Source organism: Siphateles boraxobius, unplaced genomic scaffold (assembly GCF_051911475.1).
Source record: "Siphateles boraxobius isolate OS27281-9 unplaced genomic scaffold, OSU_SipBor_1 19, whole genome shotgun sequence".
Lineage (NCBI taxonomy): Eukaryota > Metazoa > Chordata > Actinopteri > Cypriniformes > Leuciscidae > Siphateles > Siphateles boraxobius.
Genome location: NW_027508799.1, coordinates 27952685 through 28241042, shown reverse-complemented (window position 1 = coordinate 28241042; position 288358 = coordinate 27952685). Strand labels below are relative to the sequence as shown.

Below are 288358 nucleotides of genomic sequence, written 5' to 3'. Positions count from 1 at the left end.
TCAGTCGGCGTCGACTACGTCCTCCGTTCCCTCCTTCAGGGAACGGTGGGTTGCATACGCAACCAGGACGTTTTTATTTCTTATATATTTTTCTTATTATTTTAGTTTTTGTTTTTTACTAAAGCAGGAGTCAATTATTTTCTGTGGAAATCTAAATCTTTTTTTCTTTTCTTCGGTAATTAACATTGTGATATATCTCATGAACCTGGAATATTCTTTTATGATAGATTATTTTACTTTGTGACCTAGATCTAGCCTAGAACAACTTTTATAATATAATAATATAACTTATGTACATACTCTTAAGCCTTCGTAATTAATTTTTGTTTCCCAGAACGTAGTAGCGCCTGAAAGGTTCTGGGCAGGCTGTGAAATGGTGCAGTGCTATAGGGCCTCTCTGCTCTGCCCTCCTGTCATGTGCGAAATGCTTGAGTGTGTTAGTCGGAGCCCTGGGACGACTGGTAATGATCAGGTTTTAATTAAGACCCCTTATACACTATATCAGAGCTCCCCTGCTCACTGGGGTAGTGCCCGAGCCGAAATCTCATGCTTTAGAGAAAAAAAGGATTGAAAATATTTGATTAAATGAAGAGATCTCAACAGACTGTCAGATTCAATACAATTCAGAGATGGTTCTTATTCTGTGTTTTAAATTATTCTGTAATTAGATTCCTCTGTGACTTACATTTCATTTGAAAAGAGAAGATTTATCAGCCTTGGAGTTCAGTTACTGCACTTACTGGCCTAAATTACAACAAAAGCTCTTTGAATAAAAACTAAACAAAACAAAAATCAGTTACAAATGGTTTTCTAATATACTCTCATCCCAAAATACAAAAATGTGATGAAACTCTAGAAGGCGCATGCTGATAGATCTTTTGCATGCAATATAATAAATACAAGCTGATTGGTTTCTGCTGATCCTGCAGCCAATGAGATTGCTTGCTCAACATTTAAATAGCCTGGTGCAGTGCTTGGAGTAAACGCCATCAGAGTTCCTCCACCTCCCCCAGCTCCACCTGCCTAGATCATCCATCCATCCATCCATCCATCCACCCATCCATCCATCCATTAATCCATCCATCCATCTATCCATCCATCCATCCATCCATCCATCCATCTATCCATCCATCCATCCATCCATCCATCCATCCATAAATCCATCCATAAATTCATCCATAAATCCATCCATAAATCCATCCATCCATCCATCCATCCAGCCATCCATAATTCCATCCATCCATCCATCTATCCATCCATCCATCCATCCATCCATCCATCCATCCATCCATCCATCTATACATCCATTCATCCATCCATCCATCCATCCATCCATCCATCCATCCATCCAGCCATCCATCCACTCATCCATCCATCCATCCATCCATCTATCCATCCATCCATCCATCCATCCATCTATACATCCATCCATCCAGCCATCCATCCATCCATCCATCCATCCATCCATCCATCCATCCATAAATCCATCCAACCATCCATCCATCCATCCATCCTAGATGTAGCGTTTTCACATTTTATTTCTGATGTCATGCTGCAATGATTAGCTCGAAACAGAGAGACTTTTAAAATACGAATTTGATTCAATTGACCATTTTGAGTGACAGCAGCTCTAGAAGCGTTTTGTATCCAAAATCTGGTGTGAATAAAGAAAACGAGTTTGTAAATGTTAAAGTGTCAATCATTCAGAATTGTTAAATGTTTAAGGCGAAATAAAGCCTAGTGAAAATGGGAGAAATTAGCTTGTAATGAGAGACTAGAAAAAAGGCACCGTAATCATCTACTGTTCATTTTTCTCCTGTACTAAAATACCAAAAGTGTTTCTAAAACGGCAATAATTAACCAATTTCATGTACACACCGTGCATGAGTACGTACTCTATGTAGACTCTAAGTGTGTGAAGTATGTCCTTGACGGAGTTGCTCTTCTCATGTCCAGCAATGGAAACGAGGGCAGCTCTCGCTCAGGTAACCCCTACAGTCATTACAATTCCTCACACAGTGTGTGTGCGCGCTTGTACATGTGTGTTCACTGCCCTGTCACTTTGATTGATGGATGCAGGTGGACGTATTGAATATGGGTGTGAGGTCATAACTCAGATGAGATGGGAAGGTGGAGCATTGCACTTTTTTCTGTCAGGAGGTAGACAGACGTGCAGATGAGCGTGCGATAGAGAATGCAGATGAAAGGTTCATCAGATAGCTGGAGTGTGACTGTGATGTTGCTATTGCGGCATTAAAAAGATGTGTGCACTCGCTCATGAAAAACAAACGTGCGGATGTGTGTCTGCCAAGCTTTAAAATGGTAATTTAAAAAGGAATTACACCAGCAGTCCATTTCTTTTGTCATTCTCTCACACACTCACCATATTTAGGAGTGTTATCACAACTCTATATTTCTTGAGCCGAAAACCATTTCCTGCCCAAATTGTTCCTATTCTCTGGATGATGAAATGTTTTTCTATTCAAGTTTTCTGACATGGGTATTTTAACATATCTCTTCCGACAAAGAATGAAGAAATTTTTAAGCTCATAGATTGTAGGGATGAATTTCCAAAACTTTACGTTTGGGATATAAATAGCAATTGTCACTTGCGAGTTTTCAGTCTTTGTTTTTCGGTGACATTTTTTCTGGTGCATAATGTCGTTTTATTCTTCTTTGCTTCAACAGGTGCACGATACATGTGCATGTATCTGTTTGTTGGCTCATTTGCATTCAGATTACTCTTCTTCTGTGTCTTCTACATCTAAAGCTAATGCAGCAGAGGAAAAGATTGATTGCGGAGACTTTGGCTGAGTCTATGAGCATCAGGAAGCATCGAGAAAGCTTTCCATCTCTGTTTGCTTTCCCATCTCTCCCAACAGGAGAAACAGCGCAGGTCATGTAAAATTCAACAGCCACCAAGGGCACAATGTAAGAAAGAGGTATAAAGAGCATCAAATACTAACACACACTTCTGTCCTTGAGAATATGTTTGGCATAGACTGTACAGAATAATTTTGATTTTGGCTGGTGCGATTATGGCAGATGCTACTGAACACACTGTAAATTTGGAGTTAATATGGGAGATTTCAAGGGATAATTCACTTTTATAATTTTATTGGTTTTATAAGCATATAAAAGCATATATTAAATCTAATTTTTTTGAATTGATAACGGAATTTTCAGTTTTGTGTGAACTATCCCTTTAAGTTCAAGACGTTTCTCTACTATACAAAGCAAAAAAAAAAAAAAAAAAAAAAACACATTTAAACATTTTTGTCATATATATGACATATAAACAAGGTTAATAGTTTACCTCTATAGGCGCTGCACTTTTATCACTTTTAGTGTATTTTAGTAATTTAGTACTATGGTAGGATGCCTTATAACCTCTAAATTAATTGTATACTATTTAAAAAACTCTTTCAAACCCCGATCAGAAACTGCACACTTCTGTTCGCTGAACGATAACAAATTATTGGATTTCTTCAGGGGTTTGGCAAGTCCCCCGGTCATCCTGTAGCAGTATTACGTGGAATTTCCTCTCATTTCTCTACGGGCCGCCGTCGGATTGGACGGCAGTCAGAGGGGATGAGTGAGAGATGAGAGGAAACGAGAAGGGACGGAGGAAGAGAATGAGAAAAGGACATGATAAAGGAGACGAGATGCAGAAGCGATAGGGTTTTTGTGGGAGCGGTCAAGGGTGTCTGTCAGGTGTTTCTGCATCAATCCAGGCCTTGAGGGCAGGTTAGGTATTGTTGGAAATGCAGTTTTCTATAAATAGTGTCAGTAATAGTTGGTCCAAAGGGTAATTTATGTAATTGATGGTCAGCTTCAGAAATAGACCTGTACTCTGATCAGAGTACTGTTTCCTGCGCCACATGAGAGGGGCATAACAGCTTTAGGACGTTACACTTGGATAGTCCCATTATATCCTAACACCATATGTGAACATAGACACTAGTACTGTTATAAAATTTCATGAGCTGCCTACCTAGACAGAATTTTAAGACATCTTAGGCACATTCCTATAAGTAAATCGTTCGCTTTTCAAAATTGCAATCTCACAATTCTCTTTCTCATGCTTTAAATGTTATTTGTGACTATTTCTCTTTATCGAAACCTTATATTTCACAATTACAATTTTATACCTCATGATTATGACACTTTCTTATAGTTGTGACTTATAACTGACATTGTGAACTTATCTCTGAATTGTGACTATTTTTCTTATAATTGGGATTATTTAACGGAGTTGTAAATTTTATTATATCACTATTTCAAAATCTTTTAAAAAAAGCAACAAAAAAGCTTTTGCATATTTATGACTTACTGTATAACTGACCATGTGAACTAATTGGCCTACCTCGCAATTGTGAATGTTTTTCTTGTAATTGTGGCTATTTTTCTGAATTGTGACTGATCCCTAGAGAAAAATAAATATACTAAAATGTATTTGAAACACATATATTTTATGCTTAGTATACTACAAATGCATGCATTTACATATTTATATACTTTATATAAATACCATGCAGTTGTGCTTTTCACACTAAATTGATATACTTAAAGTCTGCTAAATACTTAATGCACTTTAATTGTGTGGAAGTAGTGCTGAGGTCCAACTAAAGATACTTAAGTATATTTAATTGTGCTGAAGTGGAACTATTGCAAATAAACTTTAGATTCACTTGTAAATATATTTTATTTTATTTATATAAATAAAATAAAAAGTATTGCAAATATAATTTATATTAGGTGAATTTAGTATTTGTTCGGTTCTGAAAAAACGCACAGTAGATTAAAAAAATTGACTTTGAAAATTGAAAAAATATGTCAAATTTGCAGTCACTCTTGAAACACCCTTAAAGCAACGTTAATTTTAAATTTTTTTACTGAAAAGGTAATACAGCACAATATATAGTGTTACACAGTATATGCGTATTATGAAAATATAAAAAGAATTATTAGATTTCATAACTGTAAAAACACATCGTCATGGTCTGTCAAAAGGGTCCATTGAATTAGTTGAGCTATTTGAGTTGATTTATGTAGAGTCACTCTACATACAAGACAACTCACTTGGGTTTTTATCAATACTGTTTTTAAGTCATGTCCTAAATTCCTTACGTTTGTTGTAGCGAATTATGAGTGTTTCAGTGACCTGCCTCCTTGGCCGTTTGTCCTTCTCCCTGGAGTGGCTCTGTCCAGGTCACTGGAACAAATCCATGACTAACAAGTGAGAATAAACCCAGAATCCTGAAGTGCACTTGTGAGAGTAGAAGAGAGAGAGCATATCTTTCAAGATAATTACTTCTTTGCACTTCATAATGTGTGCGTGGGTGTGTGATAGTCTTCTGAGAGTAGATGTAATATTGCAAATCAGTCTGCTATTAAGAGAATGTCAAGTTTATTTGTTGCACAGAAAGTCAGAGTACAATCTAATGTCCTGCAGCGCTGTGGAAGGTAAAGTGTTCACTGTATGTATATGTATGCTGAAATCATGATATTTTAAGGTTGTCTCACAGGCAGCCACCATCTGTTATCAAGGGCTCTGAAGCCTCAGAGGGACAGCAAATGTCACGACTGTCTCTGCAGGTGTGTGTGTGTGTGTGTGTGTGTGTGTGTGTGTGTGTGTGTGTGTGTGTGTGTGTGTGTGTGTGTGTGTGTGTGTGTGTGTGTGTGTGTGTGTGTGTGTGTGTGTGTGTGTGTGTGTGTGTGTGTGTGTGTGTGTGTGTGTGTGTGAGACAATTCCCCTCGCACCACGACTTTCAGGTAGGTTATGGAGAACGGTAACCTTTGACACCTCACCTCATCAACCTTTGTACCACATCATGTCCTTCTTTGAAGTAAACATATAAAATGCGTTAGTCGCTCCAAAGTGAAACGTGTGCTAGAACAAAAAATAAATACAATTTATTCAGCCATCTTAAATTTGTAGACAGTGTCAGAAAGGCACTGCAGAGTTACATATAAATGGGCATATTTTTCTTTATTTTTCTTACACTGTAAAAAGTGATCAGCTGACTTAACTTAAAAAAGTGAGGAATCCCGTTGCCTTAAAATTATCAAGTAAAAAAACTTCCATGTGTATTTAAAAAAAATAAGTTATGTGAACTTGACAATTCCAAATCTTAATTATTCAACTGATCACTTTTTACAGTGTACACAGCGAAGAGCTGAACTGAAAGCACTAGTCTCAGGCTCAGACTTCAAGGGGCTGTTTACACGACACCGTTTTCAACTAAAAATGGAAAACTTTTTAAGCATTTTAGCCCTTCATTTACACGACGACTGCATTTTAAGGCAGCTTTTGAAATCGGGTTTCAAAGTGCATATTTTTGAAAATGATAGTTATCATCTCCATGTAAACAACAAAAATGTGAATTTGTGAAAATGCTCATGCGTATTACGCATAGGTATTACGTGTTCAGTCTACATTTGCGTAGTGTTTCTTTACAAAGTGACATCGCCAACTACTGGCCTGGCATGTATAATTCTGTGTTTTTGGTTGGGGTTTTTTGCGGATCCATGTGAACGGGGATTGTGTCGCTGCCGGTCGCTGCCCGATGAAACTCACGTATGTCCAAAATGGTTGCTTTTCAGGAAGTGAAAAAAACACAGTAATTTCAAAAGCAGTTGAACGTAGCGTTGCATACTTGGTACGGCATCTTTAAATGTAACCATATTCTTGCATTTGACCAAAATCGAGTTTAAATGGACGTGCATATTTTACAGTAACGGTGGTTGATACGCGTTCTTCCGATCATTAATTAGAATGACTAAGTCGCGTTTCATATTGACAGATGAATAGGCTACGCTCAGTTTATTAAATAGCCTACGTCTCAGTTTATTAAATACGCTCAGTTTATTAAATAGCCTACGTCTCAGTTTATTAAAAATGCTCAGTTTATTAAATGTCTCTTGCAAACTATGAAGGGACAGTGAATCAATACACTGACATGGCAATGCTAGACTGATACTTTGTTTGCACAGTCCTACCGTAATTTTATGAATATATAATAAACTTGAGAACAGTTGTCAAAAACAAACGTTTGCTGATACTTTACCTCACAGTGTTATTCGGCTATCCAATGCTGAGCTACCAGAGACGCTTAAAGGGATAGTTCACCCAAAAATGAAAATTCTGTCAGTATTTACTCACCCTCATGTTGTTCCAACCCTGTAATACCTTCGTTTATCTTCGGAACACGAATTAAGATATTTTTGATGAAATCTGAGTGCTGGATCACTCCTCCATACTAGTCCATAGGCTTCTTGAGGGATTGAAACTTGCCGGCCTCGAAAAGTTATTAAAGACATCGTTAAAATAATCCAAGTGACTACAGTGGCTCAATCTTAAGTTTATCAAGCGACAAGAATACTTTTTGTGCGCAAAAAAAAATAAAAATAACGACTTTATTTCAACTATTCATTTCCTTCTCTGTGGGCCTCGAGTCAGTTCACTAGTATAATAGCGTAAGCTTCTGTTGTTGTACGTCACACGCATCACCCACATGACCAGCGTCGCCCAATAGTGAGCCTACGTGTGACGTAGCTCTACGCAATTACAATAGTTTAACTGACTAGAGCCCCAAAAAGAAGGAAATGAATAGTTGAAATAAAGTTGTTATTTATGTTTGTTTTGCGCACAAAAAGTATTCTTGTCGCTTGATAAACTTAAGATTGAGCCACTGTAGTCACTTGGACTATTTTAACGATGTCTTTAATAACTTTTCGAGGCCGGCAAGTTGTCAAGAAGCCTATGGACTAGTATGGAGGAGTGATCCAGCTCTCAGATTTCATCAAAAATATCTTAATTCGTGTTCCGAAGATGAACGAAGGTCTTACAGGGTTGGAACAACATGAGGGTGAGTAAATACTGACAGAATTTTCATTTTTGGGTGAACTATCCCTTTAAGATGAAACTTCACGAGACCGGCGAGATGCCTCCACAGGGTGGGAGATACGCGGCGTGATTGACAGCTTTTATACGTGAAAATCAGATGACATGATTTCACAACTTTTTATTGGTCATTTAGATAATGTGAAGCATACTGTATACGGAAATGAACCTCGACATTCTATCCGTCGAAAAATCTCAAATTCGGCAAAATGGACATACATGGTTCCCCTTCAGGGACTACCGCTGCGTGAAATCGCAGTGGGAACGCCCTCAGCGTGACGCGTCTGAAGAATGAATGAAATCAGTCAATGGAGAGAATGAGCGTACGGCGAGTGACGTCATCGACCAGGAAGCTATAAATATCCCCTGAGTACACAACACGCCAGCTTTTAGTTACTTCAGCAGCTCTGTGTGTGTCTGAATCTGTCGATTGTGTTTGTCTGTTTTGTCAGGAGTTTTCACTATATATATTTTATATAAAAAAACCAATATGAGCGAGCAGTATAAGAAGTGTGTTCACCCCTGTACTCGGCACATCACGGGTGGGGATTCACACGAGCTAAGTGTGGCTTGTTTGGGAGTGCAGCAATGCCCAGTCGGCTCTCGAGGGAGTCGATTGTCAGCATTGCGAGCGTTTTCCCTTGAGAACTCTGCGCTCGCGGCGATCGCTCTTCGAGGAGAGTGATTTGCTGCGAGCTCCCCGAGGCTCGGGTCCCGCTTCTGTTGAGGCAGAGCGGCGGCGCTTGTCTTGGGGCTCGCAGATGGATCTCGCTGGCGACGTTGAGACGGGCTCCGCCCTATCTCAGCTATCTCCGACTAGATCTAGTGCCTCTCACCCGGCTCTGGAAGCACGCGCTGCGGCGGTTACTTCTGCCCGGGTGGAGGCACATGATGATGTTGAATTGAGATTTTCCAGTTCTGAGGAGCTGGATGTCGAAAGTTTATTATCAGAGAAAACTAGTTTATCACATTATACTGCAAATGAAGAAGGTTTGATGGATGTATTATCTCGGGCTGTTGAAAAGCTAAAAAATAAATAAAAAAAATAACAGTATCGAGTGGCCAGCTGATAGACAGGTTTCTAGAATTAAAAGCAATCTAGATGATAGATTTCTGTCTGCACGACCTCAACCTTCTAGCCGGTGCTTACCGTTCTTCCCAGATCTTCATGCTGAGGTTTCAAAGACCTGGGTTAGACCGGTTTCAAGCAGAATTTACACAAATCAGTCCAATGCTTATGGTAACATTGTTGGTGCTAAATCTGCTGGTTATGTGACGATACTGTAGGCGGAGGAGACGCTTGCGAGCTATCTCTCTCCTGCTTCATCGTCTTCACTTAAAGCACCGGCTCTTCCACCAAAAAATAAATAAATAAATAAATATATATACCTCTGTGCTGGTGGGGAAGGCTTACTCGGTGGCTCGGCAGGCGGCTGAATGTTTGCATACGATGACTTTTATGCAGGCTTTTCAGGCCGACCTGCTCAAAGGAAATCTGAGGGGGGTCCCCGCCGAGAGAGACTTGCGTTCACCTCCCTTAAGGGTGCCCTGTCTCTCCCGGCGCCCTCAGGGGCCCGTCCTACTAACCCTGCCGAAACAGGGCGTAGAAGGGTCTGGCGAGTGCTTTCCCGAGGGACGCTCGCCGCCTCTAAGGAGGGTTCTAGTGTGTTCATACCAGCCGTTCCCTGCCGGTGCGCCGTTACAGGGCACTGTGTCTGTCACGCAGAATGTTCAACCAGAGCAAAGTCTTTCGTCGAGTTCGTCTTCAAAAAGAGCACAGCAGAAGCGGAGTGTCACGTCTCGTGCCCCCCTGCAGAGAAACTGGAGGGACGAGGCGGGGTGCTCTCCGGCGCGGCCTTCTCGGGGCAGGACTGATCTGAGGACAGTCATTGTCGCCAGAAAGGCCGCGTCGAAAAAGTCCTGACGGGCTGAACGTCAGGACTCTGAGGGTGGTCCCCATCGGGAAAAACTTGAGTTCACCGCACAAAAACACGGTGCCCTGTCTTTCTCGATGCCCTCAGGGGTCTGTTCTATTAACCCTGCCTATACAGGGCGTAGAGAGACTCGGCGAGTGATTTCCCGAGGGACGCTCGCCCCCTCCAAGGAGGGTTGTGGAGTGCTCAGACCAGCTGTTTCCTGCCAGTATGTTACAGGGCGCTGTGTCTGTCACTCGGGATGTTCATCCGGAGGCCAGCCTCGAGAGGCTGGTTCCCTTAGTAGAGTTCCTGGCGGAATGGGTCCCCCACCCAGCAGGGAGTTAGGATACTACTTCATCGAAAAAAAAAATCCTGACGTGCTGAACGTCAGGGTTCTGAGGGTGGTCCCTATCGTGAAAGACCTGAGTTCACTGCACAAGAACACGGTGCCCTGTCTTTTCCGATGCACTCAGTGGTCTGCTCTACTAACCCTGCCTTCACAGGGCGTAGAGAGACTCGGCGAGCGATTTCCCGAGGGACGCTCGCCCCCTCCGAGGAGGGTTGTGGAGTGCCCAGACCAGCTGTTCCCTGCCAGTACGTTACAGGGCGCTGTGTCTGTCACTGGGGATGTTCAAATCAGATCCGAGGACTGGTTTGTCATGATAGATCTAAAGGACGTTTACTTCCATGTATCTATCCTCCCTCAACACAGGAAGTTCCTGAGGTTCGCTTTCGGGGGCGAAGCGTACCAATATCGGGTTCTTCCGTTCGGCCTAGCACTGTCACCCCGAACATTCACGAAGTGTACGGATGCTGCTATAGCCCCGCTGAGGTTACAGGGCATCCGCTTTCTGTACTATATAGACGATTGCTTGATTCTAGCTCAATCGGAACAACAGGCGGTTCGGCACCGAGATGTCGTTCTTGCTCATATCAAGTGACTGGGGCTGAGGCTCAACGCCAAAAAGAGTGTTCTTTCTCCATTACAGAGAACCACTTTTCTAGGTGTAGTGTGGGATTCAACGACGATGCAGGCACGATTGTCACCTGCTCGTATTGCTTTGATTCTCGCTGCAGTAGATCAGGTCAAGCTAGGCCAGTCATCCACTGTAAAACAGTTCCAGAGACTGCTAGGTCTCATGGCAGCTGCGTCCAACGTGATACCTCTTGGCCTCTTGCACATGAGACTGTTACAGTGGTGGCTCAGGACCAAGGGATTCTCCCCGAGGGGAAATCCGCTTCGCATGATCGTGAGTTTGCGACGGTGTCATCACGCCCTGATCATGTGGAAAGATCCTTGGTTTCTGTCCCAAGGCCCTGTGTTAGGAGCTCCTTGTCGTCGCGTTATGCTAATGACAGATGCCTCTCTCACGGGTGGGCTCAGGGTCTGTGGGAGGACCATCATCGTCTGTGGCACTTAAACTGCCTAGAGATGTTGGCGGTGTTTCAGGCTCTGAAACACTTCCTCCCAGACCTAAGGGGCCACCATGTTCTTGTCCAGACAGACAACACATCGGTGGTTTCTTATATCAACCATCAGGGGGGTTTGCGTTCTCGCCCGCTTTACAAACTGGCACGTCAGATCCTTCTATGGTCCCAGGGGAAAATTCTTTCTCTGAGAGCTTTTATCTCCCGGGGTATTTAAATCAGGGGGCAGACATCCTGTTAAGACAGGGGCCGAGGCCCGGGGAATGGAGTCTTCACCCCGAGGTGGTGGAACTCCTATGGAAACATTTCGGTCTTGCCGAGGTAGACCTATTTGCTTCTCGAGAAACATCACACTGCCCGCTGTGGTTCTCTCTCAGCCATCCAGCCCTGCTGGGGTTGGATGCGATGGTACATCCGTGGCCGAGGTCACGCTTGTACGCTTTTCCCCCGATCGCTCTGCTCCCAGGAGTTCTGGAGAGGGTTCGCCGGGACGGGCTCAGTCTCCTGCTAATAGCCCCGTTCTGGTCGGCCCGGGTATGGTTTGCGGACCTAGTGTCTCTCCTCAACGGCTCTCCCCTAGAGATACCGATCAGGAGAGATCTGCTCTCTCAGGCGAGTGGGTCGATCCTTCACCCCCGTCTAGAGCTATGGAGGCTGTGGGCTTGGCCTCTGAGGGGGCCCAGCTCATAGATTCTGGTCTCTCGGCTGAGGTCGTTGAGACCATCCTCCGATCCAGAGCTCCCTCCACGAGGAAGTTATATGGCGCGAGGTGGAAACTTTTCACCTCTTGGTGTGGAGAGCGCCAGCAGGACCCAGTTAACTGCCCGGTTGGTACAGTCCTGGATTTCCTGCAGGACCGTCTCTCCACAGGGTTATCCCACTCCACACTGAAGGTGTATGTGGCGGCCTTAGCTGCTTACCACACCCCTTCAAGTGGAGGTTCCCTCGGGAAACACCCGCTTATGTCTCGCTTCCTTCGTGTCACCTTGAGGCTGAGGCCTGCAGTTCGCACAAGGGTACCAGCTTGGGATCTGGCCGTCATCTTAGAAGGTCTCTCCCTTGCTCCTTTCGAGCCCATCGAGGAAGTTTCGGAAAAGTTTCTTACTCTAAAGACTATCCTTCTTCTCGCTATCTCATCTCTAAAAAGAATTGGAGATATTCAAGCACTTTCGGTGGCTCCCTCGTGCCTGGAATTTGCTCCTGGTTGGTTAAGGCCTTTCTCTTTCTGAGACCAGGTTATGTTCCTAAGGTTCCAACTGTTTCAGTTAGACCTATAGTTCTGCAGGTTTTCTGTCCTCCGCCTTTTCTGACGTCAGACCAGGAGAAAATTAATTTGCTGTGCCCAGTTTGGGTTTTGATGCTTACGTCCACAGAGCTGCCCTGTGGAGGAGATCGGAACAAATGTTCGTCTGTTTGGGTCACCTAAGAAAGGGTGTCCTGCATCTAGATCAAGGATGAGCAAGTGGGTGGTCGAGGCCATCCCACTTGCTTATGGTTCGGCCCATCAGCCTTCACTTTGGCTGTAAGGGCTCATTCCACCCGGAGTATGGCTGCTTCTACAGCTCTTCTTTCAGGAGCTTCTCTTCAGGACGTTTGTGATGCGGCAGGCTGGTCCTCACCGCACACTTTCGTTAGATTTTATTCCCTCGATCTTAGCTCCACTCCCGGGGCTCAGGTTCTCTCGTCGGTTTGTGTCTCCTAATGACACACGACGGGGATTTGGTCGTATGGGGATGTGGGTATTGCGTTCCCACTGCGATTTCACGCAGCGGTAGTCCCTGAAGGGGAACGTCCCGGGTTACGTATGTAACCCTAGTTCCCCGAAGGGACGGACGCTGCGTGTCCTGCCGTACTCTCGGCATCCCCTTGGGTCGCTGCTTCAGTAACTTTTAAGCTGGCGTGTTGTGTACTCAGGGGATATTTATAGCTTCCTGGTCGATGACGTCACTCGCCGTACGCTCATTCTCTCCATTGACTGATTTCATTCATTCTTCAGACGCGTCACGCTGAGGGCGTTCCCACTGCGATTTCACGCAGCGTCCGTCCCTTCGGGGAACTAGGGTTACATACGTAACCCGGGACGTTTTCATAGGACAGCGACTATGCAAAAAAAGCTAAGATTTTTTTTCCCCTTTTTTAGTATGCTTTTAGTATTGTTTAAACAAACCCTCGAGCCCGTTCTTATCCTTTGGCGGCATATGTGACGCCATATGACAAAACGGCGAAATACTACGCACATGGCACCCTTTAGCGTGAATATAACACGCGAACCCAAGGCGTCATAAAGTTGACTGGCATCCTTTAGCGTGAATATGAGACGCAGACCCTACCCTACCCCACACCTAAACCTACCAATCACAGTGCGTGTTATATTGACGATAAAGGGTGCCATGTGCGTAGTATTTCGCCGTTTTGTCATATGGCGTCACATATGACGCCAAAGGATGAGAATGCGTTGAACCCTCAGTCTGTAGTTGTCTGTCGTTGCCTTAACATCTGTTGAAAAGCTGTTGTGCATCCTGTGTTTCCATTGTCATCTTGTTTGGATTAATGCTATTGGCTCATAGTTTAGATTATCTTTGTTTGTTTTTTGTGTTTGTTTAATAAAGACTGCTTGCTTGCTATGAAACTGAAACATTTGTTCAGGATCTCACACACACACACACACACACACACACACACACACACACACACACACACACACACACACACACACACACACACACACACACACACACTTACTTGTCCCTGCCGTGTGTGTGTGTGTGTGTGTGTGTGTGTGTGTGTGTGTGTGTGTGTGTGTGTGTGTGTGTATGTGAGATCCTGAACAAATGTTTCAGTTTCATAGCCTAGCCATCATCATAACTAACACAACCAGCTCTGAGTCTTTAAATATGTTTTGCACACAAGTTTTCAAAACCAATCTCTTGGGAATATTTTTAGATTGTCTTTTGATAACTTACGTAGCACAGGAAACGCATCATCTTTTGATCTAACACCCAAAAAATTGCAACCCTAAAATACTTCACAATAGATTTCACTCTAAAATTAGAAATTCAAATGAAACAGATGTTTTATAGTTTAATTAACACTTTAAATGATTATGCGTCCAAATCAAAGCATTAATTTCCATATCACTGACGTAAAACATTTTTGAACTAAGAAACTTGAAGTGGTTATTAAATCCCCCACTTGTGCGTGTGCATATAATAATGTTCTTTTACCATATTCAGCCTAAAAATGTATGTGCTTGTTCATTTTTTTCATTCATTGTGAACTAATATCTGACAAATATAAGACAATCATTAAATTTGTTGTTTCATTCAATGAAAGAGTCGAGATAATGTTGATTCACACGCAAAGAATCCTGGGTTGGTGCTTTTAACTCAGCATTCATATAAACAACAAATCTTCATACTTGACCTGGAACTGATGCTACACTAGCCTGTTTTTGTGTATAGGCCTACTAATCCGAGCGTGAACTGCCAAACTGAGAAAAAAAGTGGTCATTTTGTTGATGCATTTCCATAAACAGCCATTTCTGTGTGTATTTATACAGGTATCTGTCATGGCTCAGATGTGTGATACACACAGGTCTCCTTCCCTAAGACTCTATAAGCAGAAAGATTAAATGTGACATCTAAGTGTTAGGTGTGAGCCGCTGGGAGATCATTTGCTGTAGCCGCCGCTTACCTGTGCCGGGCGGTAATGAGCCTTCAGCTGGATCACACAGGATCCTGCGAAAAATGAAGCAGGAAAAAGGTAGTTATTTCTCGTCAGGGCACTTATCAGACCACACGCGGAAATGATACGCACTCTTCACTGAGATACTGACACACTATTAGCTAATCTTCAGGATTCCTGCTCCAGAAATCCACAGAGGGAGAGAAAATATTGAAAGAGCCTGTCAATCTGATTGAGTTTTAATAGCGTTGACGATATTCGGTGTCATTCCTGTGTGTGTTCTCATGCGTTTAGTCTTCAATGCTCGTGTTTTGTATTCCTCTCCAATTAGTGGATGGCGAACAGAATGACGTGTTCTCTTGTAGTAATTGCTCTTTGATCACGACACATCTAGGTGTTTTTGAGGACTGAGTCGGATTCTGAGTTTCTCCTTAATTGCACAACCGTAGGTGTATCGGTGCCTGTCTTCTCAGATATCTAGGTTTAATAACACAACTCTCCAGCTGTACTCGAGTGCATTCATTAAGGCAGTAGTTCTCAAACTTTTTTGGTCACGCCCCCTTTTAATCTTGCTCTCTTATTTCTGAAGTCAGTTTACATTTAGTTTATGTCCTAAACAGGCGCATCAGCACTAAGTCATGATTAGTTTCCAGAAACTGGAGTGATTGTGTACGACATTTCATTTAGTCAGGAGACTGAATCAGACAAGGTCCAGAAGATTGCCTCTTTTGTGCAATCTGAAATGACAACTTCATTTTTATTTTATTTAAAAAAAAATATTACTAGTTTATTCTCAATGCTACAACTTAATTCTCTTGATTCACTTTGTTCAAAAAAAAAAGTTGGATCTCAGTAATGCTACTACATTATCGTTTTGACATTTTTTAAAAAATATTGGTTGAATCAAATAAGAGGCCTAATTCTCAAAATATTATTAGTTTAATCTCATTGTTATTATTTGATACTTGTATGAGGCCTGCTATGAAACCAACATTCCCAAACATTGCAACTTTTATGACTTTGTTCTTTAATATTGTATTATTATTTCAAAGTGCCACTAAAATATCTATATACGTTACATTTGGGATATCAGACTGGCAGAACTGTTTTTATCTTGTTGGTGGAAATAAAGTTTTATTCATGAAATATTAAAAAAAATACACTTCACACACACACACACACACACACACACACACACACACACACACACACACACACACACACACACACACACACACACACACACACACACACACACACACACACACACACACACACACACACACACACACACACACCATAATGTTTATTATACTGTATAAACTGTATATTAAACACAACCCTCACAGAAAACATGGTAAAAATGGTAAGAAAGATGTAGTGAAGTCCTCATATACATGACATATCTAAAACAGAATAATGTGACCTTTACATTAGCAATCAAGCAATTTACTGACAAAATATGTCTCTCTTCCAAGAAATAGTCGATAAGGGCTTGGATATTGATGGAAGCTAAAGGTCAGTGGAGATAATTCATTGATGATGCAGGAGCTGATTTATGTTGTATTGAGATACACTAAATGGTCAAAGCATGTGAACCAACTCCCCATTAATTCCAACTGCTTTGAAATTAAATATTCCACAAGCGCATATTGGTTTAGTATTTGTGTCCACATAATTTTGGCCAAATACTGATGACAACAGCTCTTATTTGTGTTTTCGTCACCGTGATCGACTATTCATGAGGCGGGATATCCTTCACACCCACAGGCCATTGCATGAAGCATCTTATAAAAAAACACATCATGAAAATGCAATCGCAGGAACCTATATATGTATATATATTACTTCCTACTTTTCCTCCCGTACTTCACAAAAACCCCCAGAGTCCCCACCCCCGAAATAGACTATATGTTGCACAAGTATTCTGATAAAATGCGTTGCTCTTCTTCAAAATTGTGTGTTTTAAAATATTATAACAGGGTTAAAGCACTAGTCAAATCAAATATGACCTGAAAGCTTTAAATTACTTTAGAACACTGAAAATACCCCACATAAGTCAGATGGGCCACAATTATGTCTCTTTTGGAGCTTGGAACTGGAAAACAGAATCGCTGATAATTTCACCAAGATAAAATGGTTCCACAGAAGAAAGAAAGTAATATTAGATTGAAGTGAAGTGGTTTAGCTGGTTAGCATCCCAACTGCCATTGGAAGAACAGCTATGCGCTTTGCGTTTACCTTGTAATATTGTGACGTGTACTTTCACAAAAGAAAACTCAAGACTACAATCGAGGCGTTTCAGGGAGTTCAGAAACTGCGCACTGATATAAAGAGTAACTCCCTTTGGAGTGACTTTGTGCTTTGTAACTTTGCAGATCTTTCTCATGCTCAAAGTGCAACACTAAAGAATGATGAAAATAAGAAACGCATAATAGGACCCATTTACAGTAAATAGTGTTTTACTGGCTTTAAGAAAATGCATTCTTTGTCCGTAGATTTGCGCTTGTTATACTACATTTCCTGTTGTCACACAACATGATGCCCATTTCCTCAGATTCACAGATTCCTTCCTCCCCATCTCGTTCCAGAAGGGTGATGGCCAGATGTTAGATGGAGTTTTGATGTTTTCTTTCACCTGAGCAACGAGATTTGTCCTCTGTCTCTCCATCTCTTTTCTGTCTCTCTTTCTCTCTGGACAGTCGTGGTGGCCATCTGTCATCTACACCGAAGGGTATTTTTACTTTTTTGTGTGTGTGTGTGTCAGAGTGAAATATGGTAAACACTTTGTCACAATCTGTCATAGACTTGGGAACAATAGTTAGTGCCGTAGGGTTTTTGTAGTTTCCGTAACACAAAAGTGGTCTATGGAGCCTTCTGTTATGTACAGTAGTCTGTCCCATAATGCAGCATTTGTTTGTAATGGAAACTGTCTGTCTGGTGCCAATATTAATAATAACACACCCTCACACAGCGACCTTCACACTCAAGCACAGCCATGCTGCACTCGACCCTCTCCAAGGGTGTAGCGTGGCTCTCGACAGGCTGAGGGCATCACTCCTGATGAGGTGCGGGCTGCGATCCAATTCACAGGGTTCCCACACATAGTGTTCACTGCTCCCTGCTCACTGCACAGGGTATGACTGTAAGAGTTATCTTCTCTTCACTTGACTAAATTCATTCATTTTAAATAGCCAACAATATCACACAACATATTTGACAATCATTCATATTAGTGGTTTTGATGTTGGATGGCATCATGATCATAAATATGATGGATCACTATACTTTCACAATTTTTTATGTTATTCAAGTTTAATTCAATATTTTTTGTTTAAGCCCATTTATCTATTTAATAGTTTCAAAGAATTCCAAAAAAGCGTATTCCAAAAACATTTCTTTAATGTTGTTTTCTATGTAGTGTTTGAGTAACTTCAATTATAATTATAGTTAATTTATTCAGTATTTTATTTTATTTTAATTCTAATTATTTATTTAATCTCCATGACTATTCTCGTATTATTAAATGACTATTAAATAACACTTGGACTTTTTCTATTACTTCAATCTTTTTTAAAATCTAGAATTCATTCATACAACAACAACAACAACAACAACATTATTATATCCCTGTTTTCTAATTTTACTTACATTTGGGATCCTTTGTCAGAGGGTAACTCATATACAAAATAAAACTTAATATTTTTATATATGTATTAATATATTTTTTATATTTCTTAAAAATTAAAATGTTTGAAAAATAAACTTTAAAGTTTTACCAAATTAAATATAAATAATAATCCGCAAAAATGTACTGTTAAATGACTGCAATGTCTAATACGAATATAACTGTTTAGTTAAATGACCTTTGGATTGAGCATATTCAAAAAGCCGGCACTATCAGTCAATTGTAAGGTTTTCTACATGTGTTGTAGGTGTTTTGTTTTAGGCTGAGTCATACTCCTGTAGTGGAACAACGTTATGATAACCTTGCGCCAGAAGTTGTCTTCAGGGCCATTCAGGGTATTTATTCTCTTTCTCAAACTCATTATGAGAAAAACAAAATCAGTGTTGAAACGGCTGCAAATCTTCTTTCCCTGATGAATATATGTAATCCTTCCTGCTCACTATCTCGTCTGTGTGTTCAGACGTCTCAAAAAGCTGCGCTGTCACGATTATAATATTAGCAGCTTGTGTTGAGCGTGGGTTTTCTGTTTATTGGCCAACGGCCGATGTGTGATTAATGACTGAGTTAGAAAGCTATTAATTGTGTGTTATCATCACCAAAGTAGCATTTGTATCAGTCTCTCTCCTGTTCCCTGTCTGAGATTACTTTTGAGACCGAGAGCAAGAGTGTGTGTGGTGGAGGGTCACTTTATAGGGAGTATAATTAGATGTTATTGGAATCCAGATGTTGCCTGGCTTGGTCACACCTGGAGGGAGACATTTCAAGCACAGAGATGTGAGAGTTCACACCCGCAAACATCTGTGTCTGCAATCTCATGTGTGGGTATGTGCTCAGTGTGTCACAGTTGTGAAATAGCATCTGCTGTTTCTATGTTTAGAAAGCCTTCACATTATGACGTTTGCTGCTTGATTTTTTTCTCTTTTACTGTCGATGTGATTGTGTATAGCACTTATTTGCTGCTTTTAGAGTGTAGTGTCACTTTTTTACTACTGCTACTACAATAGGTTTGATTTGTTGACCTTTTTATAGGAACGATAGATACTGTAGAACATTAGATGGATGGATAAGAAAAGGGCTTCTCAGATAACAGTTTTTAGACAGACAGATAGATAGATATTCAGATAGATATATAGACAGACTGACAGATAGACAGATATATTTAAAGAACAAACAAACGATAGAAAGAACGAACAATGGATGGAATGAATGAACGAATGAGCAAACGATAGATAGATAGATAGATAGATAGATAGATAGATAGATAGATAGATAGATAGATAGATAGATAGATAGATAGATAGATAGATAGATAGGTGATGGATGGATGGATGGATGAATGGGCTTTTTGGGCTTATTTCAGTATATCACAATATATTAGGCTGTTATAGTATTACAGTTAGTTCCCCTGATGGTGTATTGCCAATCAATTTTTTTTGTAATTAAACCATCTTTGATAGATCTTTTCAAATCAACTCTGCAATAGCTGAAGTTTCCTCTGGGAGAAGGTGTTGATTTCCTTTTATATCCTCCAATAAATGCTACACAGGGATTTCTTGCCGTCAGCGAACATTAGCGGATATCAGCAGACTCAGGAGAGGGGAAATTAATTGTGTTGCTGTAGATTCAAATCACTATATACAGTTCATAAAATGATTTGAATGTAAGAAAATTAGTAAAAACAGATCTGACAGTGATTTTAATTCAGTATTAGATGTCTGACCACCAGGGCTGAATAAAAAGGCCAATAATGTGAGCCAGATTTAAACCTTATCATTGCATTTGCACCACTAAGACACGGCTCCAGGGTTAGTTATGGGTTAAATCCAGAGTGTCAGTATTTCCTGCTGAAAGTGGGCTGTGACTGATCAGCCATGCACAATCTGTACCTGCATCTGTAGCCCTGAGATAACAACGGAGACGGGGGGAGTGGAGAATGAAGGGCTGGAGAAATGATGTGGGGTCAAAGGTTGATTGCTGTCAATAGACATCAATATCAACAGTGAATAGACCAGCATTTGTGTGTATTTGAGTGTGTTGGAAGCATGCGGCACTCGATTTGTTGTGGTGATGTGACGGGTGTCATAGTCTGACACATTGATGTGCTGTCATAGCCAATCAGAGCACAGAATGAATGACAGCATTCAAACATGGGGACTGTCAAAAATGTGCAAGATGCTTTTTTTCCCTATTAATGATTGTAAGGCATGTGTACACCATTTATTTGCGTACTTATCAGGCACTATCAGACATCTGGCCCTCTGACTATCCTGACTGTGTTTATACTGGAAGCAGTGTCTTGAGGCTGTCTACACTGGTAGTTTGTTGAAGCTTTACACCACATCAGAATAAATTAGCAACAGCTGTAAGCTCAAGGCTACACTTCAACAATAGCAAAACAAAAATAACAATGCCAAAAAACTTTACTTGCTTTATTTAATTACATACAGAAATCCATTAGTTGTATATATATACAGGTCCTTCTCAAAAAATTAGCATATTGTGATAAAGTTAATTATTTTCCATAATGTAATGATAAAAATTAAACTTTCATATATTTTAGATTCATTGCACACCAACTGAAATATTTCAGGTCTTTTATTGTTTTAATACTGATGATTTTGGCATACAGCTCATGAAAACCCAAAAGTCCTATCTCAACAAATTTGCATATTTCATCCGAGCAATAAAATAAGTGTTTTTAATACAAAAAAAGTCAACCTTCAAATAATTATGTTCAGTTATGCACTCAATACTTGGTCGGGAATCCTTTTGCAGAAATGACTGCTTCAATGCGGCGTGGCATGGAGGCAATCAGCATGATGCCTCCATGGCATGATGGCGCCTGTTGGTATGGCTGGCCGTCTGCTGCTCCCGGTAATGTGGATTTTTACTTTGTTTTTATCCACTATTTTAAATACTACAGACTCTCTGTTAGCGTACGATCGCAAACGCTTTTGAACATCAGGTCTGGTTTGGATAATGTACCGATCGATTTTGTGAGCCGGGGTGGAACAAACAATTCCTCCCTTCCACCGTTCCTCTGTGAAATACCTGCTGATCTCCGCCGAACCCCATGTTTCCCCAGGAGAAAGAAGCGATTCAGACGCCGTGGGAAACGAGGTGGTCGGTTGGTGAAAATAAAGACTTTCTTGGCCTTGTTCCCGAATGCGGATCGTTGCGGGATGTTTGGGGTGTGGAATTTGAATTACCGCTGCTGCGCGCCTCAGCGCACCGTGGATCCTGTGTACAGGTGGCTGGTACCTTTGACTGACGTGGACCCGGATAAAGAGCCTTCGATTACCACCTACTGGGCATCCAGGTTCAAAAGAGCTGGGGATGTAACTTTTCACCGGTCTGTGGGCCTTAAACCCCCAGTAGTAACTCTGGCTTCCCGGTTTAAAAGAGGGGTGGATGCAACTCTCCATCGGTCCTTGGTCTTTGAATCTTCGTCGCTGAAAGACTCTACTCCTGTGAGGATAGCTTTGGTGAATGCTAGATCATTAGCCAACAAGTCCTTTATTTGGAATGACTTTTTTACTTACAAAGACCTGGATATGTTGTGCGTGACTGAGACTTGGGTCGGGGCTGGTGAGTCGAGTGTATTTTCTGAAGTTTTACCGTTGAACTGCACCTATTTTAAGTCTCCACGGCTTACCGGACGCGGAGGTGGAGTAGCAACTATTTTTAAAAAACACTTAAACTGTAGGCATTTGCCTGCTTTCTCTTACTCCAGCTTTGAACTTAATGTTTTCGAATTAGATCTGAACCATCCTGTATTGTGCACTGTGGTCTATCGCCCACCTACTTATAACAAAGATTTTATTGATGATCTCTCTGATTATTTAGCCAATGTCATGATCAAATATGACCGGGTCTTAATTGTGGGGGACTTTAATATCCATGTGTGCTGTCCTGAAAAACCTCTAGTCAAAGCTTTTGTAAACCTTGTGGAGTCTTTTAACTTAACTCAGTCTGTTGTTTGTCCGACCCATATATGTGGGCATACGTTAGATTTGCTTTTGACGTATGGCCTGCCTATTAGTAACATCAACGTTTGTGATGCCACTTTTTCCGACCATTTGCCTGTCCTATTTGAGATATGTACTTCTCGGGACTATAAAGTGACTGCTCCAAAACGTCTTCGTCGGATAATAAAACCCACAACTTCACATTTATTTTCTGAGGCTTTTAACTCAATTGAGCTGGATTACTTGATGTCATCACGGGGACTAACTACTGAAGAATTAACTTCATCGTTCTTTTTAGCATGCCAAAGCATTTTGGATACTGTTGCCCCTATCAGGACAGTTTGAGATAGATGTAGAGGTCAACCATGGCTGAATACTACTACTAGAGCTATAAGACTCGAATGCAGAAAGGCAGAACGACGCTGGAAGAAGGATAAGTTACAGATCTCACTTGACATTCTTCGCTACAATTTGTCTAAATATCAAAAATGTGTGAGATTGGAGAAATCAAAATACCTATCGAACATAATCAGTAGTAACTCCCATAAACCTTCTGTACTGTTTAGCACCATTAATAGTGTTTTGAATACCCCGCAAGCGGCATGCTTAGAACCCTCTGCTGAACTGTGTGAACAATTTTTGAACTTTTTTATTGATAAAATTGATGAAATTAGATCGAATATAGTATCTTCTTTGACTTTCCAACCTATTGTTGTTGAGCACGTAGCTGTCCTGAATCAGTTTGCGCCGGTGTCTCTTACTTCATTGAGGGAGATTTTTGACAAAATGAAATTATCTACTTGTTGCACAGACATTGTTCCTTCACGACTATTAAAGGATTCATTTGAAGCTATTAGCTCGTCGGTCCTTGCTATTATTAACAGTAGTCTGGCTACAGGAGTTGTACCCAAATCTTTTAAGCATGCAGTGGTGGAACCGGTTATTAAGAAATCTAATCTGGACCCATCACTTCTTGCAAATTTTAGACCGATCTCTAAACTTTCATTTTTGTCGAAATTACTCGAAAAGGTTGAATTTGAACAGTTAAATGCATTTTTAAATTTAAATGGTATCCATGAAGTGTTCCAGTCTGGTTTTAAGTCTCTTCATAGTACAGAAACTGCATTGCTGAGGGTGTCAAATGATCTATTACTCACTACGGACTCAGGAAATTGCGCGATTTTATTATTACTGGATCTTTCAGCTGCATTTGATACCTTAGACCATGGGATTTTAGTCTCACGTCTGGAAGAATGTGTTGGCATCGAGGGTAATGTGTTGGCTTGGTTTAAGTCGTATTTGTCCGAAAGAACTTTTTCAGTTCGCATTGGAGAATTTGTCTCCTCAACGGCTCCTCTCACATCTGGCGTCCCCCAGGGTTCCATTTTGGGGCCTATGTTGTTCGCCTTATATTTATTGCCCCTGGGTCATATTTTTAGGAAATTTGGAATATCGTTTCATATCTATGCTGATGACACCCAGATTTACCTGCCTCTGAATAGAAAAGACACTTGTACGTTAGCGCCTTTACTGCAGTGTCTTGAGGAAATTAAGGCCTGGGTGGCAAAAAATTTCTTATGTTTTAATGAAAACAAAACAGAGGTAATACTCTTTACCCCTGGAGGTACTTATGAATCGCAAAATTTTGATCTAGTTGAGTTGAATCCATTAGTGAAGTCCTATGTCAAAAATGTAGGTTTCACTATGGATTGTGATTTTAAACTGGACAAACAGATTAACTTGGTAGTTAAATCGAGTTTTTTCCAGTTGAGACAGCTCACCAAGGTGAAATCCTTTCTGTCTTCCAGAGACTTTCAAAAACTCCTCCATATTTTCATTTCATCACGTCTAGATTATTGTAATGGCCTTTACATAGGCATTAGTCAGGCCTCTCTCTCTAGGCTGCAGAGGGTCCAGAATGCTGCAGCTCGCTTGCTGACAGGTACACGAAAGCGAGAACATATTAAACCTGTTTTGTCCTCTCTTCACTGGTTACCAGTATCTTTTAGAATTAAATTCAAAATTTTGATGTTTGTATTTAAATCACTTCATGGCCTCGCTCCCAGGTATATGACGGAACTGATTAGGCAGTACGCTCCGTCAAGAGCGCTTAGGTCCGCTGACCATTTGCTTTTAGTAGTCCCGCGTGTGAAACTGAAAATCAGGGGTGAAAGAGCATTTTCAGTGGCTGGACCGAAGTTGTGGAATAGTTTGCCCCTGTTCATTAGGCAGTCTCAAACCATTACTATTTTTAAATCGAATCTTAAAACTTATTATTACAGCTTGGCATTTGACGCCGTGTGAGAGTTCTGTTTTATTCTTTTATTGTTTTATTGTTCTACTGTTTTTTATTTTTTGTATTTTGGTCATGTTGGTTTGATTGCATAAGTATGTTTGTGTACAGCACTTTGATAAACGCTTGTTGTTTTTAAAAAGTGCTATATAAATAAACTTTGACTTGACTTGACTTGACTTGTAGCACTGCTGAGGTGTTATGGAGGCCCAGGATGCTTCGATAGCGGCCTTAAGCTCATCCAGAGTGTTGCGTCTCTCAACTTTCTCTTCACAATATCCCACAGATTCTCTATGGGGTTCAGGTCAGGAGAGTTGGCAGGCCAATTGAGCACAGTAATACCATGTTCAGTAAACCATTTACCAGTGGTTTTGGCACTGTGAGCAGGTGCCAGGTCGTGCTGAAAAATGAAATCTTCATCTCCATAAAGCTTTTCAGCAGATGGATGCAAGAAGTGCTCCAAAATCTCCTGATAGCTAGCTGCATTGACCCTGCCCTTGATAAAACACAGTGGACCAAAACCAGCAGCTGACATGGCACCCCAGACCATCACTGACTGTGGGTACTTGACACTGGACTTCAGGCATTTTGGCATTTCCTTCTCCCCAGTCTTCCTCCAGACTCTGGCACCTTGATTTCCGAATGACATGCAAAATTTGCTGTCATCCGAAAAAAGTACTTTGGACCACTGAGCAACAGTCCAGTGCCGCTTCTCTGTAGCCCAGGTCAGGCGCTTCTGCCGCTGTTTCTGGTTCAAAAGTGGCTTGACCTGGGGAATGCGGCACCTGTAGCCCATTTCCTGCACACGCCTGTGCACGGTGGCTCTGGATGTTTCCAGTGTTGGGCAGTAGTGCACTACAAGTAGTGACGCTACTAGTTTAACTACATTTCTCAGTAGCGTGGTGGTAGCGTCGCTGTTTTCTGAATCAAATAGCTTTTCAGTAGCGAAGCTCTTTTTTTGATCAAGTAGTGCGGTAGCGTCCACACAAGCTAACGTTACATTTTCCCAAGCATTTCTAAAGCTCAAGCTCAAATCGGAAATACAACTGCTAAGTATCACTGATGCTGGATCAGTTAGTGACGGTGACTTCTTCTTCTTCTTGTTTTACGGTGGTTGGCAACCATAGGGCCATATGATTTCATTAAGTTACCGCAATACGGAAAACATGGACTGAATTGCGATATCCATGCATAAAAACTAAATTTACTGTATAACGCGGTATTTCACGGAATTTGTCAGATCTTGGATGAAAAGATGGTAAGTAGCCTAAACTTAACCCTTTCACACGTACGATCACACCGGTGTGATCAGTCTTGGCTGGTCCCTGGAGCTACGATCACACCGGTGTGATTGGAACGGTCAGTGCTTCACGTGATCAACTGCTAAATTCAAACGTGCTTTCGCCCGTTGACTGGCGCTGAGCCAGAGACAGACGCACTCAGTGCTGTCATATATCACAACTATTGAGTGTTTTCAACCACATAATGTTTATTTTAGGTTTCAGACACTTAAATACACATAATTACTAGCAAAACAATGATTTTGAGTTTGTAAAAAACACACTGATGTCTATGGAAGCGGCAATAATTCTTCTTCCTTTCCATTATAATAAGACAACACTTTTATTCATATCAGATACACATTGTGTAAGTAGCTTTACATTTTATCCTATTCTTCTCCCAGTTCACCTGCCACTTACTTTCATGTATTTCGTGAGAAGTGGAGGAATTGACGTGTTGTAAATCCAACAGATCCGATTCTCTGAACTGTGAAACAAACTAACATGGCGCCGCCCATTGCGCATACAGCTCAACTAACGCGATCGTTATAAAGGTGTTCAAACAACAAAACACTTCCAATTGCACATATTTGACAATCGGAATATCGGTGTTTCATGCTATTGCTAATACATTTGTGTATATTTTTAATTAAAAAGGAAAAATTACATAAAAGCAGATCATCATTCAATTCAGCGCTGTGTTGTAGTTGCGCTGTGCCACGTGACAAGCAATGACGTGTCACCATGGAAACATTAAAGTGACAAGTTCTAAATAACGGTCGCCTTGAAAAACTCACGCTGGGGGGTCAGTTAGAATATTTTAAACTTACGTGTGAAAGGGTTAAATAAAATCCAGATATAGACTAGTGTCTGTGAATATTAAACCGCTTAAAGACTATTTAAAAATGAATCATGCATGTTCTGCGTGTCTCTGTGAATGAATGGCTCAGACGCGTGGATTCATTTACCACACACTAAGCACCCATGCATGACGCTTCGATGTTTCAGTAATGGATCGATGAATCTCATCTACACAGCCGCTCTGAGAGTTACTTTAGCAGCATTTTAGCTTGATTTGAGAAAAACTATCGTCATATCAAAAAAAAAAAAAAAAAAAACAGAGACTGGAAAGTCTAGCTACATGGCAACCTGTCAAAATAAAAGGTTGGTTTTAACCTTTGAAGAAAGCTTTGCTTAAATCATTAGGCCTACATTTTAAATAATTGGTCATTACAATTTAAACCGTTAAAAAAAAAACTATTTTATAGAGCCCTTAAAATGTAATTTATTTAAAAACGTTAATAAATTATTGTTAAATTATATACGTTTCATGATTTCAATTAATTACACGTTTTTGATGACTAAAATGTTATTTGACCATTAAAATGGGAGTACAGAAAAATGAAAAAAAAATGAAAACTGAATTTGGAATGTGGGAAAAAATAAAACGGATTTCTTAGGGCCCTACAAACCAGCTTTTTGATGCATTACCATCACCTTCTGCTCCGTATGGTGTGACATCACGTACCAGTATCAATCCTTGGGCTGACACGTGAGAAATGGAAAAAGATGCACACACTCTTGACACCTGGTTTTGTTATAGTTTTATATAGTTATATGGTTTTATATAGTTATGTTTTTTTTGTTTGTTTTTTTTGGCCAAATTGGTTTGGAACAGTTGTTGAATAAACAATTGACCTGACAAATTATGCCTGCCTATATGTTTGATTGACAATTTTATTGATCACTGAGATAGCACTGACTTGGAATTAAGTTGGTTCAATATAAAAATTAAATTTGAAAAAGAAGCTTTAGATGTAGTAAACTACTTTTGCCATATTGCTGTAGCTTAGCTTGCTACATTTCCCAGGGTGGTAGCTTCAGTGTAGTGAAGCTACATTTAATGTAGAGTAACTGGTCGCTTAGCTCACTACATTTTCTAAGTAGCTTGCCCAACACTGGATGTTTCTACTCCAGACTCAGTCCACTGCTTCCGCAGGTCCCCCAAGTTCTGGAATCGGTCCTTCTCCACAATCTTCCTCAGGGTCCGGTCACCTCTTCTCGTTGTGCAGCGTTTTTTGCCACACTTTTTCCTTCCCACAGACTTCCCACTGAGGTGCCTTGATACAGCAATCTGGGAACAGCCTATTTGTTCAGAAATGTCTTTCTGTGTCTTACCCTCTTGCTTGAGGGTGTCAATGATGACATTCTGGACAGCAGTCAGGTCGGCAGTCTTACCCATGATTGCGGTTTTGAGTAATGAAACAGGCTGGGATTTTTTAAAAGCCTCAGGAATCTTTTGCAGGTGTTTAGAGTTAATTAGTTGATTCAGATGATTAGGTTAATAGCTCGTTTAGAGACCTTTTTCATGATATGCTACTTTTTTGAGATAGGAATTTTGGGTTTTCATGAGCTGTATGCCAAAATCATCAGTATTAAAACAATAAAAGACCTGAAATATTTCAGTTGGTGTGCAATGAATCTAAAATATATGAAAGTTTAATTTTTATCATTACATTATGGAAAATAATGAACTTTATCACAATATGCAAATTTTTTGAGAAGGACCTGTATATATATATATATAAAAAGTGAATAGTGAAACAAATAAATGCAACTGCAGATTCATATGAGTTGGATTTTCCATCTAATAAGGTTTAAAAATTGATCAAATGTTTAGTGAAAGGAAGTGCTTTAGATAATGTTGATTGCCACCCTCTGAAGGTCAAACTAAATATATATGAGCTGTTTGATTTTCTACTAGATTTTCTAAAAATTTTACAACACTGTGTCCTTGGGAAACAGATTAACATCATAATTTTTATTTTCTAGCTATACTATTAATTTATTTATGTTAATGGTCTGTTTTGATGTTAGTTCATACAGTTCTTATGGAAGTGTATCATGGTTTCCACAAAAATATTAAGCAGTTGTAGCGTTTATACGCCCGTATAAATATAACTAATTATTATTCATAACGGATTATTATCAATAATTAATAGTTTAATTATTTTCAGAATTTACTGTAGCAGAATCAATAGTATGATCATTTTATCAGTTCATCCAATGAACGGAAAGCATAAAAAATTATTAATTCTAGGAAATATAATATCTTCCTGGCCAAGAAAGACTAATTCCCAGCTAACAGCTAAATTAAGAATTGAAATAATTCAAGGGTAAAAGCATAGGTAGCTTAGATCGCAGTTCAAGACAATACATTTGTAAGCACATAACACAAGTAATGCTTCTCTTTTCAAATACAAATAATACTTTATTGATTATAAGACTAACACATAAAACTAATATCTAACACACACACACACACACACACACACACACACACACACACACACACACACACACACACACACACACACACACACACACACACACACACACACACACACACACACACACACACACATTCATACGAGTTGCAGAAAGAAAGAGAGTGAGGAAGAATGAGTTTTAGGAGTCAGATGGTGAGATCCCAAGTTTCTATATGCACTCAAAAGACATGACCTGAACGAACCATCAATCATCGATTTAACCCTTCTATCGTTTCTTAGGCAGGTTATTCAATTTTATATTAATGCACCAGTTCAGTTAAAAGTCTGTGTTTTTTAAGAGTTATATGGCTTGGATGAAGCTGTTTTAAACCCTGATCTTGATTTGGGTCATTTGTCTCTATGCGTCTACATGGTTACTATAACCATTGTCTGCTTCACCCGACTTGTTCTGCCAAGACTTTTTCTGAGAGAGAGCACGAGAGAGAGAGAAAGAAGAGAGCGAAGAGAGCGAAGAAAGCGAAGAGAGCATTTCTGTGTTCGGGTCTAAGCTTTTAAACTCAAAGTTTGTCCAACCTCCAGGATGAGTTCTGGCCAATTAGACACTGGCTTAATTTAGGAGGTGACTCTATTTTCTTCTTATCGTAAATCATGCGTTATCTGTGATCTCCTTGCTCTCCAGCACTAGCAGAGAGAACAAGAGGCCACAGTTTAGCCATTATTACTATTATAAGAATACAAAACATTTTACCCAGATTTCAATCAAGCCAAGAAGAACATACGCTCCTGCCGACAGGAAGCATGACACACTTTCATTCACACACCTAATATTTATAACAATTATGAATTGTATGGCATCTAAGCATAGACACACACATATATTGTAGAAACAACATAGAATTATGTATTTGCATGATGTTTGATTATAAGTCCATCGAGAATTGTTCTGGGATGAGTTTTATGGATTTTGATATGTAAAGTGTGTTAGTGTGTAAAGTTTATGGGGTTTAAGCCATTCCAGTCTGAGGTCAGGGATAGTTCCTGCTGAAGTCTGTTTTTGTTCATCTCTCATGGGACCTTGGTCCTTAAGAAAGACATAGTCTGTTAGTCGCAGGGGTCAGGTGACCTCTTGTTAGGGCCTCTTGTTTCACCATTTCTGAACAGATCTGTCTTGCCAAATTATAAAACGTTGACAACGTTCTTTCTTTAGTTAAACAATAAAAAGTATTTTTGGTTACAGACTCTCTGGAGCCTAGGGGTGATTTATGGCTCTGGGTTTGGTGATTTGAATCTGGAATGTGAAGCCTCTTTTGTGAGATTATGTATGAACAGTCACCTAAAAGCTTCAATTGTGTTTGGTTCATTCTCGTAGTCGCTACACAGTACACCTGTTTTCAATGTGTTTCTTAAGCAGCAAATCAGCATAGAAGGATTTCTGAAGGACCCTGAAGGGAAAGTGACACTGAAGACTGGACTATGCTAATTTGAAGTTATTGGTAATCTTTTATTTCCCATTAAGTGAAGCAAATATTTGATTTGCTCTTTTATATTCTCTTTTTACAATAACTGAATGTTTGAGCTCGGCAAATACCATCAACACTACAATGTATTTGTGAGTAAAACAATAATAATTGTTGGTGAAAAGAAGAGCATAAATTGGCTGGAGGGCAATATTGTCACAAACAAGCTCTTCTGTTTATGGAAAGCATGGGAGAATATTAATAAAGTCAGCTCACCCGAGGTTTTGACTGCTCCCTGGACACCTGCATTCTTCAACACCTTCTTTCTATAAATCTCAAATGTTTCTTTTCACTAACCCAAGGGACTAATACACACGCGTATCAACACATGCCCCATTCCCAAGGGATGGTGTCGTGGGAGGGTCCTGGAACTCAGGGGTCAATGAGTTCCCGACATGTGAGGCAGGTTTTAGTGTTTTAGGGACAGCTGTTGGCATGATGCTTGATGAGGCTCATTTGAGAAAGAATGAATGCTGGCATGGCCATTCACTCTGAGATTACTCACATGAATAAATAAAGACTATAATGGAGAAGCCAATATATAAAGCAACTACCATTTTTACAAATGCTCTAAACACTTATTAGCCATTGTGAACCTTTGTGTCGAGGGAAGTAATGCTAGGCAGCCTTTTTAGTGAATTTTGACTGGATGACATGGCACTCTTATGCAAGGCCTGATGTACAAATTGACAATTTTATTTTTGTTCTGTCTGTATTTCACTTAAAACTTAATTGAGTTTGTTTATAGCTGCTCAAAATGTGTCGCATAAGTAAACAAATCCACTCAACACCTATCTAGTGGCTTACACAATTATTTGTATTTAGTTGTGTCCTTCATTTAATCACATTAATTACATGATCCACATATTAAATACACAAATAATTGTGTGTCAAACCTATCTTGTGTGTTTGTGTTGCGTGTAGATACAGACACTCCAGGTTTGTCAGGTTTAAAAGGTTAGATTTTTGACTGATACGTGTGTCATTTGTTTGGCCTTGTAATCATAGTGATGAGCTAAAAAGTATTGAATTTTAAGCTGCCATATTATATAGTATTGTGCCATAGTACAATAAATGGAAAAAGATTGTTACTGCTGGCATTTTTACTTTAAAGATCCCGTTCTTCATGTTTTTTAGAAGCTTTGATTGTGTTTACAGTGTGCAATATAACACGTGTTCATGTTTCGCGTGTAAAAAAACACAGTATTTTTCACACAATTTACTTATCTGTATACCGCTGTTTTCACTGTCCAAAGAACGGGCCGATGACTTCCTTGTTCTATGAAGTCCCTCCTTCAGAAATACGTAACGAGTTCTGATTGTGCCAGCGGTTCCTGTGTTGTGATTCTACAGCAGCTTATCGCACGTTGCCCGTGACGCCATAAATTGGAGATACATGCGCTGATTGTTATTGTAAAAATGTCAAACATATTACCATATCAATTTGAACCTGAATCAGACCCGGAGAACATAGATGAAGAGAATCGATTAGAACCTGTTCAAACATGACTTTTGCAGGATGTTTCACAGTGGTAAGCTGTTTATTTAGTAGTTGTACTAAATACTTTACAAGTAGTAATTGGTTAAAATGTAATGTTAAATGTTACAAACTGTTATAAAAGCTTGTGGTATATGGTTTGTTTTCCGTCTGTTGAATTAACGATGGTGTTGTTGAATTTTTAAAATAAGTCCATTGTTTATTCCTACCTTAGTTACACGTGTGCACAAGTTTTGATTAGTAAAAGGTTTGTTGGATTAGTTTCAATTCCCATCTTTTTAACAAAGCTAAATGGCGTTGCACTTTGTGTAATTAGTTACAGAAATGGTTAAACGCACCAACTTAATAAAATACACTTACCGGTTGTGGTCCATAAACAACGCCTTCTACAGACAAAGAGGGAACTGCTCCATCTTTCAAGAACAATCTTTGTGCGAATCCGGCATTAAACTGATTGAGATTGAGGAAGCTGTCCTCGGCAAAATGTGCTGCACATAATTTTAAATGAGGATTATATTTTTCGGGAACCGAGTTAAACATAATTGTAACCATTGATCTCTAAGCACAGCGTCCCTGGGAAGGCCAAACAAAGGTGAAGTGATTCCGGCATGAAAATAACAGCGTCTCTATGACATGGCGACAAACACACTCTACAAACGATACTCTTCCTCTTCTCCGTGGGAGCTCAACAAGACCACGCCCCCTTTTTCTGTGTATTCCTGTGGGCGGCGTTTATTCAAAAAACTGTTCTAATTACGTTATTAAAAAAGGAAGTAGAGGGATGTAGTCCAAACCGGACGTTCGCTGTAGGGTTTGAAAGGGGACTTCTGTTAAATAAAATATCTCGCTAGGCATTGAATTTTGAGCTATATCATTTTACAGGTATTATTTATGCTCTTACAGCAACATTTCACACTAAATAAAGTTTGAAAAATGGAATCGCGAAGAACGGGACCTTTAATGACTTTCAGAGGTAGTTTCAGAGGTTTTTATGAAAAAGGATTCAACGTGTGGGAGGAAGATTATGATGTTTGTTTGCTCTCAGAAACAAAACTCCGTCTGTCACACTGCCCTAGGGATGAGATAAAGACTTCTGCCACTCACGGAGACTGACAAAGAACTCTAACAGAGATGGAGAGAAAGGGAAGGAGGAATATAAAATAAGAGAATAGGCTAATAATTCACTGAGGAGTCTGCAGTACCTGGTCCGCTCATAAAACTGCCTCGCGGAATCAGCATGCACATCATTTCAATCCCATCAAGACAGCAAGGTGTCCTGATGCGCCCATCCACTTTCTAAACCATCAGCAATCCCCGAATACATCTCGTTGACTTGGACAGGTGTGGGTTTTGTGGGTAGGGCTGTCACCAACTGCCTGTAATTCCATTAAACCTTGTTTACACCTGAAATTAAGATCCGTTTCAAGCGCAGACAACGTAAAATGCGGATGTAAATTGGGTCCAAACCAGTCAAAAGCGCGTGTGACCAATTTGCATTTGTACTGTAGCTATTAATCCATCCTAATGAATCCTGGACAGCAGCAAAGGACCACCTACTGTACTCACCTTTCAATCAAACATACTAAAACAACAGTTTGGTCCAATGCAGCTTTAAGGGAATAGTTCACTTTAAAATGAAAATTCTGTCATCATTTACTGAAATCGAATACTTCCCTACTATATAGTATACAGAAAACAGTACACCAACAGAATAGTATGTACGAATATATAGTATTCGAAAAACAGTAGCTGAAATGTACCCGGATGACCTACTTCCACTGAGATTCTGAAGTGTGCATTCAATGGACACTTTACTATCCCTTGAGGCCACATGAGAGGATTTATAAATGGCGGTGAAGCGACGCAACTGATGCTGGTAGGTCACGTGACACTAACAACATGGTGAATGTAGTACATCCGAATTTTATTGATACTACCCATATTCATACTTTATAGAACAAACTATAAAAAATTTAGTAACTTCTCATATTTTGGACGCATCGAGAGTAACCAAAAAAAAAAAGTCTTATCTCACAATTCCTTGCATATTTCAAACGCTCCGCCGGCTTCACCTGAATCCATCCTATTTTTGCATCTAGATGTAACGGAGAGTGCAAATGAAGCCGAATACTTCAAAACGTGTGTCAGCATAAACTCTGATGCAGAAAATCATCATATTTGTGACAAAAGCCATCCTGTTTCTTTTCTTCCTGGGGATAGACATCAGGAGCAGCGTGGAATGAAAGCACGGTCTGCTCTTTCTGACAACAAAGACGGATATAACTCATCCTGGGCTGCACTGAATAAAGTTTCCTTTTGTTGCCATGCTGTCGCATCGTTCCAGATCTCTCAGTGGATCGAAACTAATCGCTTCCTGGAAACACTTGATAGCGGCGGCTGTGCAGGACGTGTGCGAGGCAAAGCGAGGGATTGAGTTTAAGCAGAAGAGGATGAGAGTGGTCAGGTTTCAGTTTCAATGCAACAAGCCCTCTATTATATGACACATTCTGAGATTGAATCCTTTTTTTTTAGCTCGCCTTAGCTTATATCAGACTGACCATTCTTCCTTTAATATTTTCCTCCCCACTTTCGTCCTGTCATCTCAAATCCTGTTTCCCAGTTCCAATGTAGTTTTTTCCTCTATTCATTGTGAGCACATGCTCAGATATGTGGACTCGCATGCTGTTTTGGTCCCTTTGAGCCGAGGCGGGAGCACCCCAGGGCTGCCTGGGGTCTCTTTACAAGAATAGGAGTTCTGCCCGAAGGACCCAGAGCGTTCTCTGAGGTCTATGTCTCATACAGATTGAATTTAAAAGCATTCAGTAATGATCACAACACTGCTGCTTCTGGGACCACAATGAGTCTTAAGGCATGGTGTCAACTGATGACTAAGGGACTGACTTGCTCCTCGAGGAGTTCTATCCTGATGCACAACCAGTCATAAAGACATACAAAGACAACAGGAAGTCTAGGATATTAAGGGACAATCCTGATGGATTATCTGAAGAGATAGAGAATGAAAAAGTAAGGAGGCAGGAGAGAGGGAAAACCTAATTTGACAGTCAATTAGCACATACAGCTAACTAGACTTCCTGTTTTTGAAGGTATTTGCGGTGGAGGGGGAGGGTTTCGGATGATGTGAAAGGGAAAGATACCAGACAGATACGGGTAGAAAGGGATTATATAATGGAAAAGAAAGACCCATTTTGCCACTTGTTGTCCGCTGACATCATGCATGATTTAGCTTCACGCTAACTTTAAGCTGGTGATGAATGGATAGACTGGTGTGTGTATGTGTGTAAGAGATTGAGTATGATGATGGAAGATGACACACTCCACACGTTATGCAGACAGTGAGAGATAAGGGCCAGACAGAGCTTGGCTGTTGTCAATGCAATTACCCTCTCTGCCAAACACATGCCACACACACACACACACACACACACACACACACACACACACACACACACACACACACATGATGCACCACTCTGGGGCTCTTGAAGCAAAGAAAATGACCCTGGTTTTTACACCAGCAAGTATTGCGTTAGTGTCCTATACATTTGTAGTTCTGTACATCTCTGTATCCCAAGCTGTATCCCAATTGTATTGCTCTTTCATAGCTCAGGAGGATTTGTTATTAGTTTCTCCTACAATTCCTAAAGAGAAATAAAAACAGAAAGAAATCAATTGTTGAAATAAAGTTAAGGCCCGTTAACACCAAGAATGATAACAATGATAACTATTTATCGTCCACACCAACACACAATAACGTTCTGTTTATTTTGAGCATGTTACGCCATGCAGAATCTGATTTCACCAAGTGCAACATGTTCCTGGATCAACATCTTTGTTGATCCTGGAACAACTTTCAGATCAACCAATCAGATTTGAGGGACAAGTTTACAGTTTATGTCCAGTTTAGACTTTCAACCAGGGTTCTACATCAGTGTTATTCACATATCATTTCCATATCATTCCTGAAAGTGATTCCAAATATATTGTTCCTCTGTGCTGTAATTGTTATAGTTGTGTGGACTTCCCTAATCTCATAGAATTGGAGCATTTTCATTTAGTTATTGTTCTTAAGACTATAGAGCTATAAAATGAACAATGTTGGACGTTACACTTCTGAAAACTTAGCTAAGCTAAACTGAAAGCTACCATTTAGAGAACAAACTGTAGCTAATCAAGTTACAAGCTACATAGCAAAAGTATATTGCTATATATTGAATACTTTAAAAAAAAAAATTTTTTATATATATTAAATATTAAGCTTTAATTGTTCTAATGCCCTAAAAAAACTTTTACAGGAACTGGTTGGTCAAAAAACATATTTACCTGTCACATTTGAGATTCCCAGGGTCTTATTTTCAGAAGAACAATCTAAAAAGCAAGAGATTTCAGCCAGTGTTTATTGAGTTTTCATAATCTCATTGCTATCTAGGAGAAACAACTGAATTATTAAAGAAATTTGACCAAAATACCTCACTTTTTGGATTCTACAAAATCCGTGAGGGTTATGCACAGTGTAATATAAGGCAGCATTAAGGGAGCCATCGGAAACTTTTATTCGACTCTGAATGGTCGCCTCAGTGTCCTACATAAAGGTCCATCTGGCTGTGCAATAGAAGTGTGGAGACGAAATCTGTTGGGTGACATACTCCTACACACAATTCTAATTGATTTAAAGCATTGAGTTGTAAGTGTTCTGAATATAGAACTTATAGATAAAACAAATTACAAGTACTATAAATTGTATGCTACACATTTTGCAATAATGATTATTGTTGAGATGTTGGACTCTAGCAGAGAGAATGAAATCTAGGAAAATGTAAAGTCCTATATTAGCAATTTTTTTTTTTTTTTTATCATGCAAAAGTCTGTCTGGTCGAACTAAACACACATCCGCATAACCAATAAAAGTGAGGACAAACGCAAGCATGTACAGGATGGTTTTTAACATTTATGCAACAAAATGAACAGCAAAGCATGTGCATTGGGTGCCAAAGTGATGCTTTATCTGTGTTTTACCCAGAGTTTCACAGCCACAGAGAATGATAGGAGATGTAGTTTGTCAAACAAGCCTCATAAAACTGGCAAACTGAGAAGCATTTTCTTGCAAGAGTGAGTTTCTCACTGGTGTTTACAACCTTGTGGTTGCATGCGTGTCCACTCATCTTATAAATAGTCATTCCAATGTGGCTTGAAGGTAGCGGTGAATATTATTAGGCTGGTCATGTGATCTCAATATGGCCTCCATCATGAGATGTAGCCAAACTCAGTAACTTTTCCTAGGCCACTGTTACTACTGGAGTTTTCTTCTATGTGAGTGTACACTATTTGTCTTGTTTTCACTGGTAGTTTCTTAAATTGTTTAGCAATCACACGTATAGCTAAAGAAGCTGAGATACACACAAACACACACACACACACACACACACACACACACACACACACACACACACACACACACACACACACACACACACACACACACACACACACACACACACACACACACACCTGTCTTTACGGTAGCCTGGTCTAATTCTCCACTCCCTGTGCAAGGGTGCCAGCTATGACATAGGTACAGGATTTCCTACCAGCACCAGGGACACGCCATATGCTAAAGGACAGCAGCATATGTGAACCTCAGAGTTATTGGATCACTCCCACACATGTTGCCTGCAAACCATACCTGTCAGTTCAGTATGCATTGCTTCTGCTGAGCACTTCATTACAACCAGATACAAATTATTGTTAAAGATGAAGTGTGCAATTTCTGAAAGTAAAAAAATGAAAGTTGAGAAATGCTCAGATTTATGCTAGTGAAATGCTAAAAAAGGGTGGAGTTTGTGGTGCATTTAGTGTTATGCATGCAGTTTTCATTATGGCTATAATGTGGCTTGGTTTTTGGCATTTTCGAACTGTAATCGTGTATTTATATGATGACATTTTGGACTGTGCATTGAAAGTGATCCTAAATTATAATGAAGAATGAATATGACTACATTTGCTGTGCAGTGCATTTTGCAGATATCTGGTGTTTTGAGTGGTATTGTATGGTGCTGTCTTCAGGAGTGTGTGCGTCTGTGTGTATTTGGGTGCTTTAGTGAGTATATAAACAGATGGTGTTGGTGACCGGAGAGGCCGGAAGTATCAACGGGTGGGCTGATCTCTTCCCTCGTGTCCCGCCTCTGCCCACCTCACCTGGGGCCAATCGTGTTCGTCTGCCTGGTCATGACAGGTGATGTCACCACAATACCATATCAAGCAGAGTGTGACCTATCTTTTCCTCTGTCTATTCCTGTTCATTTTCTTTCTGTCTATTCTTTATTTGTCTTTTCTTTTCTTTTTGCTTCCCCACTGTGATCCATCAGTAGCACAAAAACACAAGATGATTCATATTGGAAATACATTGCACGGAAATGTTGTTTTGGGAGAAATTTGCATAAACGACAGTGACAAGTGCTTAAACAGTAGAAGAAAAAGTTAGTTTTTTGTCTGATGTTGTAATCTGAAATAAAGTGTTTTAGATGTGTATTTTCTTTATCTGAAGTGCACAGACAATAATCCCAGAATAGCCAAAACATGCACTTCTAAAAAAAGCATTTGATTGTGAGAGAACTGAAAATGATTCAAACTGATAATTTGTAGTCACATTTCAGTCCATATTTTATTGCAAGACTGTAAAACATTGTTTTCATGATACATTTACATCCTTAATAACCTTACAGAAATCCTATATATATATTCCTATATTTTGATAATTGCATCGAACTCCTTAGTGACAATCATGCGATCTGAATTCATCACAACAAACCAGCAAGAATATGGTAATGTTAACATAAACGCTTGTGATGTAGCAAGAAAAGTAAACATCAGAACACATTATACAACCTTGTGATGCTTTTTTAATTTTGATCATGAGCTAATGGTTAGGGTGGAAATAGACAGAAAATGGACAGAGAAAGGTGGGAAAATTTCAGAAGACAACATGAGGTTAAACTTCAAAGATGCTAGAGGAGAGGAGGAGGACACATGTCAAACATTGACAAAGAGAAGCTTTGGCACATTAGGGCACTCATAGCAGAATCTCTGGAGCCCAAAGCCTTGGTGTGCGCGTTTGTACAAGCTCTCTGTAGTTGATTGGCATGGTCGAGGTTATTTTGGGCGGCTCTAGGATGCAGCTGTCTTTAGCTGAGGAAAGATGCTGAAAGGTTTTAGATGGAGATCTAACTCTGTACCCTGCTATACGCGCACACGCACATACCCATCATGCATCGGTCAATAAATTGAATCATACCTCCCGTCTATTCCTGTCTCACATGAAGGTGAAATTTATCAGATTAAAGGAAGGAGACACAAACAGAGCTTTATGTAGGACGGGCAACGCTGAATGACAATCAAGTCCAGTTTGAGATGTGTGCGCGTGTGTGTTTTTGTCGATTGCCAATGTAAGCGATCAGGGTGGAGGGAGAGTCATGCAGATGGCCATAAGGTTGCTGGGAGTACTGATCCTCCTCTCTTATGCGGGCTGTAATTGCATGTTGTGCGCTGCATCTGTCCCGTCGCTGATGAATGGGAGGGAGAGGAGATGCGGTTGGGAATATGAATGTCTTTTCTCTGGCTCACACACGCACGTAACCCACCCTCCTCTGTTTGCCGCATACACACACTTACTTCGGAAGTCTAGACACTTCAAAAGAGCATAGCAAATTATAGTGTACTCTGGGGGGAAAAAAAGGTATTCAGTACTTTAAAGCCAACAATAATATATTTGTATATATTAGATATATTCGTACATAGCAAATTGGTAAATAACAAAATTCGTATATATCGCAAAACTGTATTTCTCCCAATTCTAACTTTTATATCTCACAATGTGGCTTTAAGTCTTGCACTGCAAAACCAACTGAGTTACGGTAACTCAAATTATTTGAGGAAACTGTTTGCCTTAAACCATTTATGTTTAAAACTAATGAGTACTGTGAACTTATTTAATTTGAGTCCACAAAGAGAATATGAATTAAATTAAACAATACAATTAAATACTTTGTTTAGCTAAAATAAAACTTAAAACATAGTCAAAATAACCACAATATTCAGATTAACTCAAATATTTTACTGTTTGCTGTTAGTTAACAATAGTATAAGCATCTGCATGTACTAATGTCATTATCACAGATATTATCAATGTGCTGACATGTGCACAGCCTTTGATTTTAAAATAAAGCAACATACAGTCTTATTGATACTCACCCAATCACAGGCTCTTTTCTTCACCACAATGGTAACCCCAAAATTCAGACATAACAAAAACCTTTTTAAATTCCAACATAACAGAGCATTAAACACTAACACAGTGGTTCTCAACTCCAGTCCTCGGGACCCACTGCTCTGCACATTTTGTATGTCTCTCTTATCTGACACACTCAGTTCAGATCAAGGAGTCTCTCCTAACGAGCTGGTGATCTGAATCAGGTGTGTTAAATAAGGAGACATAAAAAAATGTGCAGAGCAGTGGGTTCCGAGGACTGGAGTTGAGAACCACTGCAAAGATTACCCACTATATTATTCTTAAGCGAAAACACATATAATAACACTTACATTTAACTTTTACTCTCATTTGACTGTCGGAAGCAAAGCATGCTGGGAACTAGAAATTTGCTGTAACTTATTCAATTTGAGTTCTGCTTGATATAATCAGTTTTTCAGATCACAACTCTTTTTTCCTATTAAGTACAATTAACTTTGCAACTAAATGTCAGCTAACTCTCATTAGAGTGGTAGAACTGTTAGGGTTCAGGTTAGTAGAATAAGTTGACATATACTTGCAAAGTTACATATAGTCAGTTGAATCGCAGTTGGTGGACTATTAAAAAGTTTTAGATATTAAGCAGACAGTCTACTAATACTCTAAATACTAGTTGGCATGTAGTTGCAAAGTTACTTATACTGTAGTTTGTAGAATGTCTAAAGTGGACTATCGAAATAGTGTTGGACAATTTTCAAGCAAAAAAGTTTTATAGGTTTTAAATCATAAATATACTGCTCAAAGTGAAGTCAAAAATGTATTGGGATACTTTGCAGTTGTCATAGAGGGACATGTTCATGTGTTGGTGTGATGAACTACACCTGTGGTTACTCTATTCTACAATAAATAAAAAAATCATTGCAAAAATGCCACAGAAAAGCCAGTTCTGAGAAAAGCTCTAGCTTTGTGTTTGCAGATGCCGCTTAGTTCCAATAATGCAGTGAGATTGATATTTGTATCTGTGCCCAAAGTGTTCAAATACTTTTTGTGGCCATTGTAGATAATTTTCTAAAAAACTAGAGAATAAAAGGTTATTTGTAGAAGTGAAAATGGCTCTACAATGGCCTCAGGCTGTGAAAACCCTATTTGGTTTAATGGGAACCCTTAGTATGAAATCACATGGATCGGTCTGAGTGGGTGAAATCTTCAGTCTATTCAAAGTTGAGATAGAAAACAGGTCTTAATGATTTGTTGTGTGTTTCCATCAAGCTAGCACAGGACCAGACTATAATTTGCATTTTGATTGACTCTTGGACAGAAGTATCACGATTTATTTGGTTTTTAATGTGCTTTCTCTCCCTAATTTCTCCCTTTCTGTTCCTACTTTCCCCCTCACTTCACTATGTTTCAATGACTTTTAAGAAGGCGTATGCATTAAATTGGATGGAACGGTAATTACGGAGTTCTCCGACTTACATTTGCTCAAGCTGTTTTGACATAAGTTATGATGTGCCGCCAACAAGTTTTAACGTGAACAAAGCACCATTTACTCAATCTGTCAGTTGTTTGCAATTTTTCACAATGTGTTGTGATGAGAAATTAATTGTTAATCAGCTTCACAAAATGCAATGTACCTTAGCAGTGTCTTCTCCGCCTGAAAAACTGAAGGATGAGGGTCTGGAAGAGCTGAACATCTCATTGTGTTTTGCATTGGCTGGCCAACCATTCGAGCTCATTAGAAAGTAAGATTCTATGGTTTTCTTCTTCCACCTCCATCCTACTGCCAGTTTGGGCAGGAAGAACTGTAAAGCAACCAAGGGGTCAGGGTTTTGCTTGGTAGCATGGTCTTGTTGACCTGTTGTGGTCTCTGAGCTAGATAATTCAAATAAATTCACATTTCATGGTGGGGCCAGTTCACGATATAGGCTTGAGGTATGGGGCCTACATGGGTTTGACCCTCCATGGGTTCAATGTTGGCCCTCTATGAATTAGCCACAGAATGGGCCCTACAAGGGTTTGTCCATGGGTTCCATTGGCCCTATATGAATTAGCCCCAGAATGGGCCCTAAATAGGTTGTCAATGGGTTCCATGTTAAACATTGTAGAACACTGAACCCATGTAGGGTTCATACATCAAGATTATATCCTACATCGGTAATGTTAGCTGGGTTGGGGTCTCTCAGACCCCCAACAAAACCATTGAGGATTTTTCAATCGTCTTAAAAGTTTATTCGGTTCAGCTTTTTCCCACCTCACAGTCGTTTTAAGAAAATGAGTGATTCATTCCCTACACCGTCAACACGAATGCCAAACCTGAGTCAGCCCTTACTCTTACCTCTTCATTTCCCACAAATCATTCCCTGCCAAGTGCTGTGTTCTTTATGACCTCCTTCAACACATCTAATGTGGGTCCCATTAAATTATCATCCACCTTTTAATAAACCTCCCAATGAACTTTCATGTGCTCTGATTCTCTAGTCAAGCTGCGTAAGGCCTTCAAATCTGTGCCGACTCCATTCTCTTGTAATCTAGCTGCATGAATTATTCACAGTATTTCCTCCGTTTCTATGATGGGTCATCTCCATATGGGTTTTTTTCCAGCTCCAGTGTATGCCATGTTTCGACACCTTTAAATATGCGCAGACAAAATATTTATTCATCAGAGAGGCCGAGCAGAAAAACGTAAAGATCTAATTATCCAGATCAGCGAAGGCTACGAACAGGCACTCTTAAGAGAGATGTTGAACTGGGCTTTTCTTTCTTTCTCTCTGGGTTTGGCAGTGTGGACTTTAATGAATGCCTCAAGGACCTGTCTGAAGACTGTTTCGGCCCCTTTGCGTGCCCAGGACAAGCCTCCTAAATTGAGCTGTAGCTCATCAGTCCGACTCCTGGCTTCCACGGGGCTCCCAGGTAAAAGCACAGAGAAAAGAAAAATAAAGAAATACAAGCTCCATTGAGAGTTTCTAAACCACACTTTTATCATTCCGAGGGATAACTACATTTAGGAAACACGGATCTCGATGTCATTCTCTAACCTAGCTGCTGAAATCGTTCTTTTGCATAATAAAACAACAGTGCAAAGAGTAAAAACTGAGCTTCACTTCTGTCTCTGAAGACTTTGACTTGGGCTCCTATTCAGTTCACGGATCAGATCCTAATCCTGTTAGGCAAGTCCCCAAACACAGCGGATCTGATATTGCAGCTGACCTCAGTTCAGTTGTACTGGGAGCTTTCAGTCTTCATATCTTCCTGAAGAAATGAAATCATGTTCAGCTTTTGTATTTTTTAGTAGAACATTTTCAACTCCAAATCTGTTTATTCAGAAATTGATGAACTGGCTTATTAGTGAGCAAACATGAACCATCATGTCTGACAGATACTGATAACATGAATACTTCATACTGATTCTGCTCAAACCTTGTGGCTCCAGCAGAAGGCCCTCGGTCCAGTCCAGGCGGGGTGATGAACGACCGGTGTGGCGTGCTCACTCTGAGCGGCATTGTCAGTTATGAAAAATTACATTATTACGGTTATACCGTTACCATGGATCCTGTCAAAGGGATTGAAAAACACCACTGGCGTTCATGATATTGTGTCACTCACAGCTTGGCTTGTATGCTTGAAGCTTGATGGGAAAACCAGACAGAATCCAGAGTTCTCTCTCTCTCTCTCTCTCTCCCCTTCTGGAGTAAGATTTATGGATGTTATTTTGCGTAATTTTATGCATGTTCAAAATGGTTATGCAGGATTGCATTCACTCTGATGCTGAATGATTGACTCATGGGAGTTTTAGTACATATTTAATCTAGTTTTACAAGTGAGAGTTGTATTGTACTCTACATTTTATATGTATGAGTAATGGTCAAGGCAATGAAGCAGGTGTTATTTTGTTCAACACTGAATGGAATACTGCAGAGATAATGAGTGCTTCAGATCGCTCACCTTCTCCACACAAAGGCACACATATAATACACCAATGACAGAAAGATATAGTCCGCTTTCTCGTTCTTTTAAGTATGAAAAAAGGACGTTTTTGTTGCAATCACAATAACAGTTACCTTGTAGTCATCTATTCGCTATTACAGTCGTCTGTTCTAATACTTGGATTTAAACTTATGTTATAATAATACTTGTTTACTAAACATTGTTTGTTTTTTCTTCATTTTACGGTCTAATTCATACCAAACAAAGTAATTTCTCCACACAACTAATTTCAAGCATTTAAGTGGACAGCTTAAAGGGACAGTTCACTCAAAATTGTCATTTACTCTCCCTCATGTCGTTCTAAACCTGTAGGACTTTTGTGAACCTGACTTCACCAAGTGCAATATGTTCCTGGATCAACAACTTTGTTGATCCTGAAACAATATTCCAATCAACCAATCAGATATGAGGGACAAGTATACAGATTATGTCAAGTTTAGGTTTACAACCGGTTAAGTGCTTCTACATCAGTGTTATTCACCAATCGTTTCCCTCTGACTTTATGGATAACGTATGGGTAGGGTTAGGTTTAGGGGTAGGGATATGGTTAGGACAAAATTTTCAGACAGGAATGTTATTCCAGGATCAACAAAATATGTTTTACTTGGCAAAATCATAGTGACAGAAGGAGTTTTTTGAAGAATGTGTCGACTGTTTTTGTCCATATAATGAAAGTCAATGGGTTCTAGAATGACATGAGGGTGAGTAAATGATGACAGAATCTTCATTTATCATTCATTTGAAACATATACTTAGTCAGGTGTGTCCTGCCCATAGACCCAAATCAAGACCTTTCAATCATTCATTTTGATTTAATGCAACATTCCTGCAGGCATAACATGAGCAGCAAAATAATATCTGGCCTGAGAGAGAAGTTGAACATAATAAATGTTGAAAAAGCTCCACATCGACCGTGCAGAATTTCAATACACTGATCAGGCAGTCATTTAAAGTCATATCGTACTCACATGCATGCTGAAACAGCCCTTCTGATGTTCTCGTAGTCCAGTCTTCAATGATAAGGATAATTTCTAATAAGCATGTCTCTGAGGTTTGACCTACAGCGTAAAGAGTTTGAATAAAGATGTTTCTTTTCTATTTATCTATAGAAAAGTTCTGACACTTATACCGGCCGCCGTGGGCCGATGCAGCACATCTAACCCGAGCTCAACGGTCCCTCGCTGATTCACAGTGTTATCCCAGTGGTAAAGTTAGATGTTCTAGATTTCAACTTAGGCGTGAGTTTTGTCACGCTAACGCGATGAACTGTAGGGGTAATGATTCTCCAGAGTGACGTGCAAACACATGCATCAACACTGTCTGGTTTAGCTCACGGGGCTGAAATAGATGTGGCTGGTAACCATGGTGACATCAGCGCCTCTCATATTTTGGCGCCATTTCTCTAACAACCCGAGGCAGGGAAATGCTCTGAACAAAAGTCACTAAATTGACTACGATGGCGCAGAACACTACTATTCTGGTTCATTCAGTTTAAAACATATTGCGTGGTCACGGTACAGAATGCTCAAATGAGGGAATCCTGTTAGCTTTGAAAATTAATTAAGTTTGCCATGGTGTGGTTTTGTGCAAAGGCGAGTGTGGGTTGCCCGTGACATTCATGAAGTGGATTTGCTTTTCTTGAGGGAAATAGCAGTGCTCGCAAGGCAGCAAGAGAAAAAGTTCTTAGAACTTAGAGACATTTTGATGGGTGGAAGGTCAAAGTATTATTTTTTCTGTTCATTCTGTTCATGGGATTCACTTATCAGGTTTAACAACACTGTTAGTGGAAACTAACCCAGAACAGATAACACTGTTTGAAGTAACAGGGTTTAAATGTGGCCTAAAGTAATCTGTCGCTTGTTTTGGACCAAATGTTACATATATATATATATATATATATATAAACTGGAAAGACTGTATATAAAGACTGGAAAACCAGTCCCATCAAGCCTTTGAGATCAAAAACCTCTCCCTCTATATATATATTTTTTACCTTTTTTTTGGTAACATGATGAGAGGTTATACGCTTGTTGAATGCATATAAAAGTTGATAACATATTTTCTTGCCATGTTGTAGAAAGAATTCAAATACTGTTATTTCTTGCAGATATCACAAATTTAAGAAATATTACTTGTACTTTTAATCATCTAGCATAGGGGTGAGAAATGTGGGACAGCAGTGCTGTTAATAAAATGCTGCTAATTTTATATCAGAAAATAATTAATCTAAGATTTCTAATCAATCTCACAAAAATAGACATTGGATTTGTGCTTCATTATTTATTTAAGGAAAATAAATTAATATTCAAAGAAATACAAGACCAGGTGCAAATTAATATTCAAATATTACAATGATTCTGATTGGGGAGATTTTCTTCTTAATTTATTTTACATTGAAATTAATTTTAAGTTTTAGTAGGCTAACTTGAAACGAAAAATTAAAAAGAATGTGCATTCTGTTGTTTGTGCTGAATTGCAATGCAGATCTGAATTTTAAACACTGCAATAAAGGGGAAAGAGAGAAAGGATAGAAACCCTAAAGATGATGGAAATTGGCTAAAGCACTCGAATCGCGTTAGCAATAATCAATAATGCGGCAGTGCAACTGTGGTTTGGTCGCTATCCGTGGTGCTGAAAGAAAACCAGTCCCAGCAAGGCTTTGAGATCAAAAACCTCTCTGTTTCTCTCGCAACATTTAATCTGTGATGCGTCTACGTGACTAATTTGGAAGGTAATGGAGAAAAGGGAGGCCCTGCGCCAGGAAATTCATCACGGGGGCGCGCAGACAAACACGCATGGCGCTCTGAGCTGCCGCAGCTGTTTTGGTTCACTAGCTGAAATCAGTTTTTGGCAAAGTCGATTTTGTCAGAAGCTGCGCCGAATGGGATATTACCTCAGAAATCACAGTCCTGAAATTTTTGTCCGTTTTTGTCTAAATCTATTCGATTTCTTATTTCAGTGAAGCGATTAAGTATATAGGATATCTGAAAAAACTTTTGCCCGTTAAATCGATGAATAAATCACATGATTTGCCGAATTTATTTTCTTATATTTTAATTAATTTGTTTTGGTAATGCCCCAGTCGACGCAGCTTCTCACCAAATCACACGGCTATATATATATATATATATATATATATATATATATATATATATATATATATATATATATATAACACGAGCATAAAAATACTTGCCACGTACAGCATTTCTCCTTTTATGGTCTCAAGCATCCTTATTTGTCATTGACCCATGTAAAGAGAGCAACATAGATAATCGCATTTTGAGCTTTCTCATTGTGTTTGTCACAGCAAGAGACCTTCGCATGACTCGAATCCATTCGCTCTTACAGGTCTGATCTTCCCTCACCTCTGAAAACTGTCTCCATCTAGCGGCTTCCCCGGCTGCACATCTAGCAAAGCTGGATGTGTGAATCAATAACCTGAGACGTGAAAAAATATCCGCAGCGCTTTACCCCAGTCTCTGAGCTCGTCATTGAACACTTCACTGAATTCCAGCGAAACTCTGTTTAATAACAATTCAAAGAAAGCCATTGAATAACTTTACACAATGCGCTATAGGGTTTATATGAGAATCAAATGCTACAAATAAGCATTTAAGCGTAACACTACGCATGGCACATTATGCACCATCCACACAGGCTGTGTTACATTCATTTGTGTTAACCGATGCCCGTAGCACGTGACACGCCTCCAATGCGCCGTGAGCAGAAGCAACTTGGGCTCCACCGCAGACACACAGATCTTCATCGGTAGCGGATGAAGCAACTTCCAGCGAATATTTTGTTGCGGGTTCACTTTTTTTCCGGGTTACAGGAAGACCTTGCGAAACAGTTCTCGGCTCATTGGATTACATTTAAGAGAAGCTGATAGGATATTGACATTCTCTGCTTTTGAAACACCGAGCGCGCACTCGCCAGGGTGGTCTTCTCTTCCTATGAAAGGACCACTGTGGCAGGTTTCTTCAAGAGCGACAGTGTGAAAAACGAAGCTTTGACCGGTAAAAAGGATGTCCTTGGACAACGTGAATCATATACCTGACTTCTAAACTTGTTGCATTTGCTCTAGAACAGATCCGAGAGCGCATTTCGGATACTTATTTGTGCGTAACGGCAGAACAGCGATCCATAGTGGACTATAACCGATTCGCTGTATGTAAAAACCTGCACTTTTGCATCAAAATCCATTTATGAGGAGGTAAGTTGTTTCTCTTGCTCATGAGCAATAAGTTACATAGTAAAAAAAGAAAGAAAAAAAGTCCATTCTCAGCCAGTCGTGTTTGACCGAAAAGGCGGTATTTTCATGCATACATACACCACCATTCCATTCTGCGCTCACTGTAATTCCACCTTGCCATTCGAAAGCTTTGATCTTGATCAATATTATGGCTCACTGTGCAGTGTTCTGCTACGCGTGAGAAATAGTCTCCATTGAACTTTACATCAAGTAATAGCGCATTGTGTCTTTCCAGATGTCCTTTCTGTTCGTGGCGGATCTGTGAGCGCAAAACCTGCTTCAGTCTCACCGGGTCGCGCACATTGGGTCAGCATGGCAGCCGGAGTCGCCGCGTGGCTACCCTTCGCGCGCGCCGCGGCCATAGGATGGATGCCCGTGGCGAGCACCCCGATGCCGCCGCCTCCACGGGAAAAGAGGCGAGGTCAGGACGGCCTGATTATCTTAAACGTCAGCGGCACTAGGTTTCAAACTTGGCGGAATACTTTGGAGAGGTACCCTGACACCTTACTAGGAAGCACGGAGCGCGACTTCTTCTTCCACGAGGAGTCCAACGAGTACTTTTTCGACCGCGACCCGGACATCTTCAGGCACATCCTCAACTTCTACCGAACCGGGAAGCTGCACTACCCTCGCCACGAGTGCATCTCCGCCTATGACGAGGAGCTGGCCTTCTTCGGCATCATTCCTGAGATAATAGGGGACTGCTGTTATGAGGAGTACAAAGATCGCAGGAGGGAGAACACGGAGAGGATTCAAGATGATGAGGAGAGCGAAAACAGCAAGGACATGGTGCCGCCGGATATGTCGTTCCGCGAGACCATGTGGCGCGCGTTTGAGAACCCGCACACAAGCACCATGGCGCTGGTGTTTTATTACGTCACGGGATTTTTCATCGCCGTCTCCGTTATGGCCAATGTTGTGGAGACTGTCCCGTGCCGCAGCGAGCAAAACCGGGCGAAGGAGATTTCGTGTGGGGAGCGCTACGCCGTCGCGTTCTTCTGTCTGGATACGGCCTGCGTTATGATCTTCACTGTTGAGTACCTGCTGCGTCTGATCGCCGCGCCCAGCAGGTACAAGTTCGTCAAGAGCGTCATGAGCATCATTGACGTGGTGGCCATCATGCCTTACTACATAGGCCTGGTCATGGCGGACAACGAGGACGTAAGCGGGGCCTTCGTCACCCTCAGGGTCTTCAGGGTCTTTCGGATTTTCAAATTTTCGCGGCACTCCGCGGGACTGCGCATCCTGGGGTACACGCTCAAGAGCTGCGCGTCCGAGCTAGGCTTCCTGCTCTTCTCGCTCACCATGGCCATCATCATCTTTGCTACCGTCATGTTCTACGCAGAGAAGGGCTCCTCCTCCAGCAAGTTCACCAGCATACCGGCGGCTTTCTGGTACACTATCGTCACCATGACAACGCTGGGGTGAGTCGATGTTGTTGTGATGTGCAAACTTAGGGATTGAGCTTGTGCGCATGATCTTCTGTCATGACTGCTTCAAAGCAGCCCTTTTACACCAACGCGTCAGAGAGGTTGAGCTGGAGATAGAATACATCAAGGGCAGGGGGAGATCAATAAAAGTGAAATAAATCAAAGAAATAGACTCCCTCTAGACTGTCTCTCTCCTTTATCTGGCCGGTGAGACAGAGGCCATCCTTTACTGCCTCATCACTGGAAAAGACAAGACCTATAAAGCTATTTCATTTTATTTTATTTTTCTGCAATATGCACACACATCACAAGTATATAAAAAAGTAATTTAAAGACTTTTATGTAGTTTATATACTTTTTTTATTTTCTATTCTATTTTCTATTGCTGCTTTAATAATAATTAAAAAATAAAATGTATATGATAAACTAAATATTTTATAATGTATTTTACAAATAATGTATTCACATTTTTTATTAATTTTATTGTATTAATTTAAAGTTATTTATATAAAATACAAATGAAATATATAAAAACGTTCAGCAAGATGTTAATGAACTTTAAACATGTTAATGAAGACCACAATGCTGTGCAGACAATGAATACACATGTGAGCATGGTTATTAGAACATAAATTAGCATCAGTTTGGCCGTGACAGCTGTGTGAATTCCAGTAACAGTTTCTGACAGTTTAGGGAATCCAATTTTAGAGTTTTTAATAGTATTTCTCTCTTATATCTCTGAATTTAATCACTGTAAAGCAGAAAGTGTATCTGTCACATGACACCTTGCCAGTGTCAGACTGAGCACAGACTCTTCCTTCTTTTGGAAGCCTTGCTTGTTTATAACTTACCATCTCAATGCGCCTTTGGCAGAATGTTGTAATTTCCACTTTGTCAATGAACACACAGAGAGACACGGCTGATTTATGTGACTTTAAGCACTGAAGGCGATTACAATAATGCATTCCCTATTGATGTGCTATTTATTCATTAATCCCACTCGACACCTCAGCATGGCTTCTCTGAGCTTCCCACCTGTGCTGAGCGGGTGCTCTCCATGGTGCTGACTCTGCCCTCCGCATGTTGCGGTCGCCCCACGGCTGCACTCTGCTGCTCAGGAGACGACCAATTCTTTGCTGGCGGGCCGACACTGTCCTGAGTCACACTCGAGGGGATTAATCAAACCACATGCTCCAGTACACATCCCGTGCTTTGATCGGCACGCCGTTGAAGTGCATTACTGTGTGTGTCATAACGAGCATTGCGAGCGTCAATCTGACGCCTGCACCTTGCTGATATAACGTAAATATGATCGTGAATCTTTTGAAAAGATCCAGTATGAGTGAGAGAAAGAGAAAATCGCATATCTTATTGTGTGCAATTTGTGTCCTGCAGTTTTTTGCCTGTCAAATCGGATGACATCAATGAGAAAATGAAATTACGGGCTGACGCTCAGCACTGTCTTAACGTTAGGAACGCAGTGTGTGTGTGTTTGGGAGAGATGATGACTTGTTGGAGCCAGCTGGTTATGAACTGTCTTCCAAACAGACCCACAGCTGCAGGGCTTCAGTGATGCGGCCCATATACTCATCTCCTCTCTCTGCAGGCAGGCATGCTGTTCCTCATTTCAAATTTTATTGCATTGCCTCAGTGAACCTATCAAGAGGAGCACGCAGGGGGGCTGTCGCTACAGCAGAGATCTGACCTGGCAAAGTCAACTTCATCCTGTGATGAGCAATAGCCAAATCTTGGAATGTCAAATCAGGCTATGTCTTGAGACTATTTCATGTTTGAGTGGCTGCAGTTTGATCTGGAAAAAAAAAGTTTCACGTTGTAGATGTCACAGTTTTGCTTTAAGAGAGATTGGGGTAAGGAGAAACCTTGCCTCTTAGGTTTGAGATCTCATCCTCTCTTTGTCTTTGTCTTGCTTGTTGAGTTCATCTATTACCCCTTTGTCATGTCTGAAATCTCATTCCCTTCCCATTTCTGCTTAAACACACACTTGAGTGAGAGGCAGTCCGGGCATTGCTAAACGACTTTACCTGCACTGATTGAACAAGAGCCTGGCTCTCTAAATGTATGCATCACTTTTTAATGCCTCATTTCCCAGACTGGATGACAGGGATGGATCCGTGGCTCAAAGAGCAAGGGAAGGGATTTACACGAGGCGGCTGCTTTAGATTACGTGAACCTGGTTTTGGGTTTGGATTACTAGTAATGAAGCCATGTGATGTTTCTTTACCAAAGTGCAATTGAAGTCTGAGAACTTTTCGACTATCACTAAGGTTTTCACGCTTGCTAGATTATACTCAACCCTCAGGCGTCTTCAATCTGTCTGCATGAGAATGATTGAGAATTTTAATTATCCGTGAAGAAAGCCTCTATCGTGTAGAACTCCACATAAGATACCTGAATGCCTCAACCAGATTTAGCCTTCAAAGTTTTGGGTATATGCACCAGGGACAGCTGCTCATTTCGGTCTCATTTTGTTATAGATAAAGTGACTTCTTTTATCTCTGGCTATGCTTAAAGTATGCATAGAGCTTTACTGCCTGGTAATATAAGATATGCCGGTTATCTCCCAATTGGTGTAATATCATGATGGTGAGAACAGAACCCACATTGATGTTCTTTTAAAGCTGGCTCAGAAGTGCCAGAGATATTTATTCAACAATATGTCATAATGCTCCCCTACAGTAAGTGCAATCCTGACCATGACATATACCTTTAGACCAGGGGTGTCCAATTCTGCATCTGAAGGGACACTTCCTGCAAACTTTAGTTCCAACACACCTGCCTGAAAGTTTTTAAATATCCTAGATACCTTGATTATCTGTTTCAGGGATGAGCTAAACTCTGCTGGACTGTGGCCCTCCCGGAGCAGGATTGGATACCCCTGATTCGGACTCATTTGGTGAAGAGACTGAAAAAAAATCCATGAATTGACTCTACTTTGCCTGTAATCTGGCATCAACGTTCAGTCCTCACAGAGTTCTGCTCTTCCCAAATGGGAATGCGCAGAGCCAAGAGGGAGGAGACAAGGGATGGGATGTGACTTTGGTTCACAGCACGAATGGCCTCCGCTTCACTGGCCCCTATCGCCTCTTTAATGGACTCATTTTCTGGCATAGGCTGATTTTGCCCAGCTCAATTAAATCAGCAGCATTTTAATTGGCTTATGCACTGTCAAACGGGATCTATTAAGTGAGCAGCTGTCAGAGCTGAAGACATGCAGATATGAGTGCGAGGGAGAGTGAGAACTGTGAAGAGGGGTAAATACATCAGCTTTAAAGCACTTGGGTACAATGATAATGTCTTGTAAATGAAATGCCCCCATGATCCTCTACACAACCCATCATTCTTTTCACTGAAATGCAGTTCTCTTGGTTCATTCTCCCATCTTCCTATCCTTTTTCATCCTCTCACCCCCCTTCTCCTTCGGGGTTATGAAGGCACATAAAGAGTCCTACAGAGAGGTTGTAAAGTGATTGATGGAGTAGCATGGAGAGTCTATTAAAGTCTCCGAAGTCACCCTGCATCAGGTCAATTAAGGCCAGAGGCTTCAACGCCCGCCAGCTATGTATTCCCTCCCCGGGATATGTCACACAGAACAGGGTGGATTAATCTTGGATGTTCATCATGGTCACCGCGGGTTAAGCAATAGGCTTAATTTCTTTTAAGGGAAAAGATCATAAGTTCATAGTGCATGACAGAAGAGGCTTTGGTGTGGTTTTTGACACACTGATCAAAGTGAAAGGTTGAATCTTTGAGAGGTCATGCCAGCAGGGTTGTGGTAAGTTCAGGCCATGGTACAACATGTGAAAGGGACTCATTATTGTGTCTGAAAGAGCATGCTGGTGTGAGGTTACCCTGATTAGCACACCTTGAGCAGGCATCACACAGCAAGAGGACTGCCCCAGAGAAATGCAATGGTGCAGGTTTATTATTGATGATCCCGGGCCACTCAAATGTGTCCACCTAAGACACAATTGGATGCCTGCAAAGACTTAATGCCCCTGTGCTGGTGTAACCATATAGTGCGTTGTAAATGATTCACATGGCACAGGTTACCGTTAATTATTGTATTTTGTTTAAAGAAAAGCACAAACCAAAACAGAATCTATTTGCCTCCGTTACTCTCCCCACAAATGCAGGACTTGGGGAAACCCCAAACATGGGTCTTGAAGGAATATACACCCAGACCATAACACTGGACTCATTAAAGGGACAGTTTATCCTAAAATTCTGTCATCATTTACTTACTCATGTTGTTCGAAACCTGTATGACAATGAACAACCCCATTAGACCCCTTTGACTTTCACTGTATGAATGGGGGAAAAAAATCATTAAAATGTCATCTCAATTTCATACAGAGATTTTTCAAAATATCTTCTTTTGTTACACAGAAGAAAGGAAGTCATACTGGTTTTGAATTACATGAGGAGGGTGAGAAAATGTCTCCTTTTCGGGTGTACTATCCCTTTAAACACTTAAGATTAGAAACACTGTTTGAGGTTGTGCAATTGGCCACAATGAAATTCCTCTGGCTTGTTCAGCAGACGTCCAGTTTATTATCGCTGCATTCCCCCAATGTAATAAGTATTTCATATAATGGTTGCAGAGAAGAAAAAATGAGTGTTTTGACCAACATTTTTTGTTTCACAGATGTGCATGACATGTTTCATGGCTCAAATATGGAGCACAAGAGAAACGCTGAATTTGAAAGATTTACACAGTGGCACAGCCACAGGGAAATAAAGAGCCCAGAATGAGGTAATTAAAGGCTCTTTGTCATGTGGAATAACCCCTGTGGTGTTGCTTTAGAGGCGCTAACTCTATTCATCCATCCATTTCATACTCGCACTATTACTCCACACCGAGAGGCTAATTGGACTACCGTCTCTCTCCTTAACTCTTGTTCTGTGTCTCTCTCTTTCTCTACAATACTTTTGCTTCCTCATCCCTTCCTTTATTCCACATTTTTATTTGCTTTCTCTCTCTGTCTTTGTTCTGGATACATTCGCCTTCTCTGTGATAGTTCAAACACCATAAAATGCATTGAAAGTGTAACATGCTCTCCTCAGATGGCTGCCTTTAATCACTTAAATGTAACGGACAGAGTGCTTTTTTCCTCTTCCTCTTCCAATTAAGTATGTTTTTTTTTCTCCATTTGGGTTTTTTAATTACTTGGCCTGTCTAGAAAAACAAACGTAATGGTACTGGCATTAGAAGTTTTTAAGCACTTTAAATCTCACACACACGTCTTGGCACACATCAAAACACGGAAAATCAAAATACACCCTTGTTCAGTGGTTGCTCGAAACGACAGATATTGTGAGAGTGAGTTGAATGTAAAACTTCAAAAGTATAGACCTTTTTTCCCCATGATGATTAATGTTCGCTTGAATGAGATCCAGGATTGAAATTCAGGAATCAGATCAGCTCTATATTTAGAGAAATTTACATCCAGATATTAGTGAAACTACAACGTTTAGAAGTTTCACTTTTTGTTCCCGATCCCTACTTTTTTTTTTTTTTTTTTTGCGAGATACAATTTTAGACAACTAAATTTAACTAATATAGATAAATTAGATAAAATGTATCTAATATATATATATATATATATATATATATATATATATATATATATATACAGTATATATCGTTTTTAACGCTTAATACCCTGTTCCATATTTTAGACTGTTCATACTTGACGCCGTATATCTTTGGCACCACAATGCAAGGTTTTACTTTTGTCACAGCAAAAAAGGGGGAAAATGTAACCACACACTTTCAGATCATTCTTCCACTCAAGTCCATATACAGACACAGCCTTGATCCCCCATATTTGCTAGATCCAACCTTCAATCCATTTTACAGTATTAATCTGTCAATCAGAAGCACAATCATAAACATGGAATTCTTCCCTGGTCCACTGCTCTTCTCCTCTCTTTCTACTGTACGTGTCTGTTATCTTCTCCAGGTCATGACTGATTCGATTTATGTGCAATTAAGATTGTGGACTCTTGCTATTTCCTATTATGTTGCTCTGTGTGTGTGTGTGTGTGTGTGTGTGTGTGTTTCCTGTGCAGTGCTGCTCTGGCCTGCTCTGGACTAATTGAATTAACGTATTCATCTCTGTAGCCCTTTCTTTTTCCTGTCTCGTTCTTGTGCACGTTCATTATCTTTTATTTTATTTACCTAAAGCATGAGTAATTATTTTTAATAAAATAATTTAAAAATCCATGATTCCTTGAGAAGTCCTGGATGAATGTGATGATTTGAACCTCTGTGTTGAAAACGAGTGAGCGAGAGAGAGTGTGTATATTTTGTGAAAATAATAATGAATTGGCTGAAATTCAATAGGGAGCTGGAGTGTTTTGCTAAAGCCTGCTAATACCGTACAAGAGGCTCATAAATAGCAGTAACCGAGTGAAGTAAGGTAGTGAATACAAATTTGGCCTTTCATATGGAGATCTTCTGTGATAGATGGACGTGTCTTCATTACAGCCCTACTGAATAGTGTTTAAAGACAGCAGGAGAGACGGCCATCAGTCTAGTGTTGGCTTTTTGACAGTGTACATTGATTATGCCTCACTAGGTACAGAAGAGATGACCTGCTGAAACTGATCTAAAAGCAGCCTTTAACAGCTTGCAAACATGCTCGCCGCATGCAGAAAGACAGGAGAAAGACAAACTGAGAATCAATGAGCCTGCAGTATCCTGCACGTGTGTGTGTGTGTGTGTGTGTGTGTGTGTGTGTGTGTGTGTGTGTGTGTGTGTGTGTGTGTGTGTTTCTGAACTCAATCCCTTTAGACCTTTTACCTTGACCCATTTTCACAAAATCTTTTCATGCAACGCCACAGATGTTAACTTTGCTGGATGATATATTGTAAATAACTCGATTTTTGCTTTTTCCAAAGAAGCTGTGAGAGGTGCAAGGCAGTAGCCAGGAATTTAAATATATATCAAAACTATTACAAGTAATTTATGTCAAAACCTCATCTGTATTCGCCAACTAGAATGCCTCTAGTACAAACAGTGCAGGATGAGCTATTAATATAATACTACATTTGAGATATAGTAATAGAGACGCTTGCCTTAAACATTTTTCAGTTTTTACTCGTTGATCTTTCATGCATACGTGTCATTTAAAAACATATTTCTTTCTTAACTGACCTTTGAATGCTGGCATGATCTTTTTCTTGAAATCATGTGAACATATAGCTGGAACCGGCTGAACAGTGCTTGTCTGTTTGGAGTTTGTGTTTCGTTCATTGCGTCATGGGCAGTAATGATCTTCCGGTAGATAGATGCTGTACAGTCCAGTCTAAACAGATCACTTGCATTACATTTTTCTCTGTCAGTGTGAATCTGAAGAAGGCCGGCAGGAAGGCCATTTGTTGGTCTTTGCGGTTTGGTCTCAAATGGAGTGAATCTGTGGGAGGACGCATGTAACTGCTGCAAGTCAGGCAGAAAACTAGGGGAGACACTGATTTTATGGTTTGTGATACAAACATTTGAATAGGCCATTACACACCTTATAACACACCTGTCTCTCTTTTCCTTATTGTCGCCTTATTTTCACCCATTTGTCTTCTGTTGTTCGTTTCTTTGCTTTAAGGCGCAATACATTTTTTCAGCTCAAATTGGAGCTCCCACAGACTGTTTTTTTTCCTCCCCATTTAGATTTACTTGCCGCTCTTAAAGCAATGTTCTGGGTTCAATGCTACAATTGGACACGTTAGAATCTGTAAAAACTGTGTTGACAGTAATGCAATGGACGATTCCTGGATTGTTTAACAGACATTTTTCCAATTAAAAATGTGTTACTTGAGCTTTAAAGTTTCTAAATGGTCCTTTTAGCTGTGCCACTATAGTTCTTGCGTTACCAATGTAATTCCTGTGGGTGTTTTTACTATGATAACAGTCTAGTGACAAGGTTTACTTTACATGGTCTTGACTGCAATCCAGGAAAAAATGCAACACTAATCACATGTTCACGTGTTTCATGTTTTAAACTTGTTGTTGCTACACTTTACTATAGTGTGTGTTTTAACTTTTTGTCCTGTTCCCTATAGACTTTCACTGTAAGTACATTACTGCATACATGGTTGTTTTGTTTGTTTGTACAAACTGAGGGATGAGGTGAAATTATTTTCTGTGGCAAGCAACAGATGATGTCAGTAATTAAATTGTATTAAACCTGGATCATTCCTATTGGATATTCTTTAAAGGACAAGTTCGGTATTTTACACTTAAAGCCCTGTTTTAAGATCGTTTCTGATGAAATAGAACGGTTAAGATTGAAATTTGGACAAATGCTGCTGGGGGGTGCTAATACAGAAACCGAAAATCCTCGGGACAGCAGCATTTGTCCAAATTTCAATCTTAAAGCAGAACTAAGTAACTTTTTTACCTTGACCGAACGGCTTTGGAGTCATTGTAATGTTTATATTACTGATTTCGTGTTGAATGGTGGTCGTCTCGCACCCCCCTGGTGCCTGTGAGCCGCAAAACCACCCTTGCAACTTTGGGCCGGCGGGCCGCGCGGTAACGAATTGCTTTACGGCACTGCACGCGTACACGCCCTCATCCAGGATACGGCTAGCTATAAGAACAACTATCGTCCCATGGCAAAGCTGGCATATAAGAAGCAGAAAGCTAGAAAAGCATTGTCGGAGGAACAGAGAAAGAGGAAATGGCAGACTGACCGAGCGAGGAGTCAGACACGAGTAAACATTGGACCTGCGTTTTCAGAATGGCGGAAAAAAACGAAGAAAGCGCGGTCGGAAGAGTCTAGAAAAAGGTAACGAGAATCTGGCAAACGAGGGACCGGACAAGAGTCCCACTCGCTCAGTCTTTCACTGATAAAGTTGATTCCTGCGACTATCATGAGAACAGTTCTCAATATCTCACATAATTATCAGGACATAAATAAGCCTACATGTTGTAAATAGTGTAAATGAGCGCAATTTGCAAACTATTATGATAAATTGCAATAATCATGTCTAACAACATCATAACGGACGTTACGAAATCAGGGCTCTCAAGTGTCACGCATTGAGCGTGACAGTCACTCATTTCGGTCTTTTGTCACGCTCTCCCGCCACACATTGTATTTCTCACGCTGAAAAACTATTTGTAATATATTTAATATGCCAAAACTCTGGCCGCGCCGCTCTCACTGTGGAACCGGCAGGAATCAAGCGCGTCTCCTCTGGTGTTTTTCGTCGAGCCACACAATAGCCAATCAGAAAATAGCACTATTATATCTGGGTAAGATTTAACGCAACAACCACGACAAAAATGTATCTGTCGGCTGGATGTCACTCTTGCCTGTCTTCAAAACTTGAGAGCCCTGCGAAATAATGCGACGTACATGATACCTAACGCGGTAGGCTGCTTTATTATTATGAAGTGCAGAGGCCGTGAGTGCAGATACGCTCTGCGTGATTGGTGTTTAAGAAAGTAACGTTAAATATAAGTACTCTACAGCGACTCTAGGGATTGCTGTTTGACAAAAACAGAAATCCTGCATAGTGCCGCTTTAACCGTTCTATTTCATCAGAAACAATCTTAAAATAGGGCTTTAAGTGTAAAATACCGAACTTGTCCTTTAAATGAAAGAACTCAGAGGTGTTCTATATCATTTCTTATACCTCAAGATATCTTTAGTACTGGGAAAGCGCACACAGGAATACTTCTCAGGTGACTGGGTTCAGAGAAACACAAGCTGTATTGGTTAACTAACAGGTCTCATTACATTACAGCTCAGTGTCCTGAACTTTAAACACACGCTTCATCTTCTTTGACATTCAAACGTGACACACATATCTAATATTTCCTCTGAATCTGAACAAATACATTTGCTTTTTACATGCTTTTTTATTGAATTAGAATTGCATTATAGATTAATCCCCAAAATGAAATGTTTTTAAAATGTTTATGGTCAAACAAAGTGCATTTATTTGGTATAAAACCATAAAGATTTAGTGTTTAAATTTTTTTTTATTTTGACAGTAATGATTCCTGCTGGTGTGAGATTGACATTTCTGACCAATCACATGTCGCCTTAGAATGATGCATCGGAACAGCCAATGAGAGATGGTGAATTATTTGATCAAGTGTTTTTCTAGAAATGCTGTTAGCAAAGCATTTGATAGGTCAGGTATTATTATTTTGAAAGTGCGTCAGATTGCTTCTGGAATTGCTTATTTAGGTCCAATCGAGTGGTGAAGGTAATTTATTTAGCGCTGATACAATCTGTTGTACACTGTCACCTGAAAATCAAGCTAAAATTTAATCCTGTGTTTTGGTGTATATTGAGAAATTACCAAGTGAGTAAATGCTAGAAGCAGCCGTGGATATCTAGGTCATTGAATTTGACGCTCTTGTTAACTGTTTCGGGTGTCCTCCTCAGTGTCCTGTACTGTAGATATAGTGCCGTCGCTCCAGTGAAGGTAAACCGGTGAAGATGGACAGCTGAGGTCAATGTGGACAGAACGACGGTAATAGGAGAGCGAAAGAGAGAGAGGGAGGAGGGTGGCGTTTAGAGTGTTACATGTCACCATGACACATCATTGGAAAACACAGAAACTATTTACCATTGACTATCCTCACTATGCTTCTGTCGTTTCCCCCGACAGGCCGTAATCACTCCGCTCACACACATCTCTGATGCTGTGTTTTAAATATACACACCTGCATTTACAGGAAACGCACAGTAATGAACTGCCAGTCAGGAAGATAGAGTGTGTGGTTGTTTTGGAGGCAGTGGTGGTCAAACCGCATTGAAACCCTAAATTACGGGATGTGTATGTGCTGAATGCTCGCAGTTCCTTGCGGACAGCACTTTCTAAATATGTGAGGACAGGTTGTGCTCTTTTATCCAATATTGGTGAGATGGAAGATTGCGAGAGAGAACAGCAAGTGCGGCCTGCGGTGGTGGCCTCATGTTTTAAACATCGCCGCCATTCTCTTCACCGCCTGACATTCAGCAAACTCTCCGTCTGTCCGGCCTTGATAGTGTCTCCTGCCAGGACGATCACTCCTGTAAACTAATTATTATACGCACACATGCATGAATCACCTTCAGAGGATTTCTTTTTTTGCAAATGTTCACTCGCACAGTGCTCAATTTTATTCATTCTCACTCGTGATTTTGATGAGGCGTAGGGGCCAAATAAATGTTTTTCACGAGAAATATCCGCAAACTTTTTGAGTGCTATTCACGAGAGTGCAGTAATTAAACTACGCGTGTGCGAGTATGTAGTAAACACTGCGTAATTATAAAGTTTGATGTTTGCAAAGAGAAAATCTGTTTTTGGTGTTACCCATTTCCAATCGCATCAGTCTTGATAATAAACAACATGCTGCATAGGTAAGCGATGTTGTGTGTGTGTGTGTGTGTGTGTGTGTGTGTGTGTGTGTGTGTGTGTGTGTGTGTGTGTGTGTGTGTGTGTGTGTGTGTGTGTGTGTGTGTGTGTGTGTGTGTGAATCACTTGAAACGAATTTGCTGTATATTTTGTGGCTAATGCATTACGCTAGGTCGCTGCCCTCAGCGCTCACAGTGTGAGGAAATAAATGGTGATGTTTTTTTTTTGCTGGTCTCTATGGTATCCATCAAACTGAGAGAGGGAGAGAGAGAGAGAGAGAGAGAGAGAGAGAGAGAGAGAGAGAGAGAGAGAGAGAGAGAGAGAGAGAGAGAGAGAGAGAGAGAGAGAGAGAGAGAGAGAGAGAGAGAGAGACTGCTGTGATCTAAGGGAACAGTACTGGTCTTTGAGGCTCTCTCTGTGTGCCAACTCGACCATTGGGGAAAGTAGCCACATCTGTCACATACAGTATTTGACCTAATAGTCTACATTTTCAACATTCTGCTCTCATTAACAGTATTTAACCTATTAAAAAGGTTGTGCACCCAGGGGCAAAGCAAGAATTATACAGTAACTGTATGCATTTATTTATTTGTCCCCCCTCCTTTTGGTGAATAATCAGGAATATAATCATTATGTCCCAAACATCACGCCCCCTCATGTTTTTGTATATATATAGTTTAATTAATAGTATTGTTGTTATAAGTAGTAATAATAATAACAATAAAGTTTTATAAAATATTTATATAAATAATATAAATGTATCCTAAAAGTTTGGACGGGGGAGTGTAAGTTTTTTTCTTCCCGAAAATCTAAAAGCCAAGGTGAGAAAGGATGTGCGTGGATCAAGCAGTGTTGGAGACCCCATTCACAGCTAAGTTTCGAAAGGATTAACAAAAACACATATTGCTTGGAAGTTGGAAATAATTACGGTTCTTTGTTCATAATGCACATGTTTTAACGTAAAATAAGACGTTTAAAGACAAGAGGGAGGCTCACTGACATACTTTATTTCAGCATTTTGTTAATCAACGGCCTAACGTTACTACCCCTGACTGAGTAACTTTAACCCAATCCGATCGCGGGTCTCCCGGTGTGTGTGTTATTCCACAAGATTTATGGATAAACTGTTTGATTTATTATAATTATTAGATTAGTTTCACATTTCACTTACCCTGTTGTGCACGAACATAGCTGTTCCTCGATTTGTGTTTCCCATTTGAATGGTCAGCGTATGAGGCGGCGGCTGCTGCGACTATAGGCTTTAGCTTCAATTTTTATTAAATTATTCTCTAATCGGTTGAATATTATGTCGTGGATATATGCCTCGAATGCATACTGCAGTCCCTTTCGTCTTGCTCTCTCAGATATTTCATGTTCGGCAAAAATTTATAATTATCTCATTGGGAATGTGTGACACCGGTGCATACACACTATAATAGATGTGCTAGACGCGAAAGCTTGACAGGCGTAGCAACAGTAACTAAGGAGGGCGGGGCTTAGCGAAGGGTCAATTGCATATAAAAGATTTTACTTTCAGTAAAAAATTTACAATAGATTGTAAAAGGTGTTTTTATGCATGTTTGGCCTGGGTTTTTGTTGCATTTACACTGTTTTGACCATTAGGGGTCACTGTGGAAACGGGTGTCGGATTGTTTCGAAGCCTCGGCACAATATGGCACATTTGATTCAACTGTTTCAGTGTTTCACGAAGCCTCGATCTGCCCACCACTAGTGTGATTGTCACGTTTTTTTTCCCCCTTGTTCCTGTTTCATGTATGTCATGTGATCCCTTGTTCAAGTCATGGATCCTGCCATGTGGTCCCTTGTCTGATGTGTCATGTTGTCATTGGTTCATTATTTTATTGTTCACAGGTGTCCCTTGTCTAGTCGTTAGTATTGTGTATTTAAGCCCTCATGTTTGCCCTGTGTCTTTGTCTAGTTTTGATTGTTTCATGTAACTACTATTGGTAGCCTTGTCAATTTTCTTGTTCTTGTTCTTGTTCTTGTTCTTGTTCTTGTTCTTGTTCTTGTTCTAGTTCTGAGTTCCATGCCTCGTTATGCCTTTGTTTTATGTTTGATCCCTTTTGTTAATTAAAGTTGCACTTGGGTTTTCACTTCAACTTGCCTCCAGTGGACTAAATCATTACAGTGATAATGCTTTTATACAAAGGTTCAGTAAGTTAATAGTGAGTGACTTAAATGTTAGACAAAATATTGGCAGTTACTTTGTCTGGTTTTGATCCACAATCAAAAACAGCTCCAAACAAAGCCACATTAGAACCGTTGAACATCTTTGAGCATCAAACATTATGTTCCCGAAAAAATCTAGGTTTTTGAACAAATGATTTGAATCAATGTTTCAATAACTCACCCATAAAGGCACTAGTTTCATTTGTGAATGAATCAGCATTTTTAAACGAATCTATGGCATGAATAATTCAATGACTCTCAAAAAAAGTCATTTGTTTTGTTCTTGAATGAATCATAGTTCCCTTTCAAGGGAACTTCGAGCTGCGTCAAACGCTGCGGGAACGCCCCTGCGTTGTGCGTCATGAAGCACGTATGGAATCAGCCCAATGGAGAGATGAAACGTCATAGGCGGGTGACGTCATCGACCAGGAAACTATAAAGCACCCCAAAAACACAAGCGCATTAGCTTCTGTGCTTTCAGTCGCGCTACATGTGAATCTGTCCCTGTGTGATATTGTCTGTCTTACATACCCTGCACCACACAAACAATTTATCCCTATATATATATATATATTGAGAGATTATGGCGGACGAACAGCAGTTTAGAAAGTGTGTTCCTCCCTGCTCGCGTTATTTAACGAGCGGGGATACACATGATCTTTGTGTTGTTTGTTTGGGAGTTCAGCATGCCCAGTTTGCTCTCGAGGGAGCAGACTGTGAACATTACGAGCGTTTGCAGTTAAGGACGCTCCGCTCCCGCCGATCGCTCTTTGAGGAGAGCGGTTCGGTGCGCGCTCCCCGCGGTTCGGGTCCCGCTTCTGCCGAGGCAGAGCGGCGGCGCTTATCGTGGGGATCGCAGATGGATCTCACAGCGGGGTTTGAGACGGGCTCTGCCTTATCTCTCCCTTCACCTGTGAGATCCAGTGCCTCAGTCCCGGGTTCGGAAGCACGCGCTGCGGTTTCTTCCGCTCGGGCTGAGGCACCAATGCTGCAGCTATCCAGTTCTGAGGAACTTGATGTTGTTAGTGTTGAGGGAGATGTGGAGGATTCGCCACCCCACACTCCTGAGAGTGATGAGCTTATGGAGGTGTTAACAAGAGCTGTTGAAAAACTTAATATTGAATGGCCAGTGACTAGACAGGAGTCTGTTTCCAAATCAAAGTTGGATGAGAGATTTTTGCCGTCACGTGTGCAGCCTCCACGCCGGTGCCTGCCGTTTTTCCATGATCTCCACACCGAGGTGTCGAAATCATGGAGAAAACCGGTGTCATATAGAGTGTTTAGTCCCCAGACTTCAACATACGCTAATGTTATGGGAGCCAAGGCTCATGGTTATGGTGCTTTGCCTCGTGTGGAAGAGACGCTTGCGAGCCATCTCTCCCCTGAAGCAGCATCATCTTTTAAGGCACCGGCATTACCCACCAAGCCTTTAAGAAACACTTCGGCTTTGGTGGGTAAAGCATATTCGGCAGCAGGTCAGGCTGCGTCATGTCTGCATACTATGTCAATCTTGCAGGCATACCAGGCTGATCTGCTAAGGGACATGAGTGAGAGTGAGGAGGTCAGTACTGACGTAGTTCGCGAACTGCGTCAGGCTGCTGATTTATCCCTGCGTGCCACCAGAGAATCGGCCAAATTAATGGGTCGTTCTATGGCAGCTCTGGTGGCCGCAGAAAGACATTTGTGGTTAAATCAGACTAATATTAAAGAGAGAGAAAAAGCTTTTCTTTTAGATGCTCCTCTTTCTCCCATGGGGTTGTTTGGTGATGCTGTGAATTCAGTTATCGATAAATTCCAAGAAGAAAAGAAACAAACTGCAGCTTTTAAAAAGTTTCTTCCCCTTAAAGTTCATGTCCCTGGGGCTGCTGGGCGGGAGCAGCCCCGGCCGTCTTCGAGCTCATCACATAGAGCGCAGCAGAGGCAGAGTGTCGCGTCTCGTGCTCCCCCTGCTGGACAGTGGGCTCAGCCGCGACACTCTCAGCCGAAGCCTTCTCCCAGTAGAACTGATCTGAGGACAGTTATATTGGCTAAGAAGGCTTCGGCTAAGAAGAAGTCCTGACGCCAAGCCGTTCAGGATGCTGAGGGTGGTCCCCACCGAGGCGGAAAGGTGTTCACCTCTTTTTACGGTGCCCATTCCTCCTCGGTGCCCTCAGGGGCTCGTTCTGCCAACCCCGCCTTTATGCCGGGGCACAGACGATCCCAGCGAGCGCTTTCCCGAGGGACGCTCGCTCCCTCTGAGGAGGGTCTCAGAGCGGTCAGACCAGTTGTTCCCTGCCGGTGCGCCGTTACAGGGCGCTGCGTCTGCTGCTCAAGTTACACCAGAGGCCAGTCTCGAGAGGCTGGTACCCTTAGTAGAATTTCTGGCAGAGTGGAAAAGCCTTCCAAAAATATCTCATTGGGTCCTGCAGACAGTAGAAAAGGGTTATGCTATCCAGTTCAGGTGTCGTCCACCAAAATTCAGAGGGGTTCTGCACACAGTGGTGGGCCCCGAGCAGGCTCTGGTATTGGAACAAGAGGTGAAAACGCTCCTTCAAAAAGAGGCTATAGAACGGGTTCCTCCTCCCAGTTTGGAGTCAGGTTATTACAGCCGATATTTCATCGTTCCAAAGAAGGATGGGGGGTTGCGTCCAATTTTAGACCTGCGCATATTGAATCGCTCGGTAGGGAAGCTAAAATTCAAGATGCTCACTATCAAGCAGATCGTGTCTCAAATCAGGTCCGAGGACTGGTTTGTCACGATAGATCTGAAGGACGCATACTTCCATGTGTCCATCCTTCCACAACACAGGAAGTTCCTGAGGTTCGCCTTCGGGGGCGAGGCGTACCAGTACAGGGTTCTTCCGTTTGGCCTAGCTTTATCTCCCCGCACTTTCACGAAATGCATGGATGCAGCACTAGTGCCTCTGAGGCTTCAGGGCATTCGTATTCTCAATTACATCGACGATTGGTTGATTTTAGCTCAGACCGAGCAGATGGCGGTTCGGCATCGAGATGTCGTCCTCGCTCATATCAGAAAGTTGGGGTTGAGGCTGAACGCAAAGAAAAGTGTATTATCTCCTTCCCAGAAGACCACTTTTCTGGGTGTCGTTTGGGATTCGGTATCGATGCGGGCGCGACTCTCTCCGACCCGCATCGCTTCGATTCTCTCAGCTGTGAAACAAGTGAAGCTAGGCCAGCTACTCACTGTCAAGCAGTTTCAGAGACTGTTGGGTCTGATGGCAGCAGCGTCCAACGTTATACCTTGCGGCCTGTTGTACATGAGACCGCTACAGTGGTGGCTCAGGACCAAGGGATTCTCCCCGAGGGGAAATCCGCTCCGCACGTTCAAAGTCACGCGGCGCTGCCTTCGTGCTCTGGTCATGTGGAGAGAAACTTGGTTCCTATCCAAAGGTCCTGTGCTGGGGGCTCTTTGTCGTCGCATAATGCTAACGACGGATGCTTCCCTCACAGGGTGGGGGGCGGTCATGAGTGGTCGCCCAGCCCAAGGTCTGTGGCAGGATCATCATCTTTCGTGGCACATAAATTGTCTAGAGATGTTGGCTGTGTTTCAGGCTCTGAAACACTTCCTAACAGACCTGAGAGGCCATCATGTGTTAGTTCAATCAGACAACACGTCGGTGGTCTCTTATATAAATCATCAGGGGGGCCTGCGGTCTCGCCGGCTTTACAAGTTGGCCCGTCAGATCCTCCTGTGGTCCCAAGGGAAGCTACTATCTCTGAGAGCAATGTATCTCCCTGGGTATTTGAATGTGGTAGCAGACTCCCTGTCGAGGCAGGGGCCGAGGCCAGGGGAATGGAGACTCCACCCCGAGGTGGTGGAGCTCCTTTGGTTGAGTTTCGGTCGCGCCGAGGTGGACCTATTCGCTTCCAAGGAGACCACTCATTGTCATCGGTGGTTCTCCATCACTCTTCCAGCCCCCCTGGGGTTGGATGCTATGGTGCAGCCGTGGCCGAGGTCACGTCTGTACGCCTTTCCCCCGATTGCTCTGTTACCAGGAGTTCTGGAGAGGGTCCGCCGGGACGGGGTCAGTCTACTACTAGTAGCCCCGTTCTGGCCGGCCCGAGTATGGTTTGCGGACCTGATTTCTCTCCTGGACGGTTCTCCTTTGGAGCTCCCGGTCAGGAGGGATCTACTCTCCCAGGCGGGGGGCACGATACTTCACCCCCGCCCAGAATTGTGGAAACTGTGGGCTTGGCCTCTGAGGGGGCCCAGCTCATAGACTCCGGTCTCTCAACCGAGGTTGTTGAGACCATTCTTAACTCCAGAGCTCCATCCACGAGGAAGCTTTATGCCTTGAAGTGGAAACTTTTCACTTCTTGGTGTGGAGAACACCTGCAGGACCCAGTTAACTGCCCAGTGGGTGCAGTGCTGGAGTTCCTGCAGGAGCGCTTCTCCACAGGGTTATCCCCCTCCACACTAAAGGTGTATGTGGCGGCACTGGCTGCTTACCACGTCCCTTTCAGTGGAGTTTCTCTTGGGAGACACCCGCTTATAACTCGTTTCCTCCGTGGCACTTTGAGGCTGAGGCCAGCAGTTCGTACGAGGGTGCCGACTTGGGATCTGGCCATTGTATTAGAAGGTCTTTCCCTAGCTCCTTTTGAACCTATCGAAGAAGTTCCCGAGAAGTTTCTCACTTTTAAGACTATCTTTTTGCTTGCTATCTCTTCACTAAAAAGAATCGGAGATTTGCAGGCTCTGTCGGTTTCACCCTCGTGCCTGGAATTTGCACCTGGCATGGTTAAAGCTTTTCTGCATCCTAGACCAGGTTACGTTCCTAAGGTTCCTACTAATATTGTTAGACCTACGGTTCTGCAGGCTTTCTGTCCTCCTCCATTTATGTCATCGGACCAGGAGAAACTTAATTCACTCTGCCCTGTTAGGGCATTAGACGCTTATGTCCACAGAGCTGCCCTGTGGAGGAAATCAGAACAACTTTTTGTATGTTTCGGGCCACCCAGGAAAGGGTGTCCGGCGTCTAAACAGAGAATGAGCAAGTGGGTGGTTGAGGCTATCTCACTTGCTTATGAGTCGGCTGGCCAGCCTTCACCTTTGGTTGTCCGAGCTCACTCTACCAGGAGTATGGCTGCTTCTAAAGCTCTTTTGTCGGGGGTTTCCCTGAGTGATGTTTGTGATGCGGCTGGATGGTCTTCACCGCATACTTTTATTAAGTTCTATGACCTAGACTTAAGCTCTACCCCTGGGGCACAGGTGCTCTCGTCCTCTGTGCGCTAGTCTCACATGACGGTCATTTGGTCCTATGGCGACGTGGGTATTCGCGTTCCCGCAGCGTTTGACGCAGCTCGAAGTTCCCTTGAAAGGGAACGTCTCGGTTACGTATGTAACCCTAGTTCCCTGATAGGGAACGAGACGCTGCGTCGCTCCGCCATACTCCCGGCACTCCCGTTAGCGCTTCCTTCAAGCCTATCAGAAGCTAATGCGCTTGTGTTTTTGGGGTGCTTTATAGTTTCCTGGTCGATGACGTCACCCGCCTATGACGTTTCATCTCTCCATTGGGCTGATTCCATACGTGCTTCATGACGCACAACGCAGGGGCGTTCCCGCAGCGTTTGACGCAGCGTCTCGTTCCCTATCAGGGAACTAGGGTTACATACGTAACCGAGACGTTCCCTTTCAGTTGCTCACGTTCAACGTGACGTCGACGTGACAACGTAATTGGGATCACTTCAGGGAGCCCTATCAACTTCGAGTGTCTACAGAACGAGCCAATGAACGTTGGCGTGCGTGAGAAGCGTCACGCGCCCCCGCCCCGCAGCGCGGGTATAAACAGGAAGCGGGCGCACGCACTCATTGTCTTTCGCTTCGGAGCCGACCTTTCGTTTTGACTCTGAGTTTCTGCAGACTGCTGCAACGTTGAAAACTGCTTCAAAAGGAAAATACTCTGTTCCAGCTCTGGTACGAAGGCGCGATATGCGGTGGCCGCGAGCATTACAGCTCACAACTGCTGTATTCTCAGCATTGTTTGTGTGTGTCTGTGTATGTGTATGTGTCGGTCTCGTGGGCATTCCTCTTTGAGTGTGTACCCCGATTACCCCGTGTACCGCGGCTATCCCTGGATGCTTCAGCACTGAGAGAGTTATTTTTTTATTTTCTATATTTTTTGTTTTCAACTAAAAGAGCAACACAAGCGTGACCCTGCGTCCTTTTCAGGATGTCATTCCGCTTGTGCGTTTCTGGATGCGGTCGTTCCCTGGCGCCAGCAGACGGCCACAATTGTTGCCTCTCGTGTTTGGGCAATCAGCACGCTGAGGCAGCTTTTGTGAATAGTTCATGTTCTCATTGCGGGAATATGACTATGGCAGCGCTAAGATTAAGACTTGCTTACCTCACGGGAGGTGCAGTCCCCTCGCCAATGCCCAGATCTAGTGTTTATTCTGGACCTCAGAACAAACCTACTTTTGCGCATGGTCAGGGTGGTCTGAGGATTACCGTGAGGGCTTCCCTGCCGAGGCAATCTCCGCGTGGCCCCTCACGCCTCTCAAGCGTTGCCGCCGTTGGAGCTTCCAAAGGAACGTGCTGGTCCTTCTCATGGACGATCAGCCGTGTCCTTTGGGGCCCCAACTGACGATAAGAAGTCGATTGCAGGAAGCAGACGCTGCTCTCAGCTTGTGGTCGGACCCTTTGTTCCTGCGGGCAGGTGTTCCCCTAGAACAAGTGTCCAGGCACTCTGTGGTAACCACGGATGCCTCAGCCACCGGCTGCGGAGCCACGTACAATGGGCATGCAGCTTCAGGTCTGTGGATGGGTCCTCAACTGCATTGGCACATCAACTGCCTTGAGTTGTTAGCCGTACATCTTGCGCTGGGCCGCTTCAAAACGCCGCTACTAGGCAAGCATGTACTGGTCCGTACGGACAGCACTGCGACATCTGCACTGCGACACTGCGACGTTGATGTACGCATCAATGCGACATTGATGCGTACATCAACCGCCAAGGTGGTCTACACTCCCGTCGCATGTCACAACTCGCCCGCCATCTCCTCCTTCGGAGTCAGAAGCATCTGAGGTCGCTTCGTGCCGTTTATATTCCGGGCCTGCTCATCCGTACAGCCAACGAGCTCTCACGGCAGCGGGTGCTACCGGGAGAATGGCGACTCCATCCCCAGGTGGTCCAGCTGATTTTCAGGCGCTTCGGGACCGCACAGATAGATCTGTTTGCCGCCCCGGACACGTCTCACTGCCAGTTGTTTTATTCCCTGACCGAGGGGACCCTCGGCACGGATGCTCTGGCACACAGCTGGCCCCCGGGCCTACGCAAGTATGCGTTTCCCCCAGTGAGCCTTCTTGCACAGACCTTGTGCAAGGTCAGGAAGGACAAGGAGCAGGTCTTGTTGGTTGCGCCGTATTGGCCCAACCGGACCTGGTTGCCGGAACTAGTGCTCCTCGCGACAGCCCCTCCCTGGCCCATTCCTTTGAGAGACGACCTGCTCTCTCAGAGACGGGGCACCCTATTGCACCCTGGACGGGACGCGGAGGTTCTAGGTGACCTACCCCCTGTGGTAGTTGACACCATCACTTCCGCTAGAGCTCCCTCTACGAGGCACCTCTATGCATTGAAGTGGAACCTGTTCGTTGACTGGTGTTCTTCTCACGAGGAGAACCCGCGAACTTGCTCGATCAGAGCTGTGCTTTCCTTCCTGCAAAATGGGCTGGAGCGAAGGCTATCTCCCTCCACCCTTAAAGTGTATGTTGCTGCGATTGCCGCACATCACAATGCAGTTGAAGGTAAGTCGTTGGGAAAGCACGACCTGATCGTCAGGTTCCTGAGGGGGGCCAGGAGACTAAATCCTCCTCACCCACTCTCTATACCCTCTTGGGATTTGTCTCTGGTCCTTTTGGCACTTCAGAGACCACCCTTTGAGCCTTTGCAGTCAACAGAGTTAAAATTCTGTCCTGTGAAAAAGTTTTCCTGGTTGTATTGGCCTAGAGGGTAGGGGACCTGCATGCATTTTCGGTCGACAAATCGTGCCTGGAATTCGGCCCAGCTAACTCTCACATAATCCTGAGACCCTGGCCCGGATACGTGCCCAAGGTTCCCACCACTCCCTTCCGGGACCAGGTGGTGAACCTGCAAGCGCTGCCTTCGGAGGAGGCAGACCCAGCCCTGGCTTTTCTCTGTCCCGTCCGCGCTCTGGCCTGTACGTGGACAGAACGCAAAGCCTCAGGACCTAAGATCAGCTCTACGTCTATTACTGAGGCCAGCAGAAGGGAAAGGCTGTCTCCAAGCAGAGGATGGCCCACTGGATAGTGGATGCCATCGCCTTGGCTTACCCGCCCGGGTTGAGAGCCCACTCCACTAGAGGTGTCGCTTCTTCTTGGGCGCTGGCACACGGCGCCTCGCTGACAGACATCTGTGACGCTGCGGGCTGGGCGACACCTAACATGTTCGCTAGGTTTTATAGCTTACGAGTTGAGCTGGTTTCTTCCTGTGTGTTCGCTTCATCCAGCCGGTAACACCAAAGTTCCCGCTCTAGTGTCGGCTTGCTGCGCCACTCCCCTCCACATGGAGCGGATACGTGTGCTTCTTGCTCCAGTCGAGTTCCCCACTCAGGTGAACCCTGTAGAGCTCCTCCGCACCCCTTCGGCAGTCAGACGTTGCGGAGCGTCTGACGCCAGGCCTAGTGCTCGTATGCTTGTGTAACTTGTGCTAGGCTGGGTTACATATGTGGTGATCCCTGCGGCGATCACATATGCGTATTCTTCCACGATCAGCTCCCTGCGGTGAGCCCGTGTCTTCCCCTTGGCAGAGTCCGCTCTGCCATCACTGCCTGGTGTTGCCTCCCCCTTCTCAGGCTGGAGCCACCCCAGTGACATTCCATATGTTGCACTGCCCTCCGGCCAGTCCATATGTGTATTCTCCACATGTTACCTCCCTTCGGGCAGGATGTGGCTTTCGCAGCATCCCTTCCTTCCATGTTCAGGCTACGCTTTCCCAGTGTTATCCAAGAGTTCCACTGTGTGGGGTATAACGGAACAGCAGTGAACTCCCTCTAAGCAGGTCTTCCACCCCAGCCAGATGGGGGTCTGAGAGTCTTCCGTAGGGTGCTGGATATGGCAGCAACCGTGGCGTTTTCCATTGGATCCCAATTACGTCATCACGTCGACGTCACGTCGAACGTGAGCGACTGAAAGGGAACGTCTCGTTTACTAATGTAACCCTCGTTCCCTGCCCGCTTCCTGTTTATATCCGCGCTGCGGGGCGGGGGCGCGTGACGCTTTTCACGCATGCCAACGTTCATTGGCTCGTTCTGTAGACACTTGAAGTTGTTAGGGCTCCCTGAAGTGATCCCAATTACGTCGTCACGTCGACGTCACGTCTCCCGTTCCCTCCTTCAGGGAACGAGGGTTACATTAGTAACCGAGACGTTTTTGAACAAATATGTTGTACGTATGATTCTGACCTACTGGTGTATCGATGTGACCTACAGAAAGAGTTAGGAAGAGACTGATTCATCAATATGAAATACAATTTTGGGGTAACACTTTATTTTACAATGTCATTGTTACATATTTTACATGCAGTTACTATAGTAATGACTATAAATTGTGCGTGCAACTAAACCTAAACCAAATCCTAATCCTAACTCTATAGCAAGTACATGTAGTTACTTAATATTACTCAGTACTTAAATCTATAATGTCTATATACAGTGTAACAAAGAAACCTTATAAAGTTGAACCTATTTTTGACCTAAATAAAAACAGTCAATTTGAATGTTACCAAATAAAGCACATATTTTATCTGACACACTTTTTAGATACTTCTTTATGCCCTGATGTGCCCCTCATTGCCTGTTTTGGAGCTCAAATTGACTCTCTTATATATTTATTTACAGCCAGAGCTGTGATTAATGTTTATTGAAGGTTCTGACTGGTTTCCACACTCTTACACCTGATTCCGATTGGCTGGTTGTGGATGGTTGTAGCTTTGTATTGGCAGAGGGAGAGATCATAGCTGCTGTTATTGGCTCAGGGTTTGTGCCATTGTGTGAATACTGGTGTGTGTGTGTGTGTGTGTGTGTGTGTGTGTGTGTGTGTGTGTGTGTGTGTGTGTGTGTGTGTGTGTGTGTGTGTGTGTGTGTGTGTGTGTGTGTGTGTGTGTGTGTGATGGGGGGCTATCTGTATTTCAGTGCTTTAGCTCACACAGCGACTTTGTGACGACTCAGCCAAAACGGGCTCAAAACAATTTAGCTGAATCCTCGATACGCCTTTTAGATACAAGAAATGAAATAATAGCAAGACTGCCAGGGATCATTGATCCACAGCCGGCTGTGAATATCAATGAAGTACCATTACACAAAGATAAATACGGTTTCAGAGTGTTGTGGCGCACCCCTCGCACACATAAACGCACTCCAGCTTTTAGATAAAAAACCAGCAGACTGAAACGCTGGGTGACATGAAAGCATTCGCGGGAAACAGGTGGAATCTAAGAGCTGAAGTCCCTAGAAATCAGAAGGAAAAAATTAGCTCTGGATGACATAGAGAATCGAGTTTCTTACAGGTGAAACCTACAGATGAAAACCATAGCTGCAATTTTTAATTAGTAGAACTGTAGGGTTGTAACGGTATAAGATTTTCACGGTATGAAAATCGTCTCAGAAAATATCACGGTTAAACGGAATACGGTATTACAATCATTATTATTATAATCATCAGCTACAATGATCCTTAAATTAATGAAAACAGATAGGGTTTTTGGTTGAACATATGGTTTATTAAAACAAACTTTTTTAATGAAAACAACAACAACACTTTTTATGGAAGTATGAGTCTACCTTTTGAAAAAATAAGAAAGAAAATATAAAGCTGCACATCTCCCATTCCTGACATCCATGTCTTATCAATTTAATTCATAAAACCTAAACTTATTTTTATTCTTAATTTATTAAATATTATTTAAGATAATCATTAGATAATAGAGTCTTATGAAATGTATTTTATTTCCTCAGAAATTCTGGGTTGTCTGATATTATTTGTCTGGATTCTATGTTTTAATACAAATATTTTATTGAAAATGCTATCAGATAAAATGTAACAACTTTTGTTTGTCTGCAGACTCTGCACAGCAGAGGTTTACTAAATTAAAACACAGACAAAAACAATATTATTTCTTAAATAATGTATAAATAAACTTTATTATTATTGTTTTATTATTATTGTTTATTATTATTGTAATATTATTATTTAAGCTGGCTACATTCTATTGTACAATAGTAATATATTTCAGTCATTATTTCTTTAAAGGACAAGTTCGGTATTTTACACTTAAAGCACTGTTTTAAGATCGTTTCTGATGAAATAGAACAGTTAAGATTGAAATTTGGACAAATTCTGCTGTCCCGAGAATTTTCGTTTTCTGTATTACCCCACCTGAAAAATAGGTCCACAGTTTTACAACAAATGGTAAAACACCTGTTGGAAAGCATCTTTTGCAGCGATTTTTGTTTGAGCATATCAATGAACACCCCAGACCACTAGGTGAGTTTCAGGTCTTTGTAAACTATAGTTTTATGTGTTTTATGAATGATTCTTCCAGTGCCCCTATGAAACCATTGTCGAGGTGGGGGGGTGCTAATACAGAAACCGAAAATTCTCGGGAGTGTATACGAGTGTATTTGATGATGATTCTTTTAAATAAAATTATGAAATGCTCATTTAGTTCTCTCAGGGCAGCTCTGGATATGTTCATGTGTTCACGTCCTCATATAGTGAGTGAAACAGTCTGGTTGATTTTTTTTCCAAAACCGTGGATAAGCACGTTCACGATATGATAATCGCACATGTCAATATCGTGATAAACCGCCATACCGGTATACCCGGTAACCGTACTCTCTTTACCCAGAATTGCTGCGTATTTGTTTAAATGTCCTGGATCTGATTTCATTAGAGCCCAACGGTTGGGTTCAAGAAATAAAAATCCCCTTTATTTTGCCCATAGAGATCACTTTTTTTATTGGTACTATAGAAACCTTTCAAGGAAAAGCTATTGTGTCCTCAAAGTTTGTTAATCGGTGATATATGCTTCTGTTGAAGCCATCTGTCAGCGTTAATTCAACTTAATTTCTACAGAATCAGGTTTAAAATAGCCCAATTCAAATGATGAACTGTCCACTGATTAGAAAACTCAGCTGTTGCCATTGTATCCCATGAAGCATTGCAGACAACGTAGATCTCCACTCGTAAACTGCCTATGTATGTGTATATCTTATATAAAATGTAATACTTATAATACTTAATGTAATACTATTACTTATATACATTATATATTTATGTAAATAATAATAATAATCTCATGCAAATAATAAAATGCTATAAACAATACAATCATGCATAGTTAGGTTAGCAAGATAAATGAGCTTATCTTAAAAGGTTCTCGCTGAAAAAACATTTAAGGAATTATTCATACCCAGTCCCTCTTGTATGATTCTCAGTATTCCCTAATTGGTCGTGTTCGTGATTACCTAATTTACTAATTAGCTGAGCATGTTTTACATGTGCACTCTGAGGGAGTTGATAGGAAGAATATAAAAGGATATAAAAGGATATAAAAATATAAAATGTGCATTCACTGCAGGAGACGACCGTTTCTGAACAAACTTCTGAGGCCTGAAATAAAATGAAAAGTTTAAATTTGCATTATACTAACTAGATAACAGTATGGTGATTTTCAGTGTGAGTGTCTGTGTGCAAATGGTGGCAGAGGTGTCAAAAGAAGTGAGGAAAAAGTGTGTTCATAGACGTGTGTGTGTGTGTGTGTGTGTGTGTGTGTGTGTGTGTGTGTGTGTGTGTGTGTGTGTGTGTGTGTGTGTGTGTGTGTGTGTGTGTGTGTGTGTGTGTGTGTGTGTGTGTGTGTGTGTGTGTGTCGTCAGGAGAGGTTGATGTAATGGTTTTATAATGGATTTAGAGCGGTCACGGTGATCAGCACAGGATGACTTATTTAAATGTCGTGCACTCTTCTCATCCTTTGCTGGAGATGAGGCATAGAAAAGGATGAGGGGAGAAAGCGAACGGATATTTCAACACTGTCACTCTTCACTCGTCGTTTCTCCTGCAAAGCTTAGACTGGATTTACGGTTCTCTGAGAGAGCTAAATCTTCATTTGAGTCTAATTTCAAGTCGTTACTGTTACATGACAGAGAGGGCCAAGGCAAATATCACCTGCAACGAATGTAAGGGAAAAAGAGCAGAAGGGAGTGATAGAGAGGCTGGCAGAAGTTATTATTTGGGGCTGGCTGTGAGTTTCTATACACTCTGAAAAATAAAATGCTATTTCACCTAATTCAACTTAAAAACTTAAGTTCAGTTGCTGCCTTTAATTTTTAAGTAAAAGAGGGGCCACTAAGAGGCCACCGCAAACTTCCATGGCGGCCAAAAGATGACTTGAAATGATAAAAAGTAAGACAAAACAAGCATTAAACGTGTTTATTATATATTTATAATTAAATATATAAAAAATATAAAATATATCCAAAAAAATGGATGAGTAAATTATACATTTAATATTTGTATGCATTTAATATTAAAATAATTCACTTTCATTTACAAATTTATTTGTACTTTTTTATACATTTGTCATAAAAATTAAAAAGTAAAACTTTTTGCCATTTTCCTCTTTTATGCCATTAGCAAAAATAAATTGAAGTGTATTATTTTTGTACATTAAATATTTACTATTTTATTTTATTCTATTGTCTTAAGAACTTTTTTAGTTTCCATGATAAAAAAAATAAAAATAAAAAATCAGTCATAAAAAATTTATTCTAATTAAAGGAAAATATAATGCATCCAATTAGATTGCTATTTTTTTTAATTCACCTAGGAACCATCTAGCCAACTGAAGAATGGTTATTGATTAGATTAGGGTTCTACCACTTTTGCATATTAATAATCCTAATGATTGACCCATGCTGTGCATGTTTGTGAACACGTCCCTGCTGTTCCACTGGTTGGCGTTCTATGAGCTGAAAATAAGGGAAGTAAAATATGAAATACAGCCAGCCATCTCTGTAAATCATATGACTGAGATGGAAATGAGGAGATAAGAGAGAAAGAGAGAGAGAGAGAGTCCTTTGAGACAGGTAGATGATGACGCTACTCTTGATCAGTATTTATGATCACGGTCACAGCGTAACGATCTCAAATATAAACCCATTCAACACACACAGCCATACCGCGCTGAAGTGCTGACGACAAGTAAACAGCCCGTTGCTGTATGCAAAGATGTGAGCAATGAGTTCTAAAGGACAGGAGGAGCGGAAATGGGCCAGCCCGGCGTTTGATGACTGGGGTAATGTGGCACAGGAAGTGATGAATTTATCGGTGGGCACCATTTGGCACGACTCAGCGCTTTTCTCCTGACGCAGGTCTTTAAGACAGCCAGATTAATGAATCTCACTGAAATTAGATTAAAGATTTATAGCCCTCGTTTCTCTCCGGAACCAGACACGACGTCTTCTGAAATGTACACATACAGATAAACGACAGATGCGTCATGGGTATTACTCATGTTTTTGCTCTTTATCTGGAATGTCACTCCAGATGCATCAATGTTATGTGCTGAAATGTTACATTTCTGAACGGTCAAAACTATATTATTTGTGGAAAACTGCATTTACAGGCTCTATTAGTCACTAACAGCAGGGGAAATTGGCTTCGGTTGTTCTCGAAAGTGCGGCGTGTCAAATTTGAGCATGTTGGAACAGACATGCATGTTCATTTATTCATGGCACACGTCGCAGGTTTGCAACTGAAGTCATACGTGAATGGAACACAGCCGATTGGGATTGAATTTCAGCCCAAAATGCTTCTTTTACTTTATTTCTTATTTCATGTACATATTTAAAAAAAATGTTATTATACATTTGCCTTAAAAAATGGACAAAAGTAATATTTGATATAAAATGAAAGAATACATTTAATAATTTTTTCCTCTCTTATAACTTATTTATGCTGTTTTGGCAAAAATTTATTGAAATGTACTATTTTCCTGCTTTTTTGCATTTGTATATTTAATAATGACATGCATTTGAAAAAAATGAAAAGATTTGCATTTAGCATAAAATTAAAAAAAATATTTATAACTTTTTCTTTACATATATACTTTTTACATGTGTATACATTTTGCATAGAAACTGAAAAAAGTAAAACTAAAAGAGTAAACTATACATTCAATATTTTTATGAATTAAGCATAAAAAATATTTATTAGTCTTTAATTTACGTATTTACTTTTTACATTTAAAAGTAAAAAAAATCTTCCTTATAACTAGTTTATGCCTTTAGCAAAAATAAATTGAAGTATTATTTCTTGTACATTTTTGCATTAAAATTTTTAGTTTTACATTATGCGTTTGACAGAAATTAAGAGTAGAATTTACATTTTATACTTTTATTCATTCAGCATAAAAATATTCTGTATTACTTTTTTCATTTAGATTTTGCATTTTTTATGCATTTGGCACAATAAAAAATTTAAAAAATTCTCTTACATTTTTTATGAACTTTTTTTTACATAATTTATTCAAACGAAAAATTTAATTGCTTAAATTTGCTTTTGTTTTACATATTTATGTTTTAGTCTTGTTTTTTCCATCTGGAATGCTGCTTCAGATGCATCAATGTTTTGTGATGAATGCTGCATTTCTGAACAATCAAAACAATATGAGTGTGTAAAACTCCATTTACAGAGTCTATTAGTCACTAACAGGGGTGAAAATTGCTTCGGTTGTTCTCGAAAGCGTGGCGTGTCAAATTTGAGCATGTTGAAACCGATGTACAGGTCCATTCATTCGTGGCACACGTCGCAGGTATTCAACTGAAGGCTTGTACGCGGTCATACGTGAATGAAATACAGCAGAGCGGGATTGAATCTCGGCCCAAAACGCTTCTCATTTGAATGCAGCAAACAGCCACTGCTGCACACACACTCGAGATGAGCTTTCAAAAGTGAGCAGACAGTTGAGGTGTTCAAGAAGGCAGAGCGAGCAACTCTGAAGGAGTGTGTGACCTTTAGCTTGCGTCACTTTTTTTCCTGCGTGCGTCTGAAGAGCGAGGTGGAGAGGAGCTTGGATGAGAGTACCACTGGGATATGACATTTCTCATTCTTTCAGTTTGGACACAGCAAGGCTCTGGCAGAAAGCGTGTGAAGAGGGGGGTGGGATTCTGGAAGGATGCCCACAGATGTTAACCCTCGTCCGGGGACTGGAAAAACACCCCTGGGGGGCTTTCTGGACGAGCTCCGATTGCTTTTCAGACCTCAGTCATTACTAAACCACTTATATTCTGTATTACATTCACTCCATCAATCCATCCATCCACCCCTCTCTCTCTCTCTCTCTCTCTCTCTCTTTCTCTCTCTGTCTCCACACCCTGAGACCAAACAATACAAAAATGTGTAGCATCCTCTGAACTTAAAATGATGGTTGTTTAGGCTAGTTATCGCCTACAATTAATTTTTAATTTTATATTTTCCCAGTAGAGAAGTTACATTAACATATTTTCTTGTGTAAAAGCATGTTTTTGCATTAAAATGGGGAAAAAAACGTAAAATGAATTTTTTATTTTATTTTATGCATTTGACATAATGGAAAAGTACAATTTACACAAGTACATTTTTGTGCATTTTTAGGGTTAGTAAAGCGAAAAGTAATATAAAGATGACCTCAAACCTAACAGACTCAAACTTTTTTCACCACTTGTGGTGATGTGCACCACAAGTGGTGATGCGTACTTACAGTGTACTAACTTAAAAAAAGCACTGGCTAATTTAAGGGTAATATATGGGTTAAGGTTTAGGGGTAGGTTCAGGTTTAGTACCTATTTATTACCCTGTTATTGTAATCACCATAATAAGTACATAGTATGGACATGAGGAATATGACTGTAAAATAAAGTGCAACATTTGTTTTCTCCCTGTCCAGAACCCCATTCTTGACCGTTTAAAACCTGAAGGTTGTGGTTCCCTCTGTGCCAGCTACTGCTCACTATCTCACTTTCTATTTGCACTTCCTGTACAATATTTTACAGCACTCCTCCTTCTACAAGTGCCTCTGAAAATCCAGCTCTGGGCAGGACCTGTTCAAATCAATGCTGCACAGAGCTTTTCCAACAAAATCACATTACTTATGTTGATCCTTGAGCTCCATCTTCTCAATGTGCCCTCCAGAAGCTCGCGTCTCTGCAAGTGAAAGGCACCTCGTGGTGCCATCCCAAAGAGGCACAAAATCACTTTCATGGATCTTTACCTTGACTGTTCAAAGCGGGTGGAATGACCTGCCTAACTCAACTCGAGCTGCTGAGTCTTTAGCCATTTTCAAGAAACGGCTGAAGACACATCTTTTTCGTCAACACTTGGCCCGTTAATAGCACTTACTAATCTATATATCGATATATTTTTTTCAAATCCTTGCTACTGTACGTGTACTGTGCTAGACTAACTGGGACTAGTCACAGCACTTGCATATTGTTGCCCTATTGTTGGTTTGATTGCTTCTATTGTTCTCCTTATTTGTAATTCGCTTTGGATAAAAGCGTCTGCTGAATTATTAAATGAAAATGTAATGTGTTTTTAAAGGCGAGCAAGACGCGACAGATAGAACCTACTGCAGTTGTTTCAATATGAGCTTTCCAACAGCGCTGACTCGTCTCTTGCTTGGATGTGAGTGACAATCTTTTTCAATGAAGATTTTGAAACGGCTTTCATGGTGAGAATTTTTTTTTGTTGACATTTTGTCTTCATTTAACAACCAGAATTACCACCAGAACACCTCCAAAACCCCAGCATTGCGTTGAATATTGAGCAGACACGCTCGTCAGCAGTTGTTGAGTGTGTTACGCGTGTGTGTGCATGTACACTAAAGCATTACAAGCACGGTTTATTTAGCAGACGTGCTCCTCTCTGCATGATCTATCATCATCATCATAATAACCACATTGTTTATGGTGATGCTCTCAGCATTCATATATTCAGGCCAAGCGCTGTATGATGCATCTCCCAAACTTCACTCTTCACCGGGCAATTACAGTCCGATCTGCTAAGCATAACTCACCGCAAAAGGAGCCACTGAAAGGCTCTTCATTTGCGCTTGATTTGGAGAGAGAGTGAGATGAGAATAGGGAGACTGGGGTTGGTTGGCATAATTTTCATTTTTTGTTGAATATCTGTGGTAGAGCAAACCTTATAAAAGCTAAAAATGGCTGTAGTTTGAAGGGAGAAAGCAAACCAAATGAATAATATAAAATAAAAAGTGTTATTTTAGTATTATTTATATACTGTTATAGTATTTATTAATGTTTTAATGAGCTTTAAATCTTTTTAGTTTTATTTAAATTTTAGTTTTAGTTATCTTGATATCGGCTTTATTAACTGGATATCGGACATTTTTATTCGTTTTTTATATTTCAATGTCTATTTAATTTATATATATATATGTATTATATATATATATATATATGTCTTTTATATTGCATTATTTAATAAGTTGTAATGATTTTAATGATTAAAAATCAATGGAGAAACTTAAGATAGAAATATATTTTTTTTAATTTTGATATGTTTATATATCACACACAATCTTTTACAACACTATACACAATACACTATTTTTAATCTTAATCTAAAAAGGTATGTTAGCATATATATATTTTATTTGACAAGTTGCCTTCGTGTTGACATGTTTTTACTATTTATTATCTTTATGGATGCAATGAGCATCAAGAGGGCAAACAATCAACTGTTACATGTTTGTGGAAGCGTCCAATTATAAACCGCAAATGAGAAATGAACCATGTAGTCAACCGACCCCAGCCTCCTCTAACCAGTCAAACAGAGTCTTTAATCAGAGCTCTCCGCCCGGCTGCAGCGTGGCAGGCACATCTCTAAGGAAAGCAATAAGACAAAAACACAAACTCTCTCATCGGCCTTTATCTTACCCAAGACAGCTGGGGGATTTAAAAGAGCCGCAGTCATTTAAATCCGTTCAGTTGTGCACTCACACACATGCAGGTATGCACTGGTTTTTCTTGGTTCTGAACTTTCGCCCAGGTCCGATTTAACATTTGGAGACCCCTATCTCTGGTGCCTTCAGTTACCCTGGCAACAGCATTTCCCTAATAATCCCCACCTTCCATCACGAGAGAGAGAGAGAGAGAGAGAGAGAGAGAGAGAGAGAGAGAGAGAGAGAGAGAGAGAGTTATAGATAGATAGAGAGAGAGAGAGAGAGAGAGAGAGAGAGAGAGAGAGAGAGAAAGAGTGGGAGAAGCTCTGTGATAAAGGAGGAACAATGCAAATTCTTTCATTCAGACAGCAGACACCCATTTGTATATTTCTAGTGAAAGCGAATGCCTACGCAATCTCTCTAATAAAGGTTTATGAGACCGAGAGAAAAAAAGAGAGAAAGAAAGATGAGTCCTGAAGAGGTTCAGGGTGGAGATGTTCTCCTACGACCATAGTTTCTGTCTGTAATAAAATCACATGCATGCATTGCATTGTATAATGGAGCTAGTGAACATAGTAAATAATCTAGTACCAGCCTAGCATTAGCATAGCAATACACTTGTGTCAACACTTGCTGTAAATATTGCACTGTAAATACTGCATAGCAACACCCTAGTAACCTCCCACAACACCCAAGAATCATGGTTGCGACTTTAGTACACTTTTGTGAAAATGTATAAATTCAGTTTCTCCTGTACAGGTATGTGTAGATACTGTCTTCTTGCTGTAACCAGCTTCTTTAGCAATGCACTGAAAAACACGGCATAGCAACACCCTAGCAAAGATTTACAACACTCAAGAATCATGGTGGTGACTATTGTACTTTTTTTGAAAATTTATAAATTCAGTGTCTCTTGTATGTGTGGATGTTGTCTTCTTGCTGTAACCAGCTTATTTAGCAATGCACAAAAAAACTGCATAGCAACACCATAGAAACCACTCAGAACACCCTAGACTCATGGTTGTGGCTTTTGTACTTTTTTTGAAAATCTATAAATTCAGTGTCTCTTGTATGTGTGGATATTGTGTTCTTGCTGTAACCAGCTTCTTTAGCAATGCACTGAAAAACACTGCTTAGCAACACCCTAGCAACCAGACACACAACCTAGAATCATGGAGGTGTAAATGTCTAAATTCAGTTTCTCTTGTACAGTATGTGTAGATATTGTTTTCTTGCAGTTACCAGCTTCTTTAACCTGAGCTCAGACAGCATAGACATATCGGATTTAACCACACATGCCCCGTGATCATCTAACGAACGCTACTATGTTACTGAGAAGTATCGGGTGTTGAACAATAACCTACAGCAAGCATTACTGCAACGCTTCTCAAACATTCCCACATACGTAATCCACAGATTACTGTTACGTGAGACTGGCCTTCGCCAACATGCTCGACGTGAGGAGATTTGATGCTGGAAGAGCGCACCTGAAAACATTCGTATGCATGATTAAACACACATACGTGATCACACTCACGAGCGGAAACGGCATGATGCTTACACATGGGCACAGTTCCTACTCGCCTGCTTTCAGCTAGCGCTATATATGACTCTGCTTGTGACAAACATTATTTATTTGATTTTCACGGCATACTGTAACATCAAAACAAAAACATGACTTAAACAAATAAACAAGCTATAAAAAGTGCAGTAAGCTGTATAAAGCATAATGCATCTTTATAGTGCTTCTTTATGAATATTTGCCATGGTTTTAAAAGGTGTTATTTATTTATTAATCTACTTATTAATAAAAGACGGGCTGAACGCTGACTGATTTCCAAGCTAAAATCATTCGGTTATTGGTGGATGCAGCATTGGCTGTGCTCAGCTCCACCTTAACAGCTGTCAGAGTATTTTTAGCAGGCATTGTGTATCTGGCCTGTGTTTAGTCAGTGATAAACGTAGAGAGGGAATAACTGTATGTGTGGCATCGAACCAAACTGGCTCATGTTAGTCAGAAGCATGTACAGTAGTGTGTGATTATATGTGTTGTTGTTGATACTTCCCAAAGAGCCAAATTTAATGAGGAGCATCCAGCCATATAACACCAGATCACTTCCTTAAGGGTGTCAGGTGAACCCTGGGTAAAATTATCACTCCCGAGACATATGATTTAATGAGGATCAAAGCTCTCTCGTCATGTGTGTGTGGGTGCATGAATGTTTAATGTTGTACAGATGCTCCTAGATAATGCCGCCAGTGTGATACACTTAAATAAGTTTATCTAATTGTGCCACGTGCCATAAAAAGGCATTAAAGTACTCTGTGGATGGCTCATCCAGAAAAGTAAATTGGATTTTTGATTGCGGAAAGTTAATAGTTTGCTCAGTAAGCTCTCTTTCTCTTTAGCACACAAACACACAATCTAACGCACCTGCGAATGAACAAGAGGAAAAAGTAGGACAGATAAAGACTTGAGAGCCCAAGGCAAAGGACTGACTCTAACACACACACACACACACACACACACACACACACACACACGCACACACACACACACACACACATACACACACACACACACACACACACACACACACACACACACACACACACACACACACACACACACACACACACACACCACACCACACCACACCACACACACACATACACATACACATACACAAACCCACACTCGCAATCACAAAAGTACCGTTCGGCCACCAGCAACACTTTCTCACAGCCTATTTAACACAGATTGCACAACTGCCAAAGAGCAACATGTCTCACGTCAGGCATGTGTCATGGCTGCAAGTCAAGAGCTGGGAAACTGAGTTTCACTTATAGCCTGCCTGTAACCGCTGATCCGAAGACTCAAGACTCTTGTAGAGTGGGAGGGGAAGTCATCATGGCGAAGGGGCGAACTGTAACCATAGTAACATGACCTTAAGGGGAATTTGTAATTGCAGGGCCCTGAGGGTGTGCATAATAAATGTAATGTTAGAGAGCATTTGTCAACACGTTGTACGTTTTGTCACATTTGGACAAAAATACATCAGGATTTTATCATGATATCATTCTGAAAGAGAAACCCTTATGTTGTTACAAATCCATATGACTTTCTTCAGCTATCCCCCCCAATGGGGTCAAGAACAACCCATTTGGACCCCATTGACTTTCATTATATGAACAAAATGTTATTTTTCAAAGAATCTTCTTTAGTGTTCTGCAGTCATACAGGTTTGGAATGACATTGGAGTAGATATTGCCCTGTCCCTTAAGTTTACATAATAATTAATACTTTTATACAGCAAGGATGCATTCAATTTAGTGAGAAAAGACAGTAAAGACATTTATAATGTTTTTCAGCATTGATTCAACATTGATAATAATAAGAAATGCACCAAAATCTGCATATTAGTGTACTTTCTGAAGTATCATGTCACACTGAAACTGGAGAAATTATGCTGAAATTTCTGCTTGTGGTGTGTTTGACAAAAACAAAAGGAAAATTGCCTGAAAATTGCCAAATTGGGCTAAACTGTAATAAATTACATTTTAAAATATACTGAAATAGAAAGCAGTCATTTTGAATTATAATAATATTCACAATATTACTGTATTTTAGATCAATTCAGCATGAGAGACGGATTTTTTAAATCATATAGAACACTTTTTAAACATGTATTCACCTCACAGTGTTGTGTTGATTACATGTAAAGCATGTGTTGTGAATAGTGTAGAACATGGCCTGGCCATGTTGCTCCTGCTAATGTGATCAGATATAATTAATTATTGATGGTGTTCAAAGTGTAATTAGCAGCAGTTGTGATCCTGGGGTGTACTTTACCCAAACAATGAGTGCAGAGAGACATTTACAGAGAGTCTTTGGCATATTCAGACTAAGGGATACATTTACCTGAGCAGGTGTGAAACACAGCGCAGTCCACACAGAGCAGGAAACGCATATCCACGGGCAAGGACAAAGCACACGCTGGTTTGATTGTGAAAAGGCATTAACAATTAAAATGAAACCGGGATTCAAGACTGGATCTTTGAAGTGGCTATACGAGAGTGTATCTGAGCTGCGTTGAAATGCAGACTTTGTAGGGAAAGATTGCTGCCCTTTTCTAACAGCCCACATAGGTACTGAGCTACTGAGCCCTCGATCGCTCGGAGAGAGAAAACAGCACTGAGAGAGAGACATACTGGGGAAAGAGATGAACGAAAAGGTCAGATGGGTGTCTGCCAAAGAGTACAGAAAGGTACAGCCTCTTGGGAATTATTCAAAAGACCTTGGTGTGCACAGTTCTCTGTAATATGCGTGTTTCACACATACACTCTCCTCTCTCTTTCTTTCTCAAGGCTGTCTAGTGATGAATGGGGCTTGACTTAATGGTAAATGAGAAAATGTAGCCGATCCAAGTACGAGGATATCTGCCTCCATTACATCCCACTATACAATCACAAAATCAGCACAAATCTAGTAAACCCTGCTAGCAGCGAAACGCAACACACGTCATCGCAACTCGATCGTTTTTACAATCAAACAACCCCTGTAGCAATTTATCGGCACTGTGAAGGATATTCATTGTTCTTTAGATCATTTTACCATTAAAAAACAAAGCAAACGCAAATGCTAACATTAGCTTTAACACAACAGTGTACATTGTAAACAAAAGTACTAAAACTGTGTCCTTCACAACACGCAACACAATAAGTTTCTAGCATTTTGACATTTTTGTCCACATTTTAAATGCAGTTGTCACAACTTTACATTTTTAAATTATATTTTCAACCCAATGTTTGGGTTTGTCCATATTTTACCCAAAATTGGGTTAAAACAACCTAACATTTTTTAGAACGCAATGCAACAATTTAAGTTCACCAGCAAATCTGGGCTACATAGCAAAACGCAACAGAATATATTTCGTCTTGCCGCTTGTCTTGTATGGACAAAAACGGAGTCATCTTTTATTGTTTGTTCTTGGTTATTAGCATTAGCATGGAAAGCTAACTAACAGTTATTAAGAAAGAACGTTGCATTTATGCCATGTCGTAATTATGCGATGACAACACGTGTCATTCTAAGTCAGAGCTCTCAGGAAATTTTTAGTTTACAAGTTGTAGTTACAAGTTCTTAATTTGGAAGTCGGAATCTTGTAATTATGGTAATTCTGTTATGGTGTGAACCTTACCTTTAAGAATAACATTGCTATGTGCCCTTGTAAAGTTATTGTTCGTACACTGAAGCAAACCACAGTGAAATAGCAACCTGTATCGTATTATAAAACACAGCTTTTTAGTTTCCAAACACACTCAGTTAACCTCTATAAAAAATAAAGGAAATGCAATAATATCTCATTAACACAGTGCTTCACTTGTTCAGCATGATCTAAACCCCATGCGCTCAAGTTCGCTCTCCCAGCAGGGCCATGTACGTGATTTCAATAAGCACTTGTGATATATTGGCACGCAAAGCCAGCGGGAATCACCTGCTATTTTTATCCACTGCAATAATGCCATCCAATAACACGACTCTCTACCAACGTGTCATCCGCAACAAATGCAGTGATGCCGGGAGAACAAAAGAGGCCTGGTGTGCATTCTTGCCACATGCCATGAGACACTGAGTCTGAAAATGAACATCGATATCTGTCATCAGACGTATTGGTCGTGATTAAACGCTGCAAACATTAGCGGCGAGAGGGCTGTTGACATCTGTTGAGAAGTCCGTATTAATTTGCATGTCTGAAAGGAGTTTGATAACGTTTCTAATTGTTGACGTTTTGATAATCATGGTAATGATTTTGTCTGTCCTTGTTATTTGATCAATTTGTAATTTTTCTTAATAACATGTTGCTAGTCTATTTCTGCATTGCCTGTGTGTGTTATGAAGACATCCAGAAATCCATCCAGAATAGGGATGACCAAGATCAAATGGAGTTACGAAGGAATTTCGTACATGTTTTGTCTGTCATTAGGGCGGTCATCTGAGGCAGTAGGTGCATTGCGTAAAATTTTTTATCAACTTATAGGTTATAAAGTTTATCGTAGCTTTGTTGCTCAGTTCTTTTATTTGGCCAAAATTCCATGTTATTAAAGATTCTGTTTAGCAGTATTGCCTATGACTCAGCGACAAATGCTAGTATAGGAAAACGCTGTACTGATTTAAACATGCAGTTTTTTATTTAACCCTTGCATTTCAAACAAGCAGAGACAGCCCAAACTGCGTGCGACACTTCATTCACGATAGAGGTGGGTGGAGCTATGAGCTTTGACTGACAGTTTGAGGATCCAACAGAGATAAGAGGTTTAGTCACAAGCTCTTTTTAATACTTTTCACTGGTTAGATATTTGCAAAACCCGCAGACAGATGTCAAGGGTGACCAATAGTATGGAAAAAATTAAAATGACGAAATATGGAGATACGAGGTTTCTGCCCCGGCAGCGACGGTGTGTGTGTGTGTGTGTTTGTGTGTGTGTGTGTGTGTGTGTGTGTGTGTGTGTGTGTGTGTGTGTGTGTGTGTGTGTGTGTGTGTGTGTGTGTGTGTGTGTGTGTGTGAGTGTGTCTGTGTGTGTGTGTGTGTGTGGTTTTGACATTCTTGCCCAGAGCATGATAATTACTCAGAGCCGTATTGTCCAGACCTCTCACATTGCCCTCTGCTCATGTCGTCAAGTGCAAGGTGTTTTATCCAAAGTGACTCAGCATTTGTCCACACAGTCGAGACCTCCCAGTCAGCCAGTATCTTTATCCTGAGCAGGACAGCATGTCCTCACTTTATTCCAGTCGGAAGAGAAGTATTCGGAAGTATTCACCTAGAGGCATGAATAATGTTGATTCAGACTCCAGACTAATGCCTCATTTATTTTAATTTGAGTAGAAACTGCATTTCTCCAAATCTTCTTAAGTCATTTCTTATTCGTTTATTTTTTAATTTCATGGTCAAAACAGGCTGTAAAACAGCCTATGTGGCTTAAATTCCTCTTTAATTTATGAAGTGGTAATTTGGAAGTGTCGGATCGTAAATACCAAGAGAATGTGAAGTTCAGCAGAGCTATTCCAGACACACAGGATAGTTTTTTGTAGAACTGATGTTGATTTACAATAGGAAACAAATTAATATGGAAAATGAATTCATTTGGAGGGTGAAATCCAACTCTGGTTCAGACCGAGCAACTGAACCTGGTGTTAAAACAGCCTCGTTTTATATTCCTCTCATCCTTCTGTGTTTATCTAACACATCTTTCTGTTTTTAAAGGCAGATGACCTGCTTTAGTCTGGACATAGTGTGAATGTGTAATGTTATTCCAGCGACACTGTGCTGTTTTGACAGATTACCACACAGCAAGTGACTCATCATTTTCACCTTGAGTGTGTGTTGTGCAAGTGTTTGTTTGGGTGTCCGTGACTGATTCGTTCATCAAAACCCCACGATAATGTGTTGGATTTGTCAAGGATGAAGGGACATTTGCTATAGCGCTGCCAGCTTTTTCGCTGTATATGTATATGTAAGAGTGTTTGTGCTGTTTATGAGAATTTAAAGGGCTGCCAGAAGACTCACAAAGACCGTTGTCACTGGAGATTCAAATGTCAAAGAAAGAATGGCAAGAAACTCTGACAGTTTCTCATATCGCTCTTCTCCCTTTTATCTTCTCTTTTTTTCTCTTCTCATTCTTTTCTCTTATTTCTTACAGTCAACTTCACCGCACGTTTACTGTATTTAAGGTTGATTTATAAATTCAATCTTTTTAGTCATATTTTCAATTAACCACTTCATAGAAAAAGTCTGAGTGTTTCATTTGACTTGACTTTCATTATACTTTACTGCATTTACAGATTTCATTTTTGTTACAGGTATGTCCTGTCCTTTTGAGTCAGACATTTTCAATGAATTGGTTAACCCGGCTAATAAAACCAGTCTGAACGATTTGTTCTTGACTTGAATCCTTCAACTTCACTGCAGATATGGACTGTATTATTGTTCTTATTCTGATTTGTGAATGATTTGTTCTTTTGAGTCAGAACTAAAGTTGTTGAAACAAACTTAAATGATTATTTCTTTTGAGTTTAATCTTTTCAGGGAATCCTTTAAATCACTTTACAAAACTAGTCTGAATGTTTCATTAACGAATAGAATCAACCCCTTTCCAGGACTACATTTTAGTTTTGTTCAACTTGTGAATGATTCATTCTTGTTTGTAAATCATTTAAAACAGTTCACAAAACTGATTCTTACATTACCATGTCAGGTAGATTTCACTGCAGATACATATTGCATTTTAATTGTTCGATTTATGAATGATTCAAGAGTTGAATCTTTTGATGATTCTTTTCAGTGTATCATCTGAACCAGTTCATAAAACTAGTCTGAATGTTTAATTCACTAATTGGATCAACTCCTTTCCAGGACTACATATTAGTTATGTTCAATTTGTGAATCATTCATTTTTGTCTGAATAATTTGAAGCGGTTCACAAAACTGCTCTGCATGTTTCATTCTAAATTGGATCAACCCTTTCAACTACATTTTTAGTCATGTTTGATTTGTGAATGATTGGTTCTTTTGAATCAGATTTTTTTCAATGAATACGTTGGTCTGAACCGGATTGATTTATATATGTTCATATATTATGAATGTTATTCATATATCTCCCCCCTCCAGCTGAATAACACATTTACCATAATATAATTTTTTTTTGTGAATCAATTGAACAAGTTCGCAAACCTGATCTATATGTTTCATTCATAAATTGAATCAATCCCTTCAACTACATCACTGCAGATACACTACATTTTAGACACATTTGTGAATGATTGGTTCTTTTGAGTTGGATTCTTTTCACTGAACTAGATTCATTTATATATGTTCATATATTATGAATGTTATTCATATATCTTCCCCCTCCAGTTGAATAACACATTTGCCATCTCATACACAGGACAGCTGTAATAGACCAAATGGACTAGCACTTGCATTGGCTTGAAATATTTCACCGTGACACTGGCAAGCTCGCTTAAGGCAGTTTGGATGATTTGTAGTAATTTCTGTTGGTTGGTGCTTTGTGCTTCCAGTGCTTTGTATTTTCACAAGAATACATATTTCATCATCCAACATCTTGCTGGTTAAACAAATATAAAGAGTTTTTTGTAGTGCAATTATCTGAATTATGTAAAGCATCTATTGTATTTGTACAGGCGGGGTTGGAATTGCAGATGTAGTTATATGTGCCAGTGGGAGAAGCAACATTTCTTTTAACATTCTCCCTCTGTATTGCATTGCACATTGAAAGGCATTCTATGAAAGGGCTGACTGAGCGGCCTGTAGACAATCCTGTTTATCATTAATCAAACAGGACATAGCCTGTCAGATAAAAGATGTAATTCAATTTGCGGATTGACTTTCTCTTTTAACGCCATCAATATCATCTCCTCTTAACATGCCAATCATTCCCTCATCGTCTCTTTCATTTTCTATCGCAGCCCAATTTACACTCTGTCATCTAGTGGAGATTGTGATGTCATAAATAATAAGAGCTTCCTCATACTGATCAGCCAATCACAGAACACGTGTCACAGATTATTCATGCATTCCTGTTCATGTTGCTCTGCATTGCAACATTTAGGAACAGATACATGGATTTTCAATGTGATCTTGGACTTTGGTCGATACTATATTACAGCACATTGCACATGTATACAACGCTTATAAATGCAACATTCAGACATTCCTCCAATGCCACTAAACCTACATGCGGTTGACATGTCTGCACAAATGTATGCTCTTTATTATGGGCCATTAGTGAGCCGAAGAGCACGGGACAGCTGTCATGATTTATAATACATATGTTCAGCATCATGTAAGGGCTATATATAGTGGTTGTATCCATGGTGAGTGCATCTGCCCTGTTCTGATATTTCATTCATCATTCAAACCTCTTCCAGACTTTCATTTAGCTTGTCTTTTTTATTTAAATCTAAATAGAAGAACCATCTGTCAAAAGTTTGGTCAATGTATGTTTTTTTCTTCAGAAGATGTTAGAATGTTATATTATATTAGACTGTAAAAAAAAAAATCACATTCAATTTATTGTAAAACAAAACTGGCAGCTGTGCTTGCCAGAAATTCACCTTACAAAGAAATACTGTGACAATATTTCTGTATATTGTAACATAAAACCATCTATTTTATTAAGTGATATAATGTATGTACTTACTTTAACTACCAAAATCTACCTTTATACGTTAAAATGGTCCGATAGTTTGTGTGTGTGTGTGTGTGTGTGTGTGTGTGTGTGTGTGTGTGTGTGTGTGTGTGTGTGTGTGTGTGTGTGCGTGCGTGCGTGCGTGCGTGCGTGCGTGCGTGTGTGTGTGTGTGTGTGTGTGTTGGGTAATTTTTGGTCCCCATGAGGACAACAGCGGATAAATCATAATAAGTGATTTTTTTGAAAATGTAAAAATGCAGAAAGTTTTGTGTAATGAATAGGTTTAGGGGTAGGGTTAGTGTAAGGGGAGAATATACAGTTTGTACAGTATAAAAATCATTATGTCTATATAATGTGTGTGTGTGTGTGTGTGTGTGTGTGTGTGTGTGTGTGTGTGTGTGTGTGTGTGTGTGTGTGTGTGTGTGTGTGTGTGTGTGTGTGTACATATCTACACATATGGTTGCCTCCATTAGGGAGTAATAAAAATAGAGTTGCATAATGCTGATGTGGATGCCTCCAGGAAAGTGGCTCGATTCCTGGTGACACAAAATTATAACAAATGAGAATGTTATTTTCTCTCTTTCTCTCACACATCTCCTCCCCCTACACTCTTTTTTCTTTTCTGTTTCTGCTTCCTTCCAGGAGGTCTGTCACATATCCATCCCTTTAGTGTTTTTGAGTGTAATGATTGTGTTCAAACTGGCACCTCTGACTGTTTTAATGCATTTTCCCATCTTATTCAATTTATTCTTACAGCTACACTGGTTTATGTGACGTCAGATTTTTCTTTGTATTGGAGTCAACAAAGATTTAGATTCATTTGTTTGTTACAACATTGTAATGAAAGGTACTTTATCTTATGTGATTATTTTGTTCTTGGAAGCAGACCAAAAAATAAGATTATTCATGACAAAGTTTGGCAGCAGTACAAAAACATATTTTACATTATGTAACACTTGATTATACTACAAAATATTCAAAATAGTAACACAGTTTGCATTCTGATTGGATAAGCCAGATTTGACATTTTTTGACAACAGCCGATGCACTCATCCATGTGCCACAGATATACTGTGGTATAAATTGTACCTCATCTCATCTGATGATTGACAGGACATTTCTACCTGCTGAATGTTGAGTAGCGCTGCTGTAGCATGCGTTATCTGGTTACTTATGGATGTACTGTTCATTTAATCTCTTTACATAGCTTGATGATTGATTGTGTCTCCTTCGTCTTGTCTCGTGATTATTGTAGTCTCCATTAGTGTGTGTGTGTGTGTGTGTGTGTGTGTGTGTGTGTGTGTGTGTGTGTGTGTGTGTGTGTGTGTGTGTGTGTGTGTGTGTGTGTGTGTGTGTGTGTGTGTGTGTGCGCCAGAAATATTCAGCTTTCATATCATCTATTTCAGCAGAGTGAATGGAAAATAATTTATGTATGTACTGGATGTATGGGTGTACTGTATGTATCTATGTATTTTTGGAGGAAATTTAGAATTTAAATATTACAGACTAAAAACTGTAAATAAAATTAAATAACATGAATGATATTCACAAGAAGAAATCGGAGCTGTATTATTAAAACTATTTTTAAAAGCTGCTGCAGAAACTGCAGCTGTATATGCTGTATAGCGACATCTGTTCGGATGTTTTGCTACAGTGATCATTCGAAGGCAAGTCGCACAATAAAACAGCTATTTAGGGGATGATTTATATAGATCACACCTGCATTGTATGCTCAGTAAATACACCAGTGTGATGAGAACGAGCTCAGTATGTAATCACAAAACACTGCTTGCAAAAGCCTTCAGATGCACCAATGACATTGCTTTTGTAAACTACTTATTAACTAGACCTTAAAGGTGCAGTATGTAATATTAACTGCTAGCGGTTGAAATGGTTACTGTAGTCCAAATTCAAAATATTGGAGAAAGTTGTTTCTCCGTTCCTTCCTCCTCAGACTCGGCACTTACGCGGGTTGCCAGATTAAGGACACGCAACAGGAACAAATGGCAAGTGGAACATTGCTCGAGCTCTTCAAAGCAGGGCAGATTCTGAGTGGCTGTCAATGTTTTTATCGTTCATCGGCTGGAAAAAAATCGTTCTGAAAGCGATTCCTCAGTGCGGTTATGGTTGGACTTTGATATTCTTTTATATTTAGAACGATTTTTAGAATCATATTTTTATCGTTATCTTTTATCATTCTTGGTGTGAACGGGCCTTCACGCTGTGAATTTATCCACATTTTAATATGTTTTAATATTTCTCTGGTCATAGAGCTGTATGACCAAGGCTTTTTAGGTTGGGTAGAATCTGCAATCTCTGACCTAGTACATTTGTTGGCTTCCATGGCTGCAACCTTTATGCTTTAGTATAGTTTTTTTTTTTTTTACTGCACTTTTAAGCAGTGATCTTTTTAGTTATATTCAACAGTTCTTATACAGATGTTATTCACTATTAAAAAAGTTCCAAGACTCATGAGCAGTCTCATGGTGCTTTGTATTGAAATAATCTTATTTCTGGCTACAATCGAATCAAAACATTATTGCAACATGACCATGGGCTGCTGGAAATTTTTTTTTATGTCTTTCATTTGATTTTGCCATTAACCAGCAGCATGAACAATGGGCCTGGAGCAGCACTGGTGTTCAGTGGCTTGCTAATGGTCTCAGGTCTAGTGTTGATGGCTCATGGCTCGCTTCTTGTGGGTAATGAACCAGCAACTTTCCAGTTACCAGCCCTGAGCCTTAAACACCACACCACAAAGTTGCATCATACGTCTTGCACTGAAACCTCTAGCTGTTAATCAAGGCCGAGATACACAGGTAATTTTTTTAAACAATAAATGTAAAAAAGAATTCTGTACCTTAGCAAATATTCCAGTGAACAATACCACTATTGGGGTAAGATGACCACTACCAGGCACTACCATCTAATTTTAACATCTGATGTAAAATAGCATACAAAAAAATAAATAAATAATTTTATAAACTGTATATACATTTTATTTTATTTTATTATTTTATTTTAAATTTGGCATCCCTTGTAGTATGTTCTGTTATTAATGTAATACTACATACTTTTTTTATTTAATGTTATTCATAAATTATGCATACCAAAACTGTTCCAATGAAATAAAGTCAAGGATTACTGCCAGATTGTAGAGCTAAAACACAAAAAACTACTGAGTGCACCTTTAAAGGTGTTTTTAGGGACACCTTACACCCGGTAGCAGCTTGGCCCATCTTACCTAATTTTGTTTCCAGTTCCCTCACCTCCATTTAGCTCTTGTATGCATGCAGCATCACTGAAGTTGGCTGGAGAGAGAAGTTAATGAGGAGAAGTGGTGATGATCGACTCTTAGATTATCTCAGTGAATTCCGGAGAGAGAGAGAGGGAGAGGTGGAACACTTATGGCTCTTAATTCTTCACTTGGGTTTGAAAGAAGAGCTCCCAAAGACTTTCTTATCGCTTTTGACAGCCCTTTGTTCTGGAGTGAGGGAGGTGACAGAGGAGAGGAGAGATCCAAACGAGAGCGAGAGAGAGAGAGAGAGAGAGAGAGAGAGGGAGAGAGGAGAAGAGATAGACGTACTCAGAAAAAGCAGAGCTCCACATGAGCAAGCGCTAGAAAAACCCGGGACTCTGAACTGGAGTATACTGAAAGAACAAGGGTTTATGTCACCCGAACGCTTATCTTCTTCTCTCACTTATCCAATTGGTTAAAACGGCTAAAGATATGGGGTATGAAATATAATCCTTATCTTTACCCCCCTTTCAACCTCTCATCTTCTCATTCACAGTTTCCTTTGGAACTGCAAGCACAGTATATTTAGTGGCTGCTGTCTCCATTTAATAATATTTTTCTCTTGCGGTCTAGCATGTGGTGAAACTGTATTTCCCTTACGTGCCTACTGAACCAGAAAACCCATCTTATTCATGTTCGGAAGGCTGTTTATGTAGTGATTATGTCATCCTCCTGTCCTCTGCCTCATCACGTAACTCAATGTCATTTTCTACCTCTCTCTCACTCACTTTTTCTTTTCTGAACACAGTTTAACTGCCACTCAGGGTGAAACAGATTTGCCTGATCTGTGGCTTACTGTAGGATGCATTAGTGATAAATCAGTGAGTGTGAATGGGGAGGGATTAGATGCATACATCTTATATATATATGTCTTATACGGTAATATATCTAATTAATTTAACCTATGTTATTCTTCAAGAAGAATTTTTTTTTTTAGTATTACAAGATATGCTATCATTCAATATATTGTTTTCACATTAAGAGGAATTTCTGTTAGGAAAACGCATTTGCTCGCTTATCTTTACTGATTAGCTTGCAGTAATTGATGGCGATGATATTAGTATCGATTATCTATAAGAGCCTTCCCACTATAGATTGTCAATAGAGCAGCATGTTATATTAATTAAGCGACCTGAAGGCTGAGCACTCATTAGGGAGTTAGCCGTTAAACTGCATCATAACCAATGTTGCATCGACCAATCATGCGGCTACAGAGCAGTTAACGTGTGTGTCAGCACACTGCGCCGTGATCGATCGAGCGCTAATCGATATCTGTAGGGTTTTCTCTCTCTTTCTTTTCCATCATCTTAACATTACCATTGTCTTCCTCAGAACGGCTGGCTGAATTTCTCCATTGCTTAATCTTGTCTGCTTTCAAAGGAACAGTAGCCTACCATAAACAGCCTGAATCGTCACTATGGCATTGGCAATAACATCTTTTTGGAAACCTTAAGCGCAGGGGTTGGATGATTTTTACCTAGATAACGCTTCACCGGTGGCGTGAGTTATACTGCTGTTGCTCGAGTGTGTAAATCTGAGCTCTGAGCTTTGCTGTAGAGCTGCTTTCTCTGCAAGTCCAATAGCCTCTGAGAAAAGAAAGATGTAAATAAGCTCTGTTAATTAGCCCTTGCTATCAGCTCCCTCTGGGCTCCGGAACACAACTCGTGCTCAAATAAGGTCTTTATCAGTCCGACGGCTCCTCAACACTGCAACACTTAACAATTGTGCTACCTTATGCATATATGCAAAGTAAACCTGGTGTGTTTCTGGATGGTTTGAGTCGGTTTTACATGTAGAACTTTGGGTTTGTGTCCACTCCAGGATATACACTGAACAAAATTATTAACGCAACACTTTTGTTTTTGCCCCCATTTTTCATGAGCTGAACTCAAAGATCTAAGACTTTTTCGATGTACACAAAAGGTCTATTTCTCTCAAATATTGTTCACAAATCTGTCTAAATCTATGTTAGTGAGCACTTCTCCTTTGTCGAGATAATCCATCCACCTCACAGGTGTGGCATATCAAGATGCTGATTAGACAGCATGATTATTGCACAGGTGTTGCTTAGGCTGGCCACAATAAAAGGCCACTCTAAAATGTGCGTGCGTGTGTGCATCTATCTATCTATCTATCTATCTATCTATCTATCTATCTATCTATCTATCTATCTATCTATCTATCTATCTATCTATCTATCTATCTATCTATCTATGTCAGATGTGGGGGTGGTGAAAAGAGAGAGGAGTTGATGGGCTTTATATTAATAATAAAAATAAAAAACAAGACTGACTTGACTTGACACCAGGGAAACACACGGTGTACATACAACGACGAACCAGCACAGGACTGAAAACACATGGAAAATAATTAGGGAGAGCAAACAAAGCAGGTAACGAGGGAGGACAGGTGGGGCAAATTAATCAGTTATCAGGTAACCAGATGGGAGGGGCAGACAATCGACAGGAGAGCACATGGCACAAGGAATGTGCTCACACCAAACATGACAAAAACAAGCACATGGCCAGTAAAACAAATCACAAGCCGTGTGCTAACACAAAACGAGACATGAACACGCAGCCAATGAGAATCACAGTGTCTTTGTTAACAGACTTTAGTTAGATGCCCAATTTACAATGTTTTACAAGTTTTTAACGCACAAACAAAATGAGGCTGTGAGGAATAGAAATGCAGTTTGTTCACTGTGTTAGACTATCAATGATACAGTCAATGAGACATCAATGTGTCAGAAAATACAGTGGGTGGAAAATCAGAAAACACTTCTATCCGTCATAGTGTAGTTTTCGTTTTCGTCAAACAGAATGCCGCTTTCTCTGACCCTGTGTTATAGAAGGCCAGGGTGTGTTTCAGAGTTATTACGTTCACATGCGTCTGCATGTCGTCAACTAAAGAGCTTCTTTTCCAAACATGGTAATAGAGTCTCTGTCCCAGGTGATCTTCTGTCTGCAGTGATATCAGGTTTTGATTTTCTTTGTCTCTCATTCTCTCTCTCTCTCACTGTTTGGTAACACGTGTTAAATATTCATGCGCTGTTTTGTGTTGTAAGTAGAATCTTTTATCGGCGTTGCTCTCTCTCCTGTTTGTGCACCTGTCTCTGAGGGAGACACTCTGTGAAGACAGATGATGAAAAGAGACTTTGTGGTTTCTCTGAGTGCCTTCTACAGAGTTCACACTCAGCTGTTAAACTCTTCAGCATCGAGCTGATGCCTCAAGGTTGGTTCTTGGTGTCACGGGAGTGGAGATTTTATGCCTTTGGCACATTAGATGTCTTAAAAAGCATGACGGATCATATCTGTAGAAAAAGGGGGATCCATCCATCCATCCATCCATCCATCCATGATTTCATTTGAGTAAGTTCTGTCATTCATCCTCGTTTGTCTCACTGTATTACTTTAGTTATACTGTACACATTTGAGAGCTTTTAACATCCACATGCTTTCTTTTTAGGTATCATTTCTATTTTTGTTGTCACGTCTGTCAGATGTGTAAGTGTTAAAGACAGCAGGAGATGGATAGGAGAGAGAAGAGTTGGATGTTTTCCCAGACATTGGGTTTGCTGTGCAGTCCGAAGATAGATGCGTTTGGCACGGTGACGACTCTGGGAGGAATTGTCTATTGCGGGGCGGTTGGGACACATTCAACAGTCGTAATCACCTCAGAGATCACTCCTGATCCATCAGCAAAACAAAACAAACTGCCCAGTTTCTTAGGATCAGCAATCTCTTTGACGTGTTTTCTGACATGTCACTCGATGAGATTGCTGCTGGACATCTTTCGGCGGAATCTACCTCCAATATATGCCACTAACACTGGGATTTGGAAAGATAGGAGAACAAATATCTGCTTTCACTATGTCCTCTCTTGCTTTTTCTATTTCTATGACATTCAAAGTCAAACTGCAATCAAAGTTGACTCTACTTTGTGTACTTTAATACACGTCTTGGTCTTATTGTGAACAGTTCACATTATTACAAAGATGTTTGTCTTTGTAATCCTTCATCAAAATGGAATAACCTACTCTGACTCTAAAACGACTTTGCCTTTCCTTTTCCTACACACTTTTTTCTCTTTGAATATTCTGTCTAACTCAGAAATAAGTCTCATTATGGATGTAAAATGGGTGGGAATGTCATTTCATGTTGATATTTTTTTTATCATTTAATGTTCAGACCCTTTCAAGTTCAGAAAAACAGGAAATTGCTGCACTTGTACTTCAAGTGCACCTAATTTAATGATTGCCTCTCATTCTCGTCCCATTTTTTCCTTGAAATCTGTTCTCATTACAGTTTAACTACTTTCAAAGAAACCTTGATTCATGAACCTAATTAATTTTAAAAATCTCTGTGCTTAGTTGTCCGGTTACGGAGGATCTTTACCCAGAATGCATCCGGTGCTTGAGATGTGTATTTCAGCTCACTGCAGTGATCTGCAGTCTAGCAAATTACAACTAGCCGGTGGGGTTTAGAGCGAATGTGTGCGGAGGAGGGAAGGGCACAGTGTGTTGGATCGGTACAGTGGTGTTCCCACAGGCCCTCGGCGGCCCATGAGCCCACTGTGGTTATTACCAGACCAATACAATCAGCCTTCACTCAGTCTGCTCAAATGAGGCTGCAAATGCAATTACAACGCAACTAGCGAGGGGGAGGCTATTGGGGAGGGTAGCCCTGGCCTTGGCAGACAAGAAATTTAATTAAAATGGGACAGATTTGACTCTCTCTCACTCCGTCTAATTTTATTTCTCAAGGACTTTCCAGCTCAGATCCAACAAAGAGATGAAGTCAGGCAAGCAGAACTCAAAAACCTTGGGTCATTTCTTTCTCTTTCTCCATCCCTCCTGAATTCATTCAGCCAAATGTTTTAGTTGGTGTCAGTGAGAAAATTTACCATGGTCATTTTCATTATGGGGTGGTGGGGGGGCGGGGGGTTATTTGGAAGACCACCATATGTCAAACCGCTGACCTTTACGGCACAGGATACACCGTCCTGGTGTCAGCACTAATGTCTTACAAACACACTACAACTTGACATTCAACAGATTTCTGGACTGCACAGCTACACCTCATGGGTACAGATGCATTCTCTCAAACTCACACACGGATATTACGACTACTCTTTACAGCCTCAGAACAGTGTTGTTCTTGTGTTTGCTGTGCACAGTCCCACTGTGATGTTGTCTGCCTTCCTATACTGTCTGTCCACATAGCATTCTGTCTGTCTAACATTATATCGCTTCTGTTGTTCTATCCGTCTGTTTTTCTATCAAATGTTTTCTGTCGTTCTGTCGATCTGTCTTTCTTTCTGTCTAACATTCTGTCTGTCTTTCTGTCATGCTATCTGTCTGTCTATCTATCTAATGTTTACTGCCCGTCTTTCTATCTGTATGTCTGTCTAACATTATGTCTGTCTATCTATCTATCGCTTCTGTTGTTCTATGTGTCTGTTTTTCTACCAAACTTTTTCTGTCTACCTAGTGTTTGGTCTGTCTATATATATCATTCTGTCTATCTGTCTAACATTCTGTCTGTCCGTCGTTCTATCTGTCTGTCTATCTGTCTTTTTCTCTCCATCTAACGTTTACTGCCCGCCTTTCTATCTAACATCCTGTCTGTCTTTCTATCTAACGCTTCTATCTGTCGTTCTATCTGTTGGTCAATCTATCTGTGTAACATTATGTTTGTTGTCCTGTCTAACGTTTACTGTCTATCTTTCTATTTATCTAATGTTCTGTCTATTGTTCTATCTGTCTGTCTGTCTTTCTATCTACCCTCATTTTATCTGTCTGTTGTTCTATCTAACATTATGTCTGTCTATCTATCTTTCTATGTGTCTGTTTTTCTATCTAAAGTTTTCTAACCATCTGTCATTTTATGTTTGTCGTTGTATGTCTGACGTTCTGCCTTTCTCTCTGTCTGTCATTGGGTCTGTCTAACGTTCTGTCTGTCTGCCAGTGATCTGCTCTTGTGATAACAAAACATTTTGTTTAGATAGTAGTGTTATACATTTAGTTTATAGCCATTGCACAGCCAAGTACTACTGCTGTTTTTCTTTCTCAGACACATGCACACATGCAGACTGACAGTAAGATTTGCATCAAATCTTTTATTGCTGCTGATGTGTCTTTCTATTTCTATTCTCTGTGGAGATATACATGAGTAAACTGTCTTTCATACAGTCACAGAGGAGCCGTTGAGAGGATGATACAGCATAACTGTGTGGGTTTGTGTATTTTTTGTGTGTGTGATAAAGACAGCTTGTAATTAATTTTGTTTATTGGCTCACCTTGCCTACGTCTAGATGTAGAGCAAACTAATCTGTTTTTATAGCACCAGGCAGTGAAAACACGCTCACACAGAAACATAAGCACACACACACACACACACACACACACACACACACACACACACACACACACACACACACACACACACACACACACACACACACACACACACACACACACACACACACACACACACACACACAAATGTAGTGTTTCCATTTTTTATGGGGACTTTCCATAGACATAATGATTTTTATACTGTACAAACTGTATATTCTATTCCCTTACACTAACCCTACCCCTAAACCTACCCATCACAGAAAACTTTCTGCATTTTTACATTTTCAAAAAACATCACTTAGTATGATTTATAAGCTGTTTTCCTGATGGGGACCAAAAAATGTCCCCACACAAACAAGGATTTCAGATATTGCCATCATTATGGGGACATTTTGTCCCCATAAGGTAGGGTTTACCAGGCCACACACACACACACACACACACACACACACACACACACACACACACACACACACACACACACACACACACACACACACACACACACACACACACACACACATTTTCAGAGATCATCCTTTCAAAATTTTATGGGCACATCCGTTTAAGGCCTGGGACAGCAGCAAACAGCAAGATTCAGTTAAAATCAAACAGGAACACATGCATTTATACAATGTCTGGTAAGTGGAGCATGCTAAGGTAGTGAGTAAAGAACAGAAAAGAGTTGAAAACCTAACTATAGTTGGAAAAAAGATGACATTTTCCCTGACAATGGCAGTATTTCTGTAAATGTGACCCTGTTCACACCTTGTCACAGCCACACATCTCAAACCAATCCTCCAAATATTTCATCCACTCAAACCTATTGCACCACAGTCTCTGTTGGCTTGTCACATTCTGTTCTTCACTTTTTGCCACAACTTGCTATTTTTTTAGTAGGCAGACGATTTATAGGTATATATTTTGTAATAGTGTAGCTAAAATAAAAATGTATAAATATATTGGACAAACAAAGACTATAGGATGAAATTGGGATATATATATAATATATATATATGAGTGAGTGAGTGAGAGAGAGAGAGAGAGAGAGAGAGAGAGAGAGAGAGAGAGAGAGAGAGAGAGAGAGAGAGAGAGAGAGAGAGAGAGAGAGAGAGAGAGAGAGAGAGAAGGAGGGAGGATATGTTTTGTATAATATGTACTGCATTTACTGCAATATGTATAAAGTTTAGTGATGTGCTTTTACTTTTTTTGTCTTTGTTGTTTGTTTACTTATTTTTTGGTAATATTGGGCCTAAACGAATACAGCTTAATAAACATTATAAATATGAAAAATTAAATGCTAATAAAAATGTAAAAGTGAATGTCCATACATTAAGGCTTATGGGATGAGAAAAAACAAAACAATAGAAGTCCCCCACCATGATAGAAAAACAATTGTGTATGTGTGTGATCTGCTTAGATCCTCCAAGTTTTATTATTCTGTGAAACCGGTTTATGAGCAGTCAGTCTTCTGTAAGCAATTATTCATGGACTGTGATTCCCTTTAAGCCGAGTGCAACAGCCCATATATTGCAGATGTAGCTTGTACAGTCTCGTTTATAGAAGTGCAGGACCTTTTTTTCTCTGAATGCTGCTAATGGATTTTTAACACGTAAGCTTCTGTCCACACATAAACTTACATACACACAGCTGCTGTTGCTCAGAAACCATCTGCGATGTCTACTGTACGCTGGAACAGCAGGTGAATTAGGGTTCTCCAGCCCAACTGTATCCTAAGTCTTTCATCATAGACAGAGAAAGAGAGAGAGACTATCTTAATCTAACTATAAAGCTGACCCTCCTTTACTGCAGGTTTATTTGTAGTGAATGGTTCCATCTGCTCTCTCTCTCTCTCTCTCTCTCTCTCTCTCTCTCTCTCTCTCTCTCTCTCTCTCTCTCTCTCTCTCTCTCTCTCTCTCTCTCTCTCTCTCTCTCTCTCTCTCTCTCTCTCTCTCTCTCTCTCTCTCTCTCTCTCTCTGTATCTGCCTCTGTGTTGTTTGTGAGAGCTAATTTGTCCTTCATCTCTAATAGGAAGTCATTTGGGCCACATAAGGATTCATTATCCTAACAAGTCTTAGAACAGATGGGCTCACATTACCAGGCTAGAGCATTCACCTTGTGAAAGAAAATACATTTGAAAAGGGGGATACCAAATAACTGTTAGAATATTATGCTGAAGGGAAGGGAAACAAAGAGGGAAAGAACACGAATAGGGCTAGAAATGTAGTCGTAAGGGTAGAAATGTGTTGAACATTATGTGTGATCTTGCAATGTTGTGGCCATGTGGCTCTCTTTTGACCGACCTCTATATAGGTGTAAGGTGTAAGGTGTATGGGGGGGAGGGGGAGGGGGCATTCAAAATCACTTGTAAGAGAAAAGCGGGAAATCTACCACTGTAGTGCCCCTTGTGGTAACACATGGTATTGCTTGTGAATTGCTACCTTACACATTTCAGAACTAAACGGCACACAAAATCAAGTATGTTTCATTGGCTACAGAAGTCTTATTAGAAGATTGAAAGTGGGAGGAGAAAGGGTAGAATGAAAACACGAGCTTGAGAGGGAAGGTGAGATGCAGCAGGGAGGTAAAGCATACAAGAAAGAAGTGTAGATCTTTTTCAGGCCTGTATTGACTCTCCACTCACATAGCTGATCGATTGCTCAGGCAGTAAGAGGTGCTTTGTGATTGAGGCTTATGGTTTGAATGAGGCTTAGAACGGGTTAGAACCTACACTACAGTGAGAGAGCACTATTAAGAGTATCCCAAATCCCTGCTGTTCAATAACACTTCAGGGTCACAGGTCAAAATCAGATTTTATTAGCATTAGCATTGTGCTGACTCTGCCTTTGGTGTACTCAACAATAAGAGATTGGCTATTTTTTGGTTTCCACTCGAAAGAATAAGGGTTTTTACCCAACAATGTTTGGTTCCTAATGTTGCCTTCAACATCATTGAAGACAGATTTGTCAAATCTGTCAACATCATGTTGACGTCATCCTTTACGATTTTTTTTTAAATATATTAAATGACATATAAAACATTTGTTGCTACTATCGGTGTTAAAATATATTTGCATACATGTATTTTTATATTTTTTTGTTGTTTATTTTGATATTTCTTGGCTATTTTTTCTGTCTATATTTATACTGTCCAAAAAATTATTTAAAAAAAATATTTAAAAATGTATTGAATATCTTTTTTTAAAATTGGAAATGTTTTTTCTTGCCCCTTGAATTACATTTTGTAATACATTTAGCCATTTGAGTGTTTAAATAAAATATAATTTTAATCTGAAAAATGTGTATGTAGCGAGCAGGGCGATGCTGAGGGCCGTGGGACAATGGCGCAAGGCTGGTGGCGTGATTACTAATAATGAGCGCCACCTGCACGACACAGTGTACTTGCCTACTGTTTACAACACATATTTTAAATGTATTCTGGTCCGATTTTTTCCCCTAGTGTGAAATGTTAAAATGACTGGATTTACAAAATAAACACTCAAAGTATCAATGGACAATTCTGGATTTTGTACGAGTGTTGACTTTCTCAGTTGAGGGAGTTCATTAAAGATTCTGGGTTAAACAAATTGGTATTGATCAAAAGCTTTTAAAGCACCTCTTGAATGTTGGATATAACAGTTTAGACAGCATGTGATTTGTGCACTGTTGATGAAATATAGCGATAAAGTATGAAAGGAGGCGACAGGCTTGCGTGAAGAAACTTCCCAGGAAGACCTGAAGGCAACGCTAGTGCTGTATAGAAATTTACCACTTTAGCATCAAGGTTCTGGCTGGTCAGTCTCTAGAGATTTACATGTTCGGCCGATAAATGTGTGATGTGCCCATAAACATGAGTAGTGTAAGGCTGACGCATCGCATGATGAATAGCTGGCAGTCAGCACGACTTTTTTGTCATGGGGTTTGTGTCAATAAAATGGACTCTGTGCGTCAATTCACCAGATAATCAATCAACGCCTATAAACCATACTGTCACTTTACTAGTTTACTCTCTTGCCCTGTTTCTCTCTCTCTTTTATGTCTTCTCTCTGCATAAATCAAACTTAACAGCCTATAATAATCACAACAAAATGCTTACATGCGCCATTCTCTTCCTCTACATTTGTAAACATGGCAAACATAGCGTAAATGCTAATGCTTGTGCGATAAGATTCCCCCCTTGTTTTGAGGAAAACAAATAACATTGGCAGAGTAAATGTAGTCATCATCAGGCTGATTTATTCTTATACAGAAACATGAAATGGGAGATAAAAAACGTAATGGGATGAGGGTGTCAAGGACAGTTGGGAAATCAGATTCAGTCTCTGTGGCTATGATAGCAAGTCTTATTTTTCCACCACTCGAGGGTTATTTAGCTATACTCAAGTTTTGGATTTATTCCATGAGCTCATCTTCCTTTCCCTTCCTAGGAGGAGCTGAAGTGTTTTGCCGGAAACGGCACCTGGTTTGCGTAACCATAGCAGCGTTGGCTGAAGGGATATTCCTCAAAGGGTTTGAGAAATGAGGTCATTTATGTGTAATCTCCGCAATCTTTTGTTAACATGTGAATGTTTAATGGCCGATGGAGGGCCTGTCATCTGTTTTTAAAGTGGAACATAGAGAATTGTATGAACGACAAACGGCCCATGGCCCACGTCACTCATTGCTGGTTCTTTATTCTATGATAATTTGCTATTGAGAGCCCACCCTTATGGGCCCACAGATGAGGGAGCTCTCCAACTCTTGAATTATATATCAGGTTTTGTGTATATAAACCAGTATTGGGGAATAACTGAAAGTCTCAACAGTAGACAACTGTTTTTTTAGGTGGCATTTCAGATCGTATATATATATATATTATTGCAAAATATATATATATTGTGTGTGTGTGTGTGTGTGTATATATACACTGAACAAAATTATAAACGCAAAACTTTAGTGAGCTGAACTTTAGTGAGCTGAACTCAAAGATCTAAGACTTTTTCTATGTACACAAAAGGGCTATTTCTCTCAAATATTGTTCACAAATCTGTCTAAATCTGTGTTAGAGAGCACTTCTTTGCCGAGATAATCCATCCGCCTCACAGGTGTTGTATATCAAGAAGCTGATTAGACAGCATGATTATTGCACAGGTGTGCCTTAGACTGGCTACAATAAAAGGCCACTCTAAAATGTGCAGTTTTACTGTATTGGGGGGGTCCGGGAGGGTCTGAAAACCAGTCAGTACCTGGTGTGACGACCATTTGCCTCACGCAGTGCAACACATTTCCTTCGCATAGAGTTGATCAGGTTGTTGATTGTGGCCTGTGGAATGTTGGTCCACTCCCCTTCAATGGCTGTGCGAAGTTGCTGGATATTGGCAGGACCTGGAACACACTATCGTATATGCCAATCCAGAGCATCCCAAACATGCTCAATGAGTGGCGTCCGGTGAGTATGCTGGCCATGCAAGAACTGGGATGTTTTCAGCTTCCAGGAATTGTGTACAGATCCTTGTAATATGGGGCCGTGCATTATCATGCTGGAACATGAGGTGATGTTCGTGGATGAATGGCACAACAATGGGCCTATGGATCTCGTCACGGTATCTCTGTGCATTCAAAATGCCATCAATAAAATGCACTTGTGTTTGTTGTCCATAACATATGCCTGCCCATACCACAACCCCACCATCACCATGGGCTACTCGATCCACAACGTTGACATCAGCAAACCGCTCACCCACACGACATCATACTGTACAATCTGTCTGCCATCTGCCCTGTACAGTGAAAACCGGGATTCATCCGTGAAGAGAACACCTCTCCAAAGTGCCAGACGCCATCGAATTGCGAACTACCTCAAAACTTGCGACATCTGTGGCATTGTGCTGTGTGATAAAACTGCACATTTTAGAGTGGCTTTTTATTGTGGCCAGCCTAAGGCACACCTGTGCAATAATCATGCTGTCTAATCAGCATCTTGATATGCCACACCTGTGAGGTGGATGGATTATCTCGACAAAGGAGAAGTGCTCACTAACACAGATTTAGACAGATTTGTGAACAATATTTGAAAAAAATAGGCCTTTTGTGTACATAGAAAAAGTATTAGATCTTTGAGTTCAGCTCATGAAAAATGGGGGCAAAAACAAAAGTGTTTATAATTTTGTTCAGTGTATATGTATGTATGTGTATAAATAAATAAATAAATATATATATATATATATATATACATTTAAAATAAATAAATTATTATATACATTTTATTTTGGTGATATTTATAATTTATATATAATTTAGTCAGAGAATCATTTAGATGATAACTACATCATCAGATGGAACCATACAGGCAAATGTATATGAATGAAAGCATGCATGAGACCTAAGAGATCAGCGTAGAATTTGGCTTGAGAAGGGGTTTGTGGTTCATAAATGCACACATAAATTCAAGACCACCATCTGGCTGCTGAAAGCATCTGTATGTGTATGTGAAACTAGCTGCTGGAAGCGTGTGTGTGTGTGTGTGTGTGTGTGTGTGTGTGTGTGTGTGTGTGTGTGTGTGTGTGTGTGTGTGTGTGTGTGTGTGTGTGTGTGTGTGTGTGTGTGTGTGTGTGTGTGTGTGTGTGTGTGTGTGTGTGTGTGTGTGTGTGTGTGTGTGAGTGAGTGAAACTAGCTGCTGGGGCAATTTGTCTAGCCGTGTGCGTCCCCTGGAGTGGAGGTGGAAGTGAGTGCAGAGAGAAGAGAGATCTGTTCAGGTCTCCCACCGAGTGAACCGACCTCCAGTGCACATTCGCACTCTTTATACCTCGACACAAACACAATGTAATCTATGGAAATAAATTGAGAGGGACCAAGAACACAGAGAATAAAAGAAAGTCTGAAAGAGATGAGGAACAGCGTCTTCACTACTTTGATGCCTCGCACCACTGTTGTTCATCACCTCGTGAATATTAATTAAAAAAAGAGTCGCTTCTTCGCCATAGGTGCATTTCTCTTCTCTTCTTCTGGCTCCACCCCTTCAGATCTCTTTATGTAGAACTGATAATAGGCAGATAGGATTATCTTTTTGCAAAGATTTGCCATCTCGTTCCCTGCACAGCAAAGGGAAAAAGTGAAGTCCCTTTCACATGACCTTTTCAAGTTAAGTCATTTTTATTGAATGGTGGTTAAAGTTGAATTAGTTGGAACTTTGATTGTTTGACGCTTCACTTGTTAAAAATTTTGAAAGGGCTTTAAATTCGTGATAAAATGAAAGTAGTGACAGATCTGTTCTTCAAGTATGATCTACATCCAAGTATAACGGAAAAAAAAATGTAGGACAGGGACTTGGTTCTATGCATTGACTGTTCACAGGATTTTGAGATTTGTTGTTTTAACCAGAAGTTTCACAAGGTCAAAAAATGTTTTAACATATGCACGGATAAACTGTTCACAGTAAGATTTGTAACATATGGGAAAAAAATTAGATGGGCACTTGCAAAACTTTTGCATTCCCCCGAGAAACTTTGTGGTCGCTCTCAAAACTTTTGTGATGGAAATAATGAAATGGAAATAAAAGGGTGGGAGAAAAAGCTATATTTCAGCATTTTTGCAACATTTTGTCGCAAAGTATCTCTGGAGAATGCAAAGATCTTTGCGAGTGAACGTAAAGTTTCACTCAAAGTTTAATACTTTTTTTCCATCACAATGTCCCCTTAGGTCCTCCTTAATAACATGCATTTAGAATACAGGTAAAATTGCATTTCATTTTGACTTTAGATATGAAAAACTGAAAAAAATGACTTAATACAGCAAAGGGCAAAAGAGGAGAATAATATAAAGATGACAGTGTTTAGGCGTTTTTTGTTTTGTTCTGCAAGAACTTCCTGCCTCTCTTGTTGTCTCTTCCTCTGACGGGCGTTGGCCAGTGTTATTACGAGACCCCGTGACGCTGCAGGCTTTGGAACAGCTTTTTGGGTTGAGTCCTGCTACTGTTTCGAGAAAACTGCATCAGACAGTGCGTAGGCGTTCCTGTCTACTATCCTCCTCTCTTCTCTAACTCTTCTTAGCTATTCCCTTTCTATTCCTAAAGAGGACCAGATGCAAAGAAACAAGCCAGCTTTCATCTTAGTCTCTCAAAAAAGTCTTTCATCCCGGTATGACTGTGTGTGCGTGTTACAGAGAGAGAAGCATGCTAGATTCTGAGCCATTTCCATCAAGATTTCAATTGTCATCATCAACGCTGTTACTTATGGAACATTCTGGATGAGAAAAAAGACAGACGAGCACCTACAATCATCTCTTACATTTCAGAGGAGCAATTTTCATTATCCTGAGAGTGCATACTGTCTTTGCACACACACCGAAACCCACATATGCAATCTAGAGCTACCCAGAACCCTTCCTGTTGCCACAAAATACCTGCTTTGCCTAAAAGCATTGCGGGTAATTTCTGTTATTGTCTCTCACTTGCTATTTCTCGCTTTCTGTCTCTCTTTCTCCCTTTTTATCTCTCTGTTCTTGTTTTTTTGTGAGTGCAGAAAGCTTGTTGCAGGAGTATATGTCTGCTGAAGCAGAGATGAAGGGTGATCAGTCCACTGGAGCGTCACCGGTAAAATAACGGCAGATAAAAGGGTTCTGATGAAAGTTTCTGGACCGGGCCCCACTGTCTTTGGTGTTGAGTGCTGTCAGGGTCTCTGAGGGTCTACACTTTGGGTTTTATCGCCATGCTGCAGGAAGAAGTATCTCACTCCAGAAGGAATGCATGTGCAAATGAAAAAAATTCATGTAGAATGAGTTGACGTTGATTCACAGAAATGAGGAGAAAGTAGGCTCTGGGACATCGTGTCGTTTGTAATTGTGCTTTCTGTATATTTTTGTCTGGAAATATTAGTTTTTTTTTTCTGATGTTAATTGTATTTCTGTAATTGCAGAATATGTTTTGGCTTTGCAGCACTGTCGGTTTTGCAGCATCTATGCCAAATGTTTCCATATGGACCTGAAATCCCCTACTTGTGGCTTATAACCCCTACCCAGAGCACCCTAAAAGCCACGTTGCAAAACTACTTCTCTCTTGTTGCTTTATATAATATCTATAGTTTCAGTTAGAGAGCCCTGTGTTATTGATTTCTTTGCCTGTTCTCCATCGGGGCCTTGGGAACCCATGTAAGAATTTTATGATTTTGTCTATTCTGATTATCCTAAGTGGATAGTAAAACCTGAAAATCACACTTGGGCTTATGGCTTAGGCTTGTAAAGACCCACTCTGGAATCATTGGAAACTGCATAGCAATAGCATGTTTAAAAAAAAAAAAAAAAAAAACTTTCAGAATGCGTTTTACCAACACCAAGATTTTCCTACTAATTTTATTCAGAAAAAAGTGAAATCTAGTTCTCTCCTGTTGCAATATATTATAGCTATAGCTAAAGGTTCAGTTAGAGAGCCCCTGTCATCTCTTCATTTGCCTGTTCACAATTGGGACCTTGGGAGCCCATGTAAGACTGAAGGGAATGAATTATATTCTGACCTCTCTGTCTTCCTCGTCTCTCTTGATGGTAGAAGAAAGCATAAAGTTTGAGTTGTGGAGGATTCTACGATGGTGCTCTGGAGAGCTGAGCTGGCCTGATTCAGACACGCCACCCAGGGATCATAAATCTGCTCCTCGCGTCAGTGCAGCGATCGGCTCGTAGGCTCCTTTAGTCTCTATCACTGTGTAGATGTGCTGGAAGTAGAGACGGAGAGCAGGTTTATTGCCTGCCGTATGGAGATTAGCTCCATCCCAAATGAGTCACTTATCCTATGCCTGACACTTTAGTGAAGATAAGCAGTCTGTCTAGGGGACAGAGGCATTTGCACACTTTGATTTCATGGTAGCACTGCAGAGAAAAACTATCACAAATTCTTAACAGTGTTTACAGACTCCTCAGTGAAAGCCGCCATTGTTATGCAGTTTATTAATTTTCACACTTTTTGACTAATTGTTGTAGAAAGTTGCACACGTTGGCATGAATGAACATGTTGAAGTCAAATTAAATCAAAACCTAACTACGCATTCCTGTGAACGATTAATCAGTGTACATTATTCTTTGCATGTTTATCTTCACAAGTTTTTTATTTTATATATGTGTATATATTATGGTGGCTGAGAGAGCTCAATGCGCTGCAACTAAAGAAAACATGCAAAAAGAAAAAAAATAGCAAATTAAAAAAGCATCTTAATCAGTTTGACAACACATGTGCTGCAAATGCTCACAACGCAACTAAATAAAGAAAAAATGCCGCAAATACTCGTAATGCATCCAAATAAATGCGCTGCAAATGGCACATTGCAACTACATAAGGAAAACACGCTGCAAATAATCACAATGCAACCAAATACAAAAATGTGCTGCAAATGCTCACAACACAACCAAATACAGAAACACGCTGCAAATATTCACAACACAACCAAATACAGAAACACGCTGCAAATATTCACAACACAACCAAATACAGAAACACGCTGCAAATATTCACAACACAACCAAATACAGAAACACGCTGCAAATATTCACAATGCAACTAAATACAGAACAGTGCTGCAAATATTACTCCTCTTTCAATCTGAAAAACATTAATTATGCAAGTAAACGAGGTTACAGACATCATTTAATATTGACTATAAATGCACATTAATTTAGTGCCGTTGTCACCCGCTCAGTCTTTTTAGGAAAAAGTGTAAACAAACAGACTCTGTAAACAGCTTGATAAATAGTAACACTACAGTTATCTCTTGTATGGCCAAATGAAAAAGTTACCCACTCTTGGGAAATGAAAAGCATTCGCACACACGGGTGGAAAATCCTAACCCTTCGCTTCCCCCATGGACCCAACCCTACCCCACTTCTCTCCGAGCCTCTCTGTAAATGAAAAGAACCTTTCTCTCTGCTCAGCACTGATGGAGAGATACGCTTGTCGCTGCAGACCAGGATATAAACTGGCAAACCTTGCTCGTGCTCATCACTTTAAAACCTATGAAAATGGAGGATCAGAGCTAATCTCCTCCACCCACTAATAGCGCTGCGTTTGATTGGATAATCTGTCAAGCGGCAGATAAGCTCAGCTCTTTCTCTGACTGAGGGAAGAGGATGTGAGACAGCTCATAATTCTGACCCGGAGCAAAAAAAGTCACTCCTCTCTCCTCAACTCTTCCAATCCATGCCGGCTTATTTCCCTTGGTGTGATGGGTTATGGCTTACAGATCCATGAATTAGCATATGACTTTGTTTTTGTCTCATATGCTTTTTTAAAGGATTTGTGTAAACCTTAACATATGAATTGCAGAAACCAGGTGGTATTTAACAAAAAAAAATTGTTAGTACAATCACACTTTTAAAGCCCAACATTTCACAAAAAATAAGTTTTGATGCTATTTGAAAGTTGTTATCATTTACTCACCCAATTTTGAATAATAAGATATTTTGAAGAATATTTCAGCTGTTTTGTCTGTGCAACCCAATTGATGTATGTATGTGGCGCATGTGCATTTTTTTCTTTCCTTATCCTGTCAGGTTGGCCTTGTTAGTGTGGCTTCTGTCTGAGCAATCAGAGCTTATTGTTGGAACTGACTGAACGTGAGCACCTGCTCTTGACCTGGCTGGAATATAAATGAGGGATTAACATAGCCGCTCAAGTGGCTTCTGTTCTCCTGATATCCCCAGTTGTGTCTTTCGAGGAAGGCCCAGCCCGCTCTCGCGTGAGGAGTGAAACCCACCTGCTCGCTGTCTGCTCTGGTGTTTGGCTCCTGGCCAGTCAGTCATGTTGGGAGAACTGGAGCTATGTGCTAACGTCTCCCTGACAGATTCTCCCACAGAAGCTCATTTGGGGTTTGTTCACGCAGAGGGAGGACAGGAAGTGTTGGAGAAAACAAAGATGGAAGAGACGAAGAAAGGCAGACATGTTGCGGAAAAAAAGGGACATGAATGAATGAACAAATAAATAGAAAAATTAACAAACAAATGACAATGAACGATTCAATGGAAGAGAACAAATTAGCACAGTTTAAAATGTAAAATATTTATTATTTATTTTAAATATTTTATAATAATAGTTTTTGTTATTATATTATATAGTTATATATTTATTTTATAATGTATTATATTTATTTGTCATTATATTTATTATATTATATTACATAATTAATAAATTGTATTCTTTTTATATATGACTACATATACAATAATGTAATACATGTTGCATATTAATAATTTTAATAATGTTCATCAATTCAAAAAAAAAATTAATGGAAAAGAAAAAATATTTAATTATTTATTAAAATTCATATTTTAAATTTAAATATATTATTTATTTAAAAAATGTTAAGTTAATTATTAAATTATATAAAAATTATAAATTATTATTATTATAAATAATATTATATTGAAAAAAGTAAATTACAGAAAACACTTCAAGGAGACCCTGCAAAAGATCTTTATTTGTATCACTGATTGTGTTTTTTTTGTTTTTGTTTTTAAGTGAGATTCCTGCAGACTTTTAATGAAGCCACTGAACAAGCAATGTAATTGAACGCAGAACAGGGGGGAGAAATGTAGCATGTTCATCCAAATGACAACAATTTACATTATATATCCCCTCAACTCTAACTGACCCTTGGCACATATCTGTCCTCGTGCTGATCAAAGTCATAATGGCACAGTGTTCATAGTTAGTTCACTAATTGGGCTGGATAAATGATATGTTATTATTCCATCCCTTTAAATTGGTATTAACATGAAGAGCACACTTGTTCTGTGACCCTGCACTTGTCCTATCGTTCTCCTCACTGCCCTGCTCTTGTTCTAATTTTTGTTCCAGTAGACCTTAGTCAGAGTTGATGCCATTTAATTTGACATGAATGAAAATGAGGCAGTGAGGGATAAAATTGCTGACTGTTGAATTTACTGCATTTTATTCTCTTGGGTAATGTTTCATTTTCATAACTCGTGTTTTTTTTTTTTTTTTTTTTTGCCACCTGAAAATTTTGCATACAATTTAAAATCCTGTTTAGTCTGAGATCGTATTTGATCATATTTAGTGTTTTATTTCTGTACTCAGACATAACGCCCCTGCTTTGGTTATAAACAGCCAAATTCTCACGCAGATGCTGACTTGTATTTCTGCCCATGTACTTCTGTCTGTGCCATATCTTCTGTTGTGTACTTGTGTGGGAGTTTAAAGGTGTCAACAACAAGCTATCAGGCGCCCTGCTTTAACAACCTCTATCAGATGCTTCACCAATCATGTCTGTGAAGTCTCCATCCCTCAGTGTGTTTACCTGTCCAGCAATGTAGACGTGAGACACGCTAAATTTCACATTTGATGCAAGTTGATGCAACAATTATCTGTAATCTCTCTTTCGCTCAGGCCAGAAAGCACTTATCTCAGTTGAAGTCTGTTTCGGTTCAATTGTCTGCATTAGAGTGCAGCAAACAGTATTGAACTCTTGACTGCATTACCCTTGATCTAGATAAGTGCTAAGCATGAAACAAAATGACACCTACAGTCTTTATCAGCCTGGGATATGAGGCAGGTGGTAAAGGGACCAGTTGAGACCAATGGAAAAACACATTAGCTTAGTATCTGATGGTTTACAAGAGTGTAAAAGCAACATGAGATAAACTGTGACTGTATTCCTTTACGTAATAAATGTCTGTGGACTTATTGTGCATGTTTTTTCAGTGCACGCTTTTACAAAGAAAATCAAAAACAAATAATATTAACCAGTATTTTTGCACGGCACTGGAATGCTTGATTCTGATTGGTCAGTCACAGCAATTTGCAGCAATATTTTTGTACAGTGACCACTGAGCAGTATAATTGACTGCTGTCCTTTCATAAAATGAAATAAAATAAATAATAAATTAAACTTAAATCATATTGTCACTGTGCTGGTTTCAAGTCTCTCATAACATTCCATGGTCTCTTTATTCTTATAAATAAAGTAAAATAAAATAAAAATAATAATAAATAAGTTAAATAGAATATTAATACATAATCAATTCAGCTTTAATCTTGTTACGATTGCATTCCATGGTCTCTTTGTTTTCGTAAAGTAAATTGAAGTACAATAAAATAAAAGGATAAAATAAAATAAATTGATAAAGTAAAATAAAATAAAAAATGAATAAACAATCAATTGAAATTAAATAAAATTCCTGAGATAAAATACTTTCTGTGCTTCGTTAATCAAGAAAAACTACAATGCATTGCCATTATGGATACCTTCGTGTGCTTGATGAACATTAATTTTAATTTAATTCTTGTAATTCTCTAGAATGTCATATAATGTATGCCGAAGCATTACAATTTGGTCTTCCCTGGATTTAAGGATCCTATTCAAACACTTTAATTAGAAGGAAGTGTCCATATACTTTTTGGCTCTGTAGAGTATCTCAATAGTCTGTGCCATTACAAGATTAAATCATAGCCTACATTAAGCCTTCACTAGCCTGACCGACCGTGTCCTTCACTCACAATTATCATGTGATCTCTGGCGGACTTGTAAATTATTCAACACTTCATGTACTTAGCCGCACTCGTTTACTTTTGGTAATAGCATGCAGTGAAAATAGTTTTCTCAGCTTTCTGTGTGTGTGCGCGTATGCATGCTTTATATTTTATGGATAGTCCTTTCCCTGTTCAGCTGTAATGAACATTTAGGTCTTTATAAATGTTACACAAGGCCTTCCCCTGCGTCTTTTAATATATGTCGTTTAAAACCAAAAATATCAGTGTATGTGCACAATGTGTATATCGCAGTGTATGTTTGTGCGCATTTGCCTGTGTTATTATTCATATTCATCTTCTGCACTAATCTCCTCTTCGCTGGAAACCATCTATATTAAGTTTTCCGTGCCCAGCGGGCTGTTTAAAACCGAGAAAGGGAAAATAAAGAGGTAGTGTGTTTAATATTAGTCTGCTTGAACAATATATGCTTGACATGTTTACTCGAAGAACAAAAAATCAGAGGAAACGCTATTCCAGTGCAACACAGTCAGCCAATTACAAGCGAAATTCCCTAGAGAAAGAGCAGTTAGCTTGAATTTACCTCCTTTTCGCTTGATTGCGCCATCTAGATATGTGAAATTATGTCTCTCCAGAGCTACTCGGGGGTAAAGATAAATTGTATATTCTCATTTAGTGGAACAGAGGGAGAGAGTAAGAATAAGATTTATATTCCTGCACACGGGAGAAGGTTTTTTTCATGCATTGATCCTCAGCACTGAGATTCAAAACAACAGTTGGCACTGAATTCATATCATCCCTCTTCAGTTGGAGATGTAATGACCACATTAGAATTATAGTGAACTAAGACACCAACGTAAAGCATTTTTGTTTTTCATAATATCAATTCACTTACATTGTGTAATGTGTTCCCTTTGATGGTGTATGAAATGGATTAGCATTGAGAGGTTTGGGTTTACATGTGAACAGATTCATGGATTTGTTTGAGTCATCACTCTTAAGTGTTCACAAAACGTGCTCTCTCTGAAGGGCTCAGAAAACTATAATTTTTACCATTACATATTTAGTTAAATACTGCTGTTGATAGTGTAGTTGGCGATTGAGGTTTTATTTTTAATCGGCCTCATGTCAATTCAAACCAATATGCTGTTTTTTTTTTTCCTACGGATTTTATGTGTGTATATATATAAATATATATATATATATATATATATATATATATATATATATATATATATATATATATATATATATATATATATACATAGTATATTAGTGCTATGTTAGGGCAACTAACATAAAAGTTTTTATTTACATAATATATGTGTGTGTATATCAGCCAGATATTTATATAATTTATACCTTAGTGTTGTATAAACTAATTATGATGCTTTAATTGTGTTTTTCTGACAAATAAATGGCAGAATTAGTAAATAATGGCAGAATTTGCATTGTGGTTGATGTCTCTTTAATTAGTCTTGTTTCGAGGTGAGTTATTTGCAAACACTTTGTGAATTAATGAAAGAACTTGTCAAATCTAACATCACTAGAATTGATGGGAACTTAACCGTAATCACTATGGGATGTGTGTACGTGTGTTTGCATTCCCCCTGATGTCTTTAGATTCGAGTTCATCCCATCAGCGAGTCCTTAGTGTTTAATTAGCCAGCTTATGGAAGGCCCTCCGGATTCCCAGAAACTGGCCCTTCATCTCCCAAACAAACACACACACACACACACACACACACACACACACACACACACACACACACACACACACACACACACACACACACACACACACACACACACACACACACACACACACACACACACCCTGGAGACATTTACTAACCCTCACACCAGCCGATATTAGTATGCAACAGTGTTTGCGGAAGAGGAAGAGAGGAAACTTTAGAAACATTAGCTCAGTTTAGCCAGCCATTAAACCCGGATGAGGGCAAAAACGGTTGCCTTCAGCTACACAGCCTGGAAAATGGCACGGGAAGCATGGGTGTGAAAAATGGAGGAAGAGGGAGATTACGTGGTGTTAAGAAGAGTGAGATTTTAATATTAGGGTCTTTTTCGGATTTGAATTTGATTTCAGCTGTCCAGACTTCCACATCCAGCGGCCTGATGAAAAACACGGATGAAAGAAAAGCAAAGAAAAGGCATCAGTCTGCCGTGTATGGGTGCAGAAAGGCGTATCGAGTGAGCTGAGGATCTTTCTTTTGAATGACCTGAAAGAGGGATGTCATAGAGGAATAAAAGGCATCTCTTTCATCGGTCCAGATGAGATAGAAAGCTCACCGCTGAGAGAAATAAAACATACACAAATAGAGTCCCGCTCTGTTTGTCCCACCCTTGGCATCAGTGTGTTTGTGAGAACATACTGTGTCAATGTGCTTGTTTCATCAAAAGGGATTGGTGCTGCTTATGTGGGCAAAGGAGATTAGTTTTGGACATTTTGCTTTGTGTTTCCAAGTATTACAAGAAACACATGTGGGAAGCCCATGTAATCTGTCTTTATTTTTTATGAGCTTAAAAAACACTGTTCAGATATCATAATGAAAGAGTTCATTACTATAGTCGATCAAGTATTTCATAATGGTGTCTTGTTTATATTGAGATATATTTACATGAGTCTCGTGTAACCATTATTCTTACTCCGCCCACTAAGACAGGAAGAGATGTTAAGCGTCAAATAAAATGACTCCTTACAGGTTCTACTTCAGATGCCATTTTAACCATTCCACCAACTTTTTTTATCGCACACACAGCATGTGAGATCATCAGGAAAGGGACCAAATGAAGCCATTTGAATGTAAGCAGAAAAGGATTGAAAATATATGATGGATGGATGGATGGATGGATGCACGTAGATAGATACATACATAGATAGATACATGTATGGATTATATATTTTGTCATATTTAGTCATTTTTCAGGAATTAATTTGTTTTTTTCCAGGTTTCAGACACAGCCAAATACTCCTTAAATCCCATCAGCCATCACTTCCTCCTGTAGGAATACCCAATGTGAGTTTGAGATTATATTGGATTCAGGTACTTCTGGCCCTCTGATGAGGATCTTCTTTTATGAGGGACAGATCGATGTGTTTCTCTGGGTCCCCAGTGTTTAGCATCTGTCTGGCTCGGAGTTGTAGGTCTGCTCCATAAACTACTGTTTGATAGAAGTGAGGCTATAGAATGAAAATGCTTTCTCTCTCGCTTGTTCTCCATCTCAGTTATATTCCTCTATAAACTACACGGCTTGTAGAAAGAGGTCCTTATTACTCCAATGATGAACTAAAAACCATGATTAGGGTTCATTTTCACGGCCCCAAAGGAGCCACAGCTTGTAAAGACGTCTGAGTTCCATTTTGTTTTATGGCATGTCGTCTGCTAGGTTTACAGTTTGAAGCCCCAAGAGTATAATAATCCTTTCTTAAAGGTATGATGCCAACAGGAAGTGAAGGAAAGGAGGTTATTTCTGTCCTGCATTCGTCTTGTTTATGTGGTTTTGTTTGACTTGAACATGCAGATGTGCATCAACTCCTTTGAGTTATGTTTAATGTCTTGGTACATCTGTTGTATATTTCTGTCTGAATTTATTCTTCATCACCTAAGTCTGGTAAACTACCACTTTTTTATGGTGTGTTATAAAGTTTCAAGCATGATAACAAACTATGATTTTTTTTTAAATTAAAATAGTTTTAAAAGCCACAGTTTTAGAATTCTTAATCTTAAATTAATTTTTGATCATTAATAGCTGATATTCAGTCCAATAACACGATTGTGAGAGGGATTGTGTAGTTTTACACAATTTTGTACTTTGTGCACTGTTAATATTAACAAATTAAGCTGCTAAAATATGTTCTGATGTTCATAAATTACAATGGAATTGAAAATCATATTTGGTTTTCAAATTTGGATGTGACTCCCTAAATCAAAATTGATTCAGGAGGTGCTTAAAGATTCTCATGTTTCTTTGACTAAATGAATCCTCTCCCATCTCTTGAGGGCATTGCTGTAAATATTTGAATCTTTAAACATCTTTATTTCGAGTAGAGGTCTGCACACTCCTTATTACGCATCTCAGTCACACTTGGACTAAAAAAAGAGAACGAGAGAGACTGAAGCTAAACGCCCACAAGGCCTTGTTTGACTTGAAATATACGAGAGGATGTGTCAGACAACTAAACCAATGACAGACCCTGATATATCTCTCTTTTCTCTTTCCCCCTAAGTAAATGACACTATATTCCCCTGATTCATGTTAGAGACACATGTCACAGCTTTTAAGGAAGTTCTTCTCCTTAATCTTGTCACACATCACCTTCTATGAGTGAGTCACATATAAATGATGGAAAGACACTCAAACCTAATAAAGGCACCTTGTGATTCAATTCAGTTCAATTTTGACTCACCTGAAATATTTTTTTCAAAATTAATAAAATGTATACTTTAATATTATTTTCTGTTATATATAATTGAATATTATATATAACATTATACAAATATTTATATTAATTTATTATATTAATTATAATTCATATTGCCTTTTATTTTTTTATATAGCGAAAGCAGACAGTGACCGTGGCTGTCAGGCTTCAAAAAGGACAAAAATCCTCCAGGAATACCATCAAATTATTCCATATGAATCTTCCCTTTCACCATAGCTCTTAAATCTCATTTTCTATATATTCAAGCCTGATCAGCCTACAATATGCATGTGAATAAATGCCATTTGGTATTGTCAAACAGACATAATGGGCCCTATTTTAACGATCTTAAACTCTAGTATCAAATGCAAAACGCAATAAGATAATATGCTAAATGTTCATTTACGTTTTAACAATTTCTGGAAATCCAGGGTTTTCAACCAGGAATCAGATATACAAGACATTGAAAGTTCTTACGATTTATAACTTTTTAATTAATTCCTGACTTTCAAGCTAACTGTTACACTTAACATCATTTACTGCTTGAAAATTATTATAAAATGTTAACACGAAAAATAGCACTCACTCCCTATTTGAAAACCCTTTAAAAGAGCAGAAAACAGTAAGAAATGTTCTGAGGGCAAGATGGTAGAATTACACCAATACAGCACATTGTACAGAACACATTAATTCAGTTTTCAGTTCAGTTTATTTGAACAGCACTTTTTACTACAGTTGTTCCAAAGCAGCTTCATAGACAAAATAAAAATAACGAAGATAAAAGGAAAATAATAAAAAAATATGGCTCCTTTCATTTCATCTTGATTATGCAAACAGACTGCGGAGTGTCTGAAAGATGAAAGTTTGACTGTCACTTTAGTGTTTGTCTGGTCGATTCCTCAGATCTGATTCTCTAGAGAGCTGGAAAAAACAACAGGATCAGGTTTGGTAAAATGTCACAGACAGAGCAAATAACCTATCAAAAATTGTGACATTTACATGTCCCAGCCGTTTGCTGAATACTCAGGGCTGTTCGGATGCCACAGCAAGGAGAATGACTGCCTTTGTGATGGAAATTAGCAGAATGAAATTGAACATGGTCATCTGTGCTAACTCATTATAGGCAAATAAGAGCGCTTCAGAAAAAGACGGATAATTAGGAATATTGTTTATCATGCGAAGTGTGTGTGAGTATGTCTGTATAGGTCAGTCTGTGACAGATTCAGACCCTTATTGCACCACTGTCGTCATTTGGTTCACATTACACTGATGGACGTAAAAGGACGTGCATTGCATTACAATGTGTCGACCACTGTGGTTTGGGCAGGAATCAAATTCATGTCTAATTATGAGTGCCGTGAGGGTGTGTGTGTGTTTGTGTGTGTGTGTGTGTGTGTGTCAGTCAGACAGCATCAGTCGTGATGGGAAGTGTGTCTCGTGTTGCCCTGGGTGACAGCCAAAGATGTTGGCAGGGCATGTGGTGTGGAAGCCACTGACAGCTCCAGGAGGAACAGAAGTTTGTGTGTGCACGAGGGTGTGTGGTTACGCACTTTAGCATGCATACCAAAATTGAATAGTAACAAACAGGTAATTTGATTATATAATAAGATTACAAAACGTAACTGTAATGAGGTTGGGCTGCAATAAGAAAAAGAGTAATTTAATTATAGTTGTATTCACAGAGATGGATTTGTGTAATTACGTTCTTGAGGAAATATTGCAGTCCTGAACAGTGCAATCAAAGAATTTTTTATTTTTTTTTGTGGGATAAAAGCTCATTTTCGGCCTACATCATACAAATTGTTCATTTATATATATATAAATTTTGTAAATCTTTTAAAATTCCTCTGGACTCAATGCTAAATGCATGTCTGACAGTTGGAACGAACCAAAAAAAAATAGAAAATCGCATTCATGACGATTTATGGTGATTTTATTTCCGTTAGACCTTTTCCTGCATTGACGCTGATGCATTAAAAAGGAGGGTTCCATTTTCTCAATGGAATACTTGCGTAGTCTGTATACTGTATACTGCCTTCCAGGGCAGTATGTATAACATACTGGATATGAATATACGATCATATAGAAGTGTTTTATATTGTTATATACATTATTTTTTACTTGTAGACAAAAAAGTTAGTTCTAGTAAATTTCACAAATAATAAAAAAAAAAAAACGGCAAGTAACACAATACATTGGTAACACTTTAGAATACGGTTCCTTCGTTAATGAATAACTACACAGGAACAAATGAGTAACACAATATTAATAATCTAGTAACTGCTATTAACTAACAATACATTCTGATTAACGAATTAGTAAGTAATAGCACACAGATGAAAGTGGTAGTTCACTATTAACTAATCAATAACTACTATTTTTTAATGCTTCCCAGAGAACTACTTAAAAAATTTCATAATTCATGCAAAACTAATCAATAACTAATGCAGCACAAATTACTAGCACTACATTAACATTTTAACTGCTACTGTAAACGAATACACAAGGTTTATCAATATGTAATTGCATAGCAGACTTATGATTTGGGAAATAATTAGCCTATGCTCTCTCCTAGAGAACTATTTATCAACTGAATAATTTTAAAGAAATTGATTTTTAAATGCAGTTGTTAGGACCTGACTGTGGCCAATTTTCTGGCATTCCTCTGGACTGGCATTGAATCAGTGAAGTCACGGTGACGACTGGAACATATTGAGTTATCAGCCATCCAAATACCATATACAGTGATTTTATTATTTAACCTACCTCACAAAAAATGTTTTTATGTATGTCTCCTAGCTCATATTTGTGTGTGCAAATATCATGTGAAGGATTAGAAGGGTAACTAACTAGTAATGACTCAGGTGTTACCACATACTTCTAAAGGAATTACTAATTATTTGGATCCGTATTCTTAAGTGAAGATCGTGGTAACTAACTGGTAATGACTCAAGTGTTACTACATACTTCCAAAGGAATTACTAATTATTTGGATCCGTATTCTAAAGTGAAGATCATGGTAACTAACTGGTAATGACTCAAGTGTTACTACATACTTTAAGAAATATTAATAAAAGTATGTTGCTATTTTTCCAAAGGAAGTTTGTACAGTACGACTGTATATAGTTATTTGCAATTTAATGCAAAATCAGTCAACTAAAACCCACATCATATTTAAATTAGTGATCTTTTTGTTGTTGTTGTTGTTGTTGTTGTTGTTGTTTGCTTATTCATTTTTTATTATTATTATTTATTCAGTGGAGATGCACTGGGAATACATGCAAAGTCATTTATCAAAAACAGTCCCTTTTGTAGATCTTATGTTTCTTATTTTGATAAACACTATTAGTTTATGAATATTGAATTTCAGCCATATTCAGAATAATGAATATATAAAAGCTATGAATACATTACCCAATTTTCTTATGTAACGATCTGTGTCTCTAATCAGGAAGACTGACGTGTGGTTTATATTCTGTGACAGATTACATTTTGTGTAATCTTGCAATGTGCGTTGTACGTTTGTGTATTTGATGTGTATCAGCCTTGGAAATATTACTCAATTGCATGCTTGGCCATACACTGTGTGTATGTGATTTGAAGGCCAGCCTTCACAACTCTGTACTTTGCAGATTAACGAACCCTGTCCGTATGTTTGTGTGTGTACGGGGGGTGGGGTGGGGGGAGTTTGGCATCTGTGGGTGGTAAATGAGGATTGCTGTAATTGGATTATACCTTATAAATGTTCTTATGGCTGACTGGGAATTATTAAGGCTGAGCAGCATGTCCAGATTAATTTAAAGCACATAGACTGTGTGTAAGGTGTGTGAGTGTGTTTGTTGTGGATGCTGTAGTTAAAGGCTTAGCCTTAGTGGAATGTCCTCTCTCCCTCGCTTAACATTCAGGGTCTTTCCATTTCTCATGGAGATAAACGGCTTGAGGGTTGATATTCTCATACCATCTCAGTATACAGTACACACAAATATATAAAAACAAGTAAATAAACACCTCTCCCTTCAGCACTGCACATAGAAACATAATTAAGATTATGCGGTTGCCAACATTTTGACCTGCATTTTGAGTTACCGCATATATTCAGACTTGTGTAAAACACTCATGCTAATACGTAGCAAACAAACAAGCAAATGCAAACTCGGAGGTCTGATGTAGTATCAAAGATCAGATCAGTGATCTTCTTAGGCCTTTTTTATATCACATGCACAACCATGGCAAACTTTTAGTTTATGGCTGTTATCAAATGAGAAAAAAATCGTTATATTCAGAAATCGTTATATTCTGCGTCAAGCTGTGGGTTGCTCATGCGAACTGTGTAAAACAGGTGCTTTATGTTGTCTTAAACTCTACCAGTGTGTATTTCCAGCGCAGTGGGCTGTTTTGGGGTCATCCTGTGTATCTAAGTCAGTGGAAACAGGGGTATGTATAGATTCAATTAAGACGCATCCATTACATCGTGCCAGATTAAAACATGCCGTGTTCCATCATCGCGGTTACATAAACACAGCTTAGCACCAAATCCTGGCCGCAGGCCACCGCTGCCAAGAGTGGAGAGACAGAGAGAGAACTGTGACTGGCATTTTAATGACGGCTACATGGTGGCAAAAGCTATTGGGACTTAGAGCTCTGTCTTTGGGGAAAAACATTACTGTGTGTGTGTGTGTGTGTGTGTGTGTGTGTGTGTGTGTGTGTGTGTGTGTGTGTGTGTGTGTGTGTGTGTGTGTGTGTGTGTGTGTGTGTGTGTGTGTGTGTGTGTGTGTGTGTGTGTGTGTGTGTGTGTGTGTGTGTGTGTGTGTGTGTGTGTGTGTGTGCACTAGTCAGTTTTATAAAAAACAAAACTTTAAAAAGGGGGAAAGGCAAGCAGCACTGCTTTTCAAATATTTTAATAATACTTTGTGTTACTGTGTTTGTATATTTTGGCTTGTGGGTTGGTGTTGAATACATTAGATGTCTTCTTCACATTTGATGTCATTAAGGTGCTATTATTATTTTTTTTAATGTGTTTGCTATCATGTGTCTTTTTTGTCTGAAATGTTTGATTTCAGTGACATAAAATGGTTGATATTTTATTTTTATTTTATATTTTTATTTATTTTATGTCATTTTATTATTTTGAGTGTGTACGTGCTTGATACAGTATGTTTGAATGGCCATGCTTCTATTGCGTTTTTCTCTTCACATCTAAATCAGATGAAGCCAGTGAAGCATGAAATCTCACCCGAGTAAGAATTGTAGGACACGCATGCACATTTAATGCATGCCATATACTTACATACACATTTGCTTTCAAAATCATAACTTAACATACATTCATAAACAACTCTAACACTTCATGATGATGAACTTTTCATAATGTTGCTCCATTTAACTTGTACCAGTGTGGTGCTTTCCATACTTTGTAATACATACATTTTTTATCTCTTTTTTTTCCCTTTAGCCCACTTTTGTTAATCAAGTTTTTGGCAGTTGTTTATGTCTGTGTATGGCTGTGATTGTCGAGTCTTATGATGTTGTTGTGAATGCGGTCGGGTGCGTTGGGAACGCTAATGGGGTGCATGACTAATCTTGTGCATTGTGTGTTCAACACTGATATGGCTTTGGATGAAGTACAAGAGATTACGTCCCAGAAACCATCTTCAGCGACCGACTAATGTCTGTGTCCCCTCCCTCTCGTCTCCAGAACTCCCACGTAAAATGTTATAATCCTTCTGTTTATTTTGAAAACACACAACACCATTTAATAAAATGTATCTACTAGTTAGTGATATCACAGTTAAGTGACATAAGGGGTGAACTTAAAATAATTTCACTACTTTGGGTTGAACAGATGTTGGCATTTTTGTCAAGTCTGCAGTTGGCAAATTGGCGATTTATTTAGAAATATTTCAGGTGTTCTTGCCATTTTGTAAATAATCATGTCCTAATAAAGGATGTCTGAAAGGATTATATTAAAAGTCAATATTATAGAAATACTTCTTATAATGTATAGAACTGCATAATCAGCAGTAGTAATCTGCAAATTAATGTGTAAGGTCGTTTAAGGTAATCGTTCACATGACCTTCTCCGGCTCTACCGCTAATGACAGTTAGAGGACTGAGAAATGCACGGATACAAGTTTCCTGGGAAAGCCGCAAAGTTATGTAAGCATGTGTCTTCTGTTATCTGAGAAGGGATCTCCTATTACCTATGTTTCCTTGCCTCATGGTCTCTATACTTCTCTCAGTTTCTTAATCAACCTCTCTCGGGCAACTCGTTTTACTTGCTGGATTAGCCCTTTGTTTCCACATACGAGCTCTGCCTGTGTCCAGCTGTGGTGTTAGGGTTTCACCTGTGCATGTCAGCATTGCTCAGGTAGGACTTACACTGTACTTAACTTGTGACTCCCAATAAAAAAGCATTGTAGCTAATACGTAGCTTCTTTTAAATAATTTCAGTATTTCAGTTTCAGATGTTGCCATGTACTTCACAATTCTACTGACTTAAGTAAAAAATTAAAAAAAAACTGGCCATTTATTAAATATATATTGCAGGTGTTTCTACATTTTCCCCTTTCTGTAATCAAATTATTTCAAACAATAAATTGTTTAGGGCATAATGTTGTAATTGCTCTTTTTACCCCATCTTTTTTAAAGATTTTTGCATGCCAGATCACCAATATAAAATGTGCTATAAAAGCATACATCACTAGTGATGGCTAAACATATTCTTTGGGCGTTTAGTGTTCTGTAATTTGGGACACACTAATTCTAATCTCGCATACTGACTCACATACTGACTCATAGCGTCAAACTCATGTACTGCTATGCTAATTGGGATGAAGGGCATGTTTTCCCTCATCCGTGTTAGTGTTTGTTCATTTGCAGCTCTTATATTTCATTTGTTTAAAGACATTTAACCACTTATCTGATCATGCTGCGACTGAAGAAATCACTCGGATGAATGAAAACTTTTTTTTTTCCCGTTTAGTGAGTCCTCAGCAGCCTTGTTGGAGAACATCAAAACTACACCTATATAGATATTTCATTAACTATCACTGAAAAGTAAATAAAGAACAGTCAACATCAGAAAGCATGATCTGTAACTTTTTTAATAACTCGTATTTCTCTTATAATCTTTGTTGCTTTTTGAGAAACATGTAAAGCTGCTTTTGTTTGCACTTTGCACATGAATAAAATATATAGCTTGAAGCTAATGCACAGAGCAGCAGTGGCAGGACTGATTAAAGTTTCACAGTGCATTTTGGGAGAAACATCAGGCAATTCTATGAGCCTCTCTGCATCTATCATGTCTGTTTATATCTCCCGCTTTCCCTCTGTGGAATCTCCAACGTGCCATTTAACTAGAATCCGCCAGAAATCGATGGCGCCCAATAGAAACCCAGCTGAGATCTGCTTGCGCCACATGTTGACTTTTTTCTTTATCCTCTCTGCCTGCCGTCTCTTTTTGTTTTTTTCCCACACTTATCCCATCCGGCTCTCCGAGGACGGGTCCAAGGCTCCTTCTTACTTCTTGCCTTGAGCAGCAGGCCCCAAATTCCCTGTTGTGTGCCATCCTGGTCATGCAGCTTTCTTCATTTCCTGTAAATCTCCCACATAAGGCACACACAAACATGTGATCCCCTATCTCACTTCTGTCATGACACAGGAGGACGCGTCCCCCAGGGGTCTGTCCTGGGTAATCTGCTGTTCTCAGCAGGTGTGTGTTTCTAGGGGTTGCTTCTGTTAGGGGTTTTTCCATGAAGGTTTGCATTGTCAGGTCTCTGTTATCGCTAGATGCTATCACAACTGTAACACCATCCCTCTAGCCAGCGTCTCTGGCCCTCTACTCCTTTGTGTCTTCTGAGCTATAGATGTAGCCCTATACCTCCAGCGAATTATCAGATTTCTCTGTCTATATGTGTGTGCGGCTGATAGGTTTGACAGTGGTAAATGGAATGGTGTTTGTCCCAACCTCCGCTTGTTTGTCATGCATTGTGCATTGTGTGTCCCATTCTTTTCTGCTTTAAAAACATACTTAATTTATATGATAGACTACCAAACATGAGACGCATCAATGCTGTTAAACACAAAATAGCCTATTTAGCTCATTTGACTTCTGTAATGTGAGGGATATTAAGTGAAATGCTTATTAAATGAGAAAAAGTGGGGCCGGGATAGATTTATGTAAATAATTGTAAATTTCGTTAATATCAATGACCTTGTAGCATCAATGTGTCACAAAAAATGCAATTGAATAAGAAAATAATGTTGGCCAGAGCTTTTTAATTCATTGAATATTGATTGTTTGGTGAAAAGTGGTCTCCTTGACAGGTGGTTGGAGGGGAGGGGCTGAAAAAATGAGAGGGCTTGGTGATGTCAGCCAAAAAGGAAAGTCGTTTAAGAGGCGGAGCAAGTTGATTACTTTTTGATGAAAGACTGCAAATAACATGCACTGATAAATAGTTTGAAGAATATATATTAAGAAAACATATCTTATGCTGACTTTAATGCGCCAACATCAGTTAGTTTTACTAAATAAAATTGTAAAACTGGTTTACAAACAGGTCCACTCCAACCCTATGGAAACGTTTTTCCAGCCCTAAACCAAAGCATTGATAAAGATAGAGGGTGACATGTTAGGCCAATCAAACAAACATATTGATGTGTGTTTACACTCTTCAGGAAGTGAACCTGGCTTACTTATAGTTGTCTGTTTACAAGACTATTGTACTGTTTTACAGACTATATTATAGGAAAAAGTATCTTAACATCGAAAATATTACACACCCGCGAACCATGTCCATTTATAAGTGAACTCTCCTAATGTGTATTGTCTGTAGCACTTATTTGCTGCATTAAGTAGGTCAGATGCACACACACGGCGCGATTCAACCTAGATGAGACTCACAGTGAGAGTTGGTCCGAATGAGACTGTCAATCAAAGAGTGGGATCACGTAATGTGACACCCTTCCCATCATGCAATAATTTTCTCTCAATTTAGCACCCCACAACTCTTTCTCTCATTCTCCCTCTCCAAACCTCTCTCCATCCCCAGACAAGCATTCGGCCCAGATCCCTTCCTCACATTGATGGATGGATGAGGTACAAACAAAGGAGAGAACAATTCTTTTCATCTAATAATACCTCTCTCTCTCTCGCGGCGAAATCTAATTCAAACACAACACCTCTCACCTTCCCGCCTCGGCCGTCAATATTATTTAACGATCAGCACCCACTCATGTATACGCTACTTCGCACAAACCAGAAAGGCATCCCTTCCTGTCGTATATGGGCCGCCACATGCCAGCTTCTCTGGGGATGGAGATAGAGATGGTGTACCTAACAGCTACTGACCTGTGAGGGAAAGCTAATTAGCTGAGAAAGCGCCGCTAATGCTGGAGCGTTCCACCCGCAGGTCTGGCCGGGGGTCACCCTTGATTAACCCTAGAACGGATCACTCCAACTCCAAGGACCAAGTTAAACTGTCAGCAAGATATATGCACATGAGCTGGAGTGAAAGATGGGAAAGAGGAAGAGGTTTGAGAGGAACGAATGTTGTGCAAAATGAGTAGGGCTCGGTACCGAGTTCGGTACTTTTTAGGTTCCGACCGAATTGCCTCGATACTACCGAGTATTGAAACATGTCTTGTTTTTCGGTACCAAGTTTCGGTACCTAAGTGGTTAATCTCGTCAACGTCAGTGAAACAATAAGCATGCAGCATGATTGGCTGTGGCGGAAAAACACTACTTTATGCGGCTGCCTAGAGACGTGGCTCGTCGCACGTGAGGCTGTAGTGTGTGTGTGTGTGTGTGTGTGTGTGTGTGTGTAAGCGTCCCAACCCAGATAGATAGAAAATATGTGGAAATGATCAAAAGTGTACCTACCTATGTCAGAAGGCAACACGGTAAATCATAAGAAAAGCGCACAGAATACACTTGAGAGTAGAAAGTTTATCCGTCTTCGACTGCAAGAACTGGAGCGCGTCACAAATGAACCGAAAATCAGTGTATAGGATACTTGCCTCACAGACATGAGGAGTAGTCCTATATACGGTCAAAATATATCTATTTTTAAACGAAACAATTCGAAATAAATAGTATGATTACCTAATCCATATAGGCGCGCGCACACGTTCACTACTTCAGGAATGACGAGTCAGCATCGCAAAATCATCTTTGCTGCCAACACGCTGTAAACACTTGTTCATTAATAAACAATTAAAATATGTCCTTGCTATCGTTTTCCGACACATCCATAATCATTAGGCTACTTTCGCCAGTGCTTTGCGGCAAGCTTCATGTGTGCTGAGCGTGAGGCATATATCTCGCCCCCCAGTAGCCTATATTTAATTCAATTCACATTTATTATAGCATTTTTCACAATACATATCGTTTCAAAGTAGCTTTACAGAAAATGCATGTGTCTAAATTACAATTTAGAGTGATCTGTTATCAGAGGTGACTGTGTGTAATGCATTTCAATTCATTTTCATTCAGTTTCATTGTTAAACAATGCATTAAGAAAAATGAGCTAATTGAAGTAAAGAATACATGTTGTTAAATGATTAGTAAACAGAAAACTTTAGCATTGGTGCTTTTTTACATACTCAAAATATGTGTTAAAAAGTCAACAAACTGACTGAAAAAATACGTTTTTTTTTTTAGGTATTGTTATATTGTTAAAACTGGTTTCATAAAATTGGTATCGAAAAAAGTATCGATCAGGAACCGGTATCGAAGTCAAGGTATCGGTATCGAAAATTTTGTTATGATACCCAGCCCTAAAAATGAGAAACAATGTGCAAACCGACATAGGCCATGTTCACACAGCAACAGAATATGGTTGTCAGTGCTGTATTTGCTAACAGCTATAAACAGCTGTACAGCTATAAATATCTAGGCACCTGGTTGGATAATTCACTTTCTTTCCAGTTTCATATTTATGAGCTTCAAGCCAAAATTAAATCTAGAATTGACGTTTTATTCCGAAACAAAGCCTCCTTCACTTATGCTGCCAAACATACGCTGGTAAAAAGGACTGTACTACCAATATTGGATTTTGGCGATGTAATTTATAGATCTGCCTCTACCTCCCTTCTGAAAAGGTTAGATGTGGTCTACAACAGTGCCATCCGTTTTGTCACCAATGCCCCTTTTAATACCCACCATTGTGATCTATATGCATTAGTGGGCTGGCTCTCTTTACATACTCGACGCCTGACCCACTGGTACAATCTTATATATAAATCAATTCTACGCAAAACTCCTCTGTATCTGAACTCTCTCCTCACCATTGCCCTACCCGTTCGTAACCTGCGTTCTAGCAGGTATATCTCCCTAGTAATCCCTAAAGCAAATACCTCATTCAGCCACAGGTCCTTCCAGTTTGCAGCTGCATCCGACTGGAATGAGTTACAAAAGACTCTGAAACTTGAGAACATCATATCTCTCACTTTATTTAAAGCACGATTATCAGAGCTTCTGCCTGTTTGTTGCACATGTTGACCGCCCTTCTTATAATTTTCCCACTTAATTTACCTCTACTCTAGTGCCTTCTGTCCTTTAGTACCATGCTTGCATTGTCTTGTACATTATCGTATGTGTTGTTGTCATGTTTCAATGTGTTTAAATTCTGTTTTGTGATCTGGTTTCCACCTGTCTTTGTGATTTTGGTTTAGTCCTGTTAGTTTTTCCCGCTCCTCGTTTGTGTTCAGTTTCTTCACCTGTGTTCAGTTAATTATCCCATTAGTCCCAGTTCTTTTAAGCCCTGTGTTTTCCCTCAGTGTTTGTTGGTCGTCGTCCTTGTATAGTTGTGTTTTCCCTGAAGTTCCTGGAGTTTGTTATTTTTTTCCTGTATGTTCCTGAAGTTTATTTTGTAAATAAATCAACTACTTTGAAATTCCTGCATCCTTGTCTTCAGCTACCTGCACACAACCTGACAGTTGTATGTTATTTTGCACAATATCTATTTGCACAATTATGCCCAGTATAATTTACTACCTACAGTATGTAGATGCCCTGCTATTTTATTTAATAATTTGTTGCCTTTATTATAGATTATGTTGCATTAATTGTTTATTCACCGACACTGTCTAGTCTATTGCCCAGAAAATTTTGAGTTTTATTTAAAAATTGTATTTTCTTGTATTTAATCTGCGATTTGTATAAGTTCATGTGTAACCATATGTTATCTTGCACCTTTATCTTTATCTTGGTTTCAATTGAGAACGTGTTCTCTACGTGCTCATCTGGTTAAATAAAGGTTAAATAAAAAATAAAAAATAAAAAAATTTGAGTCCTTAATACCGTTACATTCACACACAGTGCAGTTATTTATGGGAGAGACAACCGCATTATATAACCGAACTCAAACCTGTTAATTTTTAGGACACTTTGGTCACTGTTGAATAAGGGCGTGACTCCTGTTGAACATTAATACAGACAGTATTTGAGACGCTACTGTAAGTTATTCAGTTTGCATATGACATTTAAAAAATAATAATTGTAAGTAAATGCGATTGTCAATCACAAAACTGGCAGTGTGAATGTAGCCATATGTAGCAGAAAATGTAGCAGAAAAATTGCATCTGTGTCAGCAAATAATATAAGATAACATTTAAAAAAAATTTATAAACACTATACATGTGTTTTAGGTCCTCTCACTCCAAAGCAAATCCTTTTCTTTTTTTTCTCGCTCTTTTACCATCCAGCTCTCCAAGGACGGGTCCAAGGCTTCTTCTCAATTCTTCCCTTGAGCAACAGGCCCCAAATTCCCTGTTGTTCCCAAAATCCCTTTGGAATAGGAGTCACCTTGGAAAATAATAAATTTAGATAATGAAAAACGTGTATTTAGAAAAATACGATAGTCGGTCGGCAATTAGCTCATCTTAAAAGGAGAGTTTACTCAAAACTGAAAATTTTGTCTTTATTTACTAGCTGTCATATCCTTTCAAAACGCTATAGCTTGTTTTCTTCTGCTGAACACAACATTTTTACATTCTATGAAATTCAGTGGTGTCCAATGGGGTTGTTTTGGTCCCCATTGACTTTCATTGCATGGACAAAACAGATTTTCAAAATATATTTTGTGATCTGCAGAAGAATGAAAGCCATATGAGTTTGGAATGAGGTGAGTATAATGAGAGGCAAGAGTAAATTTCTGAATTTTTGGATTAACTTTCCTTTTAAGCCACAGATTGACTTAAAAGGAAGGCTGTCTTTGGTTTACCTAACCTCCATTTAAAATATTTCTTGGAGAGTTTACTAAAAACACATTTAAAACCAGCTAGTCTCAACAGAATGGATCACAGGCACTTTTGTAGCATACATAGTCAACTATCATACTCCATCTCTTTGGTGATGGTTGGATGACTGATGGCTAAAATAAAAGCAAGTGTTAAATAATCAATAAGGCTTTCAAGATTCAGACATGTCTAGATTTGTTTGTGAAGTGTGTATAATAAATCATACAATTTTCTGTAGTTAATCACCGCTCAAATTGTATACAAGCAATATTACATCATGTCATTAATTTACACCAATCTCCGTCTCACTTTTCTGATGTACTCGACAAATGTATTCAGCTTTTTTGGTTTTGCTTCAGATTTAGATTGGACATTAGGTAGCCAACACAGCACAAAAATAGTTTGTAGTACAAAAGTAAATATAAATGTCCTTTAAATTAAACATTGAAACCAAGCAACAGATGAATTTGACATCAATTCATCATCAGTTTTTCCCCCTTTTTACACAACCCCACCAGTTTGGTGCTAGCTCATCGGGTCCATCTGATCATAATCATGTTAGCATAGTCATTGTTCATGTATGTGTATTATAATCCTGTTTCTTAATGACTCATAGCCTCACTCAAGCGTGGTTTGGTCACGGCGTGGCCTGCATGTAACTTCTCCTCATATTATAAATGTGGGCCCTCTATCATAGCTGTCAGCTCCTCCATTATTCATGCCATAGTGTTAGCCTAGCAAGAGCTCCGCTGATTTATACAGGCCATTCATCTCTCCTAACAACGTCCTGACAATGTTTGCGCAATGTTAAGCAGACGCAAACAGCTCGTATCTAGCAACATGTCCAGCATAGGTTGCTGTGTGTGTCAGTCAGGGTTATCATAGCAGATGTTTGATTAAGAAGTGAAGAAAATCGAGTCAGCCGGGTCAGTAATTGGTTGAATTTTGCCTGATCTTGTGTCTGGTGGTGTTGATAAAGCACTCAGGTTTGCTGTGGTCGATGGATCAATACATAGTTAGCTCGGCTGAATTCTGATGTCAGCCTATTGATTTGCAAACAATGGGTTGCTTTCCGTGCATCAGTTTGAGATGGTAGCTTGACCATTGAGGGGATATCCAGTCATTATTGGCAATTACTTGTATTTGAGGTTTGAGGTTTGCACATTGAACATTATGCAACTTTAGATGCTGTGATGTGTTGTGTCCGTGCATTTATGTGAATGGTGTTATTCAAATCAATGGCAAATAAACATGCTCATGATAAATAAAATGAATGCTCCTTTTAAAATCTAGGTTAAAACACCCATGCTAAGTTCTTAGAAATATCTAACAGCACATTTACGTTTTTCTTTTGTCAATTTGTATATGTTAAATTAATTATATTTTTTCTTTTAAGTTTCTTTTTTTATTATTCAGGTGCATTTTGGTATCTTCTCTGCATGTCGTGTCTTTTGTCCATCCTGCACTCTGTAAAAATAGAATTATTGAACAAATATGCTCAATGTAGCTGTGGCAGCGTTAGCAGTGGTACTATAACCTTTTTTATGAACACATTTCCCAGTTTTGCAGGAATGCTCTTACCAAACAATCCTGTTTCTTATCAACAACCTACTTTTCCCAGTCTTACTTTGTCATCCATAAACCTCTACTTTCCTTGGATGACGAAAGACAGGATGAGTTCCGGAAGAGTTTGCGAAAAGAAAGAAGCGCGAACAAACTGGATTGTCTTTCTTCCGCAAAATATACGTATCTCTTTTCCGCAGACACTTTCTTAGCCTATTTTCTCATATCTCCTTAACGTTTAAGTGCTGATGAACTCGCAGAAAACCCCTGCAGCATGAGCTGAAGGACAGAGGAGGATTGGAGAAGAGAAGGGATCGGAGGGATGCCGATTTTAAGCAGTTTTCATCCCTTAATATTTCAAGAGTTTTCCCCAATCTCTACAGTGTGGATTTAAATAAGTCGTTTGTGCTGAAATTGTATAGTGTATTTTCAGATGCATCATTTAGTTTAGGTTTTATACATGTGATGTAATAACAGGACATTAATTGCGGCATATGAGTAGCATTGCGTTTTGTGAATATATCTACAGAATAATGAGCCTAATTTGCATAGATTTGAGAGGCATGCTTGCACTTGAATAATAATAGTAACTTAAATATTTAAAACGTAGTGCTAATTCAGCACATTTAGTGTCTGGTTGGTTGACTGGTTAGTGACTAAAATGCAGTTTTTTTGTGATATACCATGACCAACGTGTGTTTTGTTTGTGTGCTAGTCCTCATCCAGCAGTTTTATGTTCTAGTCCTCAACCAGCAGTGTTTGTGTTTGTCCTCAACTTGCAGTGTTTTGTGTGTTAGTCCTCAACCAGCAGTGTTTTGTGTGCTAGTCCTCAACCAGCAGTGTTTTTGTGTTAGTCCTCAACCACCAGTGTTTCTGTTAGTACTCAACCAGCAGTGTTTTGTGTGCTAGTCCTCAACCAGCAGTGTTTGTGTTAGTCCTCAACCAGCAGTGTTTGTGTTAGTCCTCAACCAGCAGTGTTTTGTGTGCTAGTCCTCAACCAGCAGTGTTTGTGTTAGTCCTCAACCAGCAGTGTTTGTGTTAGTCCTCAACCAGCAGTGTATGTGTTAGTCCTCAACCAGCAGTGTATGTGTTAGTCCTCAACCAGCTTTCTTTGTGTGTTAGTCCTTAACCACCAGTGTATGTGTTAGTCCTCAACTAGCAGTGTTTGTGCATTAGTCCTCAACCAGCAGGTTTTGTGTGCTAGTCCTCAACCAGCAGTGTTTGTGTGCTAGTCCTCAACCAGAAGTGTTTGTGTGTTAGTCCTCAACCAGCAGTGTTTGTGTGTTAGTCCTCAACCAGCAGGTGGTGTGTGTTAGTCCTCAACCAGCTGGTGGTGTGTGTTAGTCCTCAACCAGCAGTGTTTGTGTGTTAGTCCTCAACCAGCAGGTTTTGTGTGCTAGTCCTCAACCAGAAGTGTTTGTGTGTTAGTCCTTAACCAGCAAGTATTGTGTGTTAGTCCTTAACCAGCAGGTTTTGTGTGCTAGTCCTCAACCAGAAGTGTTTGTGCATTAGTCCTCAACCAGCAGGTATTGTGTGTTAGTCCTCAACCAGCAGTGTTTGTGTGCTAGTCCTCAACTTGCCGTGTTTGTGTGCTAGTCCTCAACCAGCAGTGTTTGTGTGTTAGTCCTCAACCAGCAGTGTTTGTGTGCTAGTCCTCAACCAGCAGTGTTTGTGTGCTAGTCCTCAACCAGAAGTGTTTGTGTGCTAGTCCTCAACCAGCAGTGTTTGTGTGTTAGTCCTCAACCAGCAGTGTTTGTGTGCTAGTCCTCAACCAGCAGTGTTTGTGTGTTAGTCCTCAACCAGAAGTGTTTGTGTGCTAGTCCTCAACCAGCAGTGTTTGTGTGTTAGTCCTCAACCAGCAGTGTTTGTGCATTAGTCCTCAACCAGCAGTGTTTGTGTGCTAGTCCTCAACCAGCGGTGTTTGTGCATTAGTCCTCAACCAGCAGTGTTTGTGTGCTAGTCCTCAACCAGCAGTGTTTGTGTGTTAGTCCTCAACCAGCAGTGTTTGTGTGCTAGTCCTCAACCAGCGGTGTTTGTGCATTAGTCCTCAACCAGCAGTGTTTGTGTGTTAGTCCTCAACCAGCAGTGTTTGTGTGCTAGTCCTCAACCAGAAGTGTTTGTGTGTTAGTCCTCAACCAGCAGGTTTTGTGTGTTAGTCCTCAACCAGCAGGTTTTGTGTGTTAGTCCTCAACCAGCAGGTTTTGGGTGTTAGTCCTCAACCAGCAGTGTTTGTGTGTTCGTCCTCAACCAGCATGTTTTATGTGCTAGTTTTTAACCAGCAGTGTTTGTGTGCTAGTACTCAACCAGCAGTGTTTGTGTGCTAGTCGTCAACCAGCAATGTTTGTGTGCTAGTCGTCAACCAGCAGTGTTTGTGTGCTAGTCCTCAACGAGCAGTGTTTTGCATAATGAAGCTCACATTAATGACATCTCACTGCAAAACAATTTGCATCCAATGCTTTTGGTGCCCATTTATCTTCAATGGCACTTTTCAAAGGTTTTATTTAGCTGTGTGTGCTTGTGCTGGAATAGTCATACTGTATTAACTTGAGTCACCATTAGTAGTTGACTGGGAGTGGGAGGTTGACAAGTAATATCCTGATAATTGGAGGGAAATAAGTGTGAAGGGAAGAACAGCCAGATAATGCAGTCATTCTGTCTGATTGTGCTACTATTAAAACACTAGGATACCAAGATAGACTTTTAGAATATTCAAAATGACCTGTTCACTTATTTAGATGAGTCTCGGAAGGCTATAAAATACAATATCGTATTTTTATTTTATATATATATATATATATATATATATATATATATATATATATATATAGCCTATATATATATATTGTTTGTCATTCTGAAGCTTGACAGCCCATTCACTTTCATTCTATAGAAACCATGAGCCTCCATCTCTTTGTCCAATCGCCTGATTTATCTCCAATTATTGAGTACCTATTGTCACTAAGAGTTCACAAGCATAATCATCATATCTCGCACAGATTATATTTATCCTATCAGTTGTTAATTAGAAGGTTCAAATTGATTTTATCAATAATATGTCATCTCTCAAAACTTTTTGCATTCATTTCTCTCGCTCACACCCGCACTGTCATTTCAAGGTCAGATTTAATTGAAAAGTGCATCTAAACTGCTCTGTGCCTCATTACGTGCCAGATGGCTTTGCAAAAATTAATAGCGAAAAAATGAAAGGAGGTATATAATTTAATGGCGGTTTCCCATCAACGTTATCTGCTAATGAAGGGCTTTCTCTCTTGCATTATGAGGGGAATCTGTGTTTTCAATAAGCCCGTTATTAACCTGAATCACTGAAAGGAGATTAAAGGAGAGGATGTTCCAGCGCTTTTGTTTATGAAGCATAATGCCAGCTAGGTATTAGAAAACAATTAGCGCTTGTGATGGAGGCTACGGCTTTAGAGCTGCACCATCAGCAGAGGTGTTTGCTATGCTAATGCTCAGAAAATAACATAAGCTGTATTTTTTTATATCTTTAAGATTTAAGATACTGTATAGATTAAAGCAGTAATCCATGAGAGACTGTGCTACAGCAAATTTGCCACAGTTAAGACTTGTAAAATCAATGAGATATCATAAAATCTTTCAGTTTTCAATAAAAGTTACAATCTAATTCTAACAATTTTCCCTCAAGATGAAAAAAGTATAATTTCCAAATTATGTCCCAGAGTGTACCCAGATTTATTAATAACAATCAAAAAGAACAAATCCCCCACCAGTAATATAATTAGCCCAAACACTGTGTCAAACATTTTAATAACTAAATTATTAAAATGTTTAATTTTCTCCTTGATTTGTTTTTATTTAATTCAATATGAGACCAGGAGAGGGAAGAGTTTAAGATCAATGGAAAATATATGAAAAAAGAAAACATTTTAAAATGTAAATCTTAAAACCAGATAAAGAGCGATCTGCCATGTTTCATGCATTTTAAATATTATATTTTATTATATTATATTATTCTCATTTTGTTTTTACAGTTTATGACTGACTGGCAATGCAGTAATCACATCTTGCATTTTATTTTATATTATATTACATCACATATTATATTACCTTATATAATGTTCTCATTTTGTTGTTACAGTTTATTATGTTTATACTGTTTATTATGTTTTACAACGGTTTTGAACGTGACTCATCCTGTCTGGTTTATAATCATGAGACACACATAAACACACAAGGTTAAGTGGGTTGAGGACATGAAATCTGACACATACCCACACACACAGCAGGACAGACAGGCACCTAGGCCAACCTCTGCGCTCCACCCACAGTTCACTAACAGAGCAAGCTGTCGCTCACGCACACACACACACACACACACACACACACACACACACACACACACACACACACACACACACACACACACACACACACACACACACACACACACACACACACACACACGCACATGCTATGGCTCTTCCACAGGTACAAAACCTGAGACACACACACCTGCTGCTTCATAGCTGTACCCAGGGGGGAAATAAGGCAGAGAAAAATAGATGGATGGCTATTTTCAGCAACCTATGTCTTTTTTTCTCTTTTTTTTTTTGTCTCTGTGTGTCTAAGTGTGTATACTCACCGTTTCTTATTTACACCTTTCCATCTGTGCAATCACACCTCCAAAGTGTGCACCCTGCCGAGTGATGACAGAGCGAGTGAACGGAGGAAGAGAAATAGTGGTGAAAGTAGAGAAGGAAGAAGGGATGCCGAGACTCCACTGTGAGTGGAGGAACGGTCTGTCTGAAGACATTTATAACAGGCTTAATGAGACAACCTGTTTGTCAGACATGCAGAGATCTGTGAGTCCTTCAGGAGAGACTGTGATGCCTGCGCAGTGGTGTTAAACAAGCAGCTGTACACAGAGATTTTTAGAAACAGGTCTTACTGGAATACCTTAGAGGAAAAGAGTTTGAGCTAAGTAGTGCGAACCGCAGGATGGCGAAAAGACCCGAATAGCCAACTTCTGCGAGCACAGAGAGGAAGAGTCTGACTGTGGCCATTTTTAGTGACTTTCAGGCCATCTAAGATCAGGGTTTAATTTGTGTATATAGACAGTACTCAGAAAATAAGATGACAGATCTGAGTCTGGCACTTTATGCAGAAGACTGATGTGATTTATCTCAAAAGACGCTCGGATGAGAGGTTAGCATAACGGATGCATAATTCCACTGGGGGCAGACGCACTGTAATCGCTCAGAGCAAATTTGTGGAAATGATAAATTACCCTTGGGTTTCACATTTTCCTGTATAGTGTGTCACAGTTAAAAGGGACAGTACACCCATAAATGACAGTTAATGGATTTTGATGGTTTTAATAAAAAACTAATTATTTGAAATTGCTTTGTTTCTAACACAAAAGATTTTAGTAAGTCTAGAGTTGAAAGAAGTTAATAGCCTACATTTATTCAGAAAAACATGCATTAAATTGATACAATATTAAAACAATAATAATGTTACAAAAGATTTCCATTTCAATTTAATGCTGTTTTTTCAGTTTTTTTTTTTTTTTTTTTACTTTCGGTTCATCAAAGAATCCTGACCAAAAAAATTATTTCACGATTTAAGCTGTTTTACACAATAATAAGAAGAAATGTTTCTTGAGCACCAAAATAGCATATTATAACGATTTCTGAAGGATCATGTGACACTGATGATGACTGACTATGATGCTGAGAATTTAGCTTTGCATCACAGGAATTAATTACATTTTAAAATATTTAAAAATAGAAAACTGTTGTTTTTATATTTCACACTATGTATGTTTTTGCTTTATTTTTGATCAAATTATTGCAGCCTTGGTGAGCATAAGATACTTCTTTGAAAAATGTTTTTAAAAAAAAACTTAAAAAAAAACTCTTACAGACTGCAAACTTTGTAACGGTTGGAACCGACTTTCATGTCCTTCCAAATCCGGCTTTAAAAACTTAATTTGTGTACAAAAAAAGAAGAAGAAACTTGAGTGTCCAAAGTGATCTTGAGCTCCAAAACAGCAAATAAAAGTATAAATTACTCAAAATGATTAAATCTTCTGAAGCCATACAATAGCTAGTGTGAAAAACCGGCCTGAAATGTGTTCTCAGACCTGCCATAGCTCTCAAAAGTCATGTGTCCCAACCTGGCACAACACGTCTTGACATGTCATTTTTGAGTGAGATTTGAGAACAATAAGTCAAATTCCAGTCTGTTCCAGCTGTATAAATATATAGGCTTTTATTGAGATGTATGGGATCAGGAATGTTGCTAGCCAGATTCGAATTTGTCATTTGAACGAGCACCAATGACTCATAGGTGCAATCACTAAGCAGATTTAGCTTCTGGTGTCCGCCACATCTGAAGTCAGCAGTCACGCCGACCCAATATTTTGTATTCCGAGTGACTATGCCGATGATTGACTGTGCAGAGCCCGTCTTAACACCATACTCATTAATCTACATCTGTTGTCATGGTTTGATATGAAAGAGAATAAATTAACAGGCAACAAATCTTCTCTTCTGGCTGTGTCGTGCCCCCTGTTGGCTGGGAGCAGATGGTGTACGGGAGGGGGGCGAGTTCTGGATGGGTTTCAGTGGCTCAGATTGCTTTTGGGATTAGAGTTTAGCTTAGGTTAGTTCAGTTTGGTTTGGACATGCTGTGCACAGGACCTCTGAGTGTCACCAAGGTTGTGCCAAAGAGCTGCATTGTATTTGAGCGCCCCCTAGTGGTGCTTCATTGTGCTCTGGCTCACACACACAATCACTTCAGTACACTCTTAAACACACATTCCTGCAAATAGATGCAAACAATAGAGTAGAGTTTATCAAAGAAGTACTATTTTCTGAGCATGAAACACCACGGATCAAAGCGGATCTCAAACGCTCTTCACAGCGGTAGATCGGCGTTCTCACCTCACTCTGGAAATCAGCTTGCTTCAGAAGCGAGAGGCTTTGAGTCGAAGTAATGACGCGTGAAGCGGCGTTGTTTACTTATAAATACATGCTCCTTTTATCTGACGAGTACAGTGTGAGAAATTCTGGGTACATTTGCTGTTTTGCTTTTCCGTGTAAGTGTGTAACTGCAGAGTAATCACATTTATTGGCGCTGAATGTGATTACATGCTCAACAGGGAGGCTCATTGTCTGACTGTATTTAGCTCATCAAACCCTGAGCAGAGCCAATATGATCTGTCAGGTGATAATCACAAGAACACTTCAAGAAAAGCTCAATTTGCACATTAACGCATTGATAAACACAGCATGTGTGTTTTTGTGTTGCAAATTAGTACGTAAAAATGGTTTCTGCTGCGCCTTAATGGCCCCTATAGGCTATCTGCTTTTTTTATATATATTAAAATCCAGATGTAAATGCACTCGAGACACTGTGAATAGATCGCCACGTCCAGAGATTGTGACCACAATTGGTTTAAACTAGAATAGCTTGTACATTTTTCCATCATTTTTTTTGAATCTATCAATAACAGTCTATAATTAAAATGAGATATGTTTTTATTTTTATTTGCTCTTGTGAAGCCTTTTAAAATTTTAACTTTTATTAAATTTTTTGCTTGTAATCCCTATTAGCATACGCTGTCAAAATTTGTATGATCAATAAAATGTTTTTACATTGTTTTAACCCATAAAAATAAATTAAAGTCCCCCTGTGGTGAAAATCAAGCTTTTAATGTTGTTTATATGTCTATTAGTTGTTTTTAATATGCTTTAAGACAAACCATGTGCAAATTTATAAGTCAGCACCAATCTATTTTCTCCTTGAAACTGCAGTGAACCAAAGACAGTCTGAAAATCGCGGTTTGAAATCGCTTGTGATTCAGAAACTATCTTGTAACCAATCAGGTCAACGAGTGAATCTCTGAGCTGGTGAGTGAGTGGAGGCGGGGATAATTTGCATATTCATAGAACCATGTATACTAAATGAGGCAAGCGTGTATAGTTACATTCAAGCAATTTTAAGGCATTTAAATAATTTATTTCAAGGGGAAAAAAACGTTTAAGTCTTTTTTCATGATCAAAGGTGAGTTTTAAGGGATATAATTATTGACTACTGGGGGACTTTTCAACTTTTTATTCAAGTTATACAAGTAATTTAAGTTGAAATTACTTAAACATTCAAAATTGTTTGTACTTAAAAATTAGAAATTTAAGGCAGCAGCTGTTGTTTTTTTTCACAGTGGTGGAAATGCCTCTAGCTCTTTTTTTATACATTAAAAATGGCATTCATACCTAAAGACTTAAAAGCACATCTTCTATGAGCAGCATGCTTTTAATTACTGAACTAAACAAATTCCCTTTGAAATTTTTGGGGGGCATGAAAAATGTCCATCATCAGAAGAAAAAGCCCTTTTTTTTTCAAAAGACCTTTCTCCCCCCCTTTTCTTTATTTATGGCCACTTACTGTCATTGATATATATGAAGTAGGAAAACGCTATAAACTAGATATCTATCTGACAAAAGGAAATAAGCATCAATATTTTAAAATTAAGTCAATGATGGAACATCATCAGGTCAGAATCCTTTGTAATTTGAATATGTAAGTGCTCAGTAGAGGTACATTGGAATGCAGCAAAATACAATGGAGTGCAGCCACACACAAAAAATCCAGATACTAATCTGGACACGAAGTGCAGTGTAAAGTCGACCTGTGTGTGTGTGTCTTTGTGATGTGGATTCGATAGTGTGATGGATCAGTGTGGGAATGAGGGATTGCGTGGTTGCCAGGGGTACCACCTCTCTTCACCCCTTCTCCAAAAAGAGATGGATGACATGGCCCACAGCACCAATTTGGCGGATGACAAGTTCAAAAGCAGACGGATGAGTGAAGCAGCCCAGGTGGGCTATTTATAGTTTGCCCGCCTTTCATCCCTCTCCATCCTTGGCTCAGTTTTCCCTCTCATTTTTTATTCTGTGAATTATAGCGGCTGTATCGGAGACACTCTTTCAGAGGGAACAGGACTGGTTTATCCGTCACGGACTCCATAAAGAGTCAGAAGATCTTATGATGAAAGATTGTGATGATCAGGATTTAACAGATCTTCTGCTTTCACAATGCTCTCATAACCAGGCTAACAGTCCAAGAAAACTCCAGCTCTAATATTTAGAGCTTATTTCTGTCAAATGAGTTTGAACCTAGTCAACTTGTTGAATGGAGCCGCAAATACAAGATTCTTAATTGTAGATGAAAGCAGAATTGCATTAGTCAAATTACCCAAGATTAGTAAAAGCTGTGAAAGTTGTTCTTTGTTAGTTCATGATACCTAATGCATTAATTAATGTTAATGCATTGAACTTTAATGTAAAATGTTATCGAAATTCTTTTAAAATAGTTAAACCTCTCTGATTATCACTGTTTAATTAACACATACTTGATATTTGATATCTAAAAAATAATTGTTTTAGTCATCATGTATGCCAGAACAGTGTAAACTCCAATCTCGAATGAGTGGTGTTTCTAACAAAATTGGACAGCAAAATCTGCAAATAAAACTTCTACTTCTAAATTCGTCATTCGTTTTCAGTATAAACACACACACACACAGAGAGAGAGAGAGAGAGAGAGAGAGAGAGAGAGAGAGAGAGAGAGAGAGAGAGAGAGACTATGGGAATGGAGACAGTATTACTGGATTAGAGAGAAATATGGCATCTGCATCTGTCTTGCCCAAGGCCTGGTTGACTAATTGTCCTCTGTGCTCGGGTCTGTAGGTGGAATGAAGTGTCAAACTGGAGCTTGTCTCTGAAAATGTGTGTGTGCATAATTTAGTGAGATTATGTGTGTGTGTGTGTGTGTGTGTGTGTGTGTGTGTGTGTGTGTGTGTGTGTGTGTGTGTGTGTGTGTGTGTGTGTGTGTGTGTGTTTAGCTCTGAGCTGAAAAGGTATGCAATAAATCTTTCATTTCACAATTGTTTGCGTTTCTTTCCTCCTCATGCGAGTGTGTGTTTGGCCTTTCCTTGAGGACTACACAGACAATCAATGGAACTGACTGAGACTGAGTCAGATCTGTATTCAGACAAATGCTGTGTGTTTTTCCTGACAGCTCTCAGAAGAAACATTCAGTGTGTGGGTGTATAAATAACACATCTGCTTCTATATGTTTGTGCATAATGGGTGAATCTCAGGAAAACTGTCAAAGACATGTCCTTGTCATGATTGTATGGCTTACAATAGGAAGGGGTGAGAAGCATGCTTGCGTTGGAAGTTATGATCTGCTCCTCTAGTATAGACCTGCTTGCAGGGACCCTAAGGCACGTTGGAGCCACCATATCATCCATAGGACGGGCCGACTCTGTATGCAGTAATGAGAATCATTGGGCATAATGGGAACTACAGCAAAAAACTAAAAAACTCAAGATACATTACAATAATGAGTTTTTGATGGGAAATATAACAATATTTCTGAATTGTAACTTTTTCACTCAATTGTAGCAACTTTAAATGACTCAATGTGACTTCATGTCCAAGTTTGTCTATTACTATAACTTTATTTCTCTATTTTACAATTGTATTATTTTAGTATTAATATATCATAGGATTAATTCATATTTTAATTAGTTTTTATTTGTATTCTTCAGTTGCCATTTTAATTTTAGTTTAAGATTGAGTCATTTTGTCGGTTTTGTAAATTTTATTTATAAGTTTTTATTCTTTTTAGTACTTCGACCTAAACCTATTTATTTCAGTTATTTGCCAAGGCAGCAAAAATGCAAAATATTTATAGTATATTCCATTATATGGACAAAAACAGCTAAAACGTTCTTCAAAATATCCCAAAATTCAGGTTCGCAATGACATGAGAATGGAAAAATTATGACGGAATTATCATTTTTGGCTGAACTATCCCTTTAATAGTCTTAAAAACAGACTTCCTTTATGCATTTTTTTTTTTTGGTGGGGTGGGTGGGGGTGAAATAAAGCCTGGACATATGTTCTCAGCACGTTTTTTGTGAAACCCACATACTGTAAGATCAGCGGTTGTGCATGTTTATGTGTATATTGGTGTGTCAGGTTGACAGACAGCTACAGATGTTCTGCCTTGAGAAGGTCAGTTATCACAGATTGAAGCATCTTCACCCTCACTGCTGGAACCTGTGTCGGACACAGCGCTAAACATTCCCTCAATGTCTGTGGACAATTTCCTAAACATTATTGCAGCATAATGCCGCTTGACATCAGCGCCACACTGTGACCTCTGCTACTGCGTCAATGATGTTATATCTATTCATGCTCTGCCCTTATACTTGCTTTCTTTCTCCTACACACTATTGCACATTGGCCTTTGACATTTGATGCAGAGTTTTCCTTTGTGATAATGTCAGGGACAGCTCATTGATTTGACCTCGCTCGCTTGCCATATGCCCAAATAGCTTCCCTCGGAAATAGAGGAATGAAAGAATGAAGCTATTTCTCACATTCAGCGGCTCTCTTACGTGCCTTTCCATAGCTGCCCTGTTATGACAATCTGAAGGTTAAAGTATACGGATAAATTATATGATGGATTATAGATACAAAATCACATGTTTAAGAGGCAGATGAAAAGATGACCTCTGAGTCAAATGTGAATGTGTCAATTATAAATGTTTCACAGAAGCATAACTGTAGTGGAATAGAACATTAATTATGGCATGTCGGTGGACATGTGTTAATGTACTCTTCTGCAAACACACGACCACACAAGCACCTGCTGCATGAACTAATGTCGTCTCATCTTCAGATGATGTTCTCTGATCATTAGTGTTGGACTTAGCAATGTCATTACTTGCTCATCCAAATCTCAGCCCATGCCATTTCTTTTGAACTTTGAGACACGCAGTGTTCTGACACACTAATCAGACCCATTTTGTTTGCTTTGCATCTTCTTCCATGTTTCTGAAGTAGTTTGCATATTAGCATTTATTAACCTCTTGGTAGCTGTAAACAAAATCAATTTAGCTGCATATGTTAGCATTTTACTTTCTATTTCAACAACATTAGCAATTCAAATGAAAAAAACAAACAAACATACAAAGTGGATTTCTGAACGAGGGTTATTTGCATTCTGCCAAAATCTGTGAAGGATTTGTCCTTGAGTTTTAGTTTTGCCGAAGTAGATTCCATGTGGAGCATCTGTTGCATATGCACAATACTTAAGTTATACGGTGAGAAAAGGCTGAAGGTTTTTTTCTCTTTCCTCTGTCTACTGCGAGAGGCAGGGGAGGCTCCCTCGGTTCGACCAGGTGGGTCATTAACATCCACACATAATAGCAGTTATGTGATCGTAATTATGCTGATTAGCACTTAGTCATGACATAAGTCCTGTTGGACTGAAAGCAGAAAATAATTACGTAAACACATTAAAATCTCTTTTGGACACAACTAAATCACATAAAACAAACTTCCAGAGCTTCAATTATTGCTGAAAATAGTGCAATTATTATAATAGGTAATGTTGTTTTTTTGTTTTGTTTTTTCGCAGCAAAAGAGAACCGAGAATGGAATCAATGTATAATGAAGACCCAAAACTTGCATAAACAAAGGTCGATTTTTGCAGTGTGGCATTTCAAAATGTGTTGAAAATACAATTATTTAATACAATTTAAGTAATCTTGCCATGCTAATTAGTTAAAGCTTGTTTAAACTTATACGCACCTAACAAATGATATCATGCACATTACAATTGTCTTTCAGGTCAAGTAATTTCATTGTGGACTGTCATGCATAAAAATGCTAATTTGAATGCAATAGAAGTGTGCATTGCTGCAACAGACACTATAAAAGGTTGTTATCCATTTTCTCTTTCAGGTCAACTACTGTCATGGTGCGCCACAGTTTAAAGTAAAAAAAAAAGCCATGCTAGTTAGTTAAAGGTAGCTTAAACTGCTTTTGTAGATCGATCATCGAGTATGATAAAAAAAAAAATCATGTGCTTGATATGTATCTGCTTAATAATCACATTTGCATACTCACATCTGTCCTAGAACAAATAAGCCGTTTCCTAGAGTTTTGAGCAGAGAAGATTTTAGTGTTGTTTAGCCTCTTAGCAAACATTAGCTTCTCGACCTCTCTTCTCCATAATCGATTATTCACTCTAAGCTGGACGCAATAAGGAAATGAGATTGCTCTAATTGATTGGGTTATGAGTGTATCATTGTAGCAATGTTCAGGGAAGAAGGAGGCAGGAACCGGCGAACAATTAAACATACTTTATTTAAAATAAAACAAACAAACCAAAATACCGCCAGCAGCCCCTCGCGGACGACTACTGGCTACCGAAAATAAATAGAACTGCCAGCAGCCCCTCGCGGACGACTGCTGGCTAAAATAAAATACAAATACAAAAACCAAAACACAACTAAAATACAGGCCTGTTCCTCTCTCGATCATCAACGTCGTCGCTCCTCCTTTATGCTTCTGCTCCTCCGTGAGAGATGCGAGACCGGTGTGCTTCACAGGTGTTGCTCATTAGCAATCGCACCACCGGCCTCGCGCCGTTCTCTCACCTCCCTCGGCCGTCCTTCGCCACATACCCCCATCGCCCCTCACTGGCCGGGGAGTACCCACGAGCCTGTGCCTACTCCCCCCCGGCGGCAGCCGCCCCTCCAACTCTCAGGCGGCCGGCAGCGAGCTCGGCCGTCCCCCCCAGCAACTCACTCCAGCGCACCGCCTCGAGCGTCCATGGCCGCGAGTCCCCCGCTCCCTGCTCCTCCCCTACTCCCTGCTCCTCCCCTACCCGGCGGATGGCAGCAGGCTCCGGCCCACGGCGAGCGGCGGCGACTTGCGCACCATGCTCGATGGCACCACGGATTCCCCACAGCGGCGAGGACTCTCTGACAGCGGGTTCCTCCCTCTTCCCGGGTTTCGGCACCAGTGTAGCAATGTTCAGGGAAGAAGGAGGCGGGAAACGGCGAACAATTAAACATACTTTATTTAAAAAATAAAAATAAAAAATACCGAAAATAAATATAACTGCCAGCAGCCCCTCGCGGACGACTGCTGGCTAAAATAAAATACAAATACAAAAACCAAAACACAACTAAAATACAGGCCTGTTCCTCTCTCGATCATCAACGTCATCGCTCCTCCTCCTTTATGCTTCACAGGTGTTGCTCATTAGCAATCGCACCACCGGCCTCGCGCCGTTCTCTCACCTCCCTCGGCCGTCCTTCGCCACAATCATGTTTGCCCATAAAAGCTCATTCACCTTCCTCTATTTCAATGTCAGCGCATCCCAACTTACCCCCGTTTTTTTATCCTCATTTTTTCCATCAGCGATGACCTCGCACTGTTCCTTCTCCATATCTCATCACTTTTCACATGCTGTTCCCCGAGCCGTGACACAAACGGCATCACCAGCCACAGCGCCCAGCTGTGTAAAAATGGCTGATCTGTCCACATAATGATCATTAAGTGTGATCTTCTCTGGAAATTTAACACCTTGAGCTTCACGCCCATTGTGTGGGGAGAGTATTTTTTTCTTGGACACAAAAGTGAGCTCAGAGCCTTATCTCTGATTGATCTGCTGTGAGTAAGTGGAGCAAGAGACCAATCTGTGGGTTTATAAGAAAAGATAAAAGACCCTTATCTTCTCTCTCTCCCTCTCCCTCACTTTTATGCATCAACGAGAAGTTGCGTTTGAAAGCGAGGAGATCGTCTTTCATTATCAGGTCAAGGACTTTTTCCCTGCTTGTTCTAAGAGCTCGGGAGAAAAAAGCAGTGGTTGATGCGATAAACTCTATGTGTCTGTTTCACCTCTAGCCATGCTCAAACAGGGGACATCTCTGATATGAGTCTGAATGAGTGTCTGTCCACAAATGTGATGGAGGCAGAGAGAGTGAAAAGATGTAGGAAGGTAAGATGGGATAAAACAGACTGTTGAGCATTCATGGGAGGGATAAGGAAAGCATAGACAGAATTATTGATGAGGGAGGGAGGGAGTCTCATGTGAAGCTTCCAACTGCCTCACCATAAAGCATTCACAAAAGCCTTTCATGAAACCCTCAGTTGTGAGATTTCACCTACAGTGCTGCTCCCAGCCGAAGGAGAGGAGAATCAGAACTCAGTAGTGCTGCTTGTGCATGACATACACATCCTGCTTGTTTTGCTTCCTTCACTTAGATAAGTTGTGGAACACTGTTGGTCCTTCTAGAGTTGGACTAAGGTGGGACAAATCTCAGCATCTGTCCACCTAAAATGTAATCTCATGTAATAAGGTCTATTAGTGGTTATTTTTAAGGTCTTTATTTACTGACGGCAAGTCAAACTACTTAACGCTTATACTTTTCATACTTTACATTTACGGGCATACCTTGTTAACCAATGTGATACAGGCATGAATGATTCCTCCAATAATATGGCATGATGAAGACAGCTGTGCTGTTAATTTTCTAAATGGTCAGACTAATGATTTTCGCATGTTGGTCGATAAAACAGGTGAAAAAATCCCCTTGATTAGAATATCTTAGAATTATTACACAGTAAAAAAAAAAAAAAGTGCTAATTTGGAATCAGTATCTAAAGTTTGTAAGTAATCTACCCAGCACTGCTCCTTAGCATCATGACAGGGAATTGTTCATGGACAGCGCATGCTACTATTTTTCAAGCGAAGCGTTTTTCTCATAGCAGACAAAAAGGGCCAAAAATAAACAACATCGTTTTCAACCGTTACGAACACGTTAGCAAATGCTGTGAAAGTTTGTGGTTTGTTTAGATTACTTTCATCACTCTTACAAATTCTATTTGCATAATGTCAGTATGCGAATACTGTGTGAATACGATTATTCCGTGCTTTAAAAACAGTGCTTTACAATACATAAATGCACATTACAGGACAATAAAACAAAGAGAGTGACATTTCCCTCACGTGTGACTGTGAATAAGAGTTAGAAGCCCTGACGGGCTTAGTTAAATGGAATGTCCTAGTCATTAACTCAGGCTCTTAATATTCTAATGAGTGCTGAATTCGTTAGACTTGATAAGCATATTTCATCTCCAATCAGTCCAGAGCTTCATGAAGCAAGAGTTATTAAGTCAGTGAGCTCCGCGTTTTTTAATCTCACCGTCTCTTTATGTCCATCCACCCTTCTCTCATTTCACATAACGCTGAAGCTGAAGAGCGAAGATATGGACTCATAAAGTGTGGGAAAAATAGTGGGTTTTACTGCTTTTTAGTCATGTCAGGAGTCTTTATGTCTCTCTCACTCATTGGATTTTGTCCACCCTCTGTAATCTGCAGGACTGTGCTTGGGTTTACTTTGAGACTGTGGGTGTCTTTGATGACCTGTTTTCTCTGCCGGCTGATTGGATCGTAATTGCTCTGTGTCCATCAAGGTGCTCTCAAAGTTTCTTGCAGAAGCTGTGTGAGTTTAATTAGCTATAGTTTGAGGACAAACTGTCCTCAGAAATTGGACAAAACCTTGCTTTGGGGATATCGTTAAAGGTAAAAACGATTTGTAAATATAAAAAACGATTGTGAGAAAGTTTAAAATAAATAGTCCCATTGTAAGAGATATAGCGTCGCAATCACGAGAAACAAAGTCATATTGTGAGATATAAAGTTGCCATTGTGAGTTGAAGTTGCTATTACGAATATGACTTATTTATGAGAGTTGCAATCACAAGAAACATAGTTGCAACTGTGAGATATAATGTTACTTTCTGAGAGATAGTCGCAATTGTAAGAGAAAAGTCATTGTTGCAAGACATTGTTGCATTTATGTGATATGAATTTGCAATTACAAGAAATACACACATTTACGATAAAGTCGCAGTTACGAGAATCAAAGTTGTGAGATATGAAGTTACATTGTGAGAGGTAAAGTCACAATTACAAGAAATAAATAACAGTTGTAAGATAGAGGCCCAGTTTCACAGACAGGGCTTAGATTAAGCCAAGATTAGGCCTTAGTTCAATTAGGGCATTTAAGTAGCTTTTATAAGCATGCCTTAGAAAGAAACATTATTGATGTGCATATTGAGACAAAACAATGGCACTGACATATTTTAAGATATATCAGTACAAGTTGCTTTCGATTAAACATGCATTTTAGTCTGGGACTATCTTAAAGGGATAGTTCACCAAAAAATGAAAATTCTGTCAGTATTTACTCACCCTCATGTTGTTCCAACCTCGTAAGACCTTCGTTCATCTTCGGAACACGGATTAAGATATTTTTGATGAAATCTGAGAGCTGGATCACTCCTCCATAGGCTTCTAAGGGATTGACACTTGCCAGCCCCGAAAAGTTATTAAAGACATTGTTAAAATAGTCCAAGTGACTACAGTGGCTCAATCTTAAGTTTATCAAACAACGAGAATACTTTTTGTGCGCAAAAACAAACAAAAATAACGACTTTATTTCAACTATTCATTTCTTTCTCTGTGGGCCTCGAGTCAGTTAACGTAGTGTAGTAGCGTAGAGCTACGTCACACGTAGGCTCACTATTGGCCGACGCTGGTCATGTGTGTGATGCGTGTGACGTACGACAACAGAAGCGTACGCTATTATAAATGAATATCAGATGATGTCACCAACGTCTCCTCACTGACGTCACTCAATTCTAAAACTTGTCTTCCGCCATCTTGAGTACCTGATTCGGCAAGATCGATACGTCAGTCGCAAAGGAAGTAGAGCTTATTCTAGCCCGTTCTCATCCTTTGGCGTCATACATGTGACGCTTTGGACATTTCGTTGAAATCTTACGCACATGGCATCCTTTAGCATCAATATGAGACGCAGAACCCAAGGCGTCATACAGGTGACGCTCGTCTAAATCCAAGGCACATGGCATCCTTTAGCGTGAATATGAGACGCAGATCCCAAGGCGTCATAACCGTACCCTACCACAGACCTAAACCTACCCATAACAGTGCGTGTTATATTGACGCTAAAGGATGCCATGTGTGTAAGATTTCGACGAAATGTCATATGACGTCACCTATATGACGCCAGAGGATGAGAATGCGTCTCATTCTCTGGCCGAGCCCGAACTTGCGGGCCGATATTTCCCGTCACTATCCTCGGGCCGAGCCCTTGATCTAGAGATGTGCACTCCCAATGCAAAAGAGTGCGGCGCGGGACTAGATTTGATGGCCGAGTGCGAGCGGCAATGCACTCTCTGTATGTGTGCGCGTTGCAGGGAGAATAAAACGATTCGCGGGACTCCCGCAAACTAGAAATATCTATGAATAAAACATATAAAAACTAATAAATTTTTGCAGAAAAGCAACAAGAACTAAAACTAAATAGAAACGATTTACAGGCCAGAGTTTCCTTTTAAAACACGTTTGCAGCGTTGAGCAATGTAGCCAAAAACAGACATACGTGTTGATTTCTTCAACGCAAAGGCCAATCAGAAGCATTTAAGATAGACTCTCCTCACAGCTCAAAACCTCTATGCTCAAAACAGACTTTTTGTTCAAAGCTCTGTATCCTGACAAATCCTCTAATTGTAACAAACAAAGTGTATATATTATGAAAGATTCATTGTGCAGTCAGCTTAATTGATATTAACAGAGATGTGAGATCGCGATTAACTGATGTCAGCTTTTTAGGAATTATTAATTAATTAATTATTTATTATAAAATCTGCTTCCTAGCTAATGCCGTCAGTATTGTAGACAGTACCCGGCAGGTACTCAAGATGGCGGCAGTCAACTGGAAAAAGAGCGGATGACGTAAGAGGTCATGTGACTGATATTCATGTATACTAGTGAACTGACTCGAGGCCCACAGAGAAGAAAATGAATAGTTTAAATAAACTCGTTATTTTAGTTTTTTTTGCGCACAAAAAGTATTGTCCTCGTTTTATAAACTTAAGAATGAGCCACTGTAGTCACTTGGACTACTTTAACGTCTTTTTGAAGTCTTTAATACATTTTTGGGGCTGGCAAGTTTTAATCCCTTACAAGCCTATGGAGGAGAGATCCAGCTCTCAGATTTCATCAAAAATATCTTAATCCGTGTTCAGAAGATGAACAAAGGTCTTACGGGGTTGGAACAACATGAGGGTGAGTAAATACTGACAGAATTTTCGTTTTTGGGTGAACTATCCCTTTAAGCCTTGTCTGTGAAACCAGGCGATAAAGTCTCTAAGATCTCTAGAAGATTAATTCCTGACTTGTGTATACCAATAACATTAAACAAGATGTATGCATACGTGTTTTTGTGATTGCCTTTATTTGTTTTGTGCTGCAGTGAAGTGTGTGTGCTGTTCTAAACTAGAATCATTTTCTCAGTTTTCTGAGTGGCCAGTACAGGTCGGCTGGGTTAATTGGGATGCTGTCATACGTAACAGTACTGGACAGTGAGCAGCAAGGAAATGACAAACGCAGAGAGCAAATTAGAGTCCTTGCCGTCCCCTCTAGTACACTACACACACACACACACGAATACACCTAAATGACACAGTGCAAGGTCAACATCTTTTATTACGTTCAGGCTGGCCGTGGAGAATCAAAATGCGACGCACACACACTTTGCAAATAACAGCTTAGTGTGCGGATTTGGATTAGCAGCTAGTGGCCGACATATTCATCATGTACACAAATCTAATTATGAGGGTAATTGCCTACAAGGGAGTTTATTGGTCCCTTATAATAAGTCTATTGTCTGTCGGTGCAGAGGATCACAAAGCTCTCTATTGATCAGACATGAATACCGCTATAGCTCATACGACCATTAATATGGATATTTTTCAGGGCTCTGAATGACTGGGTCAGTGTCGTTGATAATGTCGGCCACGGTACAGAGCAGAAACGAGAGCCTCTTAACTCTTTGCGTGTCTTGTCTTTCTCTCTTTCTCTCTCACTGGCATATTTAATTACAGGCGTTTAATTGAAGAAGTCGACTCTGTGCCGTCCGTAATGATGGCTCAGTCTTTGGAGGCTTTGTCGCATCAGGCCCCTTGAGCTCATATTCTCTTTGCCGTAATTCAATTAGATCCTTCACTTACAGCACGGAAGCCTCTCAGCACTGTTACGGCATGCTATGCACTGCTTTCAGTATCTTACAATGCTAATTTATTTATTTATCTTTTTAATTCTTTTAAATCATAGCATATGTCCTTGAGGAGATGAGTACTGGAAAAAGCTCTGTTGTTAATTTAAAAAAAACTATATTGACCCTTGAAGCACATGTACATTTCCATGATGATTATACAATACATGCATTTTCATCTTAAAGTGACAGGGTTGTTTGAAAGAATTTGTTTGTTTTAACTGTTTTGTCCAAAAAAGTCAATGGGGTCCAAAACAAACCTATTGGACCCCATTGACTTTCAGTGTTGAAAGTACAGTAATACAGATCTGTGATGGGTTAACAAGTCAGGCAGTTAGCCTTCTAAAGACCTATATGTATATTGTATATTGCAATTCTCATAACTGAGACTTTATCTTTCACAATTGTGACTTTATAACTGTGCTTTAATCTCAATCAATGTAACAATGTAAGTCACAATTTTGTATTCGTATCTCATAATTGCTTTCTTGCAAATGCGACTATTTCTCATAATTGCACATTTATATCATATATTTCTCGTAAATTCAACTTTATTTTTTAGAATTGTGACTACCCAATTGAGATTATCTCTCACAAAGTACCCTCACATCTCACAATTTTGACTTTCTTGGATCTCATAATTGCGACTTATTTGTAAAAGATGCATTTTTCTCTATATTTTACAATACTACTTCGTAGCTCGCAATTTTGTCTCTCCTAATTGCCACATTACTTTTTGTAACTGCAAGTTTTATCTCAAATGCAACCAACAGTCATACAGGTTTGAAACTAAATGAGAGTTAGTAAATCTATTTTTGGGTGATCCTGATTTTTCAACGAATGGAAGATGGAGGTCTTGGTTCAGGTCTTGGCCCCTGAAACATATTGTAAATCGCTTCAGTGGTCATAGCAAAATAATTGGGATGAAAAATTATAGATGGCATATAGGCCTAACATGGTGCCGAATTATTTCAATATTTCTATGCATTTGCATGCTACTTGCTGGCGATGTTCCTAATTTGTTAGCCACAAGTATCAGCTAAATGAAGATATGTAAATGTCCTTCAAAGAATACTAGTACGGCTTTACCATGGTACATGCCCAAAAACATGGTAATATAATGAGACTTTTTGTACAAGTGCAATCACCATCAAAATCTTAAAGTGGCACTGCTGGAATGACAGCTTGGATACTGATGAGATGAACTATCATTCTGTTGACTAATGGCAGATCGTCTCCTGAATGCCAGTGACGGAGATGGTTTGTCATGCGTTGGCTTGCTTTAAAAAGACGAAGAGGAGGTGGTACAACAGAAGGGGTGTGTGTGTTTGTTTGAACAAGAATTAAATCGTGCCAGTACTGTGTGTTCTCAAGACAGCATGTTCACATGAATGGCATTTTAGGACGACATTGTGTGGAATATGAGCATTTTGGATCTCTGTAATGGTAATTATTTTAATGTAATTTTAAATTGAGAGTTGGGAAGTAGGGCAGAGAAGTTGATCTCATAGCATGAAACTCAGCCCACACACACATGCAGCTCTTCCCACCACATGCAAACCGTCTTTTTTTAACATCAAGTTAAAAGTTTGAGGATGTATATACCAGGCTTTATGAGGGAAAAGGCCTGTGGTCAAATATAGAAAAAAAATTGATTTTTACACAAAATATGAGAGTGAATATTTGCCCCATGCTGTATGGTTCTTTAGTGCCCCCTAGTTGTCATCTGTTTATTTTTACCAGATGAAATCACCTGAGCTGGTGGAAATGAACAGATTGTGAAGGTCTAAAATATTTCTGCGGTTTCGGGGTCAATTACGTGATGGAATTCATTTAGCTTATGCTTTTATCTAAAGTGGCTAATGTTTTGCCTGGAACTATGAAGCTATTCAGAAAAACAAGACTTGAAAAACTTGACTTTTGGGCTGATTTGAAGTAAAAGAAAAATGTGTTGGTGCTCTTATTGAGATTGTAACACAGAAAAAGCCCAATTGAAAGGCTGCAATTCTTGAAGAAAAAAACATTGGCAAATTTGTTTGAAAATATTTTTTAAAGTCAAGTCCCTGTGCATAAAAACATAAAATGGGTAAATATCACAGATTAAACCCATGTAGACCATCATGACTGTGTGTATTGTACATATGTATATATGTGCGTGTGTGTGTGTGTGTGTGTGTGTGTGTGTGTGTGTGTGTGTGTGTGTGTGTGTGTGTGTGTGTGTGTGTGTGTGTGTGTGTGTGTGTGTGTGTGTGTGTGTTTACTTATATATACTGTATATATATGTATATATATATATATATATATATATATATATATATATATATATATAATTTAAATAATTTTAAATAAATAAATAGTGTACACGCAAGGCTAGTGTAAAGAAATTATATTGGAACTATTCACTTGATGGTTACACTCCTTGACATTTTTAGAGAGATAAAACATGCATCTTATTTTGAATTTCTTTAAACCATATTTTTTTTCTAAAGATTTCTGCTTTTTATCATCATGTTTTTTCACTGAACTGTTGCCACTGACCCATATCTATGTTGTGACTCTCTCCTTTTCTGAGTTACAGATATGGAGACATGGTTCCTAAGACCATCATGGGGAAGATCTTTGGCTCTATTTGTTCTTTGAGTGGCGTGTTGGTGATCGCTCTTCCCGTTCCTGTCATTGTGTCCAATTTCAGTCGGATCTACCATCAGAGTCAACGTGCAGAGAAGCGGCGTGCCCAAAAGGTACCCTACACCAGCACGGTCCACAACCTCTGACCTCACAGCGCTAAATGGAGCTGGGCTCAAATGTAGATGTTCTCTTGAAATACAAGCTGGTCTGGCTGTGGCAAAGTGATTAGTCCTGACAGGACCAAGAACACACAAACACATAAATGACACTGGGATAGTATTTAATACAACTTGGCACAATGTGCTTGCGACCCAGATGTCTGCACGCTGAGTGGTGTGTGTGTCTCTGTGGTATGTTAACTGCAGGTCTCTGTGGAACCATCATTTCTAGTGCATGCCCAGATCTCATCCCGTACTTCAACACAGCAGACAGAAACACAAACACACAGAAACAAGATAGACAAGCAGAGAGAAACTTTGAGAATGGCAGATATAAAGAAATTATGAGAGAATAGGACAAAAGAGAGAACGGCCACATACACACTGCAAAGTTTAAAAGCTCAAGCGAATGGAAGCTTGTTTCGAAGCAACGTTGAGTTAAATATTTAAAAAGTCATTGCGACATTTTATCTGACAATTCAGATTTTTTCCCCCGCAGTGCCAGATATAAACTTAGAATTGTGAGATATAAACTCTCAATTGCGAGGGGAAAAGTCAGAATTGTGACATAGAAAGTCGCAATTCACTTTTTTAATTTATTCTGTGATGGAAAAAGCTCAAAATTGCAGGTTATAAACTTAAAACTGCGAGAAATACAGTCAGAACTGTGAGTTTATATCTTTAATTCTGACATTTTCTCTCAGAATTGTTAGATAAAAACTCACAACTGTGAGTTATAAAGTCTAAATTATGATATATACGTAAACTCGCAATTATTTTAAAAAAAAGTCAGGATTGTGAGATAAAAGAACTCGCAATTGCGAGAAAAAAGTCAGAATTGTGAGTTTATATCTCTCAATTCTGACCTTTTCTCAGAATTGTGATATATGAACTCACAATTGTGAATTATAGTTATTACGAGATAAAAAGCTACAATGACTTTTTTCATATTGTTTTTTTATTCCATGGCAGAAACAAGCTTCCATACAAGTTAATCTCCTAAATACTCAAATTTCGTTATGCCTGGAACCAGTGGAGAAAATAATTTTTAGTTTGCTGTTATCTTAAACTTTAGTAACACTTTATTTTAAGGTGACATAGTTACACGTTACTGTGTGTATAGTGCTATAGTAGTAAATTATGCATAATTACAACTAACTAACCCTAAACCAAACCCCGTTCATGTAGTAAGTTCATGTAGTTGATTAATATTACTCAGTGCTTATTTGACAAAATTCAATGTAACTACGTCACCTCAAAATAAAGTGTTACCCATGTGCACCAATCCGTGATGACTGATGCTTCAGGATTATTTAAAAAGAAACGATTCAATTAATTACCAAACCTCAATTTATCTGATTACTTTTGCAATTAAATTTAAATGCAAGTTTTACAGCCCATCTGCACAGCGACTGCCATTATAATCAACGAAGCTGTACACGCACTACATTTATAGTCGATGCATTAGCCAGACGTTTGAATTTATTATGGCACAAGCCTTCTGATCTGTCATTACTTTTTGTGATTATTCCTACCGTAAATCATCATTTCATGTGCGTACGGAAAACAGGAGTCTATTCTGAACATGCAATGATTGACATAGTGGTTTAAACACAAACGCCCAATTATTTGGTCATCATCAAACTTCTAAACGACAGAACTCTATGTACAAGAGGAGTCACAACTGTATTTAGCTGCAGTGTGTACTTGGCCAGTGAGACCAGGCAAGGAACAGATGCTGTGTTCTGTATCCTGTTCTCCTTTGGGGGTGATCAGAATACAGACGTAGTGATATCACATCATGTCTCATTAGATGAGTGTCTTCTCTTAATTTAGCTGTTCTTCTCCAGCCACAAACAGTTCAGATATCCCACTGCCCCTCTGCGCATGGATAAACAGTACATGCAGTCCACCCAAGAACAACAGTCTGTTTATCCAGTTAAACTGAGAACGAGAATAGAAGAGGGGGAAATGAGACAGGAAGTGAAGTTTGTAACAATACCAACATTTCAGTAGTCGATATACCAATACCCTTATACTTTTACAATACTGAAACTTAAAAATAAACTCCTTTTTTAAGATGTTAATACTTTAATGAATAAAATATTTGTTGCAGTCTGATATTTTGACACAAATTGCAGGTTTTTGTTCTGACAATCTATCTGGAGATATAAAGACAAAAGCCTGAAAAGCCTGAAATTCCTCAAGGAAAATTTTTGAAATAAGTTTGACATAATTTTATAAATATAATTCTTAATTCTATCTATCTATCTATCTATCTATCTATCTATCTATCTATCTATCTATCTATCTATCTATCTATCTATCTATCTATCTATCTATCTATCTATCTATCTATCTATCTATCTATCTATCTATCTATCTATCTAGCTATCTATCTATCTATCTATCTATCTATCTATCTATCCATCTATCTATCTATCTATCTATCTATCTATCTATACACACACACACTACTTTTGAAATGTTTGGGGACGGTAAGATTTTTAAGCTCACGAAGGTTGAATTTGTTTGATCAAAAGTACAGTATAAACAGTAACATTGTGAAATATTATTTCAGTTTTAAATTTAAATTTAACTTTTTTCCATTTTAATATATTTTAAAATGGAATTTATTCCTGTGTTGGCAAAGCTGAATTTTCAGCAGATGTTCTGCTGATTTTGTGTTCAAGAAACATTTCTTAATATTATCAGTTGATCAGTTAATACTTAATATTTGAAAAGCTCAAAATATTTATTTGAATTAGAAATCTTTTGTAACATTATAAATGTCTTTACTGTCACTTTTGATCAATTTAATGCATCCTTGTTTAATAAAAGTATTAATTTATTTCAAATAAATCTTACTGATGCCAAACTTTTAACAATTTATATATAATTATTCTTTTTATATGACTGTATTTTTATATGTTTATTTAATTTATAGGATTATTATGTATTTTTATATTTTATTTAATTTATTTTATATATGGTGTCAAAAGATTGCAATGTACATGATCTAGCCACATTGCAGAAAGACTGGTATTGTTACAATTTTTATTTTATCAAAGTACTTTCGACGGAGAACATATGACACATTGCCATTCTTCATGTCAGTGATGAGCATGCAAACCGCCAGTCACATTCACAGCCACATTGATCACGAGAGGAGGACGTGTTAGGCTAAACGCACGTGTGTTTGTCCACCTGAACAGAAAACCAGGCTTGCTAGAATTCATGCAGCGAAGAGCGGTGGTGCTAACGCTTATTTGCAGTACAAACGCAATGGAATGCTGGTGGACGCAGAGGAGGAGGTAACGGTGGAAAGCAATTCGCCGGGGTCTCTCTTACTGGAACGTGACATGATGGGCTGGTGCTGGTGCTGGTGCATGTGGACCCCTCTTCCCCCCCTGGCCGTTCACCTCTCCGCCAGGGGGCCGGGGTCCAGCAGGGCTGTCCCCATCAACGCTTCCGTGGTGTTCCTCTAACTTTCTATCTTTCTCACTATCTTTCGCTCTTTCTAACGCCTAGACCCGGGTACGCCGACACCTCTTACTGGTGGCTGGTCATGAGACCATCAATGATCGTGTGTCCTCTTTTCCAATGGCAGTGCGGTGCATGCGCCTTGGCCTTGCGGGGGCCACTCCCATCCGCTCCAGTTCCAACGGGGCCCCCTGTTTTTTACTGCAACCCTTTTCTCCATCTACTTTATCTCTTTATTACTTTTTGTATCTTATCTACTTTTTTTAACTGCGTTTTTCGACAACTATTTCTCTTCGGACTGGTTTTTGCTCGCTCTCTCTCACTCTCTCTCTCTTCATGACATCATCAGAACTCATCACATGGAGGAATGAAACTGTCTGAGTTGCATGTCATTGATTGGCCAGCATCTATATGGGAGGCGGGGTTTAATGTGAGGCAGAGACCATGAGGCGTGTCGATCGAGTGCCTGCTGATCATATGCAGGTTCTCGAAGAGCAGTGCTCTAGTCCAGGGGTGTCTAGTCCTGCTCCTGAAGGAACACTTTCCCGCACAATTTTGCTCTAATACTAATTAAACACACCTAAACCGGCTAATTTGGCTGCATCCTAAATTACATACGTCCCTACTTTATAGTAGGCGAAAAACAGTATGTGAAAAGAATAGTATGTCCGAGTTCACAGTATTTCATAAAACGGTAGTCGAAAAGTTCCCAGATATCCGACTACTTCCGGCGAGATTCTGAAATGCGCATGTAATGGACATTTTACCCCATAATGCCACAGGAGAGAATTTATCAAGGGACACTGGTAGATTACATGACAATGACAACATTCCTGGATTAAATTCATACTATATAGAACATACATCGCAAAGTACACAAAGTACTGTACCTACTCAGAGGGAATACGATTTCGGATGTGACCTTGAGAATTGGATTGGTGTTGGGGTAGGTTGGAGCTACAATCTGCAGGACATTGGCCCACCAGGAGCAGGATCGGACACCCCTGCTCTAGTCGCCTGGTCACTGCGTCATGGTGATTCATTAAGGCTGTAGTGAATTTGGGTACGGTGGCCGTCATGGTTCAAATACAGCAGACACTCATTTAGACAAACTTTTCTAAACACTGCTTATTTTTTTCAAAAAAATTGTATCTATGCACAAATTCAATAGACATTTACATACACAGAATACTCTTGTTCCTGTTGTCCACTGTTTTTGAACCTAGAGCTGTCCGTCAGTGTGGTGATGTTGAGAGAACAGGACGGGGCAGTGACCTAACGCCTACCATTGTCACAATGAAGTGGTTAAATGTTCCTCAGCATTGTCTCAACATTGCTGGATCGTTGTGAGAATTCAGGCCTTGCTGTCATTGATCTAGTCTTATCTCTTAGCATCTTTCTGCTCTGATAGGTTGATAAGCAGTGTTTTCTGTTTCTCCAAAAGGCATCAAAACAGGCGGGCCAAGCTTTGGTATGTAAGACCAACCCCACTTTTGAGACCCAGCATCACCATCTCCTGCACTGCTTGGAGAAAACCACGGTAAGAAACCTATGGAGAAACCTTTACACATACAGTAACTGGAAGTTTTTCTCAGCAATTCAGCATTATTTGATCTTTTTGATGCACAGTTCTCCTAAAAGGCACACTAAGCACATCTGTAAGAATGTGAGAAGAGGTTCTTCTACAATTTTATATTCTTTCTCAGCTGTTTTTTTAGTACCTTATAGAAGGTTCAATAGCAACTGGACAGGTGTCTGTATTAAATGTATTTAAAGTGGAAATGAAAATTATGTTATCATTTATTCCACTTCACATTGTTTCAATCCTGTATGACTTTCTTTCCTCATAGGATCACAAAAGGAGAAGTTTGGCATATTATCCCAGGTGCAAGAACAGACACTGTAGAGTTACAAAAAAATGCTTAAAAGTATTGTGTAAAGTACATACAAATATGTAATACGACTATTTTCCCAAGTACAAGTGCTATTTTCCAGGTTTTTCTTAAAAAGGCCAAGTTTTCTAAAAAAAAAAATAACTTTGTGTTAACAGACTGAAATTTGAGTTATTAGCTGACGTGATCGGTTATGCATGATAAGCAAAGCTTTTTGGCATAATTGACATTAAACGTGGCACGATGCCTCTTCGTATACCATATATGAATAAAACATGATTTGAGAGCTCTGGCAGAGGGAAAAAATGAGGGTGAAAGTGGACAGAAGTTTCATTTCCATAACCTTTAACAACCAGTGCCTGACTTTGTCTGCACCCTTGTTTGCCACAAGCAAGTGCAGTTTTTCTCTCAAGCGAAATCATTAGTCAGGCACTGGCATGAAAATGACAGCCACTGTGGTCCCCTGCCAGCTAGACTCATGACAGTCTAGAGAACATACTGTGACCCATTCTTGTTTTCCTAGGGCACTAGACTTGAGACATTTGAAAGGAAAATTCCAGTGTCCTGCTGAGGATGCAGGACTGTTTGAGAAACAGCCAAAACAGTAAATCTGGATTCAAGGACACCCTCTGATCTTTGTTTTGACTGGCTCACATTATTAAATGCTTGTGCAATATTTGTTTTAGAGACAAAGGGATTTGAGACTTACCATTATTCTCTAAGTTCTTGTCAGCAATTACTGAAACTAATGAGAACTCAATTTAGACAAAGCACTAAAAACATAAAACAAATTGAGCACAAATGCATGCAGAAAAGCGTCTGTATTTAATTATTCCATTCATATATATTTCATTAATACATATTAATGAAATATTTCCAGAGATGTAAAGAATATCTGAAAGCCATTCTTAAGTAGAAGTACGGCTACCTTACAGTGAAAATGGCTGTATTACAACTTACAAGTCACCAATTACAATACCCATTGAGTAAAAGTCTTAGAGTATCTGAGTATCTTTTAACAGCACTTACGTATTTTGATCATACTGAATGTAGGCTCAAAGATGCACTAGTCCTCATCACCTCAGAGATATGCCAGTGAAAAACAAGAAACAGTTGATTTGTGGGGAAAGCAATGAGACATTTATTTTCTAAAATTAAAATAAAACTCAAGACCTCAAAATTGCAATAAATCAAGGTCGACACAACAGCCTCTTAAACATCTACAAACACCCAAGTCTCAGCTAAGCTCAAGTGCTCGGAAAGGGCACAAGAAGAACAAAGGTTCTTCAATATAATGGATAAAAAAAATAATGTTAAGTAAAATTAAAGAGTCAAAGCCTACTTGCACTGGATGTGCTGGTTTCGGCCTCATCACCGACTGCAGTCATGTCCTTATCTCATTTATGAAACTCCTGCGATTCACAACTACCTGCTAATGCACTTGCATTCGCACAAAGTAGCCTTGTTGACAAGTTTGGGTGAGTAAGGGCAAAACGCACAAGATATTGTACCTTCAATGCCCTGTAGATGGCGATATCACTTCTTTTGTAGCAGAAATAAACTGCTACAGAAAAAGTTAGGTGCCATGCAAAATGACACGAGTAATTGCACTACTCATCACAAATGTATTGGAGTAAAGAGTACATATACTTATTCAAAAATGTAGTCAACTAGAGAATAAAAGTTGGTAATATCTTTGATACTATAGTTTAATAATCATTACCCACAATAATATAATATTCAAATACCAAAATTAATCTTTAAAGTGATAAATACTTCCTGTTTCGTTTTCTCTTTCAGAATCATGAGTTTGTGGATGAGCAAACCTATGAGACGAGCTGTATGGAGGTTTCTCTAGCGAAGGCGTCCATGTCGCGGTCTTCCTCGATGTCTTCATCTCCGCACGGTCTGTCTTCCTGCTGCACACGCAGAAACAAGCGCAAGAGCTTCAACGTCCCCAATTCCAACATGGTCGCCGGTCGCAGGGGCAGCATACAGGAGCTCAGCACCATCCAGATCAGGGAGAGACCGGTTAACAACAGGTGCTCTCACAGCACTCATGCACACTTACACACACAAGAAGGAATATGATGATATATTGGCCGTGGTCTGAATATTATATATACAGTGTATATATATATATATATATATATATATTATACATATACACTCACCTAAAGGATTATTAGGAACACCATACCAATACTGTGTTTGACCCCCTTTCACCTTCAGAACTGCCTTAATTCTACGTGGCATTGATTCAACAAGGTGCTGAAAGCATTGTTTAGAAATGTTGGCCCATATTGATAGGATAGCATCTTGCAGTTGATGGAGATTTGTAGGATGCACATCCAGTTCACGAAGCTCCCGTTCCACCACATCCCAAAGATGCTCTATTGGGTTGAGATCTGGTAACTCTGGGGGCCATTTTAGTACAGTGAACTCATTGTCATGTTCAAGAAACCAATTTGAAATGATTCAAGCTTTGTGACATTGTGCATTATCCTGCTGGAAGTTGCCATCAGAGGATGGGTACATGGTGGCCATAAAGGGATGGACATGGTCAGAAATAATGCTCAGGTAGGCCGTGGCATTTAAACGATGCCCAATTGGCACAAAGGGGGCCTAAAGTGTGCCAAGAAAACATCCCCCACACCATTACACTACCACCACCAGCCTGCACAGTGGTAACAAGGCATGATGGATACATGTTCTCATTCTGTTTACGCCAAATTCTGACTCTACCATCTGAATGTCTCAACAGAAATCGAGACACATCAGACCAGGCAACATTTTTCCAGTCTTCAACTGTCCAATTTTAGCGAGCTCTTGCAAATTGTAGCCTATTTTTGCTATTTTTAGTGGAGATGAGTGGTACCCGGTGGGGTCTTCTGCTGTTGTAACCCATCCGCCTCAAGGTTGTGCGTGTTGTGGCTTCATACTTGCTGCATACCTCGGTTGTAACGAGTGGTTATTTCAGTCAAAGTTGCTCTTCTATCAGCTTGAATCAGTCGGCCCATTCTCCTCTGACCTCTAGCATCAACAAGGCATTTTCGCCCACAGGACTGCCGCATACTGGATGTTTTTCCCTTTTCACACCATTCTTTGTAAACCCTAAAAATGGTTGTGCGTGAAAATCCCAGTAACTGAGCAGATTGTGAAATACTCAGACCGGCCCGTCTGTCACCAACAACCATGCCACACTCAAAATTGCTTAATTCACCTTTCTTTCCCATTCTGACATTCAGTTTGGAGTTCAGGAGATTGTCTTGACCAGGACCACACCCCTAAATGCATTGAAGCAACTGCCATGTGATTGGTTGATTAGATAATTGCATTAATGAGAAATTGTACAGGTGTTCCTAATAATCCTTTAAGTGAGTGTATATATATATATATATATATATATATATATATATATATATAGTCCGAGCTGTGTCTTATTTCATTAGAAGTGTTTATAATACTGACTTTATGAAAATATTGGGTTTATCTAGAGGGGTGTGTATTTTTTTTGTATTTTGCTGTCCGGTGAGTTCTTGAAGTTCTAGTGCATATTGTTTGTTAATTTATATTGTTTATATTAATTTGCCAAGTAAAATATTTGATCAATATCAGCAATAACAAAAAAAGCCATAATTCTGCAATCTGTTGTGCATTTAATTATGTGCACATTATACTGTATGCAGTGTTGAATGTGGAATGAAGTATATATTAAATGTGAAGTGTACATTTGTAGAATAAAGTGTATAAATCACAATATGCAATATGTAGTACATAGGATGTTGAATTCATATTAGCGGATATATTTAGAATGTATAATATGTAGAATACAATGCGTAATGTGCAGTAATCCATAGTATTTAGTATGCAAATGTTAAATTAAGTATACCGTGCATAATTTGCAGTGTATAGAGCCGTATGTATGTATAGTGAATAGTATGCATAATATGTATACTATGCAGTATATAGTATGTAATATGTAATGCATAGGATGTAGAAAGGTTATTCGTACATATGCAGTATGTAGAATACATAATGTGTAGAATACAATATGTAATGCATAATATGCAGTATTTAGTGCACTGTATTTAGTATGCAAATATTTGTAATACAATGTGTAATGCATAGTGTGATGTGTATAATGATTAGTATGCAGTGTTCAACGTTTTTATTTCAAATAATGTAGAATGCTGTGAATATTACATTTAATTTAGTATACTTAATAAGTAAAATACATTATGTAAAGCATAGCATCTAGTGCACGAATGCAGTGTATAGTTTATTGGTTTAGCATGCATAATAAATGAACGCATAGGATGTAACATGTAATGTATAATATGCAGATTCTGTTTGGATCTGGGCATGTGAAATTGTTCCCATAGTGATTCACGCTGCTGGAATCCTGTAAAGCTCCGGTTGTGACACTCCCCATATGCCAGGATACTCTGGGAACGCTATCATGATTCCCTCCAACAGCTGGGGGAATTTGCCCATCAACTGGATTGTATTCTCACCCTCCCTCTCTTCCTCTCTCTTCCAATGCAGCCGCTCCAGTCTCAATGCCAAGTTCGAGGAGACGGTACCCCTGAACTCGGAAGAGCAGTCCTACATCACTGCCGCTGTCATCAGCATGCCTACCCCACCCGTGACCACTCCCGAGAGTGGAGACCTGGGCAACTGTCCCGACTTCTTGCAAAGCAACATCGTCAGAGTGTCAGCGTTATAGACCATGACCACTATCCTTTCTTTTTATTTTTTGGTGAGTGGACGCTGCAGCGTAAAGGATTGATGGAGCCCCCTAGTGTAGCGGAGGAGGCATTGCAGCAGGATGGGCCGTAGCTGGGCATCTTTTTAATCAGCTCCCATCCAGAGCTCTCAGTCTCTGTGAGCTCCATCAGCTCAACCTCTAGGCCCATACGTCATGTGAGGAAAATGACCATTAAGGTTGTTACCACTTCTATGATTTTTCAGTATTGTGTGTCTTTGAATTCATTGTCTTCAATTTGATGGAATTGCGAGATATTTGGGACGAATAAGGAGTGTACCAGCAGGGGCGGGATTTTACAAGCTTTTAGACAGCTCTACAAAACACTTTTGATACTAAAAAAAGTAAAGCTGGGCTCTACTAGGGTGTGCGGTCGGATGCTTTTGTGCGTGTGTGATCGAGACCGATCTCTTGCATGATTTGCGTAAGTCTTTGTCTTTTTACAATTCGGCATGAGCAATAAGGTTTGGCTCTCTCTGTCAGAATGTGCGTTTTACTTGTCAATAATTTGCCTCGTTATGTAGTATTGATCTTTCAAACCCAACGAGTGTGTGAAAACAGCTGTTTTGTTGCTCTCTGAGAGATTGGCCTGTTGATACAGGTGATAGACTGAGAAAATCCTCTCTCACACTCTGTCTGTCCCACCCATGTTGCGTTCACTCCTTGCCTGGGCTGATGGGATATTTGTTATACTTCTCTTTTTGAGAATGGGCACAAAGCAAAGCTAAACGAAAAGGGAAACGCCTTTTGCGTTTCAACAGATTTGACTTTGTCACACTGACAGTGGAGGCTTTTGGACTTGAGCTCAAATACTAGCCATTCCGTTTTATACTCCAAATTTTGCGAGTAAACTGTGAAAAAAAAAATAACGTGCTTATTTATTATCTTTGTTAAAATTACTGTGCATGTTGTCGTGGACATGTAAAATGGGCAGCCCAGACTAGAGCATAGCCCGCCCAGAACTTTTATTTTTTTTCAGGTAACGTTATAACTTTTTCTTCCCTTTAAAGTGATGTACTTTTATCAGCAAACATCCTAACATTTGAGAATCGTCCAATCAGATTCTTTGCGCTGTTTTAGGGCTGATCACTCAAACCCGCCAAGCGTGAATCTCAAAAAATCATGTTCAGGTATGTTTCACTCCAAAAGCAAAAGAAAATAAATTATATTTTGCATAAAATTGATTTAAAAAAATAATATAAATAAATTTTTAATGACAATTAAGCACACTTTACACATTATCATGTATTTCTCATTCTCAGTGAGGATATTTGTTACTGTAACAGTAGCCTACTTTTAAAGGTACTACAACAAATGTGAAATGCTTCATAACGATTGTAAAAAATACTTCAAAATGTAAATTATATCATTACAGTAATAATAATATTATATTTTGCATTACAGTAATGACAGATTTGGGGGTGTAAGGTGCTTAATTGTCATTAAAATAATGCACAAAATTGTGCAGAAATATGTCTGTGAGATTTATCCAAAATGTAAAATTATTAATTATAGTATTTAAAAAAAAATGTGCACCTGAAATATGAATGATCTCTTCTCTGCCATTTAATGTCTGGAGTTAGCGAGAAATTAGTCTATAATGTTGATTATTTTTATACCAATGTCAATGCAATTTGTTGTGCTGAGGAGCTCTTAATGCACCTTGCTTAATACACACACACACACACACACACACACACACACACACACACACACACACACACACACACACACACACACACACACACACACACACACACACACATACACACACACACACACACACACACACACACACACACACACACACACACCACTGCCCTCCTGCTCAATGCCTGAACCCATTCTTGCTTTACCATGTAACTTATGCAACAAGATTCCTTTTGTAAAGATATGCTTTGTATTAAAGGAGTTACTTGGGGAATAGAATCTCACAAATGCATATTTTTAAAACTCAAATGTTGTTGATTATATATTATAAATGTATTTCAGTTGTAAACTACACAAAAAAGAAAAGAAAAAAAGATGAAAACAGAAAACTACGAGAGTGTTGCTAGTGCACCTGTGCTGTAAATTTGTTCTTCTGTGTAGTGAAATTTATTACAGTTTCTTAATTTCTCCTAATTTCCATGGACAGAAAATTTGATGTCTCACAGTTTGCTTTCTGGATCGACGATGACAAAGGCTGGACCATCTGTTTAGGTTTGAAGAGTTTATTTTTTCCTGTTTGGAGGGCAGAATTGATGGAGTGCATGTGCTCACAGACTCACAGAGAACATGTGTGGGTTTTTTTTCTTCTTCTTTTTTCATGATCCACAGGGGACTTTTAAAACAGACTTCCTGTTTGTGATATAATGTACATTTAAATGATTACCAGGTGACGATGGTCCTTTGGAATTTGTTACAGCTTGTGTTATGGACATTAAAATATGACATTGAAAAAACAATGGGAAAAAATACAAATCAGTTGTTTAGTCCGGTGCAGTGTCTATGAATAAATAGAATTAATTAATTGTCCTATTAAAATACAAATAAAAAATTACAATGGTGTTGTGATTATTTTATTAATCTTAGTTCATCATGGAAGCGCACATTTCCACCTTATGATATTTAATACTTCATTGCAATTGTATTGTGTGGTTTCAGACAGGGCTTAGATTAAGCCAGGATTAGGCCTTAGTTCAATTAGGATATTTAAGTAGCTTTTATAAACGTGCCTTAGAAAAAAAACATCTTGAGACAAAACAATGGCAGTGACATATTTTAAGATATGTCAGTGCAAGTTGCTTTTAGTTAAAACAGCTCAAACATGCATTTTAGTTTGAGACTAGGCTGTTAGCTTTGTTAGCATTGATATGCTAGCAAACTGTTAAAAGCAGATACATTAATTTAAAATGTAGTCTTTCTTTGTAAAATATTGACAGAGTTTTGAAATTTTTGCTGTAAATTTGGCCTTTTTTTTTCAGGGAGCATTCATTTCCGCCGAGAATACAGTCATGATCCGCACTCAAAATTCAGACAGCATTCATGTAACACAAACGTCTGGAAGTTGCACTCCAAAATTTAGCTAATAGTTACGTTTAGGGGTTTGTTCAAATCCCTAACCATAATTATAAGTAATAGTAAAAGCAAGTTAGCAAGGCTTCACTCGCTTCTATTCCTAGCTGAGTGGCATTTTCTTTTGAGTTTCCATTTTGCCGATTTCACGCGTTTCTCAGGCGGTACGTTTAAAGGGACCTGCTTTAATACGGGCAACCGAAGCGGTCTCACACTCTAGACACTTAGCATGATTACGTTACACATAACCTTCTAAATGCGATGACCACTCAGCTTTTCTTTTGTACACAGGAATCAAAGGGATGAGGAGGGCCGGAAGGCAAGGGATTGCACCTATTTTCCGAGTTCACTCAGAACAAGCCCAGCGCAGGGCTGTGGTGAGCTCCCAGCAGGCGAACTATACTGCGCATTAGCATATTTCCCATCATACTGAGGGTAATTGAGACGTTTGAAGTCGGTTGTAGGAAGAGACCGTATCTGAGAGACCCAGAAGGAGGGGGACCTCACCACACACCGGGGGATATTGAAGTCAGACTTTATACAAGCTGCAGCTGTCTGTTTGTGACCTCGCTATTTTTGCAGAGAGGTGAAAGGTTAATGGTTTTATTTCCCCGCTGACTCGTTTTACTGTACTTGGAGAAAGGAAAGAGGGATGGAGGCTGTCTATATGATAGTACCGTCCGTGTGAAACTCTGTACATCTGAACCGATGCTAAACGGCGGATGACACAAAGTCACCAATCTCAATTGGCGCATGATAGAAAACACGACGCAGGTCAATATATTGTGTTTTTTTTATTAATTTGGTGCTATTATGCATAGCTGAGTAACAACGCAGGTTAAGTATGTGTGTGTGTGTGTGTGTGTCGCATAAGCTGTCTTTCTGCTGCTTGCAAATGGACTCTTTTGAGGAGACAGTGGATTTCTATTAATTTGTTGCCCTGATTGCACGCACTATACGCGAATACACTGCAGACTCACTCTTGCTCGTATCCAGGGTAAATCTTCATCTCTTACGTGTGTTTTATTTAACAAGATACATCATAATCGGCTAAAACGCATCCGCAGGACACTTTACTTCCTGAACAAGTGCGCACCCGAGTCTGTGTTGCTTTCACATGCACGCGAACCGCAGCACGGTTCGGCAGCAACCGAACTCAGACCACCTGCTCCAGGTTGTCTCGGGTTCGGGACCCAGTGCGCACCCGGGTTCAAATGACAGCGTTCACATTAGCGATTTTTCATGCGAACCGTGCCCCGTTCCAAACTAAACTGCCAGTGTGAAAGCCCCCTAAGTTATAAATCCAGATTTTATTTCTCTGTCTGCAGGGCCATAACCAAAAAGTTACAATTTTAGGATGGTCTTTCTCAGTGGTTTGCGTTTTTGTTGTTTACATTAGGGACGTTACATATCGGTTTCATAACCTTGCACATTGAAACCTGATTGAAAAAGTTTGCGTTTTCAGGCCGGCAAAACACAAATTGTCGTGTGAAGGGCCAAAACGCATAAAAAGTTTACAGTTTTTAGTTGAAAATGGTGTTGTGTAAACAACTAAGTCTCTTTAAATACTTTAATACCATAAATGGCCCCTGTCTCTCTATATCTCACATAGGAGATGAATAGAGAGGGGGTGTTCGCAACAAGAGAGGAAACAGTATGTCTTTTGTATAACGGCAATCCTGTGTGCTCCTCTCTGTTTCATAAATCAAATCCTGCACTGGCAATGAGCGGTGGGGGAAAGAGGAAGCTGACAGGAGCATGTCTAGCTCTCCACAAGCTATGTGGATTAGCGTACTAGTATACTGTTCATGCTATTTCTGCAGTTTACTCTGTGAATGATGTTTTCTGTATACTTGGATGACTTGCTATTTGCCAGAATGTCCAATGTGCAACAGTGAAGTCCTAACTGGAAGTAAGCTATTATGAATAATAAACCTATCTCACTGTGTTGAAAAATATTAATTTCTGTCACTTTATACATGGTAAAGTGAAGCAGACTCTGCAATAGCAAACGATAACTATCCAATCAATTCCCAATCCCAAACAAAATCAAGACCTGCCCTTCATTTTTTTTCTTGTTTGAGAGGCGTTTCACTGGGATTTACATCATAATAGGGAAGAAAAGACGGAACTTCTGTTTTATTCCGACTTTAACACCATTTGCTACAACTTTATTCCAGCCACTGATTTCAGATTATAGCATATCTGTATTATATAGGCCCTATCAGTGTTTCCACCTTGTTTCAAATTGACACGCCTCTGACAAAGTCACAACATGCATCATTGAGAATTTCCCACTCGAAAATATGAATTCACTCATTCATTGTGCTCGGAACTTGTAATTATGATATTTATGACTCCACTTGAAGGGCACATTAGCATGCTACCGTTTGAAATGTTTAGTGTTGTATATAGCCTATATTCTGTATTAAAAAATTAGTAGGAAGGATATAGTGTAGAATACAGTATTCTAGTGTTCCATTCGGACATACAGTAGATTGTGTCATTTCCATGTGTCTACTTCCTCACTCTTTCTATATACTCTCCATTGAGATGTTTTATTCATTGCTTTACATCTGTTCAAATTCATGAAGCAGGCCAGGGCTAAATCCCTGCACTTCTCCTCAGCCGAGGATGTCTTCCATCATGTGCAGAGAGGGGCCAAAACTTCCACCTGTGTTTCCACCCAGTAGCACTTAAGCGTGACACCTCTGGAATGCTCAAACTTGCAAACAAATTGCTCTGCAGAAAATCAGCCTGATTCACCGGAAGTAACTTCATGGTAAGAAACCAGGCTTTGCTGCATGCTTCAATTGTTTAAAATGAAGCGTAATGGTTGCTAGGCATGAAATTGGTGAATCATGTGTCAGATCTATGTTGAAATATGCTGGACCTTGTGGTTTTATGACAAAAGTTTAGCCACTCTTACGAAATTTGAGTCCTTTAAAATGTTACAGTTTAGCCCAATATAATGGGTATTTGAAAGCATTATAAAACATGAAATCATAAATGACTGATTTTACATTATATTATGAGTGAATTATCAGTAGACATAATTTTAAAGAAGACAAAAATTAAAAGTTTTAAGTTTTATAAATTATTTTGAAAAATACTTTAATATATGTTTATAAATGTAAATATTGTCAAAACTTTTGTGGTTACTTAAACCTTTAATAATGTTTTTACAATTTATAGAATTACTGATTAGCCTCCCTAAAATGTTATTGTGATATTCTTTTAAGGGTTTAAAGCCATCCGTAAATTTGCTCATTTGACTCACTCATAATAAATAATGGCTGAGATGTTGTGAACAAACACACTGGCTAACAAATCACGTCTTCTGTGTTTAATGCACTGTGATTCACATGCAAGTTTCATAATAGGTTTCTCAAACCCTCAACAAAGTTTAGCCCTCGTATAACCTATGCTGTCTGCAGACTATTTCTGACTGCATAGAAAATCAATACTACTTTCGAGAACTAAAACACTCTTTAGTGCACCAATCCATGTGAATCAATCACGGCGCTGTGAAATTAAGACATGAAAATCCGTACAAATGTATCCTAGTATCTTCACAATGAGCAACGTTTTGATTCCATCTGAAGAATCTCATTAAGACTCAAGCTTCTGCCCACGTGTGTTTGTGTCTGTGTGCACGTGTTGAGTGTGAGAGAGTGGAAAATAGAGACCTAGCTGTTTTTTTTCTTTCTGTCCTTTATGACTGTTGCTTGTCAAATTTCATAATGTGAGCTGGGTGAGATCTTGTGTTAAAGCCAAGGCAGGCAGTTTTTGTTTTGTATAAATTTGAATGCTCAAAGACAAATGTTTAATAGTACCACACACAAGCCTTTGCGCTAATAAAGAAAAATAAAGTTGGTGTCTGCATGAAAGAGCTTGAATGAAAGAAGGAATTTGTGAATTTTTTTGAACAAACTTAAATTAAATTGTGATCACAATGTGAAGAGAATACATTTTGACAAACAAGATTGCAGATTCTCTTGAAAAATCTCTTACAATTCCTGATTCTTGTGTAAATAGTGGCTAAAATCGTAAAGTTTGGACCAGATTTAGTGGTTTACAACTAGGTCATTGTAAGTGCTGATGGCACGTTCCATTGAGAGGAAAGAAGATTTATGCGAAAACGATTCATTCCAGAAACCACCCTCTGGAGAATTCAAGTCGGTAGAGACAGAGGCAATGGCTTTATTTTGGAAGAACCCAGTAAATCCTCATCTTCTTTCCATGTAATGACCACAAAAGCTGCTTTATCCACAGGTATATAAAGTTTTGTATAAAACAACTCACACCATCTAAATCTTGTCATCCAGGCTCTCACCTAAGGTCCATTTTCTGGTCCAGTTCACTGGTGTCCGATCCGTTCAGTGTCAGTAGAGGGCAGGAACATCATCTTTAGTGTCTCCACAGTGTGGAAGGAGCTGATGGGTCACCATCAAGTCTCTGCTAGGAAAGCTGCTCCATCTCAAACTGGGTGTGTCCGTTAGCGGGCGCATTGGCCCAGGCCTCAGGCGCTTGTGGGTGTGAGTGGCTGGGCTTCAGGGGGTCTTCTGCGGGGCTGTGCGTGTGGATTAAAGAACCCGGGGACGCTGGGTCAGGTGGTTTGTGGTCGTAATACAGAGCCCATAGTAGTGTCACAGTCAACGTCATGGCTAAGATCTGGGCCACTCCGATCGACACGCCCAAGAACCTCAACACCTGCAACTGCTTGGTGCCCCGGATAAAACTGTAGATCTTGGGACCACAACCCTGTTGAAAACAAATGTAGTATAGTTATGTCAACATGAAATCAAAATGGACTATTGTATATACGTATATATATATAATTAAAATTGTGTGTCATTGACTTTAATCCTTAATTGGTGGAAGATTTAGTAACTTTTTAGTTAATAACGTTTTTTAGTTTTTAATAATCAACAGTTTTTATGTATTTTAATTTTTTATTTCTAATTTATTTTATTTTATTTTACTTACTCTTTAATTAGCTTCCTATCATGGCCAAAACATTTTTAATAATTTCTTTCCTGGTTTAATGCAGCTCTAATAACATAATTCCAAAGAACATTTTGAAATAACGTCTCGGTTACATATGGTAACCCTCGTTCCCTGAGGGAGGGAACGGAGACGTAGGTCATGACTGACCAATAGGTATCTCGCTAGAGAGGCCAATCTACTTCGAGTGAAACTAAAACAAGCCAATACACATTGGCGTGCAATCATTTGCAACAGCTGTGCAGCCTCGCAGCGCGGGTATTTAACAAGCAGCTGGTGCGATTGCACACTAGTTTTTTGCTGAGGAGCCAAGCCTGAAAAAGCTGGTCGCCCCGGCGGGCGGCAGCAGATGTGACGACGGGACCTACGTCTCCGTTCCCTCCCTCAGGGAACGAGGGTTACCATATGTAACCGAGACGTTCCCTATCGGTCAGTCACTACAACGTAGATCATGACTGACCAATAGGAATCCCTACCAAAGCACCACAGCTGCTGCACCCCATCCAGCGCCCCCATGCAAGCCTCTACACCTTCTTGCCTGGAAGGACGATAGGTCGGAGGCTTACACAGAGTGAGTCTGACACTGTTGTTCCGTGATAACCCATACAGTGAGATATTGGATAACACTGGGAAAGCGTGCCCTTTCTGTTTAGGAAGGAACGCTGCGGAAGCCACTTCTTCAAAGAGTTATGTGGAAATGCATATGGACTAGCCCGAAGGCTGTACTGCATATGAAATAATGGGTGACTTAGCCCAAGGGAAAGACACGGGCTTCCGATAGGAGCAGCCGTGGAATATACACATATGGGATCCCCGTAGGGTCACACATATGGAACCCAGCCCAGATCCGGTTCTCAAGGATTCAGCGGGTAAGGGCCTGGCGCCGGACGCTCCGCCAAGTCCGGGCCGAGGGGTTATGGAGGACTCGACAGGTTTTACTCTGGAGCAATAAGGGTGCACAGTAGGGTGCAGCAAGCCGACAGAGCCAGACTTCTCAGTGCTTCTACCCGTCTAGGGTGAGAACACGGGAGGAGACCGGCTCTACACGTAGGCTATAGTATCTAGCGAACGTGTTAGGTGTCGCCCAGCCCGCAGCTCTACAGATATCTGTTAGCGAGGAGCCCCGTGCCAGTGCCCAGGAGGATGCTACGCCTCTCGTGGAGTGTGCATGCAACCTGAGCGGGCAGGGCATGCCTTGTGCTTGGTAAGCCAAGGCGATGGCATCCACTATCCAGTGGGCCATCCTCTGCTTGGAGACAGCCTTTCCCTTCTGCTGGCCTCCGTAACAGACAAAGAGCTGGTCTGAGGTCCTGACGCTTTGAGGTCTGTCCACGTACATACGCAGAGCGCGAACGGGACAGAGCAAAGCCAGGGCTGGGTCTGCCTCTTCCAAAGGCAGCGCTTGCAGGTTCACTACCTGGTCTTTGAAGGGAGTGGTAGGAACCTTGGGCACATAGCCAGGCCGGGGTCTTAGTACCACGTGGCTGTCACCCGGCCCGAACTCTAGGCACGATTCGTCGACCGAAAATGCGTGCAGGTCTCCTACTGTGGCGAGGGGGGCGTGGTTTTGCGAAGTCTGTAGTGAGAGACGAGTCAGCGAGCTGTGCAGTGAGTAAGTGGGTCAAGTGCAGATGATGAACACCTGTGTCTGATTGCAGTGATTGGCGTGGAGACCGCATATAAGCTGCCGGGAATGAGAGAGGAGTGAGAGAGGCCTGGGACTCGCACGCGACTGCAACAGAGCACACTGACAAACGGACTGAGTTGTTTCCACGAGAGAAGAGTGTTTGGACATTGCTGTAGAGTTTCACTACGGTGAAGGCGCACGAGCGCACCTTTTTTGTTTATTTTATTTTTGTTGCTAAATAAAGTGCGAGTCCCAATTCCGCCGACCCTGTCTTCTTCTTCCTACACCCACGCTGAGGTTCACTACACCTACCCTCTTGACAGAGGCCAGTGCAACCAGCAGCAAAGTCTTCATGGAAAGAAGCTTTAAGTCTACTGACTGCAGAGGCTCAAAGGGAACATCCTGAAGTGCTCGAAGCACCAGGGAAAGATCCCAAGAGGGTATGGAGGGGGGTCGAGGAGGATTTAATCGTCTCGCCCCCCTAAGAAACCTGACGACCAGGTCGTGCTTTCCAACTGCTTTGCCATCTATGTGGTCGTGATAAGCTGAAATAGCGGCAGCATGTACTTTGAGGGTGGAGGGAGACAGTCTACGCTCCAACCCCTGCTGCAAGAAGGAAAGCACAGACCCTATCAGACATCTTCGGGGGTCTTCTCGGCGAGAAGAACACCACTCGATGAACAGGTTCCACTTCAGGGCGTAAACACGTCTCGTGGACGGCGCCCGTGCTGAAGTGATCGTGTTAAGTACCTCAGGGGGTAAGTCACCTAAAACCTCCGTGTCCCGTCCAGGGACCAGACATGGAGTTTCCAGAGGTCTGGACGCGGGTGCCATAGGGTGCCCCGTCTCTGAGTCAGAAGGTCCTTCCTCAGAGGAATGGGCCAGGGAGGGACTGTCACAAGGAGCATGAGTTCTGGGAACCAAGTCCGGGTGGGCCAATAGGGAGCCACCAGAAGGACCTGCTCCTCGTCCTCCCTGACTTTGCACAGTGTCTGCGCAAGTAGGCTCACTGGGGGAAACGCATATTTGCGAAGGCCCCGGGGCCAGCTGTGTGCCAGTGCGTCCGTGCCGAGTGTTCCCTCAGTCAGGGAGTAAAACAGCTGGCAGTGGGTGGTCTCTGAGGAGGCAAACAGGTGACAGCAGCTGACCGGCGCGGAAGGATGTGTTTAATGGCCTCAGTCTGCTTCTGTACAGCCGAGAACTGCTGGGCGAAGTTCTCGACCGCGTCGCCGAAGAGGCCGGTGTGGGACACGGGGGAGTTAAGGAACCTGATCTTGTCGGTCTCCCGCATGTCAGCCAGACACAGCCAGAGGTGGCGTTCCTGGACCACTAGTGTGGACATCGCACGACCCACTGACCACGCAGTGACCTTCGTCGCACGAAGCGCGAGGTCAGTTGCGGTACGAAGTTATTGGAGAACTTGTGGATCATGACCACCCTCGTGCAGGTCCTTCAGTGCCTTGGCCTGATGAACCTGCAACAACGCCATAGCGTGTATGGCAGAGGCAGCTTCCCCACAGGCCTTGTAAGCCTTGCCGGTCAGGTCCGACGAGTACTTACAGGCCCTGGAAGGAAGACACGGTTCTCCACGCCAAGTGGAGTTAGCGCACAGTTGCATAGCAACGGCCCGTTCCACTGGCGGGATGCGCGCGTATCCCTTAGCTGCCCCGCCATCAAGGGTGGTGAGGGAGGAGGAGCCACCGAGACGGTTTCTGGCAGTAAAAGGTGCCGTCCACGTCCCTGTGAGCTCCTCATGCACTTCCGGGAAGAAAGGCACTGGGGCTGGTTGCTGAGAACCAGCGCGCGCCACCCCGAGATACCAATCGTCCAACCTCGAGGGCTCGGGACACGGTGGAGGGTTCCACACGAGCCCGATCCTGTTGGCGGCCCGGGAAAGCATGGCCATCATCTCAGGGTCCGACTCGGGTACCGCTGACACACCTGCAGGAGGCAGCGGCTCCGAGCCGTCGTCCGCGGAGAGGTCTGACCCACCCTCCGATGCAGCGATCGACATCTGGTCTTCGCAGGGAGCGCCGAACGAAATGACTGGTACACATCTCGAGGATGGTCCAGAACGTTCCGTTGGCAGCTCAACTGGTTGCGGAGCATGAGAGGAGTGAGGGTTCCTAGGGGGTTGGTTCCCCGAAGGAAGCGCGCTCACTGTAATCCTCAGGTCACCCGTGTCACTGCCCGTAGCAACCCGCGAAGTGGGCTTGGAACGAGGTGCAGGCACGGGGACTCCGCCCCTTTGCAGGAACGTGAGTCTCGACCTCAGCTCCGAGATGGTCATCTTCCCACAATGGGTACATGACTCATCCACGAACGCTGCCTGTGCGTGTTCGAGGCCCAGACACACAAGGCAGCGATCGTGACCATCCCGCGACCCCAGGTAACGACCGCATCCAGAAACACACAGATAGAATGTCATCTTGAAAAAGACACAAACTATCTGTGTAAGCTCTTTTAGAGACTGCTCTCCTTGGTGCTGAAGCACGCAGGGGAACGGTCACCGCGAACACAGACAGGAATGTGCACCTGTCTGAGCGCGATTCTCTCTCGCTGGTCTTACCAGCCGTGAAAACGGCCGTTGAGCGCTTTAATCGCGCACCTTGACAGCCGTAAAAACGGCCGTTGAGCGCTTTAACCGCGCACCTTACCAGCCGTGAAAACAGCTTTTTTGTTTGCTCAGTTTTAAAACAACAAACAAAGAAGAGAGAGAGAAGAGAAAAAGACCGCTCGCGCTGCTGTGCCGTCACGCCCGCACCAAAGTGGAGAGATCCAGAAGAGGCTTGCTTTCAAATTCACTCTGTTCAGCATACGAAGTGCTTGGCTCCGAAGCAAAAAGCGAGTGTGCAATCGCACCAGCTGCTTGTTAAATACCCGCGCTGCGAGGCTGCACAGCTGTTGCAAATGATTGCACGCCAATGTGTATTGGCTTGTTTTAGTTTCACTCGAAGTAGATTGGCCTCTCTAGCGAGATTCCTATTGGTCAGTCATGACCTACGTTGTAGTGACTGACCGATAGGGAACTTTCTTTTTTCGCTGATATCAGCTAATTCCTACTTTACCAATAGCCAAGTGGCTATTTAGCAATTGTTTTAGCAAATTAGCATTAGCTACCTTATGAAATGTATGCCCGCTTTTCACAATCCAAACAATTACTAATGGATAAAATCAAGTTACCATTTACATTTTTCTCTCATTGCACTTCCTGTTTCAATATTCAGAATTTCAAAAAATGTAATTATTTATGTCAGGCCAGTCAAAAAAACTATGTGGAAAAAGCCTTCTAATAGATCACTGTTGTCTCTTCACATTAACTTGGATGTGAGAAACTAACAGAAAAAAAATATCACACTTCTGCTTTAACAGTTTGTTTTCATGTAAATCTACCCTACAACAGCTGCCACACTAATATGTGAGCAATGTGACCCGTTCATCCGCTCGCGTGTGTGCCTGCGTGTTTTTTGGGTATTTCCTATGTTGAAGTGTGGAAGAGCAGGTAAACTATTTCCTGTTAGTGAGGGATTTATACAGTGGAGTAATTCCTCTGTCATCCACTCAGAAAGAGAGACAGGAAGTGTGTGTGTACCAAAAAAACACTGTGTTTGTAATGTCCATCGTTCAGTCTATAATTCTGTCTATCTCTCTATCTTCTGTTCTACCTGTCTGTCTATCTATCTCTCTGTCTATCTGTCTGTCCATCCATCCATTCATCATTCTATTGTTTATCTTTTGCTCTGTCTGTCTGTCTATCTATCTATCTCTATTTATGTATCATTCTATCTATTGCTCTGTCTATCTATTGTTCTATCTATCTCTGTCTATAAGAATAAAAACTCATTTTATCCTATAAACCTAAAAACTTCAAAGATATTTAAACATTTAGCAAAACCTTCAAAGACTTAACAATAGTGTGGCAGACGTGTCACAGGCAGGGCATCTGAAGAGCTGGGTGCTGGATGAGACACGGTGTTGTGTTTGACCTCGACCGTGTGTTTTAGGACTCCACACACGGGTGTGTCTCTGAGCTACGTGACTTATTTTAATTGCACTGCTGGAGTCGCTCATAACACCCACTGGCAATACAGCTTGATTAAACTCATGCTCAGCAGGAAAGTGAATCTCTCCGCTGTCTCGCCTCATTTTTACAAAGTCACGTTTTAATTAGGGCTGTCAATCAGTTCACTTTTTTAATCAAATTAATCACATGCTATTTCACATATCAATATTTGCTAGGCCCCCAAATTAAAATTAAAATGAAATTACACTATTGTGACAGATGAGTAAATCATTGAATAGACATCACAAAAAGTGGCTTTTAGAAGTCAATATTGAATTATTTTTGTTTTCATATAATTGAACATAAGTCTTACACTGGTTCACCGCAATACTATAGCAAAGTTATCAATCCAGGTTAGACATTGCAATATTTTTTAATTGTTTGTCTATTTACAAATGCAGACAAACATCTTCAGCTGTTGCATCATAACTTGACACGTGCCATGAAATGCCATTAGACCACTTGTAAGAAGACCCCTTACAAGAAACAAGAATACATTTACTATTTCCAGATGTTGAATCAATATCAAAAATAAACTCACCTCCTGGTAAAGGTCACTGAGGTCATGGTAGTGGGCGTTGCGGGCGCACCCTGGATATTGATTGGAGCAGCAGGAGTCAGGTGGCCACTCCATCTCTGTCATTTCCAGCCAGTCAGTGAAGTAGATCACTCCACAACACTTCAACTGTAAGGCAGGTATGAAAGTTAGCACATTTTCATACTATGCTCAGTGAAAGGAACTATATATTGGCCTGTGTATTCCATGCATATAGGTTGCATACATATTTTACATCATTGCTGCACCTCTCCTCCCTTAGTTCCGGCCTCTATGAAGTCCCTCCTCCCGCAACTTTCAACAAACTACTAACGCAACTCAACTAGGCCTTGTCCCCTTTTTTTTGCGTATGCCTTGGGCGAGAATTATTTAAATGAGAAGAAAAGGTAGTTCAGAAACAGTCCTTAATGATATAGAGAATAACTCCCTAACTTTGCAAACCTTTTTCATGTTCAAACAGCAAAATTACACTATAAAGAAAGTTGAAAAAGTAGAAAAGAAAAAGAAAAGCATAATACATCTTTAAACATCAAATGGTGACTGATTTGAAGCTTGGCTTCACTCAGCATTTTTGCTTTCAGTGACACCGATAAAATTACTTGACACCAACTTGTTGCCTTGTGTGTGGTTACGTAGGTGTTGGATGAGGTGTACTACTGGTGATGATTCTGACCTCTCACCTCAGTCTGTAAAGAGTTCCAGGCATGCGTGAGCCACTGGTAGCGCTGCAGGCCAAAATGAGGCATGCGTGACTTTAGACTTATCATATCAGACCTCTGTACCATAGGCTGAAGAAAGAGAGAGAGGGGGAGTTATGGAGAAATATTCATGAAGAAATAATTTCACAATTTTAAAAGCCCTTGTGATTTTGTAATCACATAAAAATAATTTCCCTGCACTGTTATTAAGGACGTTTCCTAAACAAAAACAATGTATTTTCAAGGCAGTTTAAAGGACCATTCACACGCCCACACGGCCAATTTTAGGCTCTCTTGTGACCACTTTATTGGCTAGCTATGAAATGCCCTATTCACAAGTGCATGCATCTGTTGTTTATAAAGTAGTTGGCATTTAACAATTTAGTCCTCATGAGGCATTTCTGTCTCATATGATGGGCATACGATAAGTACCCACAATGCCCGGAGGTTAGGAGTGTCATCTCTTATTTTGGGCAGCAGAACTTGCCAAAGCAGAATAGATTGAAGTCAACATGAGATCGCAATCGACTATTTGAAGAAAGAAGATTTCCTTTCAAAAATGTTTTTTTTTTTTTTTTTTTTTTTAACCAGTATTAAAAATACTGTTTAGGTGCATAAACCTGCATAGAAATATAAAGTTGAAGGATGGATGGATGGATGGGATGGATTAATGCCATTAGGATGGCCACTTTTCTCAGTCCTATCCAATTCTAATTTATAAAATGAAGTCTCATTCTACAGTGTTTTCTCAATAACCAGTTTCACTCTGAAATAAGTCACATTTTGGAAATAAAATGGGTCGCAAATGCCATTTCATATTGACTTTTAAACTGAAGAAAGTTGGAATGGATGCACTGTTGATACAGCTGATAACATGTAACCAGGCCAGGTGCAGCAGAATAAACACTCATTGCCCTTACGCTCACAGGGGTCGCATAAGGCCACAACAGCACAATAGGACCATCAAACCCAGCAAAGGTTTTGAGGTTTGTGATAAGAGCGTATCTTGAAGCAGAAGCTGTGTATGTCTGAGTGAGAGAAGCTAGATTAAAGCCAGGTGTGTGTGTGATATCTTCCCCCTGGAGGTGCGCCTTATCTCTTGTATCCCTGGGCTAACAGAAGCAGATGTTACCTGCAATCCCTTTTCCCCTTGCTGATCAAATCTTTTAGTCTGCACAGATCCGGGACAGGTTTCTGTAAAGCCTGATGCTAATCTGGCTTTTGGAGCCAACTAGAGCATTTACATAGGTGACTCCATTCTCAATCCGCACACAAAAACACTCTGCTTATTAACTCCCCAAAAGGAAGTATGCTTGAGTCGGGCTTTTGAAGTCATAATAGTTAAGATTAGACCGTAAGCAGGCGGTTCAGAAATCGAATCCTCATTATGTTTTCTCCTGGGAACGGCCATGTGGCGGCCGCGTTGTTGACGTGAGAGAGGGAAGAGACAGAGTAGGCATTTCTGTTTATTCATAGCACCACACACCTCATCATACGTCCACACTCCACTGGCCAGCTCCACGCAGAATATCACCATCAGACTGCCAAAATACTGGGAATGCACACACACACATAAGAAAAGAAATGGTTTGGTTAAAAATATGTTCTGAAACAATAGGGCAGAAGGAAGGTGTTGATGATCAGACATAGAGAAATGAGAGCAAAGTTTGTGTGCTTGTACATGTATGTTCGGATCTGGATTCTGAGGTCTGTTTTGTCTCTCAGGTCTTCTCTCGGGAGTTTCGAGCAATTGTGACAGGCTGTGTTCAGAATAGCATATTAGTCATGCTTTTTTTTGCGGTGTGCAGGATGTATACTTTGCAATATATGTAAATGTAACAGAGCATACTGTATCCCATTATACAATCGCAAATAACATATATACAATTATACATTATACAATTGCAAATAAATGTACAATGTAAATATATATATATATATATATATATATATATATATATACATACATTTTTTTTCAAAGTTGATAATTGGATGTCACTAGAAGACTTAAATATGAAACATAACGAGAACATAGTGATAACAATGTAGCATAGTACTAGTTGAATTGTTTATTTATTAATGTCTCCGATATTAAAAAAGTAGTATGCAGTATGCTTAATATGCTTGGGTGGATGGAACAAAACGTTTTTTGCATTCGCAAATGCACAGATTTTGTATTTAGGGCAAACTAACACATACATCTCATCTCCTCCCTTCCTGAAGACAAAGACACTCTGTCTTTCTCAAAATCTCTTTAACGTACATAGTTCCCCTCGGTTGAACACACACTTTGAGAGAGATAATCAAGATGAATGACAGTGTTAGGAGCCGCATTCAGAGCAGACCCCGTCTGACAGCTTGTTTATTTGGGAGAATCTAAATATTTGTGGCTATTCTACGCCTGTGTTAGCATCTCAGCTAGTTTGTCAGACACTTACCACAAAAAAAAAAAGACAACTGTTTCTCTACACACCCTTCCCTGCTAATATCTGCCCTTCAAATATGTCCAGTGTGAACTTGTAACCCCTGGAAGTTCCCGACAAGCTGGCTCATCTGCAAACACACACATTTTTCTCGGGTTAAGAGAGGTTACATTCTCTCAGCGACCTCTCAGTTTATTGATTTGTTGAGAGTTTTACTCTTCCTCTTTCACACTCACACATTTTTTGGCAAGTATACTGTTACAGAAAGCAGGACACTGTGAAATGGATGTATTTCCTTTTGACCGGAACGATTAACACCCCCTTTTTTACTTAGTCATCCAAACAGAACGAGAGTTAGATGCATCTAGAGTCTAGTATTAAGTCGTATCAGATATGTTTTGACAGATGGCTACTGTTAATGTCATTAAACTGGTGCTTTGGGGTATACTTGCAGTTAGAGATTTGGACAACCAATGCTATGGACACGATGGACGCCTCAAATTGGTTGTCTTATTGAGGAAATATGTGTGTTATTAGTTTTTTTTAAGTGATTAGGGATGCATAGTGCACCATATTGGTTATTGGCCAACATTAGAGAGATGTTTTTAATTATTTTTCCATACTGGCTGATATTAGGTATTTAATTAAAGATTACTCATTAGCTGGACGCCTGGACCAACCTGAAATATATACATTTTTATAATATAAGCAACATTCATGAGAGTGTCATTGTCAGATTTTTTTATTTGAAATAAGAAATGTGAGCTGTGAGCTTTAAAGCTGCAGTCTGTAACTTTTGGCGCTCTAGCTGTTAATAAACAGAACTGCATGCGTCTTGCAGAAAAACATTGTAGCTGGAGCTACTTCTCTTTGTTTATGTCTATGACGAGTCACACAGGTACTGGGGTACTCCGCAGTGGTGGCGACCTGACCGAATATAAAATATATAAACACTTAAAATAGGTGAACCATAGTGATTTAGGATAAGACAAAAACCCGGTTTGGAAAATGGATTCATGATGTACTCGCTCATCATATCAATTTTGTCAAATTTGAACACAAAATAAATTACGGACTGCAGCTTTAAAAGCAAAGGTAATGTAATAACAGTTACATGTTATTATACCATGTTCTGTCTGAATACTCGATTCTGATTGGGTGGACTATAAGCATTAATTTCATGTGCCATTGAACAGAAGAGAGTCTCCTAAAAGTCAGATCTTTTTGATTTCCTGGCAAAAACGACCTAGGTTCATCACATAAAAATCAGTCAACAGGCTTTCAGGAAGTCAGGGAAGTTTAGTTAGAAGCTGTTCACAAAATGACATTTAAAAAGCAATTAATTCATAAATTCTTTGAAAATTTAAATCTATTCCACCATTCAAGATGAACTCCTATCTGCTCTCCTGATCTCTCGATTGCCTCCTCCTCTTCTTTGCTCTGACAGGACAAAGAGTGTCTGAGAGTGTTCAAGTTAATGTGTATGTGTGTGTCCGGCCAGGTCGCAGCACTCAGTGAGAGGGCGGCTGGTGAATAGAGCGTCCACGTAACCCAAGTGCCTCTCCTCTCTTCATGTCTTCCCGCTCTCCTCCTGGATTGGTTTACCTATTGTATCTCAGCCAGATATTATTGTTTGTCACTGAGCCTCTGGGTAACACAAGCCCACTGGGGCAGAGAGGAGAGGAGAAAGGCTCCTCAGGAGATGAATGGAGACACAGAGAGAGGAAGAGGAGGGGGACAGATGGGCAAAGGAGTCCCAGAAAACAGGTCCTCAGTGTGGATCAGCAGACGGGACCCCACCCTCTCGCCCGCCGCACACCTGGGACTGACAGCCACAAAACAGCCCTCTGCTAACTCTCTCCTCCCCCTTCATGCTGGGATTTTGTCAATTCATCATCATAAAATAGATTTGCTGACCTTCTAAATATTACACAATGACAGCCTTTCAAAGGGGCGATTGCATAGAAAACCGAATTATCCTTGCTCTTTGGAAATAAAACAGAACAACATGTTCATAGAAGCTGGAAAACGGTAGCTTAGAAATCACAGACATGAACGTTTCTTTTAACATCAAGATTTTAGATTAAAATTGCAGAGGGTTTGAAAATTATTCTATTTTTGTTATTTGATTCTAATGTTTTGGTTTAGATTTGATTTTTTTTTTATTAAACAAAAATATTATTAGTTAAATGTTTTTATTTTAAAACAAATTAAAAATATTTTGGAAATTAAAAGTAAATTTAACTTCAGTTCTAATTTCACTGCATGAGCAGTAGGCATCTTGTCAAAATGTATTGTTTCATGCATATTTCTTATTTAATATATATATATATATATATATATATATATATATATATATATATATATATATATATATATATATATATATATATATATATATATGACTATATATAATTACATATTATATGTAAATATAAATATATATTATTAATATTAAAATATATATTAGCACAAAAATATTAAACAATTAAATTACATAATTTTTCTTTCACTGAAGGGAAAAGGAACAGTCAGGTTACTTTGTTAAATATCTTTCTTTGCGTTTCGACATCAAATGGGTTTGGAACCAAATGAAGTATTTAAATTTTTGGGTGGACTGTGTCTTTAAAGTAGAAAAAGCAGCCCGTTTAATTCTAAGGGTCAGATAGAGGGTGGATTTTCCTTCCTCCCCAAATCATTTATATTATATGTGCTAACAGCCTGTCAAGATCTTGCCATTTCAGAAGTCACAATGTCACGAACACATCTGTCTAAAAAAACACACAACAATCTCTCACAATGGATATAACTATGTGGCCTGTATTTGGCCCTCCTTGACAGTCTATCATGCTGAGTGAAGTTCAGTGCTCATACATTACTCCTGTCTAACTCTTTGTCTCAGAGTCGCAAGAGCTTTACGACCTCCATCACCTATAGAGCGAGTTTCTACAAGTGTCTGAGGAAGTTATTATCATCTGAAACACACATTCGGATGATACGGATAACTAGACGCAGGGTGCACCATGACATCTAATATAAGAAAGATATTGCCTTGTAGTATCCCAGTGTAGTTATGAGGTGCGAATATGGTAAGAAGTGACTTCCTGTGGCTATAATGTGTCATGCTAGATTTGAACACAGATATCTGTAGCAGAGAGTCAAAAACAAAATGAAACTCCATTCACAATGCATATAACTTCTATAATAAGACACATTTCCGAGTGTAAAACAATATTGGTTGGGACTTGGGACTGTAAGGCTATTCATCAGGATTTGATTAGATGTTATGCTGTGGTATTATTAGTTAACATGACTTTTTCTGCCTGCAGGGATTTTGCTACATCATAAAAGATCATGGCAAGTATGGTCAATTGTAATCAACACACTGACACATTTTTTTTGTGCTTATTCTCATCCTCAATGCATGTTGATCAGCTTATTGTGCATGAATAATCATTGCATGTTATTCCAAAAATGCTCAAATGTTAGTCTTGGTAAAAATGTACTAAAAATATTAATGTTTATACTTTATCAATAACAATTTTTACAAAATATTTTTTGAAATTATTTAAAATAGCAGATTAACTTGAATTTCAATTTCACCTCACGATCTGTGAGCAGCTTAGATATTAAATATCTCTTTCGGTCGAATGAATAGTCTTTCATCAAAAAGCTTGCTCGACCCGTCCCACAATTTCTTCTCGCCAATCACCCTTGCTGCATACTAAATCGCATACTGTATAATAGGTACTACATTTGTTTTGAAATTAAATTCGCGACTGTTCAAAAAGTATGGTTGAAGTACTACATCCGCCATATTGTCACTGTCATGTGACCTTCGGCATCAGTTGCATCTCTTCGCCTCTATTACAAATCCTCTCCCGTGGACTCATGGGATAGTAAAGTGTCCATCGAATGCGCACTTCAAATTCTCGCCGGAAGTAATAGGTCATCCGGGTTCTTTTAACTATATAAAAAGGAAGTAGGCAGATGGAAATACATCACGTTACAGAAGTGAAATGGGTTCAGGATGGCTTTGAGGATGTGACATCTCTCTCTACTCCCCTCTAGTGTGTGAAGTGAAGACACAATGGTCTCTGCGGAGATGTGTGGATAAAGAAAGCAAGACTTGTTTGAATCTGGTTCGAGGGAGTTTGGGGTCAGCAACGTCAGTGCCAGCTAAACTTAAAATATTCTCGGTACACAAAACCACACACATTCCAAACCACACAATGTTCCTGCTGTGCTCGTCTTTTGTTTTCTTCTCTTCCCAGTTCTACTCACCCAAGACAGTAGGAGCAGACTGCACTTGAGCGTGCCGCAGTAGCCCACCATGGCCACGATGATGAGAAAACAGCACACGGCGATGACGACAGGATGGACGACGGGGGAGTATGTGAGAACGGCTGCCTCCTCCAGTCTTGAGGAGCAGAGAGAGAGGAAGAGTCATTTCTTGGCAGGCTTTTTGTTTATTTATCCATCCATCCTGCTCACTTGCCTCTTCCTTCTCTCATAGGGCAGCATATTTGAGTAATACACCAGTTGCAAATAAACAGTGGTTATACTCTGTAGGAATGCAAACTCTCTCGCTCTTCCTGTCTCTTGCTGTCTCTACTTCTGTTTGGCTATCTTTTGCACCAGTTTTCTGAGATGCAACAATGTTTTCACTAAGGACGTCATGGAAAAGCTACAGTTTAAAGGAATATTCTGGATTCTGAATACTTTAAGCTAAGCTTTTGAGGCATAATGTTGTTCCATGTATCCCTCCTTTTCTTTAAAAAAGCAAAAATCTGTTGTGCCAGTGAGACACTTACAATGGAATTGAGGCCAATTTGTAAACATTAAAATACTATTTCAATAATATAGCCACAAGATGTAAACAAAATACATGTAAACATGATTTTACGAGCTGTTTACATGACACTATTTTCAACTAAAAACAGTTTTTATGCGTTCTGGCCATTCATTTACACAACAGTGGCGTTTTGGGGGACTAAAAAAGCTAACTTTTGAAAACCGGTTCCAAAGCGCATGTTTCTGAGAATGATACTGTTATCTGTGTAAACTATAAAAAAACTATTTTTAGTACATTATTGTCAGGTAAACATACCCTTAGTGTGAGAAAAATGCAACCTTTTCTGTGTAAACTTGTGAACACTTTCACTATCATGACAACCCAAGACCCTGTAGAACCTAAAATACTAAAACAACTGTTTCACTTTTAAGAGTTTTAAGTTATAACAGAAGAATTTGTGTTTTTATCAATTTTAAAGCTTCACACCTTTTAAAACCTCCAAAAATTGGCCCATTGTTAGTGCCTCGCCATAACCTATTTTTGCTTTAATGAAAATTAACATAATGCTATTAGGGCTGTCGATTAAGCTTAACTTGTACTGAATATTTCCTGAGGTAAATATCTAACTAAAGATCACACACAAATACACACATCTGTATAAGTCTGAAACGTTCTATTCTAGTTGATATCCTGTTATGTTTCATTCTGCAGGGATGAGATTTTTACAGTCATCATAGGAGGGCTGACTCAGCATATTACTGCAACGCAACTCTGGTAAACCTATTTGTTGTGTACAATCAGGTTTTAACAATTTTCTCTCTGTTGATTCCCATTCATGACATGATGTGGCCCACAGAGGCCTCAGTAATTATAATACACATCTTGGTGATAAATTGCTTTTTGTCAACACTAATTACTTGCCTCCAGGATAATATTGTTTCTTTTGGGATTGTTCATGCAGTTTTCCTTTAATGCTTGAGATGATTAAAAAAAAACTACAAAACATACACAAATGAATGGTTTTCAACCCAGGCCCTGCCTCCACTGGCAACTTAATGCATTTATCTGATTTTTTCTCTTGAACTGCACACCTCATTCATGCTTGTAATTACTTCATAAGCTTGAGGCAATTTGATCCAGGCCGGCTGAAAAGTTGGAAAACAGTAAATTAGACCTTTACATGGACCGCTGCCCCGAATTAAAGGATTTTACGGCTCACATCTGTCCATCCACTGCCTCTCACCTGGTGTCTGCAGTTAAGGTGAGCACATTGTTCAGGTGATCCCTGAGGCAGGCGGACACTCCCAGCACACACAGGGCCATAAGCTTGGAAAAATGAGAAGAAAACACAGTACTTAAGCCACACTTAAACATGCATTTTTGAAGATATCATTTACAGTAGTGGTCAAAATCAATGTCCGCCCTATATGAAAATTGACATATTCACCCTTTATCCAAGTATTATTTAAAAAGTGTTAACGATTTAGCAAGCATATTGCGCACTTGTGCTTGAAGTACATTTTTTATTTGTGATAACGCAAACATGCGAAATTGTGCAGATATAATTTTTGGCTATAGGCTGTCAGACAAAGAAATTATAAATGCATGCAAAAACGAGAGAACCAACAAAATATTAATTAATAACTGGTTATGTTGCAGTCAATGTATGCTTTTTCCTGTGAGCTGTTTGTTTTTCTAAGCTTTTTTTTGTATATAAAAAATAAATGTAGCTGTAGTTTGTCTTTTTGCCCAATAAATTTGGCAGATAAATACCTTAACCAAGGTTAGTGTTTTGTTCTTCCCTCATATTTAAAAAAAAAATGTTTATGGTTTGATAAAAACAAATCACTTTTGGTCTAATTATTTATTATATATGTTTATTTCTATATTTAGATATTATGTTGATATATATATACATATATACATACATTATATTTACTTTATTATCAAATATTTAAAATTAGAATAAAAAAGTATTTAGACACTTTCTGGCTGCCAAATGTTAGTGGGACACCATGAACTACTTTGACTGGATACAGCCAATCACCTTTGGAGCAGCTAGTAATCATAAAATTGGCTCAGAAAAGTGAAATTATAGTTCTGAAAGACAGTCTGGCACACTTTTCTTACAGATGCCACTTGGTTTGATTATGCAATGCAGTAAAATTCATGCATTTTAGTTGTCTTTGGGGCCTCTGAATATTAAAAACATGGAGATATGTTTGTGTCCGGTTGGCTTGGAAACCTATTTAGGTACTGTGCTATGTTTGACATGCAGCAATATTAGTGGCATGGGTTTAGTTTGCCTTACGCAGGCATTCTTGGTCTAAAAACACACCCTGGTGCTTATCACATTTATTTCCCTAAAAATAGCGGCCGCAGCAGAATGTGAGCTGTGTGCCATTCGAGCATAGCTGGGATTCAAGCGGTCCTCTACATAAAGATAACATAGGATGAGGAGGGAGGGAACACAGATTGCGCGTGTGTTGGTGAGAGAGTGGCTGTTGCGCGTCTTGGAGAGCGCACAGCAGCACCGTGCCATGTAACGTGAGCGCTCGCTCGGCCACCTGCTCCGACTTGGACTCGTCTTACCCAGAAGAGAAAGTTGAGCGCGTAGAGAAGACAGCGCAGACATTTCACCGAATCCTCCCGGGCCATTCTAAGCACACCAACTGCTCGCCAAAAGACCTCATTTTAACTTCTGCCACCAAGGCACCATAACCGCTGAGGAGAAAACAACAATTAACAATCACATACAGCTTGCTTGAGATGTAAAGATGAACATATCGCTGCTGCAGAAACCACTCTAGGTTGCTGGTCTTTGTTGGTCTCATAGCCTGGTAAGGCTGGGCTTTTGGTTGGTTGTAAATGGGGTTTGGCCTCGTCATCACATTACAGCTGCTAAACAACCTGAATACCAGTTTGATCATACCGGGAGACCATCTTAAACCAGCTAAGGCCATCTAACCAGGTGGGGAGACCATCTTAAACCACTAAAGAAAAGTATCTTCCCCCAGGCAATCTACATCACAAACAGTTACATGTTCTCCCCACTGTGCAACTAAATGCAATATCACTTATATTTATTGGACCATATTTTACCTCGTTTTATTCCATTCCCTGTTAATTACTCAATTCTATTTGTAGCACACCTGCATATACAAATTGGTCTATTTTGTATACATATGTCTTATCCAGATATATCTTAATTTGGTATTTATTTTATTATCTGTGCACTGTTGTTGTCTCTGTTTACTGGAAGCTTATCCTGTCACCGAAACAAATTCCTTGAGTTTGCAAACATACTTGGCAATAAACTTTTTATGATTCTGAAGACCACTTAGGACAGGCTGGGGGACCAGTAAATAATCTTAGGCTATTTAAGGTGTTTTTATGGAGGTTTTTGAAATCCTACCATGTCATACGTCCTTGTGCGTGTTCAGTGCGCATCCAGAATGTCTTGATATAATGTTGTAAAAATCTGTGGGAGGTTTAAAATGCAACATGTGATTTTAAAAAGACCAACAGGTCGCAACTGTCTCTTCTTGAAGGGTGGTTAAATTAACCAGGATCACTCAGGACACTTTTCTTCTTAAAAAGAAAATAAAAAAAGTATCCAAAAGAGAACAAGAAAAAGAAGTTTGGAAAGTACTGCACAGAAAATCCCTTTATATTTTGTCCAGTATGAAGTTTTAGGAAACTCCTCAAACTTAGATGCAATGTAAAATCATATTGATATTCCTAACGGAGCTGCGCGCAACAGTCGGGCGTGTTCGCTGCGATCCATTCACTGTCATTCCAGGCGTTATATGCTCCATTCAAGACCAGCTGTGTTCACCTCGCCTTTCCACAAGTGTTTAACTTCAGCATGCAAGAGACTTTCACTTCTAACGCGCTGAGTGTCATTCGGAGCAGCGGTGCCTCCGGGTCCTAAAGGCAATCTCTGGGTCATCCCGATTATGGCAAGCTGATTTATTATTTAAACAAAGAATCTCTATGTTGATACTACAGTAGGCTATACAGCATTATAAGCAGTAGTAAATGCAACTTTTTTCTTTGTTCAGATATCAACTTTTTTTTTTTTCAGAAGCTATTCAAGTTTTACTAGTAACTATTAAACATGTAGTAATAGGCTATTTATTTCCCAGTTAGGAAGATACAATTAAGTATTCCAGATCTATCATGACAACTCTCTGAAGATTTTTAGCATGAATAAATCTGCTATACTGCTGCTGCTGATACTGCTGCTGTTGATTATTGCTGATGTTAAAAGGTAGACATAAACATAAACCCTTTTTGTTAATTCTCTTCACATCCTGATAGCAATCAATTATATAAATGGTCTATATATATATATATAAATGGTCTATATATATATATATATATATATATATATATATATATATATATATATATATATATATATATATATATATATATATATATATAATTACATATAGGCTATCGTCTGTGGAAGTCTCAGGGCCAAAAAATGTTCGTCCAATCATTTCATTCGGTCCGAATGCAATAATACGATGTCTTACCTGCCTGTCAGTGTATGTATTTCCATACCCCGCAAACCCTGTTTGTGCAGACATCACACGTCATCTGCGCAGTTAGGCTACATCACTCAGACAGCAATCGGAAAGTAGCCGCCTTTTACAGTTCCTCCTGAACCAAAACAACGGCCTCGTGCTCCGTAAGTCTGAGCTCTGTTGGTTGTTTGCGTTCATTATTATAATGTTATGTGCTTTGATACATGAAGTAATTTAATGCCATCTCTCCTTTCGTGACACTTTTCAGACTCTGCTGTGTGCGTTCATGTGTTTTGAAGGAGGCATGGCTTTAGAGAGCGCTCTGAAGGGAGGGTGGGATCTTATTCTTTCAACGCTAGCTTGCTATTGCTAGCTGCTCCGAAATCGCCTACAGGAACTTGCTACTGCCAATACAAACACCGATATGCTGCTCTGAGCATGTAACATTAGCACATATACAATTACCTGTAGCAGATCTATAAAGGTGGAACTGGGGAAGGTGAAGGGTTTTAGAGGAACTCTGAAAGCACTGCAAACTGCTATAGTGAACACTAAACAGCTATTTAAATGTTGAGTAGCAAGCTCATCGGCTGCAGATGCAACATGAACCAATAAACTTGTGCCATGTAGTTAACTATGTAAATATCATAAGGTTGCATTAAGGACCCATCACCCTGCGCCATCTGTTTCATGACAGAACTTGGTATTTTTACTAATATTACATGCTAGCGCACTAGAATCTATTCTAGTGTTTATATGAAAATTACATTTAAAAAGGTCATAAGAATAAACTCAAATAATTAATCCCATATAGTTATGCCATTTCAAATAAATAAATAAATATTTTGTTCTTTGTGGTGATCAGAGTATATCTTAGAAGGAAACAAATCCCTGGATGTCTTTGTCTTATTGGAGACACTTGTACATTAAGTCATTTAGGATCTTTACGTCGTATCTGACCAGTTAGGGTCAACTTCTGGGCCCGCTCATTTTTGGGTGCCTCATAGTATTAGCCATTCTAACCTGCTTAACCAGTTTCTGTGGTCATTACATGCTTCCCAATCGCATGCATCAACAGCTCTTGGCATGTATCCAGATCCCCGCCCCTGAGATATCGTATGCCCAGGTGAAGAGGTCACATCTGATGGGCGTATTATTATCTTGAGAGAGACCCAATCTGCTGTTATCTGGGAATGTGTGTTGATTAATTTCACTGTGCTGCAGCTGTCCTGGTAATTCATATGGTCTACAATTATGTTACATGGGCAAATATTAATTTACAAAAGCAGTAATAATTACAACAGATATTAGTCCTTAATAATCACCCAGTTATGTAATGGCTTTGAGCAAGGCAAAGACAGACATTAAAGTGATTCCTTTAAGTGATTTTGCTTGCAAAAATAATAGACTTGCTAATTTGCATGCTATATTACTTATTCAACTCTCTCATTTAATTATCTTACATCAGAGCGGCCTGTTCTAACACTTATTTTAAATATGTATTTCATTTTTTTAATAGTTGGGTTTTTAAATATATTTATTGTTCAGCTTAAAGACAAAAAATTAGTCATTAAATAAAAAATCAAAACAAACAAAACATTTTTTTTTAGAAAACTGTTCAGAAAAATACATAGGTAGCTACATATACATATATGCAAAACCAATATGCTATACGCAACACCAATATTGAGCATTCTAACTGTTAACTGACTGATATTATTTAATATTCTAATGTGCAAATATAGCACCAGGAAACTCGGATGAGAAGAAATATAAAAAGACAAGCTTTCAAATGGTCACAAATGGATGGAACAGTCATCAGAAAAGCCACATTTCCTGTTTATGATCTCGGGCATATTTTTATTTGATCCAAATTGACAGCTGAGGTGCAATGTCACTTTGCAGAACAGTCTACAGCTGTGAGGTAATTTTGTCTTGGAAATAAAATATTTTAATGGGATGTTTTATAAAAGCCTCTTCCACCACAACTGCACCAAATCATAACTGTCTACAATAAACGTGGGGTCAAGCTGAGGTTTCTTCCTCTCAAGAGACAGCTGGGTAGTTACATTGTCTTCCACTGGCAAATTTCTTACGGTATGTTTTACAAAAGCCTCTTACACACAGAAGGCACCAAAATTGCAACTGTCTAGAGCAAACATCTGAATTGTCATCCCACATTACAGTCAGTGCTGCCCTCCAAAGGCCAAAACGGCATAAGCTGTCTACTAAAAGACTGTACTGTACACAATGCTTGTGTGTCTCTCACAGGGGCACAGCCTATAATTTTGGGCCCTATGAAAGAATATGAGGTTGGGTTTCCTACCGCACCCATTCTATTAAAGGTGCTCTAAGCGATGTCAGGTGACATCCCTTCTTGTTGACGTTTAAAGTATTGTCAAACAAAACGAAGGCTAGCTAGACCCTCCCTCCTCCTCATCCGCGCACTAACCCCCAAACCCTTCTTATCGGTTATTGACTGGAACAGTTTGTTATGTTTCGTGGTGCGGGTAAGCCCAGTTTGCTTTTGTTGCCATTTGTGGAGTCTGGGGTGTCTGCAGAGACCGTGTTTTTTACAGTGTGTTCAGGGGACTGGCAGCTAGCGGATAGTGAGGAGATGTTTGTTGTATGTGACAAAAAATGTTTTGGCCTAAAAACGCGTGACATCGCTTTGAGCACCTTTAATAAAATCGATAATCTGGGGCCCCTAAAAGTGTGTCGGCCCTTATAGAATAGTCCTAACTTTCAACTTGGTCTCTCATAACCACGATGATGTAAAATTTAAAGAAGCTAAGGATAATTTTCATACTATTTTTCATTTTAAGTTATAATATTATTTAGTAACTGTAAAATGCTCTACAAATTTATAGAAGGAAACTTCACAGATAAAAAAAAAAAAACTGAGCAGGAGAAAAATGTAATAGCCTATACATTTAGATATACATGTAACAGTAGTTATGACAATAGTTGTCATAAAATAGTTTAATATAATTTTACATTTCCATTTATTATCATACACACAAATTATGTATGGTTATTTGGTACAATATGGACAAAATGTAAATTTCCTGTTACACAAAAATGTGTTTTATTTATAAGTGTTTATGTTGGTGTCAAGCACATATTTTGGTGAACTCTTCCCTCAAAGGTGTGAGGAAAGGGGGTATTTGAAATTCAAAAGAAGGACGAATTTCCAGTTCAAAATGTAAAGCTCTACATTCTATTCATTCATATGGTGTATATATAGCCTATTTATTTTTAGGGCAGAATTCACAAAAATATAGCTCGACACCAACATAAAAACTTGCAGAGAAAACACTCTTTTGTGTAACTGGACATTTGCATATTGTCCATATGTACCATATTCCAAATTAAATCCCACGGCGGTGGATGTAGTTTCAAATAGCGCAATTAAAGAACTACAAATCCCATGAAAGCAATCACAAAAATTCAACTTCCGCGCAACTCCATCAGCGTCCAATCAAATCCCACGTGCTTCACGTAAGCCCCCCCCCTATCAACTTGTGTTTTTTCCTCCCCTTCAGTTCTCCGCTGTCTCCGACGCCATATTGACGAGAAACACCCTTTCTCTAAAACGCCTGAAACACACTCTCCGCCAGAATGTTGTACCTTGAGGACTACCTCGAGAGTGAGTATATTAATTATTTTAATGGTTCACGTTCGAATTAAAGCCTTTAAGTGTCTGGGAGGTCTGTTTTGGACGTGTGAAGGCGTCGCAGCCGTTAGCTTGTAACGCGTTTCTGTTCTTCTCCCCGGCAGTGATCGAGCAGCTACCCATGGATCTCCGCGACAGGTTTACGGAAATGAGAGAGATGGACCTGCAAGTGCAGAGTACGAATACAGTTTAAACTCACTCTTCTCCCGTAAAACATCACATCTGACCTTGACTAATGCAGAAAATCCTTAATAACAGTGGGGATTTGTTTGGTTATTTTGCATGCATAATGAGCATGTATGTGTTTGTGTTATGATGTTGCATACTGATGTGAAGTGCATAAAATTATGTGGAAGTTAAGCAACATGAATGTAACTCAGATAAGGAAAAATAGCATGCATTATTCATTTGAATGCTTTTTATTTTTTACCCTTCACAAACTCTGTTGACACCGTCAATGTCCTTGCTGATATGGATATTCTCCTAATATTCATCATCACTCTGATTATGTGTAAGGGTTATAGTACATGCATATATTTGTTGACCATTATTATAGGCTTTGCATGGTGTAATCCATCAGCATTTGACATACCTATTAACTCATTTTATTTAGTAATTTGAATTACTTATTTAGCCATGTTTACAGAAGAACTATTACAGCGACACATGGTTAGAGAAATATGTCCTGGTAGTATTTCACACCAAAATCAAAAGAAAAACTTTTAACTTTTATAAAGTAAAGTAAACCTAATTATTCATTATATATGATTTTGATTATATTCAAAATCATTATAATTTTTATTGTTCAAATATAATCTGTCTACAGTAGTGGCCAAAATAGAGTAAATCGCAATTTGAAAGTAGCTTGAAGCTTCAAATAAGGATTGTATAATTTATATCGATAGACCAGTAGGTGGTGATAAGTGACTGTTAAAAATTTGTTGTCATTCATTCAAGAGTTTTGTTCAAAAACGCCATTCATCCTGTAATGATTAATGATGACTCTTTATGAGTGAGTCATTTTATTTATTCAAACTGATTTATAAAGAATATATGTAAAATTAAATTACATAAAATAAAAATGACTTGTTTTAAATAAATTGCAGAAATTAACATTTAGTCAGAACCTCTAGTAAATTAGTAAAAATGTTTTGTTTAGTTGTCTTTTTAGAATCGTGGGAGAATTGAGAATCTCTGTTTTTAAACAACAAAAAATGTACTTCCTTCAAATTCCTTGCCTTCAAATGCGATGGTTCATCACACTTTGTGGGGGTTGAACCTACAACCTTTTAATGATCTTGCCCAAATCATTGACCACTAGGCTACACCACCTTCTCCATCAAAAGATTTATTTTAGTGATCTGACCATAGACTTCCACAGTAGCCAATCAGTGTGATTGTGAAGCGAGTGTTGGGCTCTTGACTTACTCCTGCCTCTGTTCCTTTGTTCAGATGCGATGGATCAGCTAGAGCAGCGGGTTAACGAGTTCTTCACTAACGCCAAGAAGAACAAGCCTGAATGGAGGGAAGAACAGATGGAAATCATTAAAAAGGTAAAGAACAGATGCTATACGCCTCAGTTGTTCCAAGTAATTGTTCCAAAAATTGTATTCCGAATAATATTGATTTTTGTCTTAGTAGGAAATCCAAATGTGAAAACCTTCAGTATTTTCAACAAGAGAGATAAAATGAAAGCAAAAAGACACTAAATTAGCATTTGTTTTAACATGATAACAGGGATATCAAGATAAGATCAGACAAAACTGATCTTTCTTACTCACTGAATTGGTCACAAAATACAATTATTTACGCTCGCACCAACATAAACAATTGTATCAATCATATATTTTCAGTAAAGAGTGTCAAATATGTCTATTTACAACATGTTTGTCCCATCATTGGTATAAAAGCCGAAGTGCGTCCAGACTTGGCTGGGGCATCTATTTTTTTACTTGCACTGCTCGCATCCCGTTAAAAACCTCTTTGTCTTAAGCTAGTTAAACTTATGTTCACTTTTCCCTCATTCATGTGTTGAGCGCTACCTCGAGGAGCCATGAAGTAGCGACGCTAGGAGCAGGGAAATCTATTAAGAGCGCCTTATATTATTAATGAAAATATCGATATTTGGCGTCAGCGTATCGATTCTCGCATCGCACGGAGATAGGGATGCAGCGATTACCGGATTTCACAATTAACCGCGCTTTAAAACGTCACGGTTAATTAATCGTAAAGATATGCTACACCGAGTGTTCTGCACAGAACGGAACTTTTGCACCAAACGAAAACAAGGTTACACCAGCGGTGCACCAGCTTAATGCCGTGCTCGTCAACCACTATGGCAGGGGGACTAGCAGCGACGCTCTATTTCCACCGAAAAAACGCCTTAAGGGCCTGTTCACAGATCGCGTCTTTTGCGCGCTCAAGTTCGTTATTTCAAATGTAAGCGTGCGGCATGCTCGCTCATAAGGGAATGCTCGCTCGTTTTTTCCAAGCGCGTGCGCGCCGCATCGAGATAAAAACATCTCTACTTTTCATAATGCCGCAAGCGCACCTTAGGTCAAGTGACAAGAACCAACACAGCAACGACAGACGCCTCCGGAGCGCAACCGCCCTAGCGCTTTGGAAAAAGGAGAACGTGACGTGCAACTTTCAGCTTTCAGTGCAACGTAAAAAAACAACAACCAAAAAACAGCGGAATGTTTTGGTTACCCAAGTCTGTGGAAAACAGAATGTGACGTGCTCTCAAGAGTTTAAGTCAGTGAACATTTAACTTAATATCCTATTGCTTTCTCCTGTAAATGTTAGGTTTTGTAGTTTTAATATGCCCGGTGTAAAACACTAACATAAGATCAGGGCCGTGTAGACTTCTAGGACTACCAATTAACTGCATTTCAGTTATTAATAACACTACATGAGAGATGTTCTCAGTTTCTTTCTATAATTTTTACTTAAACTTCAAACAAACAAACCAAAATAATGAGATTATAATAGATGATTTTCTAAAGGCACATGTAAAATTTGGATTAATAATTTAAAAAAAGATTATTAAAATAAGTACAATAATATTGGAGTGGATAACATGTGGACTATATTTGTTTTCTTTTAAAAGAAATACATAGTTAATATTTAGCTTACATTTAATTCAATAGAGCCAAATACTTTGTTTATTCTTATTTTCATTGGGATTTATTATCCCTTTATTTGTTTTTAAGTCAAATACCAACAAGATATTGTTTTCATGTTATCAAGTTTTCTACCTCAGGTTGAAAATAAATTTAGAACAAACTAAACACTTAATCATTTTGTGATCTATTTCAATCAAATAGCCCTGCAGCCATTGACTTAATTTGTTATTTTAAAAGAAAAATGCTGGATGTTTACAAAGCACTTCTCTTTAATTCCAAAGGAAGAGATTGATTATCGTTTGTCATTTTATAATTTTGTACTGTGTTGTGGCAAATAACACATGAAAATCTAGTGTTGAGTGTTCATGTGATATTATACATATAGTGTTATGAAATTAATTGATGCATAATAATCGTGATAATCGTTAAATCGTGATTATTTCTCAGACAATAATCGTACTTACATAATCTGTAATCGTTGCATCCCTACACGGAGAACGACAATCGCCCTATCAATATTTTGTCCCACCCCTAGTGGCTAGTGTTTTCCTAGCTACTCAGCATTTTCACTGGCCACATATAGATATTTTTTAATATTGTCTCATCATTTGGCAGCAGGTATATTAGGCTTCTGTCACTTTAAGACCTGAAGCACAGATCTATTATATGGTTACACATGTGTTTTCTTTCTCAACTGTTTACAATCACTTAAAACATACCTGACTGTTTACTTTTTGACATTATTTTGTCTGTATTTGACTGTTTAAGCGCAATAAGCAGTGAAAAATAACTCAATTTACTACTGAGAGGTAGTAGGGACAAAGTAGGGAATTGCAAGAACTGCAGGAGGGAATAATATTATGCACAGTACGCACAATCCCACGCCAAAATTCAAGCTCTGTGACACAAACAATATTCATCCGTAGCAAATGAAACGAGTGAGTGAGGAGAGGCAGGTCTGTGTGTCAACTCGCTGCCGGAGAAATGAGCGAGAAAGTGCAGCTTGTTTTGTGTATCTTTTCTGTGGAAAATTATTATTAGAAGCGTTTCAGATACTTCAGTATCGATATGTAATGAAAAATCTATATTTTTGACAACACTATATTGCACTTAGTTCATTATTTCACATGCCTTTTTAAAAGACTACAATTGAAAACTATATATTCAATAACAATAGTAACATAAATACTGAGAGAGGAGGAAAAAAAACTCAGTATTTTTTGATAATGGATAAGTTCCCAGTGGAGGATCATATGCACAGTTTAAAAAAAAACAAAAAAAACAATCTCTTTCTCTTTATCAGGACTACTATAAGGCTTTGGAAGACGCAGATGAAAAGGTCCAATTAGCCAATCAAATTTATGATCTGGTGAGTACCATTGCTGAATGAGATGGGATGGTACTTTGTGTCAATACTTCATGTTTCCAGTAGGTGGCGGCACATCATTGATAGTGAATGTGCAGTGACTCACAGGGCTGCCGTTTACTCCTGCTGTTTCATTGATCAACACTGATGCCTTTTCATGTGCTTTAATTCAAGTCTGTTTTGATTTACCCTGGAGAGGGTTTATGGGAAACCTGCTGCGACTTGAAGTTTTTGTGATGTTGGGGTCTCTATGTAGGTTGATAGACACTTGCGGAAGTTGGATCAGGAGTTGGCGAAGTTCAAAATGGAGTTGGAGGCGGATAATGCTGGTATCACAGAGATCCTGGAGAGACGTGGGTGGCACCTGTCAATCACCTTCTTAGTAGTTTTAATTAAAGGGCTAATTTAAAAAAACAATAATAATAATTGGTAGAAATTACATTTCTACTTGCTAAGTCTTTGTAAAGGTACCTGATAAATAACCGGAAAAATAAAGCTAGTCTGAAAATGTCTGGACACACTTTAGTAAACTGACCACGTTGTGGTTTTGTGCTGATTTGAAATTGTTTGTAAAGTCAGTTTTACCTGTTCTAGGGTCTCTGGAGATGGACAGTCCCTCCCAACCTGTCAATAACCACCATGTACATTCACACGCCACCGTGGAGAGTAAGCCTGTTTCAAGAGACTTTCCGATTCCTATTTTTCTGTTCCAGTCTTCTGACCTGCTTTGTGTGTTTTTTGACAGAGAGGAAGTACAGTGCGCCAGCCCATCACACTACTGAACACGTACCAGAAAAGAAGTTTAAGTCAGAGGCCCTGCTCTCCACACTCACGTCAGACGCTTCTAAAGAAAACACACCAGGTAAAACACACATTCTCACTCCTCTTGAGTCGCCCTATAAAAACATGTCAGGCACAAACATACACTGACATTCTTTAGTGAAAAGAAACCATTTCAGCTGATATTCAGGTTATATATTTCAACATCTGCAAGACTGCTCATGTTTTTTTAGAATGCTAACCTAGACTGCATTTATTGCGTTTATTAAAAATACAGTACAAACAGTAATATTATGACAATTAAAAAAAAAAATCTCACCATGTAATTGATTCCTGTGATGGCAAAGCTGAATTTTCAGCATCATTACTCCAATCTTCAGTGTCACATGATCCTTCAAAAATCATTATAATATGTTGATTTGGAGCTCAAGATACATTTCTTATTATTATTATTAATGATGAAAACCTACAATTCCTTTAAAAAAATGTTCTGTTGTTGAAACGGATACAAAAAATGTGCGTTCTTTGACGAATAAAAAGTTTAAAAGAACAGTATTTATTTTAAATAGAAATCTTTTGTAACATTATATGTACTTGCTGTCACTTTTGATCAATTAAATGCATCCTTGCTATTTAAAAAAAAATCCTAATGACTCAACCTATGAATGTTAGTGTTTGGTTTTTAAATTACTTAAAATGGTTATGTATTTATTTATTTTCCCTGTCAGAGGAACCATCATTAAAGCTGAAAAACCATTGTTTCCAAATTTCTGCTGTAAGAACTAAAACAATCTAAAAATGTCTAGTTAAAAAAAAACTGTTCATAATTGTTTTTTTGTTGTTGTTTGCAGGAAAAAAAACCCCCCAAGAAATAATCAATATTTCATATTCTTTTAACCTACATCCTCTATATTTTTATGTAAACGTTTTGACAATGTGTAGGGAACATAATGGCTAAATAAAAAGTGTGTAAAAGTCATTAGATTAGTGCTGCACGATTAATCCTATCGCAATCGCGATGTCAAGCTTATGCGATTATATGATGCAAAGTGCTGAGATTTTATGAAATAAATGCATGTGTGGACATGACAACCCATTCTCTCTGAAAGCTGTTTGCCCATTTTCTACACAGCTAATAAAGAGAACTTCACCTGTTCTCCGGCAGCGTGGAGAACAGGTATTTACCTCTGTTATATGGCGATATTTTTGCTATAAGATAACCGACACTGAGCAGAGAGAGTAGGGCTGCCAACTCTCACTCATTCAGTGTGAGACTGACGCAATTGACACTTTTCACACACTCTCACGCCACACATCCATTTTCTCATGCAGAGAAAAATTGCGACACTGACACCGCCAGACTAGACAGAGCAAGTTACTTTTGATATGAAACAAATCATCAGCTCTCAGATTCTGTCAATTTTATTACGAAATTCAAACAATGCTTGTAAATGTGGTGACAGATCATGTTTGTGAACCGAACATCTCTTACTCTTTACTAGTTAATTGCAAATAAACACGAATGAACAATAGGCTTGTTGAAAGATACTGTACAACTTACCGAAATGTTTATGCCTCATACATAATATCGATCAATCAGTGTTTTTAAACTGCGGAAAGAGGCCAATAAAACAGCTCGAGAACAATAGGATATGTCACAACGTTATATTTACCTCAGGAAAGCCATTTGATAGCACGTTAGTTGGCTAGACAAATTATATATAGAGAGGAGTATTTTGCTAAATATGTGCACTTTATTAAATATTTATTATATTTTTTACTTCTATCATTCTATCATTTGGTAACTAAACTTCTGTTTAGTTACCAAATGTTTTGACAATCACAAAACACTTACACCAAAAATGATCCACAGACTGAGTTTATACAAACCATGTTACATCCTGCTTAAATTTCCCTGTTTGTCTGGACAGAATGTTCAAACTATCTTATTTTCATGAGCATAAAAATGTTCTTATTGATTGTTCTATTTATTTTATACTGTTGTACTATTGAGACAATAACAAGTTTACAATACATTATTTTAATCTGAAAACACTGAGTTGAGAAATACACATTTCAGCATTATCACTAATCTGTGTGTGCATTTTCCTTGAGAACTAAGCAAGTTGACTCATGAAACCATGTGTTTATTATATCGCAATCGCATTATTGACATCAATAATCACAATATGATATTTTCCCCAAATCGTTCAGCCCTAATTGTGATGTTATATTTCCAACACAATGATTGCAAAGCTTCAGTATAACTGCAGCCCTAATCCTAATGATGTTGGGAAGTGTCAAGGGAAATAAACAACAATTATGATTTGTCATAATCATGCCACCCTACGGACACATATATTTGTGATATTGAATGGTTCAGAAGAAATATATTTTATGATGTAATGAGATAACGTATCACTCATGATGTACTGTCCCTCACAAGTGTTTCTGGTTATAAACTAAGTGTGATTTTGTGTGTGTTTCAGGCTGCAGAGTGAACAGCACGCCCACCTCTAACAGCATGTATAACGTAAACTCCTCCCAATCGCTTTCCTCATACAACCTGAGCCCACTTCCTGCCGGGCCGGCTGCAGGGGCGGGGGCTATTTCCATGGCAGCAGCACAGGCAGTGCAAGCCACCGCACAGGTAAAAACACCATCCTCCCTCTAATTCTAGAGCTATTTGCCCCTTGTCCTCCTCCTTTCACTTCCTGTTTCAACTATTTTTGGCCTCTAAGGGGTCTTTTCTTCCCCTTTCTGTTATTTTTGTGTGAGATTGTTATCCTGGCACTCAGCCCTTGTTAATTGCAGCGTTCACTACTCGGAGGCACTTTGATATTGTTCTTCGAGGGAAATCACGTCGCCACACCCCGTCCTGTAACTTTGGGTTTTTCATTAAGCCTTTCGTTTCTTATTTAGGTCCAGTGATACTACATCGGTTATCGTTTGGTCCCAATTTATATTAAGTGGCTTTAAGTACTATGTACTTACATTGAATAATAATAATAATCATAATTTGATACAATTGACTTGTGTACGTACATGTTTTTACATTGTACCTATATTTTAAAAATACCTTCATGTAATTACAGCTGTGCATATATTTCAATGTAAGTACATAATACTTAAAGCCACTTAATATAAAGTGGGACCTAATTTTTTTATATATATATATAAATCAGGTCACAATTATGAGAAAAAAAAAGAAAATTTCTCACTTTTTTCTCACAATTGTGACTTTATATATTGCATTTCAGAGTTTTTTCTGAGAATTCTAAGATATAAACCCAGAAATTGTGAGTTATATCTCAATTCTGAGAGAAAAAAGGTCCAATTATTGAGGAAAAAAAATGAATTGTGAGATAAAAATAAGCTTCCATAACTACTAAATCATCAGCACATTGTTTCTTTAAGGAACTCGGGTGGTTTCTTCATTCTCTTTAATGTGTGTGTGTTTTTCAGATGAAAGAGGGCAGGAGAACGTCCAGTCTCAAGGCCAGTTATGAAGCTGTCAAGAACAACGATTTCTTGGGACGGGAGTTTGCTCTTAGCCGGGAGTCCAGCACTTACTCTTCTTCTGCGCTGGCTAACACGCTCACACAGCCCCTCACGTCCAGCAACAGCTCAGACTCCCGCACAGGGCGCAAGACCAAGTAAGCGTCACACTGGTTTCCATACTCACCTCAATGGTTCCTGAATGAACCCACCAGAGATATGTTTGATGCTTTTGTACATTGTACCTCCGCTATAAGCACAAAGTCCCTTCCAAATTCATATACATTGGATTTTGTTTAACCGCTTTCTTGCTGTTTGTCTTTTTTTTTTTTTTCAGAGGTAACACTAAGTCTTCCAACCACCAGTCCTCTTCATCCTCCTCTTCCTCTTCACTGTCATCCTGCTCGTCGTCGTCAGCATTAGCTCATGAGCTGGTGCAGGCCACAGTCACAGAAACTGACACCAGCAGTCAGGTGGACTGGACCTACGACCCCAACGAACCCAGATACTGCATCTGCAACCAGGTGTGTTCACGTCACATCTCTCTCATGCAGCGTACTGATTCTAGTGTCACTTCTATTCCTAGTGATTCTGATATTGGATTGATCTACCATTGGATTGATTGGCTAGTACTAATTCAGACCTGACAACCTGTACGCATTTTGCGTAGAGGATACGCATTTTGACCTCAAAGTACGGGGGTACGATTTGTCACTCTAAACTACGAAAAAACCTGGTGACGCTTCTGTGCACGCGCAGTCCTAAAATCAAGCAACAGCAAAAGAAGTGGAGTTCGACCAATCATAGCGCTGGGTTCATTCCCCAAATAGCAAGCGGGGATGATTAACAGATGCGTAAGGCCTATCAAATTAAAAAGAGACTAAAAAAAAAAATCGACAGCAATAAAGAATCCCGCTCGATCCTCTTCCACTCCCGCGGCCCGATGTCTGATTGAGTTCGTAAGTCAGGACAGTACAGTAGTCACAGCACTTCTGGCTCCTGAAGGTAAAAACGGGCTGGGGTGGATGTGGAAAGTTGAAATATTGTTTTTAGTTAACCTAATCTGTATTCAATGATCACGCGGGAGTGATCGCATGGATTATTTTAAAATACTCCGTCATTCATGGTCACTCAGATTAGAGGAAAACATCATTCAGCCATGCAAATTATTAAATGCTTAAGTATTGATGAACAATAAATCTAAATAAAATTAAAATCGCTGTGGCTTAGTGATTATGAAAGTTCTGTGATTTGTGGATTACTGAAAAACCTGGAGAAACAGGCGTTTATTTATTCATTCTCAGTGTTGAGAAACGTAGTCTGCATGTTACGTTATTGTGTTAATAATAACTAAAGTACCTAATTATGTTACATAATCAGGGCTCCAGACTAACTTTTTTCACCTCCGTCCTGGAACCGTCCTGAAAAACGATTTGAACCGTCCTAAAGTGAATGTCAACCGTCCCAAAATAAACGTGATGTTTCTGTACTTTGTTATTATCGTCTATAGTTGTTAGTCACATAATAAAAACACCATTAAAATTTTTGTGATATATATTATTATATTTATTAAGCTCCATTCAAAGTAGTTATCTGTAAATGGGTAAAAAAACAGATTTAATAAAAAATAACAGGAGTTAAATACTTTTTTGTATGCACGCAGAACAAATCTCTTTTTTTTTTACATATACGAAAATTAAGATAAAAACACATAAAGCTCAAAATGTTTTTGAGTTGGTTGGATTAAAAAATAACAAATAAATACTGGTGACTACATATCACAAAAATATCATCATTCTTTATTCTTTCAAGCAGCAGACATATTAATTTGTATGAATTAAATATAATGAATCATTATTAAAGCTATTAACGAGCAGTGAATGCTTTTCTCTTTTTCTTTTGTTGCTTGATCAATATTAAGGACACAGGCCGCATTAGGTTTATTAGCCACTGTCACTTTAAGACATCGGATCATGTCCAATGACATGCGGATCCAATCGCACTGATGCACAAGCACATCCGATACACTCAAAACTGTGTAAGACATAACCAACATAGTTTACTCTCCAAAACGGAAATTTCAACATAATGTTGTGTGTATTTGTCCATTCAGACACGAAAGAGAGCTCAATTCAGTACTCACGCGCTGTATAGGTGTCTATGTGCATGGCTGCACGCTTCGGGTCGGCTGTGTGCGCACAGAAAACCGTACCAAATAAAGCTCTTTTTTTTGGAGAATCTATATATTTTTTTCTTTTTTAGAGAATTAGGCTATATATCTGCTCTACTCATTCTCCCAGACGTTTAAATTTTTTAACGTTTATTGAGACATGCAGCGCATGTCAACCCTTGTGTGCCGCTGGGTAGATCAGCACGTTACAGTAAATGTGCGCATCTACCACAAACGCAGGACATCAGTTCTGACTGGATCACTTCCCAAATCGTCACTATCTTACATTTTTTTTAGTTTTTATTCGTTGACGAAAATGTCAATAGATTTGCGTCATGTTTTTTGTCATTCAAAGCTAGTTTTTATTTAGTTTTCGTCTCGTTTTTGTCTGTGAAAATAAGCCACGTGATAGTTGTACCGCGAAACAAGTCTCCGGGTGAGTAGCCGGCCAGTGATAGTATCTATAGTAAGTTAACAGCATGAGAAGACGCTCTCCGTTGTAGTCAGCGCTTGGTCGGTTAATTTTGGCATTTTCTAAGTAAGTTACCCTAATAGGCTAGTAATAAATGAACACACATACAAAAATGTCTTTCGTCCTGTAGGCGTCCTGGAGAATATTTCTGTTCGTCCTAAACACATTTTATATCGTCCCCAGGACGATAGGACGCCGTTAGTCTCGAGCCCTGTACATAATTATTTTGTATGAAAACTAGCGCATTAGTTACTTATGGATTAAAAAGTACCGTTGTATCAGTGCTGCTCGAGCTCTCTCTCACAAACACAGACTTGTGCACAGAGAGAGAAGATAATTGTAAATTGACGGGCTAAGTTTAAATTTTGTTTTGGTTGTGTTTTTTTCTGTCAAAATGACTGAAAGCATTTTGTATTATCCATCCGTGTTTTTAAAATTCGTTAAAAGACAGACGTTTTACTGTTAACACAGCCCCATATTTCAGATTCATCTAAACTTATAGGCTACTTGATCATTCTTTTTAGAATAACAATAAGTGATTCGTATTGCTATTATTGGTCATGTGACAGGACTCCTGTCTATTGTCAACTATTTTCTATAACGTTTCTATAACTATTTTCTATTTTCTAACGTTTATTCAGTTAATGCGTGTCCTGTTGAAAATGTGCAATGTTCAAATGCAAAGACAGCACGTCACAAATAAAAGTCTTTTTTTATGTGTGATTTAGTATCATATTTGGATATTGGAATAATAAATTAAGTAGCCTATCTTAAATGTACACATCTATTTTTATTTTTATTCTTTTACTGTTTTCTAGTTTATTTATTTTACACTAGTTGTTGACCAACACACATTACATGCTTTTTTATGCAATGCAACATTGCAATGCAATATTACCGCCCCCCACCCCAGCTGATGCCAATATTAATTGGGAAAAAAAAATCTGCAAATTTCAAAGCTTTGGTATGGCAGTAAAGATCCACACATTAAAGCTGTTGTGTGTCGTGATGAGTGAGTATTTCTATTTCTCTGTCTCCTATTCCATCGTCACTGTTTCTAAGTAATGCAATAATTGAAAAAAATGATTACACTGATTATATCATTCTAAAAAAAAAATCCCATTGCACCCAGTATGATATTTTGTAGGTTTTTTTCAGTTTTTAAGTTATTTATATTTGTTATTATTATTATTTTTCATTTAATTTATCAGTTTAGTCCCTTAAAATTAAAATCTCTTTTTTTTTTTACACAATAGACCGTTTGGTTTTTTGAGCACAGCGATGATGTTTTTGTGGGCGGAGCCTTCCTGGTGGCTGTAAACTACAGTAAATTCTTCTGCCAATTCTGAGAAGAAAAATCAGAAATTCTAGTTTATATCCCACATTCCTGACCTTTTTTTCCTCAGAATAGTGAGATAAAAAGTTTATAGGTCTAAATATTTTTTGACATCTGTTCCTAAATGGTCTATAAAACAAGCATTAAACAATGGACAAATATGACCATAACAAAGAAAAACATATCTCTTTTGAGCTATTTTTAATCATCGTCACTAGAGCGAGATCATACATGAAAGTCAAAGATCATGTCTGGGAGGTGAGTTGTGTGACTCCAGTAACGGTTTTCAGAAGGATTCTCTGTGTGTGTGTTTTTAGGTTATGAATGAGTGCAAAAGAATTGTCTCCCCCTGAATGCATTTGTTTTATGGCCTCAGTAATATTGCTTTTGTCAGAGTATATCAAAAATAGAAGTGTGTGTGTGTGTGTGTGTGTCTCTGAATAGACATCAAAGACCAAACTTGCACATTCTTTGTTCGCAGGTGCACCATTGGTGACACTCGGCTGCAGGTGTGCATGTGCGTGTGCGCGCTTGTCCCTAATGCTCTGTCTCATTCTCTCTGTCTTTGTGCAGGTGTCATACGGAGAGATGGTCGGCTGTGATAACCAAGATGTAAGTCAACGCTTCATCTCCAGAGACATAGACACATTTCCTCTTCAAACAACACTCTCAATCTGTGCTCTGACAGCTATTGTGACTCGATTTTGTAGAGATGACAGGAAACAATAATCAGTATTATTGTTTCAGGGACCAACGATACACTATTATTGATATCAGAATTGTATCATGATGATAAAATAATTTATATATATATATATTTATACATGCATGTTTTTTTTATCATTTTTATTTTATTGTTTTCATATATCATTATTTGCTGGTTGTTTTTATGATGTTTAGAAGGATGCACAGTGGAAAAAATAGTTCATTTGACCCTCGTCTCTTCCCGCAGTGTCCAATCGAGTGGTTCCACTACGGCTGTGTGGGTTTGACCGAGGCACCCAAAGGGAAGTGGTATTGCCCACAGTGTACAGCAGCCATGAAGAGGAGGGGAAGCCGGCACAAATAAATGCCAAATCACCTGGGCCAACCTCTCTGAAATGACTGTCCCCCTCGACTGCGAGTGTACATGTTACATCACCATGTGATCGGGGTGTGTAGATGTGAGAGAGAGAGAGAGATCTTTGCCTGAAAGATGGTGTGGCTGATGTGTGTGTGTTTTGTCTAAATCACAACAAAGTTGGGTGTTTTTAGCTGGTGAATCTAAGCACACACTGCCCTCAACTTTTCCTATTTTATGTTTTTCTCTTCATCTCCATTAATCTTTATGGAGGCGGATGGGCAAGATGATATTGGAAGGCCCATTTATTTTATCATTCAAGACATTCCTCGGCTTGCCATGCGTGATGACCCTTCGCATCTGGCAGCTCCTGCTAATCCATATCGGCATAGTATGGATTGACATGATGCAGACTGGGAATTGTAGTGCTGAACTGTTTGATGAACTACAAGTTCAGCTAGTACTACACATTCAGCTCTATAAAAAAATTCTTAAATAATCCTGATATGAACAGATTACAACGGCAACAGTGACGCCCCATTGCTTGACCAGTGAAAATGGTTTTTTTGCTGGATTATTTGTGTGTAATGGATAGATGATGTATTGTGCTCCGCTTAAAGGACATGACTCTTTTTTTATTTTTCCGAGGAGCTCTTAAGATATATAATAGAACAAATGAACAACTGTGACCTGTGTGTATGTTTGTGTGTCTGTGTTTCTAGCCTGTACTGCACTGATGTGGTGATTCATTTTGAGAGATGTGTGGGGGGTGGGGAACAATAAAATGATCAAGAACTTTTGGTACACACTGTCTTAAAGTGCATTGTCGATGATCGAATAAGTTTTACAGTTTCTTTTCCAAAGTAGATGTTTCTGGATCAATGACCTTTCAGTCGTGGAACAACACTCCCATCAACCAATCAGTGCCCTCTGGTTTTAGTTAGGGAAAATATGCTGTTCTCTTCATATGAACTAATTTAATTTGTGGCCAACATTTACTGTGTTATTGTGAACTTTAAAGTTCAGACTCATGTGAACATTTTGCATGGCAAGTGTAAATTATATATTATATGTAAGGGTCCTTGCATATTAATTTATTATAAAAGTTGCTGTCACATAAATCATGACCACAATACATGTAATCATGTCAGCGGTCACTACTAATTCTTTAGTAAATGGTAAAATGGAGTGTTGCTCCTTTAAATAAATTAAAAATAAACATTCCTATCTGCACACAACTGAGATGTGTGTAATATGTATGTATCAGAATAGCAATTTATTTTGTTTCATTGGGCTATTCAAAGACTAAATTGCACATGTGCACACTTATCTGGGAAAATGTTGGGAATAAATGGGTTAACGCAAACCAGGTGCGCACTTAAAGCAAAAGCAAAAACCCAAACATTCTTTTTTGCTGGATTTAACTTAAACAGTGTCTCCTAGGGTGGTTTCCATTTCAACAGCTAGACGAAATGGTGACGAGACGCGTTTTTAAAAGTTAGGGTGATTTAACTATTTTTTAAAAACCGTATGCGCGCGCGAGACCTAAAAATAGTGAGAAGCGACGCAACGGTCATTGATGTCAGACGCTCGTCTACGTTGACCAACAATTAAAAAAATACTGGAAAATGACCGCTAACATACGGACAGGCCTTTAAGTTTAATATGTTTGAGACACCTATTCGAATTCATAAGTTTACAGCGGTTTGGTAAAGGAAGGCAGGCGCGCGCTCAGCGTGAAGGAGGCGTATCATTACTCTCAGTCATGAGGTTCCGCTGCTCGGGAGTGTTTTTAATCAACCGTGGGGCTACGCAGCTTTGAGAAAAAAAAAAAAGAAGACTTCATAGAAACTTTTCACTGCTTTGACACCCGGACCGTTGAAACGACACTTTACCACCAGCTCTGATGCGCGTCGAATTAGTTCAAGATTTTCATGATCATGTCAGGAAGCGTCTTCAGATATTTGCGCTTCGTATTCCTGAACTGCGCGTTTGAGCGCTTGTCGTTTGACTGCGCACCGTGATCCTTAGGGATGATGTGGGGACCAAACGCACATTCCCAATGGTATGTCTCTTGACTCTATCCAGGAACGTTTGTGCAGAAGTGGGAATGCTTTTCCGTGGGATCTGGACGCTCCGCCGGAGATGCTGCACGGGTCCCGTTCTGCTGTTGGGGATAGCGGTCGGGGTGTTTTACCACACTGTAACTATGGACCGGGACAGATCTGAGTTCAAGTCCTGTCAACGGGACAAAAGGAACAAATCAGCGGTGTTTGAGTATAAACTGCTACTCAAAGACCCAGAGAGACTCATATCTCTACTAGAAGCATCACATCTTGGTTTTGTAAGTAAACCAAAAGTTCATTATTTCATCATTGCCTATAATAATAGCAACAACAACAATATTATTAGTAGCCTATTATTATTATGGAATTAATATTACAAAATAATTTTACAATATAGAAAATTAGAAATACAAATATTTAAGATATAATACTGAACAATATTTATATTATTTAGTACTCGTATAGTATTACCGTATTATTTTAAAATGTATTGTATTATTCATGTATTAAATTTTTTTTTATCATTAGTCATTTATAATACTGAAAAAAAATTAGCAATAACAGCATTAATACATTTAAATGTAATAATTTAATGTATTGTTTTATTTATGCATTTAAATTTAAATTAAATCTTTTTTAATTGCCATTTGGCTTTTATTTTCGTAGTGGATGCATATAGTTTGATATACAGCCTATGAAAAATAAACTTGAAATAGTATTTCCAGTGCTGTATAATGGATGTCACTGGACTTCAGCTGTGTTACAAATGTTGTCCAAATCAAAAACGTCACTTCAAAGATCTCATCAGCGCAAAGCTGTTGCGTTGGGATACTTGTCTTCCCCCCTTTAGCATGAAACCCCTGGTTAAAAATAATCAGTGTGTATTGTTTATTTATGATGGGTGTCTTTGTTGGTGGTATTTTAGGAGTAGAAACTCAAGGCTGGACATTCATTGGTTTAAGAGAGCTCATGAAGGAGGGGTTATTTATGAGTGCATGCATGCTTTTGTCCAAGCAGGGATGATTGACTTCTGCGGGGAAGTGTTATGTCAGTAAGGGATAGAAAGATCTGAGGAGAGATGCCAGGAATAAAGAACGTCTGTCATGTAGGATGCCGAGCCACTGGTTTATTTCTGACTTTTGTATTATGAGGAGGAGGGTAGAGCATATGTGCATGTGAGAGTGAAAGAATGCGCAAAACATGGACAAGTGTGTGAGAGAGAGAAAATAGGGTCAGTGAGGCAGAAGATGAGGGCAGGAAAGCAATGAGAGGTGAGAGAGGTTTAGTTTTAAGCCATGGATGCGGGAGTATGCCTTCCGATAATCCCACACTAACTAACTCCGAGCAGGAAGTATACACTGAGACCCATGACAGCTGTGTGTGTGTGTGTGTGTGTGTGTGTGTGCGTGTGTGTGTGTGTGTGTCTTCAGTCGGATAGATTTATCAGTCTGTGTGACCCTCAGTGGCTCTCTGATGTGTTTGGAGACCGGACGGTGCCCTGTAGTGTCTGGTGCTGCCATATAAATCGTCATCATTTATCGTATCGTAGGTTTATCGTATCGTAGGTATCGTATCGTATATCGTAGGTATCGTATCGTAGGTAACAGACTTGTGCCGGAACTGAAGAATTACCTAGTGCAATTGTGGGCATCATGACTTGTTATTGCAAATATTTTTGTGAGTATGTGGGAGTTTGTCTCGTCGAATTAATGATTCTGGGGATTTGTTTTGTGTTTAGAAATTTTATACTTCATAACAACAAGAATAAGCAACACTAAAATGCTTGTATGAATGACCATAATGTCATATTACATTATTAATAATGCTCATTTGAACAAAGTGCCTATTCCCATGGTTGCTGTGCATACTGTGAAAAGTGAAAAATTCCCATCCCAAAAACCATTGCTGTCTTGTTGCCCCTAGAAACTAACGGAGGACGGACATTCATGTTAACGAAGTCACTTCTGTCTGTGCTTTTGGACTGGAGTCCGCCTGGTTGTGATCCAGAATCGCACAATTGCATTCACTCTCAGCTGATTAACTCCTAATGTTTACACACACACACACACACACACACACACACACACACACACACACACACACACACACACACACACACACACACACACACACACACACACACACACACACAGAGTGAATGTGAATAACTACTTTGACTGCTGCCATATGTCAGGCTAATATGAACCACACTTTAGACATCACACTTTAGCAGCCAGTTGGACGGTAGTAATCACATACTAATCTCACAGAATCTACACTTTATTTTTTATATATATATATATATATATATATATATATATATATATATATATATATAATATAATATGATATAATATAATAATAGGCATATACAATAATATAGCCTAATATAATAATTAAATTGAATGCATAATTAAAATATGTAATACTGAAAAATATGTAGAATATTTAACATTCATAATTTTACAGCGTAAATGTATATAAATTGAATGAATTAATAAAACATTATTCATGAATGCAGTATAAAAGGCCTCAAGAGGTCAAACCTCTGCTGTGACATTGCTGTCAGGAGACAGTTTAACCTAGCACATGCTATTCATGTTATAGTCTATATTAGGCCTGCGGTTTGCACGAACAACTGCACTCCGTCTCTGTTGGCCTGAACGCTCCCCAAAGTGTCCGTGTAAGTATGCTGAGAGTTTATTGTCTGCCTTTTTGGCTGTGTGGGGAGAGGACAAGTACAGGAGGTCAGCAAGTAGCATGCACTTCTTTTCTACACCATGCGTTGCATTGTTTTGGAGGGTCTAGATGTGGCATAGAGGCGTGTTTGGTATGTTATGTGTTTGATGTGGTTTGCGTTCAAATACGTCTCTAGGAGAGAGAGTAAAAAAGGGTTATTTTTATATATAGGGGCCTCTCGACAGCCATGATTAACCTCTGAACCTTATCCACGGAGCCAGTGGAAACAGAAACCCTCATCCAGAGTGGCACAGAGAGAGAGAGGGAGAGGTATTTGTGGAGGGGGAGGAAGAAACGAGGAAAGCGCAGAAAAACAGGGAGAAGTAGTTTGTGGTGGGCTTGAATAAAATGTTGAGTCAATGCCAAATGTTTAGCCAAGTAAACCATTCACTTTTCATGGACAAGCAGAGTTTGAGGTCTCCTTTGAATACTAACAGAACCCACATTTTGTTTTCGCTCTCCTTTCCACATCTCAAGCGGTCTCTTGAAGTCTAGGACGCGTTAACCCAACCCAGCTGCGCTTTGCACTGTGTTCAAATATTGAATCTGGATTACAGGGGCTTTTTCTCTGCAAAACGTTTTTTAGAAGAATAAAAGTAGCACTAACACTAATAAGGTAACACTTTATTTCAACAGTCCACTTTAGACATTCTACTGACTATAAGTAACTTTGCAACTACATGTCAACTTATCCGAACTCTAAACCTAACAGTCTACTCAGTCTAATACAGTCTAATTCTCCAATGAGAGTTAGTTGACATGTATGCAAAGTTACTTGTAGTTAGTAGAGTGTCTGTGTGTAACCAAAAATAATATTGAATCTAAATGTGACATCCATCGGATTTTTATAGGCATGATTGCTTTGAATTCACAGATAATTTTCCATTTTGACGTAAATGTTTACATACTACAGTTTATTGTGAGAAAACCTTGTCTGTATTAATTGTTTGTGCAAGTTAATTTTTGAAATGCCATTGCTCTGATGCGTGTGAGCACTTTAATAATGATAAGATGGCAATTTTGTTTGGATTGCCTTTCCACATTGAGTATAAGGAAACAGAGCAGAGTTTGAGATGATAATGGTATTTTGGCAAGGACATTAACTCCCAAAGTGTTATCCTGACCACTCAAAAACTTTTGGGTGATTTACTCTGGCTTTACTAGAACACTTAATGTTTTGGTTGTCCTCACAACTAAAAATGTAGCATCTGAAACCGTCAGTACCAGCACACTTTATTGTAAGGGGAATGCGTTGGATTTCTGCATAGTGTCTATCAGGGTGGTCTGTTCTTTATCATGTTTATTGTGTCAGGGGGCATGTGCGGATTGAGTTGTTTGAATTTGAGTACAGATGTTGTGCTGCTTAGATTTGTTTCTTTGTATTGTACACAGCACTTGTGACCCTTTTTTATAAGTATAAGTATGAGCATGTGATTTGTTTCAGCATTGCATGCGTGCACGCATGTCTTTGCATGTTTTTCTGCATGTGGGTCATAAAATGCATGACCCTTTGGAGACAGTAGGATGACCTCTAAAGATAGTAGCATTATTTTTAGTCCACATACTTTTGGAGTTTAGTTGCACATACCAAAAACACTGTCTCTCTCATACCCACATACGATATCCCTTAAAAAAACAAAAAAAAACAAAAAAAAACCTCTCATACATTTTCATTCAAGCCTCTAGTTCCTGTTTAAAATGACCTCTGCTTGTTCATCATCTCCAAGTTAGCAAGCAAAAGCGGATGCTTTCCCACGAAAGAGCAATTTCAGCTGTGACTGTTTTCACAGATCCCTGCACCAGAGGACTAAATTAATATGTATGTGTATATTCATCTCCTGTTTTTATGTGGTGGGAATTAAAGCAAGATTTCCCTGAGAGGATTTAATGTTTTGTGTATAGCTGATTTAATTTCAGATCTTATTAAAGTTAATGTATCATTCTGCTCTCTCAGCTCTTTGGGTTTATATATATATATATATTCATCTCCCTCCCAACTTCCTTTTTATTTCCCTCTTTCTTCATGAGACGTTTCTTATTGGTTGTTATTACTTCCTTTGAGCACTGGGCTGTTTTAGGCAGCGCTTTAATGAAGTAATGATGTTTGTGTCTTGGGTCGCAGACACGGAGGGTGAAATGAATGCAGTCCAGTAATTGCATGTTTTAGATTAGCGTCTGCAGCCTGAGGTCTCACAGAGGGGGAAGAGAGAGGGAGCAGATTGGAGGAGGAGAGACAGACTGGGAGACGTGGGGAAGAAAGAGTGGGAAACTAAGTATGAATGGACATGAGATGCCTCTTGTTTCTTTTAAGTTAGTGATGAAGTTGGAATTCTAGTGTGTGAAAATAAAATAAAATAGATTTTTAGTGGTGTCGCCCCATGCAAAACTCACCATCACAATGCTAGGGTGTTGCTATGCAGTTGCTAGGGAGTTGCCAGGGTGTTTTTTTAGATGGTTTTAATGGTCAACGTCTTTAGATATGGCATAGTGTAAATATGTTATCAGTATAATAATAATAATGTTGTTGTTATTATTGTAATTATGATATGTCAATATAATTCCTAAATCTAATTAGAAAATATTTGAATATAAATATTACTTAATGCATAACTAACCCTTTTATTATGTTATTATTATTATTATTATTATTGTTGCTACACACAATATTCTCTTATAATGATTTGTCAAAGTTGTTTAGGGTTTTTTATTTTATTCTTAACATGTGTATGAGCCATAGTAAAGAGTCTCTTTTGAGAACTAAATGAGCAAATAATGGGGTGCAGGGGTTGACTTGGCCATTTAGGACCCTTTCATTAATGTGGCTGAGCTCCCAGATGGAAATAGTTACAAGCAGAGGAGTGGACCACTGAGAGAGAGCGAGAAAGATCAGCACAGCACGACTGCAGAAAAAGATGAACACATACAGAGAGCAAAGAAAAGGAATCGGTATCATCCATGCTGAAGGAGAGGAAACGCTCCCCTCCCTTCCTCAGTCGCACGCTCTGCCCAAATAACGCAATGTTCCTCTGAATCTGTTACGCAACATGGAACTGGATGATCGTGTGCTATGTTTAATGACATTTAACAAGACTCATGCTGTCAAACTTTCCTCTGATGCTAAACTAAACCGTATGCCACAGTTCTCCTGTGCAGTTGCCATCACCTGAAACTCTGAATATGTCCAGGGATCTAAAGTCTACTCTGATCTAATCCTGCTCTCAGAGAAAACAGGGTTCAGCCCTCCTCCGTACCTGACGGCCCACAGAGGTCATTACCACGCTACACTGCATTATGGGTACTTTTGAAACGCTTAGCTGCCTTTCTGATTAGCCCCTGGTGTTGTGATCCTCACATGTGACAAATCCAGAGGATTGTTTGAGACCTGTTATATGGAGTCAAATCGATGCCAAAAAGATTTGCGAAACAATAAAGTAAAAGAAAAATGAAGTATCGAGATTTAAAAAAAAGATTCACAAAATAAAAATAAAATAGAGCGAAATTAAAGATAGAATTAATTGCAAAAATCAATGACAGTTATAAAAGAAGCTTAAGAACTTTGTTCCAATTTTATCTCTGCAACAGATTTTTAGCAGCAATGATTTTGCAACACAAATTTTCCATGGCCATACCTACTAATTCGTTTTCAATGCTCCTTTTATTCTGCATTTCAGTCAAATGTGAGCTCTTGAGACCGTTTCCCCTTTGCGCTTCACTTTTGTCTGCGTTTCACTTTATGGCATTGTTTTGATGTGGGGGTGGAGTCACGGAACTGGGGTGTGTTCAGTGAGCCTGGCCACACCTCCCTCGAGGTGATGTCTTCAGATCCAGATGCAGATCACAACAGAGCAAGGCACCATACATTTTACAATACTTTAGTGTTTTGCAAATATATGTTGCATGGATTTGACTCCATACTTTTATGAACTTCATGGAGAATTTGTAACTTACAAATCAAGTTTATTGTAAAATTTTAAAGTTGTAAAGGAAGTAACCATATATATTCAAATGTATATTCAAAAGTGTAGTTGCTAATCAGTTCCTCTTTTCTTTCTCTCCCAGGTGCATCATTCTAAACACAGCTGTGTGGGAAAAGCCATTATTCTGACAGGCCAACATGCTCCGACGGACACTGAGGTCCAGTTGTACCAGAGAGTCCTACAGCAGCAGGGGTATCGAGTGGATCAGGCCCGTTATGCAGAGACCAGCGCCTCACTCAGACAGGACAGAAGAGGTGAGTGAGAGACATCATGCCCTTTTGTGTGTAAATCCAGGTTATATTACCTAGCATACTTACTGCACAGTAAACAGTACACTGAATGCTGCCTAGTTTTGTCTTCTAGTGCAACAGTGAACACCTCAAACTATAGTAATCTACATGGTTGTCACATTACCTCATTTAGCTAGTAACATCTATTTGTCATCTCTAATATGCTGTTCTGTAAATGTGTAAATGTAGCATTTTTAATTCAATTGTGTTAAATCATGGCTGAAGTACTTATGTTTTTTTTTTTTTGCCAAACTTTTTTTGCCAACCTTTTTTGCCAAAATGTAAGCTCAAGAAAGTTCATTGCATTATGGGATATAGTATTCTATTGAGTGTATTGTCACTGCACATATATGTAATAGGATATCTATGTTTAATTATGCATACTGAACATTTTGTGCATATGATGCACAGAATACATAATGCATACTTAAAATGGTAAGAGTATGATGTTAATATGCTGTTCAGAACATAGCACACATATGCATGCATAAACTGTATGGGCTCAGGACAGATTGGGTATGTTTGGACTGGCATGCTACCAACTTCTATTTTTGAACCTTGTGTCACAGTATGCAAATTTTCTTGATGCATGGAATGTCTGCAGTGAACTACTACATTCAAAAATGTGTAGTATACAACCAAAGCACGGTGCAAATGCAATGCTCTTGACTTTTGCAATGAACTTGACTTTTTCCATTTCTAATGTGAAGAATGAACTGGAATTAATATCGATTGCACAATTTAACTTTATATATATATGTCAATTGTTGTTTGTTGTCTTTCCTTTCTTTGATTGAACTGAATATTTGTTTTATGCAAAAAAAAATGATAAGTAATTGTACATTTTCAAGATTGACACTTGTCAATGTAGCATGCTTCTGTTTGAAATGTTTATTTTTGAATACTGCATAGTGTTTCAAAAAAAATGTAGTACGCAGTACACAGCACATATTGTATAGTACATAGTATGCGAGTATTTCAACATAGCCAACTGTCACTTGGTTGCTGTGTGTGTGTCTTCTTGTTGTGTGTTTATTGTGTTGAGGTATCATTGATTGGTATCCATCTAGGGACACAGTCAAATATAGTTGAGTGGTCACTATACAAAAATATTTGACTGCAGAATGCTGCGATTGACCAATCAGAATTAAGTATTCCAGAGAGTCATAATGAACTGCACTGTTGTGTGCTGCTAGCTCATGATCTCAGAGGTTTGTTGTTCACGTCCAGCATCAGGTGATTCAGGGGTTAATTTGGTCCCTTTATGTTCCCAGCTGGCGTCCTATGACCCTCCTACCCACCTCCTCCAGGTTGTGGCTGGACACAGAGAGGTGATTGAGATGGAGGCCTCTCTAGCGAACTGTGCAGTTTCGTTTTCTGAAAGTGTCTTTCACTTAAATAGCATCGGCCATTGATACTTGGTTATGTCATAATTCATCCTGATATTTATATTGATGCATAAACTAGTATTATACAACTTCATTACCACAAATTGAGGTAGTTAAATGTGATTTTTAGCCCTTTCTTAAAAAATAAACAATAATGTTTTTTACATAACTGTTTTTTAAGTCCTTTCGAAAACCACATTTGCTGAATGAATGACGTAATGACACATTATTCTGGGTGAATAAATACAAACAAAATACAGTGAGGCCTAAATGTCAGTCTACTAATGAAAATGCCTCTATTTTCCATTTGTCCAATTTAGTATACATGATTATATGTTATACTTTGAATGACTAATAAATTATGATATCAGCATGAATGAGATGTTTTACCCAGACCTAGAGTTTTTACAGGATTCTTTGATTAATAGAAAATTCAAAGGAACTGCATTTATTTGATAGAGAAATCTTTTGTAACATTATAAATGCATTTACTTTTATTATTCAAACTTTCTTTTTTTGGATGCCACTTCATTATTTAATTTGATTTAATTGTTTAATTTAATTTAATTTTATATTCATTTTATGAGGCCATGCAAGTATGTCCATGTGTATTATATGAGAAACTGAGCAGGTGTTTGTCTGCTGATGCGGACTAAGACAGGTTGTCAACAGCTGTCAGTGAGATTTACGGTCAGGCCTGCCAACCACATCAAAAACTTTGAGGTCATCAGGCCAGAAGCTCCACCCAAACAACTTTACCAGAAACATAGACAGATGCGCTACTGATAAAACACTCATCTCAATGCCAAGAACGCTGGAGGCATCAGTGGGCTTTCCAGTGCTATTCCATTACTGGCCCATTAAACATCTAAGATATTGTATATGTGTGTAAAGTGTTTGATTAGATTCTCATGTGATGACAGTTATATAGTCAGTACAGTTATATAGTCAGTACAGACTAACGGAGATGCTAAATTAACTGTTGGCTGTTTAGTATGCAGCAGCCACAGGCTGTTGTCTAGGCTTTGACCTGGAACTCCACTGGAAACCATGGGAAAACCGTGAAGCAGAATAATTAAAATGCATGGAATTGATTAGAAAGGATGTGCTGTTAACAGCATTATTTGTATAGAATGAGCTGAAATTATCATGATCATATCAGGAGGCACATGAGAGCTGATTTCCCATGATACCCTTTGGCTATAAACAGTACTTCCTGTTGTTTGGGCTGGCTGGGACGGCACTCAGACACAAATGTTTGGACTTTATGCCAAATACACACCAGCCCATTTCCTGGAGCACTGCTGACTACCACAATAACTACCAGATGTGCTTTTCCCAGTCTCTCTCTCACTTTCTCTCTCTCTCTCTCTAAAGAATTTAAAGTTTTATTAGCTCAATAAACAATGGTTCAAATTTCTAAAGCATTAATAAACATAGCAAATGCACAAACGACTTAATTTTAACCAAGTTGAACGTTCCTGGATCAACATCCTTTTGGACTTGGAACAACATTCCTATTTATCAGTCCTATCCCTATAATTGTTTGTAATCCTAACATTAACCTGGTTGGTTGGTTAGTTGCAATTTATTATTATTATTATTAACAACAACAACAACAACAACAACGATAATAATTGTATATATTTTTTAATTTTTTTAAATTTTTTTGGTCGGTTAATTAAGCTGTAATGTAATGAAGCTCAGGATATGACCCATGTGCCTTAATATATCCTGTTTCAAGTGGACCGACCATATTGTGTTTGCTAGATGGCTAATTGAATATCTGAACCTCTGGTCTAGCATTTGGTGAATTAAAAACGCCACTCATAAATCATCTATGTTTGCATGTGTACGCCGTATAGGGGGCTACATGTCTTTGATGCCTTGATAGAAACCATCAGCTTCCCTTTTTTAATTCAAAGCTGAACAAAAGAAATAAAAAAGTTAAAAGAATGTCAAGTATACATGAAGGCAATCTTATTCCAAATGGAAAATTGGCTGCGTCTCATTTTCTCCCTGACTGCGCTTAGTGTTGCCACAGCATTATGTAATCCACTTTTGTGCTCATTTTTAGGACTGCAAAAGGACTTCACAACTTATTAGAACGAAGATTTTTCCAAGCCTTAAGCTTTCTTCCTTATCTCCATATGAAAATACAGACAGCTTCACTTAAGTTTTTGTATTCTTTTTCAGTGTTTACTGAGCTTTACGTTGGGGACCATTGTCCCTAGAAGTGAGCTAAATATGAAAAAACCTCCCTTTAGGGACATTCAGGGATGTTTTTTTTTCCTCAGTGCTGTGCTGATCTTACCATCTTTTTTTTCTTACTTTATTTCTTCACCTAAATGCTAAATATACTCTCTCTTGAACACAGATGGAAGAGACTGGTCTGTCTTGATTTGTCTAAAGGGTTCTGAAAAAAGTTGCCTGCGAAAAATCAACTTTGCCCATCCACAGCACCACCAGAGGGTAAGACCACCCACTCCCTATATCTGACCCAAATCACATCCAGCGCTCTTGAAGAGATTCCTGTGTATGATCAAATGTAATGCACAATCATTTTAAAAAATATGGCTAGTTATAGATCTGAAACTGAGAAGGAAAATCAAACACAAAAGCCAAGTGCTTATGCCAAATGCTTTTTGTTTGATATGCATGTGAAATAAGATCCGGTCCAGAGGTTCAAAGGGAATGTTTATAGAAACCAGGACGCAGTAAAACATTCCAACCTCCTCGACGACTCTGAGCTCACTCTCTAAATGCAGAGAATATATAATAGCTTGAACAATTCATTTTAAACCTGTACTTAGTAATGCTAATATAATGATCAGATTTGCTTAAATATCCCAGCTGTTGCCAGTTTCTTGGGTCAGTTATAGTTCTGGAATTGATCCAAGAACAACTGCTACTTACTGTGTCAGTTTTTAAATCGCTCTCGCTCGTAGGCCGTTAGTCATCTCACAGGACCTTAAGGGATTACCGAAAGACTGTTTTAAATGTTTTTAAACTATCCCATCAGGGTGGTCTTGGTTAAACTCTGACCTCTTCACACAGGTTAGCATAATACCAGCCTTTGCTGGAGCGTTTCTGGACATGGGCGGAGTCTGCCGCTTTTTGACGGACAGCCAGCTGTCAGGTGAGCTGGAATGTTCCAGGCATTTTTAGTTTTTAACACTGATACTGAGTTTGTTCTGTGGAGCACAAAAGGAGACGTTTTGCAGAATGTTCATGTTTCTCTTTTTTGTAGGACAAAAGCAGTCCTGTGATCTGGGTTTAAAAAAAAAAAAAAATTCACCATGAAAGTTGTGACATGGGCGCTATATTCCAAGTCTTCTAAATATGACATATTTTTGCAAGAATTGACATTTTGCAAGAAACTAAAAGGGATATGTTCTCATAAAAATGAAATTTCTGTCATCATTTACTCAACTTCATGTTGTTCCAAACCTGTATGACTTTCATCTGTGGAACATTTTATATATATATATATATATATATATATATATATATATATATATATATATATATATATATATATATATATATATTTATAGAGTTTGAACCATTTTTTGCATCTAATGAAAGTCAGTATTAATTATATACTATTATTGAATTTATTTATATTTTGAGTTATATATTTTTCATCTTTTCAGTTTTCATTTTAATTTGAATTTAAGTTTTAGTAATTGTATGGGCTTTTGTTATAAGTTTTTGTAATATTTATTTTTGCATTTAATTTAGTACTTCATCTTAAACTTATCAGTTAGTTACCAAGGTAAAATTTCTAACTCCTTTGGAGCCCTTTAGCTTTCATTAGGATTTCAAATCCCTTTATGATAAAGTTTCATCATTTAAATTGGTTGGAAAAACAAAGTCCATTCTCAATTGAACTGACGTGCGTGCGTGCGTGTGTGCGTGCGTGCGTGTGTGTGTGTGTGTGTGTGTGTGTTTGTGTGTGAGTGAGTGAAGCTCTTCTTTCAGCAGTGTTTTGGAGTGTTTTATAGTTTTCTCTGTAATTGCTTGTAAAAGTCAGTTTCAAGGGTGATATGCAACTCTCTGTTGCATGGATATTAAAAGGTAAGTGCAAATAATAAATGGCATTTAATTTGATCAATAGTGAGTTTTCTTAAATGTCAGAGGAAGGCTGTGTTAACAAAGCTCTTTGAACTTGATCATGCTTAATTTAATTACTTAAAACCAATTATGGTCATCACCACTGAAAGACCTCAAAGGAGGAGGATAACAGTCCCTATTTTTTTGTGATAATAATGATCGATTTTTCACCCGCTGCCCCTGTGGCATCAAGACCGCCCAGCTTCAGAAAAGGAGGCTTTGTCTCCGGCTCTGAAACAATATTGTTCTTCCTGTTGGCCCGTCGCCCACAGAAACAAGAATGATTGAATCCTGGTGTTTGGGGTTTGGCCAGGCAAGGTTGTGTCTTCCTTTATAATCATATCTGAAGGCAGGCGAACAGTAGGGTGCACAAATATACACATGAAATGGACGGGTCAGTCACCAAGTTAAATGTAAACTCAGCATAGCTCACACACTTGGTTTGGGAGTGACCAGGACTTTGGCAGAAGCCAGAGTTACAGAGATCCTGATGTTTTTCCAAGTGTTTCATTAGGGTTTGGGGTTTGAAACGGGCCCAAGGCTGGTGTGGTGTGGGTTAACTGAACAAGGTTTGGAGATGTGTAATGTAGAGATGTTTGAGGGTCTTAAGCATTGTTTCAGTTGTGTGGTATGGTGGCATCCTTTCTCAAGTGTGTGTTTCTGATTAAATGGTGACACAGGGACTGGAATCAGTGAAGGAATTTACATTCGCACAGCAGTGCCAGATCACTCTCTCACTCAGAAATGCTGAGCTGTGCATGTGTTGAAATGAAGCCTGTAAACACACATTTGCACACTGCACACACTTTTGATTTCTATTTAATTAAGTTAGTTATAATTGCAATCAAATGATCCTATATAATGCAAATGGCCTCACAGGAACGTGATCTGGCTCTAGCAATGGAGCCTTGTGCACCACCACACAAATACGAACTGAAGAGACTGAAAAAATGAACTGAGACTCATCACTTGTTGCGAATGTGCTTTGAAGAGGAATCCTTTATCGCTAGTTGTTTTATCGTGTCACGTCTGGCACATGTCACTCTAAAATCCAACTTCTGGCAGTTTCAGAAGTGAATGAAGCAGAGCCGGCGCCAGCCGAGAACTGATGAGGGGGCGTCTGGAATACCGAGTGGGGGCGTTCACATTAACGCACGTCACCACTTTTTTGCCAGGGTCGATATTCTCCCCACCACTTTTTAAAACATCTTTGCGGCATGTACCAATTTGTACCAATACAAATAATAAAACATCTCCAGTTAACTAGCAGAGCATTCATTTTGTTCGTTTGTCAAATTAGAGTCATTATAGCGCTGAAATGTGTAGTTTTTTTAAATCAAGTGATCAAAGTGCTCGTTGCCGCTTCGATCAGTGAAATTTTAAAACACACTAAGGTCTATGGAAGCGGCAATAAATAATAATCCTTTCCATAACAATAAGACGACACGTTTTACATGTTGGATACACACTCTGTAAGTAGCTTTACATTTTGCTCTTTTCTTCTTCAGTTCACCGGCCACTTATGTATTTCATGATTAGTGGAGAAATTACGTGTTGTAAATCCAACAGATCTGATTCTCTGAACTGTGGCAGTGGCACAAACCACATGGCGCCGCCCATCGCACAAACAACAAAACACATCCACTTGCACATATTTGACAATCGGAATATCAGTGTTTCATGCTATAGCTAATACATTTGTGAATATTTTGAATAAAAAAGGAAAAATGACATAAAAGCAGATCATCATTCATTCAGCGCTGTGTTGCGGTTGCGCTCTGTCACGTGACAAGCAATGACGCGTCACCATGGAAACATTAAAGCGACAGGTTCTAAATAACGGTCGCCTTGAAAAACTCACGCTGGGTGGTCAGTTAGAATATTTTAAACTTACGAGTGAAAGGGCTAACTAAAATATAAATTTAGGTTAATATTCACGAAAATGTGAAAATGTAATTGGCAAAATGTGATTTTTAAATAGCATATTTTAACAGTAAAATCCCGTTTACATTCATGGTGATCTGAGGGGGCGGGAGAGTCCCGTTGAGGGGGCGTCGCCCCCTCACGCCCCCCCGTGGCGCCGGCCCTGGAATGAAGATATGTGTTGAGAATGTGTCCATAATGCAAAACATACTACCGTTTAAATTGACCATAGTCTTTTGCACTGTTACAAACAACATTTCAGATAAATGCTGTACTTTTTAACTTTTTATTAATCAAAGAATTATGAAAAAAATGTGTCATGGTATCCACAAAAATATTAAGCAGCACAACTGTGTTTAACATTGATAATAATAATAATAATAATAATAATAAGAAGAAGAAGAAGAAATGTTTTTTGAGCACTGACTCAGCATATTGGAATGATTTCTAAAGTTATTCGGTTATTTTAAATTTTAATATTCACAGTATTACTGTTTTTACTGTATTTTTGAACGAATAAATTCAGCCTTGGTGAGCATAAGAGACCTACCTTGTTTTAACGAAATTTTGAGGCAGAATTGCACACCTTTTCGTGGAGAAAGGAATGCATTGCGACATTGAAAGTCATTCTAACATGGCAGATGAAGCGAGGAAAACGTTAATTACTTTTAACTTTTTAAAAATTATCATTTTTACCTAATATTTGTGAGCTTTTTATGACTAGCTTGCTGTTAGCAACATGCTAATGTCAAATTCTATTTAAATAATCAAGTCTCTTGTACGCTTCATGTTAGTTTTGCACTTTCTGCCTATGTAGTGTGTCCAAAATCAATCACTTATGAGGTTATGAGGCTGCTTGGTGTTGACGGTTAGCAGTAAAGCAGGCAGCTCACTATGTTATGGAGCAGAGCTTCAGTTTATTTATCACAGAAGCAAAACCTGCATGTGAGAAACCTGGTGAGACTCAACGATTCGCTAATGTGGGATCTCTAGACAGATGTCTGGAGGTCTTTGTGGAAAGAATTGAAGTCGTTTTGGCCTTCATGTCGATGCATGTGCTATGTGTCTTCCTCACAGAGGAAATCAATGTGCCTGACTCTATCCTCCTCTGCCTTCTGCTTTTCTTTTCTCAGGAGTGACATTACCCATACACCCTTCAGCCTGTGCTTTTTCCACATCTCCACAAGAGGGAACCCCAAACACTGCTGAAGATCAACAGTAAGTCATGCCACATCTGAGGGAAATGGCCAACCAAAAATGTTTTTCTTCAGAGTTGTTGTGATTTTATCCTACAGGAGGCAGCCAATCACACATTCAGACAATCAGGGCCTGAATGCTACTGTAAATGTATACGTCCTGGTTACCTCTGCTACTCCGCTGACCGCTTTCGTCCATCGCACAGCCTTGGTCAAAACCCACCTGGATAAAACTAGTTATGCTATTGAGGTAAGGAAACATTTTCCTTTGAGTGAGAAAGCTGTAAAACAATTACAGTTTAAATAAAACAATATCTGCATGTCAATACTCAAATGAGCTTAGAAATCATTATTAGGTGCCTTTTGGCTATTTTGATAAGCATTTATATTTTTTAAATCAGATCAGATGAGATGTCTCTAGTCTTAATATTGCAGTTTGTATCCCTGTGCTGCAGTTTACTGATGATGAAGGCTTGGCCAAGCGTTTATTCCCCATGTGATGTTTATTAGGCCTCCACGCAGCTGTGAAACGCTGCTCTCATTGCTGTGTGTGTGTGTGTGTGTGTGTGTGTGTGTGTGTGTGTGTGTGTGTGTGTGTGTGTGTGTGTGTGTGTGTGTGTGTGTGTGTGTGTGTGTGTGTGTTTGTAATGCCAGATTCCTGAAGTGGCTTCAGTCAGAGTCTTGTAAACAGCTGGAGGGCATATTGAGATCTAATATGAGACAGATCATGTTTACTGAGTTTCAATGGTTGATAAAAGAGTCCTGACAAACAAGCTGATCACTATAAAGCCTTCATAAAGGTCTGCTCGTTCCCTTTTGGTCCTGTGTGTGTGTGTGTGTGTGTGTGTGTGTGTGTGTGTGTGTGTGTGTGTGTGTGTGTGTGTGTGTGTGTGTGTGTGTGTGTGTGTGTGTGTGTGTGTGTGTGTGTGTGCGTGTGTGTGTGTGTGTGTGTGTGTGTGTGCCGTGTGATATAGATCACAATCTAATGCAAAACTGTCTTAGACCGTTTGTGTGCAACAGTATGTCCTTGGGACAAAATCTCCCCTCAGTGTCATCTTCATTAAAAATAATGTTAGGGTTAGAGTAATGTCTATGGTAGCTCCTAATTAAGATGGTTTAGTACATATTTTGTGTGGTCTAGTAATGTTATTTCACAAGCATAAACAATTGTTCTTCTACTGCACTCTAACGGTACTGCTCTGTCATTACTCTTCAGCTGGGTTCATCAACTTCCTCTGTCTGTTGTGCTTCTGTGTACAGTGGAATGGTTTCTCTCATGTGATGATACTGTGTACAGATCACTCACAAAGTTAGCCTACCAAATATACATTTCATATTTTTACTGTTCACAAAGATGTTCTTGACAACACTGGAATTTATTTAAGTTAATATTAAAGGGATGGTTCACCCCAAAATGAAAATTGTCCTTATTTACTCACCCTCAAGTTGTTCCAAACCTGCACGAAGTTCTTTCTTCTGTTGAATATAAAGGAAGGTATTTTGTAGAATGTTGGTAAACAAACAGTTTCTGGTCCCCATTGTCTTCCATGGTATTTTTATTTATATACTATGGAAGTCAGTGAGGACAAGAATATTTGTTTACCCACATTCTTCAGAATCTTGAAATAAATATATCGCTTTGGAACAACTTGAATGTGAACCATCCCTTTAACTGCATAGGCTAAACACTATTCAAAATTATAATAAAAAAAATGACACAAGCTGAATAGGAAATGTTTATGACTTCTAAATAATTATTTTATAGCTATATAATTGGTTCACCCAGAAAAATGCATTTGTACTGTAAATATCCTTTATAACTCGATCTCCACTAGGTGGTGACACTAGGTGGTCCTAAAACTTGTGGACAGTTAACGTCTGTTTTACACGTGGGAGAGTTTTTGTCTTAGTTGCTGTGGCAGTATGCATGTCACTGTTAAATCAGTATTGATGAATAAATTGCAGTGTTCTGCTCAATTTGTTTAGAGAGACTGAACGAATGCTGAATGATGGAGTGATGAGATCTCTCTGTTATTGATGCTCTTCATCTTCGGGTTTATATACTGCGTCAGACCTCTCTCCCTCTCTCTCCCCCCTACTCTCTCTCTCTCTCTCTCTCTCTCTCTCTCTCTCTTTCAGTTACAGGTATTCTTTAGAGAAAGACTGGGTCTTTTGCTCTCTCATCAAGCCACCGATCACATGAATCATGTTATCAGCGACATCCTGAAAGCTGCTCTATTATCCACAAAAGAGAGCAGCTCTTCACCAAGGTCACAAACACACTTGTTATTTGTTATCATTGTTGAGGAAAGTTACTTTTAAAAGAAATTCATTAAGTAACTAATTGGATTACCTAGTTTATTTTTATGGAAGGTAATGTTGCGTTACTTTTGCATTCCTTTTTCTCATCTGGGGTGGGCGTGCTTGCTTGTTTTTAATAAACTAATAAATAATAATAAAATAATGATAAAAAGCCTCAGGTTGAAGGAAATGTAAATTCACACCTGTACAGTAGAGGGCGCAGCTCGAACAAACCTGGATTGCAGAACCATAGGACGAATACTAATGTTGACTTTATTTTAAAGTGTTAGCAAAATATTTAAACCTGATACATGTTTTTTTTTTTTTAATGCATGACTAAAACTGTGTTTGCCATTGATTTGATAATACTTTTTATTAATAATACTTTTGGCAATACTGTATAATGTATATATAATTTTATAATATATATGTTGATCAGCTCAATGTATAAAATTGTGGTTATTTATTTATTTTTTGTTCTTATAGGTGTAAGCTGTGTTTTCAGTTAATGACCTTCTCATTGCACTATGACGCTTCTCTTCGTCCAGTGGTGGTGAAGGTAAGGATGAACACCCATCCATGATCTCCCGTGCAAGCTCTCAATATGACCACTAGATGGCAACATATCAACACACACACTTTCTGTCTCAGCTTCAGACTGATCTACACTTTGATGGAATGAAGGACCCTCACTTTGACGGACAGATCGCCAAAGAGTATATGCTGGAGGATGTGCTGAAACTGCTTTTCCCAGTATGCAACAGTGAGCCCAGTTCACCTGTTAGCACGCAGGAAGAGACCCAAAAGGTAAAACGGACGTCCCTGTGTCCTTACGTTTTTAAACGCAAGTTAATTAATTAACACAGTTCTTTTTTTTTATGTGTCCTGACTCTTTTTGGAGAGGATGTAGGCACATGCAAAAATCGGCCAGTCAGATCTTAACATATTTGCCCCCATGAGGCAACTTGGTCCATGTAAAATAAAACCACCACTGAGTTTGTGTGATTTTAAACATATGTACATTTAAAAGGACATTTATGAAACATGAGTAGAACTAATTTTATGAACCCATTCTTGCAATAATCAATGTATTCAATGCAGTCCAAAATAATTTGTTCTGCTTGTGTTTCATGAATGAGGCCTATTTAATAAAAAGTGAATTAAAATGTCAAATAAGTAATTTCCCATGCCTTACAAACAGTCAATTTTTATTTATTTGGTTCAATTTCATTGTCTTCTTTGTTGCTTTGTAAAATAGTCATTTTTTCCCCATGCACATCAATAGTTTGTATCATTGTGGCCTAATTATTTGAACTCGTGCTGCAGTACGGTGACTGTGAGGGGCCAAACGGTCTGTGTCTGCCTCCAGATGAGATGCATTTACTGCGGCAGTTTAATCAGCACCTCAAAAGACCAGGACCCTTCCAGCTGGTAAAGACATACTTTTAAATATGCTCATATTAGCTATAGTATATAGGTTTTTTAATATGGACTAACAGGCATAAATTTAATTGAATTTGACATGCAAACATGCATCATGTTTGAAGGATCTTTCCATGTTAACTTATCGCATAATAAACCTGTTGTCCATTTTTGTCTGTTAAATAAATCAAGTGTGTGTGTGTTGGCAGCTGTACCCTATATCTCCTCCTCCTGATGATCTCCGCCATGATCTAATCCAAGGAGAGTCCCTCAGCGCACAGGATTATGGATGGAGACCAGCTCTCATGGCCCTGCTCCAAGAACTCAGCCTTTACTACATGAGAAGACATCGGACTGAAAGGTTACACACACACACCCACACACACACACACACACACACACACACACACACACACACACACACACACACACACACACACACACACACACACACACACACACACACACACACACACACACAAACACATACTTGCACATCATGACACATTTGCTGATTCCCTAGGTCATATCATCAAGCCTTATTCTTTCGCCAACGATGAGATGAGTTATGCTGCAGGCGTGCAAAAATTCTGCAAGGGTCCGGAGAACATTTCATACAAATTGTTTTCTATTCAATCATTCTTAGTGATGTCCTGTTTTAAGCCATTTATGTTTAAAGTATTTCTCACACAATATCTCCCAAACCTCCTGATGTCTTACTTTTATATAATCCTTTTTTTTTTTTTTTTTTTACTCTCGCACACCATCTGTCAAAGAAACTTGAGAAATTCCAAAGCCCTATTGAGTGAATTATTCTCTTTTAGTTCATATTATTATTATTTCTTGATGGCAAGAATACATTTGAAATGGTTTCCAATTAAATAAATACTGTCAAATACACTTTTGCATTTTCATAATAGCATAATTTCACATATTCTTTCATTTAAAAATGGTTAAAAAAAGCTCTGTTGTACAAAGTTGAGCATCTTACTACATTGAGGAATACTTGCAGCAAGGATCGTTATCTTGTCAATTCCTTCAAACAAATGAAGACACCTTTTCAAGCCAACACTGATTGTTTTTATATGTTAAAATGAGGAGGGGAAAGTCATAAAATGCTAGCTTTTGCTATTCCTGGAAAACAAACTGCTAATGTTTCATTCTTCCAATCACCTGCATTAATAAAGCATTTTAGAGCACTTGTTGAGTTTTCTACTTAATATCGCTGTACTTTCTATAATTCCAACAGCTTGGATGAGCCAAAGAGCCCAGAGGCATCAGATTCACTGTCAAGAAAAGGCAAGTACCATGTGGTAACATATTAACCTGACTATTAGAATAATAAATAAACATTTGTTTTTTTAAGCACCTACTGTTTTTACTGAATACATTTATCAATGTGATAACTGCAGTCAACCCGAAGTTGGCAAAACTAATTAGGTAAATACATTGGGTAATCAGTTACATCAATATTTTTAAGTTAAGAAATTCAAAGTTTAAGTAAGCAGAACTGGCAGATTTTTATTTTGTACTCGTACATTTTATTTGCTCTTTGAGTAAGCTAATTCTTACATTTAACTTATAATTATCAGGTCTCAACTTAAATATTTTTGGCCTTGTGGCTAGCTTTAACTATTATTCAGTGAATTCTAACTTTCTAATTGGTACCACAATGCTTTGATAGTATTAGCATGGCATAGCAATTGCTAGAGTACAGTGAATTAGAACAATTATCATATTTGTGTTCTCAAACTAAGCTCATGTTCCACTCGTCAACATGATGGTAACCCAAAAAAAAAAAAAACACATAACAGAAACTCTTCTAAATTAGCATAGCAAAGCAATAAACACTACTAAATGTCCCACTTAACATTAATCTTGCACAAAAAGCATTATATACCACTTAATTTTAGCATTTACTCACCCTTTCAAATGTCATGGCAAAGCATGCTGGGAAATAGAAATCCCAGCCCAGTTTCAGTCAAATGTAACTGTCTAAATTAAAAGAAACAATTAGTGTGTTAGTTTCGTGGACACAAAAGAACAAGAAAGTGCTAAATACTCATAAAAGTTAATTTGATGGAACTAATTTTGAAGTTTACCCTACTCAAAGCAATTAATTATTTTGACAATTATTTTTTACAGTGCGCTGGTAATCAGTATAAAACCATTAAATGCACCTTACTTCTGTTTTAAGGGAGGTGTGTTGATCCTCACCTGAGGCAGTTGTACACAGACCCTCCGATGGCCCTTATGCCGACGTTTAACGCATGGATGAAGGAATATCGAGCCGAGGTTCCATTTGATGTGATCAACATTCATATCCGGCCAGAACCAGTCAGCCCGCACTGTCACATTCACCTGGACGAACATCGTGGACCCAGGTAGACCAAACACTTATGGCATAATAACCACAAACTCAATGGCCAGATTGTAGAATTAATTATTGTGGCATTCAAATGTACATTTAAGAGATTCATTTGATGTGCATAAAATCACAGAAACTTTACTGTGTGGACTGTGCAGCCGTGCAGTCAGTGTTGTAAAACACAGCAGCTTGAGGTGGGAAACAATGAACAAAGGGTCTGCGGTACGGTAGTGCCGTCGCTGCTTTTTTCTTGGTAATCAGATCTAGCTTCTTATGTGTCAGCTCAAACTCACTTCGCCGTTTGATTGATTTATCAGATTAATTTCTGAATTTGCTTTCCCATGCATGGCGAGTCACACACACACACACACACACACACACACACACACACACACACACACACACACACACACACACACACACACACACACACACACACACACACACACACACACACACACACACACACACACACACACACACACACACACACATTTAAAATCCCTGATTACTGTCTACTGGACTCCATTACAGCCTGTAATGTCTAATTCCCATTAGAGGGGAAAAAAGCGCTTTTACACATTTAAAGCTGACCCTGACCCTGACCCAACATAATAATAAGAAGCTATTGAGCTTTTAATTGTTATTTAATAAGGAAATGTTTAATGATAATAATAAATAACACGGTCAACAAATAACATGGATATGAATGCTTTTTATAATGTTCATTAATGTATATTTTAATAATTATATTTATATCAACCTGACTTCATTAGATTATATCAATGAAAGTAAGTTTACTGGTTAGATTACATATATATAACTCCTTAATATAACAACTACAAGTTTCCACCTTTTACAGTGAAGCCTTTCGGAGAAAGACTCAATTGTAAGGTTATTAGTTTTACTCATAGAAAGCAAAGGGTTGATGGATCCGTCTGAAAGCAGGTTGGGCTGTCTCTTTTCTCAAGATTTTGTGAAAGCACAGACTTATTTGTCCACGAGTGAAGGGTCACCTGTTGACTGGGACCCAGTTTTAATCCACAGTAATCCTCCTCCCCTGTCACAGCAAGAGTAACCCCAAAAGCGAAGGGTGTGTGTGTGTTTGTGAGTGTGTGTGCGCATAAGTGTTCGGGTACACTGAGTTCCTCAGAACTTTCTTCTGTTTCCATCAGAATGGCAAACTATCCAGTTGGCCTGGGCAACAGCAGAATCAACATTCTGGTGATGGACGAATCAGAGGCTGAACCTGTCGTCATGACGATATACACTCTGCAAATATACCGCGAAAGCAGGCCCAGTCTGCCAATGTTTGATGAGTATGTGATGTGCAGCTTTGTGCAGGTACGCAGGACAAACACACACACTCTTACCGACTCCTGCCCTAAACTCAGCAGCAGACACTAATCTAAATACACACATCTGTCTAAGAGGAATTTGTCGGCTTACATTCCAACACTCAGAAAAAAGGTAAAAAAGCTGTCACTGGGGTGGTAACCTTTCAAAAGGTGCACCTTTGTTCCTTATTTACCCCTAAACGGTGCATATTAGTATCTTAAAGCTACATATTAGTTCCTAAATGGTACATACCGCCCCAGTGACAGATTTTATACCTTTTTTTAATTTTTTTTCAGTAGTCTTGAATCTTTAGAACTGGTTTTAAACCAAGAAACTCTCAATTTCAGGATGTTTGCTTCCATCTTGGATTCAGTCCGTCCAACACTCAAAGTCACTTTCTTTCTTGTGGATGTTCAGGTTTCAGTGCAAGCTGATAGCGCTGATCGTAGACTCAGAGTTATACTGCATCACAGCAGGTTTCTGTCACACAGTGTTGATTCATGCTTGTGTGTGTTTTGGGGGGGGGTGGGGGGGGATATTTATGTCTAAAATGAAATTAACACATTGATAAATTATTTAATCATTGCTATTTATATGCAACAATATTTACCTACATGTATTATTATTTTTTTTTTACCAAATTATTGTTAAATGTAAAAGCCCACACAGCAAAATCTATAAACATTTTGAGTGGGATGCAAATGAATCATTGAATGGATTTGAAGGGACCAACAATACAACATTATTTTTGTTACTGAATTAGATATGTTTTAAATATTATTCCAAGATGTATTTTAAATTTTCACTACTTCTCAATGATTTCTTTGTATGGCATGGATCAACGTGATGCAACAGAATGGGGTAAAAAAGCCAAATGAGTGAACAAGAAAAAGAGAGAGTGACAGTGTTCCGGACTCTGTGGATCTCTAGCTCATTATGAAAGTGTTTTATGGCTGTGTATAGTGATAATGAACTGATGACAGCATACTCCTTAGGGATTCCTGTTTGGTTGGAGCTTCAGTGAGCATCAACCACTTTCGGATTCAGGCATCATAAATTAAGCGTAAGTTACTGGGGCGTTCTCTGAAAAGATTCAGGACTTCAAAACTTACCAAGTGATGAGCTGTGAGTTTTCTTAATTGGTCAATCTCATTCTCTAGCTGTGTTTTTGTAAAATTAACATAGGAGATTAAACAAATTCCTATTGAACACCAGAGTCTTGATGTTAACATGCACAAAGCATGTTAATGTGTCTGGGCTGATGTGACTTGTGATCGGATCAGCCAAGAATAATATTATTGTCAGGTGTAAACTGAATTAAATATTTGGGATAGTTGTTACCAGTCAGACCAATTGGTAAGACTGTGTCCTGTGTTAGAGGATTTATTTTGTTCTCCGATCTTGCAATCTGAGGATTGCAACTGCTCCTTTCTTACATTTGACATTCCTTCATTTATCCCTTGATCCCTGGAGGGGAGAATGGGCTGGAAATCGAGCATTTTATCACGTTTCCCTTCAAAGACAAATCAAAAGGTTGTCTGAGGCTTTATTTACAGCGTGACAAACATATTCATAACTCTTCTCTTTGTGTGTCAGGGACACAATCCTAAAATCATAAGCAGCATCAGAATTTACTGACTAGCGTTCGCGGGGGTATATAAAGCAACATTCTGTTGATGGAGTAACCGAAAGATATCCATATGTGTCAAAAGATAATTCACCATGTGTACCTCATTAATACACACAGGACTTCCTGACCTCATCCAGCATATAAATACGACCAGTAAGCTTGATGAATTATCCACTGTTTTACATCCAGCTGGAAAAGTTTTGTTTGCAACACATCATCTCCTTTATTCTTTCACTTATTTAAGGGTGACATTGAGCATTACCCAACACCCCTGATGTCAATTTTGACAGTTTTAGGGAATTTATGTAATATAGTTTTCATTAAAATGAACAAAATGTGTTTATTTTTTTGTGTGTGTGTGTGTGTGTGTGTGTGTGTGTGTGTGTGTGTGTGTGTGTGTGTGTGTGTGTGTGTGTGTGTGTGTGTTTGTGTGTGTGTGTGTGTGTGTGTGTGTGTGTTTGTGTGTGTTTGTGTGTTTTCCTCCATTTTATAAGATTTAAGTTTAGAATTTATAAGATTTGACTATAGAAAATACAAACATTACCTTTTCTTCAATAAAACTTAATCATGTGGTTTTTAAAATATTTCAGACATTAGTTTCTGCAGCACAAATTAAAGACACACTTCACCCAAAACTAAAAATCGTTATTTACTTCCCTTGTCATTCCAAAACGATGACTTTCTTTCTTCAGAAAGGAACGTATTTTAATAATGTTTCAACTGTTTTTGTCTATGTCTCTCTCATCATTAGTCTAAACTGATATAAAGTAGATGATGACAGAGTTTCTTTTTCTTTTCTTTTTTTTGAGCCATCCTTTTAACTGCTGGTTGGCTCTAAAGCTAATTTTTAAATGAAAGTGGGTACCGTTTTCTGACTTTCAGGGAACGTTTTCCCCATCTCTGTGTTGACATATGGCTTGTGATTGAATGGGTTTTGACTAGGAAGCGTTTTTTTTCTGAGCAGAAGCCACGATGTGGTTTTATAATTCTGGAGCTGTTTCCCTGCATATGATGGGTGTTTTTCAAGCTTCGAGGTGACATTCAGACATAATGGAGAAGATTGGCTTGTTGGCGTGTGTTCTGTTGATTTACATTTTTATTTATGAACTTTTCAAATGTTGGCACAATCTAAAGTCAACTCTTTCGGTTTCTTTTTTTTTTTATTTGTATCTCACGCCAAGAAGACACATCGGGTGGTCTTGAGGGAAAACAATGCAAGAGATTTTAATTCTTTCCAACTGCATATGCGCATCTTTTTACACCACAATCCTTCTAAGGAGCAGTTCACACAAGCGTTATGGACAGCAGTGGAACAGAACGCATGAGTCTCTTTTTAACTTGACACGGCGTCATATAAACATGCCACGAGATGTTACACAACTGCAAAGACATTTGTATTCAGACACTCAGAGCGTGTCTTTGTCCTGCTTTAAGTGGATTACTGTGTAAAACATTAGTGCAGAAGGGACAGGGGAGGCAAGGTGGCAGCTCAAAGGAATCCTTTTGAAGCTACAGCATGTCGACATCCACGTCCACCATCTGCCCTCCCTCTCCTCTTCTCAACGCTCTCTCTGTTTGTCATTACAACCCTCATCATCCATCAAAGCTCTGCGGTGGCAAACAATCACCCTTTTTTTACTCTGATGCTAAAGCAAATAGCTTTGCATAGATTGGACTAGTAAAGGAAAATTTCACTCTAAAAAGGGAAATCATTTACTAATCCTCTTGTCTTTAAAACCCAAGCCCAAAGTCTTTTGTTGTTGTTGTCGTTGTTGTCGTTCATATAATGAAAGTCAATGGGGTTCAAAGTTTTTTGACTTCAAGATATCATCTTTTGTGTTCTGAAGAAGAAAGAAAGAGTCGTACAGGTTTGGAGCAATAATGGTGAGTAAATGATGCCACAATTTATTTTATTTTTCGGTGATCTATCCCATTAAATTGTTGACCCTATATTCCAAATTCTTCAGAATACTTGAAAATCCATTACAATGGATGACCTTTATGATGCATTTAAGGTGTTTTTGAAACCCTATTTGAATCATGAAACCCTCTGAAGATCCTTTCTCTGAAACATGAACCTTTGGTTTTTAGATATGGTGGATTGGTACTTCATTCTCTCCATTCTGAGGCAGTGAAAGTGAGTTTGTCTGTCTCGTTCCTTCGTCTGGTGTTGTCGTTAGTCAGCTGACCCCTGCTTTCTAAAGCTCACTCCAGCTGAGAAGTGTACAACAGTGTGTTTGGCACACTGGTGTGTGTATGGAGTCTTCTGGGTTTATGGAGTCGGTAATTAGGAGAAGGGACGTATTCTGTGTCACCCTGGCACTGTAAATATACAGATGAGGTCTTTTTAAAATAGTATGACCTTTTCAATGCTGTATGGCTTATAAAACCAATGAAGTGCTAAAGAATGTAATGGTCTGTTAGGAGTGGGATTCTTTCTGTAGGGAAACTGGCATGTGTTGGACAACTAATGAATGTGTTTTTTTAACCATGATTTGTCTGACTGCAACTTAAGGATGAAGAGAAAACCAGTAAAAATGTGTTTATAGTTTAAGTTTTCAGTAGGAATGCCGAGTATGTTCAATTACGAAATTATCAAAAAAGTAAACTTTTTAGCACATTAATCTGATTTACGTGTTAATGATTTAGGTTTGAACATACAATCATGTAGTTTAAATCTCTCTTGTCAGTATAAGAAGTTGAAATGAGATGTTCTTTATATGAATATTACCCGAATATTATGAATATTAGATATTTTACCTGTTTTTCCTTTTCCTTCAAAGGAGATACTGAATAAATTGTTTAATATATATTAACATATATATATATATATATATATATATATATATATATATATATATATATACACACACACATATATACACACACACATACACACACACACACACACACACGACAGTTCAATGGGTTTATTAACATCTTACTTGCCTAAAAATTTTAACAGCAGTGTAAATTGTATAATTATTATATAAATTAAACAGATTTTTTTTGTGTGCATAATTTTAAATTATATCCAAAATTCACAAAGAAATGTAATATTTACTTTAAAATAAGTTTACTTTTCTGCATGTTATCTGCCATATTCTCTAAATCTTGACTTTTGGGGGCATTTGGGGGGGAAAGACACTCTGGGAACTGAATTTTCAGTGTGTGAATGTTGCTTCAGTCCATTTAACTAACTCCCAAAAACCACCTGGACTCTTTTCCTCTACCAAGTGCTCTCTCATCTGTTCTCTTTTCATGTTTTTCTCTAATTTCTTCCCCCTTCACCTCAATGGGTCAGCGAGAGTACCATGATGGCCATAGCTGGATGTCTGTAAAATGGGCAGGGGGTTTGAGGACCACCAGCACCCCCTACCAAACACAAGCTCCATTCACCCTGCTGGGCTTTGAAGTCCTCTCAAGTGTCTCTAGCCACTGTATTGTAAGGCTAATGCAGAATGTTGCCTGATTGTTGGGGCAATTTGATTTTTAATTAGTTGAAGATGATACAGGCAGGATGGCAGGCATGCAAACAGTTATTACTCCCACCCACAATGGGTTCCATCAATGCATCGACTCCCATACACGCATCTTCCTCCTCAGGCTTCCTTTATTTCTGTGTGAACACCTGCTTTTTATCTTGTAGTGAAAACAAACACACCAAAGAGAATTATGAAGCACTATTGTAATTGGTGCCAATGAACATGAACAGACGTTTTATTCTCAAAACCCAAAGTAGCCATTGGTTAGTCTGTCTTTTTTTAGTCTGTCAGTTACTCTTTTCTCTTGTTGTTTTCTTTAGTTTTTGTAGAATCCTGCAGTAATTCCAAAGGATACGTAGCCTAGCGGTTAATGCATGTGTCCCAGGCGCGTTGAGCTGTAGATATGGTTCTCTCACCTTTTTTATCGTTCACTAGGGGAAAATATGTGAAAGTGTGAATACTTCAAAAAGCAGTTTTAAAAGTTTAAAACACAGGTTAGCACTTACACTACTAATAAAATGTGGTAACGTGTTTTCAGCTACCTTTGATCTAAGTGTGAGTCATTTTAAATCGCATTTGAACCAGAATTTAGCGCTGTCCACTTATAAACGGATCACCCGAAACTGATCTTAATACCAGCTGTAAAGAGACTCGAGGAACAGTTAATGAGGCATGGATGATTTCTAGGCTCCTTTGTAATGTAGTAGTTTTCTATTTGACCATCTTGTTTCTCACAGATTGTTTCTGACCGCCAGTTCACCTGCTAACGTGACGCTGCCCTCCTCACTTCAAAACTCAAAAGAAACTATACTCATTCCACATACCTTGCCCGGTCGGTATGGAGATATAGAGTAATGTGCTCATTTCTTTACATTGTCAGGAGCTCTTAATCCTGTTTGGAAGTACAGCAGCTTGGAGGATCCTCCATCGGGAGCCTCAATCCTATTTCGTAGAGACAACTGCCCCTGTTTGCCCAGAGAGAGCTATTGGCTTGCTTACCCGCAGTTTGTTCGCGCACATCTGGATTGGATAGCTCGCCACAGAGAGCGAATGACTTCATTGGCCTTATTAGTGCTGGACTGAGTTAGCTCCAGCCAGGGGAAATGCAAATTTGACACAGTTTGCCACATTCACACAATCTTAATAAGATACAGCTGTTTTCTTGCTGATCTGATTAGGGAAAGTCTTTTTCTATTTTGGTCTGAGCGTCACAAACAGCTGTTGGTCATATGCGACTTAATTCAAGTGATGATGTTTAACTTTTTATTTACCAAGCTAGGTATCTGCCAAGTACATTAAAATGACAAAGATATATTGATAACATTGTTGTTTTACTGTAGTGACAATAAATGTCCTTTGAACAAAACTCTTTTGGCTGAAACTTCTATGGTAAATGTTTTTAAGGGCTAAAATGTGTCCTGATTCATCAATACTCGTTATTCTAAAGAAAAAAAAAAGTTAGTTAAGTCCTATTTATATATTTTTATTTAATTGAATTTATTTTCATTGAATATCCTGTTTAACAATGAAATACATCACCTTTTTATTTCATTTCAAAAGCAAATTTTGTTACCATTTTATATCTAGTCATTCTCAGTCGTTTATTCATAAAGAAGGCTATTTATTATTATTTTTTATTTTATTTTATTTTTTATACTTGCAGAATCCTGAGCTGTGGGTGAGCTGTTAGTGTGCATTTGAAGGATTCTCACTAAATATCCTGTTTCACAAAAGTAAAAATGTCTTTCTAATCCTATACTCCTAGAACAAACTTGCTCTTATTTTGCTAATCCTTCATCCTTCAGTTTTTCTTCTGCATTATTGGTCTTGAGTTTCAATCAGGTGATGACAGAAGGGTTTGATTGGGATGACTGATGGAGGTGGATATATGGAGAGAGACAGGAGAGACCTCCTGAACCCACCCACACCTTTCATCTCTCTCTTTCCCTCTCACGCACTAAAACCTCTTCTTTTTTCACTCTCTCCAGCTCAGGCTCTCACAGTGGGTCTTGAGGCCTTTATTTGCCCCATCAGGATCCATGGTTGAATCTAAGCGATTATGTAGCAGTCCACATGCGCGCGTGATCGGGAGCTCTGCTTTTGAAGTCTGTCAAATCAGACCCACTCACACACGGATTAAGCTCTTACAGCACCGTCTGGGTCAGAGCGGGTAGCAGGACACTGAAAATGCATGCATGGTCTCCCACCAGTGCACTTCTCCAAAATGTTGGTGTTGTAATGTTTGCCGTGTGTTACTTTTTACTTCTGTGTGTGGGAGAGAAAAATAGCTGGATTTTGGGCCAGGGATAAATCAGAAAACAAGCCTACTCTCTCTTTGGTAATTTTACATCTGGTATCTGATCGCTGAGTCGGGGCGTTTTTAAATCAAGGTGAAAAGAAAGACTTTTTAACACTTGCATTGCCTGTTCTCCCCCCTTTTTGAGGGGAATTGACTTCATATGTCCACTTAAAATTGGTTAAAAGTCAATGCAAAAGTTGTTCAGTTAGTTCTGAAAAAAAACACAAAAACAACTCTATTAAAAAAATAAAGGTTCCAAAAGGCCAATGACAGAACCACCACTTTTGGGTTCCCCGACCTCTCAGGGAACCTTTTTTTCTTAATGTAAAGAACATTTTAATAATCTAAAGAACCTGTTTATACTACAAAGAAACTTTTGTGCAATGAACAGTTTTCATGAATGTGAAATATTTTTTTTATAGAACCTTCACTGCCAATAAAACCTTTATTTTTAAGTGTTTAGCATCAAATCTTTGCAGATGCCTCATGGATTTATGTTTTATTATCTAATGCTATGGCATTCAGACATGTTTAAGTGTAACTGAAGTGTCCAAATACAGTCTGAGCAGTAGAAGTCTGGTAACAGAAACAAGCAAGATGGGGAAACTGGTTTAGGGTCTGAGAAAGATTCCCCATGCATTCTACATTATAACAGAAATATGAACCCATGTGGTAACTTTTGGACCTGACTGCTGGTTTTCATTGAACATTTCTGTGGTCTGGCCATAGCCCACTTTTTGCTTTGTACCTAATCAGCTCACTTGTACCAGAGAATTGAGAAAATGTATCCGTTCTGTTCTTAATCAGTCCCTGTTAAAGAAGGGATCGAGCTAAAAGCTGTTTGCCGGTCTCACTCAGAAGCTGACTGCTTCCTGCTCTGCCTTGTGTTTTTGTGGTCCAGCGGCACAATTATTTCACCATAACAAACCGCTGGTGGTCTACTATTAGCGGTCAGGCTTCGCTATATGCTTCAGTCAGTTTGTGTGTTGACCGTACAGTCTTGATTATACAGTGTTGACCGTACATTGTTTTTTCATATTTTATTATATTGTTGTTGTTTTTTTTGTTTGCTAATTTTTTTGAAAGGAAATTGGTCTACACTTTGTTTTTAATAGTCCACTTTAGACATTCTACTATAAGTAACTTCACAACTACAGGTCAACTAACTGTCATTAATTTGCAAATACACGTTAACTTACTCATTGAATTTGTAGACAGGTTAGAGTTCGGGTTAGTAGAATCAGTTGACATGTAGTTGCAAAGTTACTTATAGTCTTTAGAATGTCTGTTGAGGGACCATCAATGTTAGGAGATAGTAAGCTGTCTAATATTCTAATGAGAGTTAGTTGATCTATAGTTGCAAAGTTACTTTTAGTTATTATAATTCTAAAAGAATTCTAAAATAATTATATCGAAATAAAGTGTTACCAAAAATCTATTCATTAAATTGAACAAAAGTGACAGTAAATGCATTTGTAATGTTACGAAAGATTTCTACTTCAAATAAATGCTGTTCTTTTGAACTTTGTATTCATCAAAAAATCCTCAAAAAAAGATAACTGTTTCTACAAAAAATTTAATCAACTGTTTTCAACATTTTTCTCGAGCAGCAAATCAGAAGGGTTTCTGAAGGATCAGGTGACACTGAAGACTGGAGTAATGATGCTGAAAATGTATATACAAAAAAAAGCATGGATGTATTCTATGAAAGTTCTGCGAATGAGACGAATGAGAATGCTGACAGATAGCTCAAGTATTACAGACCTTCTTGCCCCAGCCAGTAAAAGATAGATCTGCTTTGGCGGTGATTCATTCTGGCCAAAGTAAAGATGCAACATTTTTGACCTCAGTCCAATTTGTCTTCAAGGACTGGAAATTTACCGCTGTTAAATCTCACACTTACGTTCCTGAATAACTCAGGCCTGTTTTCATTCTTCAGCTCTCCTACTGAGAGACCGATCAGTGAAGTAAGAGCAGCTGTGAGTGTGTGTTTGTGTCCAACTGACTCTTTTTGTCTCTGCTTCTAACAGGACTGGAAGATCACTTGATTAAAGCCAAGCTGTGTGCTTTTGACTTTCTTTAATGCCCGTGTGTGCGTTCGGTGGGGAAACGAGGGCCATGAGTGTGTATCACAGGTGGTACTGGACTGTATCGTATTACAGAGGTAGTTAGTGTGTGTGTTCTGAAAAGATGAGACTGGCAGCTTTTACTTCTGCTCATTTCCTCACTGTAATTAGTAAATGCTTATCTGATGCCATGTTTAGCCTGGGAACGAGTAAAAGAAGGTACAAGAGAAACAGATGAGAAGGGAGACATGCAACAAACTCATAAACAGGGCAGACTGGGGCAATTGTAATGGACACAATTATAACACTACATTTCAGTAATATACATAGTAAGTGTCATGGCTTGGTGTAATTAGCAAGTAATTAATAAAAAATATTATTTTTATTCAGCTATTATTATTGCATATTAATAATAATAAGAAGAAAATATAAATATTTTTGTATTATTGTTAATGGTTTATAAATTTTATTAATAAAAATAACAGTAACAAAGAAATATAAATATACGATTTTTATAATATAAAATAAAACCGTTTATAAAAGGCAAAAATTATATTACACATGAATGTTTAATTAATGTTTAAGAAATACATTTTTGAGCTTTCTATTATATTCTATTATTTTATTCAATTTATATGTGTGTGTGTGTGTGTGCGTGCGTGTGTGTTTTGCCAAGTCCGTGGTCTTCCTGCAGAATTGGGAAACTTTTAGATTGTCGCCGCAAGTTGATTTAAAAAAAAAATCCACAAGTTAAAGGACGTACAAATTCGACTCAAACCCATGCTCTGGCTGGTAGCCAGTAGATTTGTATTAGTTGGAGTTTGTACAAGAAAAATGTACAAACTGCTTAATTTGCTCCAATCCCAAGACTCGTCATGCCAGTCAGTTATGACTGACACAATAAGGAAAGGAAGAGATACAGAATTTTACTGTCTTGTCATTGCATCCTTGTATTTTTAGATGATAGATCCCTATTTTGATTTCTCAGATCCTTTAATAGAGCTTGACTAGACCCCAGATTCCATCTGTCATCTTCCATTACAACTCAAATTTGTCAGAACCACAGCTGTCTAACACAACTTCAGTATGACTCAGAAAAAAAAAAACCCGGTGATGGCAGTGTTCGAACACGTGAACTCCAAACCATGTGAGCTTAGATCTGACCCCCCCCCCCCATAACAGATGATGCTATCAGAGGTCATGAACCCCTGAACCCTGTAAAGCATTTACAGTGAACATACCAAATAAGTATTCGGAAGATTGTTACAATATCAGTGATTAGATATACTGTATGTTTGTGTGTGTACTCATGTGGTTTGTATTAACAGTCCACTGATCTCATGTCAGATACTGTTAGCAGTGGCATTGGATCTTAAACCAATATGAAATGGATCACCAGAAATTCGCAGGAAAAGGCTATGGCTGTTTGCAAATGGAATACCAGTATATTACTCATTTTGTACTGTGCATTAGACCTAGTCTTTATATTACAAATAATTTTTGATTTGCTCTTAATTATTTTATATGCCTGTTATTTATTTATTTTCTAATTTTGTTTAAAAGTTTGGATGTATTAATTTTCACACAGACAAGTAATGTACCGCTGTATGAAAAAAATGTGCATACTCTGCTCTTTATAGCACAATACTAAAATAGTATGAGTACTGTTAGTAGTATAGTGTCATGCCACTATTCACTATTTTTATGAATTGAATGCAAAAAGAAGGACATGAGCAGGCTTACTTCTGTGGATCTGAGTAACTTCCTCCTGCCTTTTTATGTTTATCTGCTCAAGTGTGCGTGTTTGTTGCGTGTTTAGTGTAGTAGCTCTGCAGCTCTAATAGAGATCTACTGTATGAAAACAGAGAACAGATGTGGCGTAAAGCTCCTCTTCAGATAACCTGACCTTATAAGAGCAAGTCTATAACTTTTTTCCAAAACCATATATGAGCTTTTTGGCTTGGACCTGCTACAGATGATTGCATCCATGTGTTTGTTCGTGGATGTTGTGGAATTATGTATGGAGACAAAGAACCTCAGTACTGAGAAAGTTTGACAGACAATCATATACTATAAATATTACGTATATCAAATTGCTTCTTGATTCTGCTTAATGATTAAGTGACTTGGTCTGTTGTTGCCTCTCTGTTCATAAGAGACACATTTCAAGGAAACCATGCGATTTTATTTGATTTTTTTTTTCGTTTAGTTTTCATTTAGTGTCATGTAGTTTCATTTTGTTTCACATCTTACTGTATGTATTCAGGTTGATTCAGCTATATTAAATATTTAATTTAATTTTAATTTATATATAACTTATTTATTTGTTTGTTTGTTTTTTCTCCTCTTTTCTTATTTCTCCACCAGAATATTCTCCCTCGTAGTCTGTGATCTTTCACTTGCTAAATGTGAATACTAGAATTGAACTTTTGAAGTTACTCTAACTAAAACCTCTCTTTCGGTTCTCTTAGCCGATTAAAGGATTCGGTCAGAATACCTCTTTTATATTCTTTCAAGTAAAACTTTTTGATGCCTGCTGCATATGCTACTTCTGTTTTCACCACCCTAATTGAAAAGAAACCCAATAGCCTGCCTTATAGTGTGAGGGATTGTCTGACAGCATGACAGTTCTATATAGGATTACAATCCACAATCCACAGGATTACATTAAACACTCTCAGTAAAACCACTTCAGGCTTTTATAACAAAGGCCTTATTTCATTGAGCAGATGGGACATCTGTACGGCACTTCTCACAATGCACCCAGTTTAATTACACTTTCGTTTTTGCATTGATCCGTGTTGAAGAAAGCATGGCACAAATTCATCAGCTTATCTGCCACTTCTAAGTCTCTTTGTTGGTTGGACACTCACACTGACCTGTAATACAACATCTGTCCAATCAAGTTCTCATCTGACAAAACATTTTCAGGCCAAGAGAAGAAAGGGTTATATTTGAGAAGAGCCTTTAAATGTGGACTCAGTTATTTTGCTCTTATTAACGAAGTTTCACAAAAATAAATGTTTTTTAAAAATGCAATTAAATTCCTCGTCATTCTATGCTACTATTATCTAATGAATAAAATGGGCAAAAAAAGTTATTTAAAAATATCCCAAGTTGTTAGATAAACAGTTTAACTTTCTTTTATCACAACTTTCTTTTTTTCTGTCAAAGTTTCATTTTGATTGTCTATTGCTTTACTTTCATGCAATATAGAGTGAGACTTGATCCCTATGGAATGGTTTTACATGTTTGATCCTCTACAGAAAGCTGCTAATCTCCTGCTTGTAAATTTGTATGTCTTTTAGTGCATTACAGCTGAGGGCTTTGTCTCCAATGGCTGCTTATTAAAACAGCCCTCTTAAGTATGTGTCTTTCCTCTCAAAGGACTTAAGACTCTCACTTGAAACAAACTTTTAATGATAGAAGCTAAGCAGAGAGTTCTTTTGGAATTTGAAAGCTGGTAGTAAGGCAGAGACTTGACCGTGTTGGTCGCTGAGAGTAGGATCTGATGTACGGCAATAATCCTGGCTTTTCTATCAGCGCGGGTTATTCACTTTGATCAGCAGAGATTACATTGCCGTTCCTGTTGGTCTCTGCACTTTACCAACAACACGAAAGGTTCAGTAAAGCTTTCAAGCTTAAATGTTCGCACACACCCTAAAACATGTAAAAATTATAGCAATACCACTTACATACCTAAATTTGAAGTATAATTCATATCTGTAACATAAATGGTGCACACAAATTTTAATTCGAAGAGTTAGGAGTCTCTAAGTATGAAATATCACCAAAGAGTTTCACAGAACCTGTAAAATGACTTAAGAGAATTAATAAATACTGTCAAATTCCCTTTCATCAACTTTAAATTGTTCTCATTTTTTATTCGACTCCCCAGTTCCTCATGTTCCTCTCATTCATACTGGTTTTTTGAAATCCTCATTAACCAGATGCTCTTGATTCATTATTCTCTGGTGATATGAAGGCTGAAGGATGCATTATCTGAAAGCCAAGCTCTGATCTCAAGTTCATCCACTGACTCCCCTGCTAAACCATCACTGTAAAAACCTGAGAGTACCTGACCTTGGAAGAAACTCTTTATTCCATCATTTTCTTCTCCAGGGAATGGAAAAATGACAGATGATAGAGATAAAATGAAGGGTTTTTGTTCTTTCATGTTTTTTTGCCCTCAGAATGTGAATTAATTACACGCATTTTCCTTTCCGGAGGGATGCTAACTTTTCACCGGCTCTGATGCATAAAGCGCTACATGGTTTCCGCCAGGCTCGGATGAGCCTTCTGATTTATGCTGGGCTGCCTAGAATCAAAAGCCCGCTCGTGTTTGCACGCACACACTGTGTGCAGGTACGAACAAGAAAATCCCTGTTAAGTTGTCTTGTGGCACTTTGTCGAGAACAGCGGCAGGAACTTGGGGAATGTTACGTGGCCTCGAGAAGCCCCTGTGCAAAGTGTGAAGGAAGGGGGCAAGCAAAAGAGTCAATGGAGAGCCGGTCTTCTGAAGTGGAGCCAGACCCGATGGCTCCCGTGAGGGACTTCAGGGGTCGGCGGATCAGGCTTACTGCTGTCATTTAGCCTGTTTGGTTTGTTCGACCCTTGACCCATAACAAGGGGCAAGGCCGCAGGGCAGGCGTCAGGCGGCGCGCCTGCTTTAATTTGTCCATGAGGAACCTTGTGTATGTAGACACATGAAATCAAAGGGTGGAGAAAGCTATGGAAACTTCAAAACAACTCAATCTTTATCCATCAAAGGGCGATTTTATTGTCTTGAGTGCTTACATTTTTAACACAGGAGTGCAACCAGTATCTCAGAATATCTTTCCAGACTCAAAACTCACCTGTGTCTCTTTCTTTTTCCACTGTATTTCTGCAGGACTGTGGCCTGGTGGTCAGACCAGATCAGCTCTGCGGTTTGGAGCCCATTCCAGGGTCGAGATCTTCAGGAGAGGCCCAGGTCTTGCTTCGGCCTTGCCTCTCAGGAGATGAACCTGGTAGGTTTCTTCCAGGTTTTGATCATGGGCTTGTAGTAAAGTATCTGAAATTTGAATCAGAAACTTGCTGTAAGATTTACAGTCCTGTTTTTTATGTACAAGGTAGTAACTCAAAAAGTCATACCGGTCGCAGATTGTCTGTTTTGTGGACAGATGATTAATTTTCCACCTATTTTTCTTCTGAATGACAGCGTTGGCCCTAAAACCACATTTCAGTTGCAAAGTAGTTAATCGTGTGTTTGGCTATATTAGCATGAGATTCACGGTTTATTAGCTGCTCCAATAGAGGATGGGAAAGGTTTGCTAGTGAACTCAGAGTTCGGTAATTTATGTCTGCTTTTACAGTGTGATAATATACTGATTTGTTGCTTTAGTTGAATCCTTACTCAATTATAAGGTTAGGGTCTCAGTGCTGACTTTATGGGGGAAAGAATAATTTCATACAGGTTTTTTGAGTGAGCTGTCCTTCTGCAGGTTCCGCTGCAGTGAGTGTATGTTCAGCTGCTAGGCCTTTTAGATGTAAAGCCACCAGGTTAGAGTTCAGAGGAGGTTTTCAGTCAGTGCTATAAAAGTATAAAGACCGTCCTCAGCAGGGTAGTGCATCAAAGACAGCGGGGAACTACTTTAACTAACTGTTCGATGTGGAGTTATAAACTTTGTTTGTGTGTGAGAACCCATCTTATTACATTTCCTTCTGATACTCGAAAATCTGAAACGTTAAAGTTTTCAAAAACCTATCTGTGTCTGAAATTAATTTGCACACTGAAATTAAATCTTATCAAATGCACAACAAAACCTGAATGCAACCTTGATCTCCAAATAAATGACAATGAAATTATGCGAGCTAAATACATTTTATGGATAAAAGGTCCATTGAAAAAGAGCAATTGCAAAGAAAAATATGTGATTTATATAACCGGCACAATGAAGTAATCATGTCTATCTGCAAAGTTTCCCACCTGATTCAGCATTTTATGGTCAACTTTTGATATACAGCTGTGGAAGACTTTAAAACTTCACAGAGATTCACTCCACTGTGAATCACATGTGAACACTGTAATTTGAGTAGATGTTTTCATAGAAATTTAGTATGGTGCACTATAAAGAATATTTTACCTCTCTGTCAGGTCGTTGGGTCGTCCCTTGCCTGAGCTGCTCCGATAACAGGACTTGTGATTGGAGAGAGGTTGCCTGGCAACCAGACAGATGTTATCACCCCTTGCTGGACCAACCTCAGTTGCAAACCTGCATGATAGACCGGAAGGTGAGGAACCAGGAACCAAAAACTGTGTGTGTGTGTGTGTGTGTGTGTGTGTGTGTGTGTGTGTGTGTGTGTGTGTGTGTGTGTGTGTGTGTGTGTGTGTGTGTGTGTGTGTGTGTGTGTGTGTGTGTGAAAGAAATCTCTTATTTTCTCCAATGCTACATTTATTTGATCATAATACAGTAATATTGTGAAATATTTTCACAATTTAAAATAACTTTTTTCTGATTTAATATACTTGAAAATATAATGTATTTCTGTGATGGCAACGCTGAATTTTCAGCATCATTACTCCAGTCTTCAGTGTCACATGATCCTTCAGAAATCATTTTAATATGCTGATTTGCTGCTCAATAAACATTTGTTATTATTAACAATGTTGAAAAGTAATATTTCTAAAACCATGATACATATTCTTTTTTCAGGATCCTTTTTCAGGACAAAAACAAGTTTAAATGAACAGAATTTATTTGAAATAGAAATATTTTGTAACATTATAAATGTATTTACAGTCATTTTTATAATTTAACAATTTCTTTAAAAGAAAAAATCTTACTGAACCCAAACTTTGAACGGTAAATATAAAGGCGCATTCACACCAAAGATGATAACTATAAAGATAACGATAAAGATATAGTTCTCTAATATCGTTCTCAATATTAAAGAACAGCTCAGAGTTCACACCACAGCTTATAACGATAACACCACAAATAAACAATATTGTTGGAATCACTTTTAGAACGATTGTATCTAGCTGAAGAACGATAAAAACTTTGACAGCCAATCAGAATCCATCCTGCTATAACGAGCTCAAGCTTTTAAAGTGGCAGACAAGCATGCGCTTAGAATAAACAGAATGGTATCGTCTGCTGGTATGGATGCTAATGTAGTTATAGTTATTGTTATAGTTATCGTTGTTTGTGTAAACGGGACAACATTTTAATGACTCGTTAGTGGAAACTATTATAAAGTGTTTCCAGTACTTAGTTTAAATCAACTGTTTGAAACTGCTCTCTTACCTGCAGTTGATGTTAAAATACATTTCACTGGTTCTTCTGCAGCTGACAGCTTTGCCATATGCGTGTATATACAGTACAGAACTGAAGAATACATTAATGTGGAAGGCAGACAGCTCAAATAGCATTGAAGTTCCATTTGGCAGAGAGCAGCTGTTTATCAGAGACTAACAGCAGGTGCTGAGCTCACATCAGCCACATGATTCAATTACACTGCTGCTTTTAAATATGTGCATGTGAGTATGCTGTACATTCCTCGAAAAGAAGAGAGGAAAGGATTCTGGGAAAGAAAACCATACTCTCTTGTGTTTGCAGCTACGTTTTATTTTTATTTTATTTTTTAACTTTATGTGATCTGCACACCTCCTGTGTTTTGGGTTGTTTTTAAATGATTGCCTAAAGCCCAGCAGGGGTTTTCGGAGCCGTGTGCCAAACCTACAGTCTGTTCCCACTTCAAACTCTCCCTCAGCGCTCTTCTTCACAGCATGACTTTTTCCACTTTTCTCAATTTAAGACTCACAAGATCAGATCTGACACAAACAAATAGCCACATTACACAAGGGCCCAAGCTCTCGCTATACAGACAAACCTCAACCTTCTGACTGCGAGCCCATCCAACAGGAAAACAGTGAGTCTTAAGGAAAGATTGTTTCAAATAAAAGAGCTTTAGATTGTCAAGGACTAGAGTTATACTCATGAATTTGTTTCATGTTCAATCCATGTTCGTTTTGAGTTCACAGTGTCATTTCAAATTTGTATGCTATTAATTTTCCTGTACAAAATACATTTAAAAAAATAGTAATACAGCTATTGCCATATATATATATATATATATATATATATATATATATATATATATATATATATATGACACAAGTGAAAAAAATACAAAAACTTGTTTTGTATTCCACTCAGGAAAAAGTACAGAATACAGGGTTGGAACAACATTAGTGCAACTACTGACTACTTGCTGAAATTATTTGTCCTTAATCTTGTAAGTATGTCTCCAATGCCCGCTCCTTGAGATCTTGTGATTTAGACTGGCATTCCTGCCAATTTCACTCCAAAAGCACACATACAGACGAACATCCAAGCTTATCAGACTCTTGTGCTTCAAGTCAAGTCAAGTCAAGTCAAATATATTTATAAAGCGCTTTTCACAATACAGATTGTATCAAAGCTGCTTCACAGTATCAATCAAAACAACTTAACAATGTTTGTTTATTACTGGAAAAAAAGACATCCTAGTTTGGTAGAGCTGATCAATGGTATGATTGGTTAATTAATTTGAATATCCCCAACTGAGCAAGCCAAAGGCAACAGTGGCAAGGAACCGAAAAAACTCCATCCAGTGACCTAATGGTGTCCTAACACCCCATGAAATGACCCAATGGAGAAAAAAAAAACCTTGGGAGAACCCAGGCTCAGTCGGGGGCCAGTTCTCCTCTGGCGTTTATGAACTAGAGGCCGAATTTACAGTAACTGTAAGATAAAAAATGTATATGAATGCCTGGCTAAATAGATGCGTCTTCAGTCTAGTTTTAAACTGGGAGAGAGAGTCTGAGCTACGAACAATATCAGGAAGGCTATTCCAGAGCTTCGGAGCTAAATGTGAAAATGCTCTGCCTCCTTTGGTGGATCTGGATATCCTAGGAATGACCAGAAGCCTCGAATCTAGTGATCTTAAAGAGCGCGATGGATTGTAAGGCGATAGAAGATCCGTTAAATAGACTGGAGCTAAACCATTTAGAGCTTTATAAGTCAAAAGCAATACCTTGTATTTAATACGGAACTTTATTGGTAACCAATGAAGTGATGATAAAATCGGTGTTATATGATCATATTTTCTTGATCTAGTAAGAACTCTAGCGGCTGCATTTTGGACTAACTGTAGCTTGTTTATTGAAGATGCAGGACAACCAGCTAATAAAGCATTACAGTAATCTAGTCTCGAGGTCATGAATGCATGAACTAACTTTTCTGCATCAGAGACTGATAGCATATTACGTAGCTTAGCAATGTTTCTAAGGTGGAAAAAGGCTGTTTTTGTAACATATGAAATATGCTTTTCAAAAGACAGGTTGCGGTCTAGTATAACACCCAGGTCTTTTACTGTAGCGGATAAAGTAACAGGGCATCCTACTATGTTAAAGTCGTGCTGTGAAGGGTTTTGTGGACGGTTTTTAGAACCGATAAGTATTACCTCTGTCTTGTCTGGATTTAATAAAAGAAAATTACGCGTCATCCAATCTTTTATATCATTAACACAATCTGTCAATTTGGATAATTTAGCGTATTCATCTGGCCGTGATGAAATATATATTTGAGTGTCATCAGCATAACAATGGAAACTAATTCCATGTTTCCTTAGAATATTACCAAGTGGCAGCATATATATTGAGAATAATAAAGGGCCTAACACAGATCCCTGCGGCACTCCATAGTTTGCCGAAGTTATAATAGATTTTTCTCCATTTAAGTAGACGAAATGGTAGCAGTCAGATAAGTATGACCTGAACCAGCGTAATGCTTGTCCTTGAACACCAGTGTAATTTTGTAGTCGATCTAAGAGTATTGTGTGATCTATAGTATCGAACGCAGCACTAAGATCAAGTAAAACTAGTACTGAGATACAGCCTTGGTCCGAAGCTAAAAGTAAATCATTTGTGATTCTAACAAGCGCAGTTTCAGTGCTATGATGTGGCCTGAATCCAGACTGAAACTTTTCATAGATGTCGTTTTCTTGCAAGAAAGAGCCGAGTTGAGCGGACACAACTTTTTCTAATATTTTTGACATAAATGGAAGATTTGAAATGGGTCTGTAATTTGCTAGGTTATTTGGATCTAATTGTGGTTTCTTAATAAGAGGTTTTATAACTGCCAGCTTGAACGTTCTTGGAACATGACCTAAAGATAAAGATGAGTTAATAATATTGAGAAGAGGCTCTTCCACTATAGGTAACACTTCTTTCAGTAGTTCAGTTGGTATAGGATCTAATAAACATGTTGTTGTTTTAGATGAAGTGATAAGTTTATTTAACTCTTTTTGTTCTATGGTTGTAAAGCATTGTAATTGTTCTTGCGGGGTGATAATTGCGGCTGAATTATAAGGCGCGAGCAGAGATTGTACGTTTACGATTTTGATTCTGATGCTTTCAATTTTCTCGGTGAAGAAGTTCATGAAATCATTACTACTAAACTGTAACGAGGTATTTTGTTCAGACGACGTCTGTTTATTTGTTAGTCTAGCCACGGTATTAAATAAAAACCTTGGATTATTTCGGTTGTTTTCTATTAATTTGCTGAGGTGCTCCGCCCTGGCCATTTTAAGGGCCTTTTTATAACGTGACATACTGTCTTTCCACGCGATTCTAAAGACCTCTAAATTAGTTTTTTTCCATTTACGCTCTAAATTACGGGTTTCTCTCTTTAAAACATACGTGGTATTATTGTACCATGGTGCTATACTTTTTTCTCTGACCTTTTTTAATCTAATGGGTGCAACAATATCCAATGTTCTAGAGAGAATGGAGCTCATAGTGCTAGTTAGTTCGTCTAGTTCATCTGTTTGTTTGGGTTCAGGCAGCAGCTGGGACAGATCAGATAAGCTATTTGAGAAATGATCTATGGTGGATGGACGAATTGTTCTACCTGGTCGATAACGTGGCGCAGCATGACATATTATAGCAGTGCGTAATATGCAAGTTACCAAGTAGTGGTCAGTGACATCATCACTTTGCGGTACAATATCTATATCGGTTGGATCGGTTCCATATGATATAATTAAATCGAGTGTATGATTAAGACGATGAGTTGGTCCGGTGACGTTTTGCTTGACCCCGAAGGAGTTTAATAGATCTGTAAACGCAACCCCTAACGCATCATTTAAATTATCTACGTGTATGTTAAAATCTCCAACAATTAATGCTTTATCGACGTTGACCAAAACATCTGATAGAAAGTCAGCAAACTCTTTTAGGAAATTGGCGTAAGGCCCTGGAGGTCTATATACGGTAGCCAATGCTAGAGATAATGTGGTTTTTTTTCTTACATCTAAGAGCGTAACATTTAACACCTTTCACCGAATTAAACCTATGACGAGTTTTCTGAGTAACATTAAGGGTATCTCTGTAAATTGTTGCAACACCGCCGCCACGACCGATCAGACGGGGCTCATGCTTATAACAGTATCCTGGCGGAGTAGACTCATTTAGACCGAAATAATCATTTGGTTTAAGCCAGGTTTCAGTAACAGAACATCGAAATTATTATCTGTGACCATTTCATTTACAATAACCGCCTTAGGTGTGAGCGATCTAATGTTTAGGAGACCTAGCTTTAGAAATTGTTTTTGTTCACTACTAGCGAGATTTTTTGTTTTAATAACAATTAGATTTTTTTCTAGATCCCGCAGTAGATTTATTATTTGATCTTAGTAAAAGAGGAATAGACACAGTTTCTATGCAATGTTCTACACTAGTATTAATATCAATTAAATTGGTGCAGTAGAGACTGTGATTTGGATTTTTGGTTACTAGTCAAACGGTATTTAACATCTTGGAGATGTTATCCGACAGAAGATCTGCCCCGATTCTACTTGGGTGTAAGCCATCAGCGCGGAAGAGCCTTGGTCGCTCCCAAAACAGATTCCAATTATTTACAAAAATCAGTTTCTGCTCATTGCACCATGACAATAACCATTCATTTAGCGCGAATAATCTACTGAACTTTTCATGCCCTCGTCGGTACGTAGGAAGCGGCCCAGACACAATAATCGATGTTTCAGGCGATGTGCTGCGTACCGTATCGATAAGGCTCCTGAAGTCTTTCTTCAGAACCGCCGTCTGTCGCAGCCTAATGTCGTTAGCTCCCACGTGCAGCACAACAGCTCCGACGCGCTCGTCACCGTTCAAGATCTCAGTTACCCGCGCAGTGATATCGAGAACACGAGCACCAGGAAAGCAGTGACTGTGCACCTTACTTTTACCTAACGTAGCGTGGACGTGTCGGACGGTGGAATCGCCGATGATCACAGCATCGCGTTCTGTTTCACGAAGAGGGGAGAATCGGTTCTGAGTGGAGATCTCGAAAACCGGGAGGGGCGAAAAGATTCTTGTCCTGGCTCGCGGCTTCAGCGGAACCACCCAGGCTTCGTGGTGGTGTGTTGGAGCCGGAGTGAATGAAACCATGGCTGATCGTGACCTGGACGCTCAGGACCAATGCTGAGAAACGCACAGAGTAGATGAGGTCAGCGTCAGCGGGTTACTAACGTTAATCACTGATCCGTGTGCATCAGCGCGTGATGTTTCAAGAGCTAAACGCCGGTCTCTCAGCTCAGCTTGTCTCTCTAGAAGGTCACGGATCTGCTTTTCTACAGCTTCTAATTCAGACTGCACCGCGAGCAATTCAGATTTGTTCTCATCTGCACCAAAAGGTAGATAACATACACCTGATATATTCGCCATTTTAACAGATGGACAGTAAGTTAGCAATGATGCAACCAGTGATGCTATTAATATTTATACTAATTTATGACTCAAGTCTTGGGTAAAAACCGTCTTTTTAGTGGTATGGGTGTAATGTAGACGCACGATAGACGGGAAAACAAACAAACTCACAGCAGGCAACGAGGCTGACAAAAGCAGTCGATCGCAGGGCGAGCAGCAGTGAAGCAGTGTCTCGCTCTACGACCAACAATCAATGTTCAAACCGTATTTGCGGTTCCAGCCGTATAATGGCCAACAGTCCGAGTTGTAATTATGAGTTAAATGATGGTTCAGAACAGAATAAAGAGAGAAATACGGAAAAACAGAAGGAAATACGAAGCTAATACGAGGCTTAGACAGCCACGACGCAAACAAACTCACAGCTCACAGCAGGCAGTGAGGCGGACAAAAGCAATCCTTGATGGCAATCCCACAGTCGCTTCGTGGCGACTGTGATCTCAGCAGAGCATATTGTAATTTGTACTTCCTTGCATTTGGGTTGATAGCAGTCTGGTGCTCATAAGGGACTTTTTAATAATTTTAATAATCATAATTATGTAGGCCTATTTATTTAGCATTCATTAAATTATGTTTGCATTATTCTTTTTTTGACCTTTCTTTCAGTGATTTAAATAAAATTAAAAAATCAGTTTTTGAATTGGTAAGATTTATGCCAGTCTAATACTATAAATATGCTGTATTCATTACACAAATATACTTGAAGTACTTATACTAGAAGCTTTCTGAAAAAAGAAGTTAGTAGTATTTTGGACCAATGTGTTTGGAAACATAAATTCTCACATGAGATAAAGAGATATAAATCAGTGGCTTATAAAAGGTGGTTTCATTTTCCACAGGAGTGGGCCCAGTGTTGGTTGTAATTAATTACTTTAATTTAATGCAATACTTTTTAGAGAGACTAATAAACACAATATTCTAATTACATTGTCGAATATGTAATTTGTAGCTAGTAATTATTTACTTTTTTAGAGTAACTTACCCAACTTTGGGTGAACCCCTCTTGGAGGCAGCCATGTTGAGATCACATGACCAGCAGAATAATAATTTGGTAATCCCGCTATTATGTTTTGAAAACCTTTTGCAAAGATATGTTGTAAAATAAGATGCATAGTAAAACATATAAAGACTGACTTGTGTCTTTATTTTTTGACTTGACAAGATCTGGGTTTAAGAAGTCAGTCCATGTCTTACAACATCTGACCTATGTGCATGTTTTCACCCAGGTCCTGTTTATCGGTGACTCCACCAATCGAGGGATGATGTATTACCTGATGGAAAGGGTGAACACCACGCTGGAGGACTGGGACAAGGCCCACGACACCATCATCTACCACAACCTGAACCTGGGCCGAACTATCGTTAGCTACTCCTACTACCCACAATTCTGGCTGCCAAAGTCCCAGAGACCCACCTTCCAAAGAGCTCTGCAGCAACTTCTAGAAAGGTGTGTAGGTGTGTGTGTGTGTGTGTGTGTGTGTGTGTGTGTGTGTGTGTGTGTGTGTGTGTGTGTGTGTGTGTGTGTGTGTGTGTGTGTGTGTGTGTGTGTGTGTGTGTGTACACGCTGGAGGACGTTTGTCTCCATGTGGCTGTGGATTACACCCATTAAGCTGTGAATGTGAGGGTTTGGTTTCGGTGGTAAAGGCCTTGTTAACACACTGAATGACTTTGGCAGCGTGTTTGATGGTGGGATGTGGGCTGTATGTGGTTGGGAGTCTGTGTGTCGGATCAGAGTATCTCAGCAGGGACGGTAACCGCTGCTGGCTCAGCGCGCTGTTGATCTCACACAGCTACTGATGTGGGCAGAAGGGTGGGATATGCAGCACAGATGTGATTGTGTTTGTGTTTGAGTGTGTTTTAGTGTGCATCTGTTAGGGACATGTGTTTTGGAAGCTGCTTGAATGATCTGACACTTTTTGTTTTTGCAAAATGAAATTAATAAGCAGGATTTCGATTTGTTTCAGTGGTAGAAAACAAATCTTTTGCAGTTTTACTTGGAATTGTGGGTCAGTTCTTGGCATCAATGGCATGGATCGTTGGTTATGTTTTTAGGATGTGGTGTTGATCTTTAACCTCTTCTTTAAAACCACTTCCACCGGGACAGGTCACAACCCCTGGAGAACTCACCTCAGACAGTGCTGGTCGCTGGAGGGGTGCAGTGGCTGAACCTGAACCATTTGAGGACCATTCAACAGGTCTTACAGAGGTAAACATGTACCCAAATGCCACACAAACCCAGCCTGTCCATTATTAGCTTGAGTTGACAACATTTTAATGAACAAAGTTCCAATGGCCAATACTTTTCTTCCTTTTTAAGGTTGCTGGTTTTGCTTTGTGTGGTTTACTACCAATCTGACTGTGTCTGACTGTTAATACTTAACATCATATCTCTAATTTATCTCCAAGGGAGGGTCTTGAGAACATCATGGTGGTGGTGAAGTCTTTAGGAATGGGTTTCCATCTGCCTGTGGACGGTATTCGCTCCCTTCCACTGGTAAGGACCACTGCAAACCATGAGAGGTGCTTGGATCTGGTCTGTATTCATTCATTTATTGACAGTCTTTATCATCTTTATTCATTGGTTCTAGAATGGAGTGCAAGAACTCTATAATGTGAACAAGAATATTTTGGAAAGTGCCAAGCATCTTGGATTTGAGGTCATTGACACTCTCAGCATCACTATGGGTCGTTATAAGGAGTTCCTGCAGGGACGATGTGCCTGCCATTTTCATGAGGTAAAAGAAAAAAGAGATAAACACTACCGTTCAAAAGTTTGGGTTAAAAATTTATATTTTTATAAACCGTGAACATATAATAAAAGGATGCATTTATAATATTATTTTTTTTTTTTTAAATAAATATTTTTTTGGAGTGCTGTTCTTTCTAATCATCAATAATCTTTTCAAGGATCAATGGACACTGAAGACTGGAGTAATGTTATTTTAAATTATAATATTTCTTTATTCCAATATTGCCGTTTTTACTGTATCTTTATGAAATAAATGCAGCCTTGTTGAGCATAAGAGGCTTCTTTCAAGAACATTAGGCCCCAAACTGTTCAATAGTAATGCTGTACTACAGTAAAAAGTGTTATACAATGATTTAAAATGAATGAAAGTCAAGTTATGCTAATTAAAGTCCTGCCTTGCATAGACACTTCTATTAATTTAAAGCCAAAAGAACATAACTTATTTTAATAACCATGTTGTTGAACCAGGGTCTCTATGGTAATTCTGTAAATTTGTATCTGTAGTTATATTATTATGAATGTAATTTACTGCACAGAAGGCACATCCAATTGACATAGTATTTTTTAGATCCACACATACATGTGTGTGAATGAAACAGTTCTACCAATCACACTCCTAGATCCTGCTAGAAACACTTTTCCAGCCTTCTAGTCCCATAAATCTTTTACAAGAGAAGCCATTCCTTTTTTTACTTCACCCTAAATGTGATTTGTGGATCAGTTAATGAGTAATTAGCAATTAGGCAGGTTTTTATTAGCCAATAAAGAGCAGGTTGGGAACAGATGTATTAGCTCACTAAGTGTGTGAAGTGGTGGTAGAAACACCAAACCTGCTCACATATGGGACTGATATCACTGTAGAGCGGCCACATCTGACAACAGGCCAGCAGATTTTTTTTCAGACTTTTGCTTAAGTTTTTAAGGAGCCGTTGTTTGGTTTTTGATTTTTTCGTTATTTAGTGCTCAGAGGAAACAAGTTCTTAACTGTTAAGTGTTTTGTAGAGCAGGGAGCTAATAAGAATTGGCTATTTAAAGAGGATATAAAACTGAAAGGGGATAAAGACTAGATTCCTTATTTAAAAAATGTGTCCCATGTCAGAGAACGGAGCCACACACACAGGTTATTTGCTTACATGATCAAAATCTCTCATTCCCTGTGTATTGAGTGCAACAGTTGGGTTCTGGAAGTAAAAACGGTTCATTTTCTCCATTAGGAAATAGATTTTTAACAATAACTTATGAACCATTAAAGGCAGAGCTAATGTGAGCTTTGAGGTTGTTAACCAATGCTATATGCTTTTATTAAAGCCATCAACACGCATTGTTTCGACTTATTTTTTAAATGATTGTTTAATAGCTGAATTTGTGGGGGGAAACTATATTACCCATTATGAAAATCCCACCAATCGGAGTCGTGACAGGCTATTTTTCTATAGATATATTCAACAACTTTGAATGAAAACTTTTATATTTCTCCATTTTTAATTTGATTGTTGTTCGCAATGCTTCATGGTATTGTAGTTTTCTTCCCTTCACTAAAGCCATTAAGCCTTGTACCTTTGTCTTTTAGTCCCATTTCCAAATACTTTTTTGCTTCAAATAAACTTTGCATTGTTTGTATTTTTTGATTCACCTTATTGCTGGTTGGCTTGGTTTGTAACTTATAAATCTTTATAAGTGGATGGGCACTTATGCTATAATATGGCAAAGATCAGGGGTTTTCAAACCTGTGTTGGAGCACCCCACTGCACATTTTGTATGTCTCCTCATACACACCTTATTCAACTCCTCACCTCATTAGTAGAGACTGCAAGACCTGAATTGAGGGTAGAATAAGGGAGACGTACAAAATGTGCAGTGCCCCGGGACAGGGACAGGTTTGAAAACCCCTGGCATAGGTCGTCGATTAGCTCAAATGATTCTAAAGAAATCAGATTGACCAAGAAATGTCTTTGAAGATCATTTTACTTTGTTTGCAGGTCTATAAACTTCCCTTTCCAACCGCTGCTTCCCAAAGAAATTTGAAGATCTTGAAGCTTGGTGGAGAAAGTGGGAACCCGGCCAATGAGCAAACGGGGCTTCAACAGCACGAGGATCCATCGTCTCCACTTGACGTGTCCTACCAAGTAAAGGGACCAGTGAACGCGGTGTACTCGGAGATCCTCCTCAGCAGGATATGTGTGAATCACGACATCAACGGGACCATTCGCCAACATTGACAAAAAAAGACATTTAGCGGCTGGTGACGCTAACCTGTGCTTGTTGTTCAGGTGTGTGTGTGTGCTCATTGTGTTGAGAAAGGGCTAAACTGTGCATACCGATTGGTCTAAATCTTCTAAACCATATGCCAAGTGTTAAATTGGAGGGCGAGTTAGGTAGGTGTCTGTTTGTGCATGTGTGTTTCTGTGTAGAGCCAACCAGATGGAAAAGGGGTGTGGAGGGTTCAATGAGACCCCCTGAAGCCCGGTCAAAATGACTTTGGCAGCTGTGGCTTAAGGGCAGGCAGTGGCTGCAGTGCGATGCTGATGAAAAAACTGTGAGACAGTCTTACGGCCCCTTCAAACAGCCTTTCAAAAACTTTCCTACAACGCTAATGCAACATTCCCACAAGGCTGCTACTGCTGAACCATGGGCTGAAATGTTCCCAATATTTTTTGGGAAAGTTTTGCAGCTGCTATGGAGTGCCTTTGATGTCACCCTGCCTCACATTGTCACTTTTATGGAACCTGGGGCAATGTTTTGAAGTCTAGCTTTACACCCCCTTTCCTTCACATGCCAAGTTCATCAAGTATTTATGAAGTATGTTCTATGCCAAAGGTCTTATGAAGTATATTTTGAGTTATAGTATTACTGTCTTATGTTCCTCACACACATATTTCTATGTTTATTCTATTTCTACATTTATTTTTCTACCAATGTTTTTTAGTGCCTTTAATACTAATCTGTGTAAAATGTTATAAATCCTGTTTACAAAAAAGAGGTTATTTATACTTTTTTGATGGTAAGAATTTTTATATTGTTGCTGGATTTACTCTAAATTGCTGGAATGCGTGATTTTTCAGTTGTCCATAATTTAAGTTAAACAGGAAGTGGTTTGTGGAAAGAAAAATTAGCAGGATTTATTTGAAATATCTCATAAAACAACTTATCTTCCCATCAGTTACTTGAAGTAAAATGAATTAACCCATAAACCCGCATGAGTTGACACGTAAAGATTCCGCAGCGCGTGATTACTCTCTTATTGACATGCGTTTTAAGGTCAATTTATTACATATGTTTTGAATGTTTATAAAGGGCTGTGCCAAGGTATATGTCTGGTTGTACCCTACATGAAATGTGTGATTCCAACAATCAACATGAAATGTAACTAAACATAACAAACTATTAAAAATGTATATTTTCATAATTTAAAACAATTTGGTTCTTGAATTCATCAAATGTTTCTTTCTTCTTATATTAAATTTGATTCAACCTTTCCATTTAGGTCATAGGCTATTTTAGCAGAAAAATTATTTGACGTGTAGTGTAATCCATGCAAACATAAAATTTTTGCTGAAAAAGAATAGAGCTTTATTGTCATTGTAAACAACAAGATTACAAAAAGTCATGCTCAGAAGCACTATTCTTGATCTATTAAAAAAGCTACTGCTGAAAAAGAACCCTTTTTATTCAAATGTATTCAAAAAGCCTTTTTATAGCATTATAATAGTCCTTTTTATGATATAATTACATTTGTATCAACTTTTTACTTGCTTTTTACTTGTAACTTTTTTATTATTATTGATTATCTAAGGCAGTTTTTCCCCAAACTTTTTTTGTACCCCCATAGTAAGACACAAGTCCCCCTTAATCGACTCCAAATCAGATATAAGGTGGTTTCGACTAATGTGGAAATCATTATTAAAGTTGATTATCAATAATTATGGGTGAAAACAAAGTAGCACGTCAAAGTCAAATATACTCTGTGCTCATTTGCGTTTTATATACATTTTGTTTTATTCTCTTAATTGGAACGTTTAATTAATAACATTTAGTCTAGTTGTTTTAGTCATTTCTTTTTTATAAGCAAAATCGAAATCCTTAGTAGCCACCCCCGTTTGGGAAGCTCTGCTTTAAATTGTAGATCGAAATTACATCAAATATATTCTCTAACTTTCCAATTCAGTCATAAATAAATATATATATAGGCTTAAAACATAGGCTCTTAAGTTTCACTAATAATAAAAGATAAATTTATATTATTAATTTATTGAAGTTATTTTATAGTAGTCGACGCTTTTGAAAGTCACTGTATAATCTGAACACTGGGCAGTTATTAAATCTCAACATGTTTTATTTTAAATGGTTTTACCCTGTATGCGTCAGCGTTTCTGTTTTTCTGCCTTTTATGTTAAACTTGTTTTTTTTAAATATATGTTAAATATGTTCAGTTAAATACTAAAGTCATTTTTATTCTAAACACAGTCCTTTAAATCTCACAAAACCCCGAGTGTAGCCTACTTGATTCTGTCTCGCTTTTCTCTCTCACCGAACTACAAGCCAACATCGCTTTGTCCAATCAGTGTTGACAACGGTCGTACCTTCTGAATATTAATGAACCTTCCCAACCAATCACGATGTGGGAGCGCTGCTCATGAGAGTGTTTAGTTGCGCGCTTTCCAACAGCAGTAGGCTATATAACTGTTTGTGTCTATTTGAGTTTGCAGTGATGGCGAAGGTGACTTCTTGGTGGTTGGATGTTTTTTTTTTTCGTACCTGCGACTTAATGGATACATGAAAGGAGACTTGTGAATATTAAAGCACCGTTTGTGGATTACATGCGCTAGATATTAGATGTAGTGGACCGGTATGAGTCGTCATTGTCCTAACGTTCAGTTCGGGACTTGTTAAATGAAGTGGTCATGGATAATACCGGTTGTGGAATACATGCAATTTACCATATATTCATTATATGGCTCTCAGTTTGTCCTCTGTGCTCTCAGGGAAGTTGGATGTAAGTACATAAGTGCTGTGTCGTGTTTACTGTCAAATAATGTTTGAATAAAATGTTTGAAAATTGTCTCCTTTTCCTCGGGCCTGGTTATGGCATTTCAATCCAGGCCGACAGGAGAGGAGAACCGCTTCTGATCTTTGTGTCACACTGCTCCGCATCACAGGTGGTTGGGCATCACATCTGTAGGAGTGCCCGAGAAGTTGGGTTGCGCGCATTTGCCCCTGTCGCAAAAGCAGAAGGAGCTGTGCGCGCGCAAACCGCACCTTATACCGAGCGTTAAAGAGGGCGCGCGCCTGGGCATCACCGAGTGTCAAACGCAGTTCAAACACGAACGCTGGAACTGCTCGACCCGACGGGACCCGAACGTGTTCGGCTACGAGCTCACCAGTGGTATGCATGCAATGTCACATTGAAATATATTTAATTTTAATGTAGGTTAACTTTTTTCTAACTATGCAGTTAACTTTATTTAATGAAAGTAAATAATATAAAGTTTGATCAGCACATCTAAAAAAAAAAAATCTCCATAAAATAGGCCTACTAAAACTTAGGGGGACAGAGAGGATTTTTTTAAACATTTAAAAATAAGTGGGTATGAAAATTTATATTAAAAACATTCATAAAAATCATTACATCTCGATATAATGATTGATACATTGAAAAAGGTAGAAATATCTCAAACTTTAAACTGAGCCATGACGTTTGATGATCACTGTATTGCTAGTAAATTATTTATTTCAAAATTAGTCTCGTAAAGCAGGTTATTCACCTTCAGATGTCAATGATAAAATTATGTCTAAAAGCAGAAAGCAATAATTTAAAATATGTTATGCATTTATGTGGTTACTGGACACTTCAACAAAAAATAATAAGTCTCTTCAATTGTCACAAGTTTCTGTGTATAATGAGAGATCATCACTTTGTAATTGTTTAAAGCATCTGAATGTTTTTAATTGACTGTCAATCCTATGTTTGACCATTTAACGATTGATTTGAAATGCTAATTCATGTGTTGATCAGATGTTTTATTCATTGAACAGTTGTGAACCCACATCTGTTTTAGGTTAACCATCTCTATACAAAATTTACTATGGTCTTCTGCTGGCCCTGAATTTAATGCATTCATTATTAGAGTGATTATAAAACAAAGAGTTGACCTGACATGCTAGAACGTGTTTCTTGATGTTTGTGAATTCATATAAGATTTACCCCAAGTTTCTGTCCCAGAGCAGTTAAAATCCAAGCATTAATCAAGGGGAAACTGAACATGTGCTGTATACTGTACATCTGATTTCCTGCTGCCACAACCAGGGTTTAGACTAATTTTATAGGCATCTTGCTATTATGTCTATATGCACTAAATTAACCATCACAAATACAACAGTTTTTTTCTATTCTATTCTAATTTTATTCCAGTTATTTAGACTTCTTGCTCTATGTTAAGGTCATCTCTCTTGAAAGTAATAGAAAAAGATCATAGCAGATATTTTCTAGTTAATAAGACAGAATCTACTAAAGCAAATTATAAACCAAATTTCTCCTGAAATGAGTTATGTGTTATAAATATAATTTTATGTAAGCTATTAAAATTAGCAGGAACTGCATACACGATTTTATGAATAAATAACTTGTTTGCTCTCAATTAAAACTTAAGAGGCATGAAGTGATTTTTAAACTGAATTGAAAATAGATGTAAAATGATACAGTTATTGTGAATAACCTTTAAACACAATCCATCCACTAAAAGTATATCAGAGATATTTACTTAATGTGCAAAATAGTGACTTTAAAAAACGAATCTTTTAAAAAGGCTGTTCAGAATTTGGTTACACTTTATTTTAGTGTCCTTGTTACACGTGTATTTAACTGTAAATTATGCATAATTACGATACATAATTACCCTAAACCAAACCCTAAATGTATAATTGCATTCCAACAAGGACACCTTAAATAAAGTTCAGCCCAGAATTTTTATAACATCATCTGTTCTCACAATATTAATAAAAAAACCTTCAGCCAACACTTTTGCTAATTTTTATAGTGGGATATCGATGTAAGTAACATTCCCAGACTCCTCTGCTCTGATACACTTTTCACAAATGTCCTGCTGGGTATCTCTTACATTCCCAGATTTTCTAGTTGTTTCAACATTTGTAAGTACTTGATCTGCATCTTGCTTACATTCTCTTTTTTTTTTTTTTTTTTAAGGGACAAAAGAGACAGCATTTATCTACTCGGTAATGGCTGCCGGGCTGGTTCACGCAGTCACTCGCTCTTGCAGTGCAGGGAATATGACAGAGTGTTCGTGTGATACGAGCCTGTTGGGCAGCGGTTCGCCTACAGAGGGCTGGCACTGGGGCGGATGCTCCGATGACATCGCCTTCGGGACTCTGTTCAGTCGCCGCTTCATCGAAAATGCGGTAAAGAACACATCAGCCCATGGTGAGGATGCCCTGCTCACTATGAACCAGCATAACAGCGAGGCTGGGAGACAGGTGGGTGACACAGAACTAACCTTTCTAATGTGAATAATGTTGAAAGAAATGAGATGCACAACAGTGACTGCTCGCTTATTTTTTCCCTTAATATTCTCCAGAGATCTCAAAAAATACTTTAATAAAGGCTTTAATAAGAAGTCAGGGACTTAAACCAACCAGCTCTGAGAAAAATAATAACATTCCAAACTTTATTTGTAACAAAAAAGTACATTAATTTAACAAATAGACAAAGGTATAAGACTTTGTACTTAACGTATTTTATGAAGGCATAGACCAAAATCCCAAAAGTATTGCAAATGATGTAATCAATTCACTATGCTTCATGGAAGTGTGTGGTCGTTGCTGAGCTCTTTTGCCGCAATTTCGTTTTCCATTGGGAGTTCATTGATCTCTTTAAGTTGAAATCACACTGACTTGCAGCTTTTACAGAAGCGTATGTCATTGCTTTATATAGTTCATCGTATTTTGTTATCATGAAATGATAATCAGGTTTTTTCTGTGGAGAAAATGGGATTTATTATTCGGAATCATGGTGATTGCCCTTCATTGTCGTACCGAGAGAACTTGCCTTTCCATTCACATTTTGAGTGACATATGTAAAGTAAAAGAATCAATTTGCATGTGACTTTGCTTGCCTGCTTTAAAAAGACAGCTAAAGAACTAGCGAGCTCTCTTAGTTCAGGGCTGTTTCTCTATATAGATGATAATTCACTCTAATTGGAGAAGATATGAAAAGCGTGACAGTGGAGAAATGGTCCACCCTCAGACAGCATTCTTGCAACATTCATAAAGCATTCAAGGTTCTTCTTACTGCCTCGTTTATAAACAGCCTTATATCATCTCTAAAATTCAATATTGATGGTCCAACACAAGGTTTCCTCAATCACCTCAAGGTTTTATGCAAGATGACAAACTTGCATACTCTCTGTGTGTATTTACCATTTAAAATATGACAGTTTTCTCAAGCAATTTAATCTTTGACTTGTTCTAACTGACAATAGAAACGATTTCAAAACAACCAAATAAGAACAGAAATAGTAATGGGCTGCTTCAGCTCTGGCAATTTGTCGTTCAAATGAGTTACATCTCTCCACATGTTCTTGATTAATCTAAGAAGCTGATGATTTGCACCGAATTCCACAGCCTTGACTGAAGAACACTTGTAAGTGTTTGGAGACCCTAAACCAGAGCTCTGGTTGGAAACCACCAAGGAGCGTTTAAGCGAGACAAAATTCCCCTCAAGTCAGCAAAGGGCCCCTGTAATCTTTCACCCAAACGAATGCTCCTATTTTATGAAAGTCATCAGCTCACAAAATACTCCATCCACTTACATGGTGCAGAACATGAAGGAAAGGAAGGACATAAAATATCCATCCTTAAAAATGATATAGTCCTTGGAAATGTGGTTTATAGTCAACCAGGGTTAACTCTCCCGGAGATTTACATTAGTTCTGCGTTTTTTGACTGAAGTCCAGGAAGTCTCAAAATAAATTGCAAAAATGTTGGAAGGCTGAAATTGAATCAGTTCACATGTCTGCATGCTTACATAGAAAAACAAGCTTCTCTTCTGATCTCAGTTTCTTTCTATTGTTGATCAGATATATAATATCCTCCGTATCCTATTCCTCTACAGGCAGTGGCCAAAACAATGTTGACAGACTGCCGCTGTCATGGCGTGTCGGGTTCGTGTGCGGTAAAGACGTGTTGGCGCACAATGGCCGCGTTTGAGCGTGTGGGTGCCTACCTGAAGGAGCGCTACGAGACCAGCGTTCAGGTGGTGGAGCGTTCCAAAAGTAAGGTGCGACGTAAGGAAAAAGACCAACGCCACATGCCTATCGCCAAAGAGGAGTTAATATTCCTCAACAAATCGCCAAATTACTGCTTGGAGGACCGACGGTTGGGCGTGACGGGGACCAGGGGCCGCAGGTGTAACAGAACTTCAGTCGGGCCGGACGGCTGCAACCTGCTGTGCTGTGGGCGGGGCTACAACACACACGTGGTACGACACGTAGAGCGCTGCGAGTGTAAGTTCGTCTGGTGCTGTTACGTTCGGTGTCGGCGCTGTGAGACGATGAACGACATGCACACCTGCAAGTAGAGCAACTACTTGGGGAGGGTTGGAAAGATCTCCTGAGACAAGACCTTGTGAGAGGAAGTGGACCTTTTTTGCGCCGTTTGGCCTATCAAACAAGTATGTTGACAAAATATCCATGGCAACCAGCAATCCACAGCAAAAACCAGGGAGAAGTGGTATAATCCCCTTTAAGTAAACATGCGTAACTCTTCCCATGAGCTTCAAATGGGAATCAAGCCATTTTGTATATAATGACTGTGGAATATAACTGGAGCAAAAAGGGAACTGAAATAATGAACTGCAGAGAAAAAGTGTAAATAGATGAGTTTTTTGGGGTTTATATTGAGGCCTCCTTCAGTTAATGATGAATTATAATGGGAATTATGTAGATAATATGCCGGGATATTTTTGATATGTAGGTGCCAAATGAGAATCCCTTATAATAAATAATTCCCAAAGGATGTATTCTGCAATTTTAGCTTTTTTCTGCATTTAAATGTAAATGTATATATTAAATTATGAACAATCGACATATGCGATTACAATTAAGGGTGTCACGATTTCCATTTTAAATTGAAATTGATCGAAATTAATTCAAAATCTCGAACCTCGATTTAAAAAATGGAATCGTCGATGCTGCCACGCCCCCATGTCATGTCCGGTCGGCGTGTCTGCGGAAAAAAACACGCGTGTTGAAGTGCTGTGAGGCTATGGTCAACCTCCTCTAACTAACCTACAGCCACTCAAAAGATAGCATGGCAACTGCAGATGCAGGAGACCCATCGACAGAACTTGAACCACCTCCTCTTTCATTGAAGTCGCAGGTGTGGACGTTTTTTGGATTTCCAGTGAGTTATGTTGACAACGTTCGCGCTTCAAAAAAGCCACAGTTTGCAGACATCCCAAGTCTCGCGGAAGTTCCGGGAGTCTCCCGCATATTGATAGCGGCTCCCTGATGCCCACAAATTATTTAAAATCTCTCGGAATCTAGAATGAGCGAGCAAGAGCGCGCATGCGAGACAGAAAAAACTGTGCTCCAAACCATATAGCGCGCGAACGGCAGAGAGGGAGAGAGCGAGAGACCTTGTGCCTCATGAAGCGCATGTAAGACAGAGAGCATCCTGATTGGTCGGTTTCGGCTTTAAAAAAAGTAAATGTAAAAATCGAGAATCGAATCAAACCGTGACTTTAGAATCGAAAATTTAATCGAATCGAGGATTTGGAGAATCGTGACACCCCTACAATTACACCTTGTTTTTGAGTTTGAAAAACTTAAATAAAATTAGTTTTTTAGAGACCATGAACATTCTTTTGCTTTTGCATTTTGCTTGTAAATGTTGATATTTCTCCGTCTGCTCCTTCCATCCTAAACAAATAAATGGGAATAATTCCCGAAAGTGTAGATAACGGGGATGTTCTGCAGTTGCAGCTTTATCGATTTACAATTTAAATGAATATTCCAAATTACAAATACATGGTTGTTGTCTTTCTAGTTCTTATTTCTTGTGACTGATGTTTGTGTCTCATTCGTTTCCTCTTAAGCTGTAATCCCACACACACATCTCTGAAAAAGTAGCGCTTTGCTAGAAGTAACAGAGTTGTGCCAAATACCATGGTTGCATTCTCTTAAATGCTAATGCAAATGGCCCTTTTATGTAGCTACATTCCAAGCAACGGGATGGTGACAATTTACGGCAGAACATATCAGAGATCTTCTGTCCAGTGACAGATGGAAAAATTCCTGTGAGTTCTTGCACATGCTGGCAAATCTATTAAAGTCGGTGGAAAATCTCGCTCACGTTGCATTTCGTGATTTCACTGAATGCCTTCTTGTTCATTATCATGTGGTTGTATTTACCGTTGAGTGGAAGTTGCATCAAGCTGTCTTAAAACCTTTTTTTTTTCTGTGTAAAATCACTTAAGACTATTCTCTACAGTGACTCTCCCAAAGTCTCTAAACCCAATTCCAACCAATAAATGAATCCCTTTTAGAAATCTTGCCTTTTCACACACTGTTTTAACAGTATGTTCCCCATAGAACATATTTCTTGATATCTGTAAAAAATCTCTTCATTCTTCTTTCCAAGAAAAAACACGTTGTTCTTTTTAAGTTCTAGTTACGAATCTTGTCATAATTTCGGCTAATTCTTCGTCATTTGTGGGCAACACATTGACCAATCACAGACAGCATCTTGTAGGCCAAATCAAATCCATTGAAATCTTGCATTAATCACTGCAAGTCTCCAGGTACATTTTCAGGAGCAGCGCTGAGACCTTCAGCCCTGGAAACTTGGTGGCAACCCATTCTGGAGAGAGACATCACGCAGGCGAAAGGAGTCCACGTGTACGCATCTGTTCTCTTTGATGTAGCCAACAACTCAGGTGGCTGCCAGACTTTCGGTGCCTCTTTTCACCCCTCTCATTCTTTTTAGTATGTGTTTAACGGTTAAATCATGATTTGTCCATTGCTAATGAGCTGAAACTGTTTCTAAATGTTCTCGAAGTGTAGTTTGATGAGGAAAAAGCAGCTCCACAACTGTTAAAACAAAGACAAATACTTCTGCAGATGAAATTCAGTAATAATCAGTAATTGAAGAATATCCATATACTTTAATATAATTATTCAGCCTTTTTTTTTTTTTTTTACCTTTTTACTGTTTGCTGAGCCCCAGAAGTTTTTGAGGCATGACCATGAAACATTTTACATTTCTTTAATGTAAGATGAATACAATGTTTTTTTTTTCTTTTCTGAAATTATTATTTTTTCTGTATGTGCTGTTGAGTAAAGACTGAAGGCAACACAGTGGGTGGTGCGACCACATGCACACACGCACAATATGTTTTGGATGTAAGTTTGATCCACGCTGCCCTGTGGAGACCAGGGTCATTGCTCTCTTCCTGATCATCGTTCAGCTTTTGTCTCATATGTGAATGATCAGTTATGTCCATCCAAGCATAGCATTACATCCGAAGCCAAGAGTCACGCTTTTTCCACTGGCCCATTCCTGCATGCTCTATGGGTGGTGCCATGCTCTATACGCCTTCCCAGAAGTCTGTAGGGGCTCGTGGCTGCGTCTGGTTGTGTTGGTTAAGGCCTGAGGGGTTTTGGATTGGCCGCAATGTTTTCCTGCCAATAACTGTTGCTTAAATGTCGAAAATTCCCACAACAACTGCTGTAGTCAATGTTAAGATTCTACACACGTCCTTTAGTGCTTGCTCTGCCTTAATTCATTCTGTATGTTTTCTTTGTTTCTTTTTTTCTTACTATATCTCACCATACTGCTATGAAGTGATTGTTTAAAGCAATTCATCAGTCATTCTGATCATATATGAAATGGGTTAACTTTTCTTGTCTTATATACGGGGGGAATGGGGGGAATATGAACAGGATGGATCTATCCATCAGTGACATGATGGTATCTGCCTCCATCTGGTGGATCACATAGTCTTGCCAGAGAAGACCACAAGAGGGAGATGAAGTATGAAGGTATTTTTGGTGCAAATCAGCACCCACACTCTTAGTTAACTTGATTATAATCAAATTCATTTAACTTTGTTTTGGATTTGTTCAGAATACTGTCTTAAATAGATGAGGCTAAAAGTTAATGAAAACATACAAAAAACACACGTAAAACAATTATACCGAGCATTATTATTTTACAAATTATGCAAAGGCGCTACATATATGACGTTATTAGCACATGTGACGTTGCTCAATACATGACAATTTGTACATTAAAATTAATGTAAAAATGTAGCATTTTACATTGCTTTATATTTTTTGAAAGGAGGTAGTTTAGTAACAGGTGATTAACAGTATCGTCACATGCAGATGGTACTATGCTTTTCCAACATCACAAACTGCATAAGATGATGCCTCCTGGGTATTTTAATTTCCCAAAATATTCTGACAATGGACTTCGTGTGTTCATATGCGGTTCGTAAATCTGGCTTCTGAAGTTGAGTGGAAAAAGAGAAAGTCACAATTTACATAATATGCATTTATACCATTATACCACGGGCCCGGGGCTGAATCAATGCTTGAATATGATTGGTGGTCGGTGGACAAACGTTTTCAGGGTTGCAATTATAAATATATTACACGTTAAAATTTTCCGCCTTAACATAGTAAAAAAAATATGTTCGTGCGGCGTGCATTGGTGAATATAATAGGCCTACTAAAGAAACAGGTTCCAAATTGTTGCCTTGTACGGCCAGAACGTGCGTGCCTACTCTTTCTAAAGAAACTCGTTTAAATTTGCCGCGTTTGACAAAACCACATATCACGCGTTCGTCACCTTTAATTATAGCGCTGTATACAATACAGATTGTTTCAAACGTTCGCGTTCCATATTAGGAGTTATATCAGGCCAGTTATGAATGTAATTTGATATGACTGATCTTACCCGTGTTCAGCGCGTTCAGTGTTCACAGTCTGTGTTTAAGACCTGCAGTCGATGGAAACAGTCAGTCCTCGATTGCAGCAAGTTGTTAAGTGTGTGTCCCCAGCAATAGTCTGCTATCAGTGGCTCAAACCTCCGTTACTAACTCTAAAATTATGTTTTGGAATTAGCAACGGAGGCATGGGATTAGATGCGTAAGAAATTAGTCCTACATACAAGAGCGTTATAATGACAAAAACTTGACAAACGTCTTGAAATGCATCATCTGCACAATGTTTAGAGGTGTGGTAACTTAACTGTAGTATATAGTAGTAGGCTACTCCGCTTCGCGTCGTGACCGCATTACCACCTCGGGTACGTGTGCATTATTTTTCTAATAATTCATGTCGTCAATTATTTCGTACTTATTGTCCCCATTCGCTCCTCGAATGAGCAAATTTTGCCTCTAAAAACAGCACAAGGAATTTGGAAACAACAACATCAACAACAAAAAATGGAGATCACAAGGTCCCTGTTTGTAGCCATTAATAAAGTATAATATCTCTTAAAACCCAAATTTAGCCTTCTAATAAACCTGGCATTGTGCACTTTCACTATTATTATTGGCTCTTGGCAAATTGCTTTTTTCCCTCTATTTGTAAGCGTCTTTCTGAACAGTAAGAAACGTAGAGAGGGAACGGGAACTGCGTAATATCTTACGCTATGGGGAAAACCTCTTTTCCACGAGATATTGAAGCCAAAAAATTCCTTAATTTGGAATCAATGTAAAACGCGTTGCAGCAGCATGCTAGGCAAGACGGCTTGCGTGCCTATTGGCTGACCTGCGGCAACAGCAGCAGCCTATCGAGAGAGGCCCTGCGTGACACCATATCCAATGGGGGCGCTTCGCGCCCACTTCGTCACGTCCCGCTGAAATAGGCGTGGCCATGATCTATAAATATAGCTCGATAGGCTGATACAAACTGGTTTTTCATCACCGAAGCGAACCAGAGCATGTTGTAAGCACGGCAAGATACGCAGTACTCGTTCCCTCTCTAGAGAGAACCGAGGTTACGTTAGTAACTGAGTACGTTCCCTTATGATAGTTCCTCTCGTACTGCGTAATATCTTACGCCATGAGGAACACAGTTTAAAACGCTGTGCGTACTGGGATCCGACACCAAAGTCCCAAGGGCAGTAGCCCGGGGCTCATATAGTGCATAATCACCATAGACTCACAGAGAGTCAGGGAAGAGAGGCTAGAAGCGTCATTCCCCATAAATAGCATCCCACGGGAGCTTACCATTTTAACAGTGTGCGATGCACAGGCAAGATTCAGCATTCTGAGCCGGCACAAGAGGGCAGACAGTGCTGATTCCTAGACCGACAGAAGCTTAGCCTGTAAGGCGGGAACCTCTAGGTTATAAAACCTTATAAATGTAGACGGCGAGGCCCAGCCTGCCGCTGTACAGATATCCTGCAAGGTAATCCCGCTAGACCACGCCCATGACGAGGCCACGCCTCTCGTGGAGTGCGCTCTGACACACAAAGGACACTGCAGGCCCTTATATGTGTAAGCCAGCGCTATTGGATCGACTATCCACCTGGATAGGCTCTGTTTTGATGCGGCTAGTCCCTTAGAACACCCTAAACTAAACAAAGAGCTGCTCAGTCTGTCTGAAAACAGATGAGCGGGACACATAAGTTCTTAGTGCCCTGATAGGGCAAAGGAGACTCGCGTCCTCCTCGTTGTGAACCGGAAGGGCGGACAGGGAAATGACCTGGGCCCTGAACGGTGTGTTGAGGGATTTAGGCATGTACCCATGCCTCGGTTTGAGTATGACTTTTGAGTCATTAGGCCTGAATTCCATACACGTCACGCTCACCGAAAGCGCTTGTAAGTCCCCAATGCGCTTGAAGCACTGAAGCGAGAACCATCAGAAACACTGTCTTGAAAGACAAATGTTTTATGTCTGACAAATGGATCGGCTCCGTGATCATGTTTAACACTCCCTCCGGGAGGTTAGCGGGTACCCGTTGATGGCCCATGTGTGAAGGGACCATAGTTCCGGGCGAGGATGCCAAATCGAGCCCTTGGCCTGAGAGAGGAGGTCTTTCCTCATCGGTATTGGCCACGGGGCAGTGCTGGTCAGCTGCATCAGGACTGGGAATCAAGCCTGGTTCGTCCAGAGCGGAGCCACAAGCAGCACTGAGCGCCCGTTTTCCCTGATTCGTTCCAACACCTGAGGCAGGAGCGAGACGGGGGGGGGGGAGGATAGAGAGGGCAGCGGGGCCAGACGTCGGCCAGCGCATCCCTGCTTTTTGGAGAAAAACTTCGGACAGTGAGCGTTTTCTTGGGACGCGAACAGGTCCACCTGCGCTCTGCCGAATGTCTCCCACAGCAGTTGGATCGTCTGCGGGTGCAGCGACCATTCCCCTGCTGGAACATTGTTTCTGGACAGTCTGTCCGGTCCCAGATTCAGGCAACCAGGCATATGCGCTGCTTTCAATGAAAGCAGATTGTGCTGAGCCCAGACCAGGAGGCGTTCCGTCAGCCTGTAAAGGTTTTGGGACCTGATGCCTCCCTGGTGATTTATATAAGCCACCACCGACATGTTGTCAGACCGGACCAAGACGTGGTGACCTTATATCTGGGGACAGAAGCGTCTCAGCGCGTTGTCGACTTCCATCATTTCCAGACAGTTTATGTGTAGAAGCTTTTCCCGTTCTGACCACTGGCCAAAGAAAGGTCTGCCCTCGAGCAGCACTCCCCATCCCGAGGTGGAGGCGTCCGTGGACACCACCTTCACACTCGAGAAAGTCCCCAGGCTCACACCTGACTGATACCAGGAGCGAGACGGGGGGGGGGGGGGGGGGGGGGCATAGAGAGGGCAGCGGGGCCAGACGTGGGCCAGCGCATCCCTGCTTTTTGGAGAAAAACTTCGGAAAGTGAGCGTTTTCTTGGGACGCGAACAGGTCCACCTGCGCTCTGCCGAATGTCTCCCACAGCAGTTGGATCGTCTGCGGGTGCAGCGACCATTCCCCTGCTGGAACATTGTTTCTGGACAGTCTGTCCGGTCCCAGATTAAGGCAACCAGGCATATGCGCTGCTTTCAATGAAAGCAGATTGTGCTGAGCCCAGACCAGGAGGCGTTCCGTCAGCCTGTAAAGGTTTTGGGACCTGATGCCTCCCTGGTGATTTATATAAGCCACCACCGACATGTTGTCAGACCGGACCAAGACGTGGTGACCTTATATCTGGGGACAGAAGCGTCTCAGCGCGTTGTCGACTGCCAAAATTTCCAGACAGTTTATGTGTAGAAGCATTTCCCTTTCTGACCACTGGCCAAAGAAAGGTCTGCCCTCGAGCAGCACTCCCCATCCCGAGGTGGAGGTGTCCGTGGACACCACCTTCACACTCGAGAAAGTCCCCAGGCTCACACCTGACTGATACCAGTCGGTTGCTGTCCAAGGTTCCAGAGCTGAGACGCATTTCAGATCGACCCTGAGGCGAAACAGGACGGAGGCCCATGCCAGGGGTGGAACTTGCGCTTTCAGCCATAACTGCAGTGGGTGCATGCGAAGCAGAACCAGCTGGAGTACCGAGGACGCTGAGGCCATGAGGCCCAGCATTCTCTGAAACCTTTTGAGCAGGACTATAGAGCCCCGGCGGAAGGATTTCGAGGCGTGCTGTAAGGCCGTCTAACTCGATCCAATGGCGGTATTCGAATTAGCGGTGAAGGTCTTTGCGTGTTACTGTCTTTTCTCGCGGCAAAGTATTTTTGGTAAAATGCAAAATGTGTGCGAATGTTTTACTATTCTTTTAAACTCTTGAATGAAAATAATGTCAAAGTCAATTAGAATAATCAAATGTCACAATTTAATATGTCAGGTAAATGTATCATTATAATTTCATAATCAATTCAAGGATAATCAATGCAAAACATCAAATGCTCTAGAACAAAGAGGAAAAAGTTTACCCGACAAGAAATGCGTGAGGCTGAGAGTCTCGCAACTCTCAGCCTCACGGTCGATCTCAGATATAGAAAAAGGCCCCGAACTCTCGCTGCGTTTCATTATATACCCAGACCTCATTTCAAATCTAAACATCATCCACAGTGGAAATTTACCTGTAAGTCACCATTTGCTAGCAGTGGAAAATTAGCATTCAGTCAAATGGTCGAAGGTGTTAACTCAAAGACACACCCTCCAGTATTGGAGGGTGTGGAAGATATTTCTAAACTTCCTAAGAACTTTATTACCTTTTGGTTTACTTCTTTGGGAATGAGACATTTGTACCAGTCGTACCGAGACATTTCAAATAATACCAAATATGTATAAAACTAGATGATAATCATTCACATTAAACCATTTAGATTCTTGTGTGAGTTTGGGAGATCTCTGCCAGGATGAAGAATGGGGGAGAGAAATGTAGATTAGGATGAGGGAGGTGAGACCTTCGTCTCAATAGTGCACGAGGGGGAGTTCAAATGTTAATTTCCTTTGTTTTCTCAGAGAGTGGCCCTCTCTTAAAGTCCTTCAAGTTTTTCCAGTCTTACAGTGCTGAATGTCCAATCCCTATCATAGACAGAGAGTCCAGTTCTGTGCCCAGAAAAGACATTTTCTGACTGGGAGACAGCGAACTTTTCGCCCAATTGACTGTGAGACCCAGATTCTCGAGATGCTCGAGTAATGTGGTCCTGTGTTCTATGAGCTCTGATTGCGATATAGCTAGAATCAGGCAATCGTCCAAGTAGTTCAAAACTCGCGTGCCCCGAAGTCTCAGGGGTGCTCCTCCATGCACATCGTAAATGTACGGGGTGCCAGGGACAGGCCGAACGGCAGGACTGTGTATTGATATGCCTGGCCCTCGAAGGCGAATCTCAGGAATCGCCTGTGACGTGACGCTATTTGTATTTGGAAATAAGCGTCTTTCAGATCTTTTGACATAAACCAGTCCTCCTGGCGAACTTGCTCGAGGATTTTCTTGGTTGTAAGCATTCTGAGCTGGTGCTTCACAAGCACCCTGTTCAGCTGTCACAGATCTAGAATGGGTCTGAGACCCCCGTCTTTTTTCGGTACCAGAAAATATCTGCTGTATACACCCCCTTTGCTCTGAGCCTGAGATAAAGGTTCTATGGCCCCTTTGCTCAGTAGTTTCGCTATCTTGGCTCTAAGTAGATGAGCTACTTCGTTTTTTACCGTAGTTTCGACTCGCGCCGAACTGCAGCGAATAGCCTCTTTTTATAGTGTTCAGCACCCATTCTGATACCCCGGGAAGCTTTGCCCACGCATTTGCATGAATAGCTAGAGGTAGAATGAGATCTGAGCTCTGGCCGCAACATAGTGGCGATCGGAGAGCTCCAGTGTGCTGAAGAGTAAACACTGTATTTGCAGTGTTTGAGGCGGGGGGCGCGCTGATCACAGCCGGCAGTCTGACCACGCTCAACTTATGACAGTTTGTGGAGAGAGAGTGAGCGGGACGAACCCCGTGGGGTTTAGCATGTCTGTGAGGGAATGTAGGCGTGAGACAGCGGGCACACTCACTGCACTGAGAACACCGTCGGCCTGGGCTGACTGTATGTGTGTTGTTTTCGTTTTTACAGAAACCGTGGGACATGCATTGTGTAGTGTTTGTGGGCACTGTGTCGTGGGCACATTCACTACATTTAATGCACAATCAACATGAGTCGATTTTATTTGTGCGAGCCCTGCACTGCGGGCTGTGTCTGTGTGTAGGAATGAGCACTGAGTCGTGAGCATTTTTATTACACTCATAACACCATCGGGCCGTGGCCGGAATAATAATAATAATAAATAATGCATTTTATTTCATTGCGCCTTTCAGAACACCCAAGGTCACCTCACAAGAAATATACAGGTCACTACACAAATCAAAACAGACAACAATCAAACAGTGTAAAATGCAGTTAAATCTCAATAAAAACATGTTATAAAAAAGCCAGAATAAAAAGATATGTCTTAAGGCGAATTTTAAAAGTCATCAAGCACTCGCTATTGCGAACATCAAGAGGAAGAGAGTTCCATAGGCGTGGGCAAGGTTATTTTCATAAACGAAAACTGAAACTAAGACTAAAACTATTGGTCAAAAAACATTTTCGTAAACTGAAATAAAATTAAAAATTCATAATAAATGAAAGACTAAAACTAAACGAAACTTACAACGGTTACTGAAAAACTAACTGAAATAAAATAATAATTACCAAAAATAAATAATCGTTTTCGTAATTAATAAGCTCTTTACTTTGGCGGAAAATCTGACCTGTGGCTGTTTAAGGAAATGCCTGATATGGCGCTTGGCTTCATACGTGAAGAAGTTGCTGAGGCGATCTATGATGCGCTCAATGAAGGACCGTAACGTAGAACACATGGCTAGTTCTAAGCGCTGTTCATAAAGAATGCGTCTGTTGCATTGGAATGGGAAATAACACAAGGTAATAAGACGCAAGTTGGACTTCTTTTAACTTGAGCGCAGCATTTTTAGAATGCCGTTTCATTTGCGAGACGCGGGTGCAACACAGCATAACAAGTCAATCAAGCACAAAAAAAACTTTAATTTAGACTACTAGGCTAAAGTAGGCTACTGTATGTTTCAGATGTCATGTTTTCATGAAGGTTGACAGGGTGAAAGGTGCGTTTAATATTATTATCCACGTTGAGACATTTCCCCGCAATGTATGGAATACCAGGACACAACACACACACACAAGTGCGCGCATACACACACACACACACACACACTGATCCACTATCTTTGTGGGGAGTCTCCATAGACGAAATGTTTTTATACTGTAGCCTCAAACAAACTGTATATTCTGTCTCCTTACAGTACACTAACCCAACCCTTAGACCTACCCATCACACAACTTTCTGCATTTTTACATTTTCAAAAAAACTTTTTTGTATGATTTATAAGCTTGTGTACCTCAATTTAGGTCCTCACAGTGACACGAGTCCCCATGAGTCTCTGTGCATTCAGGTTTAAGTCCCCACCAGGATAGAAAAACATGCACACACACACACACACACACACACACACACACACACACACACACACACACACACACACACACACACACACACACACACACACTGCATAGATACTTCATTATTTAATCACACTGGCTTTATAGCAGGTTGTGTTGGCTGAAGTCAGATGAATTGAGCTGTTTTTTTTTTTGGGGGGGGGGGGGGGGGGGGGGGGGGGGTGTTATGTACCAGTGGTCACTCTGCTACATTTACAGCTGAAAAAAGTAAACTAGGCATGTTTAACAAGATTTCATCTTTAATATGAATTAGTTTGTCTGATTTTTTCACAGTTTTTTCTTGTATACTTTTAAGTTCCTTTTTTAAGTACTTTTAAGTGCTTTGTTCAATCTCAAACCATTATTTTATTTTTATTATTAAGATGTCAAGATGTACAAGAGTTAACTGTAATCTGGGCAAACATTAAACTTTGCTGAAATTAAGCGTCTCGCTTTGGTCTACACTGGAAGTGTTTTGTTTGTTCTGCTAAACTATAATTACTAAAACTAAAACTGAAACTAAATAAAATAAAAACTAAATAGAAATTTCTTTGCAAAATAAAAACTAAACTAATACTAACAAAACCATTAATGAAACTAACTAAAACTAAACTGAAATTTAAAGCAAAATTGAAAACGATATTAAAATAAAAACTAATTTAAAAAAGCAAAACTATAATAACCTTGGGCGGGGGGCAGCATAACTAAAAGATCTGGCACCCATGGTTGTAAGTCGAATCCGAGGTACCACAAGAGAAATTGAAGAAGAAGATCTGAGTGCACGTGAAGGGGTGTAAACATGGAGAAGTTGAGTAAGGTATTGTGGTGCAAGATTATGAAGTGCCTTATAAGTGAGTAGCAAGATTTTAAATTCAACTCTATATTTTACTGGTAGCCAGTGCAACTGCTGAAGAACTGGAGAAATGTGGTCAGTATAAGGTGTTCTATAAAGAACACGAGCTGCAGAGTTCTGGACCAACTGAAGCTTATACAGCAATTTGGACGGAATACCTGTGAAAAGAGCATTGCAGTAGTCTATACGTGACGAGCCTCTGAGTCTGAAGGGACGAGCCTGAGTGTATTTTCTGGAATACCAGAAAATACACTCTTTTTGAGATTTATCTGGGTCGCTGTAAATACAGCGTTTGTGTGCAGGCAAGCGGGCTGTGGTACCGCTTGTTTACTGTTAAATAGACTGGAACAGTCGCATTGTTTGGAACTGAACGAGCGAGAAGTTTTGGTGAAAATCCGGCCGCAGCGGGATCTGAACACCCTCGTTTTCCTAGAGAGGCTAGGAAGTTTTTGAGACCTCGGGCTTTACCTCAATCTTTGACCGGGGCCCGCTCGGAGGGGGGCGGCTGCCACCAGAGCGAGAGCGCGGTCTCTGGTCCCGGGCCTGGCAGCGCTGAGAAGCGGCGGTGGGGGACGGAGGCTGCGGCTGGGAGCTTCGAGCAGACGGCTGTTTTGAGCGACCTGCTGCGGAACTAGAACACTTCGGCAAGAAGTGCTTCATCTCCTGTGACCTTTTCTGAACCTCTACGAATCTGTCAGCGAAATCCTTGACGGCAGATCCGAAGAGGCCAGCTGAGGAGATAGGCGCCTCGAGTACCACAGAGCGCTCCGAGTATCTCTGATAACGTCAGCCAAAGGTGTCTCTCAGCCACTGTGAGAGAAGCCATGTTCCATCCAATGGCCTGTGCAGCAGATTTTGCAGCGCGTAGAGCCAGGTCTGTAGCGCTTCTCAAATCCGGCACACTGACAGCTTCCGGTCCTTCCTCGTCCATTCTACGGAGAAGGTCGGCCTGGAAGATCTGTAGTATGGCCATAGTATGCAGTGCTGACGCAGCCTGCCCAGCAGCGGTGTAAGCGCGACTGAGCATGGCGGAAGTCATGCGGCAGGCTTTAGTGGGTAGCACCGTCTGAGGACGCCGTCTGCTACGGCTGCTGCCACTGGAGGAAGAGAGAGGTATCCTCTGTCTTTCGCACCGTCCACCGTGGAGAATGCTGGAGAGGCAGAGGTTAGCAGTCTGGCCGAGAAGCTTTCACAACTTCTTCATGAAGCTCAGGAAGGAAGGGTGCGGACCTAGACTGTGACGGGGCGCGGTCCTTTTGCAGGAAGCATCCATCCAGCCGGTTGCGCGCAGGCTGCGCGGGCGCCTCCCACTCGAGGCCGAGGTTGTCGACGGCCTGAGAGAGCAGACGCATCAGCTCTGACTCGATGCTGGCCCGTTTTCCTGACAGCTCGCGGGTAGAGGGGGGGAGGTCCACAGAGCTCGCCCAATCCTCACTGTCCGATGCCAGGATAGAGCAGCAAGCCTCGGCTGTTTCGTCGACCTCAGTGGCGGAAGCGGTAGCGGACGGCGGCCGTTGTCCGTTGGTGAGCGACTCCAGCGATGCCAGCGAAGCTGGCGGGCAAACTGGCAAGCTTTGGCGGGCAAGAGAAGGATCGGGGGTGCGCTGAGCACAACGCTTTTTGGGGCGCGGCACCACAGCGGGCTGAAGTGGGGGCTCCGAGAAAGATGCCAGGCGAGTCCTCAGAGTCACCAAAGGCATCAGCTCGCAATGAGGGCATCCGCCGTCAGCGAGCGTGAGAGCCGCATGATCCTCACCCAGGCAGGAAAAGCAGATGACATGGCGTTTCACGTCGCTGAGTGCGGCTCGGCACGAGCCACGGGATTTAGGTATCTTGAAAAAGACGCAGCTCTTTTAGAGAGAGAGAGAACGTGTGTCGCGGCGGCGAACACACACTTAGCAGAGGTAAAAGGATATAACGCCGGAAAGCATAGCAGGTACGGCGGCTGAAGGCGGCGAGGTGAAGGCCAGCGGCTTCAGACTCAGAGGCTAGTCCCGCAGAAGGCTTGTTCTCAATGGTGCGGCGTCTCACTCTGGATCCAGCGATGCGTGAGCTTCGCTGAAGAGATGAAAAATCAGTTTATATCAGCCTATCGAGCTATATTTATAGATCAAGGGCACGCCTATTTCGGCGGGACGTGACGAAGTGGGCGCAAAGCGCCCCCATTGGATATGGCGTCACGCAGGGCCTCTCTCAATAGGCTGCTGCTGTTGCCGCAGGTCAGCCAATAGGCACGCAAGCCGTCTTGTCTATGTCTGCATGCTGCTGCAACGCGTTTTACATTGATTCAAAATTAAGGATAATTTTTGGCTTCAATATCTCGTGGAAAAGAGGTTTTCCCCATATCGTAAGATATTACGCAGTACGAGAGGAACTCTCGTAAGAGAACTGAATTGGTCGAATATTTCTAATCGTTAGTAGGCCTGGCATACATAGGTTCATTGATGCCATATTGTATAGCACATTGTGTTCTTGTGGTTGGGATGGGATAAAACTGTTAGATTTTTTACAGCTGGTTGGGAGTCAGTCCATTTTTAGGGTATTCCAGAGAACCATTTTAAATATAGTTTGGATGGTAGGCTTATAGACAATTGAGTGGTTGGTCATGAAGGTTTTAATTTGTTTTCAAAAGCAGTGTGAAAACAACAAGCCACACATGAATAAGTTGAAAAGCATTGTATATGCACACTCATGATTATAA

General features: G+C 39.4%; 5 protein-coding genes across 10 annotated transcripts; 4 read left to right on the top strand and 1 right to left on the bottom strand.

The window, feature by feature from the left end:
- Nucleotides 1-48440: 48440 nt before the first annotated feature.
- Nucleotides 48441-171448, top strand: kcnd2 (potassium voltage-gated channel, Shal-related subfamily, member 2). 3 transcript variants are annotated; one of them, XR_013205342.1, is made up of 7 exons: nt 48441-48928; nt 49203-50391; nt 159074-159236; nt 164209-164304; nt 166457-166698; nt 169205-170294; nt 170853-171448. XR_013205342.1 is itself a non-coding variant. In XM_077234699.1 (7 exons), exons 2-7 carry the CDS (start codon nt 49280-49282, stop codon nt 169383-169385), a joined length of 1893 nt encoding a protein of 630 aa, XP_077090814.1. In that variant the 5' UTR covers nt 48799-48928; nt 49203-49279; the 3' UTR covers nt 169386-170604. The 3 variants fall into 3 exon arrangements, 2 of the variants coding, with proteins under 2 accessions (XP_077090813.1, XP_077090814.1); XM_077234699.1 differs by lacking the exon at nt 170853-171448 and adding an exon at nt 162497-162595 and having other exon boundaries at nt 48799-48928; nt 169205-170604; XM_077234698.1 differs by lacking the exon at nt 170853-171448 and having other exon boundaries at nt 169205-170604.
- Nucleotides 171449-175812: 4364 nt separating this feature from the next.
- tspan12 (tetraspanin 12) lies at nt 175813-195554 on the bottom strand. The gene is made up of 8 exons (XM_077234700.1): nt 195066-195554; nt 194243-194374; nt 192894-192976; nt 191140-191275; nt 185919-185984; nt 184415-184522; nt 183720-183863; nt 175813-177245 (listed from the first exon to the last, which is right to left on the bottom strand). Exons 2-8 carry the CDS (start codon nt 194306-194308, stop codon nt 176943-176945), a joined length of 906 nt encoding a protein of 301 aa, XP_077090815.1. The 5' UTR covers nt 194309-194374; nt 195066-195554; the 3' UTR covers nt 175813-176942.
- A 4147-nt stretch (nt 195555-199701) lies between these two features.
- Nucleotides 199702-214472, top strand: ing3 (inhibitor of growth family, member 3). Its single transcript, XM_077234689.1, has 12 exons — nt 199702-199834; nt 199966-200037; nt 201314-201414; nt 204290-204355; nt 204609-204705; nt 204947-205018; nt 205098-205214; nt 207622-207782; nt 208598-208788; nt 208968-209154; nt 213182-213220; nt 213561-214472. The coding sequence occupies exons 1-12, from the start codon at nt 199807-199809 to the stop codon at nt 213675-213677; spliced, it is 1248 nt and encodes a 415-aa protein (XP_077090804.1). The 5' UTR covers nt 199702-199806; the 3' UTR covers nt 213678-214472.
- Nucleotides 214473-214716: 244 nt separating this feature from the next.
- cped1 (cadherin-like and PC-esterase domain containing 1) lies at nt 214717-267224 on the top strand. 3 transcript variants are annotated; one of them, XM_077234671.1, is made up of 21 exons: nt 214717-216012; nt 222533-222704; nt 226506-226600; nt 227186-227267; nt 231301-231385; nt 231463-231613; nt 233503-233633; nt 234151-234223; nt 234316-234471; nt 234991-235095; nt 235296-235447; nt 236336-236385; nt 237284-237470; nt 238630-238798; nt 253164-253281; nt 254409-254545; nt 262289-262509; nt 263167-263268; nt 263469-263556; nt 263651-263797; nt 265791-267224. In XM_077234671.1, exons 1-21 carry the CDS (start codon nt 215731-215733, stop codon nt 266028-266030), a joined length of 2943 nt encoding a protein of 980 aa, XP_077090786.1. In that variant the 5' UTR covers nt 214717-215730; the 3' UTR covers nt 266031-267224. The 3 variants fall into 3 exon arrangements, with proteins under 3 accessions (XP_077090786.1, XP_077090787.1, XP_077090788.1); XM_077234672.1 differs by having other exon boundaries at nt 236336-236389; nt 237288-237470; XM_077234673.1 differs by lacking the exons at nt 226506-226600; nt 227186-227267.
- Nucleotides 267225-268471: 1247 nt separating this feature from the next.
- Nucleotides 268472-275169, top strand: wnt16 (wingless-type MMTV integration site family, member 16). 2 transcript variants are annotated; one of them, XM_077234665.1, is made up of 4 exons: nt 268472-268804; nt 268968-269194; nt 271013-271299; nt 272936-275169. In XM_077234665.1, the coding sequence occupies exons 1-4, from the start codon at nt 268713-268715 to the stop codon at nt 273398-273400; spliced, it is 1071 nt and encodes a 356-aa protein (XP_077090780.1). In that variant the 5' UTR covers nt 268472-268712; the 3' UTR covers nt 273401-275169. The 2 variants fall into 2 exon arrangements, with proteins under 2 accessions (XP_077090780.1, XP_077090781.1); XM_077234666.1 differs by having other exon boundaries at nt 268476-268804; nt 268911-269194.
- Nucleotides 275170-288358: the final 13189 nt, after the last annotated feature.

What these genes read in the sequence shown, in the direction of transcription:
- kcnd2 (XM_077234699.1), top strand. Translation starts at nt 49,280, where the DNA reads ATGGCAGCCGGAGTCGCCGCGTGGCTACCCTTCGCGCGCGCCGCGGCC. An exon ending in GTCACCATGACAACGCTGGG is followed by an intron (nt 50,392 to 159,073) that starts GTGAGTCGATGT and finishes TCTGAGTTACAG; the next exon opens with ATATGGAGACATGGTTCCTA. An exon ending in TGGTGGACGCAGAGGAGGAG is followed by an intron (nt 162,596 to 164,208) that starts GTAACGGTGGAA and finishes TTTCTCCAAAAG; the next exon opens with GCATCAAAACAGGCGGGCCA.
- tspan12 (XM_077234700.1), bottom strand. Translation starts at nt 194,308, where the DNA reads ATGGCCCGGGAGGATTCGGTGAAATGTCTGCGCTGTCTTCTCTACGCG. An exon ending in GTCTGCTCCTACTGTCTTGG is followed by an intron (nt 185,985 to 191,139) that starts GTGAGTAGAACT and finishes GTGCATTCCCAG; the next exon opens with TATTTTGGCAGTCTGATGGT. An exon ending in GAGTGTGGACGTATGATGAG is followed by an intron (nt 184,523 to 185,918) that starts GTGTGTGGTGCT and finishes CTCTTTCTTCAG; the next exon opens with CCTATGGTACAGAGGTCTGA.
- ing3 (XM_077234689.1), top strand. Translation starts at nt 199,807, where the DNA reads ATGTTGTACCTTGAGGACTACCTCGAGA. An exon ending in CCAATCAAATTTATGATCTG is followed by an intron (nt 204,356 to 204,608) that starts GTGAGTACCATT and finishes GTCTCTATGTAG; the next exon opens with GTTGATAGACACTTGCGGAA. An exon ending in TTCACACGCCACCGTGGAGA is followed by an intron (nt 205,019 to 205,097) that starts GTAAGCCTGTTT and finishes GTTTTTTGACAG; the next exon opens with AGAGGAAGTACAGTGCGCCA.
- cped1 (XM_077234671.1), top strand. Translation starts at nt 215,731, where the DNA reads ATGGTATGTCTCTTGACTCTATCCAGGAACGTTTGTGCAGAAGTGGGA. An exon ending in GACCAGGACCCTTCCAGCTG is followed by an intron (nt 235,096 to 235,295) that starts GTAAAGACATAC and finishes GTGTGTTGGCAG; the next exon opens with CTGTACCCTATATCTCCTCC. An exon ending in GTATTCGCTCCCTTCCACTG is followed by an intron (nt 263,557 to 263,650) that starts GTAAGGACCACT and finishes CATTGGTTCTAG; the next exon opens with AATGGAGTGCAAGAACTCTA.
- wnt16 (XM_077234665.1), top strand. Translation starts at nt 268,713, where the DNA reads ATGGATAATACCGGTTGTGGAATACATGCAATTTACCATATATTCATT. An exon ending in TGCTCTCAGGGAAGTTGGAT is followed by an intron (nt 268,805 to 268,967) that starts GTAAGTACATAA and finishes TCCGCATCACAG; the next exon opens with GTGGTTGGGCATCACATCTG. An exon ending in CGGCTACGAGCTCACCAGTG is followed by an intron (nt 269,195 to 271,012) that starts GTATGCATGCAA and finishes TTTTTTTTTAAG; the next exon opens with GGACAAAAGAGACAGCATTT.